Here is a 288,358-nt window from a genome sequence, read left to right on the forward strand (position 1 = left end):
ACCACCACAGAGGCAGTAATGCAGAAGATGGTGGGTCTACCGCCAATGGATCACCCTGATACACCTCTGGCCTAAGGAGGCGATATCCCACTACAGGATAAAAAGGACCTCCATCCTATGCCTAGTCACTCAGACAGCACTGAGGCTGCAGGCACCATCCCAGTGCTGCACGAACATTCCTCCACAGACAATGCTACTTGCAGTGCTGCACATGTTGGTCTCTGGTACCGTCCAACCAACCACTGCCAGAGTCTCACATGCATCCTTCTCCAGGTTCCTCCCAACTGTCTTGAATGCCATCATCAGCCTGACACCGCAGCACCTATGGTTCACCAACACTGCGCAAGAACAACTTGCCAACAAGCAAGGCTTCTATGCCATTGCTGGTTTCCTGCATGTGTTGGGGGCAATCGATTACACCCATGCGCGCCTGGTGCCTCCTGTGGACATGGCACATATATACAGGAACAGGAGGCACACACACTTAATGAACATGCAGTCAATTGTGGACCACCTAGGCCTGTTCATCAATGCTGAGAATTCTACTAAAAGCCTTTTTAAGATTGTGAAGGACTTTATTAACCCTCCCGCCATGACTTCTCAGAGCTCTCCTAGCCAGGCTCTTTGCTATGGGCTATCGGACTTTTTCCAGGATAAAATTATTAACTCAACCTCCTCATTTGAGCCAGTCCTTGCCCCCCTTTCGACCGAGGATACTGACTCTCAGAAAGGTTTGTTGAATTCTTTTAAAGAGCTTACTCCGGAGATTGCCACTAAGTTATTTATCCAAGGCAAATCTGGATCCCCACTTGATCCAGCTCCTGCCAAGGTGATGGTCAATCTAGCCCCGGTACTGCTCAGCCCTCTCCTTTCCATTTGGAATTCCTCGTTACGCTCGGGTCAATTTCCCATGGCATGGAAACAGGCAATGCTAGTCCCGATCCTAAAAAAAACTGATGCGGATCCCTCACAATTCTGTAACTACCGTCCGATCTCCCTTCTGCCAAAGCCAGCAACAATCCTGGAGAAGGCGGCTCAGAGGCAACTGGCAGACTATTTAGAAGCCAACCAGTTGCTACATGATTCGCAGTCGGGATTTAGAACCGGCTACAGCACCGAGACAGCGCTGTTAGAGGTATCGGAGACTATTCGTGAGTGTGTGGACAGGGGCGAGGAGTCCATGTTGGTCCTCCTCGACCTGTCCGCCGCTTTCGACACAGTGTCCCACGAAATACTACTGGACCGGTTAGGGCAGTTGGGAATCGGAGGTACTGTGCTGACCTGGATCAGATCGTTCCTCACAGGACGGACTCAGAAGGTATTTCTCCGGCCCTTCGAATCTGAGGGAAAACCTCTTTTTTGCGGAGTGCCTCAGGGATCTGCTCTCAGCCCTCTATTTTTTAATGTCTATCTAGGCCCGTTGGCTACAGTGGTTGAATCTTGGGCGGTCAGAGTGATGTCTTACGCTGATGATACTCAGCTTGTGTTCTCATTTAGAGATCACTCTGACTCCAACTTCACCAATTTTCGCCACTGCCTCAGTAATATCTGCTCCTGGATGGCTTCCAACCACCTAGTATTGAATACCGACAAAACTGAGGTTTTATTTTTAACCAAAAAACTGCACTGCCCGCTATTCAGTGGTGGCCAACGGTACTGAATCCCCCTCCGGTCCCAGTCCAAACAGCTCGTAACCTGGGCTTCCAATTTGACAATGCTCTGTCCTGTCAAGCTGAGATTAACAAGGTTACATCAGCCTGCTTCGGCAAATTACGCATGATCAGGAAGATCTTCCCCTATCTCCCTCTGGATTCCCGCACGACCATTGTTCATGCCCTGATCACATCGCATTTAGATTATGCCAACAGTCTTTATGCGGGCGCTCCCCTTTACCAAATTGAACGTTTACAAATTGTGCAAAATGCTGCTGCGAGGCTGATTGGCAATATTCCTTTCCGTCACTTGGTTGACTCGTACCGGAAAAAACTTCACTGTCTTCCCATTGCCCGCCGCATCCAGTTCAAAGCTCTGATCTTGGCCTTCCGTGCTCTCAATGGGTTAGGCCCGGGATATTTGAGAAAGAGACTTAAACTATCTCAGTCTGTTAGATCTTTGAGATCAAACAGCCTACGCCTCCTGGTGGTTCCCAGATTTCGTCCTGCCAGGAGCGGGGGCAGAGCGTTCGGAGTAGTCACAGCTAAACTTTGGAACAGCCTCCCACTGGATCTTAGGTTCATTGATTCGGAGTCTGTGTTCCGAAGCAAACTCAAAACTTGGTTGTTTACCATCTCATAGCAGTCCATCTCTTTCTAGCTCGCAATCTGCAGCGCCGGGACACCCCCGACGGGGGTAGCTGTGCGCTTTATAAGCTTCTTAAATAAAGAAATAAATAAAATAGGCCTGTTCATCAATCTCTTAGCCAAGTTTCCAGGGAGTGTGCATGACTCCTACATTTCGCCAATTGGTCATCAAATAGGGGTTCGAGAACAGCACCAATGGAAATGAATTGCATGTTGGAAAGTACAAACTGAACACACCACACACCTCAAGTCTCCATTCATGTAGCTCAACCATGTGAGAATTCACATGTAACAAATTCAATCCGACATACATTGTAAGCGGGCCAACTACTATACACGAACACCTAATGCCAAAGAACCACTCATATGTAAGTAGGCCCAACAAGGGAGTAGGCCAAATATAATCTGACAAACCACTAAGTCACTCTCGGAATATAAATCTTGCAGAACTCATCACACAAAAATTTAAAGGAATCAATGCAGCAAGATCCACAAGACATTTGCTTGTGCTGCATTAATTCTGAAACAAAGAAATGTGCCATATGTACAACAAGATGAAAGATCACCCTGCTATCTCCTGTGCTGGTGCACAATTAGCTGACATGCACAAACACAGGCACCCATGAACCATGCTGCAAGGGTGTCTGTGTCATGGGGAGGAAAGCATTTCTGTATGAAGGGACACCTAACTGCACACAAACAATCACAAAAGTTGATTTAGCATTAGTCTGGGTCGTATCAGACTGTAGCGTGCCCAGAAAGAGCATACAAATAAGAGAAATGTAAATGTCACTACATGTTGCACATCCCTATTCCTCCCTGTTGAGGTGTAGCAATCTGATGCATTCCCTGCTGAAAAATGTATCCTAGATGTGCAAATGTAGCCAAATAAATATGTATCGAGTCGGAACACACACAGCAATATCCATGGGCATGACCCCAACACACATGCAAGCAGATTCAAAGGTAACATATGTCCAAGGACATCAATAGACATGTCCATTGTCTTTACATCTCCCAGTAAGTCAAGTGCACCAGGTAGCAGTGCTACTGTGACTCAAACAGTGACCCACCTGGGGGCAAGAGGGATGTAAATAACCCACAATGAGTACAACATTTAGCATCCAAGTATTTCCGGTGCCAGATACCCTCAGTAAAATAACTCAAAATGATGTGCTGATGCACAAACATATTTACAACAAGGGGTGGTGAGGGACAGAGTCTCTGAATTAAGCAGAATACTCTCACCCAGTCAAAAGATCAGGGCTAGATCCAACACCGTTTTTTAGCTCATTGCACCATCCCAGTTTCAGAACCTGGCTGTATGCAAATTAGTCTGTTCCTGTCCCAGTGCATGATGGGAACAGGGCAAACCAAACTACAAAAGCCAATTCTTACACTGGGAAGGAATTTAAAGGAATCAATGCAGCAAGATCCACAAGACATTTGCTTGTGCTGCATTAATTCTGAAACAAAGAAATGTGCCATATGTACAACAAGATGAAAGATCACCCTGCTATCTCCTGTGCTGGTGCACAATTAGCTGACATGCACAAACACAGGCACCCATGCACCATGCTGCAAGGGTGTCTGTGTCATGGGGAGGAAAGCATTTCTGTATGAAGGGACACCTAACTGCACACAAACAATCACAAAAGTTGATTTAGCATTAGTCTGGGTCGTATCAGACTGTAGCGTGTCCAGAAAGAGCATACAAATAAGAGAAATGTAAATGTCACTACATGTTGCACATCCCTATTCCTCCCTGTTGAGGTGTAGCAATCTGATGCATTCCCTGCTGAAAAATGTATCCTAGATGTGCAAATGTAGCCAAATAAATATGTATCGAGTCGGAACACACACAGCAATATCCATGGGCATGACCCCAACACACATGCAAGCAGATTCAAAGGTAACATATGTCCAAGGACATCAATAGACATGTCCATTGTCTTTACATCTCCCAGTAAGTCAAGTGCACCAGGTAGCAGTGCTACTGTGACTCAAACAGTGACCCACCTGGGGGCAAGAGGGATGTAAATAACCCACAATGAGTACAACATTTAGCATCCAAGTATTTCCGGTGCCAGATACTCTCAGTAAAATAACTCAAAATGATGTGCTGATGCACAAACATAGTAATGTGCCAAATGTCAGGGTGTCGGCTTCACAAAGTCCATGCACCACTTGTGCCTCATTTACAGGCATAAGTGATGTACCAGTGGTGCAATGGGCCTTTAAATAATCCCAAAGGTGTTTTGAGGTACCCAGACATCCTGACAGTTACAACATGGAGGTAATACACAGCATCATGGTGATGTGTGGGCTGTAAAGTAAAGGCAATTCAATTTCAGTGATGCTGATCAATTGTATATACCACAACATGACGAAGAAGAAAGTACAAACCTGCACAATGAAAACAAATTAAAAAAAACACTCTGCAAACATAGCAGGCACAAATACTAATGGACACTTCTCTCCATTTACTGTTTCAGGTGATCAAAGATATGCACTGTCGCAATGGCTGATGACCCCCATCAAGGTGACCCACGAACAGGCACAGATAGACTATAATGTTGTACTTGGATGCACAAGGGCCATTGTGAAATGGACCTGTGGAACCCTTAAATCAAGGTTCTGGTGCATTGATATGTTGGGTGGGGGGACTCCTGTACAAGCCTGAAAAGGTCTGTAAAATCATACTGGCTTGTTGCATTTTGCACAACATCTGTGTACGAACAAACTTACCATTGCCAGAAGACCAGGAGGAGCAGGACAATTCATAGGACCAGAATGAAGAAGCTAATGTAAGACACACCACAGCTTCTGCTGCTGGAACAGCAAGGAGGGATGCCGTCATCTGCAATTTGTTGACTTAATCACCTTTAACAAATGTCCCGTCACAAGCATTTCTCAAAACCAAAGTCCACAGATTAATATTTTGAAAAATAAAAGATCACTACTACAATGTCTTTCATGCTTGGTTTGTGACTTCAGAAGGTGATCAGTCACGTAAAGTCACGTTAACAAAACAACAGTGTCACACAGATCTCTCACCTAGAAGGGGAATATGACACCAATTAAATAAAGAGTTGGAATGGGACAATGTATTGGGCATCTGAACTTATTTCTGTGTATGGTTTCTCAGTGAGAATCAACAACTGTGTGTTGTGTCTTCACAGGAGCACCATCAGGTCTGTTTTCACACACAAGCGTAGTACAACATACACTATGTGTATGATGCATTATTGTAGCTGGGGCCCACATAGCTCTAAACCATCATAAAAGTTGAAACACAGCATATCTGTGAATTCCGTGCTGCAGTAAAAAAGGTAACTGACAAAAGTTTAAAAAAAATATGACAAATGTGGACTGGATCCACTTGTGGGTGTTGAGGATGAAGATACAGAGGATAGTACAGCTAGAATAACAGATGTATCAATACAGTGCTGGGAATGTTTCTAATACCAAGCATACCCATTTATTCGTTATTAGCAAGTGACATTAACTCGATAGAGGACACATGTATCACTAGAATGACCAATAAGAACATTTGTTTTGCATCACTAACACTGCTCATGAATCATCCATCAATACTGCACTGATCTAACAATGTTATAGTTCCATAAACACACACAATGACACATATGTCAGCCATGGGACAACTGGCAAACCATCAGCAATAAACAATGTATATGTAGGACTATGGACCTAGCAATGCAATAGCAAGAAAGTGTTAATGTCACATGCACAACAACATGACTGTGGCATGGTAATGAAGGTGGAGAACGGGCTACATCCTCATTAAATAACTCTTACTCTGTGTTGACACCCCCAAGACATAGAACAAACATCCACATATTTGAAGTGCAACAGGGAAAACAATAAGTATAGCCAAACCATGCAAGCAAAATAGAACCTACTACATCAGGAATGGACATTGTATTGGGTCAGACATACACGAAGGAAAATTGGAGCACCATGAAGTTGCACCACCTATCTCTGGATGGTAACTACAAGTTTACTCATGTCAATTGCATGATTTGTGTAATTTTACGCTTTATCACGACTACACCAATTCAAATACCCACACATCTGCAGGCACAGTTGAAGGTTAGTAAGTGTATATTTTTGATAATAAATTCCTAGTGGTTAGTAGTTTGTGCTGTCACTGATTGTTGATGAGATTCTATGAACAGGTGATTTGGTAGTTGGTTACAACAGATTCATTACCCACACAATTCATTTGAATGTCTACAAATGGAATTACGACATCTTCAAGGGACAGGCTACTGTCATTCTGACGTTTGAATGTGAGTGACAAAAAATGCATGATATGTAGGCTACCAAAGTTCAGTTTTAAGATTGCATAGGAGCGGTCCGAAGAATAAGTTTACATATGATACCAAATTGCTTATTCAAAAATACACATGATGCACTGAAGGCATTGCGCTTGCACAGCATTGCCTACATGATGTGGGTATGTTGTTTGGGGTTTAGGGGCATCTTTGCTAGCCTCTGTCCCCACAACAGCTTCACTTTCCATGTGGAAATATAGAGGAGAGGTGCTTTGTCTTATTTACTAGGCAGCATAAAGCCACTGTATGTGTATCAACACAGCCTTGTACATTAGGGACAACACTACAATATACTTTGCCTACAAGTGTAGGGCAAGGGGTGTTATGATGGCCGTTACACCACAACAGCGCTAGGATTTGACAGAGAAACACACTTTGACATTATCTATCCTACACCATTCCTCTTCATAGAGCAAGATTGCTTTGTCATCTTATGACATATGATGAGGGGTCTGTCTTTACATGAGTCATGGCATGACCCCCATCACAACAACCATTGTCCGCCCCATTGACGATAAGTACATGTTCATAGTATGCATTGTTTTCAGGGCAAGGTTGACACTGATTTGAGTATTGTTCCAAGTCACTATCCCCATCCTGAACGTAGATTCAGTTTAATTTGCAGCAACAATGGTGTCTTAGATATCTGAGGCATTGGCAGATTCACACATGTCCTGTCTTATCACTGCCTGTTAGGGACACAGACTCAGGGGAATACCTTTCCAAAATGGCCCTCTATTTGTGGTTCTGTATAAACTGACCACGCATTGCTGACTTGTTGAAACTTGAATGGTGCACACCACAGGGTGCAAGCTTTTTGCCATCCATCCCTTTTTTTGATGGGAGACAGTGTTCGTGTGCAGTACCCAGTCTGCCATTGAAGTCAATGGGAATTTGAGCGAACCGAGTCAGTAAGCATATGAACACATCAAAATCGGTCACTAGGACGGCCTGAATATGAATTGCTAGGAAAGCATTCCTAACCCTATTCATTTGGGAAAGCTTTCCTAACAACATCGTACTCGGCCCCTAAATGTTGTTTCACCTACATCTTCCTCCTCTGATGTGTCATGTGTCTCCCGTGAGGGTGATGGTGGATTGGCGGAAGAAGTGGGAGGCGTTGACACATCAGGAGAGTAAGAGGTGGATGTTGAAGGTGCAGCAGCATTCATCTGTGCCAAATGATGAGACATCACTGCAGTGATGATGAGCTGCAGGGCTTGCAAGACTCCAGCAACATCTCTGTGGTAGGCAGCTATGTGGGAATCCTGTTTCTGCTCCATGTTCTTCATGATATTGGGCATTTCTAGCAACTCCTTGGTAACATCGCTGGTGCCACTTTGATTGGACAGTTGTTCTTGTCTCTAAGTAAGGACTCCAGCGATGTCACAAATGGAATGCTGGAAAGCACGGAGCGTACTGTGGGTGCCTCAAATGGACTCTAAGTGGTCCCTAATGGGACTGATCCCATCCACTTAGGCCACCAGGCTGTCCAACCCCACCTGTACCTGTCCAGCGATCACATGCTAGACTTCTACCGCCCTATGTTGGAATCTTAACAGTGGGTCCTCAAAGTCCTGAGAGACAGCTGTGGTGGTGGGCGGTGGCTGTTGTGTGTTTTGTACTGCTGGTGGACCAACCATGACACTACTGGATGTCCCCGGTTCCAGAGACGGGTTACCTATGGAGTGGAGCAGCTCTTGGATGGTGTCCTGGTCGATGGTTGAGATGTCTTCTTCCTCTCCCTCTTTGTAGAGTGGGACAGGCTGCTGAGCAGGAGGTGATGTTTCTTCCTCTGCAATGTAAAGGGCAGATACTGTTGAATGTGTTTGTCAACTTTGGTCAGGCGTTTAAGGAGTTGACAATCAGAGTGTATGACAATTTCCTTTATCTATTTTTACATGCTACACCTATTACACACAGCTTTGTAAATCATTGTACTGGAATGGACCACGTCCTTCCTCTCCGGCAGAACCCAGAGCGTCCGCCTCCCACCGTTCTGTTCAGAAGCCTCCAAGATCATCTGCGGCATACCCCAAGAATCCTGCCTCAGCCCGACACTGTTCAACATTTACATGGCCCCGCTCGCACACGTCACCTGACAGCACCACCTCAACATAATCTCCTACGCCGACGACACTCAACTGAACCTCTCCCTCACCAAGGATCCCTTCACCACCAAAGCCAACCTCCATGAAGGAATGAAGGCCGTCACAGACTGGATGAAGATCAGCCGTCTGAAGCTGAAGTCGGACAAGATGGAGGTCCTCATCCTTGGCTCCAACCCGTCAGCCTGGGACGACTCCTGGTGGCCAACGGCACTGGGGGCAGCCCCGACCCCCACCGACCACGCACACAACCTGGGAATCATCCTCGACTCAATGCTTTCAATGACCAAGCAAGTCAACGCCATCTCCTCCTCCTGCTTCAACACCCTCCGCATGCTCCGCAAGATCGACAGATGGATCCTGACAGATACAAGAAAGACAGTCACCCAGGCCCTCGTCAGCAGCAGTCTCAACTACGGAAATACCCTTTACGCGGGAGCCCCAACCAAGCTCATCAATCGACTACAATGCATCCAAAACGCCTCGACACAACTGATCCTCGATGTACCACGACACGGCCACATCACCCCCCACCTGAGAAACCTGCACTGGCTCCCTGTCAGCAAGAGGATATCCTTCAAGCTCCTCATCCACGCACACAAGGCACTCCACAAGACCAGCCCAGCCTACCTCAACAGACGTCTCTCCTTCTACACCCACAACCGCCAGATACGCTCCGCTGACCTCTCACTTGCCACCGTTCCGCGCATCCGGAAAACAACCTCCAGCGGGAGATCGTTCTCCCACCTCGCCGCCAAGACATGGAACACCCTCCCACTGAGCCTACGACAGACCCAAGACCTGCTGACCTTCAGGAGGATACTAAAGACCCGGCTGTTTGATGAGTACCGGCCCCCACCTCCTATGCCCAGCGCCTTGAGACCCTCGCAGGTATGTAGTGCGCTTAACAAATGACTGATTGATTGACTGATTGTACAACATCACTGATGTGAGATTTGGGTTGATCATGGTTTTGGACGGTTTCCCTATATGCCAACTGTGAGGGGCATGATTCTACCCTCATGCTGCTCCTGTTACATCCTCCGTTCAAAAGTGAAAGTGGTGCTGGTTGTTTCACAGTATTGACAATGCAGAATTAATCGGATTAACGTGTCTGTACACTGCATTGTGGATAAGTCACCCCTACTCAATCATGTTTACATATTGGTTTTAGTCACTAGTTTTTGAGGTGTAGATTAGACTGCACCCCACCATAATGTTGGCACTGCCACCTAATTGGTAGTGTGGCATGAGGAGGGCAAGCATCACCTGAGGTCAGGGATACAGTGATGTACATGATGATATGACAAGTAGATGGACTCGATTTGCCATACTCTGATCAAGTGTCTATTGGTATGAAGGTGGCCAAATCACATTGACACATGTCATTCCCATTGTTGTATGTTGATGCGCAGGGGTGGACACCTTCTTATTCATTACTAGTGATTCCCTCTATCCAGTCACCCTTGCACTTTGGTGCATTGGCAATGGTAATATGATGCAAGCCAGAGGACATATGACTCTGAGGCAGGCTGCTTAAATGTGTGCATTGTTGTACAGTAGACAGTTTTGGTGCCTCACAGGGATGGACCCACGGATGATACATGCTGTTCTGCTCAGGGTAATTGGATGCCTTTGTTAGAAGAAGGATGTTTACAGACATCACTAGCTATGCATTTGTTCACTGCCACTGTTAACATTACGTAAGAGCCGGTTTCCATGCATGTCAATGTGTCTTGGACATCCAAAACCAGGAACATGATGGCAATGGGATACTGCTTAGCTGTACAATACTTGTAGATACTTTGATGTGGATAACTGCATTTTGATGGATAGGGTCAAGGCGACGTGTAATAAAATAATATGCATTAGTGCCACTTTGGGGCCCATTGTCATAACACGTGAAAACGATTGTGTGGTTCCAGGAGCATGGCAAACAGAACAGACATGTTGTGATTTTAGGGAACACATTCTTGAAATGCACTGTACTCTTAAATGCATATCCCTTCTACTCATAGGTGAACAGCATCTTTGCCCTCCAGCATGTTCATTGTTGTCAATATGGAATGTGCACATAATTTACACAAGGGGGCATATTTACAATTAAGTGGCAATGTGTATCGTTAAGCCAAGAAGGCTAACGGCATGCTTTGTCACCTGTAGGAACGCAGGGCTGCACCATATTTACAATAATTACAACAGCCTAGTGCCAACACAGGCACCCTTGAACTATTGTGCAAGGGCCCCTGTGTTGTGCCGAATCTGTGGTGTTGATAATTATTTACGTGAAAAATGTGCTTACAAACCCATGCTTTTGAAGCTTCAGGGAGGAAATATACTTATTTCTCCTCGAAATGCCTGTCAGGATTTCTTTTGTGAAGGAAGGTGTCCCATCCAGCACAAAAATAATCTTGCTCACAATGCGGGCACCTTTAAAGCATGGTGTATGGTGCTTGCATTGGTGCTAGGCAGCCAAAAGTGCTCTAGTGGAAGGAAAGGACAGGAATGTGCAGTACGTTTCTCAAAGTATGATAAATATACCCCCTATAATCTAAAGACATTAACCTGCTTAAATAGGAATTATTATTCTGATTTCTGATTTTAAATAGTGCATCTGAGCCTTCATGGCATTACGTGCATTTTAGATCTAGAAGTTAGTTATTGATTGGTCCCTGTTATTAATTGATTCCTACTCTGCTAATTTGTTGGGTTTAATGTTATGGAGAGTGGTGCCTCTTGCTGATCAACAGGAACCCAGAACGAAATTTTCTGATGTAAGATTTGATGTCTCTGGATTATTGGGCTTCAGTAAATTATTGGGGTTCGGCTCCCATGAAATTTGGTAGCAGAGGATGGTTAGTGTTAAAGTACCTTCTCTTTAGAGGGGTCCCCAAAAGTTTCTATGATTTTGTTTTCAGTCGTTAATGCCCAGTGTGTGGGGCTAGCTTTCATGACTATGCGGTCCCAAATGATATTGGAGTTGAAGTATTAACCCCTTTGGTGCTGCGGATGGCCCCCGGTCGTCCCACGTGACGGTGGGGGTGTGTGGAGGACGGCTGTCTGAATCCCGCCCACTCGCTAATTCGCGCAGCGCGCAAGAGGTTAATAGGAAGAAACTGATTTTGTGAGTATGTTTTGAATTCTGAGATTGTGGTGATTGATTTCTGTTTCTGTATTGAGGTGTTTGGGTATGTGATGATGTATTATTCATATTTGTAATCAAATTTGGAGTTCTATTTGTCTATTGAATCTAATTGAGTTGGTTATCGGATTCATCATAAACCAAAGATCTTGAGATATAATGATTACTTATAGGTCACTGTAGAATTTATTTTCAAGGTAGTGTGTTTAATTTTAGTTAGTGTAACTTACTTTTGACTTCACAGGAGCAAGCAGACTGATAAAGTTAGATAACTGCTGGGCAGAAGTCTGCTTGGGGCAAATAGCTGTTTAACCCATTGACCGCGGCGCGAATTCCGCCGCGGCGCGGGCGATTTAATCAGTGGGCAGGGTCTGGGCGGCCCCCAGCCATCCTCCGCACATGCCCCCCATCAGTTGGGACGGTCGGTGGCCGTCCGCAGCACCGAAGGGGTTATATAAAATCATGGTTTCTCATTCTTAGTCTGATCATTAATTTGAAAAGTTCTATTTGATATACTTGACTTTTCTTTTCCTTGTAGTTTCAACAAACATGGGTTTATTTAGTTATTTGGTTTTGAGAAGTTTTTATATTTGTTCTTCTATTTCATGTAAAATTATGATATGATTGGTTGCACAGCCGTGAGCTGTGCTAGGATTGGTAAGATATCAGAGCAGTGCTCTAATTGTTTGGTTACTGACAAAGCCGCGCTATGATTGCTTGACTTTTGACAGAGCAGCGCTGCAATTGGTTGTTGTTTGATAAACTGTAAACTGTGATTTAGAAGTGGTTTTAGGTTATAGTGTGTTCATTTTGAGAACAAACAAAGGGAAGTTTATTGGTAAAACCTAAGGTTACTGAGATGACTTGTGAGAGCCAGAAAATGCCAGCCGAAGGAACAGTAGCCTCTGAAACAATGAAGGAGTTTGGCTACTATACGTGTACCTAGATTTCAGAGTGACATAAATATATTGCACATGTTAAAGCTTTACAGGTTCCTTTAGAGGGAACCTCTAATGTCATAAAGTTAGATTTTTATAGACAAACCATGTATGACATGAAACTGACTGCCAGACCCACACAGTTTGACGCGCTTAATAAATGGGATCACATGGCACCTGAAAGGGAGGGAAAGAATGCCTTTAAAGAGTGTAAGAGTTCATTTGGACATTGGCTTGAGAGCAAACTTGATCAACAAGAAAATAGTTGGAGGGAGGATATGATTGTATGTGTAAAACCATTCCATGTTATAGTTACTGATCAAGAAGAACAGGGTAAAGAGAAAATAAAAATTAAGAATTAGCAAGCTGAATAGCCAGATGATGATGATAAAATTATAAGTGAGCCTTTGAATTGTAGACCTCCTCCATTATACTCACAAACCACCAGACACAGCTATTACTATTGTAGAGGTTGACATAGATGCTGGGGGAGATAGTACCATAGTGCAGATTCCTAGCAGAGTTGTACCGAGTGCACCTGCAGAAGTTACAGTAACAGCTGTAGTGCCTAGTACAAGTGGAAATATGCCGCCAGAGATGCAGACACAGGTTTCACCTGTAAGAGAAGGCTAATTGAGCCACACCCTAATGAAATTAGTATTGGTATTCTGATGGGCCTGATTACTTTAAGGGCTCCTATTAATGGTTTTTTTTTTTTTTTTGGTGTAAGACATTTATTCTGCAATAAAGAGACAGAAAATTTACACTGCGTCACGCCAACAACCCGGAGGCAGGCCGCAATCAGGTATACAGGGCACAAGAGTCAGAAAAATAGGTCGGGGGCCAGGGCCCAGCCGGGTTTAGCACTCCCAGAGATATACACAATACAGTATAAAAATGAATGTGAGCAGTGCAACTTCAGCGCTTAAGTGGTCTTACTTTTCTCCCAGTGTTGTAGACACACAGATGAATTAGTAAGTAACTGAGCCGCCTCGTAACGAGCAGCGGTCAGCAACCTGCTGCAGCGGCAGGTGGAAAGGATACGTCAAACAGCACTGTTTTCACTCAACGTATCCCACTAACAAACAGAAAACGAAAACAGCAAACTACGGTGCTAGTACATAAAGACAACTACCCAACATATCATCCATCCATGGGGCTGCGCGGACCTATGCCGGATCACCATGAGCACAAGGGCTCCTATTAATGGTTTAATTAATTTAAAAACACTGTATTGTAGTGATTTGACGAAATATTTTGAAATATGGAGGAAAGGGACTGAAGATAAATGGAGAATGAAAGGGGTTGAGAGAAAGGCGAGAAATGCTACAAATGATTCTGAGTGGGGGCAGGTTTCGGAGTTTCCTCAAGGGAGGTTCAAAGTTGGAATTTTGTGCATGTCCTGTGGATGAGGGCTGATTTGTATGCATTTGTGCATAATTTTCCAAAGTTGCAAGAGGATAAGGCAAAGTGGTATTAGGAAATACAATATTTGATGCCCACTTTGCGGATAGTATGGACTGCTTTTACTTTGCTCTTTGAAATTGTGGTCCACGTAGATTTGTGGTTAGAATGTAAGGATGCTGTTGGATAGAGAATACAAGAACCAGCTAGACTTAGTCCCAATATTACCCCAACTGTAGAGGTAGCATACAAATTAAAAATGAAAAATCGAGTTCCTGAAAAAGATATGTCAAAAATTTAGATAAGCATGGAGTTTGTGGTTGCAATTCCGCTTTCGTGAGTGAATTTAGGCCAGAAATGAGTACTCATATTCAGGAGAGTGAATTGTGTTGGCTGACAAAGAGCATAGATGAGATTTTGATGTTGATGAAAAATAGTAGTGACTACTTGGAGGCAAAGCAGAAGAAAAATCTTAAGGAAAAGATGATGATTGTTCATAAAAGACAGTGTGATGAAGGGCTGTGGAACTAAATGGGTTCAAATATGAATTTTGTGCAAAATGGAGTGAATGGAATGAATTAGGTAATGCAAGGTGGTGAAGGTGATGGAATGAATGTTGAAATATTGAAAACAAATACAGGGTTTAATTTTTGTAGAAAGATCAGTCATTAAAAAAGTGAGTGTTGACAGAATCTGATTTGATGTCCACAAACATGACAGGGCTCACAGAGCCCCTGAACCCCCCACTCAAAGGGTAGTGTATCTCCCACGTGTCTGCTACTGCAAACTGGTAGAATGTATTTGACATTGAGTATAACCTCCTCTGAGGACACCAGGTGACACCTGGCAGTAGTCATCCTAGCTCCTGTGTCCCTCAGAACTCCTACCCACTTTCCATCTATGGTGCTGCGATGGCATGTGAGCTTTAGGTACCATCTCTGCATCACCCAGGGACACTCGGTTAGCCGGTTAAACTTAGCTGTCTCCCCAACAGTAACTGGGGCCATCTCTTCCCTAAGCATTACACTGGCTAACCCAGGGGTCTGCCCACCACTTGGGCACTATGCCCTCTTGGAACACTTGGCATCACACTTGGGGTTCAAAACTTGTAATACTCATGATAAATTGTCTGTGAAGTAATACCCCATTCATGTTCAGTGTTGATAACGAATGCGGACAGTTGAATAACAATGCACCTATCATATTTAGTTTTTCTCACCCAACATGACAAATTACTTTGATTAGTGCCGCCTGATCTTTGTTAACTAATAATACACATGCAGTGTGAGCCACCCCCTCGAGGTGCTCAACAAGTGAACAGAATTGCAAGCACACAGATGCAGGTTCCATCCTTTGTTGACTTCAGCCAGTGAGAGGAGACAAATTCTGTGGAAATAAATGTACACTAATGTGGAATAAAATATCTGCCTGGGAGAGTGGGCTATACACCTCTCAGAGGACCCCAGCACCAAATGTCTAAGAACAAGAGGTCCTTACTCTGCCTGGAGCAGGAGATTGGCCGATAGACTTACATTTAAAGCAAGCAAGGCATGTGCCTGACACACACCCTACCCGACTTTCAATTCACTTCTTCCCTATGGGAATTACAAAGATGAGACAATGTGCCAGGGATGAGGACATATTAATGGGATAATGGTGAAGACTTATTAGAAGAGGAGAGATACATAGTGGTAGAGGAATCTGTAAGGAGGAAAATAAAAGTGACCCGATTATATCGAAAACACTAGTTATCTGGTACTTTCAAAAAAATGCATCCTTATCATTACAGGAAGGGACACCTCTGATGTCAGGTAGAAGCAGGCTGGAGTATGGCCTGCGACTGCTCTATGACTGTACCTGAATGGATAACAGAAGGAGCTCAAACAGGGCAGGTGGGCAACATGCCAGTCATTATGCAGGGAATTCCAAACCTTTCAAATAGAATGAAAACAGGATGTGTAAGGCCCGATGTGCTGAAACTAGTGGTAGGTGGACGTCCATGGAATCACATGGAGTTTTTATACCACCCAGTGGATTTCTGTGGAGTAAAACTCCACTCATTCCACCCACACCTAATTGGGATAAGGACCCTTTCCCCTGAAAACTTTTATGCAGGCCTTGAGAGAACTCACTCCTGTTTTTTACCTTCCCCTTCCTTTTTCTGGTGTAAAACCTGACCTCCCCCTAGATACCTTCTTGAAGACCTTGGTGCTGATCCAGTGGTACACCTCCTTAGCAAGCTCTCTGGGCTCAGTCAGCCTACTATCCACAAGGCATTGACATATCTCTGTAAATCAAAGACTGGTTATGTGCTCTCAAACAATCAAGCTGTACAGCCCTTTGTAATCATTCACTTCACTGCACTTCATCCAGCCATCCAGTGGCTTGCAAACATGATCTGCACAATCCACCCCAGATTGCCGAGGAAGCTTCTGGCTGTCCCTAAACCTCTGCCAATATCTCTCTTGAAAGAGCCCATATTTCTTGTTCAGGGTCTCTTTTATGAGGGAATACCTCACACTGTCCCCTTTCCCTAGGGCTAGCAGGACATCCCACCCTTCATTGGGAATGTGCCTCCAGAAGATGTTCTCCCAATTTTCTTCTGGCTCCCTATGCATCTCAAGGGCAACCTCATATGCCTCAAACTAGTGATCTATATAATCTCCCACAACAAAGTTGCTCACCAAATCTTTTAGTATGTGTACTCTCTTTTCCCCAGTGGACACTAGGGTAATGCTGCCACCAATACTGCTGGACTCTTCCTGCTTGGCTCTGATGTCCAACTTCGTGGGTCATTTCCTCCATGACCATTCTCTCCCTTGCCAAGGCACTCTCAGCGTGAGCTTTTTCTCTTCAGCACTAGCTTTTTATCTGGCTCAGACTCATGAGCCTGAGCCTTACTCACCTCTGATTACAGCTTCATCTTGGCTAGCTGCAGCCTGAGTTCTATCTCTGCCTTTTTGTCCTCCAGCTCCTCTGAGGACAGGCCAGGGACAGGCACACTGCTCCTTGCTGCATCCTGGGCATCCCCTGGGGTAAGTTGTGCTCTCCTTGCAGCTCAGGGCTAAGGTTTGGATCTTCCACTTCCCCATCATCATCCATGTGTGCTCCCTCCTCCTCCAGGTCATTCTCCCTGGGGTGGCCTGCTACCTTTTGACTTCCTCATAGGCCGTGAGGGCTATCTGGGGGTCCAACTTTGTAACCTTCGTTCCTGCATCCTACACCCTTTCCTTGCAGAGCCTCTGCAGCTCAAGCCTGATGAGGTCACCAGTATTGAGCATCCTCATCCCTATTGTACAAAGAAAAGGGAGGTAGGGCACCTCAATTTACAAAAAAAGAGAAAACAGGCAATGTAAAACATAACAGAATTAAAATGAGGTCAACTCTGATGCAAAATTATTTACATTGGATTTTTGTCTTACACATATCACTGTATGGCACTGTTTAAATACAATTATGGATTCCACCACTGCCACCAATGCGGAAAAGTGTGTTGTTGGTCGAATGTGGGGGTGACCCCTATCCTAGTGACAATCACAATCACAGTCATGGTGTACCACAAAATCACTAAATTAACCTGTGCTTAACACTCCTTATAGCTTGACACAAAAGTAGTCAGGCTTGACTTAGAGGCAATGTGTAATATATTTATGGGGCACACAAACAGCAATAAAGTAAAAGCACAATACAGGAAAAATCACACACCAATTTAGAAACAAAGAACACATTTCGATAAATTATTTGACACTAAAATGAAAAAAATCCAATTAGCAGAACCAAAGTTATGATTTTTTAAAGTTAAGGGCAAAATCAGCGTCTAAACAATCAAAGCGCCAACCGCGGACATCCAGTTGCATGAGACCAGGTCAAAGTAAAAAAATATGGCTGAATGGGTATACACCCATTACAACGCAACTTTTACAACGCATGACTTTTACAACGAAACTTTTACAACGCATGATCCATTACAACGAATACCTTTACAACGCATTTTTTTACAACGCATATACATTTACAACGCATACCATTACAACGTAAGTATAGGTAAGTATGTTTTTGGGGTAAAGGGGGTTAGGTTTGGGTTTTTGGGTAAAGGGGTATTTTTAGGGTTCAGGGCTTGGTTTGGGTTTTTGGGTAAAAGGGTATTTTTAGGGTTCAGGGCTTGGTTTGGGTTTTTGGGTAAAGGGGTATTTTTAGGGTTCAGGGCTAGGTTTGGGTTTGTGGGTAAAGGGGTATTTTTAGGGTTCAGGGCTAGGTTTGGGTTTTTGGGTAAAGGGGTATTTTTAGGGTTCAGGGCTAGGTTTGGGTTTTTGGGTAAAGGGGTATTTTTAGGGTTCAGGGCTAGGTTTGGGTTTTTGGGTAAAGGGGTATTTTTAGGGTTCAGGGCTAGGTTTGGGTTTTTGGGTAAAGGGGTATTTGTAGGGTTCAGGGCTAGGTTTGGGTTTTTGGGTAAAGGGGTATTTTTAGGGTTCAGGGCTAGGTTTGGGTTTTTGGGTAAAGGGGTATTTTTAGGGTTCAGGGCTAGGTTTGGGTTTTTGGGTAAAGGGGTATTGTTAGGGTTCAGGGCTAGGTTTGGGTTTTTGGGTAAAGGGGTATTTTTAGGGTTCAGGGCTAGGTTTGGGTTTTTGAGTAAAGGGGTATTTTTAGGGTTCAGGGCTAGGTATGGGTTTTTGAGTAAAGGAGTATTTTTAGGGTTCAGGGCTAGGTTTGGGTTTAAAAAATAATTAAATTAAAAAGTAAATTAAATTAAAAAAATAAAGAAATTAAATTAAAATTAAATAACATTAAATTATATTAAATGTATTAACTTACATTTTTAAAAAAAATTATATACTTACCTATACTTACGTTGTAATGGTATGCGTTGTAAAGGTGTATGCGTTGTAAAAAAATGCGTTGTAATAGTTTTCGTTGTAATGGATCCTGCGTTGTAAAAATTGCGTTGTAAAAGCATGCGTTGTAATAGTATGCGTTATAACGTCATATATCCGGCTGAATGTTATGGAGCATGAGTTGGATACAAGAAGTTGTTTGGGCCCGGTTGGCTACCTTCGGTCTTTGAAGAATTTTGAAGAAAAATTTTCAGAGAAGGTAAAGTGAAGTAGGGCAAGGCTGCAGATAGTGTCAGAGGAGGGAGTTTCATCATCGGGGAGCATCTGGTTGAAGTCACGGTGAAGATGTCTTGGTTCATACTTAGTCAGAAATCTTCAGTTGGATGAGCCTGTAGACTGTAGCTGACAAGAGTTCCATCATGTATGATGCTCCTTTGGCAAAGGACCACTGAACAGGATTTGCTGCTGATGCAGAGTGATACTTCACAAACTCAAATTTACAGCCACTGAAGGGGTGTTGGTGGTTCCCAACTTTAAATAATATTATTTGGCTTCTCAGCAATGGGTAGCCAATTGGCATCTGTGAGCCAGACAACTGACACCATTTCTTGCACTGCTATGCATAGCACACTGTTGTTTTAAACATGGTCTCTTTATTACCAAGGCAATTGACCCATCTGCCCCTTCTACTCCTAGGCACAACTAGGGGAGAACAGACCACCTCTTCAAATGGACTTACAACCTGGCATGAAATTGGCTTACACACATTTTATCAAGACAGTTCCCTCATACCATTTAAAACTCTGATATCAGATGAGGGACTCCCACCCGGCTACTACCTCACCTACAACTATATAGTTGGAGAACTTGAAGAATGCTTAGGTGGCATGCAACAGAACACCCAATGCACCTCATTGTCCAATACCTCCATATAATGGGAGCAGGCAGACACCTGACACCTTGGCTTGCTGATTCCCTAAATACACATACTACCATCCCGCTAACCCTGCTGTGTAGCCATTGGGAAATTGACTTGCATTGCCCCTGCACAGACAAAGAGAGGAGAGCCATAGTAGAGTATACTGCACTTATTCCATGGAACTCACATTTCTGCCGTATTTAATACTACAAACTCTGTAGGGCCTTCCTCACTCCAGCAAAGATAAACCGCTATTATCACCGCACCAACACTGTCTGCCCCCGCTGTTCCCTTCTTGATGCTTGCCTGATAAACATGTGGTGGGACTGTCACTCCCTTCATCAGCATTGGCTGGGCATGATCCCTCGGTTGGCAGACTACACAGAAAGACCGGTGTCCAATATGTGGTTGGCCTGCTTTTTGAGCCTCACTCACAGTGACAAGAACTACAGGGCCATCACAAGCTTTATAGACCTGGGGTTGCACCTTGTTTAGCCCTTAATCACCCAGGGTTGGAGATCACCGCATGTAGTCTCTGTTTGGGAACTTTCCATGCAGGCCTGGGCCCGAGTGGAAGCTGTTGCCCTGTGCAGAGAGGACGGGCATGGCTTCAGAAAATACCCGCTAGCAACTAGCTGGGACGCTATCCAGTCAGACTTCCAAGCGGCCTTAGCACACATTGGCACACCTCCTGAGGTGCCCACATCTCCAGCGACTGCAGAGACCCCTCCAGTCTTAGGCCCATCACCTAGAATGCCTGACACCCCACTGACAGTTTCCCCCCACTGTGGTAACTGCTCCGACTATGTAATGTTGTATACCGGTCCTTCCCTCCTATCACATAAAGGCATAGACTCTCCTGTTGATGCCTCAGCATATGGGAAGAAATACCCTTTAGTTCTTATTTTGGTAATATTATATTTTTTCACTTGTAAATTGTTCATAAAATGTAATTGAATCTTCAATGTAAAGCACTTTTGTTAATTGTTGACACAACTATGTAGCACAAACATTACGCAACTGTTACATATGTCTGTACTGTGCATTATGTATTATGTATAAAACGTAATGCAATAAAAAGATTCAAACAAAAAAATAGGAATAACTACTTCAGAGAAGAACGTAGTGGGAGCTAGCACGAAGTCAGGATGACTGGTGATGCACCTTGGGCTGATAGACCTGGGCTGTTGGTCCTGGTCATATCTTGGTTCTTAGAGCAGTTTTTAGCCAAATGTTTTTTAAGTCTCAAGTTTTGGATTTGAGCTATCTGTGCACCCTGAAGCTCTGATCAGGAGGTCAGCCAACCAGTCCTTAGAGTCACTCTGGTAGTACTGGGTTCAAGCAGTGTAAAAGGTCTCAAGTAGTAGGCCTCTAAGTGCTTAAGGCTCTAGGTAGCAAAGTAGTTCTTTCAAGTGGAGGACAGCAGCCTTGTGGTGTACACAGCAGACACAAGAAGCAGGCAGTCCGCTGAGAGTCCTTCTACGGGGCCAGAATGTGAAATGAAGAAGTGGGTCTGAGGGTCCTATTTCTTTTATACCAGAATCCTTCTTTGAAGTAGACAAGGTTTCTGAGACTCTCTTTGATGTGCTTGAAGTTTCCTGCTTCCCCTGTCCTGGCTCCAAGCTGACTGAATGAACAATGTGGAGGTGATGAGTCCTTAGTGTGAAGGCAGAGCATACCCTATTTAGTTGCAAATGGGGCTGTGCCCAGTTCCGCCCCCCAACCTGCAAGTTACAAAGTTGTTTTCATTACAATTTCTCAGACACTAAACATGAAATGTTACCCGTTCCCAAGCAGAAGTTAGCACTTATTAAATGTTATAAGGCAACTCAATGTTATCTTATTAGAGAGGTAGGCGTCACAGTAGTGAAAAGAGAATTAAGAAATTGTTCACTACCAGCACGTGTATAACTTAAAAGTGCATTCCCATCCTTTTAATTACAGTGAACCTTGCCCTATGGACTAACTAGTGCATCTATTTGGGGATTTAATGTTATGTTATGTTATTTATATTTTTAAAGCGCACTGATACCCCAGCAAAGGGGCGTCCAGGCGCTCAGACAGGTACTGTAACATAACAGGCAAAATAAAAGAGGGCTATTCAGAAGTAGAGAACAAGAGCGTTTTAATAGTACGCCTAAAAATGAACAGATCATTCAGAGCACGGGTGTGTGCTGGAAGCGAGTTCCATAGTCCTGCAGCAAGCACCCGGAAAGAGCGTCCACCCATTCTGCTGAGTTTAAATCGAGGGCAGATCGCCAAATGCAAGGCCTCATATCTAAGAGATCTCCGAGGGATATAAGGGGTCAATAAATTGACCAGAGCTGGTGGGGAGGAAAGTTTCAGAATTTTGAACGCCAGGCAGAGTGCTTTAAACTTAATCCTCTGCCTGACTGGCAGCCAATGAAGAGAAGAAATAGTGCCGGAGACAGAGCAATGCCTGGGGAGACCAACAATGGCCCGTGCCGCAGCATTTTGCACCCTCTGAAGTCTGGCTACCTCAGCCTGGTTAGCCCCCAGCATCAGCGCACTTCCGTAGTCCAGCCGAGATAGTATAGAGGCTTGGACTACGAGCTGCCGGGTTGGAGGATCAAAGTATTTAAGGACCGGCCTTATGCCTCGCAATATGCCGTAACATGTACCTGCAACCCTCTTCGAATGCCCAATGAAGGTGAGCGCAGGATCCAACCAGATCCCTAGATTTTTCACCTCTGAGACCGGTATGGGAGTGACACCCAGTTCTGGAGGCCACCACTGATCACCCCAAAGCTCAACATGTTTTCCAAAGACCATCACTTCAGTCTTAGTGGCATTCAATTGTAGGCAGTTGGTACAAAGCCAATTGGCTACCGCTACAAGTCCAGCTCGGAATCTGGGAGCCTCTACCTCAGGGTCTCCACTCAGTGTCACCGCTAGCTGTGTGTCATCAGCATATGAGGCCAGTGTCAGACCCCAGTGTTTGACGACTCCCACTAGCGGTTTCACATACAAGTTGAACACTGTGGGACTCAACGAGGAGCCCTGTGGGACTCCCAGATCCAAGGGATGGATAATGGACTGGCCAGGTGGTATAGCCACTTTAAAGGTTCGATCAGATAGAAAAGATCGAAACCACTGAAGAGCGATTCCCGTGACTCCGGCTTCCTCTAGGCGTTGAATCAAAATGCTGTGGGACACAGTATCGAAGGCAGCGCTCAGATCTAGTAAAAGGAGCGCTGCCGTACGCCCGGAATCAAGCACCAGGCGTAGATGCTCGATAATGTGGAGTAGGGCGGTCTCTGTGCTGTGTCCAGAGCGAAAGCCATTTTGACTGGAGTCCAGAATCTGATGGCGGGCCAGATGGTCAGATAAAATGGAATTGACATGTGCCTCGGTCACTTTAGCGGTCCAGGGCAAGAGAGATATGGGGCGATAGTTCTCGGGCAAAAGTGGATCTAAGGTAGCCTTTTTCAGAACTGGGGTGACTACCGCCTGCTTCCAGAGGGAGGGAACTACTCCGGTTGTCAAAGACAAATTGATAAGGGTCAATATCGGACCACGGCACAGCGGAGAGAGCATACTAATGAGGGCTGGCTTCAGCGGATCCAGGGGGGAACCTGACTTGATCTTAAGGCTAAGTTTGTTAAAACCCTCCAGAGACAAGTCTGGTAGGGAAGCCAGAGTCTCGTGATCCACGAAAATAGGGTCAGCTAACACTGGGTCCGGCCGACCCACATCAAAACCCCTGTATATGTTCTGCACTTTCTCAAGAAAAAATACTGCCAGTTTCTCGCAGTGTGAGTCAGTGCAGATCTCTGCCGAAGTAGCTCTCTTGTTTGTGAGGTCTTTTAAGACTTTGAATATTAGCTTGGAGGGGTTGGTGCTGGCTTGAAATTCCCGAGCATAATAATCAGCCCGAGTTCTGCATATAGCTCTGTGATAAGCTCTAAGTTGGACAAAATATGCAGTTTTCAAGGCTGGATCATAAGCTCTCCTCCAGTTCCTCTCCGCCCTCCGGCAAGATTTTTTTTGCTCGGCAAGGGACTCGTTATACCATGGGCTAGGTGTTTTAACTATGCCTTTCGACCAACGCAAGGGTATGAGGAAGTCTAGAGCAGCAGTAATCCAAGAGGAAAACATCTGATAGCCCTGCTCCACACTCAGAAGAGGGCTCAAGGGGTTCTGCTCCAGTAGTCTATAAAAATCCTCCAACTGAAGCTTGTGCCAGTGCCTTTTAAGAACAAGCCTATCCACCGGTTTAAATGGCTTATCGTGGATAGGACAGGACACCTCCACAAGCAAATGGTCAGTCCATCCCACCGATATCGGGTCAGACACCTTCATCCTCTCAATCGTAGTAAAAAAAGGGTCTAGGATATGTCCTGCAATGTGAGTGGCAGATGAAACACGCTGAATCAATTGAAGAGCCTCCAAGTCCGCGAGTAAGGTGTTAATAGCTCCGGATGACCTATTATCAAAGTGAATATTTAAGTCACCTATGATGTTGAAATTGGCACATCCGGGCGCCAAGAGGCTGACAATATCAGCGAAAGCAGCTCTAAAAGCTGTGTCATTGCCAGGTGGGCGGTAAATGAGAATGCCACTAAAGGTAAAATGATGGCTAAAAGCTATTTTAAAAAGGGCTCTCTCACAGGCAGGTAATTTAAGTGCCTTCCACTCAGCCGGGAAGCAAGATTTTACCGCCATGGCGATACCGCCGCCTCTCGTTGTCCGATTCAGAGTAAAGATCGTATATTCTGAAGGAAAAGAGAGGTTCAAGATGGCAACATCAGAGTCCTGGAGCCACGTCTCAGTCAGGAAAATAAGATCGGGGTCTTCTTTTTCGATAAGGTCATATATATACTGGTGATGTTTAACCAGCGACCTGACGTTCAAACTCCAGATCCGGAGCCCACACTCTGGAATACGCTTGCGTATAACCGGAGTGATAGCTTCCAGAGATCGGATTGAAGTCGGTCTAGCTACTGACCAGCCCTTGCAAGCACAGGTGCAAGGACCACATAGAGGGTGCACCCGGTCGCTATGGCAGACCTTAGCTCTGTCCCTAATGGCGAACAACTCAGCCCGATTGTACTGGAACCTTAATGGAGTCTGCATGGTGGTATAGCAGCTAGTGCTCAGAGCCCTACCACGTCTCGCGCTTCCTCGTCGCTGACGGGCGCAGACGGGCAGGACTCTGGCACGACTCCGGCTAAGCGAGGGCGACCCACCTGCGCGTCCCGCTGCGCGGTAGAGGAGAGCATTAAAAAGGCACTCCAGGCCCAGCGCGAGCGCGATGACGCTCCAAAATGGCACCCGTCAAAGTTGAGAGGAGCCCAAAAAAGTCAAAAAATCAAAAGAGGATGTCAAAAAAATTTCTTCAGTGCAACGTGTCAAAAACCGAGGTCATGCTGTTTGGAGGGGCGACTCTTCTCTGGTCCCCGCAGTGGTGGCCTCTGGAGCTGGGCCCCGTCCCCAACCCCAAACAAACAGCAAAAAATCTCGGCGTCAAATTAGACCAGGCACTCCTGCTTAAGGAGCACACCACGCAAGTGGCGGGTGCCTGCCTCCATGTGGTGGGGCTTCTGAGACGCGCCTTTCCTTTCCTACCCGAAAGCCACAGGAAAACTCTTATTCAGACCCTCATTATAAGCAGAATGGATTACTGCAACGGCCTATATCTCTCAGCAAATGAAGAACAGCTAGACAAACTTCAGGTTGTACAGAATACGGCTGCTAGGCTGGCCCTCAATGCCCCCCCCAGAACGCCTTCCCGCCCTCTTCTTCGTCAACTTCACTGGTTACCTATAAAACAACGCATCAAATTTAAAGTCTGCAACATCATATATCGATGCCTGTTTGGTACCAGCCCCAGTTACCTGAAAGAAAAATTCTTGCCCTATATCCCTGGACGCACTCTCCGCTCCAGCAACCATCTGTTGCTTCAGGTCCCAAAGATAAGAAGAGCCAGACAGGGTGGTCGAGCACTGTCCTATAAAGGACCAATCCTGTCGAACTCCTTACCCACCGAGTTGAAACAGACCAGGACCCTGGAGTTATTCAGGAAAAAACTGAAGACATGCCTCTATACCTTGCCTTAAGTCTGCCCGACCCCCCATCCTCAGCTTTATTCTTACAGTAATCTGCCAAAAGCAAGTAACAGCGCAGAGATATCCCTTCGGGAATTGATTCATGCGCTTAACAAGCAAATAAATAAATAAATAAATAAATCCAAGATGGCACCTATGCAGGGCAACCCCCGGGACCCGGACTCGCCAAAACGGCGATGTAAATTCCGTTAAATGCGGTAAGAGGGAGGGAGGGGTGTGGATCCCAGCCTAATCCCGCTAAAAGCAAGGAAAAACGAACACAAAATAGGTGCAGCAAATGTCCAAACAGGACGAGTTAAAATATGAAAGCGCCAGCAGCAGCGCATGCGCAGTAGAGGCAGTACCTGTCAAGGCAGATATGGTGGTGAAACCGCCTTAAATAGGCACTCCAGGCCCAGCGCGAGCGCGATGACGCTCCAAAATGGCGCCCGTCAAAGTTGAGATGAGCCCAATCCAAGATGGCACCTATGCAGGGCAACCCCCGGGACCCGGACTCGCCAAAACGGCGATGTAAATTCCGTTAAATGCGGTAAGAGGGAGGGAGGGGTGTGGATCCCAGCCTAATCCCGCTAAAAGCAAGGAAAAACGAACACAAAATAGGTGCAGCAAATGTCCAAACAGGACGAGTTAAAATATGAAAGCGCCAGCAGCAGCGCATGCGCAGTAGAGGCAGTACCTGTCAAAGCTTGGCAAGGTGGTTCTACTGCCAACTCGATTGCATTCAGGCTGCAATGGCAGACCTCTGACATGTTTTAAGGGGCTACTTAAGTGTGTAGCTGCATGCCCACTTGTAGCATTTGATTTACAGGCCCTGGGCATATAGTAGCTGCATGCCCACTTGTAGCATTTGATTTACAGGCCCTGGGCATATAGTATAAAGTGTTCTAGAAGGGACGTATAAGTTAATTAACATTGTCTATCAGGTGTAAGCCAATTTTGCCATGTTTTAAAGGAGAGAGTACAAGCACTTCAGCACTGGTTAGCAGAGGTACAGTGCACAGAGTTCTAGAGCCAAGAAAAATTAATGTCAGCAAAAGGTGGAGGGTAAAGGCAAAATGTGTATTGAAGACCACCATAAGGCTGACAGGTCTAACACACATATTTATCTTTCTTGTTTAAAATTTGAGAGCGTTTTGGCTGTCTTTCTCTATAGAAACGAAACCATTTCATGCTGACATCCTCGTCAATATTTCTTGAGGCTTAAGTAGGCCATGATCACTGTCATTGTCAGTGTAAAGGTATGTTATCACTTTGTTCTACCACCTGTGGAGAGAAACACTCTTGTGGTGGGATCCACTATTACTTTGCCTATCTGCACTGCTTACAATAGATGTGAACAGGTTGGAAATGATGACATACTTTCAACTAACTGATGTTTCCTTATTTATGTGACCATTTTTCAGACATACTTTCATATTATTATGAGAATGAAGAGTCTTAGCTAACTCTTTGGAGGTTATCACCATACTCCTACTGCCAGCAAGATGGGTCTGCTGGGAAACAAAATCTGTCTGTGCAACAAGCTTACCAATGTAGTTTGTAACTATTTGTCATTTAAAGATATTGTTTTCTGGGCTGAAGAGACAAATGAATTAGCAATATATATAATTTTTAAATAATTCTCAATCTTGCTCCTTATTTGTATTAAATTAATATTATTTAAGATTTCAGCTTGATGGCTGCCGTGAGGAAGGCTGTGTAAACAGCCAGCTCCCTGGTTCCTGGCGTCCGGGAGGGAAGGAGAAGGAAAACTCCGCTTTTTTTCACATAATCTCCGTGAATTTTGGCCGTGCGAGTTTATCTCTGCTCAAATGGACGCTCCCGCCTTACCCGACCACGTTGGCTGATGCTGGTCGACTGCCTGCGGCTGTTTGTTTAAGTCTCTGCTCCACGCCTGTGTCTACCCTGTGCTGGACGGAGCTGTGCGGAGGCGTTGACCATTTCCGGATTGGGTGCCGAGGGGAGCGTTGTGCAGCCAGCCAGCGTTGTGAGCCAGCATTTGCGGAGCAGAGCAGAGCTAACGCGACGGTATTACACTGTGGCAACTATTGGATACAAATTATCTTCGTGACGGAGTTTACGAATGTTGCTGAACTTTCTTGAGTTTAATCGGCGGTCCCCGCTGTGGCGCGCTACACTCTGTTTGCTCTGGTCACAGAGTAGTGTTTTCCCCGGCAGAGGCGGCTCACGGAAGAAAAAGAGGTTACCGTTACCATCTTCTGTCAGCACTCGCAGCAACAAGAGAGACGGTGCTGGAAGTGATCTGAGAAGAGAGGAGCCGGGTAACGAGGAGATTGAGATGGCAGAAGCAGTACCGCCGACCCCTGGTAAAACTGCTACAAAACAGGGTAAGAACTTCAATAAGGGTGCTTTGAAATCTAATGAAGCCTCGAATATGAAGAGTACAGCACTACAAACATTGCCTGACCTGTTTGTGAAGCATGCTGCCAAGAAGAAAACAATTGATAGCAATAATCAAAACACCGATATGACTATTACTCAACCGCTTAATCAACCGTCTATGACCGTTGTTACCCAAAATAATCCTACAACTCTCATGCTGACTGATCCTTTGAGTAAGGGTATTATGGGAAGTGTAGTTTCTGGCGGGGCTATAATTAATCGATCATGCTCTCTTCCTTCGCTATCAGCACCATCAGCAACTGATCAACAGAATGAAAAAAAAACTATTGCACAGCAGAATAATCAGGAGCTTCCTGAAAACTTCTACTCCTTGTCAGAACTTTCATCTGATGAAGCAACTGGTTTAAATAAAGACTGGGCAGATCTTAGCTGCGAGAGTTTAGCTTCTGATGGTGAGGTTAGCATGAGCCCTGACAATATCAACACGGCTACTATTATTAAGAAGAAGTTGACGAAGAAGAGATCTGTACGTGTGACGAGCAAAGAGGCTGCTCCCAACTCACCTAGCGGAGTAAGCTCCCCATCTTCTAATTTAATACCTATTACTACTATTACCATTGATACTCCTGGGTCTAATCATAATCCTGTATCAGATCTGGCTCCGCCACAAGAAAATAATGAAGAGATTACTCTAAAAACAATTTTCGACACTATGATGAATCACAGGGCAGAAAGTAAAGCTGAAAACCAACGCACGCAGATGACTTGTGCTAAAGTCAAAAATGCAGTTCGACGTGCAATTAAGATATGCTCAGAGACCACTGACAGGGTCACTGAGGCAGAGGCTAGAATATCTGTCCTAGAAGAAGAAAGTATGGCTCAAAGACAGGAAGTGGGTGATTTCAAAGCCCTAAAAGAAGATTTATCTGATAAGATAGCTAACTTGGAGAACCAGGCCCGTAGAAGCAACTTGCGTTTTTTGGGGGTTCCTGAAAATAAAGAAGGGTCTGACCCGAGGAGGTTCATCATTAATTTACTAAATGACGCTTTTCCCGAGATGACTGAATGGGATTGGGCACGGGAAATACAGCGTGCACATAGATTTCCCTTCACTGTGAGGAAACCACGACAAGGCCAAGAAAACTATCCCAGGGCCATTCTGGTGTCATTTAATAACTTTCTCGCCCGTGAAGCCATTTACATAAACGCAAGACCGGATAAGAAAGCGGACGGACTGGGTTGTCAGTTTTTTGTGCGACCAGATTACTGCCAAGCTACTGTGGCTCAACGTTGGCAATTGAGGCAACTGATCCCTGATTTCCAAAAGAAAGAAGTAGCAGTGTTTCTCCAAGGCCCTGCAAAATTAAAGACTATATTCAAGGGCCAAGTAAAGTATTTTATTTCTACAATCAAAGCCAAGGAATATTTGGACTCTATTTGAATAATCAGGAGGAATAATTTTTTCTCTTTTTGAAAGAACTAATATGCGGCTTGCTAATTCAGACTGTAAGACTGTAAGACTGTAAGACTATAAGCTTAGAAATTTATATTATTTAATAACTACTCAATATGCAGGATCATTATGTTCTTTTCTATCTCATCTATTTCTTTTCTCTCTGTTCTCCTCTATTTCTCTATTCTTTCTTTTATTTTCTCTCCTTTCTCTTTTCTCTTCGTCAGGACGCTATGGGCCAGGGACGCGGCACCCATACGTTTCAGGAACTGTTAGTTCCTGTGCCTCCTATAGTGGGGAGGGTGGGGGGAGGGGCTCTGGGAAAAAGGGTGGGGGTGGGTAAGGGTAAGGGTTGGTGGTGGGGGTGTAAGGCAGAGGTGTTTAATGCAAGGATGTACACAAGGCATTCAAATGTTAATATTGAAGAGTATATACTGTTGATGATTGCTAACATTTCTTTTTCTTTATTATCATTCTCAATATGGATAAAAAGGTGAAAATATGTACAATTAATATTAATGGCCTTAATGACTTAAAAAAGATCGGGATGCTTCGATTAATGCTCCAGACTTTATACATTGATTTATTATGCATTCAGGAAACTCATATTGCATGGGACAAGCGTTCTCTTTTGGATAATTTGGGATTGCACGTCTTGCTTACATCTAAACAAATGGGTATAAAAAGAGGCGTCGCAATCTGTATGCGAAAGGGAGTTGGGAAGTGTCTGAAAACATCAGCTGATAAATGGGGCAGATGGGGGCTTGCTGAACTAATAATTGGAAGTTGTAAATTCACTATATGTTGTATGTATGGCCCCAATCTGGATGATGCTGAAGTTTTTAATACTATAAATGCAGAGCTAGCTACTTGGACACAACCAATAATATTATGTGGGGACTTAAATATTAATTTTTCAGCTGACTGGAACATCAAATCAGGAAGGAGCTATATGGGTCGTAAGATCAGAACTTATAGAGCACTTAGAGATTTGGTGTTAAATAATGGGCTAACCGATGTCTGGCACAAATTTTATCATAAAGACCCAGGATATACTTTTTTTTCTAATCCCCATCGGAAATTTGCCCGCCTAGATTATTTTTTTGTATCCTCTTTGTTTTTAGAGAAAATCCGTATCGAAATATTACCCCAAGTCATCTCAGATCACAATCCTATGATTGCTGAGATTCAGTTTCCTACTGATTGTCGAAACCCAACTAGATCCTGGTCATTCCAGAGAAATCTGTTATTAGATGAAGACTATCTTCAATTTATGGTTACAATTATTAAAGATTATTTTCTAATAAATAATGACACGGCCTCTCCACAAGTAGTGTGGGATTCTTTTAAATCAATCGTACGGGGAGAGACAATTAGCTTCGCAAATTACAAGAGGAAAAAAATCCAAACAGATTTTAAGGAGAGGTTAAATAAGATTAGGATAGCTGAGATGGACTTATCAACTGCATGTAAAAATAATTTAGGCATAGAGGACGCTCAACTACGTCTAGTTACTGAACGCTCTGGTTTGCATATTCATATTGCCGATGAAGTAGCAGCAAAATTTAAGCGATATAAAACTGAACGTTATGAATATAGTGAGCGCACCGGAAAATTTTTAGCACAACGCCTCCGACAAAAATCTTCCATTAACGAAATACAAGGTGTTAAAGATATGAATGGTGTTTTTCACGAACGTAGGGAAGAAATTTTAGAGTCATTTTATGATTTCTATAAGACACTGTATAATGACTTCAACAATGAAGTTGATAAGACTCTTAACCCCGCAAATTATCTTCAAAGTGCTAACCAACTCTCATTGTGTCCCGAAGAGACTGATTTATTCATAAGGCCAATAAGCTGGGATGAGATTGAAAATGCTATCTTGAGTCTTGCGGCAGGTAAAGCTATGGGGCCTGACCAGATACCCCTTGAATTTTACCGGACATTCAGATATACGCTGAAACCAGAGCTGCTAAAAATTTTCAACTTAGCATTTCAAGGTAAATCTCCTGATTCTTGGTCCACTGCTACTATAGTTGTTTTTATAAAAAAGAATAAGGATTCAAAAGAATTAGGTTCCTATCGCCCTATTTCTCTTATCACCGCAGACAGTAAGATCTATTCTAAAATCCTTGCAAATAGATTAAATAATGTAATGTCTGGTTTGGTTTCTCATATCCAACACGGTTTTATCAGACATAGGGATACTACAGATCATGTCAAACGCGTTATTACATTGCTGGATTGGGCTCAAGCAAAGGAATCCCCAGTTGGGGTGATTCTACTCGATGCTGAAAAAGCGTTTGACAGTGTAGACTGGGGATTCCTTTGGACTGTTTTAGAATGGAAGGGGTTCCCATCACAATTTATTCAAGCGGTACAGTCACTTTATTCTAATCCCAAGGGAGTAATAAGACTAGGCACTGATAATTCTAGACCTTTTTCAATCACCAGGGGGACTAGACAAGGTTGCCCTTGTTCCCCGCTCCTATTTGCTCTCTATTTAGAACCCTACTTGAATAGATTAATATTGGAACCTGGCATCCCATCAGTCCGACTTTATGAGGTTGACCACAAAGTTTTAGCGTACGCAGACGATGTGGCCATTGTAACTTCTGACGCTTCTTCTGCGCTACCTAAAATTATTGATGTAGCTAGAGAGTTTGGTAAACTCTCTGGATACAAGCTTAATATCTCAAAAACTCAGATTATACATTCTGAAACTGGTAAACCCACTGATATTCCATTAAATACTACTGGTACATACCTTGGTGTAATTTTATCTCCTAAGGTGGATGACATTGTTGGACTAAATATAGATCCTTTACTCATATCTACCAATAGAACTTTAGAAAGGTTAAATAATTTACATTTATCTTTATACGGACGAACCAATGTCATCAAGATGATGATTTTTCCAAAATTTCTTTACTTTTTTCGCACTATTCCTTTATTTTTTTCAATGTCTCTTTTTAATAAAATAGACAGGATGTTGTCCAGGTTTTTGTGGGGGTACCGTCGCTCAAGAAGACCTCTAAAATGGTGTACTCTTCCGCAAGAACGTGCTGGGTTGGGATTTCCGAATTTTAGAATGTACTATTGGGCCATTACTCTTAAAGCAATCAGGGTCCTACTATTCCATGATCATTTTACCGAATCCTCTATGGCACCCTCCATCTTTGAAATGCTTTTGGGCGCTCATGCGCGGCAATGTTTACTGAAATTTATGGAACCCAGCTACTACAAAAAAACAAAATTTAAGGTGTTTCTTTCTGCTTTTTTAGTTTGGAGGCAAATGAATAAGACTTTACGTTTAACTTCAAAACTCAATTTTTACACACCTATTTTTGGTAATATGTCATTATCTGAGATTTTTCAAGATATTGCTACATATCGATGGCATATGAGACAAATTCACTCAATTGGGCAACTGTATCAAAATGGGGTTTTTATGTCCTTTTTTGAACTTCAAGAGACATTCGGCCTTTCCAGGAATGAATTTTTTAAATATTTACAGATCCGTAGTTTTCTAGAAAAAAAACACTTGTTATATACTGATACTATGGAGACTATTGACATTCTAGAGAGTTGTAGGAAGAATAATCGTATTGGCACAATCTACCAATTAATGGTTAATAGGTTGCATGATGATCTTGATTATCAAGCCCAGAAATGGCAAAGAAAATTGTGTATAGAAGGGATCGACCTGGCAAGAACTTTTGAGATGAGTAATAAGATACTAATCAATAGCTCTCTTAAAAGCCAACACTACATGTCTACTCTAGATCTTTATTATACACCTGCTAAGTTGGCCAAATGGAAAGCTACAAGAGGTATTAATTGTAGTCGCTGTGGAACTCCAGCAGCAGACTCATGTCATATGTTCTACAGTTGTTCTAAATTGGTGGTATATATAGATAAGATTGAAAAGTTTCTGACTAATGTGCTACATGTCAACATCAAGCTCTGTCCTTCTGTGATTATTTTTGGTGTTTATTTTCCTTCTGAGAATCTATCTGCTGATCAAGAATACTTTTTGTTTATCGGAATGTCTGTATATCGTTTTTGTATCACCTCTAGATGGTTGGATATAGATCCACCAACATTTGAACAATGGTTGGGAAAGCTGTTAAATGTTTATAGAATGGATAAAGCAGTCTATAAACTGAAGGGACAGAAAAAGAAGATCTTTGCCCGGAAGCTATGGTCCCCTATTGACAATTGGATTTAAATTTAATAATGATTGTATTTGTAAAGACATATTTTATATTTTGTTTCGTCCTTGTATGTTTTATGCCTCTGCCAAATAAAAAAAAAAATAAAAAAAAAAAGATTTCAGCTTGATATACTGCCACCCAATGGAAACATTGAGAAGCTTTTTTTCTATTTTTAATGTTTTTGTTAGGTAAACCTAGCCTGCAGTGCTGCATATAAACTGAGAAGATGTCCAGAGTGTGAACCATTGTGATGGGCTTTTGAAGAAGCTGTTTCCTGTGCAAAGAAAACAGTGAGGGATCAAAGTAGAGAAACATATACACAGGATTCAAAAGGGCAGTATAGAGATGAGCGCTACTGCTCAAGCTTCACAAGGTCACTCGCAAGCATTCCGTGCTGGCATGCACTTTTCTTTTAAGGTTGACTACAAGTATTCCAGACTGACATTCCACATATGAGGTGCAAGCATCGTTTGAAATTAAAACCGTGATTTACTAAGCTTCCTTAGGGGCTGATTTAGATCTTGGCAGGACTACCACCATCCCGCCTTGATGGCAGTTTCAAGTACTCAATCATGCTGATGGCGGTCCGCCCGCCATCCTTAGATGTTCTGGCAATAGACAGTAGACTGCCACGGCGGCGGTCTTCTCTCCTGGCTAACATTACTCCATTGCTATCAGCTCACCTTAGATCTTGACAAAAACGGAGTTCCTTGGCGCTGTGGTGGAGTCAGAGCAGGATATGAGGGGCCTGGATGATAGGGCATAAGATGGAAATGGAAGCCCGAAGCAGGAAAAAGGGTGAGTGCTTGCCAGACTTCATTCGATCCCGCCATTTCAAATTAGGAGGGATTCCCACCACGGTTGCTTTGACAGAAAGGCACATTGTAATCAGCTCAGCTGGACTTTTGGCTGGACTCCCTGTGACAGCTGCTTCTGCCTTTGGCGTCATCGACGTGGGAGCAAGATTCTGACAGTGGCAGCGGGACTCGATGGTCTTCCCTCTATAGACCTGCTAACATCTAAATACAGCGGGCGGACTGAAAAAGCATCGGCGGGACCTGATTCACCAATACCTAAATCAGGCCCTTAGTAAGCTAATTTCCACAATCTTTCCGAGGTCCAGAATCATCTGTCTATGTGAAAGCAGCACACAAAAGTTGATATGCAAGAAATGTAAATCTTGTTGCATAATTGCAGAGATGTCATGGGAAAGGGCTCAAAGTAGACCACAACCTAGTACTGGAACACAGTGGGTCATGCATACCTGATCTCTGTCAGGTAGTCTGCTTCTTCCTGGACATATCAAAGCCACATAGGCTGTAATGGATCTTAATCTCTCCTGGGCAGTCTCCTTCTGCAGGGCAAGGCAGGTTATTTCGCTCTCTAAGCAGGTAGGCAGGCTTCTAGTATTCCATGGCACGCACATACCTCCTTCAGTAGGAATTCCAAATTTCAGGTGATTTCCCCTCACCTCTGGGAGACTGGTTGTAGAACAGACACCAGCGCTAGCTGCTTAGCAGTCCTATTAGTACATTGCAGAGTACTCCTTTCCCTGGTCACATAAAACATGGAACTTTCATATGGGGAATGGGGATCTACGGTCTCAAAGTGTACAACTCTTTTCAGGTGGTTATTTTTTAAAGTGACCTTTGCAGGCTGTTCTCGAGACATAGCCTTTTTTATAGAGAGTGCTGCCACAAAAAAGTAGCACGCTGGCTGTATTCATCCTAGAGCACCCTAAACAGAGGCACAAAGAGTCGTGAGCTTTCTGCACCTAGTTATAACATCCAAAACTGAAGGAGAAATCAGGGAAATACAGAAGGGCAAACCTCACTAGAGACCTCCTCATCTTTTACAATGGAGTCTACAGCCTCGCCACTTACCAACAACATGCAACTCATGGCAATGCTCAGAGAGACTAATCAGCAGCACATAGTTAACCAAAAGGCTTCATAAAACATTTAAAGAAGCCTTGTCTCACTAATCTCACTTCAGTGTGTAGGTTTCTTCCTACCAATTGCAGGAATGTAAGTGATACTTGTCCACTGTCTGCGAGTACAACTCTCACCCTTCATCTTGTGCAAGGTCAGGCCAGGGATATCCACAATATATGCCACTGGCCTCCATTGCTCTGGCTCACTCACACACCATGGAAGGGCTACACTCGACACACACACACACACACAACCATGCTGAACATGTACTCTGGGTGTCTGCATAAGGTTCTGGCAGGCTAATAGAGGTGGAACTGTATATTGGTAGGTGAGTAGGACACAACCTGAGTAACCAAGATAAAAGGCCTTGTCACACATTTGATTCTCTTAACCACAGTATATTCAGTATGCTGCCATCACCCCTCTATATGCTAAACTTCAACAAGGACAGCAGTCCACCGTGAACAACAAGGGCATGTACGGTTTTAGGACCTCTCATAGTCAAACACAGGCTTCTGCTCACACTTTTAAATTAGTGTGAGGCCAGTGACAAAATAAAAACTAGGATACCATATATACGCGTAGTGAAGCACTCGAGGCAGTGGAACATACCCATATATGACACAGGGGGCTTCCAGTCCAAACAGTACTTGACTTCTAAAATGAAACAATCTGCAGATTTTAATCTGTTACCCAGAGTGGAATCACTTCTCTTAAAAACTTCAGCTTTCAAAAATGAACGAAAGATTGCCCAACCCTTCTATAACAGTGTCATCAGAATATGGAACTCTGTAGCTTCTTGCACTACTCCCTATTTTACTAACTTCAAGAAAAACCTTACATTTCTTCTTTAGAAAAAGTACTTCCAATCCATTATCAGTTTAACTGCATTGCTTTCTGCTTCTGTTCTTCCCCTAATCTCTTGCTTCTGTCTTCAATATACTTACACTCTTTCACTACAATGAGTATTTTTCTTCCCTGTACCTACTCTACCCCATCTAAATTCTGACACCTCTTATTTTATTTTAATCTCCTTAAGGGTGAAAGGGGATAGGCTCTGTTGCTCCTTTGAACAGGAGTGCCTGAATTACCTGCTGAATTAACAGGCTGTCAGTTTAAGAAATATTAAATGAGTTTGAAAGTACAGTCTGCATTGGATCACTTACAAAATTCTATTTGGTAACAGCCTCTGTGGCGGAAACGTTTGCACCACTGAGGGATGACGGTAGTCCTAGAGTATTTGCCACATAACGGTGAAGATTATCGACACACGGAAGGACGGTATCTTAAAAGATCTCGGTGGTATCTGAAGAATACTTAATACTGGAACCACTCGTTGCACGGCGACTGTGTGTCTCTGCAATTTCCGACTGACGGAGTACATTGCCCTGTCTGTACCGTGTGTCCTCTGAATACCTCATGATTTTTAATAAATGGTTACTGTGAATATCTTGTTTTACATCGGCGGCTGATTTGTGCACAGCGGGAGATTGTCTTTGATCACCTTGTGTTTTAGCAGCCATAAAGATCACCTAGCCTGAGAGGTCCTTGAACCCATAGGGCGCGATAAGGTGTTCCACTAATGTAGAAACCTCTCATTAGAAGCCGTTGAAGTTTGAGAATTTAAAGAATATTTTGGGGAAGAAACTATGTACATACCTGATGAAGGTGGTCTAATCACTTGATCCACCGAAACGCGTCGCATGATAGAAGGAGGATTATGTATCACAATGCTTTGAAAATAATTCTGACGTTTTCGCTGAATTTAATTTTCTGTTCATACCTCCTTTTTTATGAAATAGGAATTGAATGTTTCCTTAATCTATGCTCTTCCCCGTTATTTTAATTGTTGTTATTTTAATTGGTGCTCAATGATGTTTTATTTTTGCATTGTATAAATAAATTGTTTAGGACTCTTCATAATTTCGTTTTTGTACTGCCTCATATGTTTATTTTTATGTCAATATTATTGGTTTTTATTATCTGTTAAACGTCGTGTCACTACTAAAGGTGTCCCAAAGGGATTTCTTGCTTGACTTAATAGTCCTAGAGTATTGACAATCTTCCTTTTTTTAAGGAAAACTTGAATTGACTTTCACTTTCTTTTTCCTCTCTTCTCCCGTTCCTAGTAAAAACAAATGTTATGAAGTCGTTGTGAAGGTACTACTGGGCTTCATCAACTGGGGTAAATAGCTCAAGCTATTTAAACACGTCTTTTTTCAGTGAATTGATTTTATTAGAGACTGTACTTTGTACATTATCAGTTTTAGAATATCCTGTCCACATTCCATTATCCATGCAAATTCCAATCTTCTTTAATTACTGCTGGTGTCTTTTCTGGCAGGTTCTAGTCTGCTGCTTCCGTTTAAGACTTAGGGGCCCATTATGATGTCGGGCGGATCGCCACCGCCAAGGTGGCGGTGGCGATCCGCCCGACATTTATGACTGCCCGCCACCCATTTCCTCCCCGCCATATTAGTATGGCGGGAGGAACCGTAGCGGACGGAAACGCCGTCCGCCGCTTTTCCGCCCCGGTCGCCATGCGGCCGGGGCGGAAAAGGTTTAATATGGTGGCGTGTCTATTAGACACCGCCAGCCATATTACAATGGGCTCAGTCAGATGCCTTTCTGTGGCGGCATTAGTCATGCGGTCTTCACTCTGGCGGCCCCCTGCGGGCCCCCAGAGTGAAGGAGAGGTGGGGGGTGCACATTGGGGGTACCTGTGGTACCCCCCCACCCCCAGCATTTGCATACACGAAGCGGCAGGCACTGCGCGGTGCCTGCCGCTTCGTGTATGCAAATTCATAGATGCATTTTTAGCATTGTGGCGGACGGTGCTGAGAGCACCGCCCACCACAATGCTAAAAATGAGGGATGCGGCGGGCGCATCCTAATCCCCACCACGGGACCCCCGTCCTTATGGCGGGCGGTCCCAATCCCCGTGAGGATGGCAGGCGGGCAAAGTCCGCCCGCCATCCTAATGACCCCCTTAGTTTTGCAATCCATTCTGAATAATTGTTTGCTGAATCTTCAGCTTGGCATAAGTGATGTTGCAATACATCCAGGCCCAGATTTACTAAGCCTTTACATCGACCTTGTATTGCACAAGGCAACGCAGGTAAAGGGAAGTCATATTACTATGCATTCCAGTGTGCCTTTTGTGTGATTTTTTTGGTGTGTTTCTTCTTGTCCCGCGTGGGGCAATTTTGTGATGCAGCAGCTTGGGTGTCGTAAATTTGAATAGATAAAAGGTGGATGTTCCTATGCATATGCTAATGCAAGCATAGCACATTGTTTTTTCCAAAGCACAGGCAGCATTACACAACCTCACCCAGTGTATCGCAATGCTGACATTGCACTAGAATGGTATGCATGGTTCTCGCAGGCATAGCTAATTATGCAGTGAGCTCAACATAAAAGAAAGAAAACCTTACCGAACTATTAGAAATGCTATGTAGCCATGGAGGTACTTTTGTTTGCAATTGAGTAATCTGCAACCAAGTAACATTCAGCAAAGAAGGATGGAGTGGATATGTTGCCAAAGAAATAACCTCATTGATTTGAGGGATAAGGAGGTTTTCTCGTTATATTGTTTGAACAAGCACAGCATCTTAAAAGTATTGGAGAAGATTTCCCCTGCAACATCTCATTCATACACCATTCCACTACATGTGAAATCATTGGTAGAATCACATATGTTGGCTTTGGGATCATTTCCGTAAACTCCTGCTCACTTAGCCGGCATTTCACAGTCTGCATCTTCATTTTTCTGCAAACTGCTCTGGATGGCACACTGAGTATCACACCACAGCATCCTCCCTTTCCAAATGAAAGGAAAGAACAAATGATCATAAAGCAAGGATTTTATGTAGGCGTTGGTGGCCCACAGTTTATTGGAGTCATAGCCTGCACACATTTGCCAACAGCAGGCCCAGTACAAATGAAGTGCAACAGAAAACAGAAAGCACATGCATTTCATTAATGTGCAAGCAAATGTGGAATGTAAGGGCCAATTTATAAATGTTGCCAAATTTCCTGGGAGTACGTATAGTTCCTATATCTTCAGGCGTTGCCTGCTTATTCAGCATTTTCGAGATAGCCTCGAAAGGAGATAGGAAAAAGGAGATCGGAAACTCCCTCCTGCTAGGTAAATACATTATTTTACAACTATTTTCAAAGAATATTAACATTTGTTTAAAAGTTTGACTTGTTTAATTTATTAACATCATCATATCATAATGTTAAATGCAATCTGAATGTAAACAATTTACAGTATAAATGTTAGTTGTAATGATAAATGGTACAATTAGTGGAGAATCAAAGAACATAAAATTCACTTAAATTCTGCATTTTTCAATTTTCTTATGCATTAAGTTCCAATCCTTCACTGACAATCATTATACTTTATTCAGTGTACTTTGTAGATCATAACTTTTTTTAATTCATTGATAACCTTCATCAGTCAATTATATATCAAAACACAATGAAATATCTCCTTTTTTTTTTAAACCTTTTTATTTGTGAGTATCACAGGCAGATTTAAACAAAGTAATCAGAATTTTGTTGTACATAACTACCAGTATTTACACAAATATTACAAAAAGTAGTTAATCAAAACTTGCAAATAATGAGCACTACTCCGACGGGCACTTAAATACAGTAATAAAAAAAAAAAAAAAAAAGCTAACACAAATAAATACAGTCTTATCTAAATTAGAGATAGACATAAATACAAATCAGGTTAGTTAATTTCGGATGTGTAAAACATGCCTCCCCAAATTCTCTTTACTTTAATCATTGCTTTCACTCCTCTTTTCCTGGCTAGAGATAATTCCATATGATGTATCTCTTTAACCAAGCACCACCATTCATTCGCAGTAGGTGCTTGATCAGCTATCCAGGCTCGAGCCAGTACTAGCCTTGCGCATGCCAACACAATAAAGATTAAATCTTGAAAAGGTGTAGGATTGGTCTGTATACCTATCAGAATCATTTTAGATGTTAAAGGTGCATCAATTAGCAATTTCAATCTCAGTATCTTTCCTATACCGTCCCAAAACGGAACTAGCGCAGAACAAAGAACCAACATGTGTTCTAAATCAGCGGCCTGTAGATGGCATTTTGGGCATTTAGTTCGATCATTAAAGGCGTTATTCGGGGACCATTTGCTTATTTGTAGAGGTGTATAATAAAGTTGGCATATTGTTTTATATGCTTGCAGTTTTAAGCATGAAGAATGGACTAGCGTGTCAATTTTCTTTAAAGAGTATGATATTTCATTTGAGGTAATACCTATGGGAAAGTGTAAGGCCCATTTCTCTGCTATTTTTGGACATTCATCTTGTGAAATATCTCCAAGCATATCAATTATGTGACGTTGATGTGATGGCCAGCAGTCTCTGTCCACTGCAATAATACTACAGTCCGGCCAACACTTGTTTTGTGTCTTAAATATTCACTGCTTCTTCAAGGCTGTTGAGAAAGCAATGTGAAAATACAAATTGAACACAAATTGAACACAAAGCAAACATGCCAGACTGGTCACAAAATATTCACTGTAAAAGTATAATATACAGAAGAAGGGTCTATACATTTCCTCTTATGACAAAGCGATATACACCAAGAAGGCATAATATCATTATTCAAATCTCACACTTGAAAAACTGATAACCCACATAGGAAACACAGATCGCTGGACCTTAATTTATTTTGGCCAGAAATATATACCACAATATATCACTTCATAAGCACATGCATATTCATCCGGATATGTACATTTCTCATTTCTTGAGGGTAATCTGAGTTTATTAATCAATTACATTTGCATTCACACTTATGATTCCAATATATATGTAGGGATCCCAATGAAGGAGACCCGTTTCTAATTAAATGTACACACTTTCTTATAATAAATAATGAAATAGTCTGTCATGTACTGGCTGAGAATCCTTTCCAAAAGGTTTCAGGAACCTAGGTCTCCTCTTATTATATGCTATAGATTCATCGCCATGCTACTCAGTAACTGTACAGAATACCAGAAGAAACAAGCAAGAAAAAAGAAGCAAAACGGCAAGGGGCATAACTCAAAATGTCCAAAATTAACATACTCAATCGTGTATTCATTAAAAGTGTTTATTAAAAAAACACTTGCCTACTCTTTTGTGAAAACATGATTCTGTAATATTTCTTTTCCAAATAGTTAAAGCCCATATGCTTCACACAGTTGTGTTTCCCCACAGAGTTGAAATCACCCACATCGTTCATCAAAGATTCATAATTCTGAAATCTCAAAAACATTACTGTGACACTCAAAATCCATATCACAAATAAATAATTTAATGTGAGACGCCTACTCTATTGACCTAAAACTATGACTTCCCCTCACTTCCTTTCAAACTGCCAAACAATTTATCCATTATCATGAGGATTTATTTACTCTCAATTTAGTCTGCAGCATCTCAATCAATTAGAATTCAATCCCACACTTAAAGATAAAAAATAATCAACCCCGTCTAAATTTGCCCTCACTTATATTTCAGATAATGCGTCTTAGGGGGATATTCTTAAGAATGTGTGATAATCATCGCAAAATTAGCTTAACGCAACTCTTCACATCGCAGTCTATCGCGGGAAAATTACACCGTGTTAGCGTTGTATTCTCAACACGGTGGTACCATGTGATAGTCTTACTATAACGCCTCAAATGACCACATAAAAATCAACGCTACACCGCAAAAATGCGAAACACGAAAGCGAAAAAAGCAGCGATGTCCCAAACCTCGATACAAAAATCAGCGATAACCAGTGACAGGCCTGCAATTCCCACGCGTCCTGCGGGAAATAGCACCATAGAAACGGAGAAAAAAAAAGGTGAGATGACAATGTACGAGTACAACCTCACATCCGTGATGTAGAACAAATGTCCATTGTCCCGCATCAAATAGACATCTTCTCACAAACAGTCACAATATACATTGACCTTCTGTCTGTATGTAAATTGCGCCGATGCGTAAACATACATGGAACACACTGTGAAACCGCATCTCCCGTTCACATTGCAGAGGGACAATCAACACCTCCTGCACACAGACATGACATGTCTATGTTCAATCAAGAATGAAAGCATGGACGAATGTAGGGGCATTGACTCCCCCTTACATACATGTTGCCCATGTTGTAGGACTTGAGTCACAGGGTGCATCCCTGCAGCATGGTAGCAAATTTGACCCCAAAAGAAGCCCTGTTGTCACTTGTAGGTCACAAATGACAGCCCATATGTAATAATGTGTGACACAAGTGAAATGCTGAAGAGTGGGATTTCGTACTATCTGTGACACACAGAACTGGCATTTCGATTACGTGACACCCTAAACAGCCTCTCTGTACAGAGGTGGCACACCCACCATCTATTTTCAAATCATGAAATTGCTAGCACTACATGTTGCACTTACACTCGTCTGAGTGATGTGTTTGTACAGATGAGTGACATGCACGCAGGGAATGTGTCTTGGAATGCATTTATTTGCACATGCTGTGCCTGTGATCATTTTTTACTGTCCCATGATTGCTAAGGACTGTCACAATGTGACGTGCTCATGTGAAGAAATTGTCAATGATGGTGTCCCTACAGGCTATTCCTGCTGCAGTGGGGTGTGGGCCACCTGCCTCATTGGCCTCACCATCGTCCGGTGCATCTGGCACTTGTGTCCATGGGGCATTGGTGCGTACACATATGTTGTGCAACACACAACATGCAACGATCATCTTGCACACAATGTATGGGCTGTACAGGAACCTTCCTCCAGTGATGTTCAGGCACCTGAAACGTGACTTCAGCACACCAAATGTGCGTTCCACGATGCCCATGATGTGTTTGTGGGCCACATTGTACTGCCTCTGGGCCTGTGTGTTCGGGGCTTGGAGAGGTGTCATCATCCAAGCGCAGAGTGCATGTCTGTGATCACCTGTGACAGTGCAGAGAGACATGAGTCAATAGTGGGTCATGCATGACGTGTTGGCAGGCTCACTGGTTCATTGGTGGGTGATATGCTTGACTTAGTAATTCATGTTTGACATGTACTGCTTGTAGCAAATGAGCGGCATCAATGTGCATTACATAGCCTCATTGCGGCTCCACCACCCCCCTGGGCCTATTCACTAGTGTGCATAGCGCGGATGCATCACTTCCACCCTTACGGCACACCATTGTCATGCCTACCTGCACATGTCCACAAGCCTGACAACAACACTGTGATATTGTGCGCCGAAGCTGGATGGCCATGTGTGTGTAGGCCTATGGTAAGGATAGTGCGGACACAGATGTGAAGTTAATGGCTGGCTGTACTTGCCATGCGGTTGAGGGTAGACCTTTGGCTTATGCTGCGGTAATAGCGACACACACACAAATTGGCATGTATCATCCTGGATCCCGAGCGGGCTTGAGCTCCCTCATTCACCCCTTCGGCCGAGCCCGCACTCCAGGGGCATGCTACATTGCAACATTGTCCATTGCGGGACGGGTGGTGCTGACACTACAACAGAGACACACGCATTGGTTGCTTCCTTGGCAAGGCCAACACTTAACCATGCCCAGAGCCCTGGGTTGATGAACCACACCCCAACGCTGGACTGTTGTACGCAAGTCCACTCCGCCTACACTCACAGGGGCGTACAACACAGCTACCTGGCCCAGGTCTACCTCACTGCCTGAGGTGACATGGTTGCGTCCGCTGTACACAGCACAATGTAATGTGGTATGGCCCGGGGTCCTAATGCATACATAAAGACCACATGGACACACTTAGATAGTTTGTGGGACTGCCTCCGGGCACGTGCGCCCGGCCCCTTCTATTGCAAGGGTCACATGTCTAGTGACGCCTGTGCTGGATGGGTGTGAGAAGAGTGTAAGACAGCCCTCAGGGAGTGGTTGGTGCTTGCAACAACTACAACAGTGATCAGACAATAAGAAATTCAAAGTTCAAACAGCAAGGGTCCATTACTTGAGCTGCACAGAGTTAGTGGCCCTGGATGCACTGCGGCCGGCACAGGCACAGGCACACCGCCATGGGACGGTGACTTGCGGTGCACTGAGGTATGGCCACGAGAGCTGAGCGGGTCCTCATCGATGTCCAAGCTGAATGTCGCGAAGGGTTGCGGGGGACAGTGGAAAGTGTTCTTCCAGGGCATGATGCAGAGGGCAGAACCAAGCAAAAAAAGGCAGTATGGAGGAGATGAATGCTACAGACTCATTTTTACCACAAAGTCAGGATCAGCTACATGATTATGAGGACAACCCCTAGGCCATGTACTCAGAAGCCACCAAAGTGCAACCAGTGAGTGTCCATGAATGTCGGGGAACAGACTTGGTGGCACCAGAGCTGAAAGGGTATGCAGTCTGCGATGAGGCAAGAATAATTATATAAACTCTGCCATGAATAAATCAAGGCTCAGTTCCAAATGTGTGACCTACTGGACCACAGTGTAGGCCATAGGCAGCAGACAGCAGGGGCCCCCAGCCACGTGTCGTTGGCTTGCGATGCACAGAGTTAGTGACACCAGAGCAGTTGTTGGTAGAGTTCGATCACCTCTATAATTATGATCCTTTTTTACTACGAACGAAAACGTGTCTTCCTCTTACACCTCTCCTTGCATGCAATATATGAATTCTGCCATTGATAAATCAAGACTCAGTTCCAAATGTGTGACCTACTTGACCGTAGTGTAGACCGGAGGCAGTAGTGGAGTACGTCAACGAGAAAGGAGTACTGCAAGCCTGTGTCGCGGAGGCAGTGATGGTCTGAGGAGGCTGCCAAGGTCGCGGGCCTCGGGCTTGGAGCTTGCGCCGTCACGTGGTGGGCCCTCTTTGATACATGCCATGTCGACAGGTGAGCAGTGAGGCCTGGGTGCGCAGAGGCGGGCAAGACGGGTTCGGAGGACCAGCGGCCCAGGGTATAGCAGGCACACAGGATTGCAGGCAACACCGCTCATGGTGACAGCGTTGGGCTCGTGGTGGTGTGAGAGGCCCCGCCCTGGCAGACAACTTGGGCATTCCAGGAGAGAACTACGTCCAGAGCTACTTGCTTTATATTCACACCCCTACGCTGGCCTGGCGTACTCCGGGCCAGCCCACTCCGCTCACTCTTACAGGAGGGACGTAACAAGCTACATTTCCGCGAACTTCCCCACTGGCTGGGGTGACATGGTTGTGTCCACTTTCCACTAAACTCCATACACCAGAGTGTATGTCATATGTCTGGATATGTCTGTGGTCTGCATATTGAGTCTGTCCAGCACATCCATGCCAAACTTGGCATTGTGTACATTCTCATTCATGGGTCACTTGCCTCCTTCGCACATGCCTGGTTCCCGCCTCTCCCCACATTGTGCTACTGTGTGGCTGAGATGCCATGCCATTGATGGCTCATGTACATGCCTAGCCCAGGTTATCACAGTAAGTAGTGCTGTCGTGTCTGGTGGGTGGGCATGTTGTTTGGCATGTTGTATGTGAGTTTTTAACATGTGAATCACCAGAGTTGTGAGTTGTATGGTTGTGGAGGTGGGGTGTGTGGTGTGTTCATTTTGTACTTACCAACTAGCAGAGCATTTCTATAGGTGCCATCCTGGAAGTGCTGGTTGATGATGGACTGTCGGAAGATGTGGGAATCATGCACACTGCCTGGGTAGTTGGCGACGACATTGGTGAAGAGTCTCCGGTGGTCCACTATTGCCTGCACACTGATGGAATGCGTGTGCTTTTTGTTGCTGTCTTTGTGTGCAGTGTCAGCAGGGGGCAGAAGTAGGAAATATGTGGAGTCAATTGCCCCCAACACATGCGGGGAGCCAGCTATGGCATAGAAGCCTTGCTTGATCTCCAGCTGTTCCTGCACAGTGTGGGGGAAGTGAAGGTACTGGGGCACCAAGCTGATGATGGCATCCAACACAGTTGTGAGGAAATTTGATCGGAAAGGCTATGAGACTCCTCTGACTGGCAGTTGTTAGTTGGAAGGTACCTGAGGCCAACAGATGCAGCACAGCCAGCAGCTTTGTCTGCAGAGGAATGTTGGTTGTCCGCGGTGTTGGTACCGTGAGCCTGTGGGCTACGATGTTCAGGATGTGGGGATGGTTGTCCTTTTGAGCCTGTAGTGGGCTATGACATCCTCTGGTGTTAGGTCTGTGAGGCTGGTGCATCTTCTGAATGTCCTCTGTCTTTGTCTGCGCTGCCTCTGTGGTAGCCGGGGGGGATGTGGGGGGAATGGGGGTAGTGGCAGTGGGTGTTGTGGCCCTCTTGGGGCTCTGAGCTGCTCTGAGCTGCATGATGGATAGCTCCATGGCATCTGTTGTTCTTCTGGTGTGGCTCTGGGCTGGGCTCCCTTTTATGGTGCACGTTGTCGTCTAACTATACACCAGGTGGTAAATCCCAGCTGCTAACACGCCTTATCACCTATTTTGGGATCTTATCGCCAATCTGGCTGGTCATTGAGAATGTTACGGAACGGTGTTTTCGCAGCTTTTTGCATTGTAACACCTACTCTGCATCTCGTTTTTTTTTAATGGAGTAGAGCTTTTAGAGAAAATATTACATATTGACATATTACAAAAATCACAATTGAAGTGTCCCTTTTCACAGCCAGTCATACAAAATAAAATTCAAAGAATTATCTACAACCTTAATACATAATCAAGAAAATGAACACCCTTATTTTCAAACTTCAGTTTATTATTATACAAGGAATTTCCAAATGCAAGCACCTATTCGCTTAGCATATGCTTCTTCCATTTTTTTTTGTACGATAATTTTATTGAACCATTTCTCAAACACCGGTACTTCCTGTGTTTTCCAGTTTTGTAAAATCATCGATTGGGCTACCAGCATTGAAGAAGCAAGAAAAAGCCCTTCAGCTTTCTACAATGAAATCTCCCTGCTATTTACACCAAACAGGGCTGCTTCTGCTATTGGATCAAGGTGCTTTTGAATTGCCTGACTGACATACCCAAATATTTTCTCCCAAAACCCTTCTAACTCAGGACATGAGAAGAATATATGCCTCTAACCCCCCTCCAATCCAGCACAACAACGAAAACACCTATTTTCGGTCATCTCTGGGTACATTTTGTTTAAAACCTTAGGAGTATAATACGCCATCTAATGTGCAAGGAAAGCCATTCTTTTATAATTGGCAGCTCTAGGAGCCTTATTTGCTATAGTTGATATTTTCTGCCATTCTTGTTGGGGAAAAGCAACACTGGGTTTCTGAAACGACTTTTTCCAAAAACTTACAAACCAGAGGAGATTCGTCTTGTGTCCAAATTAGACGATACCAATTACCTATCCCACTCATATTGGAAGTAAACAGAGAAATTGCTACCTTCGAGGGGGAGCTATTAGATAAAAAATTATAGTTCTTGAATACATAAACTATTTGAATATATTCAAAAAAAGCGGGTTTATTTGGACCATAACATCTGGCCTGAACTTCTTCCCAAGTAATCATTCTTCCCTGAATAATAAACTGATTAACTGCCCCAAGACCAGCATCGTACCAATTTTTAAACTGAGCTGAATGAAAATGGAGGCCCCGTTCTCTGCATTCACCTAGTTTTAAGGAGAAAAACCTAGAGAATGTAATCTGTTTAAAATCATTACGAAGTCTAATTAAAAATTCCAAAAGCGTTTTGTACCTTGCTTTTTTTAGAAGTTTAGCTGTTGTCAGAAATGTAGGGATTTGAGTTTCAGCTTCTTGATTCATTTTAGATATAAAAAAATTGTCAATCCTTTTAGATTCAGATATTAAACTGTCTGTAAAATCCCAAAATGCAGAATCATAATATAAATGAATATTCAGCAGTGCTAACCCACCCAATTGAGTATCTAACTGTAAAACTGGGAATTTTGCTCTAGCTGTCTTTTTATTCCAAATGAAGGATCTAAACATAGAATCAATTCCTTTTAAATAACTGAGATTCATCTTGATAGGCATATTAGAAAAAATAACTAAAAATAGAGGTAATATAAGCGCAACTCGGCCTATAGGGGTTAACAGGAGGCAAGTCCATTTTTCGAATAGTTTCTGGATTTAAAAACTAGTAGCCTCATAATTAAATGTTGCCATCTGGTCATTATGTGCTGTCGCGAAAATCCCCAAATAGCGTATGGGGTCAGTTTTTAAAGCCTGCAGTTTCAAATTCTCCGGCAAAAACTCAGCCTCCGTATTTAAAATTAAAAGTTCAGTTTTGGTGGGATTAATTTTATATCCCCCTATTGATTCGTATTTATAAAATTCCTTCAAAATCATTTCTATATTGGATTTTTCAGGAGATAAATAGAAGATGGCATTGTCAGACTAAAAGTTTTAATTTTGCCATGCCGACGATTGGAGGTTTAATATCGTAATTTGCACGTATGTTGGTTCTATAAAAAAGTGAATAAAAGGGGTGAAAGGGTGCAGCCTTGCCTGTTCCCTCAATTAATATCAACAGACCCTATTTGATTACCATTAACTACTAACTGCGCCTGAGCCCCCTGATAGATATTTTGAAGCACTGAAATTACTGGAGCTGGGATCCCAAACCTTAAAAGCCCCAAAAATATAGCATCCCAATTAACTAAATCAAAAGTTTTTCCGGCATCGACCATCATAATGCAGGCTGGTGTCTTATTTACGTTAAAGTAATCTAAAGCCTGTGTCAAATAACCTGTATTGGCGGACATAGTACGCCCGGCTAGGAACCCTGTTTGATCAGTATGAATTACCTCATTTGACAAAGGAGTACAACGCTGTGCCCAGATCTTCATCAAGATTTTATAATCAGCATTCAAGAGGCTACTTGATTTGTAGGAATTCACATTACTTGGTGGTTTCCCCTTTTTTATAAAACTGACTACAATCGCTGTCCTAAACTCCGAAGGCACAACCTCACCGGCTTTAATATAATTAAAAAGTTTTAGAAAAAAGGGGTCAACTCTTTTAGAAATATTTTATAGAATTCGATAGGAATACCATCTTCCCCACAGGCTTTAGCCCCTGCCATTGATTCTACTACAGCCATAATCTCTGTTCCAGTAATTTCATTTTGTAACAGAGTAGCTGTATTCTGCAAAATTTTGGGTAATTGGACTTCAGTAAAGTATTCGTGGATCTCATCTATGGAGGTTGAATATTTTGTAGTGTATAATTGAAAATAATGCTCAACAAAGACCCGGGCATTGTCATCCCTTTCAGTTACCATAAGATTAGTTTTTGGATCAATTATTTCGGGAATGCACGCTGATTCCTGTCGAGCCTTGATAGACCAGGCCAGCATTTTCCCCACCATTTGGCTTTCTTCGTAGACCTTTTGTAAATATGTCTGGGAGCTATTCATTTCTTCTAAAATGAAGAAGTCTCTCAAAGCCTTTTTGGCCTCTTCCCACTGACCCCGTGATGAGGAGGATGACAATCTGGAAGCACTTTCAAGAGAGAGCTGGAGCTGTACAATTTTTTTAAATCGTTCCCTAGCTTTACCCGCCTTATACAGCTATCATCTGACCTGGGGCCGCTGCCTTGAAAGCAACCCAAACGGAGAAAATATCTGCGGTTCCTTCATTTACGTTGAAATATTCTAATATCCATTCCCTAAACTGTTCAAGCCACAGGGGATCCTGAAGAAGAAGACGGTCCATCTGCCACCTAGGCCGACTCCTCTTCAGGGCCCCTATTTCTACATCGACCTGAACATAAGAGTGATCAGAAACAGTGTTAGCACCTATTGCAGCAGTTCTAAGGACCAAGGAGCGTGGAACCAAAAAGAAATCTATTTGTGAGGCTGTCTGGTATTGGTGAGAGAGGCAAGTGTATTCCTGACCGTTCATATTTAACACTCACCATGGATCAACAACCTGAAGATCCTCTATCACAGCATTTAAAAATTTTTTTGTCTTAGGCTTCAATTGTTTCTTGTTCCTATTTGATGTATCAATTTTTAAATCTTGTATAAAATTAAAATCGCTCCCAATCACGATTTGACCAGGGGCTCCTATCAGAAGCTTACTGTAGTGTCATCTGTTATAGGCCCATAGTAATTGATTAAATTGAATACCCGCTTATTAATATTAGCCTGGACCCAAATCCACCTCCCTTGAGGGTCCTGTTGTACTTGTAAGTATTCCCAGTGTAGTTCACGTGAAAAATGCAACCCCTTTTACTGCAGACCCCGCCGAGGCGAAGAAAGTTTTGGAAAACATGCCTGGTATAAATAATTTTGATAAATTCGTTTTTAAATGGGTTTCTTGGATGAAAAGAATCTGCAGTTTTAACATGACGAGCCATCACCATATTTCTGTCTATTCAATATCCCATTAACATTTAAAAAGACTATCCATCATGTACTCTTTACACTCATTATGCCGATATAAAAACATAATTTTAATCTCAAAATTTCTACTCAAGGCTTGATTCCTCTGTTCACTACTACTCATTTTTATTTACACCTTACCCCAACTTCCCCCCTTCCCTGAAATACCCGCCCAAATGCCATGCCCACCCCCCAAAAATGTGGCCTTCCCAGCTATCCCCATTTTACCCCCCTTCTGAACTACTGATGCCCTTGTATAGCACCATAGGTGACCTACCTCTCTCCCCCTTTTGGATCTAACAAAACCATATAGATGATTAAACATAAGAGGCACACTATTCCTATAAATACAGAAAAAAACACATTTTGATCGAATTATTTCGCTGCTGAAATTACCGTAAGTAACTCCTGGGCCTCTCTAATTCTCGTAAACAAATGAAACTTTCCCTGCACAAGAACTTTAAGTTTCGACTGTTGCACAATGAAGGCTTGCACCCCTTGGGCTTCAAAAAGGTGCAGGAGTTTTACGAACTCCTTTCGCCTTCTTGCAGCCGCTAAGGACATATCAGAAAAAATGCGACATTTACCGCCATAAATAATGTCGAATTGCCTCAACTGAATTGCCTTATGACAAAATGTTTTCCTTTATGCGATAGTCTGCAAAGTTGACTAGAATAGTGCGGGGGAACTTAGTAGTAGGTGGAAGATGAGCTGGACCCGATGAGCCCTAGTCAATGTTAAGTCCAGAGAAAATTCAGGAATCACCAATTTTTTAAGTAAAGACTCCACCCATTGCAGTCTGTTTGTCCCTTCGGACCTCTCCCATTATCTGCAAATTTGTACGTCGTGAGAAATGTTCGATTTCTTCAATTTTGTTTTCCATAGTTGTTTTATCCCGAAACATTGTATTTACTTGTTGGAGAATATCATTCATTTGATTCTACACTTGAGAGATCCTTGATTCGGCCTCTTGAATACGAATAGGAAAACTTTCAACTGCCTCTTCTATTTTTCCCAATTGAAGATGTAGCGACGCTGTTTCAGTTTGTTGTAATTTCTTCGTATCCTGAATTTCTTTGAGTATTAAATATAGCATTGTTTTGATATCAACCTGATGCGTGGTGGCCGTCTCATTTTGAATTGCGTGATCAACTTCAGCAGCGCTTGACAAGGACTCAAAGTTATCTTAGTGCAAGCCTGTTCTTTGGATTGAGCCCTTGACAGTGCTGATGATATTTGCTGCACTTGCTCGATAGTGTCAGGCTGATGTGGTAATTCCTTCTCGCAGGTAGGAGAATGAGGAAGCAGGATTGCCACTGCCTTGGCCATAGCATCTGTTTGAAGATGAACAGGAGAAGTTTGTTCTGACAGCGGCTCTTCTGTTTGTACCGCCGGAGCTGGCATCAACTCTTCTACCAGGGCCGCCGGAGTAGAAATTTCCATGAGGAGAGGAAGTGCTGACACAGGAGGTAGTGTCATTACAGAGGATAAACATTGCGTGGTAGAAGGCTTTCTTTTTCCGAGCAGCCAAAGTCCCTGGTGATGTAGCCATGATTTTGTCCTACCCAATGAGTTCCACGGCCTCTACGGCCTCACTTAGGTTGATCTCATCCAATATGAAGTCATCAATCTCCGAACTAGGGGGCCGATTAGGATGGCAGACGGACCTGCGTCCGTCCACCACCTCAGAGTAGGAGGGACCGTCCGCAGGGGGAGCGGCGGTCCCTCCGTGCAAATTAGGATGTGACCGCCACCCTGGCGGTCACATCCTGTATTTTTAACATTGCGGCGGGTGCTGCTTGAAGCATCACCCGCCGCAATGTTAAAAATGAAAGCAGTGCATTTGCATGCACAAAGCGGCAGGCACCGGACGGTGCCTGCTGCTTCGTGCACGCAAAGGCAGGGGGGTACCATAGGTACCCCCCATGCAGTGCTTAATTTGAGCAGGTGCTTTCAGGTGCTCAGCACCTGCACTTCTTTCACAGGGCCTGGGCTACAATTTCTGAACCTGCAGGTGGTGGTCTCAATATTAATTGTTCAAATTCAAAATAAAAAGAATAACATACATTGCATAGTGACTGGCTGGTAAATGTTCATAGGCAGGCCGGCATACGTCTGTCCAGGCAGGCATGATTGTTGATCACCACATTAGTGATGATGTCATCACGCTGATCACAAATCCAAGAAGTCATCGACAAACTATGGCTTGCATTCTATTCCCCTAGTCTGCTGCACCCTGCCTCTGCCTAAGCCTAAACCTCCCATTGGATAATTGTAGCTGGGGGCTGGCTCATGACGGAGTTGAAGCAAGGAAGCTGCAAGAGCGCATTTGGAACTTGGGAGTGAGGGCTTTTGAGGAAGAATAAAAGAAAGTAGGTGTGGACTTTCCACTTGTTGCGTAGCCAGAGTAGAATATCCGGCAGCCCTGCATTGCTGCTATCCTCAATGTGCTCGATGCGGTTGTGGCCCAACACAACTTTTGTGCGCCATGGTGTCACCTGTAGAATCTGTGCCCTGCACCCCAGCATGGTAATTGCTGAGCGTGAGTGAGTCCAGTAGCACCACAGCCAAACTTACCAGTATTGGCAGCATTACTGCTGAGGACAATGCCTGAGCTGTAGCAGGCAGGGTCACAGCAAGCTAAGCAGTGGATGCTGATGCCGTCGCCATCCCTGGACCTACTAATTACAGGCAGCACTAGTGGTGACATGACCTGCTGTGCTCAAGCAGCCGCCTGTTCAGCAATGAACCCAGTCATACCACACTGATTAATATATGCAAAAAAGCATTTTCATTTGGTGTACATTTTGTTTTTGCACTTGGTGTAGGTAAGAAAGTAAAAAACGTCATCTTCCGCTTCTTTAGGAATGACAAACAGGAAAACACAGAGTTCAAAATAGCAGGGACATGTACATGCTGACGACAGGGGTCACAGGCAGCAGCAATGTTAGAGATGAGAGAAAGCAAGAGTAAAGAGGAAAAGAAACAAGAGAGAAATAAAACGGAGCGAAGTAGAAGAAAAAGAGGAGAGCAAATCAGATGCAAAGAGAAAGCAGCCATGAGGTGACGAAGAGAGCATTAAGAAGAGAGAAGATAGAATGAAATGATGTGGAGGACAGGACAGAGGAAAAAAAGCAGACAAACGATAAAATGGAGACACAGATAATCACTGCTAGAGAGTGATAGTAAAGAGCCAAGATCGAGGGGAGGGAGAGCATAGCATGGATACAAGTGAAGAGAAAAAAGGGCAGGGCTAAAATGAATAGAGGACAAATCAGAAACACAGGGTGTGACAAATATGATAGAAAAAAATTAGAGAGGTGAGAGGATAGACTCTTAGAGCAAAGACTTAGGGGACAGACAACAGATTAAGGTTAGAAGATAGAGACTGACGCAGTGAGAGTTTTGAAAGTGGGGTTCACCGGAGGAAGGCGTGAGCGTGTGCCTCCTTGGCAAAATTTTCAGCACCTGAACTTCTTTTTTTACAAATTAAGCACTGCCCCCATGTGCAACCCCCAGCCCCCCCTTCGCCCCTGGGGGCCCGCAACAGGCCCCCAAAGAAAAGACTGTATGCCTTCCCATGGCGGAAATGCCGCAGTGGAAAGGCATAGGACCGCCAACATCCTAATGTGCCTGGCGGTGTCTGATAGACACCGCCAGCCATGTTAGAGCTTTTCCGCCGCGGTCGGAAGGCGGGGGGTCTTTGAAGGCTCCGCAGCATTTTTTCCGCATCCTGCGGGCCGGCGGAGGATGCGGAAAAACCGCAATCCTAATCGGCCCCTTAGAGTACTAGAGGACTCGTCATGGTTCAATTTACTAGCAGCTCTTGCTGAGGCCTGATTCAATTTAGCTTTGGCGGCGCGTTTTTTAGCTTTTACTGTACTTGCGGCCTCCAGTTTCCCAGCAGCAGCAGATGCTGTAAGCTTTTACTGTCTCCTCATTTTTATGGATTTCCCTCTCTTTTTACAGAGCTGAGGCTGAGATTTAGCCAGGACCGATATTGACAAGCCCAGCTTGCCTCAATATTTCCCTCTGTTTTTCAGAGTTAAAGGGCAAGAAAAAAAACGGACTCTCCACCAGCCCAAATCTCAATAAAGTGAAAAAACCTTGTAATGTTTGCGACTAGTCCTTTTCCTTTTCAGCCGCTCATTGTAATAACATAGCCGCTGCCCCCATGTAGCTCTCACTTCCTTAGCACTACTTCCTCTCCTCTCACCTCATTTCCAGAAGAGAGAAAGCGGTCCCACCTCTTTTGATTCAGTTTTGGAAGCTGCTGCTGTCTCAATCAGCTTGGCCCGGCTCGAGTCTGCTCTGTAAAAGGACCGGCAATGGCAGCTGAGCGAGGTCCAACCAGCAGATAAAAATAGGTTTGTCCTCAATCACGTAATTCAGCTACCAGCCGGCCTGCATTCCCCCGGTCGCCATCCCTTCAAATGTCTCGGTGACTGAGGCCAGGACAGGACTCTGCCTTGCGAGAAAATTAGCAAAGAAGCTCATAGAATTCAATTGCGGTTCTCCTCCGATCAGCTACGCTCTCGGCGTTCACCACGCCAACTGCGACTCCATCTCAGGGGGAGGGGCAGGGGCAGCACCTGTGGCTATGCCTCAGCAGGACTCTTCATAGCCCCAGCCTCTGCATCTTATTAGCGTTAGCTGCCGGGCTCATCTGTGGTGATGTTTTTTGCGGCTGCTATCGCAGGTAAACTGGTGATATCGGCTGTTAGCACTAGCTTGTGAATGGAGTGATAGATTTATCGCCATTTTGGCTATGATAAAGTGCTGATTACTCGGCGATAAGTCCTTGAGAATATGCCCCTTAGTTGGTTTACAGAATCTCAAAGTTAGTTGTGATTCACAGTCTTGTGCAAACCGCAACCCTCATACTTCCCACTAAACAGAAAAAACTTATATAAGTAGCATTCTGCTATGTTCTAAACAATACATCAGTATAAATGGCTATCTTCAAAGCACATGGCATAAAATACATTCCAACTGAAACTTTACAGCATTACAACGGGAGCACCCTCGCTTCCAAATGACAAAAAACCCAACTCTGGTAAGTGGTAATCAGAGACATCTTAAACAATATATATCTGTGTGAAATGGCTGTCTCCAAAACATATAAAACAAAATCTCTTACTATCGTGGTAAATTGGCCTTCAGAGAACAACCAAAATGCAATGTTCAACTTATCTACAATATAACCCTCTAACAGTCAAAGTCTTCTGCGCACAAATACATCCTCCCATTTACCGACAAGCACGTATCAAGCACGTGTGCGTTGCCTACACTATCTATATTAGCCACCTGTCTCTAAAAGCATCAATAACCACATTACAGCCTAAATGGTTGTGATTTTGAATTTCTTTTTTTTAAATCTCTTCCAATCAAAATACTGCCACTATTCCAAACAACAATTCTCACTGAATATTTCAAAATCCACCATAAAAAACATAAACTTAAACAAATAATCGTGTTCTTTTCTTTTCTAAGCGAACATAATAAAACAAATTTACGAAACAGATGAAAAAAGGAATCACCACCGAAATGTTATATGGAGAGTCGAACAAAGCAATGGGGGACCGAACTCCCTACTCTTAGTAAATCTTCCTAGCAGTGGTGGCGCTGTGGTGCAGAGCAGTCGAGCAGAGTCGAGTTGCAGAGTCGAGCTGCAGTTGACGGCTGAAGCGGCGGAAAAAAGCGGCTGCTGGAAACGGGCGCCGGACATCGCAAGCCGCGAGTCAGGAATCGGGAAGCGGAGCAAGTGGAAGAAGCGGCTAGTAAGCTGGCGGCCGGCGGCTGTGTGAGCTGGTAGGATTCCAACCATCCAAACCAGCAAAAAAATTACCTGGCATCTTGAGTCTCTCAGCAACCTGAAGCTCCCCGCAGCACACCGGGCCAGACTGCGAGGAGAAAAATGGTGAGCCGGGTGCCGAGCGCGGGCCATGGTGGGGTGGGGACAGGGACAGGCCGGGAGCATTGAAGCCCTAAAACCCCAGAGGCGCCCTTGAAGCTCTCCCAAAAGTCCCACGAGCCTAAAAGCCCCCCGAAGCACCACAAAGCGCCGAGGTAGCGCACTACACCTGGTAAAAAAACCCAAAAAAAACGCAGAAGCGAGTCAGGTGCGGCCAGGTGCGAGGTGCGTGAGTGCGTAGTGGGCAGGCAGAATCAGAATAATCAAAGCGCCAGAAGCACACCGGAGGGCATAGGAAGGTCCCCCAAAAGCCCCAAAAGCCTGAGGCACTAGTTCCACACTCTTCTGGCCGTAAAAAAGGCAAGAGGCAATATCAGCAGTTTAAAGTACCTGGAAGTAGCATACGAATCAGAGCCAGGAGCTAAGAGCAGAGCAGAGGAGAGGCCACGGCGACCAGCAAAGGAGCATCAAAGGAGCTGTGCCATCCTGCAAGTGAGCAGTAGATCACGGTGAGGAGAGTTTGAGCGGCTGTGGCGTAAAAGGTGGTGAGCATTTTACTCCACCATACGCTGACTACACCAACACACAACAAACTACCACCCGAACTCCCAGCACATAGGTTCCAAGGGGAATCAGTAAGTTTTGCTTCAGCGTGGGAACCAATATTGTTGGTATAATGAGGTCGGGGAGGACACAGAAGAACCCCCCGCAGACTATAAAACGGAAATCTAAAACGAAAGGACTCCCCACTCCCACTGCGGACACTGTAGTCAACATCCCCACCGCCCCACTAATACCTCCAATTTACTCAATCTTTGGCTCAATAAAGCCCAATGGAAAACTCACATTTTTGAAAGATCCTGTAGCAGCAATCTACGCTATGCCAGCAACCCCAAACGGATTACAAAAACCAATGACCCCAAGCAAGGGGATTACGCAGCCAATCGACCAACAACTACCATCGCCAAGCGTAAACAGCACCCTAACAAGGGGCTTTGGAATAGAGGATCAAAGTGGGCACATACAAACAATTCAGGAAAACAACAAGCAAAAGTTCCAAATACAAGCTCAAGTACACACAGGGCACATTGAAAATAGAAACCATTGTTCGGTCCAAGACTCGGCGCAAGAGCAAATAAATATCCAAATTTCGTCAAGTGTCACAGAGTGGTTTATGGATAGTCCCAGTGAAAAACCTCTGGAAGCGAGCTTACTAAATACACGACACCAAGGGACCACAGTGATACCAAAAATGTCAGCCCAAATAGAAAATGGAATAAATAAACTCCAACCAAGGGCTAGCAGTTCACTGGTCATTGGAGATGACGAAAGTAGCCATAATGCTAGCACCACAGAGGGTGCGTATAAGGCACAACCAAACAATCACTCAACCCCAAGATGGGACTCCCGTTTAAATCAATCAAACCGAAAACTCAGAAAAGAGAGTGAGAGGTGTGATTACTGGCCGGACAAGAATCAAAGCATAACATCTCGTAATGTAAAGCAAGACAAGCAAACAGGTGAAACTAGTTCAAAGCAAACTAAATCACACAAAAAGCCAGTAGCTGTATTAATGGAGGTCCAAGGAAAAGCGTCTAGTAAATTGCACCAAGGCGACCCATCAACCGAGGTGTTAGATAAAAATAACATAATTGAGATTTCCAGTAGGTCAACTCAGGATGTAGAAAATAAAGGACGTCCAGCCTCGTCCAATGGCCCGACACTTAGCATCGTCAGGAACAAACAATAATAGAAATCTCGAGTCTGTCAGTCCCAAGCCCCCTACCACCTGCAAAAAGGTCAACACACAAAGGTCCCCCATACATACAACATGAGGAACATCACAAGCCAGCGACTCATGATGAATATACACACAGTAGACCTACGATGAATATCGATGAACCAAATGCATCTAAGCAAGCAGGAATGGGTGGTTTAAACCAAAAACTAGAATCCATAATTGCATTACACAATGCACTGGGTAATATCTTGGAGACCACAATCAAAACATTGAATATCCAGTCAGATAAACTTGACATACAAATCCACTTAATGAGTACAATTGCGGAACACATATTCAGTATAAACAAGAAAATGGATACTTTGGGAAATCTGTTTGACGTTTTTCGGGAGCAGTCTCGCCCCCGGATCCAGGTCCCAAACTGCACTTGTAGCCCAATACTGGAAAAGTTAAAAGAGTTGCCGTCAATACTCAGAGACATTCTATACGAATGCAAGTATGCAAATCTAGGACCACACAGTATATTAAATGAAAGAGAACTTATCGCTCGGCACAAAGAAGCACGCAAAGAACAAACATTGAACGGCGAAAAGAGAACAGTAGACCTGACAACATTAGCAACGCAACAGATAATAGATAAAGAACTGAAGCACAATCTGCTACCCAACAACAAACTTGATGATAAACAGAAAGAACAAAATATCTTGGGAAACAATTCAGGAGCCCAGATTAGCGCAAACCATGAAACGGCAGAAAAAGATCACCACGAACATGGCAATGAAAAAAAATCGCACATTAAACAACCCCTAACCAAAAGGCAGAAAAAACGTGCAAGGAAAAATAGAAATCAACCATCAAACCGCATGCCCGCAACCAATCAGGCTTTGACTAATTTTCCGATCTTTGACTGTCGGAAGACAACAGCTAAAGCCATAGAGGAAAATGAGGAAGGACTATGTCAGTTGTCAATAACACCAAAACAAAAACCCCAATGCAGCCTGTGGAAAAACAATGCTATAGGGCAGCAACTAACTGCCAAAGATGAATGTTGCAACATCGTAGCACAAGTAAAAAGAACAAGAGTATGAGGAAATCGTGTATGCAACAAACACAGACACGGACGACTCAAATATTGATGAACAGGAGGACCTAGCTACACCTTTAAGTGGGGAGGACTGTAGTCTGGGAAGTACCAATTATGATCAGTCTCAATTGAATAAAATACTAGGAAGTCCTAAGGATGAATCAAACAAGAATGGGAATAATCAACGACAAAAAACTTGGGCTAAGCAACAATGTACCAACAGTTGTATAAGGAAAAATGAATGCCGTAGACATGAAACTATTAAGCAGAGGGGTCAAAGGGTAGCGATTAAAGGTCCAGACATCATGCATAAAGGTGCAGACAATATACACAAAGTCACTCAAAAACCAGAAACTGTCATGAGTATTAACGTTACCTCGAGCAGGCATAGAATCAAAGCAATGCAACTTACACCAATAGCTGTCCAGATTAAGCCAGATCAACCACAAGCAAAGATTATCACAGAGCAATATGACGCATGCCAGAACATTGGGCCGGAAAGACCTACAAGGCGAGGTCCTAACTCTGCGAACACAGTTAACGACTGCACCCCTAATATAGATCTAGGCGGACACATAAGAACAATCATGAGAGTAGAAACTAAGGACAGCATACAATCAGAACCACCAGGGAATGATGATCATACTCAACATGTCAATAACACAAGGGATGATGCAAGATACAATGGAAGTAAAAAAATAAGGAGAGCAAGGCCGCATGACATAATCCATGGTACAAAACCAACAAATAAATGGAAAGTTACTTTTTATACCTAATTAGAAAATGCAAGGTATACAAGATTATCTTAACCGAGGAAATATCCTACATCTAACATCGGCCATCTCGAGCCTCAACCATATAACGTCTGCTGACCTCTTGGAAATTCAATTCATCACCCTTGGAAACAACATAGTCAACGAAGGCACCCTTACAACCTGGAGGAGCATGGAAACTGTCAAGCAGTTACTTAATGAAACTAAGAAATTTGAGGAGTGGGGTATCTCGCTCAAGGAAGAGGTGACTACAGGCTATCCCTCGCCCCTATTAAGGAAGCGCGCTAAATTAGGAGATTACGCTGGGGCTAGCCGAGATACATATTCAGTACTGCAAATTCAACCAACTGAGCAGACCAAGGCAAGATCATCCAACTGAAGACTGAATCCAAAGCAGGGACCGTAACACCCGATATCGCACAGTAAAAGTCCTTTCCTGGAACATCGCCGGTGCAAAAGACATCCTAAATAACAATAGGAAAATGGACACATGGAATAGCTATGATATTATCGCCCTGCCGGAAACATGGCTAATAGAGCCAATTGATGTTCCGGGAAGAATCAGTTTTCACGTCAGTGCAATTCGCACTCAGCGCCATGGTCGAGCAAAGGGGGGCCTGTCGGTGTATATAAGCACTGCATTAAACGTCAAGGCCTCCCAACTGGCAGCCTCCAAGGCAGATATGCAAATAATTAAATTTGAGAGGGTGTCCCAGGCTGGTACTGGCACCATTATATTAATCAACATATACGCCCATCCAAAAAAGAATGTAAAAAAAGAATTATTTCACGCCATTAACAAAGTAATATCAGGTTTCCGCCTCGAACATCCAGAATGGGAGATAATTCTGACGGGCGATTTCAACTCCAACCTTATACAGCCCCCAGAAGACGAAGACAATATAATGGCTGCCAATGAATTCTGGGCAGTGGAAACACAGGAGATTCCCCCAGCCAAAAAATCTGACCTAGTGGGAAAACAGTTGATGTGGGCCCTGGAAAATCAGGGGCTGCGCGTATTAAATGGAAGAATTAAACAGGATAAACCCCCCTTAACCACCTACATAGGCCCGAGTGCAAACACAATTCTGGACTATACCATCGTCTCGCTCCCTCTGCTGTGTTTAGTCAAAAGCTTCCAAATCCAATGTACAGTGGATAGTGACCATTCAATGCAACACATTGAGATTAATTTGGCACCTTTTAAACATCTAAAAGCACAATCGACAGCTGGGGAAATAACAACGATCAACCTGAAGCGTATAAGGTGGACGACTAATTCACTACCACAAGTAGCCAAAGATGCCAAACACCTACTTCAAACCACAACCAAGGGAAGTGAACTGTGTGCAGAAGCATGGACCTCTTTTTTGAATAAGCTACCAAAAACTAGAGTCAATTTGAGCAATAAATCCAACCTAAAGAAAGGGGGTCAGTTTAGCAAGACCATACTATCCTTAAGAAGGCGCCTGCGGAAGTGTATGAGGCAAACAAAGGGCCACAGTTCAAACTCTCACGTCTGGCAAACAGTTTGATCAATCAGGAAACAATATAAAAAACTACTTTGGATTGAAAAAAGAACTCACTACACAGAATTCTGGACTAAGTTATTATACAACGCAAAAAAATCCGACTTAAGAGCATTTTGGGCACAGTTTAATTCATTAAATAGATCTGGACAAACAATAAGCATGACCTGTGTCACGGGAAAAGCATGGATTCAACATTTACTGTACATCTTCTCAGTAAACCCATCGGTGTCACCCACAACAATATCCAATAACACACTAAAAACACTGGAACCGAGGACTCCAGCAGCGACAAAATTTAAGAACCTGAATGTTAATCAACCGTGTGGAAATCAGACATCCAGTACAGATGCGGAATTTGAAACATTGAAAATAATTAAGAGAAGCAGGAAAGACTGTGCTCCAGGACCAAATGGTGTCCCCCAGGCAATCTACAAGGAGGACCCTGAATTTTGGGCAGGCAAGTTAAATACCTTATTTAGATCAATAAATAACACGAGTCGTCTCCCAGAAAGCTGGAGAGAGGCGATCATAAATCTGATCTATAAAGGAGGAGACCGTAAAAATCCATCCAATTATCGTCTTATAGCACTTATCGATGCCGAAGCTAAATACTATGCATCTTTGGTGCTAATTGACCTTCTAAAATGGTCTGAGGATAACAAGAAGATTCCGGTAAACCAGACTGGGTTTCGTAGGGGTATAGGCACTATGGCTAATGCCATGGCATTGAGTTTAATTGCTGAAAATAGTATACAAAACCACCAAGCATTGTACTCCTGTTTTGTTGATTTCAAGGCGGCGTTTGACCGTGTCTGCCATCAACTATTATGGTGCAAACTAAAGCAGCAGGGCCTGCCGGATGCAATTCTGAATCCCATAATGGACTTATATACTGATACCTGGATGCAGGTAAAGATAGCTAATGGGCACTGTCTAACACGGAAGATCAACACATTTGACGGACTAAAACAGGGTTGCGTCTTGGCCCCCCACATTTTTAATCTGTTCATGGCAGACTTAACTACAAGGTTGGACGGGATTAACGCCCATCCGCCGAGGCTAGGAGCATTACTCCTGACACATCTCTCCTATGCCGATGACGTGGTGCTTCTAAGTCAGACAAAAATAGGTCTGCAACGCCTCCTGCATGGTCTGGCAGAATAAACAAAACGCAATCGTCTCGAAATAAATAGTCAAAAAACAAAGATTATGATACTGACACGTCGGCGTAACACATTCCCAGTTTTTATCATAGATGACAAGAAGCTAGAAATAGTGGACAATTATAAGTACTTGGTAATACAGCTGGACAGACGCCTTAACTTTTCTTTGCACTTTGATGTCATTGAAAAAAGGGAACAGCCCTGTTATATGCGTTAAACAACATCTCGAAGCAGCTAAAAGGTCCCCATTTTAATCCACTTTTGACAGTCATCAAGGCCAAGCTTCTCCCTACAATAGGCTATGGCAGTGTGTTACATCATGGCAGAAGTGCACAGCTTCTTGACAAAATTCAAATTAGGGTCTATAAGCGGGTTTTCACATTACCGCCCAATGCCTCACCTGCGCAGGTCCGACTGGAGTTTGGCCTACAATCTCAAGAACTCCAAAAAAAGTATGAGACCATTATATTCTGGTATAATATATGGATGAACAGGGAAACAGAAATCAACCTTGCCACGTGGGAAGCAATGCAAAACAACCCGAATTCCCAGTATGCCAAGTATTTAAAACAGTCCCTTGACATTACTGAACTTGCATCGCTGTGGCAAATTAAGCTACCGGTACCATCATTTAAACTAGCTGTTAAAAAGGTTGCAAACAGGCATTCGCTGATCAATGACAAATCGATCTTCAGTCACCGAGCTCACGCATGGATGACAATTCAATCATACAAGGTCCTCAAACCTGCAGCCTATTTCAGGTTTTCTTTCTCTCCATATATCAAATCAAAATACCTCCGCTTAAGGATGGGAAATCTGCCGACAAACGCTGATATACCAGACTGGAGGAAACCTGACACTAAGGAGTGTGACCTATGTGGCAACTCAAAACAAGACTTCATCCACCTACTTTGCATCTGCCCCGCACTGGCTCAGGAACGACGGTACTGGTTAAAGGCAAAGTTCATTGAGTATGGAATACGTACCTGTCGCTCCGCCACTATGCAAATCCTGAGTGCAGCGGATCCGCAATTCATCTGCAGATTCATTAAATTTGTCATGAAGTCGGAATGCAAAAGGGGTGTCACTGCACAAAATTGAAAACTAAGAATAGATCTTACTCCGTGTAGCCATGCAAGAAGTTGCATCTACCATTCTCCCCAGCCAGTCAATGGATACTGTGGATGAATTCGATTTCAACTCACCACCCCACAACTAGTTAACGGATAATGTATAAATAAATTGACTTGGCACTGGACACTTTTTGACTTAATTTTGCTCTTTAATGTTGCTAAGTTCAATCAGGAATGTATACTGATCAGTTTTTAACCGATGTTTTTATTCTTTTGTAATGGTTTTTATTAACTATACAATAAAATCTCTATCTATGGTAAAAAAAAAAAAATAGTAAATGTGCCGCCCCTTAATTGTGTAGAGTTCAATACACTTATTGACAAATTGCACAAATTAGTGCGTTCAGAAAACAGGGAAACAAAGAACAGATTAATGACATATTATATGCTAACGTTATCAATATAATAATATTAAAATTCTTCTCAAAGAAAAAAAAATCAGCATTGTATGGTCAACTGGAGGAAATGGAGATTGAACTCCTTACCCACTAGTCAATAAGGTTGCAAGATTCTTCTTTAAACCCCTAATCCAGTTTCCAGACAACTGAAGGATGTTAGGATTTATAAGGCGGTTGCAAACATAAAAATCACCCTTATTATTATTATCACCAGCAATTGTAACATTTATTGTTACAGTGGGTAATTGATTTTTGGCAATCGGGTTGTTTTTAAGGGAACTGTCAAGCATGGTGTGTGGAGTCAAGCAGGGCAAAAGGTATTCGTTATGATTGCCTTTTAGCTTCTCCACAATTCGCTGTATTTGACGGTAAGAATTTTGTTACACAAACTCACTTAAAAATGTCCTTATAAAATGTATAAGTTGTTTATCTGTAAACTGATATTGGTTGTTAACTGTGTGTTGTGTATTTGCAACTCATACATCCTTGTGCAATGCTGCAAGTATATCTATGTTGCAAGCATTATTGTATTATTAGATGATTTTCATCGTTCTGTACAAAAATGATTCTAAGAGGTAATTTTCTCTTTCTATGTATCATGCACAATGCATCATACATAGTAAGATGAAATATTATTGGGGGGAAATGCAGTTTGCCCCACATGATCGTGTGGCAGTGACGTTGTCCTGTATTGGGTCCAGCTGCCTTTAAATTGTGAATCTCCACTAAAACCCAGATAAGATGCACGTGAATCCACACTGTACGCCCATGGAATGTCTTCACAGATGCAATCAAACAGAACGCAGAAGAAGTCGCTGCAAAGCAATGCAAGGCCACACAAGGCCCATCTTAGAAAAGTTTATTACATGTGTTGTGTGTTGTCTATTTTGTTGCACATAGTTTAGGCATACCTATTTTGTATCGAATCTTTCTGCCCGTCAGAGTTATTCTAAGATTTGTCATAATATCACAGGTAATAACCGTTTCATCAAATTGTAATGCTTTTCCATGGCTGAATGTACAAAAGTAATAACTGTCATACAATACTGTTTCTTGTGTTGTCTTCAATTTAATTTAGAGAATAAGTCAGGCTCTCTTTTATAATGATTAACTTCAGTCACTTCATAATAAATATTAGATCTTAATTTGCAAATCATAATGCAAGGGAAACATAAAGTCATTATAAGCATGGGTCAAGATTTCAAAAATATGAGTCTGAGCTTTTGTTTAGTAAAATTGCACGTTCCTTCAAAATATGTATGTGATAACAACTCAATAATGTTTTGTTTTGTTTGGTGATCAAGGGTGGACTAATGCCCTGGCTGAAGAATCCATTTTCTCAGCCATACAATGATGCTCAAAAGCACCGCAACACTTCCCTCAACACGATTTTCAATATTGTAGAGACCTCTAGAGTTTTAAATTCCCGATTCCATTGTTTGGACCAGTCAGGAGGAAGACGGTTTCATAGTCTGCAAATTATCTGTGAAATGATTGCAGTCTATGCAGTGCTTCGCAGTATATGTATGCAGAGTAATTTGGTATGGGAATGTTGAACACAACAATAGCCTACTGAAGAAATGGATATGTCCGACCTTGTTCATGATTAAACTGAAAGCCGTAGGAGGATAAAATAAATTGTTGCTATTATTTTTATTTGACAAATGAGTGTTTATATTAGGACAATTTATATCATATAAACAATGACCAAGCTAGTGTGATGTAAACACATTTATAATTTTGTGTAGCCATGGTGATGAAAAATAAATACGTCAATTAAAAGGATGTCTAAATATTTACATTATTTTTTCTCTTTATTAATAGTCAAAAAAATGGTACAGAATTTTAAATATTCATACATATTTTAATGGTGCATTAAACTATTTTTGTTGTTACATACCCATGTTTTATGTTAGATTATATATGAACATGTTAGTATTATTGAAATATTATTATATAATATTTCATAATAAATATGATATTATATATTATATTATAATTATATATATTTAAAACTAAATATTATTAAATGTATTATTAAAATATTGTTGTCACGTGGTGACTGGCATGTAAGGAGAGTGATGGGGTGTGGGAGGGGAGACAAAAAACAGGATAAATCAATCCACTTACCTTCTTGCTGGTGCAACGTCCTCCTCCTCGCTCAGATCTTCTCTCTGGGAAGGTAGACAGGCTCCAGGAAACTGCAGTAACCAATCCTGGTGCTGCTCTCATGCTGAACGAGAGTAACACCAGGGTTGGATGGAGCAGCCTCTCTCACTGCTTTCGAGGGCACTGGATCCCCATACTGTCTCTAACTCAGCTGTCTTGAGACAGCTGGATCAGAGAGGCTTAAACTGTGCCTGTCTGGCTGGCCGTCACAAGACGCTGGCTAAAAAGACATGCACACTTATATACCTAAGTGCCCTACCTACCACTACTTTCTGCTACTTCCTGCCTGGCAACAGCAGAAATCAGAAAGCCCTGCTCCCGTCTTGACATCCAGCTATGGATGGGGTTTTCACAAATAAAATGGTAATATATGGACTTTATTACCATTTTATTTTTCTATCTTTGGAGGCATTTTTTTGTGGGGTGATGCCCCTCCGCCTTTTATGAAGCTTGGAAAATCACCTGTAAGGATCTCGAGGTGCTAGAGCTGCTACCTGCTTCGCGGGGACCTTGTTCTGTCAAACAGGCAGGTCTTGAGTCCTTTCTTGACTTGTTGGAGTGATAAGGCAGCCCTGGGTTGCAGAGGAAGGTCAGTCCAGAATTTGGCTGCTTTGTTGTAAATTGGCAGCTATTGGGTTAGCATTTGCTGAAGCTACGCGAGTTTTCAATGTTATGTTGACCGGTTTTCAGAGGCCATTTCAGATTCACGGCCTCCATTTTGAGTATCTACACTACCTCGTGGTCACCATGCTCTTTGTCCTACCTCCTCGCTAGTCGACTGCATGATCTGCCCAGCAACAGGCTATATTCAGCTTATGGTCAAGTCTCGCGCATGTGCAATCAACCCACATCTGTTACTAATCGGTCACTGTTTCCCAACTGGTCAAGTTGTTGAACTCCTCCCACATGTTGGATGTGTTCCAAAAATGCCCTTATATGTACACAAAATCATCTTATGTATGTGCCGCCCACCTTTCAAACCCTTGTATGGGTATAAAAGGACCATGTGCCTTCCGTTCGGTGTGATACTTCTTGCATTACCGAAGGGTGCTGTTTGAATGTACCACCACCCCATGGGGTCCTAATAAACTTATCTTTTGTATGACAGTTTCCGTGCCAACTTCTATTCTAAGGTATCATGAGTTATTTGCAGTGTATGTAGGTTCGTTAAAACTCGATACGGCAAATTGGTGCCCGAATAGGGACTCATCGGCAACTCGGATGCCCAAAGGACTGGGCGAGACGAAGGATTGGAAACTCGCCCTGGACGTGATCGCTGCCAGAAGAGACCCGAGTCTTGGCATCTACGGCGTTTTCCCTTTCTTTCCGATCTAGCCTTCCAGGCGGCGCCGGTCCTCGACTGAGATCTTGATTATTGGGTTGCCGTGCAGTGAACCTTTGGTCAATTTGGGAACTTGGCAGTTGGAATCTGGACGGTTGGGATGATCGGTAAGCTTTTGATTGGTAAGGTAGTCTACTGACACTTACTGTGGCTTTTTAAATTTGTATGCGTTAGCTAACATTTGGATCTATGCTTTGTATCATATGTGGGGTAGTGTGGCTCACTGGTTAGAGGCGGCAGGCCTGAGAGCAGAAGTCAGCCCGGGACCAGGGTTCAATTCCCGACGCGGCAGGGTTGTGGACCTTGGTCAGCGGACTCGATAATTCTCGCTTCGGTGCTTACTCTAATCAGGGGTTCCACTCGCCAACTCTGGGCATTAGCTTGCCTAATCTCCACAATGGCCCCACCAATTCCGGGGATGCCTGGCTCCACCTTGGGGACTCCCAGCAAGGGACCATCCCACAGGGAAAGCCAGGACGGGTTCCCCAGAGTTATACAGCGCCGGGACGCCCCGTTGCTGGGGCAGCTGTGCGCTTTACAAGTATACTACATTTACATTTACCTCACATAGGCAGGTAATGTGGAGATATTTCTATGATGTTATATTTGTTTGAACGGCACAACGTATGTGAAATACTTTAAGTGCTACTTTACGTATATTATTGCATATTTTGCAATAGTTTTTTCGACATGCCTGTTCTCAGCACATTTCGAAAGATGTGTTGTTTTTGTAGTGGTACCAGTTTACGATTAAATTAATCACAGCCGGTTCCTCAGGAGGGGACACCTAATAGGGAAATGTATGTCAAATTTGGACTTCCTCCTGATGAAGCAAAGCTTCGCATATTTTGCGACCTTGCCGAAGTCATGAACCTCGTCTATGTGTAACAAGGTAATAAGTGTACGTCTTACTAACGTTTATATTTAGTTTGAATAAGGATTAAGAAGCTTGCCTATGTGTATTCCTAATGATTTTAATCCGTGTCCGTAAAATATGGCCGCCGCTTGTATTTAGTTACTGCGCATGCGTCAGCCACACTCACGTGTCCTGACGGGTCTGCAGAAGTGGAGGGAAATTTATGCGCATGCGTAATTCATAGCTTTGCCTACAACGTGGTACTGCTCGTGCCACTGCTCTTGTGTATGTATATATGTAGCTAACATTTAGACTGCATAAGTATATTTCTTAGTGATAAGTTGAAAGTACAAACCCTGTGATGTGTTTTCATAACGTTATTTCTATGTATTAATTTGTTCTCGCTTACTTTTCATGTACCGCGGGGAATGGGGGTCTGTCTGTACCGAGAGCCATCTTGGAGGTCCCTTCTGCGCATGATCGCCTTTCCAGGGACCTGACAACTTTGGCTGATGGAACTTAGCCAGCTGGCAGTGATGGGCAAGATGCTCCTGAGAACTGACCTGAAAAACCCAGGAAAACGGAGCCAATTGTCCTAGCTCGGCAACAATGTTAATTGTCACTCGTATTTCTGCACAGTTTCTCATGGGAACCCCAATCTCGCTAGGCGGTACCCAAATATGTAAATGTAGCATCCAGATAGACTGTTATGATTGGTGTGTTACCCAAATCCTACCTTAGGACCAATCGAAATTGGGGATTCTGACACTTTGCAACATTTGGGGGGTGGTACACTGACCCAAAAGAGTATATCTACCCTGGGTTCACCTAGGGAATTTGTCCGACTTGTCTGGTTTAGCTGACCTGTCACTGACCCATCGTACTCAATAGGTGACTGAAGATACAGAGCGCTGCGGAGCACTCTGTCCGAAATTGACCATAGACTAAGGTTCTACTGAACCTTAAAGTGCTGGCGAAGCACTTTGCTGGGAGTTCGCTGACCCAATCGGGGTCTTGATCGATAGCTGCAGAGAGGGTGGAGCGCAGGCGTTGCTTCCAAACTGCGGGTGCGGTCCTGTCCTGAGCGGTCCTGTCCTGAGGGTTTGCTGTCCTGTCCTGAGGTCCTGTCCTGATTCCTAATCTGAGGGTATCCTGTCCTGTCCGGGGTGTCCATTCTGCACCTGCTGTCCTTTGAGGGGTATCCTTCCTTGAGGGTTTCCTGTCCTTAACTGACCCGTGGCCAGGGTTTGGTTTCCACACCAGTCTAGGTAAATACTGCTCTAAGTTCTTTAAACTTGCACCTTTCTATATTTCTGTCTTTTGCTTAAATAAAGAGACATCTTGCATACGTTGATTTTTCCATGTTTTTGCCGCAAACTATTTGAAACGTAAAGTCATTTGCATAATTTTTCTTGATATGTTCCCATGTTACCCTACCTTTTAGAAATCATATTTTGCATTGCAGTTTGTCATTTTCTGATATGGTCTAGAACGGCCTTACTTAGATTTTCTAAAGAATTCTTGCCTTGAATGCATAGCATATTTCCTTTGCATCTCATTATTGCATTTAAATGATTACCCTGACTTTATTTCTCTATAGTTATATACTTTTCATTATCTTGGTCATTGATTGCCTTATTCTTGTAAGTCTAATGGTTGATGATAACGAACTTTAGATAAACATTTTAAAACTTCCAGTTGTCCGTGGTCATTTACAACAGTATTGAATGTCATTTTGAAATTGCATTTGCTGCCTTTCCTTTTACAGCTAGGCCCCTGATCCATTGAAGTCATAGGTACCCGTGTCGGTGGATGGTAAGTCGGGTACACTAAGTAATAACAGTAGGGAACACACACAATTGGTAGCAGCCCGTGAAGTCGCCTGGTCAATGAATAGTGTGAATTGAAAGTATATGGGCCCTGAAGCCGGAAACGGCGAAATCATTGACTGGGTGACCTCGCGCGCTCTATCAGTTTTCTGGTAGATCAGAGGATGGTTAGGGACTAGCTAAAGGTTAGGCAAGATTAGTTAGACTAGTTAAGTCGGTAGCTGCTAGTACATTAATGCTGCTATAAGAGCGGCTGTTGCGAGGGAACCGATCACTCTCTTGTGAATACGCTGCTGAAATTCATGAATTGTTGTATTGTTATTATTCTTGTTCTTATATTGTTATATGTATTAATCCATGCGTTTGTAAACCGTATTGTTTCTTGTTGTCCGAACTCCCCGGGGAATTGAAAGGGCAAGTGGTGAATAGAATCCATTGTCCTGAGGTCACAGGCTTAAGGAAAGTTAGGTGCAGGTTAGGATAACCGGGAAGCACTAACTAGGGTTTTTCTGAATATATGTGTGAATAAATGTCAGTAACGAGGTTCATTGGCAAAATTCCCATAGTGGCGTAACCTAGTAAGGGTCACATCGGAAGAGTAGCAGGTTCATCGGAGCTTGGGTGAAAGCAAAGGGGTCCGCTGGGAAACCTTAGACTCGGATATATCCCGGAAAGAAGTGGATGAGTTTAGGGGAATAACAGGTTCACCGATGCTAGAGTGAAGGGTAGGCGGAAGAGATCTGCCCGCAGCGCGTGAAAAGTAAATGGAAGTAGTTTACTTGCAGTAAAAGAAATCTTTTCTGTCTAGACACTTGAGCACTGTGGCGAATGTGTATTTGTTGTAAAATAACCGAGCACTGAGCACTTTAGAAAGAAAGAAAGTTTCCGTTACCTTGTGAAGGGAGGGAGTCAGCCGCGAAGCGTCTCTGACGTCACTCCGTGCCGCGCTGGGATTGGTAGAAGCAGCGGGCGGGTAGCGGGGCTGGAATTGTAAAGGAGGGGTGAAGCGCCGAGGAGTGAGGACAGTCTCACGAAGGGGCCGCGCACCCATTGGCCAAAATTATTTGAACGCGCGCACCTCATTGGTTGCACGGAATTGCAAGACGCGTTCTGATTGGAGGTGATTTTGTAAACAGAGTTAAGCGTAGAAAACGTATGTGGCACTCTTATAGTCCAGAGACTAGACCCGATCCAAGAAACCAAGGGTTCGAGAGGGATCAGTGGAAAGCTAATAGATACAATATCATGTACGGAGCTAAGAGAAAGATGTCCCTTGTAAGTAGGGTAAAGAAACCGATTAAGTCTAGAGAGGGCGTTACTATCCCGCCACCGAATACTCCTGCCTCATTCATGATGTTTGACCGGGGGAACAACACCTGTGTGTGGTTGGAGAATTGGGTAAAGTACACAAAAGATGACGAAGTATTGGCTTTTCCGTTAGACGGTACTTTTAATGGCAGAATTTTATTTAATTTGAGAACCCGAATGAATGAATTGCATCCCAGACCGAGACTAACGCAGTATGAGGCATTAGAGGAATGGGAGATTGAGGCTTTTGAAAGAGAGAAACCCCGAATGGACAAAGGTCTGACTAAGTGGTACCCCAGGCTGAAACAAGAGACCAGGGATAAGAGGATGAAACAGTGGAGGCAGAGCATGATTGTTGAGGGTCTGTTTCCCATGATGTCAGCAGGAAACCCTTCTGGGGGAGAGAAAAGGACAGCCCAGTATGCCCGTGAACCCGGAGGAAAAATATTCCCGTGAAAAGCTCTTTTACCCCAGACCTCTTTATGAGAACGAAGAAAAGCCAGTAGGTTCAGGAGTACCCTTTTTGCAGCCTCCATTTGGGGAAGAGCGCAGGTCATTTGGGACAGGAACTTTGTTCCCGCAACCAAATTATGGTGGGGGTCCAAGTGAAACGCATCCTACTGCCCCGAGTTTTACGCCTCACCTGACCCCACAGATGATACCTGACCGAACCTTAGGAAGAGTATTAGATGAAAGGGAGCAAGAGGCCATAGCTAGACAAAGGTTAGAAATAGTTCAGAAAATCTCCCAGTTAAATACCAGTCCGGAAGCTTTGACTATCCCGGTAACAATCGGACCAGTAGTTCCATTGTACGGGAATAGTCAAGGAGGTCCGAACCCTCCAGTTATGAACCCGATAATGGCCCCACCGAGGCAAGAGCCCCTACTGATAGACGACCAGTCCAGTGAGTGCGAGTCCGAAGTTGTGTTCTTGGATCTGCCAAACAAACAAACAGGGAAGGGAGTGCAGAAGAGGCATAATCCTTTTGATATGAAAGAAATTAAATTAGAATCAGCAACGGGTACCAGGAGTGTCTCTTTGGTAACGCCGGAAGAAATTGAAAATTGGAGTCGTGAGTTAGAAAAACAGGCTCCGCAAACGAAACCTTTAGACCTCTACAAACTGAGAGTAGAAATAGAAGAATTAATGGCAGGAAATGTGGGATTAGACAGATTGAATACTTATTCCGAGGAAGAGTTGCTGTTTATGTGTAAAAGCCTTACCCGGAGTACTAGGGTGCTCCACGAAAAACTGACCGACACCGCAGCTAGTATGGGGATAGATATATCCAGATCGAAGCCCTTGCAGAAACCATACCGAGCTGAGTTCTCAGACAAGGATTTGGAGAACTTGAATGTGTCAGGGAGGAAGTTGCAGATTAAAGAGTTGCTTGCAGTTTTGCAAAAATGGGGAGAGGTGGAAAGGTGGAAAACGAGGTGGGCACGTAAGAAAGATGAGGCCCGATCGAGACAAGCTACCCCTAAGTTCCCTCTGAGAGAAGTAGACAAGCCCGAAACGTTATGCCCCATGCGGGAAGTACCAGGTGGGAGGTATGTGCACGTTCCATGGTCCAGACAGGATATTGTGTCCTTTACTAACAATTTCCCGAAACTGCGCGAGAAGCCGGTTGAATGGTACCGGCAAGTGGAAAGGTTCGTAAAGGTGCAGAAATGCCTGTGGAAAGACCTGGATGGGTTTTTCGACATTGTGGTCCCGGTCGATCTATGGACCGAGTGTAAAATAGCCATAGCCTGGCCCAGTGAGGAGTATACCAGAGATAAAGAAACAGGGGAACCTTCTAAGGAAGTCATGAGAAAGTATGAATAAGTAATTCAGCACTTGAAACTAAAGGTGCCAGCTAAGGAAACTGATTGGACCAGGATAGATAGAACAACGCAGGAAAGAGAGGAGACAGTGCACTCCTATTATGAAAGGCTGTTGCAGGTGTTTAAAACATACAGTGGTATAGATAACATCGAGATGAAGGATATGACGCACTTCATTTACAGGTTTGTAAACGGTTTAAGACCTGAAATTTGTCAGTGGATAAAAGATAACAAAATCTGTTGGCACTCCAAAAAGGTGGATGAGGTCCTGCGGTACGCAAAGTACTGCGAGGACGAGATGGCAGAAAAGAAAAAGGCTCTCAAGGAAAAAGTGATGTGGGCTCAGGTGAAGCTCGCAGAACAGCAGGAAAAGCAGTTGAGTAACATGGTCAAAAATGCAAAGAACGAAGGCCCTGGGGGAGGGGGAGGAGGAAAGCCCCGGCCCAAAATGAGCAGGGAAGAGGCTATGAAGAAATTTCCCTGCCATCAGTGCGGCGAAATTGGACACTGGCGTAACGAGTGTCCATATTTGCCCGAAGATAACCCCAAAACTCCTGATTTAATTCCACAGACGCAGAAAGAGAGACCAAGAAAGACTCAACCACAGGTAAAAACAGTTCAGGTGCCCCGAGCACCAAAGCAAGTATACAGGGGAAAACAGGCAGAGGGAGATGAGATAGAAGTCTGGGAAAGCAATGAGAACAGAAATGCAGCAACTTCGCAGTATCTTTTAAATGATACCTTCCTTTGTGATGACCAGTACTGACGGGGCCTGAGAGGGGAGGACGAGGAGTGCGTACTTGGCGCCTCCTTGCCGGTAGACCAGTCCGGACCATACATTGAAGGAAAGGTTGACGGGAATGATGTCACCTTTCTGTTGGACACTGGCGCTACCCGTTCTACTGTGAGAACAGTGGACGTTCCAAACCTACCCCTCTCGGGAGAAGCCATCCAAGTAGTGGGTGTATCTAATCAATTGATTAGTACTCCTGTTACCAAGCCCATGGAAATAGCAATTGGAAACTTTAAGGAAATGCATAGATTTGTCGTTTGCGACACCAGTCCAGTGAACTTACTGGGACGTGATTTGCTGTGCAAAATGAACTGTACCATCTTTTGCACACCAAAGGGTGTTGAAATTCAGACCCCAGATGAAGACGGCATTTATAAATTATTGTTAGTCCGCCCTGACTCGGAAATTAAACGAATGACCATGGAGGATTTATCCAAAGAACTCCAAGAAGCAGTGAAGCCAGAGGTGTGGGACTTTACTGGGAAAGATGTAGGGTTAATGAAAAATGTGGACCCCATACAGATAGCCATTAAGGACAATGCAGTATACCCCAATGCTAAACCCTACAGAATGAATGCAGAAGTGAAAGCTGGTGTTACTGTGGAAATACAGAAATTGCTAGAAGGAAACATCATACAGGAGGTGATGAGTAGCCCATGTAACTCTCCGATTATGGGCATCAAGAAGCCTAGTGGCAAGTACAGAGTAGTACAGGATCTACGAAAAGTCAACAAAATAGTAGTTCCCTGTTGCCCTATTGTCCCGAACCCAGCAGTAATTCTGTATCAGATTCCCTGGAATGCTGAGTGGTTCACCGTGATAGACTTGTGTCATGCATTCTTTTCCATTCCCTTGCATCCAGATAGCAAATTTCTTTTCTCATTTGCCTTCGAAGGTCACGTGTATTGCTGGAACCGGGTCCCTCAAGGGTATACAGAGAGCCCCTCTATCTTTAATCAGATCTTGAAAAAATGTTTGGAAACTTTAGTCCTACCTGGGAACTCTGTCTTAGTGCAATATATAGACGACCTCTTGGTGGCGTCTAAAAGTCATAAGGATTGTGTGATTGACACCATTGCCCTACTGAATCACCTGTGTGAAAAGGGACATAAAGTGTCCCCTGACAAGTTACAGTTTTGTGCAAAATCGGTGAAATATCTGGGGCACCAGATAGAAAAAGGTGTCAGAAAAGTGACATCGGAGAGAGTGAGGATAATTCAAAAGATGCAGTTACCCCGTACTCAGAAAGAGATCAGAATGTTCCTGGGCATGATAGGATACTGCAGGCAGTGGATTCTGGGATTTGCAGTCCTAGCCAGGCCCTTGATAAATATGACTAAGAGAGGAACACCCGAGATTGTAGAATGGGATGATGAAAGCTTAACAGCCTTCACCAAACTACGAGATTGTCTGTGTACTGCTCCTGCATTGGGGATGCCAGACTATTCCAAAGAGTTTGCCCTATTCTGTGACACTCGCGATAATTGCGCATTGTCAGTCCTAACTCAAGAACATGGCACAACGAGAAGGCCTGTGGCATATTTCTCTGCCACCTTAGATCCAGTGGCTGCTGGATTACCAGGTTGTCTGAAAGCAGTAGCTGCTACCTGTGCCAGTTTAGAACAGAGTGAGTCAATTGTCATGGGACATCCGGTAACTGTGTATGTTCCGCATGGAGTGGTAATTTTGTTGACCAGAACAAAAACTCAGTATCTCACCCCTAGTCGGCTGACTAAATATGAGAGGATTCTTGTGGGTGCTGCAAATGTAAACATTGTTAGGTGCAGTATTCTGAACCCAGCCACCTTACTCCCCGACCCAAAGGATATGGAAGGGGGAGTGGATGATGAACATGATTGTATTGATCTAACAGAATTCAATACCAAGCCACGCCCAGACATAAAAGAAACGCCATTGCCTGTGCATGATAAAGAACTATTTGTAGATGGTTCATGTCTAAGGCATGAACAAGGAGGCCTGAGTGCTGCCTATGCAGTAGTGTCCCTAGAGAAAATTGAGGAAGCAGGTTATCTATATCACATCAAGTCTGCACAAGTAGCCGAATTGATTGCTATGATAAAAGCTTGCCAAATTGGGAAGAACCTACGCATAACAGTGTATACTGACAGTCAGTACTGTTATGGGGTTGTGCATGACTTTGGCCAGTTGTGGCTACAGAGGGAGTTCCTGACTTCATCAGGTACCCCTATTCGAAATGGAAAGGTTGTTCAGGACCTTTTAGAAGCAATCCAGTTACCAAAGGAACTGGCAGTGGTAAAATGTGCTGCTCATAAGAAGAGCATGGACAAGGTATCACTAGGAAACGATTATGCTGATCGAGTGGCCCAATGGTGCGCAAGAGATCGGTATATCGTAAATCCAAAACGAGGGGGGCCAGGAACCAGCTGCCAACTTCAGGTGTTTGAAGAAGTGCCTACATGGGATGAAGTGAAAGAGTGGCAGCAGGCGGCACCTTGGCAAGAAAGAGAGAAGTGGAAGGAAGATGGGTGTCGACCAAGACGTGTGGATGGTGTCATTATAGGTCCAACTGGTATGCCTGTGTTACCTAGACACCTACTTAGCACAATGGCGAGGTTGATACATGAAGGATCACACATTGGTAGGGACGCCATGATTCTAGTGTTCCAACAGACTTGGTACAGTAAAAAGTTCAGGAAAGTAGAAGAGTCCCTCTGCCAGCGGTGCCTGACATGTCAAAAGATGAACCCAGGGAAGAAGACTGTAGTGGAACTGGGAAAAATTGGGAGGTCCGGGGGTCCCTTTGTAAGGATACAGGTTGATTTCATCACCATGCCCCGTTGTGAAGGGAAACGATATGTCCTTGTCATGGTCTGTTTATTTTCAAAGTGGGTGGAAGCTTTCCCTACTCCCCAAAATGACGCCAAAACAGTAGCTAAGTGTTTATTAAAAGAACTGATACCTAGGTTCGGGGTTCCAGTCACCATTGATTCAGATCAAGGCTCACATTTTCATAATGAAGTGATCGACGAACTCTGTAAGGCCTTTGGAATTTCACAAAAGCTTCACTGTGCCTACCGTCCAGAAGCTTCTGGAGTAGTGGAACAAATAAATGGAACTATCAAGAACAGACTAGCAAAACTGGGTGATGCAACTAAATTGACTTGGGTGAAGGCCCTGCCCTTGGTCCTGATGGGACTCAGAAGTATTCCTGATCGCAAGACAGGCCTAAGTCCCCATGAAATCATTATGGGAAGAGTGATGAGACAAGCATGGGTACCAGGAAGCAAACTGTTGAGTATTACTGATGATTTGGTGCTTGAATACTGCAAGAGATTGGGTGACCAAGTGCGTTCTATCTCTTGCCAGATCGGAGAAGACGCCATCCTCAATCCAACGACTCCTCTCCACAAACTGGTCCCAGGGGACTGGGTGAAGATAAAGAAGCATACTCGGAAGAGCTGCCTGGAGCCAAGGTGGGGAGAAAAACGTCAGGTGATCTTGGTAACTACCACAGCAGTAAAGTGTGCTGGAGTTCCACGCTGGGTACACGCCAGCCACACCCAGAAGGTACCACCAGACGAGGTGCCTGAAGCAGAAGGACGTCCAGAAAAGGACTCTGCAGGAGCCAGACCGGAAGTAGCTGATGACGTACAGCCCAGTACCAGTCGAGCTGCAGAATCAGCAGACGTTGGCCCAAGGATAGTTGATGACGAACTACCAAGAGTCCAGCCTGCTGAAGGGGTCCAAGAAGCTGAGCCAGAAGTAGCTGAAGACGAGCTGCCAAGTATATGGCCAGAGGAGTGGATTCCCTTGATTGATCTCACCGAAGACCCCATTCGAACAAGTGAACGACTTTGGGAAGGTAGAGAGTGGACTAGAGAGGAAAAGCAAGGCACAGGCGAAGAACCTCAGAATCTTGAGATTCACATCAAAACTGAGGAAGGAGAAGGTCAGACAGGGACAGAGCACGTGATTGATACAGAACAAGTGAATAAGACTGAACAAGTGCCCGATACTGAACAAGTGCAGGATACAGAACAAGTGTTTGATACTCCTCCACTGACTCCTGATATCGGGAAGGGACAGACTAGACATAGTGTAATAGTTCGAGCAGAAGAAAGTCCAGAGATCGAAGTGCTTGAACAGGATCAGATAGAATTAGAAGAACGTGTTCAGGAAACAGAATCAGAGACACTTGAAGAGCAAACACATAATTTACCTGAACAAGGCCAGATTAGTAACCAGGCAGAAGAAATCGATGCGAGCCCTGGTATTAGTCAGATAGAAGAAGAAGAAACTGAAACAGAATTACCAACAGTAATTGAGAACAAAAGGGCCAGAGAAGGAAACGAAGTCCAAGTACCAACTAAAAGACTTAAGAAAAGAAAGCATCTTGAGCCCAGATTCGTAAAGAAATTAAGACTAAGGATAAAGACAGTAGAAGAAAAACGTGCAGAAGAAAGGAGAAGTGCACGCATAGCCAAACAACAAGAGGATACTTCCAACAGAAGGAGTGATCGAATAAAAAGGCAAAACAAAAAGTACAAGTCACCTGAATGGACACTTGTGTTAGAAGAGCTTGAAGATCTCGATATTACTGACGTAAGCGACGGAGAGCCCGTCCCTGAGTACTCTGACGAAGAAGAAGAAGAGCCACCGTGAATTTGCACAAAGTAAGCTACTCGTGTAAAGTCACAAAGAGGGGTCGAGAAACTTCTGCTGAGCTAAAATGGCTGATTCAAACGTGAATGGTAGACCTAGTCGCAGCTGTTGCAAGACATGCTGTAAGGTATGTGTTTGTAGTGTAGTTGTCCTGATATTAGTTTGGATAGGGCTAACAATCTTTATACCCTTTGCTGTAAGTAAAGATACTAATATTGTCCCTACTGAAATTGTAAATACTGACAGTGAGGAGCTGACAACACAGAGTGTAGCAAGACATGAGAGAGCACTGAGACAAACAAAACAAGACTTAGAAGCATCAGATGAGGGAGGACTACATTATCACGGAATTAAGAATAGGACACACTTAAATGTTTTCGCAAACTTGTTAATACACTATGTAGAGACTATGGAAATTGAAGATTGCTATGTCTGCATGAAGCTACCTACCTCTGTGGCTGAAGGCGTGACATACCATCACTTGCCGTTGACATATGGAATCTCCTGTAGTATTTTAGCTAGTTTATTCTACAAAAGAGGACCGTTACAGTACTATTACTCTAACAATGACGTGATCTTTTCTGAGCTTCCTATACGTGGGAACTTGAATCCTGTACATACCAAAAGTGACGTGATACGATACATGGGAGACTACTTTCTGACTATAGGTAACATTGACATAGCGGACGCACACAGAGATAACTTGACTTGTTCTTTGCGTGAGCAGGAAAAGATGTTCCTGAACATGGCAGAGAAAAGGAGAATTAAAATACAAAAGAAGGCTAATGATGAAAGTCAGAAAAAGCCAAGATGGGCAGAGAACATGGAAGGCACCTCAACTGGTGGGGCGGGTCCTGCTCTGTTGCTGGATTTTGAAAAGAAAGGCAAGCTATGTCTTCACCGCGAGAAGACTAGCTATTATAATAACATTTTCATTGGTTCCAGTGAATGCGAACATAATTACAAGGTAATTGGAGGTTGGGGTTTCAAAAATGGGTCAGAGCCTGTGTTTCCTGGAATTTATTATATTTGTGGGGACAAGGCTTATTTCAAATTGCCGGATCACTGGTATGGAAGTTGCTATTTTGGCATTGTCTTCCCGAAAATATACCATGTGAATGGAGTTGCTGGAAGCAGTGAAAATACTAATGGCTTAGTGCGTAGTAAAAGAGAAAGTATAGGTGAAATTATGGGTAGTATTTTCAGTGCACTGATACCTGGAGTGGGAGTGGTTCTGAACACCCACAGAATTTGTAAATTGTCCACTATAGTGGATGTATTGTCTACTGAGACAGCTCATGGATTTCTGCTGGTCAACACCGAAATGGTTGCGATCAGATCAATGGTTTTGCAGAATCGACTTGCTCTTGATACCTTATTAGCGAAAGAGGGCGGAGTCTGCCGGATGTTGAAGGCGCAACATTGTTGCACTTATATTCCGGATAAAAGTGTACAGCTCAAAAGATATGTGAAAAACATTACTAATTTGGCAAAGGAACTCAGACCACTCGAGGTTGATAGTGCCTGGAAGAGACTGGTAGATGGTCTCTCAAATGTAGGTCATTGGTTCGCTAGTATAGGTAAAGGCTTATTGCTCAAAGTACTGATGCCAATTGGAATTATAGGTCTCATCCTATTTTTCATATTTGTCTGTTGCAAATGCCGCAAGCGCACCAGAAAGCATGAAGTGAATGCAAGAGGGGTGAAACGAAGTGTGGATGAGCTCGAATTAGAAGAAGTGAATAATCAGATCTATAAAAAGGTGAAGAATTCTCACCCTACCAAAACTGAACGAGAAAAGCTGGAGCGATTGCTAGAAGAGATAGAACTGTATAAAGTGTGAAAGAGAAGTTGGCATCTGGTTCCATTTATTTTGTGATGATAGTAAATATCATCAAAGAGGGGATTGATGAAGCAAAGCTTCACATATTTTGCGACCTTGCCGAAGTCATGAACCTCGTCTATGTGTAACAAGGTAATAAGTGTACGTCTTACTAACGTTTATATTTAGTTTGAATAAGGATTAAGAAGCTTGCCTATGTGTATTCCTAATGATTTTAATCCGTGTCCGTAAAATATGGCCGCCGCTTGTATTTAGTTACTGCGCATGCGTCAGCCACACTCACGTGTCCTGACGGGTCTGCAGAAGTGGAGGGAAATTTATGCTCATGCGTAATTCATAGCTTTGCCTACAACGTGGTACTGCTCGTGCCACTGCTCTTGTGTATGTATATATGTAGCTAACATTTAGACTGCATAAGTATATTTCTTAGTGATAAGTTGAAAGTACAAACCCTGTGATGTGTTTTCATAACGTTATTTCTATGTATTAATTTGTTCTCGCTTACTTTTCATGTACCGCGGGGAATGGGGGTCTGTCTGTACCGAGAGCCATCTTGGAGGTCCCTTCTGCGCATGATCGCCTTTCCAGGGACCTGACAACTTTGGCTGATGGAAATTAGCCAGCTGGCAGTGATGGGCAAGATGCTCCTGAGAACTGACCTGAAAAACCCAGGAAAACGGAGCCAATTGTCCTAGCTCAGCAACAATGTTAATTGTCACTCGTATTTCTGCACAGTTTCTCATGGGAACCCCAATCTCGCTAGGCGGTACCCAAATATGTAAATGTAGCATCCAGATAGACTGTTATGATTGGTGTGTTACCCAAATCCTACCTTAGGACCAATCGAAATTGGGGATTCTGACACTTTGCAACATTTGGGGGGTGGTACACTGACTCAAAAGAGTATATCTACCCTGGGTTCACCTAGGGAATTTGTCCGACTTGTCTGGTTTAGCTGACCTGTCACTGACCCATCGTACTCAATAGGTGACTGAAGATACAGAGCGCTGCGGAGCACTCTGTCCGAAATTGACCATAGACTAAGGTTCTACTGAACCTTAAAGTGCTGGCAAAGCACTTTGCTGGGAGTTCGCTGACCCAATCGGGGTCTTGATCGATAGCTGCAGAGAGGGTGGAGCGCAGGCGTTGCTTCCAAACTGCGGGTGCGGTCCTGTCCTGAGCGGTCCTGTCCTGAGGGTTTGCTGTCCTGTCCTGAGGTCCTGTCCTGATTCCTAATCTGAGGGTATCCTGTCCTGTCCGGGGTGTCCATTCTGCACCTGCTGTCCTTTGAGGGGTATCCTTCCTTGAGGGTTTCCTGTCCTTAACTGACCCGTGGCCAGGGTTTGGTTTCCACACCAGTCTAGGTAAATACTGCTCTAAGTTCTTTAAACTTGCACCTTTCTATATTTCTGTCTTTTGCTTAAATAAAGAGACATCTTGCATACGTTGATTTTTCCATGTTTTTGCCGCAAACTATTTGAAACGTAAAGTCATTTGCATAATTTTTCTTGATATGTTCCCATGTTACCCTACCTTTTAGAAATCATATTTTGCATTGCAGTTTGTCATTTTCTGATATGGTCTAGAACGGCCTTACTTAGATTTTCTAAAGAATTCTTGCCTTGAATGCATAGCATATTTCCTTTGCATCTCATTATTGCATTTAAATGATTACCCTGACTTTATTTCTCTATAGTTATATACTTTTCATTATCTTGGTCATTGATTGCCTTATTCTTGTAAGTCTAATGGTTGATGATAACGAACTTTAGATAAACATTTTAAAACTTCCAGTTGTCCGTGGTCATTTACAACAGTATTGAATGTCATTTTGAAATTGCATTTGCTGCCTTTCCTTTTACAGCTAGGCCCCTGATCCATTGAAGTCATAGGTACCCGTGTCGGTGGATGGTAAGTCGGGTACACTAAGTAATAACAGTAGGGAACACACACAATTGGTAGCAGCCCGTGAAGTCGCCTGGTCAATGAATAGTGTGAACTGAAAGTATATGGGCCCTGAAGCCGGAAACGGCGAAATCATTGACTGGGTGACCTCGCGCGCTCTATCACTCCCATAATGTATAGTACATTATGGCATTGTTACACCAGAAAGGATCCTGAGTTACGCTGGCCAATGCATGGGTCATTTGATTTACGAAAGGTTCAGTATGTGCAGCAGTGTTTGTTTCAGTGCAGGTCTAGACAGGATATGTTTGATTGTGTGCGTATGTGGGAGAAAGCGGTGCATGAGCGACTGAAGCGTGAGCAGGCCTTGGCTGACAAAGAGCAATGGAAGGCTGCCCATGTCAAAGCTTTACAGCTACAGGATAAGGAAATCTAGGTGCAAAAAGAGAGGGAGGAAAGGGAACGTAATTTACAGATCAATGGTCAATTCCCTGTTCGGCGTCCTCTTTATCCTGTCCTTAATGATCTACCCGATGATTTTTCATTATTAGATTGTTCTCCACCACTTATATGCAATGCCTACGGCCCCGGACACGGACGACGACGAATCCTATGACGATCTGGACAAAGGGCGGGGTACTCGTTCCATGCTCCCTGCCCCTCGTGCTTCCAATTTACGATCTCTCGCTCGTAAAATTAGTCTTAATACTGCTTCTACTGTTGATGTTTTAGCGGGTATGAAGGGGTGGTCAAACAAGGAGCAGTTATATTTTTTGGAACATTTGGCTGCAGAAATTATCAAGCGATTTAGAAAATATTCGCCTGAGTTAGAACCTAAAGATGTAGCAGATGATTATCAGAGATTGCGTAATGCTGTTTTTCTTCTCACAGAGACAGATGATTTTCTTCGCCGTCTGATCAAAGTACGAGACTCCGCAACACGACTGCGGGAGGAGAAAAGGGCATCGGATACAACTGCGCTTCAGTCGTCAATCGTAGAAAAGGAAGCCGCTATCTTGGGATCACATAAGGGTCACTTAATTAATGCAAAACCTATGCGGGAAGCCGCTCCTTTGTATGTCCCTCCTAAAGGTCAAGGTACAGATGATGATAAACTGTCTGTTGATGCAAAGGGTTATTTTATTTATAATTGGGTCTATACCCCTTGGAATAGAGCGGATGTTATGGCCCTTAAAAATGCATTGCCTGATCCGCAGAAAAACCCAGCGGCTTTCTATGAAGAGGTAGAGGGGGCTATTAGTTCCTGTGTTATGACGCTAGCTGATATCGATCTATTTTTTGGATTGATATTACCCCCTGATATGTGGAGGACAATTCGTAAAACTAATGATCGGCCAAATTTGGGGGCAGAATGGAATGATTTGGAATGAGCAGATAGAGAAAGGGAGCCCGCATGTAAACCGTGCACATTAATTTTAGATCTTCCAATAGCTATTTTGAATAAATTAAAATTACTCATCCCGCCTAAAAAGATTGATTGGACTATGTTAGCCTCGTGTAAACAAAAGGCAGACAAGTCAGTGTCGGATTTCTTTACGGGCTTCGAGGAAGCTATTCATGACTTTAGTGGCCAATCGTTAACGGATGATACGGGTAGGTATCTGTTTGTCGACAAATATGTTGCAAACCTCTTACCAGAAATTGCTAAACGGTTGAAAGCTAGTGAAAGTTCGTGGACCACTTCAACTCCCGCTTCTCTTTTGACTATGGCTCAATATTATGAGAGACAGGAGTTGGAGGCTAAAGAAAGTGACGAGAAAAAGACAAAAGATTTGAAAACAAAAGTTATGTTGGCTCAGGTTTATCCCCCGTCTGTTAGAGGAAATTATAGAGGTAGGCGTGGGTCTTATGGCCCGCCTTCTTCTCGTCCTGGTTTAGCTGCAGATCAGTGTGCGTACTGCGAACAGTTGGGGCATTGGATTTCAGATTGTCCAGTGTTGCGTGCCCAGCAAAATCAACGTGGCCGAGGCCATGCTAGACCCAGAAACGGATATTCAGGCCCTAGAGGGGGTACAAATGATTGTGCTAGGTTTGAATCCAGTGGGCGTAGACAGAATGGGTACAATACTTTTGATAGACGAAATCAGTACCAAATATCTGATTGTGGGTCTCCTGAATTTCAAGATGCTGCTTACGCATAGGATTGCCTAGGATGGGGTATGGAATCGGTTGAAGTTCTAGTAGATCAGAGGGGTCCATATATTACAGCACATGTTTTGGGTTCTACTGATCAGTTTCTGTACGATACAGGAGCTACTCGTTGCGCCCTGTCTAAACAATTGGTTCCGAGGGCTCCCCTGTCTGGCACAACGATTACATCGATAGGGTTCGATGGAACACCTTCCCTTAGCCCATTGTCACAACCACTTCCATTCCACATTGATAAGTTCACTGCTCCCTGTCCATTTTTGTTGTCCCCGAATACACCAGATAATATTGTGGGCCTTGATATGTTAAAACACTTCAGAGCTACGATACGCTGCTCTCCTGAAGGGGTGCGCGTTATTTTGAATGAGAATTATCCTGTGGTTGAGAGATCGTGTCTTGTTAAGGAAGATGCTGCATTAGCTTCCCTCCCAAGTGTTTTGTGGGCCACTTCTGATACTGTTGTAGGGCAGATGGTTATTCCTCCCGTCCATATTAGCGTCAAGGAGGGTGCTTTGTTGCCCCAGGTGCCGCAATATAAGATTCACGAGAAGGAGAAGAAGCACTGACGCACAATATTATGGATTTGATTGAGGTTGGTGTTGTGGAAGAAGCCCCCTATAATGTCTGCAATAGCCCTATTCTTCCTATTTTGAAAAAAGACACTGATGCTAGGATTTATCGGTTCATCGTTGATCTGAGGGAGGTGAATACAATTGTGGTGCCCCAATATCCAGTGGTTTCTGATATAACTACCTTGCTTACTTTGATCCCTCCCAAAGCTACTACGTTTTCCGTTATTGACTTTAAGAACGATTTCTTTTCGATCCCTAGTCAGCCTGATAGCCTATATTTATTCGGTTTCACCTTGAATAATAGATCTTACAGATTTTGTAGAGTTCCTCATGGTTATACGGAAAGCCCAAGTATTTATAGCCAGGCATTGAAGAGGCAGCTTGATTCTTTCGAGTTACCGCCAGGAGTGGCTGTCATTCAAAATGTCGATGGCATATTGTTGGCAGCCGATACCCCTGAACAATGTGAGAAGGGTACTTTTTCTTTGCTCTCTTTTCTTGCCATACATCACCATAAAGTGTCACGAAAGAAATTACAATATTGTAGACTGAAGGTGACCTATTTAGGTCATCTTCTGTCTAAGGAGGGGCGTGCACTAACACCAAATCGTATTCAAGCAATCTTACACGGGAAACATCCTTTACGACACAACTTTTACCACGCAGTGCCTTTACAACGCAGGTTTTTCAACGCAAGTCATTACAACGAATTGGCTGGGGGGCGCTCTAGGCTAGGTAATAGTTTAATTATTATCCAACACCTTCCCTACTATCCACGGGGACTGGAGTTGGAATAGTAAATTAAACTATTCACTACCCAGCACCCCCCAACGCAAGTCGTTGTAACGACTTGCGTTGAAAAACCTGCATTGTAAAAGCATGCGTGGTAAAAGCATGCGTTGTAACAACGTACATCCATCTTAGACGCACCAGTGCCTTCCACTCAGAAAGATGTTCATGCCTTCATTGGGTTGACTTCATTTTGTAGACAATGGGTATTAGGATTTTCACATATTGTAAAACCCTTGCTAGCACTGTTGTCAAAAGACACTCCAATTCCCCTTTCATGGACAGATAAATATCAGAATGCTTTTCATCAGTTAAGACAAGCTCCTTGTTCCGCACCAGTGTTAGGTACACCAGATTATACGAAGACCTTTACACTTTATGTACATGAGAAAGATGGGTGCGCATTGTCTGTTTTAGTGCAGACACACGGAGATAAACAGCGTCTCTGTGCATACTTTTCAGCAGTACTTGATCCTGTAGCACGAGGGTTACCTGGGTGTTTTCGATCAGTCGCAGCAACAGCTGTATCTATACGGCAAATCAAAGGAATAGTTTTGACACATAAATTGTTGGTACTAGTGCTTCATGCGGAAGATGCTTTGTTGAGTCAAACGAAAACACAGCATTTAACTAGTGCGCGTCTGACAGGATATGAATTAACGTTGCTGGTGCCTCATATTACTTTGAATAGGTGCGCGACCTTAAATCCAGCTGCTTTACTGCCATATCCTGCATCTGAGTCTCAGTCAAAAGAATCACACAATTGTATTTTTCTTACTGAGGAACAAACAAAGGGTCACATTGATTTGCAAGATATGCCCCTTCCAGATGTTGAGGAAGAACTGTGGGTTGATGGATCATGTTTGAAACTGCCAGATGGTACGACTTCTGCAGCTTATGCGATCACGACACTTAAGACAGTGGTAGACACAGCTCGCATACCACAAAGGTCAGCTCAGGCAGCTGAACTAATAGCGCTGACAAGAGCATGCGAGCTTAGCGCTGGTTTGTGTGTAAATATTTATACAGATAGTTGCTATGCCTTCGGAGTGGTGCACGATTTCGGTTTGCTCTGGAAGGAGAGAGGGTTTTTAACATCACATGGGATACGAATAATGCACGGGGAATTGGTGCACAACCTTTTAACTGCATTGACGTATCCAAAGAAGATAGCGTTTGTGAAATGCAGTGCACATAAAAAGGTGACTGATAAAATAGGGCAAGGTAATGCTTTTGCTGACCAAACAGCTTGTGAGACTGCGAGGCGACAAAATGTTGCCCCCATGCACGTAGTAAAATCTCAAGCTCAGCAATGGCATGATGCTAGAGAGGAAGTGTTAGACATACAGAAATCTGCTTCTGAAGTAGAACTCGAGCAGTGGTCTAAAGAAGGAGTACTGGATGATGAAGGTTGTTGGCGCAGCAAGGATATGGAGAGATCGAAATTGCCTGCGGCCTATTTACAACCAATGGTTGGAATGGCACAAGGACTGGCACATGTTGGAGCTCTCGCAATTACTAAATTGCTTGCACGAGTTTGGGAGCATCCTGATATTGCCAGTACAGCTAAGAGAATAGTACAGTCCTGCTTGATATGCTTGCAGCATAATCCTGGAAAAGGGACACCCACCCCTGCAGGAGGGTTCGCTCTACCGATCGCACCATTTGAAGTATCGCAAATGGATTACATCCAACTTGAGCGCTGTAACAATTTGAAGTACGTCCTAGTAGTGGTATGTGCTTTCAGTAAATGGATAGAAGCCTACCCTATGAAAGATAATACAGCATTGACTACAGCTAAGGTGTTACTGAAGGAGTACTTCCAGAGGTATGGTGTTTGTAAATTTTTGTGGAGCGATAATGGACCTCATTTTGTTGGGAAAATTGTGGAGTATGTCCTGAAGGGATTAGGAATAAAACAAAAGTTTCATGCTGTGTTTCATCCGCAGTCAGCAGGATTGGTGGAACGATACAATGCTACTCTGAAGCTTAAGCTAGCGAAGATTGTGGCCTCCACGTCCTTGAAATGGCCGGATGCTCTGCCTCTGGCGTTATTGTCTATAAGATCGATACCTCATTCACGATCTGGTCTTACACTTTATGAGGTGGAGTTTGGGAGGCCAATGAATATTTGGGGAGTTCCTAAACCACGCTCCATATACGATGTAACTTGTATATTGATGAATGACTATCTGGCACGTTTAACAGAAAATTTGCATTGTATTCATCAGCAGGTTCGAGAAGCCCTTCCAGACAGATCTGCGGGTGAGGCTCATGATCTTCGACCTGGCGACCACGTGATGATCCGGTCATTTGAAAGGTTGAGCAGTCTAGAACCGAGGTGGCGTGGACCGGAACAGGTCCTCCTGGCAACAAGAACAGGTGGATACATACCACCCACTGCCGCCGTGTTTCCCCCGACTTGGTAAAACCTGCTGTGTTGACCGACTACCGAGACATCTTGGACATGGAGAGGAGTCCAGCCATCACGCCCAATGAATCTGAGGAAGCCTTCGCAGACCACACTACTCCTGGAGCATCGAGATACCATCAGAGACCAAGAAAGGAATCTGCTGCAAAGAAGACTGGTTGAGCTACCGCCCGGGGTTAGTGAAACGGAATGCCGAAATGGCAAGGGGGGGGAATCAGCCTTGCTTAGTGTAGTGACACCCGTCTTGACCTTCGGTGAAGAAATCAATGGCTGCCCCTTGGGCTCAGCGCTCGTTTGCTAAGTTCTTGCAGGAAAAAGTTTGTTCATGCTGCTATCAAAAGGAGAAACAAGAAGATAATTTGTGTTTTAGGGTTTGCTGTTACTATGATGGTTATAGCTACAACAGCTTGGTTTGCAGAAAGAGTGGCCCCAGCACGAGAATATTTGTTTGCCACTACTCCTGTTCCATTTGAGCATTTTCATCTTACTCTTCCATACCATGAGCAAAAGCATAGACAGACTTATTTAAATAACACTTTCATTCAGATGCTACATTATACGCACAATACCACGAACACTACAAACTGTTGGGTATGCGGAATGTTACCAGGTCATCAAAAGAAAGGAGGAACGCCTCTTATTCCTCTCCCTTTTTCTCATAATTGTTCTTGCTATGCTTGGTATGCACTTTTGTTCACTTTAAGATGGCCCTCAAAAGGTGGGCTTCTCTTTCGCCTCAACAAAGTTTGTCATCAGGATGAAGATGGATACCCACAAGCGGAAGGGACTAAATTGGAGTGGGAAGAATATCGACCGGACAATGTATCCTCACCGCACATCTTTACTAATACAAGAACAACAAATATGTCTGATTTATTTGTGATTTCTGTTATTAAAGCTAAAGCAGACTTATGTATTAAAAATGAAGGAACAATTCCAGTTGGGGAAAGTGAATGCACTACTGTTCTAGCATTTGACGGAAAGAACAATATTACATTTGTGACGTCGCATAATACATTCTTTATTTGTGGGAATAGAGGCTATCACCGACTTCCAATGGGATGGTCAGGGATATGTTATGTATCGTTTATACTGCCCCCTGTGTTTATAGCACCCGAAATGTATCTTAAGAACTTTGTATTATTCCATGAATTAGTTGTAAATAGAGTTAAGAGAACTATAAGCGTAGATAATGTAGACCAGACAGACACATCACTACAACAATATGTTGATATTAATTTAGGCATTTTTCCCTTTGCAGGTGCTGCTCTGAATAGTAGGAAGGTGAGACGATTAACACGTATTGTAGAAGCTGTTGCTAATCAAACCGCTATGGCATTATGAAATATTACAGAAGAGCTTCAAATTACTAGAATTGTAGCGCTCCAGAATCGGATGGTTCTAGATGTTATATTAGCTGATCGAGGAGGTGCATGTCGCATTATCGGAAGTAGTTGTTGCGTATTTGTACCCGATAATTCACCTTCAGTATATGGTGCAATCTCTAAATTACATAAGATCGCTGCTGAAATCCATCCTGGGAATGGTACATGGACATTTTCGGGTTGGATCTGGACACTACTCACCGCGTGGGGTTAGAAACTATTGACAATCCTATGTACAATAATTGCTATATTCTTTACTCTTTGTTTATGCTTACAATTTGGTCCCACACTATGTTCCGTTTGTATCACTGCCTGTATTCCGTCCAAGAGAACTACTACTGAGATAAAAGCCCAACAAATGATGAACCAAGAAATAGCTAAAATAATATTCATAGATATTAATGATGTATATCAGGACTATTCGAGGTACGGAGGTAGCTTCCGCTAAATGCTAAAAGGATTGTCTGTTGTAAATTGGCAGCTAATGGGTTAGCATTCGCTGAAGCTACGCGAGTTTTCAATGTTATGTTGACTGGTTTTCAGAGGCCATTTCAGATTCACGGCCTCCATTTTGAGTATCTACACTTCCTCGTGGTCACCATGCTCTTTGTCCTACCTCCTCGCTAGTTGACCGCATGATCTGCCCAGCAACATGCTATATTCAGCTTATGGTCAAGTCTCGCGCATGTGCAATCAACCCATATCTGTTACTAATCGATCACTGTTGAAAGATGTTTTCCCAACTGGTCAAGTTGTTGAACTCCTCCCACATGTTGGATGTGTTCTAAAAATGCCCTTATATGTACACAAAATCGTCTTATGTATGTGCTGCCCACCTTTCAAACCCTTATATGGGCATAAAAGGACCATATGCCTTCTGTTCGGTGTGATACTTCATGCATTACCGAAGGGTACTGTTTGAATGTACCACCACCCCATGGGGTCCTAATAAACTTATATTTTGTATTCCAGTTTCCGTGCCAACTTCTATTCTAGGGTATCATGAGTTATTTGCAGTATATGTAGGTTTGTTAAAACTCGATATGACAGCTTGGTGTGAGAAGTCTCGTCCTCCACTCTTGCTTCAGTGGATCTGGGGAAGAGGGAGGCGGATTGTAGGCATCTGGTCGGGTGGTGGAAGATCATACATTCATTGATGTATGCTGGTCCTTTGTTGTGCGGGCTTTTCATACATGGGTCAACATCTTGAACTGGCATCCCTTTTGGATCGGGAGCCACTGTGGCTTCTTGAGGTGGGGGGAATTTGGGTCCGTCTGGGGAGGTCGAGGATGGATCTTGCTGTTGATTTTCGTATTCCCTGTAATCACTTCAGGAGTCATACAGTGATTCCTATGTAGAGTGTGTTTCTGTAGTCCAACCTGTTGGAGATGAGGGTCTGTGTGACGGTCCTTTTGATGTTGAATGAGAGCTACCTGAAGATCTTGATACTAATATCTAGACCTTCTCTATTCTAAAATAACATTTCCTTAAACATACATCTTATGACATATACTACAACATTTCTCCCTCTATTGTTTTATCCTAAATCAATTATATCTATTAATATCTAATCTGTAAATTTGCTCTTCCTATTTCATCTAGTAAACATATTCTAAAATACTTTTATTCACTTAGAATTATACCTATGAAAAATATTAAATACAGATTATTCAAATACAAATTGAAGCAAGTGATGAACATATTATTCTAATACATTTGTTATTGGATTGCATCCAGGGCCTCATGGCATCCTTTCACATTTTTTGGGAATGTCCATTAAAATAACATTGGTCATTTGTTTGAGTTTGATACATTCTTTTTAAAATACCATTATTTTGTCTTATTAAAACATGTATTTTTGGGAAGTCCAATGTATTTTTTTAGCCTTTAATGCCTTGTTTTGGTGAGACACTTGATTTTGTCTTTTTAGTCTGGCAGCAGGTATCTTGGCCTTGGTCTTTACATAATACTTTCACATTACGCGGAATACAATATGTCAATATTTTCCAAACATTGGTATCTTGACTTGCTTATTGCAAACATCTTCCTCTCTTTATCATTCATGTTTCCTAGGAATCAAATTGTAACATGTAGTTAATATTTAATATATGGGATAAGAATGTTCTTTGATTGGACACATATATCATTGGATATTACATATTGAAATCAATCTCAGTAATGTGACAAACACAGCATAAGGAGTTAATTTTCGAATTTTACTTCAGTGAAAAACCTGCATTAGTTAGCATTTCATACATATGATGGCATTTATCAAAGTCTTTTGAAAACTGTCAGACTGTCATGTTGTTGCACTAGCATTTCCCGTGAATAAGCTTTCTCCTGTCATTTACTTGTATTAGCAAATTGTGATGATTTACAATATAATGCATATTCAAACGTATCGTTTTCACCAACAGAGCTCCCTGAGAAAGGGCAATGCCCGAAATGCATTGGAGCATTGGCATTTTTTGTTTGAAGAACTATGTGATATAAAACATGCAATGAACTTTGATTTATTGAATTGAGACAAAATGAGAAAATAAAAAAACACATCCAGAAAAATTGGAGAAATTTGAACTACATCTTTATTTTGGAGTCAGTCTATACAGACGAACCATTAAGGTGTGCTTACAATTACAGGGACGTACTTACGCTCGTTTGTGCGCTATTTCATTTATCAAAGTCTCCCATTTTAACACTCTCTGCAGCCTAGTCGCAGCGCATGCCTCCTTGCATGATGATCGATGCGTTCCTGCCTAATATTGATGTTAAAAAAATGGACTAAATAAATTCCTGCAACAACAAAGTCGAGAAAGGGATATATGTCTTTGTATGTGTGCAGCAAACAATCTACACATTATTTAAGATTTTTTCATAGATAGATCAAAATGTGTGCCTTCGTAATTGACGGCTATTTGTGGAGAACAAAGGTTCTAGAAAGGCATGCTGAATTGTGCAATTAATGTAGGTCTTCTTTGGAATGTCTGCGTTGACTAGATTTATAACAGAACACAGTAATGCACTCAGTTGTGGAATATATGCTATATGAAAGCATACAAGGGAACATACAATCTTACCATGGATGGTTGAACATTTACAAAATAATGCTTTGTCTAGGTTTGTTTTCCTGTGTACCACACATGGTCAACGTAAAGGGTAATTCAAACCATAGCATATAATGTTAAAAATAATAATGCATTACTAGTGGCACATAGGAAAAGAGAACACATTTACCTACCCTTATCTAACCCCTCATACCAACCCCCAAAACCACAGCAAACACCAAACTACATTAAGGAAAAAACAACACACTGTCAGATCAAAACCCTAACAATAATGACATTTTACAAAACAAAACAGTAACTACACAGTCAAACACCATAGCAAGACAATACATAACAATATGAGCTACAAAGTCATAAGTCAAGTCATAAAAATTTGTATAGCGCACTACATACCCAGAGGGTTTCAAGGCGCTTAGGAAGGGGAGGAGGATTATTTGTCAAAAATCCACGTTTTAAGCTGCTTTCTGAACGCTAGGTGGTTCTGGGTGAGGCGAAGGTAAGCGGGGAGTGAGTTCCATGTTTTAGCAGCCAGATATGAAAAGGATCTGCCTCCCATGGTGGTCTTGTTGATGCGAGGTACAGTGGCGAAGGCTTGGCTGGAAGAACGTAGTTGGCGGGAGGGGATGTAGAAGGACAGTCGAGAGTTGAGGCAATCTGGTCCGATGTCGTAGAGTGATTTGTGTGCGTGGGTAAGCAGTCGGAAAGTGATCCTCTTATTGACGGGTAGCCAGTGGAGGTCTTTCAGGTGACCAGAGATGTGTTCGTTGCGTGGGATGTCTAATATGAGCCTGGCTGAGGCGTTTTGGATTCGTTGGAGTTTCTTCTGGAGTTTAGTGGTGGTACCTGCGTAGAGGGTGTTTCCGTAGTCCAGTCGGCTCGTGACCAGAGCGTGGGTGACTGTTTTCCTTGTTTCGGAGGGGATCCAGCGAAATTTTTTTCTGAGCATGCGAAGAATGTTGAAGCAGGAAGAGGATACGGCGCTGACTTGTCTGTTCATTGAGAGTGAAGAATCCAGGATGACGCCAAGGTTCCGTGCGTGGTCTGTCGGGATGGGTGCTTTTCCGAGGGCTTCCGGCCACCAGGAGTCGTCCCAAGCAGAGGGGGATGTACCTAAGATGAGGACTTCTGTTTTGTCTGAGTTCAGTTTCAGACGGCTTTGTTTCATCCATTCTGCGACTTCTTTCATTCCTTCGTGTAGGTTGGTTTTGGCGGTGCTGGGGTCATTGGTGAGAGAAAGGATCAGTTGAGTGTCATCCGCGTAAGAGATGATGTTGAGGTTGTGTTGGCGGGCGATGGCCGCGAGGGGGCTCATGTATACGTTGAAGAGGGTGGGACTGAGTGAGGATCCTTGAGGTACGCCGCAGATGACTTCAGAGGCCTCGGACTTGAATGGAGGAAGGCGGACTCTCTGGGTTCTTCCGGTGAGGAACGAGGTGATCCATTCAAGTGCTTTTCCTTGGATTCCGATGTTATTGAGGCGTTGTAGAAGGGTGCTGTGGCAGACCGTGTCGAATGCTGCAGAGAGGTCGAGGAGGATGAGGGCGACTGTGTCTCCATTGTCCAGTAGAGTTCGAATGTCATCTGTTGCTGCGATGAGGGCGGTCTCAGTGCTGTGTTTTGCTCGGAAGCCAGATTGTGAGGGGTCGAGGGATTTGTTGGCTTCGAGGAAGGCGGCGAGCTGGTTGTTGACGGCTTTCTCGATGACTTTGGCCGGGAATGGAAGAAGCGAGATGGGGCGGTAATTTTTGAGTTCGGTGGGGTCCGCTGTTGGTTTTTTCAGAAGGGCGGTGAGTTCAGCGTGTTTCCAGTCTTCTGGGAAGGTAGCGGAGTTGAAGGAGCAGTTCATGACATCTCGGAGGTGCGGTGCTATGACGGAGTCTGCTTTGTTGAAGATGTGGTGAGGGCATGGGTCTGTGGGGGATCCAGAGTGGATGGAATTCATCAGGCGGATGGTTTCCTCAGTGGAGATTGGGTTCCAGGCGTTAAGGGTGTTTACGGGGGGAAGATGGTCAGCAGATGGTGGGGTGGGTTGGTTTCCGGGTTGGTTGTCAAAGCTGTTGTGGATGTTTGCAATCTTGTTGTGGAAGAAAGAGGCTAGGGAGTCGCAGAGGGTTTGAGAGGGGGTGATGTCGTTGGAGTTGGCCGAGGGGTTGGAAAATTCCTTGACGATGTTGAAAAGTTCCTTGCTGTTGTGGGCGTTGTTGTCAAGTCGATCCTTGAATGCTGTTTTCTTGGCTTTTCGGATCAGTTGGTGGTGAGTGCGGGTGGTGCTTTTGAAGGCGTCCTTGGTGCTGGTGGTTGGGTCTTTTTTCCAGGCCTTTTCAAGGGAGCGGCAGAGTTTCTTGGATTTCTTAAGATCATCGTTGAACCATGAGGCCTTCTTGCTGCCAGGTTTGTTTTGACGTTTTTTCAGTGGTGCTAAGGTGTCGGCGGTGTTGGATAACCATAGGGTGAGGTTGGCGGCGGCTTCATTGGCGTTAGAAGAGAGGGCTGGGGAGTTTCGAAGGAGCGATGCGGAGATTTGGTCCGTGGTGATTTTGTTCCAGTTTCTTTGCAGGGTAGGTTGGGAGTGGTTGATGGGTTTCGGCTTGTTGTAGGTGAAGTGAACGCAGCTGTGGTCGGTCCATAGGAGATCCGTAGTGTGGCTGAAGGAGACATGATTGCTGGAAGTGAAGATGGGGTCGAGTGTGTGACCTGCGATGTGGGTGGGGGAAGTGACTAGTTGTTTAAGTCCGAGGTTGGCGAGGTTGTCCACGAGGGTGGCGGTGTTGCGGTCGTTGATATTTTCAAGGTGAAAGTTGAGGTCTCCCAGAAGAATATAGTCTTTGGAGGGGAGCGCGTGTGGAGAGATGAAGTCTGTGATGTCTTCACTGAATTTTGCGCGGGGTCCTGGTGGTCTGTAGAGGAGAGTGCCTCTGAGTGTGGTTTTGGTGTCAATGTGGATCTGGAAGTGAAGGTGTTCGGAGTTGGCGAGGTTGGTGTCAGAGCTGGTTGAGATGCGGATAGATTTCTTATGGACGATAGCGATTCCTCCTCCTGTGTGGCTGGTACGGTCTTTGCGAGTGATCTTATAGTCTTCAGGGATGGCAATGGTGATGTCTGGTGCGGAGGAAGCATTCATCCATGTTTCCGTAAGGAAGGCGACGTCTGGAGAGAAGGTGTCTAGTAGGTTCCATAGGTCAATGGCGTGCCTGTGCACCGATCGGGTGTTGAGAAGGATGCATTGTAGGTGGTTGGGGTCGGGAATCTGTGGTGTAGTCGTAGCGGAGATGTTGTCGGTGCCGTAGAATTTGCAGGAGTAGCAGGAGAAAGGTCCATGGGTGTGTCCAGGAGCGGCTTGGACGCAGTTGGGATCGCGACCGGGGTTAAGGGCTAGGAGGGTGGCGGCATCGTAGGTAATGCGGGGGGGCTGGGCAGCGCGAGGGGCAGGGGGTCTGGCGCTGGGCGCGGTCCAGGCGCGGACGGGCGTAGACGGGCTTACCTTTGGCGCACCTTCGGCGCGATTGGGGCGCGGTCGCTGCGCGTGGACGCTGCGCGCGGGAACTACTGTCATATATGGATAGTGGAGGGGGAGGGGCGAGGGCGGCTCAGCTGGGAGGCGGGGCGGGCTCCAGGGATCACAACAACAACAAAATGGAGGCGGAGGGGGGAGCACAGCGTCGCGCTAGTCAGAACGCGCAAATATAGTGAAAGCGGCACTTATAATTAATTAAATAACAGAAAGAACAACTCGGCAGGCAGGCACACAGCAGGCAAATGCAATTAGGCAGAAATCAGGGCAAAAGCGGTACAACGATACCGAGTACAGTGAAAGCGGCACGTATAACTAATTAAATAACCAAATGAACAACTCGGCAGGCAGGCACACAGCAGGCAAATGCAATTGAGCAGAAATCAGGGCTAAAGCAGCACAACGATACCGAGTGTCACGAGGGGACACTGGGGAGCGACCACTCAGCCTGAGGGACAGGAGCGAGTCACGGCGCTCTAAGGTTCTGCAGCGCTGATCAGGTCAGTGGGAGGGCGGCTCAGCTGGGAGGCGGGGCGGGCTCCAGGGATCACAACAACAACAAAATGGAGGCGGAGGGGGGAGCACAGCGTCGCGCTAGTCAGAACGCGCAAATATAGTGAAAGCGGCACTTATAATTAATTAAATAACAGAAAGAACAACTCGGCAGGCAGGCACACAGCAGGCAAATGCAATTAGGCAGAAATCAGGGCAAAAGCGGTACAACGATACCGAGTACAGTGAAAGCGGCACGTATAACTAATTAAATAACCAAATGAACAACTCGGCAGGCAGGCACACAGCAGGCAAATGCAATTGAGCAGAAATCAGGGCTAAAGCAGCACAACGATACCGAGTGTCACGAGGGGACACTGGGGAGCGACCACTCAGCCTGAGGGACAGGAGCGAGTCACGGCGCTCTAAGGTTCTGCAGCGCTGATCAGGTCAGTGGGAGGGCGGCTCAGCTGGGAGGCGGGGCGGGCTCCAGGGATCACAACAACAACAAAATGGAGGCGGAGGGGGGAGCACAGCGTCGCGCTAGTCAGAACGCGCAAATATAGTGAAAGCGGCACTTATAATTAATTAAATAACAGAAAGAACAACTCGGCAGGCAGGCACACAGCAGGCAAATGCAATTAGGCAGAAATCAGGGCAAAAGCGGTACAACGATACCGAGTACAGTGAAAGCGGCACGTATAACTAATTAAATAACCAAATGAACAGCTCGGCAGGCAGGCACACAGCAGGCAAATGCAATTGAGCAGAAATCAGGGCTAAAGCAGCACAACGATACCGAGTGTCACGAGGGGACACTGGGGAGCGACCACTCAGCCTGAGGGACAGGAGCGAGTCACAAAGACTACTGATAAAACCAAAATGTGTCACAAAAGATCTTCAAAACATGCTTTCCACAACCAATGCAGCCAACTCCCTAGTACATAAAAGTAAACGTGAAAGGGACATATGAGCACATGCTCTCGAAGATCCCTACTGTTGGACCTGGCCCTCTCTGCAGGGTCACCACCAAAATTTTGCTTTCACCCTCCTGTTTTACTGCATTTGTTTTTGCTGGCCTTGGGACTCTGTGGGCTTTACCACTACTAACCAGTACCAAAGTGCTTGTGATCAATTCATAAAACCTGGGAAAACTGGCTTACACCTGAGTGGTATATTTAATTTGCTCATACATTCCTAGTAAAGTAGTATACCATATATTCAGTTGCAATAAATTAAATGGTACTGGTGGGCCTGCACCACTTATGGTGTTACCCGGGGGGGCGGAGCTTGCCTGACATCAAGATGGCCACCATCTGAGCGAGCTCCGATGACCGTCTAAAAATATCCTTACGGCATCCATCATATCCGAAGGTTTTGCTGTCGCAAAATCAGAGCATATTGTCACCAGACGATGAGCTTTGCAGCAAGGTTCTTTTGAGTGGAAAAATAGGATCCTGCGAGTGGTGCGGCCCAGCGCGATGCAACAAGGAAAAGTATACGGCATAGGCGCCGAGCGGGTCCGTCATCCGAGGTACACCCTGGGGCCGAAGAGCAAATCTCCCCTGAAAACGGGCAATGTAAGGGCTGAATTGGCGTGCCGCAGACCTGGCACATAAGGCGGAGGAAGTGGACAAGCAGTACGCACCTATATTAGGTATTCTCTGGCGGATAGTGTGTTTGGCGGCGACACCATACCGGCATTGCAAGCCGGAATGCTGCAGAGATGGAGGCCTGCATTGAAACCAAGTGACGCTGCGGTGAGAGCAGGAAGGAGAGACGAAGTATTGGGCCACCTTGGAGAAGACAGTAGCACATCAGCCCCAATTAAAAATAACCTGGGGGGACGGTAGAACAAAGACCGGTCAGTGCAGGCCAGCTTCGTAGGGGCATATGAGAGTACATGCTACTAGCAGATTAAGGTATTAACAGGGTGACCTTGCAAACAATCATGCAGGTACCTCATTTGTGGCACAAACAGACTTCCTGGTTAATAAGAGCATGAGGGCACACTTAAGGAGCATATTGGGAAACTACTTAAGCTAAAAAGATAAAGTGCTGGAAAGATACAGCTTGGCCAACTGTGGACAGGCAGACAGAATCACACTTTCTTAAAGGTCTGTGCAGCCAGCAGTTATCTGCAACGTAATACATTGCAGCTAATGTCACCCAATTGAATTATTTACCTGAATAAACAGCAAAGCACACTGAACTGACAAAATAAACTTGGCGTTCAGACTCAGGCAGACATACGCTAACAGAGACAGTAATAACAATATTTAACATGGGGAAAGCTGATGAGCTGCAATCCAGTCTGCAGTTTGAGCAGCGTAAAGCCACAAGAAGTAGGAAGGAAGAAACGGAGAATGCCCTATCACCGCATGACGCTGTACTAGATGGCTTAGAGGGTGACCTGCGCCAAATTCTTACTGGAATGCAAAAGAGCCTGACCACGATAGATGGTAAAATAGACTCTCTGTCCTATCGAATGGACCGAATGATGGAGTGCATAGGAAAACTCGCAGAATAGTTAGACATGGCAAAGCGTAGAATATCCGAAGCTGAAGGCGCTCAGACTGAAACCAACAAAGCTCAGAATCAAATGGAAAAACTCCTAATGTCTATCCAAGATAAATCTGAAGATTTAGAAGCCGTTCAAAGCGCAACAACCTACGTATCACAGACCTTCCAGAAACTACGACAACAGGCAACACGGAAAAATTCACTGAACAATTGCTGGTGACATTACTTGAATGCAACATGTTCTCCACAGTCTTCATAGTGGGAAGGGCCCAGCACTCTTTGGCCTCTAGACCTTCACCGGGAGCAGCTCCACGCCCTGTGATAGCGAGGTTACTTAATTACAAGGGACAGAAATGCGTCACTATGCCGAGCGAGGGAACTGCGTGAACTTCAATATGAGAGATAAATGCTATAAGTATTCCCTAACTTTACCCCCATGGTACAGGAGGCGAGGAGACAATTTGCCCTGGTAAAACTCAAACTGTGAGAGCTCAACATGGACTATGCAATGTTATACCCAGCTAGGTTCAAAGTTACAATGGATGGCAACCCCAAAACCTACACGGGCCCCAAGGCCTTGCAGAGAGCCCTTCATGAACATACTAGGAAAGCAGCGAGAAAGATCCCCACGGAACTGATCTTAAAGGAAGGTGTGGCTGGCAGTGATCTGGACAAGCAGGATTACTTTCAAAAGGAGTATTTATTTGGGCTGTGTGATAGCATCACACTGGCCGTATCATGCAAATTGATACGATTACTCTACTAATATGACTGAACTAATATATTAAGCAGGCAATCTGTATGTTAAGAATTGTTAAAAGTGTAACCTTCAGAAGTAATGTCTTAAATGGACAATAAGATGTAAGACAACAGAGGGATACATAAGGAGGCCTACTCCACCTCAAAGTGTATACCACACCTAAGGGGTGTTTAAACAGGGGAAAAAGGGAGGTGGTGGACATCACGAGACGGTTGTAGTTAGCCATGTCATCCGTTGAGGGAAGTGGTGGGAGTGGGGGGTGGGGAATGTTCTTCAGTTTTTGCCGAAGGATAATGAGTTGAATATGATGTGCAGATTAGGCTATGACTATACACTACTAAAAAGCGATGGAAAGTAGACACTACACTCCGGCATACAGGGCAAAGGTGATAGGCAATTTATGTACAACATTTTTAACCTGGTGATGTGGAATGTGAAAGGGCTGAACGATAGGCATAAGATTCAGAAGGTGGTCACCGATTTGAATAGGCATCATGTCGATGTGGCCATCTTGTAGGAAACCCACCTGGTCCCATGTAGTGGGGTACTGACACAGCGGAATATATTGGGCATTTCCATCGAATAATGTTTTACCACTCACTCTAGAGGGGTCCTGATATTGGTAAGAAAGGATATGGGCCTTCAAGTACAGGTAATAAGATGTAACCCTGGTGGGAGGTATGTGGTAGCCAGATGCTACAAAGGTGCTTTCAAAATACTCCAGGTAGGCATTTACGGCCCTACTAATGAAGACCCATACTTTTACAATACGCTATGTGCTAACACTATGCAATTCTCTCATATACCCTAACTTTGGGGTGGTGACCTAAACTGTATCTAAAGCCCTGAATTGGACAAATCTAAATGCCCCCCCCTATCGGGCCATCAGCAACGGCAAGGGCCATAGCAGAAATTGCCAAAATAGGGTCCTAGTGGATGTGTGGCGGCATTGCTCCCCGATGGGTAGGGAATATACGCACTATTCGACAGTACACAATACACATATGAGAATCGACTATTGGTTCGCTTCACGCGAGTTGCTACCTTACATCATTGAACTTGAGTATATGCCACGCACATATTCGGACCACTCTCCAGTACGCATGCGCCAGAGAATACCTAATATGAAACCCAGAGTCAGGGAATCCCCTGTACTCGCTACTGGATGCACTATTTCATGCCAAGCTTGAGAAAGCTATAGAAGAGTTCTTTGGTGCTAACTTGGGCAGTGTCTCCAATATGTGCCCCATTTTGGAGACCTTTAAGGTGTATATTAAAGGGATAATGATTGCTAAACATGTTGGCGTGCTACGTTCGGTCAGAACAGAGTTGCAGAAGGTGGAAATTGAGCTAAAAGAATTAGAGAAGCAAATGCAAGTAAAACCTGAGCCCACAACACTATCACAAATAAGGGCTAAGATAGAGGAGTTCCATAAGCTAGCTGACACAGAGGTCAAACATCTAGGGAAGTATGCCACGGCAAGAGTTTATGCAGAAGGGGAACGACCCAGCGCCACCCTGGCAATACTCACTAGACCTAACAGAAGTAATGCTGATATTGAGCAAATTTATAACGACAAAGATGAATCAGTTAGTAATGCGTCTGAGATTCTTGATGTATTCTCCAACTACTATTCTGAGTTGTATACCTTGCGCAATACCAGCCCAGATGAGCCTGATGAAAATACTTGGCCCACATAACAATGAAATGGCTCACTAACTCGGATAGGAAAATACTTTATGGCCCCACTCCGCCCAACTGAACTAACAGCAGCTCTAAAAAGCATGGCTAACGACAAAGTGCCCAGCTCTGATGGACTCACTGTAGCCTTTTATAAAGCTTATCAGAAACATTTGATACCACACCTGATGAATCTTTTTACTGAAATGTCTGGGGACAGCATAATGCCACCATCTATACGGGACGCTTCCTTAATTGCCTTCTTGCAGCCGGGTAAAAATTCATTTCAATGTGCTTCTTATAGGCTCCTGTCTCTACTCAACACAGACATCAAACTATTCGCAAAAGTCCTTGACTAGCCCTGATGCTTCCAGCTATTATTGGTCAGGAGCAGACAGGCTTTCACCTGGGCGCTCCCTCATAAGTAATGCCCGCACCATTTTCAGTGCCATAACACACACTGGCCCGGAGGTTCAAGCTGCAGTGCTTTTTTTGGATGCCAAAAAGGCATTTGACTCTGTTGAGTGGAAATTTCTAGATGCAGTCCTAAAAAGAGAGGGGGTGGGAAATGTGTTCCTGCAGCTAGTGGAGATCTTACATGCAAAACCCACCGCTATGGTGAAGGTTAATGGCCACATTTCTGAACCAATCAATATTATCAGAGGCACAAGATAGGGCTGTCCGCTCTCGCCCTTACTGTATGCACTGGTGGCTGAACCTCTGCTATGTGTAATACGAGAATATCACTTTCACCAGGGTATCAGATTTCCACATTATAATTTGATTATATCAGCATATGCTGATGACATGTTGTTATACATACGCAACCCTGAGCATAACATTAGTCCGTTGCTGCAAGAGGTTGAGAGATTTGGGCAACATTCCGGTCTGCGTTTAAATTGGCATAAATCAATGATCACTCCACTCACCCTTAGCACAATCACCACTGGCACAGAATACCCCTTAGAATGGACCACCAAACCAGTTAGATACTTGTGTATTAAAATACATTCTGATCCAGAGGAGGTGATGAGAAAAAACTATGGACAAGCGGTACAACGACTCACTGGGACAACAGATAAATGGATCAAACTCCCCCTATTCCTGCTCTGCCGTATTGCAATCATGAAAATGATAGTTATGTTATGTTAATTTCGATTTATATAGCGCCAAATCACCAACAGGTCTCTTAGCGCTTGCTTTGGGAACCCGTCCTGGCTTTCCCTGCGAGATAACCCCTACTGGGCATCCCCAAGGTGAAGACCAGGCATCCCATCGCGGTGAGGCCGTAGTGGAGATTAAGCAAGCTATTGCCCAGAGTTGCAGAGTGTGAACCCATGATTCGAGTAGGCACCGAGGCGAGAATTATCGAGTCCGTGGACATTTTGAGCTCAAGACCCTGCCGCGTCAGGAATTGAACCCTGGTCCCGGGTCTGACCTCTGCATCAGGGTCTGCCTCCTCTAACCAGTGAGCCACACTGGTTTGCTTGCAAATATCCCAATAGAGCTTACTCTGTCCTTTTTCCGCACACTGAGTACTCAATTGACACGCCTGGCCTGGGCGAGAAAGTAACCTCTAATAAAATGGGAAACAATGACTAAACCTTATGCAGAGACAGAGCTCAATGCACCTGATCTAGAGACATACTAAAGAGCAGTGCAGCTACTGCACACACATTACTGGATACATGGCCCTGTCACTCTCCCCCAATTGTATATTGAAAAAGTTGAGGCAGTCCCCTTTCCAATACCTGTCTACTTGATGCACAAAATACAACACAGATTCCATAAAATAGATGCCATTGGTTTTGCGAAGTCACAATTGAGGCGGACAGCAGACACACAATCCATATCTTTACTGTACTCCCCTAACCTGCCCTTTGAGTGGTGTGCATGGCTCACATTAAGTAAGGATACTAGGACACTTAACATCCTACATATTGAATGCACGGCAGACCTCTTTCAGGGCGGGGTATTGAAGATGTGGGAACAAGCGCAAGCGCAAATACCACACTTAACAATACTGATACATACCAATATCACAGGCTACGACAGGAAATGCACACCTTAATAGGGGAGGTTATGGAGAAGCCACAAGTACTATCCTCACTGACACATTTGATCCATGCTGGATCTCCCCAGTGAGGGATAACTATCTTATACGCACTCTCCGACCATGCTCCATTCTAGCATTAAGCAAAGTACAACATTAATTGGACCAAGTCGATCTTCTATGCCCTTCATCGCCCCTCATCGCAACTCCTAAAGGGGTGTAATTCCCAACTAGTGAAGAGATGTTTTAAGTACTTGGGAATCCATATCACACCACTCCCTTTAGAATTTATGGAAAAAACCTCATGCCACGTCTGAAAAGACTTCAACGAGATGCGAAGCATTGGCGGTCCTTACCATTAACACTGCTTGGGAAAGCTGTAATTTTCAAGATAATGGCACTTCCCAGGTTTCTCTATGCTCTGCACAACACCCCGTTCCTGTTTCCCCATAGCTACTTCAAAGCAATTATGGCTGAAGTGTACAATTTACTTTGGGGAAAGGAAACCGGCCCGAATCGCCATGAATAAATTGGTAAAGAGCTGGTATGATGGTGGATTAGCACTTCCAAACATACAAATATATTATTGGGCTTCCCAATTGATAGTAATTCATCAGTGGCATCACGTTCCACAAACAGACCCAACGTTTAGCTCAGATAGACATGGGTTGGGGGAAGGGGGAGTAATGAGGGCACTATACACAAAAAAGCGTACTACACCATTGATCGGACCCACAGCGCAGACAGTCCAAATTTGGCAAATAGTACTCCAAAAACTAGGATGAGATGGTGTCATGACCCAAGTCACCCCACTCTGGGAAACACAATGATTAGGCAGGCTCAGTACTAGTAAAGGGTTTAAATGATGGGACTCCATCGTAATATCAACAGTGGGTGATTTATGGATCAAGGGAAAAGTGGTTACCTTTGGCCACCTCCAGGATCAGTACGATATGGCACCCTACGAAATATTCAGATACACACAGATCAGGCATGCACGCATGGCAACTATACTTGCTGGCACTACACTTCCTGAGGCCTACCCGTTAGAAGACAGGCTGCTGACAGAGTACATGAACAAAAAGGCCATCTCCCTCACTTACCGCAAAATTATTATTAATCAACCAGATCCCACGAAACGACTTAGTGAAAAATGGTCAAGTGAAATCAGAGAATTAGATGACATAGACTGGCAGGAAGCACCCCCATCTCCACGTGAAGTGGCGATCTCCTCAAAATTAAGATTAGTCCAATTGAAAATAATTCATCGTAGTTACTACACCAGAGTGATCTTACAAAGAATAGGAGGGGCTGAAAATGCGCTGTGTTTAAGGCAGTGCGGAGCAGTGGGTACGTTTTATCACACACTGTGGGAGTTCCCACAGATAGCTTCCTACTGGGCAACAGTTATGCAAACCATTACACAGGTTATTGGAGTGACTGTCCTGCCAGAACCTAGAAGATGTCTCTTGAATATCTGGGAGCCAACTGACCATAACCATGCAACACAAGAATGGACGACGCTAGGAATGATGTTTGCTAAGCGAAATATAGCTCAATACTGGGGTTCACCATCTTTCCCGATGCACCATAACTGGTGCAGTGATGTGGATGGTGCTATGGGGCGGAAAAGGCGACGTACATACATCGAGGGTGTCCTAAAAAGTGGGAACAAGTGTGGGGAGCCTGGAACACGTATAGAAGGAGCATTTGTAATCCGCCTCTGACTGAGTCAGACACAAACTCTGACTGATCTAGATGAGTAAGGAATGATGATTATCGATCTTTGCCAAAATCACTGTATTAACTGCAATGCTGCCATGACTATATCAATGTGCTGTGACCTGTGAAATGTACATTAAGATTTACTTTATAACCATACTTTCTCAACATTTTTAAGTAATCAATAAACAGAAGTTTAAAAAACAAACAATGAAATGTCCAAGGTTGACTTTAACTGGTGTAGGTAGAGGACTCCCATACACTAGCAATGTTGTCATGTTGACATTTATGTTTGATTAGAAACATTCTGTGTTGTGCAAGAAGCATGCTCTTGAAATACCTTAAAACAAGATTTTCTTTTTTAAATTATAAACAGTAATTCTCCCCTCACCATGGGTGTCCTCTCCCATCGTGAGAGAGCATTATTTAAATGTTACTGTCCTATACCACCATGGTTTGCCTGGTGATGATGGACAGTGAAAAAATGGCTACATGTCTGGCCATCCTGATTGGTTGGGCAGACATGTAGCTATTTCTCTGAAGAAAAAAACACAAAAAAACCTATGTAAGCTATTTCTCTGATGGTCCATTGAAGAAGTTTAGCTATAGCGATAACAGAGTAGTTAAAGCCAAAGCCGAAACAAAGATCCGCCGGCATTTGAATTGGATGGGCAGACCTTCATGCTGGCTGTATGTAAACTACTTTGTATACATACTGCCAACCATAACAATGAGGCCCAATGTGTTTTTCAACCACACACAGACTGACAATTATCAGTAAAGTGCCAATCTCAGGCACATAATTGAGAACACTGCTGGACCTGTGAAGAGCAGATAAAGGATTCACCAGCTGTCAGTAACTATTTTGAAAACACTAAAATGCATGTCTTTTGTCAGGGGCCCCAGAAGTTAAGTTAAGCCTCAGTTGGGGTGTCTGACATACAGGATGAAGTACAAGCTACCAACAGGTTACAGAACCCTTAGCTTCTTTACAGCTGACAAAACGTTACTGGGCCAGACCAGAACCTATCTTCTGGGCTCTTTGGAAGTGATTCATGACACCTCAGTATTGTCTCCAAGGTCATGAACTATTGGTGAATGTCAAAGTGTACTCCTCCCTGCATTTTCAACAAACTGCAGTAACTCACATACAGCACAATATAGGGTACGCAAAGGTCTCACATAGCAGGACCTTGCGGCTCCTGATCAGTAGATCCTGTGATGCAACACAGAGCAACACTGAACCACCCATCGCTGCATCACACTGTATCACTCAGTCCACGCAACTAAGTCTTGAAGGCAATTCATTAAGCAGGACAGCCGTAGTGCATGTATATAGTACACACTCCTTTTTTCTTTTCAAGAACTGCTGGCATTAACTTTGTGTTTCATAACCAATGCTTTGGGCATTTTGGCACTATTTTATAATAACACATTCAGTGATGATGATTCTAATTTAAAGTGGATGTTTTGGGTGTGGTTATTTAAATTATAAAATAAATATTGGAAAATGGTTGGTTTAATATACTTGTGTTGTTTTTAGACTGTATAATGTTATTACAAAATATTTGCACATGTTGGTTGTGCATTTAGGCAAGCTGCATATATCTGTGCGGACAGGGATAATCCTAGGTTCCTTTCTCTGAATTTGTACGTAACCCAGGAAAGGAATGTGGTGATTATTTTAGGTGTGTACCCAAGCATTTCTAATATGTTATGAAATTTCATTACACTCTAATAAAAAACGTAATTAAACCCGTTGCTATAAGGCCTCCCCACCCCGTGCCACCCTTTTTTTTGGCTATATGGGGTAGTTCACACTTGGGCCCCCCAGAACTTTTTGTCCACATATGGCATTCATGCAAAATGTACCTCCTTTTCTTCCAACATCCTGAGGATTCTAAAGGTATCCAGGGTTTGTGGATTCCTCTGGAGGAGATCGAGAAATTAGGCAAAATACAGCAACATTCTGAGTTTTTCAGGGAAAATGTGAAAAAAGTGCTGCAGAAGAAGTGGCTGTTTTTTTCCCTACAAATGGTATCAGCAAAGAATTTGTAGTGCTAATATCACCATCTTCTCAGCTTTCAGAAACAGGCAGACCTTCATCAGAAAACCAACATTTTCTACACAGTTTTGGCATTTTACTGGGACATAGCCTATTTTTCCTATTTTTGGTGGTTTCAACTGCCTTCCAGTAAGTGGTAGGAATGGGTGTAAAACCAATAATAAAACCCGGAAAGCTATAGATTTCCGAATAGAAGACACAATTCTGAATCCAGAAAGGGGGTCATTTGTGGAAAGGCTTTTTATAGAAAGTAACAATTGAAATATTAGAGAGGATATTGAGTTTTTTTAAGTCAGCCATTTTTGCTTACATTTTAACTTGTAACTTTTTCTAATTATGCTAGATTTTTTAAAGCAATATACTATTACATCTGCGGTACCTTTCTGAATTCAGGGATATATTGGGCTTGTGGGTTCACACAGAACTTGAGGTACCCAGAGCTAATAACTGAGTTGCACCTTACAATGGTTTTTCATTGTGTACTGGACATACAGCAATTAATTTGGTAAAATATAAAGAGTGAAAAATAGGGAAATATGTATTTCTGAAATAAGAACAATATATAGAGTTTAGAAGCAGTGGTTATATGCACATGTCGGCTTATGGGTAGCTATACTAGCAGGTAAATTCGAGGGCATTTTTCAAAAAGTCTTCTTTTTACACACTGTCTTACGTTTGAATGGCAGAAATGCATAGAAAGACAACTAATACTAAGAGGTTGTCTACTATGCTGTGTTCCCCTAAATCTCCCTATAAAAAACGCACCTCACTTGTGTAAGTAGGCATAGTGCCCGCAACTGGAAATGGGTCAAAACATAACATGGACACCACATTTTTCCCCAGAAAACTGACCCTTTTTTACAATGTGTCTAGCTATGGATTTTGAGCTCCTCGCTTAGCCGGCACCTAGATAAACATAGCAAGCCTGTACATTTTTAAAATTAGACACCCAGGGGAATCCAGGATGGGGGTGACCTTTATGGCTCTCACCAGGTTCCGTTACCTAGAATCCCTTTCAAACCTCAAACTTTATAAAAAAATAAAACAATTCTTTACATTTCTGTGATGGAAAGTTTTGGAATCTGCGGGGAGCCTCAATCTCATACCCACATACCATTTTCCCAAGTCTCCCAATAAAAATGGTACTTCATTTGAGTGGGTAGGCCTAGTGCCCACGACAGAAAATGGCCCAACACTTACCGTAGAAACTTGAGAATAATCGATCACAAAAAGAACTGGTCTTGTGAGGGCGTCACCGGCATTTTTGGTCCTGGGCTTGGAGGTTGTTAGACCTGGCACCATTGGCGTGGATCTCCCTTTTATCTTTTGCCTTTGCCGCCTGTGTTTTTGCTGTGTGTCGGACTCCACTTTGCTGGTCTAGATACTTTGGTCACTTTGCCACTGCTGTTCAGTGCCAAAGTGCAAGGGCTCCCTTTGTAGATTGTTGTTATGAATTTCTTGTTTCCATGATTGGCTGATTTAATTTACTAGTCAGTCCCTAGTACAGTGCACTGTGTGTACCCTGGGCCTGTAAATCAAATACTGCTAGTGGGCTGCAGCACCGATTGTGCCACCCACAGAAGCAGCCTGTAAATGTAATTGTGGCCTGCTTGTGTGCAGTCTAGTACTGCCATGTTGACTTGGGATGCCCTAACCTTCCCTTTTCTTACATGTTGGTCACCCCTAAGGTAGGCCCAAGGTATCCATGTGGGCAGGGTACAGTGTATTGTAAAGGGAGGACATGCCTTGGTGTATGTGGCATATCCTGATAGTTAATTACGGCCAATTTTGTTTTTCACTATTGCAAGGCTACCTGTTCCCATAGGATAGAATGCAGAGTTTGTTTATAACATCTTTTAAACATAACTATGTCTGGGAACAAGGTAGGAAAATAACGTTTGATATACCTGAACTCAGAATGTTAAAATGCATCTTTTAGTGAGAGTGATTTTTACATTCTGTGTTTGAAAATACCACTTATATAGAGTAGATATTTTCTTGCTTAGCCATCCAGTGAACCTCTGCTAGGTTTGTGTTTTGCATGTCTGGCTTTGGATGACAGGGGCTGGGGAGGAGCAGTGGCTCCAGAGAGTCTGATAAGTCAGGGCTGGGCTGAATAGACCTGGGTGGATGTATGACATTACAACGCATGCTTTTACCACGCATGCCTTTACATCGCAGTTTTTACAACGCATGCTGTTACAACGCATAGCACTTAGGGGTGATGGATAGTGAATAGTTTAATTTACTATTCCAACTCCAGTCCCCGTGGATAGTAGGGAAGGTGTTGGATAGTAAATTAAATCCATTCCCTATCCTAGAGCGCCCCCCAGCGCAATGCGTTGTAATGACATGCGTTGTAATAGTTGCGTCATAAAGGCACTGCGTGGTAAAAGTTGCGTTGTAAAGGATGTTTCCCATCTGGGCTACGTTTAGAGTAGGGGAGGAGATTTCCTTTCACCTGATTGGGCCTGGTCTGCCTTCCATTATGCAGTCTCCAACTCCTGCCATAAAGCTGCACCAGAGAGGAGAGGACCGGTTGTGACCAAGCACCAGAGAACAAAGGATTTTGTAGTATAAATATTGGGGCCCAGATCCCAAAACTTTAGATCACTTTTGGGAATCAAGAGGAACTTTTGCCAAGGAGCAGAGCAGGAGAAGCTAAGGAGGGATTCTGCCCCTGTGCTGTTTGCTGTCTGGGGTTGGCCTGTAGTGGCTACTTGCTGCCAAGGAAAGGAGAAACTGACTGTTGGAACTGGCCCTTCTTGCAGGGTCATCCTCAAACTTTTTGCTTCTTCCTCCCTTATTTTTCCTGACCCGTGGCTGTTGGCAATAGGACTCTGCGCACTTTACCACTGCTGATCAGTGCTAAAGTGCATATGCTCTCTGGGTAAATTGTTATTGTGATTGGATATACATGATTGGCATATTTGTATCACCATGAAGTCCCTAGTAAAGTGCACTGGGTGTGCCAGGGCTGGTGATGACAAATGCTACTAGTGGGCCTGCAGCACTGATTGTGCCACCCACATGAGTAGCCCTAAAATGTTGTCTCGGCCTGCCACTGCAGTGCCTGTGTGCAGTTTAGAAACTGCCATGTCCTCCTGGTCAGTGTCCCCACTTACCAGGCCTAACTCTTCCCTTTTTGTGCACATCAGTCACCCCTATGGAAGGTCCAAGGTACCCCCCTGGGCAGGGTGCATTGTATGTGAAAGGTAGAGCATGTACTGGTGCAGGTAACATGTTCTGGTAGAGAATTACAGCCATTTTCCTTTTTCACTACTGTAAGGCTATCTTGCTCCATAGATTAACATGGGGGATGCTGGCTACAGTGGCTTCCTGCATTTATTCTCATAGGAACAAGATAGGACATAAGTATATAGTATCCCTGAACTCAAAATTTAATAACACATCTTTTAGGAAAGGTTGTTTTTAAATCCTGTGTTTGAGAACAGCACTTTTAGAAAGTTGCTGTTCTCTTGTCTGACCCTTCTGTGTGCCTTGGCCTGTTTGTGTATTGACTGTCTGGTTTGAGAGTGACAGGGGCTGTGGATTCCCCAGGAGGCTGGCTGAGTCAGCCCTAGGCTGAATGACTGCATTTGCAACTGGAGTGGTGGGAGGAGTTAGCACCTGGGCCTGAATAGGGCTGTGCCTGCCTTCCACAATGCTGGCTCCACCTCCTGCTGGGCGGCTGACGACCCTGCCCCTCACTCTGAAAGGAAAGGAGCAGCCAGCACAACAAAGTACTCATGAAACACCCAGAACTGGTTCAGACTGGGCTCAGGGCCCACATGCACAAGAAGAACAAAGATTTTAGGGGTATAAGTACAGGACCCCTGACAACAGAAAATTAGATCATCCTGGAATCAAGAAGGAACCTCTGCCAAAGAGAAAGCTGACTCTGAAGAAGGAAGACTGTCCTGCTGTTGCTCTGCTGGACTGACCTGCTGTTGCTTTGCTGCCAAGGAGAGGGGAAGGACTTTGCTGTTGAGCTGTGTCCCCTGTCTTGAAGGAATCTCCAAGGGCCTGAGTAGAGCTGGCTCCCTGTTCTGAAGTCCCAGGAACAAAAGGACTTCACCCCCAGCTTCCCTGAACTCTGCTGAGAGAGTTCTGTCCTTCCTAGAGTGCTTGATCCAGTTGTGGGGCCTCTGGAAGTTGTACCTGTGCTGGGAAGCTTGAAACTAAGCTTGAGAGACTTTTGCAATTGAAAAGTGTCGCATCGCTCACTTGCGGAGCGCATCCCCGACAGTGCGAGAATTTTCCCGCCGCTACGAAGGTCGAGATTGTCGCAGCGCCTGACGCCGCTGCCAGAGCTGTCGCATCCTTCGTTTGCGGGACGCACCAGACCGGTGCGGGAAAGTCGAACATCGCTGCGAGTGTCGTCGCAGAGCCTGTTGTCGCTGGGTGAGATCGCCGCACCGCTTGCTTGCGGACCGCATCACGTCGCTGCGAGAATCATCGCAGAATCATCGCATCAAGGAGCTGCGAGAGAGAGGATCACCGCTGGACTGCGCATAGTCGCCCCGGAGATCGTCGCAGCCCCTACGAGATCGTCGCATCGTGCCTTTGCGAGAACAAACTTCCTACAGAACCTACGCACCAGAATCCATACAAGTGGCCTTCCTTCCCATACAGACCGGATTCGTCGCAACACACCCGCTGCTGCAGCGGGGCTGTCGTAAACGCCTCCCCAGGGTCTCAGGAGCAACGCATCGCTTGTTTTCCACCGCACCAGCTTCTGCTTTTGGAACTTTATTGCAACAAAAAGGTACTGTGAGTAAACGTGACGCAACTGTGAACTTTTCGCGCATCTGTAGAGAATTCTATCGCAACGTAGAGAATTATGTCGCAACCTAAAGAATTTTAACGCAACCTTAAGAACTCTTTTGAAACCGAATTCTTGAACTGTGTATGTTGGATTTTTGTCGTTTTGGTCTTGTGTAGTTTAGATTAAATACCTTTATTTTTCTAAACTGTTGTGGAGTCAGCTTGTGGTGTTTTCACTGTGTTACTGTGAGTGTTGGTACAAATACTTTACGCATTGCCTCTGGTTAGCCTAGACTGCTCGTGCCAAGCTACCTAGAGTGTGAGCAGGGGTTATATCAGAGGGTTATCTCCTTGCCCTGACTAGAAGCAAGGGTCCCTATTTGGACAGTGGTACCTACCTCAGCCAACTAGAGACCCCCAGTTGTAACATTGGTGGTCAGGCGGTGGGATTTGAACTTGTATTTGTACTAGACCCACAGTGATTGGTGTACATCACTAGTGAGTGCAGACCACTACGCCACCGCATACTACATTTTTTATTTTTGGTTCTATTTTTGATCATAACCCTGAAAGAATCCAAGCATAATGTCTCAGAATGGTAAACCAGCAAGTGATGTTGCAGAACTGGAGTTTTATATTGAAATGTTAAGTGATTACAAAGTAGGTCAACTCAGGCAGTTCTGCAGGAACTTTGGATGCCCCATGAAGCACTGCTCCAAGAAGGAGGAGCTACAGGAGGCCTTAAGGGCCTGGTGGGAGACCAAAGAGGCTGGGGAGACAGAGGATGTAGAAGTGGATGTCAAACCAATCCACGTCGTCCCTTACCTTGTCCTTGCTTGAGGCCCTCTTGGATGACGTATATGATTTCGCAGAGACGCAAGGGACCAACTTCCCAAATCACTAACTAAAACTTACTGATTCAGATTTTTAACAGCAAGATTTAAACTAGGAATTAGGGAGGAGGGCCGGTACTGGACGTTGTAGTGTAGAATTTTGTTCTTGCTGTCGACCTGCGAAGCAACAAGCACAAAAGACTTTAGAAATCTAAATGAAGAAGAATTCTCCTATCTAACCTGTGACCTTTAAAACTATTCTTACTAATTTAGTCAAAAGCCTAAGTCAATCTGGGAGTTCAGATATTCCCCTACCTGCGATCAGAAAGGTGTTGGCGTTCGTCCAGTATTTCTTTCGGGGATAGAGATGTTGAAGTAGTCAGACGTCCTCTAGGATTGATGGTCAGCCTGTGTAGTCAGGAGGTGTAATCAGGAAGTAGTTGCTCTCTAAAAATAAAAGGAAGTATTACTTTAAATTCTTTAAATGACTCTTCGCAAAACCACCTAACTATTCCTGTCACTTACTTGACATAAACTTCTTGCTTCTTGGTCTTGGGGTTCTTGTAATCTCTTCAGTTCAAAAGAAAATAAGCACTAACCAAAAAATACACTATATCCTAAAAGTCTTCCTTCAATAACTATCCTTTGGGCTCAAAAACTAAAATTCACATTCTAAAATATTTCACAGCATTGTACATACATGTATTCAGCAAACAAATGTTCTCTCACATTTAGAAATGCAATAACCAATATAAATCAGAAATGTCCAAAGTCTCTTCTTTGCATATGCTTCTGCAAGTTTAGAGTTCCAAAAATTATGTTGACCTTTCTTGCGAAGGGCGCCTTTAAATATTTAAAGTACTTAGCTTCCTAAAACTTGTCTTTCAGAATCCTTGCTCCGATGAGAAGGAGGAACCGCCGTGAAGAGAAGCAGCTTGGAAGTCCTGCCGGAACCGAAATGCCATCAGGTAAGTTCCCTCAGCAGAGCTGCCTCCAGACGCGACCTTCGCTGGAGGAATTCTGTAGGCAAAGCGTCTTCTAGAAGGCTGGGTGTGGTTTAAATACTAGACCGCACCCAGCCGCTCCCAGTTACGCACGAGAACGTGCGTGAAGACGAAGTCTTCAATCAGACTTGGATGCGCACCAAAAGGGTGCGTGCGAGGGATGCAGGGAGAGATTGACGAGACCTTCAAAGTGCACGGTCTCGGTTTCTCTCCGCGCAACGTTCTAAACTCTGAAATTAAACCTCTGAAACTGAAATAAGAAACATCGCATGGCACAGCAAAGGCATTGTTAACATGATATACACTGCCAAGAGGTACAAAGTGCAAAAGTATATGATACACACAATCACACTGACAATGAGCGTGCGGGGCGCACGGGACAGGGGCGGGTTTCAATGGGGACAATACAGCATGTGTCTAGAGGGCATGTGTAGCGGTAGGCGAATCATGACAGTACTCCCTCCTCAAGATCCCCCCAAGGACAGTGGCAACGGGTTTGGGTTTATCAGGATGTCTTAAATGAAAGAGTCGGACCACTCTGGGAGCATTTTTAAGATGTTCTAAAGGTTCCCATGATCTTTCCTCTGGGCCATAACCTTTCCAATCTACGAGGTAAAAAAGTCTTCCCCTCACTCTTTTTGAATCAAGGATTGATTTGACTTCAAACTCGGGGTGATTTTCCACCATGATGGAAGGCGGAGATCTTGGAATACGAGTTTGGGGATGAAAAGGTTTAATCAGAGAGACATGGAAAACAGGGTGCATCAAATACTTGTGAGGAAGAATCAATCTCACACAGACTGGGTTAATTACTTTGTCGATAGGAAAAGGACCAATACATTTTGGATTAAATTTCCTGTTTCCTTTTAACTTCAAGTTTTTTGTACTCAACCATACTTTCTCCCCAGCCTCATACCGAGGTTGCTCAGTTCGATGTTTATCCTTGGCTTCTTTTTGAGATTCTTTTGCTTTGGCCAGGTTGAATTTAGCTTCTTCCTTAATAGAGAATACCTTGGATACATAATCGGAAACTGCGGGCACAGACTCATCGCAGTTGGAACCTTCGGGAATACTTTTAGGATGGAATCCGAAATTACAAAAGAATGGGTACATTTTAATGGAGAAATGTTCAGAGTTATTATAGGCGAATTCCAAAGGACTTAAAAGATCGGACCATTCCTCGGATACATTAGGCAACATACAACGAAGATATTGTTCAATAGTCTGATTAGTTCGTTCCGTTAAACCAACTGTTTGGGGATGATAGCTAGAAGATAAACGAACTTCCATATGTAACAAAGAACTCAGTTTTTGCCAAACCTTAGAAATAAATTGGGAACCCCTATCAGAAATCACAACCGAAGGAATTCCATGTAGCCTTATACATGAATCATGATTAATTGAGCAAGTTCTAATGCAGTAGGGAGCTTTTTTAAAGGAATAAAATGGGCCATTCGGGTGAACTGATCTACAACTGTCAAAATTGTATTAAATCCCTTCTTGGTTTCAGGTAGTTCGACAATAAAATCCAACGATATAGTATGCCAGGGTTGAGGTGGAATAGGTAGGGGCATTAACAAACCACTAGGAGCCTGATGAGAAGTTTTGTGTTGAACACAAATACTACAAGTTTCCACAAAACGTTGGATGTCTTTGAACATGGAAGGCCACCAAAAGTTCCTCTTAATAAGTTCCATAGTTTTCAAAATGCTTGGGTGAGCAGACAACATAGTATCGTGGTGAAGATGGATAATGGATTTTCGAATCTTTTCATTAGGAACAAAAATTAAATCATGAACCATCATTAAACTGTCTTTCTCAAGTAGAAAAGGATGATCTTTTTTCCAGAACTCTGAATCCTTTTCACTCAAGGCTTTCTTGATGTCATCGATTATGTCACAAACAGATATACTACCCTGAAAACAAGAAGTTGGGATTACAGGATAAACGATTTCAGGTTGATCGGGGCCCTTATCTCCTATTCTAGATAAAGCATCCGCCTTTAGGTTCTCCTTTCCAGGACGATATGTAATCACAAAATTGTAATCATTGAAGAACATAGACCAACGTAATTGTCTAGCAGATAGAGCTTTTACTGATCTTAAAGCTTGAAGATTTCGGTGGTCAGTATAAATGGTTACCGGATGACGAGCCCCTAACAAGTAGTGACGCCACTCTTCAAAAACTGCCTTGATTGCTAATAATTCTTTATCAGCAATAGCATAATTCTGTTCAGCTTCCGACAACTTTCTTGAATAGTAGGCTACAGGATGCATTTGGCCGGTATCAGAATTTCGTTGTGAAAGAATTCCGCCCAAGGCGAGTTGGGATGCATCAGCTTCTACTATAAAGGGTTGACTGGGGTCTGGATGACATAGAATTGGAGCCATAGTAAACCTTTTCTTTAATTTCTGAAAGGCTTCATCAGCAGCTGGAGACCATGAAAACTTTACTCCTTTCCTCAACAACTTGGTAATGGGTGTTATAATTTGAGAAAAGTCCTGAATAAATCTGCGGTAGAAATTTGCAAATCCTAGGAAACTTTGAATTTGTTTCACAGACGTGGGGCTCGGCCAACTTGTTACAGCTTCTACCTTTTTGGGGTCCATTTCTATTCCATCTGGACTGATAATATAGCCCAGAAAGTCTACCTTAGAGACGTGAAACAGACTTTTTTCCAATTTCACAAAGAGTGAATTTGAAAGTAGTTTTTGAAGAATGGCGCGAACTTGTTGTACATGTTCTTCCTCAGAGTTTGAATAGATGAGAATATCATCTATGTAGACCACACAACAGATGTCTAAGAATTCATGTAACACCTCATTTATAAAAAACTGGAAGGCAGCAGGAGCGTTACAAAGACCAAATGGCATTACTTGGTATTCGAGGAGACCAAATTTAGTGCGGAATGCTGTCTTCCATTCGTCTCCCTTTCTTACTCTAACTAAATGGTAAGCTCCTCGCAAGTCCAGTTTTGTATAAATCTTAGCCTTTTTAATTTGGTCCAAAAGTGTAGGAATCAGAGGTAGGGGGTACCTATTCTTAATGGTGACATTGTTTAAGGCTCTATAATCTATGCACGTGCGCAATTCCCCTCCCTTCTTTGGAATAAAAAAAAGAGCTGATGACACAGGAGATTTTGAGTGTCTAATGAATCCGTTAGCTAGGTACTCATCTAAGTATTCTCTCAGATGGACATTTTCATCCTCAGTAAGAGCATATATCCGACTGCAGGGTAAGGTTGCTCCAGGCATTAAATCAATCCTACAGTCAAAATCCCTATGTGGTGGCAGGGTGTTGGCTTTCTTTTTGTCAAATACATCAGTCAGATCATTATATTCCGAAGGAACCCCATCCAAAATCAGAATATTAGGCGATTCTAATCCAAAGTCAAAACCTTGAATCACGTCCTTAGATCTTTGAATAAGGAAGCAATGATCTGTACAAGTAGAAGATTTAAAGGTTATTGACTTGGTTACCCAATCTATAAGCGGGTTATGTTTTACCAACCAAGGGATTCCTAGTATCATTTTAAATTGAGGAGCATCAATGATGTCAAACTGTATCCTTTCTCTATGTATAGGAGAGCAATCCATTTCCAATAATTCAGTCTGTCTATTTACAGGACCTGAAGTCAATTCCTTGCCATCCACAGCTCTAACAGTTTCAGGATGATCCTTAAACAGAGACTTGAAACCTAACTGGAGGAAGAAATGAGAGTCAATAAAATTTCCTGTAGCTCCAGAATCTATAATGGCTTCTACCTTTCTAGTGTGAGAATCAGGAAGCAGACCTCGAAGTTCTACTAGTATAGAAAAGTGTCTACAACCGATGGGAGGAAGAGTTGAGGCCAAACTAGAGAATAAACCCGATAAACTGACCTCTCCTTTTACCGAGTTTTCTAGTTTTCCGTCTTTTCTTGTGAGATGGCTAAGTTAGATGATTTAGTCTTAAACTTATTCGGTCTTGTAGGGCATTCCTTTACAAAGTGTCCTGTCTTTCCACAATAAAGGCACTGGTTTAACCGTCGCCTCTTTTCTTTTTCCTCCTTTGTTAAAGGACCACGGATAGAACCTATTTGCATAGGTTCTACAGTATCTGATTTAGAGCTCGTTTCTCGATTAGGTACTGATTTTTCTTTGAAGAAAGCTAACTTATGCTCAAACTTCCCTTTTTCTCCCTTTCTCTCAGAAATACGATAATCCAACTTAACCACTAAGTCAATGAAAGCACTAATGTCTTCAGGAGGTTCTAAAATTTGAGTTATCATATCCTTTAGTTCGTCTCTTAAACCTCTGTAGAAGATTGAGACTCTTTTATCGTAAGGCCAATCTGCTTCTAAAACCAAACGGTTAAAGTTAGAAATATAATGTAATAAATCCGATGAACCTTGCTTTAATCCTAAAAGCTCATTGTCTGCTGACTGAACAAAAAGATGTTTTGCAAACATTTTCTTTAAAGCCCTCTCAAAGTCTTGGAAGTTGTACAAAATCTGATCATTATTTTCCACTAAGGGGACTGACCAAAGAGCTGCGTCTCCACCCATGTAGGATAACATAAACGCTACTCTGGAGGAATCATCAGGAAAGGCTGAAGTCTTTGCTATAAAGTGCAAATGACATTGTTGAAGAAATACCGAGAATTTGTTACAGTCCCCATAAAATCTCTCAGGTGGGGCTAAAGGGGTTGGAACCGGGGTTACAACTTGGATTTGCGTTGGAGAACCAGAGCTAGAGGATGAAACCTGGAAAGTAGCTGGTTTCAAAACAGACTTCTGATGAACTGAGTCTTGAAGAGATGACAGGTCTCTGCGTAAAGCAGCATTATCCTGTCTAATAGCATCTAAAACTGTGGCCAAATCCTGCAGGGTAATTTGATCCATTGCGTCTGGGCGAAATTATCAACGTGGGCTTTGCCTTCTGTCAAACCAATCCACGTCGTCCCTTACCTTGTCCTTGCTTGAGGCCCTCTTGGATGACGTAGATGATTTCGCAGAGACGCAAGGGACCAACTTCCCAAATCACTAACTAAAACTTACTGATTCAGATTTTTAACAGCAAGATTTAAACTAGGAATTAGGGAGGAGGGCCGGTACTGGACGTTGTAGTGTAGAATTTTGTTCTTGCTGTCGACCTGCGAAGCAACAAGCACAAAAGACTTTAGAAATCTAAATGAAGAAGAATTCTCCTATCTAACCTGTGACCTTTAAAACTATTCTTACTAATTTAGTCAAAAGCCTAAGTCAATCTGGGAGTTCAGATATTCCCCTACCTGCGATCAGAAAGGTGTTGGCGTTCGTCCAGTATTTCTTTCGGGGATAGAGATGTTGAAGTAGTCAGACGTCCTCTAGGATTGATGGTCAGCCTGTGTAGTCAGGAGGTGTAATCAGGAAGTAGTTGCTCTCTAAAAATAAAAGGAAGTATTACTTTAAATTCTTTAAATGACTCTTCGCAAAACCACCTAACTATTCCTGTCACTTACTTGACATAAACTTCTTGCTTCTTGGTCTTGGGGTTCTTGTAATCTCTTCAGTTCAAAAGAAAATAAGCACTAACCAAAAAATACACTATATCCTAAAAGTCTTCCTTCAATAACTATCCTTTGGGCTCAAAAACTAAAATTCACATTCTAAAATATTTCACAGCATTGTACATACATGTATTCAGCAAACAAATGTTCTCTCACATTTAGAAATGCAATAACCAATATAAATCAGAAATGTCCAAAGTCTCTTCTTTGCATATGCTTCTGCAAGTTTAGAGTTCCAAAAATTATGTTGACCTTTCTTGCGAAGGGCGCCTTTAAATATTTAAAGTACTTAGCTTCCTAAAACTTGTCTTTCAGAATCCTTGCTCCGATGAGAAGGAGGAACCGCCGTGAAGAGAAGCAGCTTGGAAGTCCTGCCGGAACCGAAATGCCATCAGGTAAGTTCCCTCAGCAGAGCTGCCTCCAGACGCGACCTTCGCTGGAGGAATTCTGTAGGCAAAGCGTCTTCTAGAAGGCTGGGTGTGGTTTAAATACTAGACCGCACCCAGCCGCTCCCAGTTACGCACGAGAACGTGCGTGAAGACAAAGTCTTCAATCAGACTTGGATGCGCACCAAAAGGGTGCGTGCGAGGGATGCAGGGAGAGATTGACGAGACCTTCAAAGTGCACGGTCTCGGTTTCTCTCCGCGCAACGTTCTAAACTCTGAAATTAAACCTCTGAAACTGAAATAAGAAACATCGCATGGCACAGCAAAGGCATTGTTAACATGATATACACTGCCAAGAGGTACAAAGTGCAAAAGTATATGATACACACAATCACACTGACAATGAGCGTGCGGGGCGCACGGGACAGGGGCGGGTTTCAATGGGGACAATACAGCATGTGTCTAGAGGGCATGTGTAGCGGTAGGCGAATCATGACAGCGGATGAGGATGCACAGAGGGATGGTTTCAGGCCACAGGATCTGCCTGTGTCCAGAGCAGCCTCAAGGGCTGGCAGCAACCATTCAGCTGAAAGTTTTTCCCCCAGAGGAGTTGGAGGAAAACCAAAGGGCTAGAGATCATAAGTTAGAAATGTTGAGGCTTGAGATGGAGCTGAAGCAAATGGAAAGGGCGGCGGAGGAGAGCAAAAATGCCCGTGTCCAGGAGGAATTGAAATTGACCTTGGCCCATGAAGTAAGAATGAGGAAGCTTGAGTTGGAGCTCAGGAGGCGTGAGGCCATGAGGGTCTCAGCTGAAGAAGAAACATGGGTAGCTCAAGAGGTGAGCTTTGCTGAGTTGGAGGTGGAGTCCAGCTCAGATGGTGGCAGCATGATTATGATATCTAGTGCGGAGAGAGAGGTACAAACACCCAGAGATGTGGCTCCTGACTTGAGCGAGGGAGTCGACATACACCAGGGGGTTCAGGTTTATGATGTAGTTCCAGTGGAGTGCTGTGTCCCTGAAGTAGATTGGGGGACTGGCACAGGGGACCATATTCCTAGTGGTGGGAGGGACACTCTACTGACTCTAGAAGAGAGGTACAGGGAGAGGGGTTCCCCCGTAGGTAGAAACCTTGGTGTGTGTGTGTGAAGACCAGCCAGAAGAGTGTGGGTTGTGTGACAGAGACAGTCAGATACTGTCTTGCCAGTCTCAGGAGAATGGTGTGGGGTACTTGTGTGAGGAACGGGAGGATGAGGCAAAGGGTAGCTTGGTTAACAACTGTGGGGTGCTGTGTGATTCATTTGTTGGAGAGCATATTTCAAGTCCCTGTTTTCCAGAGCTATGCCAACACCCGGTGGAGTGTGAGTTCTCTGACCCCCAGAGAGCTTGCGTTGGAGGCAGACCTCTTGGTGGATTCCAGAGAGTCTGAGGAGGCATTGGGGAGTGATCCCAAAAGGAGTGGCTTAGATATCTTCCAGAGCTGTGAGGTAGAAGAAGTTCAGTGTAGCCGAGTTAGGTCCCAGTGTAGTGGGAGGGGTGTAGGGGCTCATGTCCGGTCTCAGTGGAGAAGGAATGAGTGTGGGATGGTGTGTCTCACGATGCCCGAAACACTGTCTCAGGGCCTGGAGGGTTCCTTAAGGGCACACCAGGTTGGGGACCTAGACTGTACTAGTAGGCCATTTGAGGAGGATCTCTTAGTGTCTGTTGAACGGGGAGTGCCTGTAACCATGCCTCCATCAGTTCTGGTGTCTGGCAGTGCCACTCCAGTGGGGAGGGGGCAGAAGTCCAGACTGAGGGGTGAGAGAGGGAAGGAGTCCCTAGAAGTCCTGGCGTGTCAGGCAAGTGCACAACCGCAGGTTTTGGTCCCTGGGTTGGGAGACAAGGTTCAGGATCTGCCTGACCTGGAAGGAAGGGCATCTGTAACCAGTGCCCTGACCAATATGGTTCCCAGGGGTACCCCTCCAGTAGGGAGGGTGCAGCGCTTTGGAAGGGGGTGCAGAGGGAGAGAGTCCTCGCCTCTGACCCCGGTACAACCTGAGGGGTTAAACCCTAGGTTGGGAGACCAGTTGCTGGAGGGAGGTCCTGAACTGGTAGGAAAGTTCTGTTCTTGGTTGTCTTGGTGGACAGGGTTACCCCTGGAAGGAGGGCAGGAGTCTCACCCTGGGGGTGGACTAGGCCACACCCTTGTGTTGGCCAGGTGGGTACTGTCTACTAGTGTGGGCACATCCGTGAGTGAAGTCCTGGTGCGCCAGGCGAGTGTTCCACTGCAAGGGTTGGTCTCTGGGTGGGGATGCCAGGTTCAGGTGTTGTCTGACCTGGAGGCTTTGGAGCCTAGGTTTGATGGCCACGCCCGGGGTGTCCCCCCTGACCTGGAATACCAGTTGCTGGATAGAACCCCTGAACTGGTGGGTGAATGGTGCAGGACTCCTACCACAGGTGCCCTGACTATTCTAGAAGGGTGTACCGCTCCAGGTTGGAGGGTACAGAGCCCCAAGGAAAAGGAGGACCAGGTGTGGAGAAGCCCACCTCAGCCTCCTGTCCAGCCGCCGGATACAGGTGCGGGACTGGTGGGTCAGTGCCAGGATGTTAGACCTGACATGACAAGAGAGGGAGTGGACAAAGGGTGCCAAGCACATGGGGCTACTGCCCCCCACCCTCTGACGCCAGAGGGGTTTGAGAGCCCTGAAAGGCATAAGGCCTGGGTCTCATCCCTGATCACTGGCGGTGGTCACTGTGTCTTGCTGTCTGTCTGTTGGCACACACCGGTGAGCAAGTTAAGTTTAAGTGCTGCACAGGTGGTGTCCACAGGTGAGGAGAAGGGTTCCACATGGATTGGCATGGTGGACCCTGAGAGTATGGATAGAGTGATTAAACTGGGTTTAGGACGGCGAAGAACAGGACTGCCCTGCTGTGTGGGCCAGTTTCCGTGTTCTATCGCCTTAAGCAGGGAATACCATTGAGGTATTGTTTGGTCTACCCTGGCTTTAGGCTGGAAGGGGGTTGTGTTGGAACTGGCCCTTCTTGCAGGGTCATCCTCAAACTTTTTGCTTCTTCCTCCCTTATTTTTCCTGACCCGTGGCTGTTGGCAATAGGACTCTGCACACTTTACCACTGCTGATCAGTGCTAAAGTGCATATGCTCTCTGGGTAAATTGTTATTGTGATTTGATATACATAATTGGCATATTTCTATCACCATGAAGTCCCTAGTAAAGTGCACTGGGTGTGCCAGGGCTGGTGATGACAAATGCTACAAGTGGGCCTGCAGCACTGATTGTTCACCCACATGAGTGGCCCAAAAATGTTGTCTCGGCCTGCCACTGCAGTGCCTGTGTGCAGTTTAGAAACTGCCATGTCCTCCTGGTCAGTGTCCCCACTGACCAGGCCTAACCCTTCCCTTTTTGTGCACATCAGTCACCCCTATGGAAGGTCCAAGGTACCCCCCTGGGCAAGGTGCAGTGTGTGTGAAAGGTACAGCATGTACTGGTGCAGGTAACATATTCTGGTAAAGAATTACAGCCATTTTCCTTTTTCACTACTGTAAGGCTATCTTGCTCCATAGATTAACATGGGGGATGCTGGCTACAGTGGCTTCCAGCATTTCTTCTCATAGGAACAAGGTAGGACATAAGTATCTAGTATCCCTGAACTCAGAATTTAATAACACATCTTTTAGGAAAGGTTGTTTTTAAATACTGTGTTCGAGAACAGCACTTTTAGAAAGTTGCTGTTCTCTTGTCTGACCCTTCTGTGTGCCTTGGCCTGTTTGTGTATTGACTGTCTGGTTTGAGAGTGACAGGGGCTGGGGATTCCCCAGGTGGCTGGCTGAGTCAGCCCTAGGCTGAATGACTGCATTTGCAACTGGAGTGGTGGGAGGAGTTAGCACCTGGGCCTGAATAGGGCTGTGCCTGCCTTCCACAATGCTGGCTCCACCTCCTGCTGGGCGGCTGACGACCCTGCCCCTCACTCTGAAAGGAAATGAGCAGCCAGCACAACAAAGTACTCATGAAACACCCAGAACTGGTTCAGACCGGGCTCAGGGCCCACATGCACAAGAAGAACAAAGATTTTAGGGGTATAAGTACAGGACCCCTGACAACAGAAAATTAGATCATCCTGGAATCAAGAAGGAACCTCTGCCAAGGAGAAAGCTGACTCTGAAGAAGGAAGACTGTCCTGCTGTTGCTCTGCTGGACTGACCTGCTGTTGCTTTGCTGTCAAGGAGAGGGGAAGGACTTTGCTGTTGAGCTGTGTCCCCTGTCTTGAAGGAATCTCCAAGGGCCTGAGTAGAGCTGGCTCCCTGTTCTGAAGTCCCAGGAACAAAAGGACTTCACCCCCAGCTTCCCTGAACTCTGCTGAGAGAGTTCTGTCCTTCCTAGAGTGTTTGATCCAGTTGTGGGGCCTCTGGAAGTTGTACCTGTGCTGGGAAGCTTGAAACTAAGCTTGAGAGACTTTTGCAATTGAAAAATGTCGCATCGCTCACTTGCGGAGCACATCCCCCACAGTGCGAGAAGTTTCCCGCCGCTACGAAGGTCGAGATCGTCGCAGCGCCTGACGCCGCTGCCAGAGCTGTCGCATCCTTCGTTTGCGGGACGCACCAGACTGGTGCGGGAAAGTCGAACATCGCTGCGAGTGGCGTCGCAGAGCCTGTAGTCGCTGGGTGAGATCGTCGCACCCCTTGCTTGCGGACCGCATCACATCGCTGCGAGCATCGTCGCAGAATCATCGCATCGAGGAGCTGCGAGAGAGAGGATCACCGCTGGACCGCGCATAGTCGCCCCGGAGATCGTCGCAGCCCCTACGAGATCGTCACATTGTGCCTTTGCTAGTATAAACTTCCTACAGAACCTACGCACCGGAATCCATACAAGTGGCCTTCTTCCCCATACAGACCGGATTCGTCGCAACACACCCGCTGCTGCAGCGGGGCTGTTGCAAACGCCTCCCCAGGGTCTCAGGAGCTACGCATCGCTTGTTTTCCACCGCACCAGCTTCTGCTTTTGGAACTTTGTTGCAACAAAAAGGTACTGTGAGTAAACGTGACGCAACTGTGAACTTTTCACGCATCTGTCTAGAATTCTATCGCAATGTAGAGAATTATGTCGCAACCTAAAGAATTTTAACGCAACCTTAAAAACTCTTTTGAAACCATATTCTTGAACTGTGTATGTTGGTTTTTTGTCGTTTTGGTCTTGTGTAGGTTAGATTAAATACCTTTATTTTTCTAAACTGCTGTGGAGTCAGTTTGTGGTGTTTTCACTGTGTTACTGTGAGTGTTGGTACAAATACTTTACGCATTGCCTCTGGTTAGCCTAGAATGCTCGTGCCAAGCTACCTAGAGGGTGAGCAGGGGTTATCTCAGAGGGTTATCTCCTTGCCCTGACTAGACTAGAAGCAAGGGTCCCTATTTGGACAGTGGTACCTACCTCAGCCAACTAGAGACCCCCAGTTCTAACACTGACTTTGCTGTTTGCTGTGTCCCCTGCTTGAAGAAGATCTCCAAGGGTTTCAAACTGAGCTTGCCTCCTGTTATGAAGTCTCAGAGACACAAAGACTTCACCACCAGCTCCCCTGAACTGCCTTGCTGGGAGTTCCATGTTACTAAGAAGAGCCTGCTGTTGTTTTGAACCTCTATAGACTGTTTTCCGCTGAGAGGTGGAAAAATCAATGGAACACCAAGAAGTGTGATGCATCCATACCTGTTTCCGATGCATCACCGAAGAAATCATTGCAGCGCCTGCCGCGGCTCAAGAAATCACTGCACGCCTCATTGAGTGCAACGATTTCTGAAGTCCGAGATCACTGCACCGATTCCGACGTAAACCCTGCTGTGCGGCTGCGGGAATCCACGCATCATCCCGGATCATCGCATCGCATTGAGGCGCAAAGTCTTTTGCATCATTGGGGGACGCATTAAGAAACTGACGCATCCCCTCCAGACTTAGTAAGAATAAACAATGTATCCCCTCTTCTCCGGTAAGGAACCGAGGCATCACCTACCATGTGCAGAATTAAGCAACCAACGCATCACCTCACCCAGAACAAGGAAACGACGCATCACATTCCCTGAGTGTAAGAAACCGACACATCACCTTCCCTGCGGCCCATTTTGTTTGTTTCCGTGACGCATCCAAGATACATTGTGTGAAAAGTGACGCATCTGCAATTTGCTTTGAACTGAACTATTTCTACCATCTGAAAGTCATATTTTTATTACTGTATTGAGGATTTTTGTTGTTTCGGGTCTTGATTTGGGTTAGATAAAAATTACTTACTTTTCTAAACTGGTGCGGTGTCCATTTGTTGTGTTTTCACTGTATTACTGTATGTGTTCACAAATGCTTTACACACTGCCTCCGAGATAAGCCTGTCTGCTCATGCCAAGCTACCAAGGGGCTGAGCAGGAGTTATTTTAGAAGTGTATCCCCCTTATCTAGAAGCAAGGGTCCCTATTTGGACAAAGATACCTACCTGTGCCAACTAGAGACCCCCATTTCTAACGGTGACCATGCAGGGAAGCCTACCAAACATAGACATTTCTGAAAACTAGACACCTGGGAGAGTCAAAGGATGTGTGGCTTGCATGGATCCTCCAATGTTTTCATACACAGAATCCCCTGCAAGCCTCAAATTTGACTAAATAAATCACTTTATCCTCACATTTGTGTGTGTGAAAGATGTAAAATCACGAGGCATGCACAAATTTCCTACCACCCAGTGTTCCCCCAAGTCTCCCAATAAAATGGTACCGCACTTGTGTGGGTAGGCCTAGTACCAACAACAAGATATGGCCCAAAACCTGCTGTCGAAACTTGAAAATGATCAGTCACAAAAAGGTCTTGCAAGGGAATAACCTGCGTTTTTGGCCCTGGGCTTGGCGTCCATGGTGAGAAATCTACCAAACCCAGACATTTCTGACAACTAGACACAAAAGGGAGTCCAAGAATGTGTGGCTGAGTTGATCTCCAAACCTTTTCCTACCCAGAATCCCGTGCAAACCTTAAATTTAGCTTAAAAAATCATATTTTCCTTACATTTCTGTCTGGTATCACTGAGCCGGCACAAATTTCATACCACCCAGCATTTCCTTTGGTCTCTTGATAGAAATGAAATTTCACTTGTGTAGGTTTCCAATGTAAAGTCAACCTAATAACATATATAAACAAAAACATAGAGCTTAGAACTCGCTGTGCTTTCCCTCAATCTCTAAATTATTTTCCTTTCCCAGTCGCAGGGCCTTGGCCCACCCACACAATTGAGGTATCATTTTACTCGGAATACAAAGTGGAATGCTAGGTGGTAGAACATTTGTGCCGGCACAGATATTCCCCCACAGAAATGTGAGAAATATTTGCTTTTTTTGCAAAATTTGAGGTTTACAGGGGATTCTGGGTAAGAAAACGTTGGGGTATCCACGCAAGCCACACATCCTTTGACTCCCCCAGGTGCCTAGTTTTCAGAAATGTCTGGGTTTGGTAAATTTCCCTGCCAAGCGCCAGCCCACGCACACCTCAATCACATTTTTGTATGCAAAAAAGAAAACACAAACCAATTGGCAACAGATACAAAACTATAAGTACAAGCACAACTGCTCTAGCTAAATACATTACACTAACGACAACCATGAACCAAAATTGCAAAACAATACCAACCAGTCAGTTTACTTTTATGCTCACGGTTGCAACCAAAAACGTTGTTGCATGTGGTACAATTTAAAACATGTGGGCACATACAGCCCAGGATTAGAAGGACAATAGGAGAAGTAGATATGACTCTACTTCTGCACACCTCTTTGGGCACAGGCTCTACATTCTTAGTGGGAAAGTATTTTTTTACGGTGGAAGGAAGGTGATCAGGAAAGTGGCGATCTTTCAATCTAGCCACATCCTCCACCACTGCTTCTCTAGGAACTCCTGTCTATTCCACTAAAACAAGGCTGCCTATCTGAGACTGCTAAACCTGAACAAATGTCATATTTGACTCTGGAGCTAACTTAAACTAAACTTACACCTTACGAAGAGCAGTGTACGGTTTCAAACTCTGATCTACTCTGATATACACGACCCATTTGCTTATTGTAGTCTAAAATGCGCACAGGTTTGCACACTTCAACAACCTGATCCCCAATTGCCACTGGTGAAAGTACTTTCATCATTGATGGTAGTCAACATATAGACATCTCTCCTGTCAGAAAATGTCAGAGCTAGAAGCTCATTACTACGCAAGGCTCTGCACTGTCCCTTCAAAAGTTTTTTTACAAACCAGCTCGTTTCGGTAACCTTTACGGTTAGCCGAGGATTGTGCCACAGCAACACTGTCTACTTTGAACAATTCCTTTGACAATGGCACACCGGTGTAAAAGTTATCTACATATAAATGGTGACCTTTGTTATAAAGTCCTCTACCCAGTTCCCACACAATTTTCTTTGTAACTCTGAAAGTGGACGGAAAACCGTGGGGGGCTAATACTGGAGTCCCTACCAGTGTAGACCCTGAAATTATAGACATATCCAGTATTACTCTCAGACAGCATATAGATCTTAATTCCATACCATCCCCTCTTGCTAGGAATGCACAGCCTAAAAACCAATCAGCCCTATAACAGGACCAAAGACTCATCCACAGCTATTTTATTCCCTGGCACATAGATATCTGAAAACTGGTCTACAACGTGAACAAGGACAGGCTAAACCTAAAAAAGACGTCACAATCATGGTGATCTCGGGACCATGCAAAAGCATCATCAACAAAATGCAACATCCGAAGAAGAAGCAAATACCGTTTACAAATCAAGGCTGCAGGAAATATAGCTGTTGCCATCAAGGGATTAGTAGACCGATATGAAGACAGTGATGCCTGCCTTATCAGGCCCATTAAAAAAGTTAAACCCAAGAACTTCTTCAGCTCATCTAGATTTGTGGAAGTCCACCGGGTAGCACTACAGTGGGGCTTAAATCTTGCACTGTTTCCCTCAAATATTGTTCAGCATACAAATTAGTCTGCTCAACAATCTCAGCCAAAATTACATCATCCGTAAACAAGTGAAAGAAATTTGTAGGCAAAAATGTTTTACAATTCATTCTACACCCTGCAACACCACTAAAGGCAGGCAACACCGGCTGCACCATGTTTGGGTAAACGCAGAGTTAAGCCCTTCCAATGGGAAGCCTTGCAGCCCCTGGCTGCACTATCAGCACATTATATTCCTCCTATAGAAGAGGCACTTCAACCGCACTGAGAGTAGCTTCATTAGCACTGACAGTAGCTTTTTCATTAGAAGGTTCCTAACGGAGAGACAATTCACAATCAGAATCCTGCCCTTCCTCCTCTGCCTCACATGCAAAGTCAGTCTTATAAGCATGGTCAGAGAGAAGACGCGAAAAGCATCCCAACTACCTGCTGAGCGGTCATCCTGTAGCTAGCTATAATCCTTAATTATACAAGTAACTTGGCAAATAAGTCAACAGTACTCAACACTGTGTAAAAAAAGTAATAAACAAAGTGTGGATTTATAAAACAAAAAGATGAACTACAGGCATATAGCAGTTGCAAGGTAAAGTCAATCATTACAAAGCACACAAAGACCTACATACTATAAAACATAACCACTCACATGCCATAGGCCACTTTACTCACCAGTCATTTCATTTCATTTCATAATCTTTATTTCGATACAACAGTATCATAAAAGGTGCATTAAAAAAACAATACAAGGACATACAAAAGGAGAGATCTCAATATTACAGCTACCAGATAGAATACAATTCAATAGTTAATGAATATGATGGATGGGCAGAACAATCATTAAATTAAGAACCGTACATAAATAATTTAAAAAGGCATATATATATAAGATAAGAACATCCACATTTTAAGGACATAGTTATCTATAAAACTAAAGTGCAAGAAATTTAAGGACAAGCATTTGAATACAATATGTAACATTCGAGTTCAGATTTGGGCCAAAGTATTCGAAATTTACCAAATATATATCCATAAGAGTGCAACTTATTATATTGTTTCTTAGACAACACATACATCTCAATAGCAGTTCACTAAAATGTCTCCCCAGCCTTTGTTCTTTGAAAGTTTACAGCCAACAAAAACCTGCTAATACCAAAGACAGTGACCTGGCAAGTATCAGTTTTTAAAATCCGTTCTGCTTCTCTAAACGATCTCACACCTATATTTATACAAAGTTGTTTAATCCATCTTTTTCTCGGAACCGTATAGGCCGGACAAAAAATAAAACATGTGGAATATCTTCTTTGACTTTTCTTAAGCACAGAGTGCACATTTCATTGGTATCGTTTGACCACCTTGCTACACTTGATTTTATCATTAGTACATCGTATCTGTACTTCAAGTATAGGGTTTTAGCGAGTGGTGGATTAACTTCATCTAGGAATAGTTCGAAGCAAGCTGTATCTTTAAACGCAAGAAACTTGCTAGTCAATGATCCATTCACTCTATCACTTAGTCTGTTATGGACCATAAAAGCCCAAAAGGATGTTTTTTAAAAATCTTTTTCGAGCTTGGGGTGAGTATAGATGGATTATTCCAAAAATGTGCTAGACCGATCTTCTTTAACCAAGTACTGACATGTTTAAACCATACAATGCTGTTGTTAGTATCTAGATCCTTTATTTCTATTAGGGCCACCTTATAATCCAGCAACTCAGGTGTTGACCAAAGTCTGACCCAAAACATCAGGGGTCTCCATATTGCGTAATGGTCAGTGCGTTTCATGTTAAGATCTAGCATGGTTGGTGTTAGCGAAGTACATACTGGAATCTTTAACAATGCTCTATGAAATGTATTCTCGCTAACTTCAAAAGCCTTTTTGCACGAGGATCCCCATAGTTCAGCACCATATAGTGCTGCTGATTGGGCTTTAAATCGGAATACCTCAAGTGCTGGCGATACCGCCTTACTAAGGCTATTTCCATGCCTTTTTAAGATCGGTAAAGTGTTTTGCGTTAATAACAGCTTGCTCTTTTCTATTTAGGTATTCCTTGACAATTTCGAGTCCAAAGACACCCCCAAATAATTAAAATTTTGAACGTATTCCAATTTCTGTCCGTTTAAAAACACATTTTCTCTAAAAGACTCATGAGGATTTAATGCCATGTACTTTATCTTATTGGTATTAATCTCAAGACCCTTTTCACTACAGTAGGTTCGGAAAGTGCTAAGTAAACATTGAAGGCCCTTCGGTGTTTGAGATATAAGAATAGTATCGTCAGCAAATAATAGGGCTGGTATTTCCTCTCCCCCCAGTTTCGGTGCATCATTGCTACAACCCTTTAGATAACATGGAATGTCATTAACAAATAATAAAAACAAGTTTGGTGCTAGCACGCAGCCTTGGCGAACCCCCCTTTTTATGGGGATAGAGTTAGTTAGTTCGTCACCGGGGCCCCACCTCACCTTTGCATAGTTGTTTTCATGCAATCTTACGATCTGCTCCAAAAGATTGGCTGGTAACCCCTGGCTGTTCAGTGTGTTCCATAGCAAGTGTCTTGGGATGAGATCAAACGCAGCCCTTAAATCAACAAAGCCACGTATAAGTGGCCCTTCCTTATGTTTACATACTTCCAGCACAGGCAACAAAACCTAAAAACTTGGCCTATAGTGCTTATCTTGGCTCTGAAACCTGCCTGGAACTTTGAGAGGACTACTTTCTCCTCCGCCCAAAAATTGATATGATTTAAAATATGCCTTGAATACATTTTCTGTAAAATGTCAAATAAACTAATTGGGCGATAGTTCGCAGGATCACTCCTATCGTCCTTTTTAAAAATACAAATGATTTCCGCCCCCCTCCGCGTCTCTGGTAAATCAGCTCCTGCAGCTACAGAATTACACAAGTGATTAATATAGGGGCCCCATACGCGGGTATCATGTTTGAATAAATCTCCCGGAATCTTGTCTAGTCCTGGGGCTTTACTATTTTTCACTAAATCAATAGCCAAGATCGTTTCTTGTAAATTAAAAACTAGGATTTCTTCACTCGGACGTAGTAATAAATCTACATTGGTTGGACTTTCAGTCTCAGGGGCTCTATTCAACTTGGTAAAATGATTTACCCAAGTTGTCTCATCGAGATAAACATCTCTAGAGCCCTTTTCATTTTTATTTCCTTTGGCCACGAGTTTCCAAAATGCCATTTGTTCCTTGCTTTTTGCCGCTATCAACAGTTCAGCCCAATTTTCATCATCCCAGAGTACCTTAGCATTCGCTAAGACTTTCTTATATTTCAATCTTGTTTCTTTGACTGTCTGAGAACTATTATTTTTGACAGCTAGTACTAACTCAGTTTTAGCAGCACGGCAGTCCTTATTATACCAAGGTTTCCCCATCGGCCTAGAATATCAATTTTTCCCATTTGATTTAACGTTTTTGTTAGAAATTGAACTAGTGCCTTGAAGAAACCCTTGTGTAGTTCTAAGAATGTATTTTTTTCCATTTCCATGGTATCACAGGTACAAAAAGTGTTTGCAAAAGTGCTGTAAATACTTGCCAACTTCTCGCCATGCTCCAACATGTGAGCCCATTTGACACAGTGGCGATTATTACTAACTATGATGTTGTCCATGCTACTACAACAAGGAATACTGCTGCCCTCCACTAAATTTGACAGAAGTCTATTTTTCAAGACAAGTTCAAGCGGACGGTGATCACTCTCTACCCTTTGTATAATTTTTAAATCTGCAGCATAAGGCCAAATATCAAGGGAAAGAATTACATAATCTATATTGCTTTGAGTAGTATTTCTACAAAAGGCTGGAACCTTCGATACGGCTGATGGAAGGCGACCATTGCATGCCCTTAGGCCGTGACCCACCATTAGTCTCATGATTTGTAATGCTAAGGTAGTACACGGGACAGTTTTACAGTTAAGTATTGTAGGGATCTTATTGGCCAAATCTTCATCTTCTAGAATCATTCCGAGCCCTACAATAGGTTCATAATTGCAATTGCAATTGAAGTCTCCACCTGTCACTATGCTTGTGCTTGGATCCACTAAATTTAGAATAGAGTCCATTTGCTCAATTATCGTGGACTCCTTCGATGCCAAGCCAGGTCGGTTATAAACATTATATATATGGAGCACCCTTTTATCCTCGGTCGTTATTTTGATCCCAAGTATATCTAGGGACTCCGTGTCTAATTGAGTTATACTAATATCGAGGGTTATTTTGACCCAGATAACCAAACCACCTGAAGATCCTCCTCTTACTGACGGAGCTGCTGCCAAGAAAAAGGTTTTATATTCTACCCTGTGTATAATCATAGTTGCCCAGGTCTCCTGTATTAAGCAAATATCGCTTGTTTCGATAAATTCGTTCCATTCAGGGTCCCAAGCATTCTTTTTAAGGCCCACTATATTCCATGAAATAACTTTTAGATCAACGAGGGCCCCGTCACTAGCTTTTCTCAGTGGACTTTCATTAGGTAATGTATCAGGGCATCTCAGAATTGGTAGCACGTCCTCATTCTTGATTGGTACCATATTTATTACCCCTACTATCCTCCTTACAAGCTTCAGTACATTTTTACTAACATCTGGCTGGTGCAGTCAATCTACCGCTTCCAGAGAGGACAGTTCTTGGAAACTGTTAAAGGTTTCTGGGAATAGCAAGTTACGTTGCTTGTTCTCAGGTCCAATTATGACCGTTTATAAAAAATATCCCAAGGGTAGAGCGTGTATATTAGTTTTGCAAGTTGGAGTTTCCTCATGTGCCTTCAATAGGGTACCGACTACGTGGGGATGCCTAAAATTAACAATAATACAGTCTCCCTGTATATCCTTTAGAGAATCTCCCACCCACCCTACCCTGCGAACCATCAGGATCTCGCTTATTTTATTGAAGTTGAACTTTTTGTATTTGGATAACCAATCAGCAACTTTATTCCTGAGATTGAGCCAAGATTCTTTTTGATCTCTTTTCAATGCTGGGACACCGGCTAAGACTAAAACATATGGACATGTCGCAGGAGGTAAGTTCAAAGTATTCGAATTGGGAGTTAAATCTGTCCCCTTTGGGCTATACACCAATGTCCCGCAACCAGCACGCTCTGGATTAATTGTGCTGTTGTTGGGACGGATAGGAGTCTTCTTCTTTACTCACCAGTCCCTACTCTGCACAAACACAGCAAGCACTGATATCCCACTAAAAAACAAAAAAAAAAAATTACACACAAAACAACACAATACACAATTACACCACAGTAACACAAAAGCTTTGCATTCAAATGAAAAGGAGAAAAAAAACATTGCAATCACAAATAATGGCAAAACACGCAGATCATCAGCTGAACTACATTTAACACACACACTTTCCCTGGTAGTCTAGTGGCTTCTGCTCCCCATGGGGGCACATGGGCTCAAAAAATTCAAGGCCTATCTGCCCCCAATGGGGGCAGAAATAGCCAGAATATTCACCTCCCAAAAGGGGAGCAACCCTTGCCTAAGGGACCACTCTCTAAAACATTTTTGACCATAAATAATAAACTTCCTGGTGGTCTAGCAGCTTCTGACACCCTTGGGGCAGATGGGCCATAACATATATGGCCCATTTGCCTCTAAAAGGGGAGTGACCCTTGCCAAGGGGGCCACTCCACAAAACATTTTTATATACCAAAAAATCACTGGTGGTCTAGTGGATTCCGCCCCCCTTGGGGGCAGATGGGCCTACAAATATAAGGCTAATCTATCTCACATGGGGGCAGAAATGGTCAAAATATTCCTCCCCAAAGGGGAGTGACCCTTGCCCAAGGGGCCACTCCCAAAAGCATTTTGAAACATTTTAAAAAATCCCTGGTGGTCTAGTGGCTTTAAGCCCGATCTGCTCCAAAGGGGGATAGAAATGGCCAAAACATTCATCCCCAAAAGGGGGTGACCCTTACCCAAGGGGCCACTCTCCAAAACATTTCCGTAATTGTTATAAAATAAATCCCTGACTGCTAGTGGGTTTCAACTCCCCCGGGGCCTGGATCGGCAGGAAAAATGCTTGATCTAGCCCTGGGAGGGAGGGGGTAAAACATGGATGCACATGCCCCCCAGAGAGTGACCCTTGTGTAAGGGGTTGCTTACCCATTTACACAAAAAAACATCCCTAGTGTCCAGTGGATGGATTCCTGCTCTACGATCGTGGGCCTCTCCCGCGATCGTGGAGCAGGAATCCATTTAAAACAGGCACAGGGGGATAGAAAAATCTCTTTCCTTTCGCCCTGTGTCTGTTTACTCGAACCGCCCCCAAGAGAAGGACTTACCCGAAACATGTCCTCTCTCTAGCCGTGCTGAAAGCAAATGACTTCCAGCATGTCCCTGGCAGCCTATGATGATGTTCGCACGCCGTGAGCACGTCAATGTCATCCGATTGCTGAGGGAGCGGTTGGGGGCAGCGGCCATTCCGAGTCTGTGCATGTAGTTGGTCGGCCCACGGGGGTCAGTGCCAGGACGTAATGGTAACGTCTTCGGCACAGCAGTGCCATTGCAGAGGATGGAACCATAACGTCCTTGGCACAAAAGGGATTAAGACAATATTATCAATGTTGGAAAAAAAAGAATATTTTATTCCCCCAACTTGCTACCAGCATTTAGAGCTATTTTCTTAGCGCAAAGTGCACCTTCGCATAAAATGGGACACAAGGATGCATTTTTGACTAAGAAACTGCAATAAATGAAGCAGAACATGAACAAAGGGGACAAGCGGCAACCCCAAATTAATCTTATTTACATGAGCAGGAGTATGAGCAGGAGTAATCACGTAATTATCAGTAATTCTGTGTCAAAGACTAACTCCGAATTGCTCTGATCACTATGATGTAATCAAAATTCTGCTCAGGCCTAATGCAGGTATCAATGTAAGCAAAGTATAACAAGATTCCATTTTTATATATCAGTAACGCAAACATTTTCTTCAAAAGATGTGCACATTAAACATTGAACAATGTCAACATCACTGGGTTTTTTCACACAAAAGCAATTGGATTAAAGAAATACATTTTGTGAGATTCATTTTATTTAGTACAAGAAATGTCAATAATTCCAGTGTCAAGGTTGGGACAAAAATAGAATTAAACTTTACTGAAAAGGAAAAGCAATCAAATATATTCCCACACTAAGACATATTGTACATTTTTAAATATTTAGATCAATAAAAAATACACAGATTGTCACTATTCAAATAAAGAAGCTTTGAGCCAAAATTGAAGTGCAAATTATTACACTATTGCCCAAACAATGGACTATAGTTGAAGTGGATATCGATGGGATGATAACAAGCACCAGACAAAAGACATAACCTGTAAGTGATGTTGACTAATGATCGCCTCCAATACATACGCCACCAAGTTGAGAATTCAGCATCCTCAGCCTGTGCAGATTCAGCATACTACTCATCATGTGGAAGAGTTGAACTCTAATGAGAAGGCAAAGGAGGAAAATTTGACAATACCAAATCAGTAGAGGGAGAAACTGGAGCACACAAGCAAGAGAGAAAATTAGTCAGGGAAAAGAAGGCTCCGTGGATATCTCTTGAAAGGGACTGCTGACTCACTAAAACAGTGTTATTCAAGAAGTCAATTTTCGACTTTATTACATGATGGTATGCCTACAATGTGGAACTGACATCCCGTATCTGATTGATGATTTATTTTTGGAAGGATAGTTGAGCATGATCTTCCTTACTCTTTCCCTTCATCACTTCCACTATATTAGCTAGTGTCTCATCTATTCCATAGATCCAAGAATGGGTGTCTTAGTAGCAGCAGTCAGGCCCTGATAAGGGCTAAGAGACTTCTGGGCCCCTTGAAGAGTGCTTGCTAATGTCTTCATCCTCGATCTGACTATCCCTAACATCCTCTTCTGAAAACACACTTTTCTTAGAAAGCCAATTTGAGGGTCAGAAGATAATTGTTCTCCACATTTTATCCATGCAAGATGTGAAGGAGTCTTTGTTGGTTCATATGGAGACAATGCAATTTCTTGGTGCTTTTCTAAATCTGGAGAAGAATCACTGATTGTGACCAGGATTGCATGATAGGTGTCATCATTCTAGAAGGGCGGGTAGGAGTCAAGGGAAGGAGACACATCATTGGCAGGTCACAACTCAGTAAACCATTGCACAACCTATGAAACATACATTTAATGATATATTATAATAATATACTATTAGATTTGTGATTTCGCACACAAAATATATACATTTTTAATATATTAGCATTTAAATACATTTATCTAATCTATACTAACAACAATCCTTTAACAGAATACAGATATTGAATACATCATATCAATATACATTCTGTTAGAATATTCATTCAAAGATGGTGCAATAACTTTTGATTCAAAATACAAATCCATATTACATTTTGTATTGTATCCACATTGTAACATAGAAAATTGTGGTAATAAAAAATACAAGAATTATATATTTGTGAAACATATGCAGTAGGTACATAGACATGCAAACATTAATAAGTAGAACAAGATCATAACTGTATACAATCATAAGTATAAATATAATTATGAAGGGAAACATAACAATGTTAACATGTATTTGATATTGAAGTTCAAATATAACACATTTTCACATCATTCTCAAGTAACAACATTACTATATACAATATATATTTGTATTTCAACATAATTAACAGCCATCATATAAGGAAATGGCAATGTCGTTTAATAGATAAATCATAATGCACTTTTGTATGCATTGGCATCTGCAAGAAAGGAATACAACTACCAAACAATACAAGCACACACCATGATGTATAATTGTAGTAATGACTAATTATTTATTTAGATTCAAAAAAGTGATGCATGTATAAGAAAAGATGAAGATAGCAATACATATCATGATGAATAAGACTTCAGCCTTTTAAAGACAAAAACTGTATCAGACTGCAAAATTATGTTGTGTCAAACAATTCAAAATACAATAAATAAACAGCATCAAAACATAAATATACTACACGCAATAGATAGAAATTACAGGTATAGCATGTACTGCATTGTAGTAAGCCTCTTAAAAAGCTAAGCATAGATAGAGAAAAGAACATCAATGTTAGCAAACATATTACAACTGAAACAACTAGGATAGCTTTGGAATGCAAGAGAAGCCCATTAGAAATATACACAATGCAGCAGTAATTAAATATAAATGAATAATATTATATAGTATGTCTCACATTGTAACACTTAATAAGCAGATGGTAAAGTTCAAGCACATGTGTGTCTACAACCTCGACTCCAGCAACCATCTTTGTGGTAAGAAGTGATGTGAAGTGCTCCTTCATGGGATTCATTTCCTCCTAGACTTCAGGTCCTCCTCCAGTGCCCATTGCAGCCTTTAGGTTCCTGTACAGTTTTTCTATTGTCGTGTACTTGTAATAAGGCCACCTTTTCTTTATTTCAACTGCAGTCTTTGTAGGGGATACAGCATTCCCTTAAACTGAAATTATTTGATATAAAGCTTCTATTAGACCTGAATATTCCCAAACCTTTTTCTTTCTCCTCCAGGGTTTTGCTGAACCTCTTGTTAGGATAATTACAGACACAGTGGATTCTGTATTAAGTGACTTGTCCAGCCGGACAGAGGTCTAAATATTTTTACTTTAAACAGGAATACAAAGAGAATTTCCTTCAACAGTTTCACGTTGTGGGGCACAAGCCTGTACCCCAATTAAGCACAAACACTTTATAACACTCAAAGTGAACAGGAAAGGGCTTTTAGGCAAAAAGCTTAAGTGTTCTCAAAATCTTAGTTAGAACAAGAATTACAAGATGCACCTTTACATCAACAAAGTACATGATATAAACAATGTATAAGGCACATAAACTGGTCGACGGCGTTTCGATCCCACTTTTAAATCAAAGGGATCATCATCAGGACATTTGGTAAGTGCCTAATTAATTTCAAGCCTCTAAAACCTAAAAGAAAATGTGGGGAGGAAAGAAATATAGGGAGATTTATAAAATCGACATTTATAGATATTGACTCACAACGTGGTGATGGGTGGAGAAGTGGTGTTGATTAAAAACAAACCAAACAAGTCAATCCTTAACGGTTGGGCTAAAAACAGAAGTGAGATTGACTGAAGTAGGACTTCAGACAGTTAATAGGTCGGGCAGAATATATCAAAGTAACTTATGGTTACTAAAGGTTGTAGCGACAGGGTGCGAGTAGGGCAACGGATGGAACGACATTTACCCAAGGGGTAGATACATAGATGTGCCCGTAGACTTAGTGACTATTAGTAGTTCCCGTGGGTGGGAATCTGCCAGAGTGTAGAATTTAAGGTTTGTATGGGATCCAGTGAATAATTGCAGTACCACATGGGCGAGGAGCTGCAGTGAACGTAACCATAACAGTGTAGAAAGGCTCCCGCAGTAGTGTAATTTACAGGAGTAATGGCACGGAAGGGCCGTGATAAACATGCCGAGTGTGGCCAAGGAAGACGAAAACAACTTCATGAGCGCCAAGTAAGGGGGGAAGGTAACGTGAAACAATAAATACCGGCGCAGTGAGGAAGCGGGCTTACCATTTTAAAGTAAAGTAAAAATAGTAAAAATATTTAGACCTCTGTCCGGCTGGACAAGTCACTTAATACAGAATCCACTGTGTCAGTATTTCTCCTTATGCTTGATTCCTTGATGCATGGGACCGTTGTTGTTTCTTAAAAGTTGCCCCCTGAGGTCCTGTAATGACTCGCTTGGGCTTCCCTTGTTGTTCGAAACACACAACAAACCTCTTGTTAGGGTCAAAAGACCTGCAGCACTTTCACACTGTAAATGCAGTGCAAAAGTGCGCACATCCTTCCAACACATGTTGGTGGAAGGGGTGCTAAACATGGGTCCAGACTGCCATTGAAGGCTGGAATGCGCACTGGCACCAATGGTGCTCCTAAATACACGTCCAGCCTGCCATTGAAGGCTGGTGTGTGTTTTGCACTGATGGTGCTCTTAAAGACATGTACAGCCTGCCACTGCAGGCTGATGCCACAATTGCACGTTTACTCAGATTGGCCTGTTTGAGTCACTAGCCATACTGAGAGGACCTTTCACTTTCACTCTAGTACCCAGAGAGTAAATCTTAAGGGGTGAAATGAGAGGTAGGTTAAAGTCAGGGCAGGAACACATGTGTGTCCCCTGACCAGGTCGTGAAGAGTACTATTGTGTGTTTTCAGTACCATGAGGTTTGCTCTTCCCATAGGCTAACATGGGGAAATATTTAAAATCACATCAGCCTGCAATAGGGGATTACAGTGGAGCAGCCTTGTGATTGTTCCTTTAATTGGATTCAGGGTGACAACCCCTTACCCGTGGTAAAGGATGGCAATGTGGGCTAAACCACGTGTGCCTTTATAACGCAAGTGGACCACCGCTTTCCTTTACTAAACATATGCCTTAACCAGGCATATATGCGGTAAAGGCAGTTGGCAGTCTAGCATTGCAGTGAGTTGGTGGGGTGTCGAAGACTTCCTGCATATGAAATTTCAAGGAACGATGACTTGGTGAGTAGTTTATTTACTTTTATTTATATTTCAGGGTAAGGTAAAGGGCAGTTTTTAGGGCTGGGGCAGTTTTAGGGCTTAGGGCGGGGGATGTTGGGGTAGTTATTAGGGCTGGTGCCGGGGTTTAAGGCTCAGGGTAGGGAAAAGACCTAGTTTTTAGAGATGGGGTTCGGTTTTAGGGCTCAGGTTGAGGGTGCGGGGCTTGGGGTACTTATTAGGGCTGTGTGGCGGGTTTCAGGGCTCAGAGTGGGGGGTTAGGGTTATTTTTAGGGCAGGGGGCAAGGAGGTGTGCAGGATTGGGGGCTGTGGTTTAGGGCTCAGAGTGAGGGGTCTGGGGTCTGATCTTTCCCACACATATGCCTTTAGCAATCATCCCTTTACAATGATATTCATTTCAAAGGCTTGTGTGGGTGTTTAGGCATGCGTTGTTGAGGCATACATTCTCCTGACATACAACCTTTTGTCATAATTCAGGAAGAAATTTAGATACTAGAAAGTGGCCATTTTTGTGCTCCAAAGCTCTTTGTGTGCCTTGGTGCTTGGCTGCAGTCCACATTAAAGGTAGAAGGAGCACATCTAGACATTCCCCAGCGACAGCTATAAAACATTGGGCATGCAACTGGAAAAATAGGCTTCTGCCATTTCCAGGCCGGTTGGAGGGATTGGAGGTAGAGGTTTTGACACTTGGGGCAGATTTACAAGGGCATTGTGCCACCGGAGCGTTACTTTTAACGATGCACCAGTGGTGCAATGCCTTGATCCATATTTACAGAGCAGCGTTAAGCGTGGCTTAATGCCACTTTATAAAAATCATACCCTTTCACATAGGTATCTGCATGAAAGGGATGTTCAATGGGTATTGCTGTGGGCGTTCTACCACAACACCCATTGCTTTTTGATGCTGTCCCAGATTTACAAGGACATTTAAATCTGAGGCAGCCCCAAACACTAATGCCACTGAAAGTAGGCATTACAGTGGTGCAATGAGGAGAAATACTTTTATTTCTCTTCGTTTTTTCTCTTTTATGTGTGCTGCATTCTGTAGCCCACATTGAAGGAGCAAGTTGCCTTTAATGATTGTTTATGTTTTTTTTTGTTTTTTTCTTAAATTGCGGTACCTATTTCAAACCAAATCAAGAGTCAGCTTTATTTGGTGCAAGTAAAACCACCATAAAAGCATTATTCAAGCAAGAACATTCCTATATTACATCATAATTAAAAATAAATTGAATAGCAGTTTATATTTATGCAGGCTTAGAGTTAACAAAACTTAATACTAATACATATACAATATATAAAACACATAATACTAACAGTTATACAAAATAATTAATTCTGATTAAAAGTGCTAGTGTTATTTAGTGCATACGGGTACATAAAGTGCACAATGCCGTATCTTATCTTAATGCATAGTCTTGTCAGTATAGTTTATGTCAGGAAGGTGTCCCTTACTGCACAGAAACAATCCTCCTTGCAGCACAGCCACCCTTGCGCCATGGTGCAAGGGTTGCTGTGTTGCAAGGATGAATCCCTGGAATACAGACATCCTTTCACCATGGTGCATGGGTGCCTGAATTGCAGACACCCTTGCACCATGTGTGTTGGTGCTAGGCAGCTTTTATTAGCACTGGTGCCAGGGTAAACACAGGGTTGTGCTGTATTCTTGTGCATATGATACATCCCTGCATTTTGTAAATGATGCAGCTCAGTGCTGCTAAATTGCTTACAGCGCTGCGCCATTTGTTTTGTAAATATACCCCATGGCCCCTGGAGCCAGATCATGGCCCTGCTAAAGATAAAGATCTGCATTCCACACACCCATGTCAGACAGGACTGAAATGCAGGGGAGACATCTGTGGTTCAAAGGGAGCCCCATTGAACCGCCCCCAACTTTAAAGGCACACTCCAGTATAACTGCTTCATACTTCAGCATGGTGTGAGATACGCTTGTGGTGACGTGGGAACAGAGAACCTGGAACTACATAGTGCACATTGCCAGAGTACTCGGTTGTGCACAAGGAGGATTACTGCAATTAAAAGGAACCCTGTGACCTTCCTGAATAGTGGTTGGCCTGGGCCAAATACCTGCTGCTGTGAGGCACCCTGACATGTGCTCTCCAAGGGATTGTTAAGCTTGCATCTGTTCTTTCTGAAGTCTCGGGGCCATCCAAGCTCTCCTATCTTCACCAGGCAGGCCATTAAGTGCAGATCAGGATTCCAGCAGGACAGTCCTCCTTCTTCTTGGAGCTTCAGGCAGCAGAACTGAGATGCTATGCACCTCTCACATATGTATTCTCAGCTTCTGGGCATCAAAAGGGGGACATCCCTGACCAGTGAGATGCAGGGTTGCACCCAGGCACATGACCACTTCCTCAAAAGTGTGGCATCTTCTTGTTCCAGAAAGCACTATTCTACCAAAATCCATGATGGGTGAAGTTTAAGCAGAGTAGTAAGATCTAACTAAACCAACTCTCAGTGTGGCTCATTTCCATAGCTCTCCACCCCCTAACATTTGTAAATTCCTCGCTTAAGCTTGCTATCTGACTTGGGCACAGAGGACTGAGGGAAGGTGGGCCTGGCACTCCCTGCCTGTCCTGTCCTCCTTTGAAGTCTCATGCTTTACGGCCCCTTGCCCTGGCATTCCTGTGTAGCTGCAGGGCTCTCTCCAGGAGATAGCCTCTCCCCTGGATAGCCACTTATCATATAATCAAGGCAGCCTTGCTAAGCCTGTTAGCACTGACCAATCAGGGGAGACTGCAGGACAGCTGGAGTTTGGCTTACAGACAAGAAAGTGTTCTAACCTCTTGTCTGTACAAGTTATCATACATTCAACAAGAACAATCTGTTAGATTTATCAATACCATTCTGTTAAGTCTTTGAATTATATTTTGGATACTTTCCTAGCAATAGTTATACATCCATAACATATTGCCATGTTAGCCTATGAGGGCACATATCTACAATGGAGAAATTGAAATGTGCAATTCCTCCCTCGCCAGGGTTTATACAACATCTTTTATAGGGACCTGCTCATAATTACCGGTCCCCCACCCTTGGGATGCCTATGAGAGAACTGGAGGTTGCAGAATATCTAAAAAGCCCACAGCACCAAAGTCGTCTTTGCAGGGGATGCTCTACACTGGGTAAACATAAAATGGGTAGTTTCCTCTCACCAGGGTTTATAAAAAATCTTTAATGGGGACCCTGCTTGTGGTTACTTGACCCCCCACACCTGGAAAATCTTGGGGGACCTTGGGGGTACCTGATATGTAACAATAATCTAGATTAACACTTTTATAGTGCCCCTGTCACCAAATTAGAGTTTGCAGGGAATTTACTTTTTAAAAGTAGTGCTGCAACTTAGGGCTGCTTTTAAAATGACCTCAGGCTTTCAGCAGTGCACGCATGCATTTGTAAAAAAGGCTGCTGGCTTCTAAACTGCCAGGCCCTACTATATACTAAGAACTTATAGGTAGTTTTCATCCCCTTGCCCTACTATCTACTAGGGACTCATAGAGTAGGTCAGGCCAATTACAATTGTACCTTAATGCATGTGTGTGTTTAACATAGCACTGGACCCCAGCGTGACAAGCAGGGCTCACAGCATAGTCAGAGTCAGCCACCATTAGGACAACTCCTGGTGGCCCCCAGCCCTGGGCAGTGCCCCCAAGCCAACGGACCACGCACGCAACCTGGGCTTCATCCTGGACTCCTCCCTCGTGATGACCAAGCAAGTCAACGCCGTCTCGTCATCCTGCTTCAACACCCTGCGCATGCTCCGAAAGATCTTCCGGTGGATCCCCACCGAAACCAGGAAGACGGTCACCCAGGCCCTCGTCACCAGTCGTCTGGACTACGGGAACACCCTCTACGCTGGAACCACAGCCAAACTCCAGAAGAGACTCCAGCGCATACAAAACGCCTTGGCACGACTCATCCTGGACATCCCCCGTCACAGCCACATCTCTGCCCTTCTGAGAGACCTGCACTGGCTCCCCGTCAGCAAGAGGATCACGTTCAGACTCCTCACCCATGCACACAAGGCTCTCCACGACATGGGCCCCAAATACCTCAACAACCGCCTCACATTCTACACACCCACCCGCCAGCTCCGATCGGCCAGCCTCGGCCGCGCCTCCGCCCCACGAATTCACAAAATCACCGCCGGAAGAAGATCCTTCTCCTACCTGGCGGCCAAGACATGGAACTCCCTCCCCACCCACCTATGGCTGACCCAGGACCACCTCTCCTTCAGGAAACAACTCAAGACCTGGCTGTTCGAGCAGTAGAGACTACCCCCTCCCTCAGCGCCTTGAGAACCTAGCGGGTGAGTAGCGCGCTCTACAAATTCTATGATTGATTGATTGATTGATTGATTAGTACTGGTCAAAACACAGAAATTGGGTGTGAATAGGCCAAAAATTTGACTTTCCAACAGTGTGAAACTAAGATTTGTGCACGGAGACTGGATTGCAATGTGAGGAGCCCCGAATTCCGTCCTCATCTAAGGCATATTTCCCCCTGCATCCTGGGGAACTTGGCATGGATAAGCATCTCATTGATAGTGAGCAGATTTACTTGGCCCTTAGCATTGTGGATCATAAGGCTCTCTCCTCACCTGACCTCCCCTGCTAACACCATGTTGCCAAGTAGTATTGCCTGGCTCAGGCCTGGGTGGTGAGAGTGGTTGATAGGGCTGGGGTAACGCTTCTGAGAATGTTCAGAAGTGGGCCAAGTGTCTACGTGACCACCCTGTGCTTCGCAGAACAGGGCTTGTGCTACAAGGCCCTTGAGAACACCCTTGGTGTGACTGTTTATTGCCCTTGGTCTGTGTCTGCTCCACATTCTGTGGGCGTGCTTCTGGAGTGGCCGCCAAACCCCTTTTGTCGACTGCCTCCTAATTGACCTTGCGGCCTACCCCTACATGCTTCCCTTGGACCTTGACAGAGAGTGACTTGAGCCGCGTGCGGCCTAGTGACCAGGAGGAGGGTGGGCATCTCTGATCCATGGGTGTAGGATAGTCGAGGTGAGTTGGAGAGCAAATTGAGGCTTTGGGCCACTGGGTCTGCTGTGTGTAATCAATTGACCTGCTTGGTATCAGTTGTGGTGTGCTGAGTGTACATGTGTACGAGCGCTTCCATATGGACTAGCATAATATCTGTTGTACAGCGTATCAGTGTACAGTGTGTTTGTGGGAGTGACAGAGGGGGACTGCCTGTGCTTCACGACACTGGACGGCGGTTTGCCTGAAACATTGATTTCTTGCTAAAAGAGCAATGCATTTCACATTGGTTTTTCCTTGCACAGCCTCAAGTCATAGTGCTGCTAAAAACTGATATCAGTCTGTGTATGCACCGATTCCTGATATCGTTGTGATCCATGGTGCACTCTCAAACTGTGTGGGGTTGAATGATAAGAACTTCTAGGTTGGGCCCAGGGTGGATAACGTGTAGCACCACATAAGGGTGCTGGGGAGGGGTAGAATAGGATCTTTCTTAAGTGTGCATATTGCTGATATCATTCAAACATGGTTTGGTCTAGTAATAATTCCAAGTGTGATCTATGCCCAGAGATACACGATTTTCATGTTGTGTTGATTATTATGCGTGCTGAATACAAACAGTATTTACATACACCACGTGTGAAGTCTCTTTTGTGACACTCGCAGTATTTATTGTGAGTGAGTTCTGTGCAAACTCTTTGCACATTGCCTCTGCGTAAGCATGACTGCTCAGTGCCAAGCTACCCAAGGGTGAGCGCAGGTTATACAGTATGTGTAATCACCCGCCCCTGCTGGCAGTTGGTTCCCGGATTCATCCTGCATGGAAATATTTCCCATTTTTGCTAGTTTTTGAGTGAAGGTAAATTATGAACGTCAATGATTCATTTTAAAAAGAGCAGACCGACACATTTGGGTCTTGCATGATGCAAAGCAGATTTGCGTTGTGCACTTCCATTTATGTGACACAACTGTGCTTTATGACATGAAAGAGAGTACTGCGTGACATTGCTGTGTGCCACAACCCAGACATTTTACATTTCACTGCCTCATCGCCGCATTGTCCTTGTGTCATGATGCATTGTACAGTAAATGTGGTGCAAACGTGAGGCTGAAATGCAATGCCAAGCAGCGCAACTATATCGCACTTAACACGTTCGTGGGTGACGCTTAGTAAATATGCCCCCTAATCTCTGATGGTGGTGCGTTCTATGGAAGGGACCTTTCAGTGGCAGCTGGAGCTGAGCGCTCCAACTGGCCCTCAAGGCCCAAGTGCTCTGACTGGTAGTGGCTAGTTACCATTGTGAAAAGAAATTATGGACATGTTAAATATCTCTTTTATGAAAGAAGAAGCCCCAGGCCTCCAAACGCAACTCAGAGGACATGCAGTCTGTCACTGTGGAATGCATTTTTATTATTAAGCTCTTTCACAGGTTGAGGGACATGGCAAAACTTGCGTTGCTTGTAAGCAAATGACCCAAGTATTGATCCAATTAGTCAAAGTGTCCTGTTCTTATTCGGCCTTTTCAAATATTTCTGTCACTGGAGCCATGGCATCGATAGTTAGGGATCACTAGATGGCTCAAGATTCTTGAGTTGCAGTTTTAGTCCACACATATGCCATTTTAACGAATATATTACTAGAATAAAATGTGTGTTAGAAACCTTTAGTAAGAAGATTGACTTTGCCAAACTGTATATGAAAAGGGTACAGCAGCTTGTGGCAACCAAAAGCATTTGCGCTATCTGGGCCTACTCTTGATTTGTGGGCAGTGCTGTGTTCTTACTGCTGTGTCACTACAGCAGATATTATTATAGTCACACATATTGTTTTCATCGTGCTGCACAGTACAGTGTTTCTATATTACAGAGTTCCTATGTGTGCACAGTGAATGCTGTAGCCCTATGCACGGCTCGAATGGCCACATATGGCCATGTGTCATGGCGACATCAGCTTGTTGATATCTTTCGGGGTGAGCATTTGCAGGCTGTCCCAACTTCCAGAATCACAGTTCATCTACTGTACTTTTTTCATGTAATATTGGTGTACAGAATACCAACCCTCCATTTACTCATTTGCTGTGGCCACATTCTTTTGACTTTTCATGTTTTGGCACTTTTGGCTTTCGCATTGTGTTCATGAATTCCCAGATGACTACCTAGTGTTGTATAACCAACTTAATTCCTCAGTAAATGAAGGTCAGCTACCAAGCCTATTGTCACTGTGAAACCTTCTGCTGGGTCAATTGGCTACATTGTAGCCATCCAACCCAATTTTTTATTCTACTCCTTATATGACCCATGTTCCTTATAGCCATCATTTTCTTACTCTACTGTGCTCCTTGTGTAGTCTGCAGAGGGTATAGTGATATTTGTTTTGATGTAGTGATGTAAATTTCGCCCACCTCAAATGCTCACACTGCTTATGCACACAATCTAAACATATGTTACCCTCTTTGTTCTTTGCCCACTTCTTACTTATTGTGCGACGTATCATCAAACTTGTTTATGAACATGAGGAACACACTGTTCTTCGAGAACGTGACCAGAGTTTGTTGTCTAGCTGAAACAGCGTTCAATCAAAATAAAGCAATGCTGGAAAGGAAAGTCTAGAATACAATCCTTTTCATTATATGCACACACACACACACACACACACAGAGTCCTGCCGACAAGGGAAGTCAAAGTCTAGTATACAGGGGGGCCCTGTTATGATAAAATATTCAATCTCCGTTTATGTCTGGTCTGCAACACAAACATACTCTTTTAAGCTTTGCAGAAGCGCAGGCTTACCCGGTGCCTGTTTCCAAACAATGCTGCTTGTCTTAGCCCTGAGTATGCCACATTCTTCTGGGCCTGACCTATTGGTGTGGTCCTGGTGAGACCTGGCTTTAAACGATGTCCAAGCCTTGCACACTGTGGCACTCTTTCTCTGCCAAAAGTGACACCACAGCCTTGCACACCTTACATTGATCTGAGGTCATTTGCCCTGCAATGGGTACAAACAAGTCCCTTTGTTGCTAATGGGTTTCCTGCAATGCCACTGGGGCCTACTTGGCCTCAATTCGCCTGTTTTACAGACTATCCCAGGGCTTATGTTGTCTGCATCGCTGGGTTACTTTTCTTGGTTTTGGGGTGGGTGGTCTAGCTGGACCTGAACTGGTGCAGCTCACCCTGTGGTCTGCTAATGCAATCTCATGGTTGATCATCCAAAGCACAATTTCACACTAAAACATGCATTTGAATTACCAGCCATACTTCTGTGAAGTGTACCTTTGGTAGCAGCCATTGATGTAGATAAGAGATCAACTTGTGATGCTTAGAAAATATCTTTTATGCCTCAGCCCCCATTTGCATAGACATCTTTCTCTATGTCACATGTGTTTCCGGATGCTGTTCCGTCCTTTCTCATAAAAAATGTAGTTAATAATTTATGCTCAGTTTTTGAACGTCTATAGTTTTCTTTGTATAGCATGTTCATCTAGCCCAGAAGGGGCTGGTAGGGAAGAAGGGTGGTGGGGTGGGGCTGCAGAGGAGGGGGCAACAAAATATAAAAAATACAATAAAAACACTAGCCTCACAGCCACCGCCTGCCGTTGCTTCCAGGCCCGGAATAGAAATGCAAACCGGCGCTGGCAAATCAGTCAGAAAAGCAGGGGGTTGGGGTGGGGGGTTATTTGGAAAAACTCTGCACTCCTGTTATTACAGAGGAAGGAACCGGCCCCAGTAACAAAAGCGGCTCCCAAGGGGATCAAAACCGACCTGCCTTCCCCCCCACCCCCCATGCGCCCCCCCTGGTTGCTTTGACCCAGAAGGAGGACGCACCCAGGCTCCCCATAGCCAATCACAAAACTGCAATGCAGCGCTGTGATTGGTCTGGGTGCTGTGGTTAAGTGCTCAGAAAAGGACAGGGAGCCTGGACATGTGCATTACAGCCTGGCCAGGTACGTGCTAAGTGCACATGTCTGTTTGGAGGTGTACCAGACGCCGGCCAAGCAGTCATGTGCACATAGTATGCACAAACCGCTCCTCCACCTGTGCCACCAGCCCCACCCAACATCAACCAGCCCTTAACCTGCAAAAAATAAAATTATAATAACGATGATATTATCATTTTATTTTTCCCTTTTCCTGCTCTGAGAGCAGTGGGGCAACGCTGCCCCTGAATTCTGTTCTGGGCAGTTTTCTTCACAGTCATGTAAACATCCTGCTGTCATCGTGTACAGCCTTTCAGCCACTCTTCTTTCTGTGGATGAGACAGTAGAACATCTATGTATTCTCGATTTCATCATACAAGTAAGAGAAGAGTATCTCTTAATTTCTTTGTCTATTTGTAACTTGCCTGCTATGGCTCAAGTTGACTTGAATTTCTTGGAAACCATCACAAAACGATTTTCTTTGAAATAATTTTGACATTTGTAACTCTTGGCTGGACAATTCCCACTGTGAGGGAAAGCAAATTAACAATGTCAATATGTTTTTATGATAATGCTCTCATCTAAGCTTTTCCTTTTCTAAACCCTGTTTCCAGGCTGTCATCTTCATAACTTGCCTGTATTTCTTATCTTTACCAGCTTCTAGTTTTCTTGCACGCTCGTCAGAATTTCAATCTATCTGTTCGCCATATGAGCAAGATTTGCAGCCGCATTTATGATTCCTTCAGGTGTCTGTTTCTGTAAGATGGAAAATAAAAACCCTCAATTATTCTTAGAAAGATTCCCTATACATTTTGGATTAGTAGAAGTTAAAGCATGTATTCAATTTCCATATTTACCCCAATTAGACATCAAAGGATTCAATCAGACCTTGGCGTACAGTATTACATTTTTACTGCTCTTAGAGGATGTTGTTGTAGTAATCCACTCCAGGATAGTTGATAAAAGAAGATTTATTGCAGCAGAGAAACACAGTACAGCATCTGCTCAGCAGGACAGGTCCAGTAGTTATACAGTTTGGAATCTAGAACCTTTGACCCTTAGTAACAGATTGTAGTACAAGATTTGTAAGGTAACAATAGGCAGAACTTACTTAAAGAGATACATACATAATTGCATGTGGAATATAACACATCTTACCCCTAAAAAGAAAAGAAAATTAGAAAAGAAGAAAATTAGCTCAAAGAAAAGGAAGCGGAAGGAAAAAGATAAAAGAGAAGGAAGAGAACAGAAGAAACATGAGGAAATTAGGTGTATGATGGAAAAGGTTAACAATTTTATAAATGGAAAAGGCAAACATTTTATAAAACTATTATAATGTGAAAAACATAGAGAACTAAATCAATTTCTAAATCTAAGTGGTACATTGACTTTTCTCTTGTTAATTTTGACCCTAGAAGAAACAGAATCAATTTTTACAGGTGGCTTAACATTTTCAAAATTAGGATTGTGAAGATTAGAACATTTAACCACTCGTCTGACATTCCAGACTTTGCCATCATTAGTTATAATGCTGTGGGTGTTAACTTTTACAACTTTTCGAATAGGCCCAAACTTGGAAACTCCTTTAATCAAAAACCCAGGTTTGCGTATCCTGACAAGATCTCCCACTATAAATTCAGGAACTCTCACATTGTACTTAGAATCATGATATTCCTTCATTTTCTCCTGATGATGTTTGACTTTCAAAGAAGTGCTTCGCATGTCAACAGGAGAAGAAATAGCAGAAGAGTTAAACTTCTCTTTCATCCACCATGGACACAACTTTGACACGGGTTCCCTTCCCCTCAATAAACGGAAAGGACTAAGCTCAGTAACTGAGTGAGGAGTTATTCTATACAACCATAATCTTTCTCTGATAACTTTTTTCCACACATTGGGAGTCTTTCTTGCCCATTCAACAGCATCTTTTAAGACGCGATTAAACTTTTCTACCTGTCCATTTCCTTGTGGTTCGTAGAGAGGTGTAGTGATATGTTTAATTCCACAAGATTTGAGATAATCCTCTACTTCAGTAGAAATCAATTGTACCCCATTATCGGTAATCAAAACTTCAGGGCTACCTTCTCTTGCAAAAACTTCTCTGAGGAATTCAACAATGACTTGTGAAGAGGCAGAAGACACAAACCTAACTTCAGGCCATTTAGAATGGTAGTCTATTAATACTAATGCAAAACGGGCATCTTGAGGTAGACAATTGAAGGGACCGGAAATATCAAGTGCTAGCTTCCTCCAAGGATTCTCTGGCCAGGAAATAGGTATGAGTGGGGCAGGGTAGGTTTTCAACATTTTATCACTGCTTACACATATGGGGCATTCACGAACCACTCTGTCAATCATTTTATCCATTCCTGGCCACCAAAAACTAGTTCTCACTAATCTCTTCATGGAAGACATACCTAAATGGCACTCATGAGCAAGTCTAATAATTTCTTCTTGCATATCTTCAGGAGGTACACATTTTCCGCTTTTAAAAACCAAATCATTGTCAACTTCTAATTCACTAAGAACTTGATGAAAAGACTTCAATTCTGGAGGTACCATGTTGCCATTAGGCCAACCCTTCAAGATATACTCTTTAAGAGTACTCCAATTCTTGTCACGTGTGACAGCATTATCCCAAACAGATTCTGAAATGGAAGAGAATTCATCTCCTAAAAAATCCCTTAAAGAGGCAACAAACTCAACATCCTCTTGTCCTTTGTCATCTGTAATAGAATTAGAGTCACAAGGAAGCCTAGAAAGACAGTCGGCTGTAACATTGCTTCTTCCAGGAAAATACTCTACCTCAAAATTGTACTCTTGTAAGCGAGACATTAGTCTAGCAATCCGTGCTGTGGCGTTCCGACCACCACCAGGGGAAAGTATGGAAACTAGTGGTTTATGGTCCGTTTTCAATAGAAAACGACTACCCCATAGAAAATTCCGAAAATGTTCTACTCCCCAGACACATCCTAAAAGTTCTTTCTCAATGACAGAATACTTCCTTTCTGTTTCACTCAAAGTCCGGGAAGCGAACGCCACACACCACTCATCATTTCCACACTTTTGTGATAGAACCCCTCCTAACCCATACTCACTAGCATCAACTGTAACCACACACTGTTTATTGACACAGAACGGTTTCAATGTAGGAGCATTGGCAATATCATGCTTAATGATTTGAAAAGCAGACTCTTGTTTCTCACCCCAGTAAAACTCTACTTTCTGTCTTGTCAACTCTCTCAAAGGTTCCATTTTAGTTGCAAACCCTTTAATGAACTTGCTATAGTATTCACACAAGCCATTGAAAGAGAGTAACTTTTCTTTGTTGTCAGGACATGGTGCTTTAATTATAGCTTCAACTAAACATTTCTTGGGAATAACACCATTGCCCGTAAGGGTGTGTCCAAGATATTCTACAGACTCACAAAACATTTTGCATTTGTTGTCTTTTAGTGTGAGACCATGCTTTCCCAACCTCTTACAGACCTCCATGACATGATCTTTGTGAGATACATTATCAGGAGAGAGCACAAGAATGTCGTCTTGAAAGCACCTCACAAACTTGTAGAGATCTTTAAAAATATGATGCATAGTACGTTGGAAAACTGATGCCGCAGAGGCTAAACCAAAGGGCATTCTCTTATACTGAAATAAACCCTCAGGAGTGAGAAAAGCTGTCATCTGCTTGGATTCATCTGCTAATACAATTTGGTGATATGCTGATCGCAAATCAAATGTGGAAAAAACCTTCGCTCCCTCTAACATACATATAACCTCGTTTATATTAGGAAGGGGATGACAGTCCACTATGATGTTTGAGTTGAGGGCTCTTAAATCTACACATAGCCTGAGATTTTGATCAGATTTTCGGGCTAAAACGATGGGCGAAACCCATTCGGAAGACTCAACTTCTTCAATAATGTCATCATCAATTAAATTTTTCAAAAGTATTTTAAGATCATCTCTGACATTTATGGGAACATTTCTTAATTTTTGTGTAACAGGAATGGTTCCTTTTTTGAGTCTGATCAAGTGTTGAAAATTATGTAACTTTCCTAGTTTCTTTGAAAAAACTTTGGGAAACAACTTAATGATCTCATTTATCCATGTCTCAGTACCAGTTATAGCTTTAACAGAATGAGTTTCTTTTACACAATCATCAATCATGACAATGGGATCTAATTTCCTGGGATTGAGAGTAATACCAAAACTCCATTGGTCTCTCCATCCAAGCACATTTACTCCTTTTGTAGCAACATATATCTTAACAAACCTCATTCGACCTCTAAAAAGCATGTCTGCTCCCAAATATCCTTCCATAGGGATAACAGATTTAAGGAAAGTTTTGGCAATTATGTCAGGAACTTTAAGATCTTCAAGATTGACAATGCCCTCAAACACTTCAGTGAAATACTGCTTGGTGATGATTGTCCAAGGTGATCCTGAGTCGGCCATTAATTTAAGATCTACACCTAAAACATGTACTATACATTCAGGTTGTTTAAGGTGAATCAAATCTTGTTCATTAGCATCGACAATTGAAACAACTATTCCTCTTTCACAATCATTCTCATTATCTTCCCCAGGAACATCAACTTCTTGTAAAGAATCAGTAACAAAAGAAACTCTATTCTTATTAATATTTCCCGAAGTGGTTCCTGTAGTGGTCTTGCATAAATTACTAAAATGTCCTTGTTTACCACATCTGTTACATTCCTTTCCAATAGCAGGACATTTAGGAAAAGATGCACTATGACTAGGACTACCACATCTGAAACAATGAAAAGATTTGTCATTCTTTTTGTAAGGACGTTGAGAAGAATAACTGGCACGTTGAGTTTTGTTAGAAGATGACGCAGAAGAGGTGGATAACGTAGAAGAGGTGTCAGGTTTGACAGCACATACTTCGGAGGAACTGTCTTTGTCCTTTTTTATCTAAGCATTTTATCCATTTGTCTGATTGTTCAATAGCTTTAGCTGTAACAATAACATCTTTTAAATCTGGATCTCCCATAATCCATAACTTTTCTTGGATTTTCTTGCTTTTGGTATGGACTATGATTTGATCTCTGATCATCTCATCAGAGATAGGACCAAAATTACAGTTAGTGGATAAATAACGTAAAGCTGTTAAAAAATCATCAAAAGTTTCAGACTCTTCTTGAGCTCTAGTATAAAACTTATATCGATTCAAAACCACACTAAAAGTAGGTTTAAATCTAGCTTCAAGACGAGTCATAGCATCATCAAACACATTTCTGTCTCCTCCCCCATCATGTAAAGGAAGTGTTCTGAATACTACTTGACCTTCAGAACCCAAAGAATGTAATAAGATGTTCTTTTTTCTTTCTTGTGAAAATCTCTCCCCATCTATGGCTTTTAAAAATGTCAAAAATTCCTCTTTCCAACGAATCCAAGGAATGGGAGGTTCTCCTTTGTTTTGTAGAAACTTAGGGGGGGGGGGTCAAACTGCATGTTTGATAATATGTTTAGGTTAATGAGTATTTGTAAATTCAATTAGTTTTATATGTGCTATGTAAAATAATATTTATTAAAATCACGAATAAATAACAGTTATAAAAGTCAAACCTGTAGAAACTGACTTTCCTTGGAAAAGAAACGATCTTTTTGTGTAACACTCGAAGAGTTTTATTCCTTGCGCAAAGGAAACGCGCTTAACGCGATGCAGAGCTTCGTTGCCAAGCAACTGTTAATTTAAAATGGCGTCGGCGTGTGCGTGATGATGTTGAGCGCACGCGTAATACCAGTGAGTTGAGCTTGGTAGACTGTCGCGCGTGAAGACAACAATGGCGTGCAGGCGCGAGGCGAGGAGAAGCCGTTGTGGAAGCAGAGTAACAATTCAAAAGTAAGCGCTCTCAAACTTGTATGGAAAACAATGTCAAAGTTGTTAAAAAGATCGGAAAGTCGATCGAAAAGTAGAGATTGTTTCTGAGAGATAGAAATTTGCGAGGCACTCGTGTAGAGTTTAAGTGGTGCACGGAAAATTTCTAAAGATTTCTCTCAGCCAGGAAACGAATAAAATCAATGAAATTGTTGAAAATAGTTCGTAAATGTCAATAATTTTGCGTAGTAAGTAGGAAAATAAGTATACTTAATATGAAAGTCGTTTTGTAGGAAAATAAAGTATACTTAACAGGTAAGTCCAAAAACGATGAATATAATGCAGCGTAGGTAAAATCCTTTGGTTGCTCCTGTGTTTCCAAATGTAGCAAACCAATGAAATCGTCGCCAATTTTGTAGTAATCCACTCCAGGATAGTTGATAAAAGAAGATTTATTGCAGCAGAGAAACACAGTACAGCATCTGCTCAGCAGGACAGGTCCAGTAGTTATACAGTTTGGAATCTAGAACCTTTGACCCTTAGTAACAGATTGTAGTACAAGATTTGTAAGGTAACAATAGGCAGAACTTACTTAAAGAGATACATACATAATTGCATGTGGAATATAACAGTTGTACTGCGGAGTGAATCTTTCATTAAGGCAACATCAAACGCTCTTGTACCATTTTTCACATGACTGAGGATCATGACAAGTAAATCCTCAACATCAGCACCAGCGAGCTTTATATACAAGTCCTTTGCTCCTTCGTGATTGTGGATAGTTTTGAAACTTGAGCAGCTACTTCTCTCCAGGCCTCGTTTCAGGAGTTTTCATCTGGATGGGGCAAGGCTACGTGTGGGTGGGCCAATGTGAGGCCAATTTCTGTCAATTTTGGAGGTAGCCGACAAGCCCTAGATTTACATCATATATTCTTCCAAACACGCATACAGTGTATGTAGGGAGTTGAAAGTAAGGGCTGATGTCTATACTCAACAGCCACAACCCTCATAGTTTCCAGCAGGCTAGGCTTCAACGGTAGCGCCTAGATTCTAAGCAGATACTAATAGTAGTTCAAGAGTAAGGAGGTCCTGTTACCACACCTAATGCTTGACATTTCACACTAGGAAGACTGGCTACTTACTAAGGAATTTGCCCAGCACTTATTTCTTTGCACACGGTGACCTTGGTAGCGGTTTATTTTCATGCCATTCTTTTGTGGTGTACTTTCATTGATAAAAATGTTTAAGAAACAGCAACACATTTAGAAAAAAGAAAGCAGTATTGGTGACAGCTAAGAGCAGTTTTCAAGACTGAGAAGTGTAATACCCGAATTCAAGTCAAACAGGTAAACTTCTAGGGCCGTATTACACTGAGTGCCCCTTTTACTGAAAGAACCGCAGATGCCAGTTCCGCCCCTCCTGTAATACTGATAGTGCTGGCGCACATGGAGCACCAGCGCTATATTTATAGGGCATTCCCTCATTAGAATGGGGGCTAACTACACACAAATGAGGGAACCACTATGCCTCTGAGCCTGCCCCATAGTAGGTTGGTTTGCGGGCGCAGAGGTAAAAAAGCATACAAGATGGGAAACAAAAGCAATCATCCAGACTGACAGAATATGTCAGCCTTGACTCAGTTTTGCACCAGTCTGAAAAGAATGCTACATGAAGTGCACTTGCTTCTATCAGGTCAGGTCATGTCATGTTAGATTGATTTGTAAAGTACACTCTCACCCAGGAGGGTATCCTGGTGCTGAGCAGGTGTGAAATTAACCAAGCCTAGTGCCTAATGTGACTACTTGCAAATGCAGGTCTTCAGCTTCTTGTGGAATTCAAGAAGTGAAGAGGGCTCAGCTGTGTAACAGTCTAAGAGCAAAGCCAAACAGTAAGATTGGCTCTCCCTATTAATTTGTTGGCTCGCCCAACTCTAGTCCCAGGACACACCGCCAAATTTCACTTTATTGAGAGGACCAGCTTGGGTTCCCACCTGGACTTTTTTCTACCACTGTGATGAGTATTTTAATGTCTCAGCCAGTATAAAAAAAAGAAAAATTAACTAAAGTGGGTATGTTCTCCCTTTATTGGCACAAACATAAAAATACTAATCTTACAAACTTATCAACATATACCTAAAATACTAATTTTACAAACAGTGTGCTTTAAAATATGCTTTAGAGGTTCCTTAATGACCCCTGACTGATAAATAAAGTAAACACAGTGAAAAAACATCACAGTGTTGACATGAAGGAAGCACTTAACAGGTGCCTTCTCCATAGCCTCTTATGCCGTGATAGTTCACTGAAAAAATATCGATGTTAAAAATATCAAAGTAAAAAATATTGATGCAAAAATATGGAATTCAAAAATATCAACTCCCCAATCTTAAACAGGTAAGTACAAAAATATCGAGAACAAAAATATTGATGTAAAAAATATAGATATACATTAAAAAATATATATATATTAAATATGTTAAATAATAAAGTTAATATAAAAAAACTTAAGTAGATGTATTATACATTTCAAAACATATAATAAATGCACTTAATTAAAAAAGTTAAACACACATACATAATAAATCAGATGTAGTTACTTTAAAACAATTAATAAACTATTAATTTTATTTTATTTATTTATTGTAAAATTATATAAAAAGTTACAGATATATATAAATATATATATGTGTGTGTGTGTGTGTACCAATAACTTAAAATCTAATTAAAAAACATTCTCTTATAAATGAAAACATTCAACTATTTAAAAATCTTCAAACTTACATTTCCCACTCCAGTGAGTGCAACAGTAGGGAAAGGTTTGCATAGCAGATTGGTTGAAATTACTAATTGCATTCCAGTAAGTGCACCAGTAGGGAAATAGTTGGATAGTGGAGGGGGAAAAATTACATTTCCCACTCCAGTGAGTGCAACAGTAGGGAAAGTGTTGGATAGAGGAGGGTTAAACATTACTATTCCAACTACAGTGAGTGCAACAGTAGGGAAAGTGTTGGATAGCGGAGGGGTAAAAAGTAATATTTCCCCTCCAGTAAGTGCAACAGTAGGGAAAGTGTTGGATAGCGGAGAGGTAGAAATTACTATTCCCACTGAAGTGAGTGCAACAGTAGGGAAAGTTTTGGAAAGAGGAGGGGTAAACATTACTATTCCAACTCCAGTGAGTGCAACAGTAGGGAAAGTGTTGGATAGCAGAGGGGTAAAAATTTCTATTTCCCCTCCAGAGAGTGGAACCAGTAGGGAAAGTGTTGGAATGCGGAGAGGTAGAAATTACTATTCCCACTCCAGTGAGTGCAACAGTAGGGAAAGTGTTGGATAGCGGAGGGGTACAAATGACTATTCCCACTCCAGTGAGTGCAACAGTAGGGAAAGTGACAAAACATAGAAATAAGTACCCTAATTAAATATAAATTAATTCATTAATACTAATGATCAACTAATGTGATATTAATTAAACAAAAATGACTTCCCACCCTTCACCCCTAAAAACCCCACAACCCACACCTACAATTATTTACACGAATTCCATATTTAATTTTCAATTATTTAACTATTAATTAACAACTAATTATAAATGAAACATAAATTACCATCATGAATTATCAATTAATTAGTTAATATAAATTAACAACTAAATATTAATTAAGTAAACATACATTATTTCCCACTCTTTACCCCTATAAACCCCATATCCCGCACCTAAAATTAATAACATAATTTCCATAATTAATTTTCTATCAATTACATAATATTATTTAAGAACTAATTAATAATTAATAAATAGTCTTAAATGTTGACTATAAAATCTTTACTACAGTTCTTGCAAAGCGGCTGGCCTCGGTGGCTCCTGACATCCTACATCACGACCAGAAGGATTCGCGAAGGGGCGTCAATTATGTGAGCTGACTTACGACCTGATAGGGGCCATTGATATGGCATCGGTTGAGGCTCTCCCTTTTGCCGCTCTGACGTTGGATGCAACCAAGGCCTTCGACAGTGTAAATTGGTTGTACCTGTCGGGGGCCTTGACTAGGTTCAACGTTGGTGAGGGATTCCGTCGGGCTGTTAGTCTTTTATATCAGAATCCCACTGCCCGTGTTTTGGTAAATGGGGAATTATCAGGTCCCTTCAACATTTCAAGGGGGACGCGGCAGGGCTGCCCACTCTCCCCTCTCCTATTCGATTTATACATCGAACCTTCTGCCCAACGGTTGAGAGAGGATACCAACATCAAATCCTTTATTTATAGGGGATGGGAGCGGAAAGTGGCCCTGTACACGAACAACGTCCTCATTTTCACATCTGAGGTTCAAACTGCATTTCCTGCAGTATTAAAAGCGGATTTGGAATTTGGGGGAGTCTCTGGGTACGAAATCAATGCCACAAAAACCGAGATGATTGTCTGGAACGATGATGTGAGAAACACCAATATACAGCCTGGATCTAGCATGCGTTATCTGGGCTTTGCTTAAAGGGGAAGGAATCAGTCAATCAGGTTTCTTGTTTAAGTTTGGAAATCCCAAGTTTTTTAAAAAGATTAAATTGAAGACATTGCAGGGGATGGCCAAAATTTGGTCGGAACTGACAAAAGCTATAAAGTTGGGGTACTTTGGCAGTAGGACACCTCCTAGGGGCCTCCCTGACAGCCCCGAGTGGTTGGGTGACTGTTTGGCTATTCCGTTAAAAAAAGCAGGGCTAGAAGTTTGGGGTGATCTTTTCTTGGAAGGTGATTTGCTTCCTTGGGACTATCTTAAAAATAAAATTGGCCCGAATTTTGCCAGATTTAAATATATCCAAATTGCAAGTTGGTCCCATTCATATATTTTGTCATCTTCTCGAGTAAACAAGTATCCCCTTGGTGGCCACAGTCAACTAATATCCCGCCTAGTAGATAACCCGCCTGCCAGGAAGGAGATCTCTTTATGGTGTAATCTCATCCTGGAAGAGGTGGATGGCGAGTTTCTGTTACCAGACCTACTATGGGGTTCTCTATTTGTCAGTCACAACGTACAAGAACTTTGGACTTCCTCGTGCAAGCTCTTATGGGAGATCGTTAAGCCTGCATGGCTGCGTAGGAACCACCTTTATACCCTGCATAGAGCGTACTATTCCCCTCTCAAACTTTCAAAATTCTCTGAGGGGAATTCTGTAGCTTGTCCTAAGTGTGGTCTGGTAGCTGCCTCAGATGCCCATATGTTCTTTGAATGTCCCTGTCTTACTCCATTTGGGAAGCAATAAGCAACACCCTTTCTGCATCATTGGGCTTTCAGCTGGTTCTGGAGCTCCCTCTAGTGATCTTTGGGATCCTGGATGGGGTCCAGAGCCTAGCAAAAAGTCTGTTTTTTTATTCCATCTTGCTGGCCAGAAGGGAGATCTGTAAAAAATGGAAAGATCCTTTACCTCCTTCGGTCAATGAATGGTATGCTTCAGTCTTGCAGGTCTCTAAACTAGATCTGGCTAGGTCCGGCAGTCAAAGTAGAAGGGCATTCTTGCATTTGCTGATCTGGGAGCATTGAGATATCCGTTTTTTTTGGGGGGGGGGGGGTTTCCCGGGTCCGATGATTACGCTACGGAGGCTTTTGCCACTTGTAGAGCCTTTCTCCGGCTGTAAACTCGGTTCCATCTGGCTGTAATTTCCACCTGATGTCTTTCTTTCATTGGTTTCTTGGTGTTTGTCTAGGGAGGAAGTGCTTTTGCTGAGGGATCTGCTTGACTATCCTATCCAATCCCTGCCAGTTTTACAAAACTGTGACAGCATGTTGCAACTCCACCTGCGGCCTTACCTGAAACTACGGTGGTAAATGAGGACAAAAAATAAATAATAAATAAGAACTAATTAATAATTAATTAAAAGTAAATTACTTCCAACCCTTCACCCCATAAACCACCCAACCCACACCTAAAAATAATCACACAATTACTATAATTATTCATCAAATAATTAGTTAATATAAATTAACAACTAATTATTAATTAATTAACCATAAATGACTTCCCACCCTTTACCCCTATAAACTGCACAACCAGCACCTAAAATTAATTTACACAAATTCCATGTTTAATTTTTAAATAATTAATTAATTTTAATTAAGAACAATTTAATAATTAATTAAACATACATTACCTCCAACCCTTAACCCCATAAACCACACAACTCACACCTAAAAATGATCACACAATTACTATAAATAATTATCAATTAATTAGTTAATATAAATTAACAACTAATTATTAATTAATTAAACATAAATTACTTCTCACCCTTTACCCCTATAAACCCCACAATCCGCACCTAAAATTAATTACACAATTTATGGAATTGATTTTTTATCAATTAACTAATATTAATTAAGACATAATTATTAATTAATTAAAAGTAAATTACTTCCCACCCATTACCCAATAAACCCCACAACCCACACGTAAACAAAATCACACAATTACCATAATTAATGATCAATTAATTAGTTAGTTAATAGAAATTAACAACTAATTAATAATTAATTACACATAAATTACCTCCCACCCTTTACCCCTATAAACCCCACAGCCTGCACCTAAAACTAAAAAAATATTTCTAAAATTAAATTTCAATCAATAATTATTATAAATTAACCACTAATTATTAATTAAATGACTTCCCACCCTTTTCATCTATAAACCCCAGAAACCACACCTAAACATAGTACAAAATGACCATAATTAATTATCAATTAATTCGTTATTATATAAATTAACAACTAGTTATTAATTAATTAAACATAAACTACATCCCACCCTTTACCCCTATATACCCGACAACCCACACCTAAAATTATTAAAACAATTTCCATAATTAATTTTTAATCAAATAATTAATATAAATTAACCATTAATTAATAATTAATCAAAAATAAATTACTTCCCACCCTTTACCCCTATAAAAACCACAAACTGCACGTAAACCAAATTACACAATTACCATAATGAATTATCGATTAATTAATTAATATTAATTTACAACCAATAATAATTAATTACAAATAAATTACTTCCCACAATTAACGCTTTAAAATCAAAATTAAATAAATAGAAAATAAACATTAATTTATTATAATTAAATTACTTCCCACCCTATTCCCCTATAACTCCACAACCCACTACAGAACTAAAAAATGCAAAATGTAATGAAGATAAAATTCATAACTACTAAAAATGTAACACATATATTAAATTTAAAAAAACAATACTTATACGAAAAAACAGACATCATATACATTTAAAATATAAACTAAAAAGCATAACACTAATAAAAAAAATCTATACTTTTGCAAACAATATTAATGACTTCTATATTTTTAAAAACAAAATTTCTTACCTTAAATTCGTTATTCTTGAATATGATGTTCTTGCAGTTCATATTTCTGAATCACGATCACGATATTTCCAACCCGATTTTTGTGTAAATCGACATTTCCAACTCGATATTCTGTCCGCCACATTACTCAACGTCATTTGCCATTTCATTTGCTATTGCTTGCTAGGATAATTTAGTCAACTCTGCTGCATAATCTGGCCCTCACCCTCACCCTCACCTTTCAAATACTGAAGATGCTGTGTAAAATTTTCAAATGGCTCGCAGTCAAAACCCGGAAAATCATCACCCACACTCTTACCACCATTAAACTAGACTACAAGAACACCCTCTACACCAGGATAGAACAAGCATCTCATCAGGAGGCTGCAGAAAATTCCGAACTCTGTAGTCAGAACCACTCTCAACCTTCTACGACACTCACACATCTCACCTCACCTCAAGGAGCTACACTGGCTACCCATACATAAATGAGCACATTTCAAACTCCTCACCCAAATTTTCAAGGCACTAAGGCCCAGCATACCTTGACCCAATCATCTGCTTTCACAAACCTTCCAGACACCTCAGCACGGCAGGACTCCTATTTGAGGGCATCCCATGCATACGGAAAACAAGATCTGGTGGGGAGCCTTCTCCTAAAGTGTGGAATGACGTGCAATTACACAACTGAGCCCTCCTCACTTCTTGAATTCCACAAGAAGTTGGAGACCTGCCTTTTCAAGTAGTCACATTAGGCACTAGGCTTGGCTAATTTTACACCTGCTCAGCACCAGGATACACTCCAGGTTGAGAGTGTGCTTTATAAATCAACCCAACATGACATGACCTGAGAGAAGCAAGTGCACTTCATGTAGTATTCTATTCAGACAGGTACAAAACCCAATCATGGCTGAAACATTCTGTCAGTCTGGATTATTGCTTTTGTTTCCTATGTTATGTGTCATTTTGCCTCTGCGCCCGCAAACCTAATATGGGGCAGGCACAGAAGCATAGTCGTTCCCTCATTTGTGTGAGGTTACAACCGATTCTAATGAGGGAATGCCCTATGAATATAGCGCTGGTGCTCCATGTGCGCCAGCGCTATCAGTATTACAGGAGGGGCGGAACAGGCATCTGCGGTCCCTTCTGTAACCAGGGCACTCTGTGTAATATGGCCCTAGAAGTTTACCTGTTTGGCTTGAATTCTGGTATTACACTTCTCAGGCTTGAAAACTGTTTTTAGTTATCACCAATACTGTTTTCTTTTTTCCAAATGTGTTGCTGTTTATTAAACATTTTTATCAATGAATGTACACCACAAAAGAATGGCATGAAAATAAACAGCTACAAAGGTCACAGCGTGCAAAGAAATAGGTGCTGGGCAAATACTGAGCAAGTAGCCAGTCTTCCTAGTGTGAAATGTCAAGGCGTACGTGTGGTAACAGGACCTCCTTAGTCTTGAACTACTATTAGTATCTGCTTGGAATCCAGGTGCTACCGCCAAAGCCTAGCCTGCTGTAATTTATAAGGGTTGTGGCTGTTGAGTATAGACTTCAGCTCTTACTCTCAGATCACTCTCTACCTGCACTGTATGCTTGTTTGGAAGAAGATATGATTTGAATCTAGGGCTGGTATGCTACCTCCAAAATTGAAAACAATTAGGCTCACATTGTCCCACCCAAACGTAGCCTTGGCCCATCCAGATGAAAATTCTGGAAACCAGGCCTGGACAGTAGGGTTTGGGCACTGCTCAATGTTCACTGAAGCTGACAGAAGAGCGTCCGTAAAGCAAGTATGGAACTGAGGGCAATAGCAGGCGGGAAGGTGAGATGTTAGCTGCCAGCAATGAAGCATGTCTGCAAGCCTCAGCATGTGTGTCCTCCTAGCACAGAGGAAGACAATCTTTAAGACCACAGAAGTACCCGATAACAGCAACAGGACAAGAAAAGGTATGTATGCAGTGCCACTGTTAACAATGGGTAACACTCAAAAGCCTCAGTAAGTTACTTCTATGTCAAGAGGACAACAATAAGTGTGGCCGCAGATGGAAGAACAGCCTCCATTGAAAACAGAAAAGTCTCATTGAGTTTAATACAAGCAAAGTATAAAGGGGCATAATTGTGCCTTACCACTTGATGGTGCCGGGGGACAGACGAGGTGAGGGATAGTGTGTAGAACCTGGATAACACTGTTCACAGATTGCAATCACTTTCAAAACCAATCAGTAGTCATTGTTCCTGCACCCAGAGTGGAATGGCTGCAGCTGAACAGCGGTAAGCATCCATCTCTGGACAGTGTCCCATTGAGATTCAGCCAGAAGCGAACTGACGGTAGAGTGCACCCACCAGAACGTGCACAGGACAGCATACGAAATAAACCAATGCATGAGAGGGGAATCTGTGAGGCGAGAGCAGCAGTCAGGCCTGACAGGTAAACAGCAGCCCTGCTCTGCCTTATTGCAAGTTGTCCTTTTCTCTGCGGTGTCTGCATGGTAAGAAGACACAAGGCAGTCAAGTGTAAATCACTCTTCTTTATTCCCCTGATGCTGTATTTGAGATATGCTTCCCCTCTCTGTTGTTGCTCAAATTGTCCACTTACTCCCTCTTGGCTCCTTTTTGCATCCCTGTAGCAGTCCCTGCTTCAGCACAGCAATCAGCAAAACACAACAACAAAGCAGTTAGCAGAGTGCCAGTCCCTCCTACAGAACTACAGCTCTTCTCTATGGCAGAATGTCCTTAATCCCAGCAGTAATCTGAATTCAAGGTGTCATGGGCCCAGTATGTATACCTAATTTGGCCTTTGAAGTAGTCAGACTTTAAAGAGATGCTTTTCCTGCCCTGGGCCCTGACGCACTACAGGCCTACAAGTGCCAGCTCCCCCCTCTCATCCAGCCTTTGAATAAACCATCAACATGCAGATGGTTTCTCAGTCACACTTACTCTGCCTTTGTGTGTGAGTGTGTGTAGAGGGAATACAGGAACCCAGCTGTCACCCACCCCACACATGTAGTCCAAGGACAGGCAGGAGACACCAAATGGTTTAAGTAAGAAAATGCCAACTTTCTCAAAGTTATGCAATGGCATGGTCTTGGTCTACATTTTCTTTAACTTATCTCTTTGATTTATTCTTCTCCCCAATTCTCAGCTGTAGCAAACGTTATATGATCTTTTTATTTCCCTCTGAGTAGCCTACCATCATCACCTGCACCTCCGTCCACAGAAGACACCGCCAAGACCATGAGAAGTATGCACTCTAGTGCACCCACCGACTCCTGCCCGCCCCACATCTTCCACAGAGCCACCTCTACCATTGCACCCGAACTACGACGTACCATCAATTGCTCCCTCGAAACAGGCACTTTATTAATACTAACATTAATATCCAGTACCTGGGGTTGAAATCGATAGCTGCAAGCTGGAGCCTCGCTACCATCAATAACGGCACTACAGCATGATGACATGAATGGTGAACACACTGCTCTGGGATTTCCTCAAGCTTACAAAAGTACTGACTGCAGAGGCACAGATGGTAGGTGAGCCAGAGACATTATAAGGCATCAGTAAAATGGGCCTTGCCCAAAGTCCACACCTTCACAGGGCACCATAGTCCCACAGCACCAGTTTTTTATTTACCAGCTGTATTTAAAAAAAAGCAAAACTATTGCTTTTTAAAACTAAATAAATTAAACAAAATACTGTCACTGATAGTCACAGCCTGAGCCTTGCTTTGTTGAAACAGTGTTGTAAGGGTTAACAGGTTGGGCTGGGCATGTGCACCATGCTTCTATTAGTATAGTTTTGACTGCCCTACCATAACATAGTGAGGCAGGGCATCATGGGGGCAGCAGTAGGGTCCCAGTCAGGCTGGTGGGTAGGGGCCCAGGCCTCAGCTCATTATGCTATGCCAGTTTGACAATGAGCTGTTATTGACATCTCTAAATTCTACTGCTTTATCTCGCATGGACCCTCCGTAAACATTTGACGCAGAGTCTGCCTGTAGGTGATCATTTAAAGAATGATGTGCAGGAAGAAGATATCACTCTGTGAGTCTGCCTTCTTTCTTAATCTCTCTGCGTTCCCATCATATCCTGACTGACTTTCCATATTGCCTTTTCTAAAACTTCCTCTACCCCATTTTTTCAGTATGCGTCCCCCCATGCCTGGATGAATTCAGGTCTTGTTGAAATCATGAGAAGTGAGTGTACCATGAACAAACATTTTGTAGTAATGTTATTTAAATGTGAAAGAAAGGAGAGCCAAGAAGAATACACCAGTTGCACCTGTTGTCTCCCCATAACGAAAATAGCGTGAAACAGTCACGAGGCCCAGCTTGTACAACATAGTTACATAGTAAAACACAGCATATGGGAACCCATAGACATATAGAGCCCACAAAACTGCATACAGACAATTACATCCCTAGAGAAACTAGTTAATACAGCTCTCACACACACAGAAAAACAGACATTTGGGCAACCATGCACACAGGCATACAGACACCCATGCAGACAGAACAGTAAACATAACGGCATCCATGCACTTAGCTTGACATGCAGTATACATAGTTACCATTACCAGCCATGCAGACAGACTAACATATACAGGCCCCAGTGTACATCTGCTTACATGTTATCATTGTGTGCCTGTTTGGCTCCATGGGTGTGCCTCTGTTAGTAATCCCTATACAAAGTCAATTGTTTCTGGAGCTGGAAGAGGCATTTTCAAACCTTTACTAGTTGTAGTTTTTAAAGAATTACCTACTGGTATAGGGAAGTGTAAGTTTCCAGTTAGAGGTCCCTCTGCCCATCTAAGAATTTTGATCTCACAAACACCTAGAGCTAAATTAGCTTCTTTGTTAAAATCTAACAAATGCTATGGATAGGAGGTGCAGTCTTTGCTGTCAATGTGTGGAAACTAGCAGAGATCGCTGTTAGCATGAGCTAAGCCATTTTGTTTGTGGCATCCATTTTAGTTAGCCATGTGTTTTCCGTGTTTTTCCCCATCTTTGCTGTTGCCTGCTTCTCTATTAAGCCTAAGTCATCATCTATAGTTAACTCCTTTAGCACTGAGCCTGAGCACTGCGCATGCTCAGAAAGGCCTGTAGCTGCTAGAATGCACCTGTTACAGACTTAACTGTCAGGCTATTTTAACTGATGTCAGCAATTATGTAGTTCTTCCCACTCTGTTGACTAAGTGATTCTCATGTATCCTTACATGTGAATAGCTATTTGTGTGTACACTTGTACTGCCTCTGTTTGAACCTCCATGCTTACACTGCAACTTTCACAGTGTATAAGCACCATGGTTTCAGTACTCCATTAGCTGCCTCATACATTGCCTGAGGGTTACGTATCAATGTAGTTCCACTAATGAGGTTTAATAAACTATTGCTTTAATATTACAGCTGCCGTGCCAATCTCTATTTTGTCAGTCTAAAGGACTAGGGCGTAAAAAGGGCGAACCCCTGCACCAGTGACCCTCTGAAAGGTTCACCCCACAAATGGGAGGGGTTTATTATGCTTGATGTTGTTCAACAAACATACAAACACTCCTACACACAGCCAAACAGACAAACATTCCAGCCCAACCTTAGCCCTCATGTTTTGAGGCATTTCATAGCAATTAAATCAAAAGAATGAACTTTCAATCATCACCTCACCTCTTCTGCCTCATCACTCTCTCTTTACCTATCTACTAAACTCTACAAATGTATGTATTTGTCACAGTTCTCACTCTATTTGAACTCTCTCCATCACCTATATTTACCCAAACTCACTATCAATACACCTGTCTGCCCCCACATCTACCTCTCTCTCATGACCTCACCTCTATCTCTCTACCAATCGCTATACCTACCTCTACATCTCTAACTCCTTACTTCTCTGTCTTACTCAACTGTCTATCTCAACTAGCTCTCTGCACATACTGAACTGTTTCCGTCTCACATCCTGTGTCTCTCCTCCATTTACTTGTAGTCTCTCTCAACCGTCTCATTCTCTTTACCTCTCCTTGGTCGATCTCTTAGTCTCTATATATGAAACCTCTTTTGACCTCACTCTCAACCCTCTAACTTTCCCAGCCCTTTGACTCTACCTTATTTTCTCTGTCCCAGATCCCTCTCATCATATCTATATAAGTGTCCACTGTCTTTCACTAACAAACGTCTCACCAGTTGTTTGATATCCAACTTTTCCCTCTCTTCTCTTTCTCTCTCCCTCTCTCTCTCTCTCTATTCCTAGTCCTGTTCATTCAATACTTTACTCTTTCTTTCCTTTTCTATTTTCTCTATCAGTACCTTCTCCCTGCTTCATCTGTCTCTACACCTCTTCTCTATTTCAGTTTACCCTCTCCACCTCATCTCACTCTCTCTACCATCTTCTTTGTACATTGCTATTCTCCATCATCGCACCCCAACTCCGGAACATCATCAACAACTCCTTCACATCGGCCACTTTCCCGGAGACCTGGAAACATGCGGAGAGCAGCGCCCTCCTGAAGAAACCAACCGCGGACCCCACAGACCTCAAGAACTTCCGCCCCATCTCGCTCCTCCCCTCGCTCCTCCCCTTCCCCGCTAAAGTCATCAAGAAAAACATCAACAAGCAACTGACCGCCTTCCTCAAGAAAAACGGCTCCCTTGACCCATCGCAGTCCGGCTTTCAAGCAAACCACAGCACGGAAACTGCCCTCATCGCAGCCACCAACGACATCAGGTCCCTGCTCGACAACGGGGAAACAGCCGCCCTCATCCTCCTCAAACTATCAGCAGCATTCGACACAGGCTGCCACCGCACCCTAACATCCCGCCTCCACCACGCCGGGATCCAAGGAGAAGCTCTGAAATAGATCACCTCCTTCCTCTCAGACAGAACTCAGAGAGTCCGCCTCCCTCCCTTCCGCTCTGCAGCCATGGAGATCATCTGCGGCGTCCCCCAAGGCTCCTCGCTCAGTCCCACCCTCTTCAACGTCTACATGAGCCCCCTTGCAGCCAACACAACCTCAACATCATCTTCTACGCTGATGACACCCAGCTGATCCTCTCCCTCACCAACGACCCCGCCACCGCCAGAGCCAGCCTCCAGGAAGGAATGAAAGACGTCGCGGAATGGATGACGCTCAGCCGTCTGAAGCTGAACTCGGACAAGACGGAAGTCCTCATCCTCGGACCATCCCCCTCCACCTGGGACGACTCCTGGTGGCCCCCGGCTCTGGGCACCGCCCCCATCCCCACAGACCACGCTCGCAACCTGGGCTTCATCCTGGACTCCTCCCTCACGATGACCAAGCAAGTCAACGTCGTCGCGTCTTCATGCTTCAACACCCTACGCATGCTCCGTAAGATCTTCCGGTGGATCCCCATGGAAACCAGAAGGACGGTCACCCAGGCCCTCGTCACCAGCCGTCTGTACTACGGGAACGCTCTCTACGTGGGTACCACAGCCAAACTACAGAAAAGACTCCAAAGCATAGAAAACGCCTCCGCACGACTCATCCTGGACATCCCCCGTCACAGCCACATCTCTGCCCACCTGGGAGACCTGCACTGGCTCTCCATCAGCAAGAGAATCACATTCAGGCTGCTCACCCACGCACACAAGGCTGTTCACGACATGGGCCCCAAATACCTCAACAACCGCCTCACGTTCTACACACCCACCCGCCAACCAAGCAAGTCAACGCTGTCGCATCTTCATGCTTCAACACCCTACGCATGCTCCGTAAGATCTTCTGGTGGATCCCCACGGAAACCAGAAGGACGGTCACCCAGGCCCTCGTCACCAGCTGCCTGGACTACGGGAACGCTCTCTACGCGGGTACCACAGCCAAACTACAGAAAAGACTCCAAAGCATACAAAACGCCTCCGCACGACTCATCCTGGACATCCCCCGTCACAGCCACATCTCTGCCCACCTGAGAGACCTGCACTGGCTCCCCGTCAGCAAGAGAATCACATTCAGGCTGCTCACCCACGCACACAAGGCTGTTCACGACATGGGCCCCAAATACCTCAACAACCGCCTCACGTTCTACACACCCACCCGCCAACTCCGATCCACCAGCTTCGCCTTAGCCACCGTCCCACGGATTCGCAGAACCACCATCGGGGGAAGATCTTTCTCCTACCTGGCGGCCAAGACGTGGAACTCCCTCCCCACCCACCTACGGCTGACCCAGGACCATCTCACCTTCAGGAAGTAGCTCAAGACGTGGCTGTTCGAGCAGTAGCATCACCCCCCCCCACCCCCCAGCGCCTTGAGACCCTCACGGGTGAGTAGCGCGCTTTACAAGTACGATTGATTGATTGATCTGTCTCTACTTCTTTCTTTATCACACAACATACTCTATTTCTCACCCACTTATTCTCTCCCTTCGTCTTCTTATCACAGTATCAACCTCCCCACTCTTTCTGTGCCTCACCTGTCTCTCTACTATAACTCTTATCTCAACAGCTCATCTCCATTTCTACCCTTCACACTTTTCCTTTCTTCTGTTCTCTCTCTCACTGCTCTCTTTACCTGACCTGTCTTTCCTTTTGCCTATTCTCATTTGCACCTTTCTTTTTCTCACAGCTCTCTCTACCTTGCATCTCTTTATACATCTCTCACTACCACATCTATTTCTACCGTTATCTCTCTCTCTGCCTTTAAGTATAATTCACTTTTCTTTCTTCCTTCAGTCACTGCATTTTCCTACAGTGAAAAGCATGTATTTAATAGTATAAGTGTGCATATTTTTTATAAACTGTACAATTGAGGTTTGGTGACAAAATGCTCTCATTGTTAATGATATATATAAAGCTAATGTTTAAATGACAATCGCTGCTGCAGTCTGAGAACATAGACTGAATGACTGATGTAACCTTTATGAATGTATGTGTGTGATATTTCTGTAGCCTGAACCTGGCAAATAGCAGTAAATGCTGCCAGAGAGCAAAGTAAATCATAAAGTCAAAGAGTGATAGGAGTTGTAGGTGGGTTGTGGATTTTTTATGTATTGTGATATAATGTTCTTTTACGAGGGAGTCTTTAACTCCTTCCTAAATTGAAGCAGCATTGCAGTGGTTTGGGAAGGTAAGACAAACTGTTTCCAGATCCTGGGTGCCTAGATGGAAAAGCCCTGCTGCTTTTCTTTTTTATACATCTTATTCTGCTGCCTGGTCATGTGTAGGCTGCCAGTGGGTGAGAACCACCGGAGATTGTGAGCTGATCTGCAAAATTAGTGGGGGTGTTGGTTGTGATAACTTTGTAAATGATGCAGCTAGTTATAAAGATGATGCAGGTCCGCAAATGGAGCCATTGCAGTTTCATCATGGTGTAGGTGATATGATCCTATTTCTGCAGGCTGTGGATGAGATGTGCTGTAGAATGCAGGATGCATGTAATGAGTGCCAGTGTGGAATCTTGGAGGCAATGGAAGAGGAGATTACCACTGTCCAGATGAGGTTTCTTTCTGGAAGAAGCACTTACCCTTCTTCAGAAGGAGGAGCTGGCACCAGCTTGTCTTGATTTTTTTACAATATGCTCTCCAAAACTGTAAGAGCTTTGTAAATTAGTAGCACTGTGTATGAGCATGTAAAACATGTGGCACTGTTGCGTATGCATGAAATTGTGAAATGCCTGACATTTGTATTTTCCTACTCTTGAGACACATTATCTGGCATAATCCCTCAACTCTCCAAATACTATAGGGAGAGTGAGGTTCGCAAACTTTGTTTGGTTGCCAAAACATTTGCTATTTTTACTGCTCTCATAAACACTGCCTCTCTCTGTTCTATCTCATGCCATTCTGCATTGGTGTCTATATTAGTCCACAATGTGTGCCCACTTCAGTACATTGTGTCAGTACAGTGTGTGTTGTAAACTTAGGGTTCTTATATATTGATAAGGTACAAACATGTTTTCAGGCTTATACATTTGGCAATTGGAACATACTGGCAATGATTTGTGGAGCTGATTGAGGTCTGAAATAATTGGTAATGGTCAGATTTTCGGAGGATTATTGGTCGACACCTATTGAGTATAAGCATATCGACTAGGCCCCACAGTGATGACACCAATATGCATCAGTTGCTACCATTTAGGTTTATTATGTTCAATTGTTTTCTTGTGTTAACATTAAAATCCCATCATAGTACACTGATGCTTTTGGTCAGAAAAGCTTTAAAATATACTACTTCCACTCGTTGGAGAGATTATCTGGCAGAGGCCCTACCATGGCTTAGTAGACCAACAGCAACTGTACCTACAAAGTTATCTTTAATAAAATCCTTAAATCATATATAATTGAACCACGTGCCTTTTTCCATTATTTCGCTCAAAAATGAATGGAAAAGTCCCCAAATCTACAGTAAGGCCATATTTAAATGAGATCCTCTTTTGATTATTGTGATCACTCTAATATGTTTTATGAAACTTGTGAGGGACCCTCATTTCTCTATTAAACTGGCTTTAAATCATATTCTGTTTTATGTAAGGTTGTAAGATAATGTGCTTAAGTTGTAAGACTTGGCGCAAATCTTTTCAGTAATCTTTTGGAATTTGTCACACACATACTCCAAATGACCTCGGAATCATACGGTAGTGAAATATACAGAATGAAAATAAACAATCCGTTTTCAAATAACATCAAAATTAAAGATTTCTTTTTTAAACAGATTCTACAGATAGAACACATTACTCCCGCCAAAACCACGGCTTGTTATTATGTGAGGCCATGCCCCACCAAACTTATACTTCTGGCTATTGGCATGCTAATACTTATACCCCATTCTGTGATTATACTCTAGTCCTGGTGCAGCATGATCACAGGGGGCGGAGACAGCACTGTGAAAAGGTTACACAGACTATTCAGGTGCAAGTGAAACACCTCACACCACTCTAAATGTAGACCAGGTCTATTCTGCCCAGCAATGAGTCGCCCAGGCAAGACAGAGCACACCTCAACCCCACTTGTGACTGTCTAAAGTGAATGCACATCCCCAGCTCCCGTCACTCCAAAACCAGACGCTGAATACACAAACAGTGGAAGGCACACTGAATGGTAAATTAAGAAAATGACCACTTTCTAAATGATTTTGGGGTAACCCAAGAAGGCCAGGACATGGGTATCATATGGTACATAAAACAATGTAGTCCTATTGGCAAGTAACCCAAGAGAAATGCAATATTCAATTTCTAATGTAGGCGAGTGAAAAACAAGATTATAAATAAATCACACTTAATGCTGTTTCGAATAATCAAACCGAATTTTATATTTCAAAATCATTTATATTACGTACAATACTCCATGAGTTTATTCCATAGTGGTTGCTCCAAAATAGAAGTGTTAATAGAAGAGTTCATGAGAGCAGTGAGCAGAAAGGAAAGGAAAAATAATTGATAACTTTCCACACAGTAATCACAATTTGGGCTCATGGTTTTACGTTATTTTCTTTTTTACTTTTCCGTCTGTATTTATCCATATTTTTTTTGTGCTAATTTTATCTACATTCATCCAAATTTATTTAGGGTTTTGTGAAAAAATTTAGCTAAAACTAGTATATTACCACATGTATTTAACCAATAAATGGTCACTCTTGCTTCAATACCTGAGAGATTTCAATGATAGGAAATCCCTGAGACAATAAATCAATGCACTTAAAGGAAAACATATGCATATCAGTGCATATCTACTGCTGTTAAAGCAACTTTACTAAAATTCTTTTATTTTTTAACACCCTTGCCTGTCAATCCACACATCTATACGCTTGTCAGCCATGACCGGCAGCATTTAGAATCACCCAATTCTGCAATTTCCGTTTTTATCCACATTTAAAAACAAATACAAACAGGAAAATAAATGGGTTTCTGACTGTATTTATTTGTAAAAACCAATAAAAATGGGAAAAAGGGAGCCTTAATCATAATTCAACAACCATGGCTATAAGAAACTAAAGTTAGTCAAGGCTGAGAGAGATTTATAAACTGATTTTTTTCTCCTTGCTCAAAAGCGGCTGGTGACTCAATCAAAACAACACCCAGCAAAGGTCTATACATAGTCAATCCTGGCTTGGAGGGTAAAGTTGTCAACGTTTCTACCCAACTGTTGCATGAGGTAAATTAAGCCCTTGCATGTTGGTTTTCATCAGGACAGTAAAGAGTGGGGTGGTTTAAATCGAGCAACCTAAAAAAGACACACTTAATTAGTTCAAAGGTAGGTCTTAATAAAAACATTTGCATTGCTCTTAGTGCAGAGCAGCACTGACCTCAAAGCGGTGCAGCCGCACTGTGTATTGGGGAAGGTGTTCCTTCATGATACACCCATCCCACTTGATCAAAACTATGAATAATAAAGCCTTCCACATCTCAATCCATGATTTAAAGAGGAGTTTAAGTGGCTCAAGATAGCCATCAAAAATCAAACTTCAAACCCATGTGGATAGCAACCAAACATGCGAATTACTTCCAAACATGTGAGGAAACCTAACTCATCATGTGGGCGACCCCATGTGGATTCAGCTAGATAACTAGCATATGTCCATTAATGACAGCTGTAAAATAGAAGAGCAATTGAAGGTCTAAATGGGCTGATAAATGGAGCAACACCAGTTTTGAACACTGGAGAGCAATGGCACTCACCCAGTGGCTCAGTAGACCTTAGGGATTAGACTTAAGAGGATGCCGCAAAGGGGGCAGGAAATAAATTCCAAAGTGTCCGCGTGCAGATGAATGAATTGTTACAGGAACTGAAAGTTCAAACAAGGAAATTTGTCAAGAAGCAGTTGTATAAACTCAGAGATTAGTCAGTACATTCGGAACCGTGTGCTCACTTGAGCGCTTACCTCTCCTGTGGTTCCAGGTAGAGTGTCTGTGCAGGCAGGGCCGGACTGGCTACCGGGCATTTTGGAATGCTGCAGAGCTGGGGTTGATTTCACTGTGGTAAGGGCTGAATTCGTTGATGGAGACCTGCGTGTGCTTTGAAATAAACAATGCAATAGAAATTTCGTTCAGTACATGCAGGGCCCATCAGCAAAATCAGCCCCCAGCTCAGCAGCATTCCAAAATGCCTGGTAGTCAGTCCGGCCCTGCGTGCAGGCACTGAGCGCGCGGTAAGCAGGGGGAATTAAACGCTCTCACGTATACGTTAAACATGCACATTGGCTCCGGTATGAAACCAGAGAGCTGAGTATTTCTTCTTCACAGTCCCAAATCTAAGCTGGAAAAATACACGTGCAGGAGTCCCGGAAAAAGTGGAAAACTGGGTAGAGATAAACAAAAACATTATGATCCAAGTACCTATATCTATACCAAATCTGACAACTCATAAAATACTATGTTTATGGATAAGCCGGGTAATTGAGTCCCATAGGAAGAAGAGGACAGTGGAAAAGGAAAACAATATGTGTTGAATATTTAAAAAAAGACAATGGCTTCCATGTGTTATTTGATATATGACAGTTACACGCGGGTAATATTATGCAATATACACAATGAGCATCATTAACATGTGCTGGATATTTACAAGCACAATTACATACTGGTAATGTTGCACAATATAACCAATCAATGTCCTCAAAGGGAAAGGAATTAATCATAATCACACATTTAAATATCAGGTTACAAAAGTAAAATATCATGCATTGTTCAAACTATCTATTTGCTGTCAAGATAACATGGCCTAACGGTCGAATTGGTAATTGGGCAGTACAGTATAGGTATACCTTGTCCCAGCAAGCATCCTATAGTACAAGGAACAGAGATAAATCAAGACTATTACATTGTAACAATATAGGGGCCTGTCTTGAAACCTCCTCATATTCATTGAGACCCCTGGCTATTGTGTCCAAATTATGCATCCACTCTCTCAGATATAAGATGTTGTGGAAATTGCCTCCTCTTGGACAGGTGCTGACCTTTTTTATCACCATCCATTTAAAACTTTCCGCGGTATGTCCAAATGTACTGAATTGTTCAACAAGAGGGGCCCCCTGAATCTTGCACCTTATCCTAATGAAGTGTTGAAGTATGCGAGCTTCAACCTTCTGTCTCGTCTGGCATACGCACAATCAATTGTTAGGGCACCTGATAATATACATTACATCTGTGCTGTTACAGTTGGAGTGGTCCTTAAGTTGGTGTGTGCAATTGTTGTGTGTGACTGATTTGGCCTCTATGGTTAAGTTACATGCTTTGCAGTGTCCTAAAATTTGAGGAAAATTCCACTGGGACAAGAGGGACGTCTTAGCGCATCCCCCAACAGGGACCTCACAACTTAATCTTTCATACTTTTTTCTTTCTTAAAAGCATGCATAGGTGCCTCATGTTTTGCAACCTCATCTGCAGCAAATGAAAAATGCCTGTTAAGGATTATCTTGATTTCATTACTGCACATACAAAATCTTGTAACGCATATCATCCTGTCAAGTGGTATCATTGTATGTTGCTCAGTTTCCAAAAGTGTTACTCTGGGACAGTACCTGGCCCTCTTACGAGACCTCTTGAGTACATTTTTTGGGTCACCTCTGTCGTTAAATCGGTTGATCAGCTCTTCTGATTACTTGAAGAAGTCCGATATTTCCAAGCAGTTCCTTCTGAGTCTTAGGAATCGCCCATAAGGCAAATTGTCCCTCAAACTCGAGGAATGGAGGAGAGCAGCAGCGATGAGGGGTCTGTAGCCAGCATGGCGGCCCCTCAAGAATCACACAGGGGGCAGAGCATCGCGACGGACATGGACAATGGTAAGCACCATGCAGAAAAGGCACAGGGAATGCGCAAGGGGAATCAGCGCGCTGGTCCAGCAAAAGGGGGAGAGGGCAAATTGTGAACCTAGGTACACAACTAGGGATTAACAATCTGGCAATGCGGGGGACCTGGCCTCTCCAACCCCCCTGGGTAACAGGCCTGGGAGGGGACCAACAGGGATTCCAGGGCGAGGCATGGGATCAGGGACTCCCTCACCCAGCAGCATGGGTGCCCTGTCGGCTGGATCCCCATTTGGGGAGTTCCACTCAATGGAATACAGTGAGAAGTAGGGGGAGCAAGGGGCCAGACTAGAGGTCAAAGAAAAAAGGGGACCCAAGGGGGCAACAGGCGGGGGGCAGGAGAACCCCCAGCAGGAGACATGGAATGGAGAGGTGAGGGATGAGGAGACCATCCAGGGCGGACAGCCCTCGAGGCCAACAACACGGGGAAAAGTGGAGCCGGGGAGGGCCCAGACCCAAGGGGGAAACCGGTCAGTGAATACCTACATCCCTCTCTGGGAAACCACCCACCACCAGAAAGCTACTGGGCCTAGCCAGCCTCACCCCACTGACAGTAAAGGAAAGAATTTGGAGGAAAGAGTTTATAGATATTTTCTCATTGCTAGAAGTGTGCCATGCAGTCTTAGACCTAACAACGCAAGACAAAAAATACGAGGACAGGAGGGGTCAGATGTAAGCCCAGGGTGGACAGGTCTTTTGAGAATTGGCTAAGGGCATTCAGGACACCGTGTTCATTGGGAAGTACCCCTAGAGTGCAGACGCACTGATTTTATATGAACAGAAGGTACACGATGCACAACAGAAATACCAGGGGGACGCCTGGTTAAAGTCTGACAAGGATTTCAGAGGAAAAGATGTAAACATGGCCAGTGATCGAGTGGTAAAGACAATGAATGGAGGGGTTCACAACGCACATGGTAGCAGCCAGAGAAGGAATAACCTCAAAGGAGACCAATTTTCACCCCCAAGGAGCAAAAGTACGAAGGTCCAGGGCAATCAGTAAAGGGTAAGAACGAATATGGTAGCAAGTCAGCAAAGTCATGTTGGAAATACGACATGGGTGAACGTAAGTGGGGGACCGCCTGAAGTTTCAAGCACACATGCGAGACCTGCGGGGTAAGCCATCCAGCTATACACTTCAGACAGGCCCAAGGGGCAGGGAGCAACAAAGAAAAGGGAGGCACAAAAAAGTAATGGACACATCACACAGGGGGCAGAGCATCGAGACGGACACAGACAGCAGAAAGGGGTGAGGGGGTGTGGGAGGGGGACAGCCCCTACCCACCCCCGTAAAAACAAGCAGTATAATATATTTATTTGGACGTTGTCCCATAACATCGGACAGACAAACACTAGCGGAAAGTTTCGCGACAGGCTTCCCCATCTGATACAAAGGACATGTGGGTGCACGGGAAAGCCGGAACCTGAAGTCAATACGAGACAACCAGTGGGTGGCAAAGCAGAAGGTAGAAAAAGAAGTGCAGCTAGGAAGGGTAGCTGGCCCATTCACATCCCCCTGCTAGAAGATCTGGTGGTATCTCCACTGGGCATGGTGCCCAAGAAGGAGGCAAGCAAGTTTAGGTTGATACACCATCTGTCACACCCCCATGGGGATTCCATCAACGACTGGCTGGAGCAGGGGAGTTGCTCAGTAGCATATGCATCAGTGAATGGTGCAGTAGACCTAATAAGACAAACAGGAAGGTGGGTCCTTTTGGCTAAGACAGACATAGAATAGGCCTTCTGACTCCTGTCAGTACACCCCGATAGCTTCCATTTGGTAGGTTTCCAACTAGATGGTCAATACTACTACAACAAATGCCTGCCTACGGGCTGCACCATCTCTTGTGCATACTTTGAGGCTTTCAGTGGGTTCTTGGAATGGGAACACAGGGGCCGATTCACAGAACTAACTTACGACAAAATCCTAAACGTACTACTTTTGGTATTCACAGAAGGCATTTAGTAGTCTTAAGTTAGGATTTTGTCTTCAGTTAGGATTTTGTCTTCACTTAGGATTTTGTCTTAAATTAGGATTTTGTCTTAAATTAGGATTCTGTCCTAAATTAGGATTTTGTCTTAAGTTAGGATTTTGTCTTAAATTAGGATTCTGTCCTAAATTAGGATTTTGTCCTAAGTTAGGATTTTGTCTTAAGTTAGTATTTTGTCTTAAATTAGGATTTTGTCCTAAATTAGGATTTTATCTTAAATTAGGATTTTGTTTAAATTAAAATTAAGCGATACAAAATGGGATGATGGACGGAGCGCTTGAGCAAATTAAACACTCACCCCCAGTCATCTGATCTGGGTTTAATCCATCACCATTCTTTAGTTCACTCAGCCACCCCAGTTCGTACATGGCCATATGCAAATCAGTCTGACCCTGAGCCTCGTGGGAACAGTCCAGCCCGAACTGCCAAGCCATGTCTTCCCTGGACCGGAAACAAGCATCCTGGGACCAGATCTCTGTACTGGGGTGAATGTATGACATTGTTCTGCATCCAGGCTGATGAGGGCTGAAAGCCTGAAACCGGTCCTTGGATGCTTGTTTCCAGTCCAGGGAGGACCTGGCTTGGCAGTTCGGGCTAGACTGTTCCCATGGGGCACAGGGTCAAGACTGATTTGCATATGGCTGGGTTCAAACTGGAAAGGCATGGTGAGCAAAAAAACGATGGCTTTAGGCCCAGATCTCTGTACTGGGGTGAATGTATGACATTGTTCTGCATTCTGTCCATCACCTGTTGTTTTTAAATTAAAATTAAGACAAACTTAAGTTAACTTTAGTTTAACTTAAGACGAAATCCTAATTTAAGACAAAATTCTAACTTAAGACAAAATCTTATTTCAGGACAAAATCCTAATTTAGGACAAAATCCTAATTTAAGACAATATCCTAATTTAGGACAAAATCCTAATTTAGGACAAAATCCTAATTTAAGACAAAATCCTAATTTAGGACAAAATCCTAACTTAAGACAAAAACCTAATTTAAGACTACTAAATGCCTTCTGTGAATACCAAAGATAGTAAGTTTAGGAGTTTGTCTTAAGTTAGTTCTGTCAATCGGGCCCTAGGTGCGCTCGCCTTGGTCGGAAGGCCCACTACTTGGACGATTTCCTCTTCATCGGAAGGGCTGGTACAGAGGAATGTGCAAACCTCCTCCGCCTTCTTATGGACTTGGCGCAGGAATTGGTGGTCCCCCTAGCTCAGGACAAGATGGAGGGCTCAACCACAAAACTGTCCTTCCTCAGAATAGAGCTGGACTCCGTGCCCGGGACATGCAGACTGCCACCCGAAAAAGTAGCAGAGCTACGGAAAATTATTGGCAGGCTAAGGCAACAAAAGAATGCAACACTAGGTGAGGTGCAGCAGCTGCTAGGAAAATTGAATTTTGTCACTAGAGTAGTTCCTGCAGGGCGCCCCAGTCTGGCTAACTAGGGGAATGACACAGAAACACCCCAGGGTTTGCCTGACGCAAGGAGTGAAGGAGGACTTGGGGCAATGGGAGGCTTTCCTGACCAATTTCAATGGCCCCCTCATGTGGCGAGAGCCCTGGGTACACTGTAACCAGCTCGAGCTGTTCATGGACTCTGCAGGAGGCTACGGCTTCGGGGCCATCCAATGGACAGAATGGATGGCAGGGGCATGGCCGGTGAGCTGGCAAAAGACAGGAGTCACAGTCAACATCTCCCTACTAGAGTTATTCCCAATTGTGGTGGCATTCCATATATGGGCCCAACGGCTGGCCAACAAACAGATAATTCTCTGGTCAGACAACCATGCAGTAGTGCAGACAATCAACGCAGGAACAGCAAAATGTCCAGCAGTGCTCAAACTGTGGTAGAAACTAGTCAACTGCCAGATAAAAGCAAACATCGCGCTTAGGGCACAGCACATCCAGCGGTAGACAACTCAATTGCGGATGCCATTTCTCGTTTTCAGTGGGTAAGATTCAGAGGGCTCGCCCCGGACTGGACCAAGTGATGACCGTGGTGCCGGAGGAAGCATGGGCATGGATGGTCCAGGGTTAAAGATGATGCTGGATAATGCACTGGCCACTAAGACAGAGAGCCGATACCGGAAGTGCTGGGTGACATTTGCCGGCATAACGGGGGCCAGAGGGGGCCGGCTGGCAGGGCAGGACGAGGTCTTAGGTTGTCTAGAATGGACATTTATGATGGGAAAAACAAAATCCTGGGCCTTAACGCTGCAGTATACTACACAAGGATGGCAGCAGGGGAGGAACCAACAAGGTCTTTGAGGTATAGAATTGCGTTAAAACATCTGGGGCTGATTGCTGCAAACAAAGAGGGATAGTAGGCGGCCCATCGACTTTGCAGTACTACAGCGGATAATAGGGGCCTTGGGTGAGATATGCACCAAGGAGCTCGAGGCCACACTCTTTAGGTCAGCTAATTAGTGGCCCCCGTAATAGACAACCCAGGAGTGGCCTGCATACGCCGGGCCGACGTAGAACTGGGGGCTGGATACAAGAACAGCCTTTTGCGTCAGTCGAAAACAGACCAGACAGGCAGAAAAAAGTGGATCAGGATCTACTGCATCAGGGACAAGTCATACTGTCCAGTGTGCTTAGTTCAGAAGTACATGCGAAACAGGGGGACACAAGCGAGGGTTGCTGCTAACGCATGGGGACCGGTCTTACTTGAGCCAGTTCCAATTCATAATAGTAATGAGAAAGGCACTGGGAGACGTTGGGTCTCCCAGCAAAGGTGTTCGGGTCCCACTCTTTCCGAATTGGGGCAGCCACCACTGCAACAGAGCTAGGTTTGGGAGCCGACCAAATCAAGGTCATAGGGCGCTGGGCGTCCAGTGCGTTTAAACGATACATTAGCCCCACGATGTACTGAGTCTAGTTTCCCCCCCACTGTTTAGGTCCAGCTGAGCGGCGCAAGAAGGTCTGGATTGTGGGTCACTCATACATAATACAGTTGCAATGGTGGGCGGCGGCCAGACGCAAATTCGGCAGAATCTGGCTTCAGGACAAGAAAGTAATCAGGCTGGGGCGATCAGGGTTGAAATGGGACCAATTGCTTCCTGCAGTGCTGGAAGCACCGGGGCAAGGTGGCTGACCGGATGCGGTGGTGGTCCACCTGGGAGGGAACGACCTTGCAACAATAGGAAGGAGGGGTCTCTTGGAGAAAATGCAGGCAGGCCTCAAAGCAATAGCAATACTAATTCGCCCAGCCTAGGTGATCTTTTCAGACGATAATAGTGCGCAAAACATGGAGAGTGGCCGTGTATCTGGGGATGGTGGAGAAATCCAGGCGTAAGCTGAATATCACCATGTTAAAAATATGTAGGGCCAATGGGTGGGGGTTTGTGAGACACAGTTTCACCAACTTGAGATCCCCTGGTTATCATTTGGATGACGGTGCACACCTGACGCGGGTGGGGATGGACATGTTCCTGCTAAACATCGTAGGGGTACTAGAGCAAATGGATTTCTCATGAGTAAGGAAGGGATGGTAGAGCAGGGGGAGCTCCCTACGATTGTAAAACTGAAGGTAGCGTGGCAGCAGAAACCCAGGAAAGACATACAAAAGAGGGAAACTTACTAGATGTAGATGGAAGGCTCACACAGTTTTGGGATGCCTCACGGCAGGGGCACTGAGGGAGCGAAGGACGGCACACAGCCTCAGACAGAGTAGATGTGATGCTGCCACAGGGCCCTTGGGATGCCTCAAGGCAGGTGTACAGAGGGAGCTGAATGACAGGAAACACCACAGACAGAGTAGATACAATGCTCATACAGGGCCCTTGAGATGCCACATGGCAGGGGCGCTGAGGAGCAGGCGAGGGGCCAACAAAGGATCCAGGGAAGCGGAACTGCACTTGCAGCCCCGGGCACGTCCTGACGGACACCCACCAAATTCGGTAGCACGATTGAAGCCTGGAACCGCAGACACAGAAGCCTGGCCAAAGGGGCCCCCCGCAAAATATACTCTTTGGAAAGCACATAATGACAAGGAATGTAAAAAGACAATGAATGTATACAATAACATGGATCTTTATGAATGACCAATGAAGTTGCGAAATGTACAACCATGTTATGTTTGAATAAACTGCGATCTTTTAAGGCACCAACAGCCTGATTCATGTACGGGCCGTTTTGCGTGTCCCTAATAGCGATCAATAGTGACTCGCTATTGAGGAAACGCAAAACGGCATTCATGTACTTTTCAGGGAAAAAATAGCGACTCGCACGCGGGCGCTAAAGCCGTTAGCGACCAACAAAAAACGCAGAAAAATCGCTATTTCCGGCTACCTGCGATCGGGATAGCGACTCGCAATCCTGATCGCACGGGATAGCGACTCGCAATCCCGTGCGATTGGGAATGCGAGTCGCAATCTCGCGGGATCTGGAAAACGGGAAGACGCATTTCGAGCACCGTGATGACATCACAACCAGGAAGCAGCCAAATCCCACCCCCAAACAACACAGTGACGCTATCAGTCGAGTGTTCACGACCGAAAGCTGCCGCTAAACCGCCGTTAGCGACTCCCAACCCCGCCGAAATAGCGACCGCCATGTCCGACGAACCCCAGCCAGGCCCCAGCAACAGCGCTGGCCGCAAGCGCAAACTGAAATTCTCCGAGCAGGAGCTGGAGAACCTTATAGAAGGGGTGGTGGCCAACCACGACCAGCTGTTTGGTGCCAACTCACGGAGGGTCCCAGAGCAGGAGAAGAGGAGGATCTGGGTGGGGATTGCCTCCAGCGTCAACTCTGTGGGCGTTGCGGACAGGTCTCTGGAGGAGCTCAAAAAGCGGTGGTACGACCTCCGAGGGCGTGCCAAGGAGAGGGTGGCGGAGCGCCTTGGTGAGGCATCAGGCACCGGAGGTGGTGGACCGACTGTCCCACCCAACACCCCCCTGGAGGACCAGGTAGAGGACACCTTGGAGAGGGAGGCATGTGTTGGCGTGACCCCTCTGGACTCCTCCCGCCCCACCCAAGACACCCAAGGTAAGTGGCATGCGACTGCGACCCTGTCCCCTATGACCGCCCCTGACCAAATAGGCTCACTCATTGGCCCTTAGTCATGCCTATGTTGTGCATCAGGAAATGCCCTGAAGCATTGTGGGAGACGTAGTATGTCCACAATGTAGTAGTACCACAATGCGGCCAGAAAGGTTCCAAAGTGCACAAATACACAGCCACCCAGGGAATGACACCCAGCATGCATGTAACATCTGCACGTCTGACAGTCACATGCACCTAATGAGTATCCACTTACCCTCACAGGTGCGGGTGACAGCAGTGACAGCGAGAGGCTGCTGATCGATGAGGAGGCCCAGGAGGAGGAATCCCTACCTGATACCCAGCCACCAGCCCCTGCGGCATCGCCAACACCAGCAGCCAGGCCCCCCACCTTACCTGCTGCAACATCTGCAGGCCCACCGGCTGCCAAGGCCAGGCCCGCCGCCTCTGCTGCTGCAACATCTGCAGGCCCACCGGCTGCCAAGGCCAGGCCCCCCGCCTCTGCTGCTGCAACATCTGAAGGCCCACCGGCTGCCAGTGCCAGGCACCCCACCAATGTGCCTCCAGTGCCTGCCGCACCTGCAACACCAGCTGCTACAACACCTGCAGCACGTCCAACAAGATCTGGGCCAGCCACATCCGCTACACAGCGGCCCAACAGCAGGCGGGGCAATGGGCATCTCCATGCCTGCATGAGCGTGGAGCGGCGCATGCTCCGCATACACCAGCGCCAGTCGCAGCAGCAAGGAGCCATCCAGCTCCAGCTGCATAAGATAGGCCGCAATGTGGCAGGAGTCGGGGAGCGGATGGACCGCATGACGGCGGCCATGGACCGCATGACGGCGGCTATGGAGGACAACACTGCAGCGCTGGTGAAGCACCGCAGTGTTGCAAGCAGGCGCCACCACCAGCTGCTGAGCCGGCTGTCCACCTATAGTCGCTCCAATTATGTCTCGGCAAATGCCACCACCCAGCTTGCGCGGGGCTCGTTGACCCAGCAGCACCAACTGGTCCAGTGCTGCGAGGACATTACCCGGGTGCTGGAGCACTTGACCACCGCCGTCACCGCACCGCATGCACCTGTGCTACCGGCCATTGTGGGGGGAGATGATGCGAGTGAGGGTGCCTCCAGTGTCAGCAGCCACTCTGCCACGCAGGCCCCCCCACCTAGGCGCAGCACCAGGGCTACGCCTGGTACAGCTGCCCAGGATGAGGAAGAGCCTCACAGGCGCCTGGGAATTGTGCGCCGGAGGCGCCAATGACATTGTGTCAGGGACACAGGCGCAGGCTGAAGCTAAGCCTGCCATGAACCGTCTCATGCAGTATGCATGAATACTGCATTTTGTAAATAGTTGTTACCATGACCCTTTTTTTTTGTGATTCAAACAAATACATTTATTTTGCTGCACACATACGCCTTGTGTAATCATTACAGTTTGCATGCAATTGTGATATGTGGGGTGGGGGAAGGGGGTGGGCTAGAAATTGTTAGCTGTGATGTGGTTGCGACGTCTGTGGCCTTCAGCTGGGTTCTCCCCGCGTGCATGGTGCGCATGTGCTGGTGGCCGGTCGTGCCCCTCAGATTCACTGCCTGAGATGTCAACTGGTATCCGGCGCTTGGTTGCAATGTTATGAAGCATTGCACAGACAGCCACAATGCGGCAGCACGCTGCAGGACTGTAATACATGGCCCCACCTGTCTTGTGCAGTATACGGAACCTGCTCTTGAGCAGGCCAAATGTCCTTTCAATACAGTTCCTTGTCCGGATGTGCGCAACATTGTAGCGGCGTTGCTGAGGTGTGGCAGGGTTGAGGTAAGGGGTCAGGAGGTATTCCCGTAGGGCGTAGCCACTGTCACCTGAATGAGAGGAGCAGATGTTGATTGCCTGTGCAGCGCAGTTACTTCATAGCAATGTGACATTGTCGACAAAGTGTACTTACCAAGTAGGTGTCCTTCCCCAAACTCTCCCCTGATCAGTCGTGTGTGGAGTCCGCTGTGCCTGAAGATGAAGGAGTCATGGGTACTCCCTGGGTACTGGGCCACAATGTCAGTGATGATGGTCTTGGCATTGCAGACCATCTGTATGTTGAGGGAGTGGTACGACTTCCTGTTGCGGTACATATACTCCGTGCCAGCTGGTGGGCAGATGGCGACGTGGGTACAGTCTATGCAGCCAAGGACATGGGGAAAATGGGCAACATTATAAAATTGTAGTTTTGTGAGGTCCAAATCCTGTTGGCTCGTGGGAAATGTGATGTGCCGGTGGAGCTGGCTGAGCATGGCGTCAACAAAAGTGTGGAGGCAGCGTGACATGGTGGGCTGGGATATCCCCCCAGCAGCGGCTACTATGCCCTGGAAACTGCCGGATGCCAGGAGGTGCAGGCTGCACAATACCTGCACATGTGTGGGCACAGAATTGTTTCGCCTTGTTGGGTGCTGCATGATGGGGTCGAGTTCTTGTATCAGCCAGGTGATCATTTCCCCATTCAGCCTGTATTTAGCATAAATCTGTTCTCTGGTTTGCCCCAGCAAGGTGACCCGCTGCCGGTAAATCCTTGCCTGCCTCATGCGTCTCCTCCGTGCTGCTCGCTGTAGCCTTCGCCGCCTCACCACCATGTACATCCCAGGCATTGTGGAACGCCTATTGCTGCTGCTGAATGTCCTTATGTGTGATTGGTCAGGCCTGGACCTGTTGGTGATTGGCTAACAGTTTTTCAAATTTTGGTTAATCATGGCTTTTATGGTTACCACCTGCTTTGAGTTGTCCTTAAATAGCGCCGCGCAAATGTGCGATTTAGCGCTTTTTCGCTAATTTATTTCTTTCATGAATGCCGATTGAGACAATATTGCGTTTCGCTATTCAATTCGCAGATTCCGTGGTTGGTCGCTATTTCAGTATCGCTAATGCTCGACTTCCCGGAGTCTGCGACTATTACAGCGTAATCGCTATTCCGGTCGCTATTATTTTTTAGCGATTTCGCTATTTCGTACTTGAATGCCGATTCCGTGTTTTGCACCCGCAATTGCGTTTTCGCAGCCATTGCGGGCGCTATTTCGCTTCATGAATCAGGCTGCAAATCAATTTGTCAGTGGTGTAATTTAGAAGGGAAAGGGACACAGTTAAGTGGGCAGGGGGGGAGGACTCGCCCCTGGGAGGGGTTTAGGCAAACCCTTGAATGTACTAAAACATAAACATGACACAGTAAACCAACAGTAGGAATGTAAAGACACCCACCCAGTTATATGTGTGCTTCCATTTTGTGATTGGGTAGTATGTGACATTTCTACCTATAGCCAAAAAGGTTACACCACTACATCAAGGACTGAAATATCATCAGCTGTAACTGCAACTCTAGAAAGATGTTGATGGCTCAAATATCTCTTTCTGTAGAATGGTTGCAACCAAAAAGGTGAATTTCTGAAGGGATATACATTTGAACAACCCAAACCGAAATTAAATCTCAATTGTTTCTGTGTAATGGGGCTTAACGGCCAGAGCTGACGTCTTTGGAACTGGCAAACCAGATTCGAGCCTAGGCGTCGTCTCAGCATCCTGTGATTCAGGGCAGATCACTTAATCTCCCAGTGCCTACCAAAAATGAATGTGTCTTTGTGTAACGTAACCGGTGCTCTGATACCTTCAGGGTCGAGCTTGCGCTATATAAAATCAGCAACAAAAATAAAAATAAATCATAAAAAGAAAGAACGGACATGTGTAATAGTATCTTTTCAGCAAGACTAGGAGTATAATTGCATACCTACTTTGGGAAGAGGAAGGTATTCTGGAATGGCGCTTTCTGAGACTCGTATGCCTTCCTGGCTTCAGAGCACTTTCTACGCAACAGAATAATTAGTGGGGGAGACGTCTGAACCCTGCTTAGAACTTGTGCAGTAACTGTGAAATGAAAATCGCACTCTCTCTCTGTCCAGATATGAGCTTCATTTGTCACTGAGGGAATGCTGGCAGTGTTTTGCATAGAAGAGCAGACGTGGTATGGGGGATGGCCTTCTGTGTAGCATGTCTTTGATGTTCATATGGTGTAACTAAGGGTCAGAGGGAGATTTTGATCAGCCAGAGGACAGGATGCGTCCCGTGAGAAATCCTCGATGAAATGTCAAGTCACAATTTTGGTCGCAAATGTGGAGTGGGTTAAAGTGTACGTTAAGGGTTGTCTTAAGTGTGCCTATTAGTGGCAAACTTGCCGGTACTCTTTAAATATCCATGCTTGCCCCACTGACCCTCAGTTCAAGACTGAAGACGAGAAGAAATAAGAAGTGATTAGAAGTGAATGCACTGATAGTTGAGCTTATCTTTATATGTGTCTCTGCCTAGAAGGGCTGGGGCAAAGGCTCTTCTGAAGCTAACATTGTGCTATACCTAGGGGTGGGCATAACTGGCATAATCCTCTCAAGTGTAATTACTCAAACCTACTGCAAATATACTCGTAATAATGCACAATTACGTGAAAAGCGTAATCCAGTATTTAACTATATTTTGTTAATGCAAAATGCACCCTTGCACCCAAAATGGGCACGAGGATGCATTTTGCGCTAAGAAATTAATAACACGGGGGGCAGATTTACAAACCTTTTGCACCACTTTTGCATAATTTTTCCAATGTTAGGAATGACGCAAAAGTGGTGCAAGGGGCTTGTAAATGTGCCCCTACATTTTACATGACACAACAGCAGAAGCCAGCAGCCAGTTGCTCTCTCTAAGGAGCTTATTTACAAGCCTCGTGTGTCACTTTTGCGTTATTTTTTACATGGGAAAAGTGACATACGGATTGCGCAAGGGGCTTGTTAATCTGCCTCTTAGTTTATTGTTCCTGAGATCCTGCGGTAGAATATTTGCCCCAAATTATTACTCATAATTACTCAAGCTGGATTAATTGTGTAATTTAGAAAAAATGTAATCACGAGAGTAATACGTAATTACTGCAATTACTCCAATTACTCCGGCATAATACAAATTTTGCTCAGACCTAGTTATAACCCAAGTCCCTGATCGGCTTTAGCATTGAGACTGCTTCATGAGCCTGGATGCTGAGTGTTTCCTGTATATCTAAGATGTTCTGCTTTCCTGCAGAAGATCTAGAGGAAATAAGGGACCAGTGCTGGTTCTTATGGTGACCCCACTTAGACTGTATGTAAGTGACCTGGGTATGTTTGAACAAGTTTAGGTGAAGTGTAATAGAACAGCAGGATTGTCCCACTACTATTCCTTTATGACTGGAGCTGAACACTTAATTGTATCAGACTTCCACCAGAGGACCAAAGTGGGCAGGCGGCACCTATCTGAAACAGTTAAAGTGGCTTGTACCACTCCACTGCCCAATCTCCGCGAAGCCTAATCATAATGAGAACTGCAGGCTGATCATCGCAATCTCTAAATAAAAATGTGTTAAAGAGGAAGCAACAGAGGAAAGGCTCAATTCATGAACTGATTTTGAGCCTCAGACCTCACTTTCTGATTTAACCCACTAGACACAGTTTTACTCCAGAAGGCAACCCAAAACAAAAGATTACGGGGCATATTATCACGGACCGGTGTTAAAATTACCGCCGTTTTATCAGCAGGAAACTGCCAATAAAACAGCGATAATAGGCTTGATAATACGCCCTTGTTAATTCCCATAGAAGCCCATGTTAACACAAGAACATGGGCTTCTATGGGAATTAACAAGGGCGTATTATCAAGCTCATTATCGCCGTTTGATCGGCAGTTTGCTGCCGATAAAATGGCGATAATTTTAACACCGGTCCTTGATATTATACCCCTACACTCTTAACTGAAGCAACTAGTACTTAATTCGTGAACAATTAAGTGCTCAAAATGTTTCTTACGAGGCGGACACCCACCTTCCCTTGGACACCTCCCACCTCCTCTTGCACCGTCTACTCCCTGCATGGATTAAGCCCTAAGCTGATTGTAGCGAGCAAACAAAGTAAGAAACTCAGGGGCATATTATCAAGGGGGCAATAGGCAATTATTGCCAATTTAGGAGCCGTTTTCGGCCGCTAAACGGCGATAATTCTATCGCCCTATTAGCAAGCTGTCGCTAACTGATGTTAGCGACAGTTTTTAGGCGATAGCAAGCGGTTTGGGGCCCGCTTTGCATGTCAGCGATGTTTATTGATAATGACATGCAAAGCGGGCGTACCCAACCAGTTAGCGACTGAAAGTAGTCGCTAACGTCGCTATTGCCTATTAGCAAGGCAGGCAAATTATTGGAAATATTCGCGCTAAGCGCGAATATCTCCAAATACTAACACCTGCCCAGACCAGTTCTTAGCCATGTGATCCAATGGGAGGTGGATAACATGGCTAAGAGCATTTTGTCGCTAATGCGTGAATATCGCTGTATTCTCAGCGATATTCACGCATTTCGCCGCTATCGCTGGATATTTTAGCACAATGGAGAAAAACGTTGCTAATAGCATGTTTTCTCCGCTAACATATCCAGCGATAGGCAGCGATAACAAAATCGTCGCTAAGCCTATTTAGCGATAAATATCGCTACTTGTTGGTAATATGCCCCTCCATCTTATCAAAGAAGGGTCTTCACATTAATTTGCTCAAAGCCATTCATTTAAATAGGACCCGTCCTTCTTGCTGCACAGATCACACCTGACTGTAAATACAGAGATTTAAGGTCACAGGCCATGCTTCACGAAACACATTACTGGCTGTCAGGACAGGGCTTTAAAGCCACAGACCTAAGATCCACTTCTCACACAAATTCACCAGACTTACTAGCCCTTACTGACCCGTAGGATGCATTTCACAGACAACATCGAACAGACTTCAAACAAAGCTCCGCACAGGAACAACACATGGCCCATACCTCGACTATTGCAAAGCACTGTGCCTCTCCAGTGAAAGCTACTGGTTCGGCCTTCTGTTCTGGACCAGAATGAACGAGGAGGGAAAACGGTGTGGGGGGTGAAATGGAACATGAGAGGCATGGGCTGGCTAGCAACAGGGTCTGGGCTTGCAAACAAAGAGGAGGGATCAGGCTGTGCATTTAACCCCATAATTCCCGCAGCCTCTATAGTTCCTGCGTCTCCCTAGGCGTGAGACGATGGCTTTTGGAATTTCACGTGTGGGAAAACAACTACAGGGTGCCTGTCAGTGGCAGGGAGATTTGATGTGCAGCAAAAGCCGAAGACTCTAGTGGATGTTGTTATTACTGTCACGGCAGTGAGCTTAAACGCAAACAATTCTGTACAAATTTGCTTTAAGATTATAATATTAAAATGAGGGTATTCTTGTTACATTTGTTTCCTGTTGCTGGGATTGCGAAAATCTTTAACAATAAAGCGAGTGCTTGCTTCGTAAAGAGAACCAAGAAATAAATGTTAAATGACAGGAGACAGTAATATTCCTTTTTGACAGATGGGTGCATGGCAGTGTGGGTTGCGTCAGCAGTGTTTTCCAAGTATTTTTAATGCCAAGGAGAATCTGATTCGGTCATTCTTTGACTGGACAGTTATTTATGTTGGTGGTGTATGACTGTTGAACCAGTGCTTTAAGTGGGTTGATTAAGGGGTTGGGCAGTCCATACGAGGGGCACGGCCTATGTAATTAAGGGTGTGACTTAAACATTTAAACTAAAATCCCCATAGAGAGCCATCCTATTGTTAGACCTAACAGTTTTTGGGTGGTCTTTCCCCCAACTTTTTGCCATCCTCCTTCACTTTTTCTGACCTCGATTTTCCTAGTATTAGGACTTTGTGCACTTTACCACTGCTAACCAGTGCTAAAGTGCTTGTGCTCTCTCCTCTAAACATGGTAATATTGGTTTGCCCAAAAATTGCCATATTTAATTTCCTTATAAGTCTTTAATAAAGTGGTACTACATGTACCCAGGGCCTGTAAATTAAATGCTACCAGCACTGATTGTGCCACTCACTTACGTAGCCCTTTAACCATGTATCAAGCCAGTTATTGCACAGCCTGTGTATGTAGTTTACACTGCCATGTCAACCTTCAAGCAGAAGTGACGCATTGCCACTGTTGCTTCGATTAGACCCATCCCAAAAGGCTTGCATCGCCCGTGCCTCAAGCATCTTGGGACCAACGCATTGGGCTTGGAACAAGCTCTCACATCCCTCATCGACAGAACGCTAGACAATCACGCTGAACCTCCGCATCTATTGCAGCTTCCCTGCCAATCGGAACAGTCTCATTGTCTCAGCTGTGCATAGCATCTTTCAGACCAGCCGTCCGATCGCAAGCCCCATCAACAAGATCCTCGATGATGAGGCATCAAGACTTCGAACCACAGCTTGTTGCATCTCGGAATTGACGCACTGGCTCTGCTGCACGGTGCATCTTATACGCAGCTCCTTGCAAACACATCGCAACCAGGATTTAAGACACTGTGGTTCAGGAAGCCTAATCGGGTCCCTGTAGCTGACCCACGCTACATTGCGGTCAACCTGAACTTCTGACTTTGCCCCATCTGGCGTGACCAGATAATCCCGGTTGTCACTTCCTGTTTCTAAGCGCTACTTTACCACTTATTCTTTAAAAATCCATAACTCATTCATAAGCATCATTCAGGAATTCACCAAACCCCCCAGCAAAGCCTCAGACATCACACCTTCCCAGGACCTCTGCAAAAAACTCTGCTCATTCATCCATCTCAAGATCAAGTCCCTCTACGACAACTTCAACAAACAGACACAAAACCACACCTATCTCCAGCAATGGCAGCCAGCCTATCATCTCCGTCTGGATCCCTTTCACCACCAAAGACAACCATGAAAAACATTCACTTAGAAGCCCCCATGGGCCCCTGCCCGCCGCACATTTTCCACAGAGCCGCTGCCGCCATAGCACCCAATCCACGATGCACCATAAACGCCACCTTCAAATCCGGCTCATTCCCTGATGACTGGAAATGCGTAGAAGTCAAGCCCCTCCTCAAGAAGCCCTCAGCAGACCTGACGGACCTAAACAATTACAGACCCATCTCTCCCCTCCCTTTCACAGCGAAAGTCACCAAGAAGATCGTCAACATCCAGCTTACGAACTTCATTGAAGCCAATTCCATCCTCGACACGCCACTATCCAGATTCCGCAGCAACCACAGAACTGAGACTGCACTCCTCGCCACCACAGATGACATCCACACTCTCCTCGACCAGGGCCGCACAGTGCCCCTCATCTTACTAGACCTCTCTGCAGACTTCAACAACATCTCCCACTACACTCTCACCACCAGACTCCACAACGCCGGCATACAGGGAACCCCCCATCCACTGGATCTGCTCTTTCCTCACCAGCCGAACCCAAAGAATCAGACTCCCGCCTTTCCTCTCCGAACTCACAGAGATCAACTGTGGAGTACCCCAAGGATCATCGCTCAGCCCCACGCTCTTCTACATCTACATGGTCCCCCTCACTGCCATTGTCAGACAGTATGGTCTCAGCATAGTATCCTATGCCGACTACACCCAGCTCATTCTCTCCCTCACGAAGGAACCTAACACTACCATACTCAGCTTCCAGGAAGTAATGAAATACATTGCGTCCTGGATGAGCAGCAGCTGTCTGAAGCTCAACTCGGAAAAGACAGAAGTCCTCGTCCTCGGACCCACCCCCACAGCAAGGGACAACACCTGGTGGCGCACCACCCTCAGCAACCACCCACGGACCACGCCCAGAACATCCGCATCACACTCAACTCCTCCCTCACCATGACCCAACAGATCAATGCCATTGTCTACATGTGCTTCAACAACCTCAGCATCCTTTGCAAGACCTTTGTAGATCCCCCCGAATCAAGAAAGACTGTCACACACACACACTCATAACCAGCAGACTGGACTACGGAAACTTCCTCTTTGTCGGAATAAACAAATTCCTGCTCTGAAAACTCCAGACCATCCAGAACACCACTGCCAGACTCGTCCTCGGCACCCCACGACATGAACACATCACCCAGCACCTACGAGAATTCCATTGGATCTCTGTCGAGAAGAGAGTAATGTTCAAGCTACTCACTCATGCCTACAAATCCCTCCACAACACCGGTCCCCAATACCTCAACAAAAGAGTCTCTTTCCATGTACCCAAGAGGAACCTCCGCTCTGCTGACCTCGCCCTTACCAAAACCTCATGCATCTGCAGAGCCAGAGCGGGTGGAAGAGACTACTCCTACATCAGGGCAAAGACCGGGAACGGGCTCCTGCTCAACATCAGACATTCCTCTACTGTGTGCAACTTCAGGAAGATCCTCAAGACCTGGCTCTTTGAATCAGAGCTGCACGCCTTGCACCCCCGAGCCTTGAAACCCTCACAGGTGAGTAGCACACTTCACAAATCCCTGATTGATTGATTGAAGATCTACTTATTGAATATTTGTCATTTTGATCTTCTTTTATTTATTAAATTACGCTCTATTCATCTAACCTGGTCTGGAATCATTTTGTGTGGTGTTTTCACTGATTTACTCTTTGCCTCTAAGTTAAGCCTGCCTGTTCTGTGCTAAACTCCCAGAGGGTGAGTACAGGATAATTTAAGGTTTGCTTGCGCCTTACCCTAACTATGATTTTGGTTATTGCTTGACCAGAGCTCACACCCCAGTCAACCAGTAACCCAATTTCTAACACCTACCTACACATCTGCATAGAATCACACTGCCTTTACCCACAACCCAATCGTGGCCCATTATAAAGACTGGGATGCAACTTCCTTCTAAGTATACACTCATTAACAGCAATACTCTCCACAAAACAAATACAGACCCAAAACATTCTGGAAAAAGCAAGCACTATTAGGGGAAGCAAACTTAAATAAAACATGTGAAATAAAGACAGGAATGCCATGGATTACCCTAACATTTTTTACACTCACTGTTAAATCGATTAGTGTATTTGCCACTAAAGTTAAGGACATGAATATAAGGGACATGTTTCAGTGTCTGTTTTTAATTACTACAGAGGCTAAGACCCAGAGGCTCACAGCCGACGTAAAGCCCTGTGCTTGTCCCCTTCACTCTTCTTCCTCTCAGGCCTGGCCTCCATTGCTGCTTTCAAAAGAGTATGATCTTCAAGAAGTTGTTTAATGCTTGCCAGTTAACACTGCTCAGATATGCTCGCAGTGCCCTGCAGAATAGCCCCATCACTGGCAAATCAACAGTGCCATAGGTCCCAATAAAAAAAAGAAGATATATATATATATATATATATATATATATGACGCTCAAAACTCTTCTCATATGGTTATATGTATATATATTCCAAGGATAATCCAGCAACAAAGCAGACTTCACTTGTCTGGAATACACGGACACGGACCCAAATTCAGTGCAAGGTGATTTATTCAGAGTTGGTGCTCCCAGCCATCATGACGCGTTTCGCGCTACACAGAGCGCTTGATCACATGACACAGATAAGATTACGGCATTGGTTTATATATACTGACGACATTACGAGATTTGGCCTACACAATGCATAGACATAGAAGAACTCTTCATGTGCAAACTACAATACAGTATATTTTTTTCTTTTCAATTCATTGTACTTATAGCATGATTTGTACAATGAATAAAATGTCGGCCAATAAATAAATACATTCCTGTACATCAGTAAAATAAGTTATATACATTGCCTAAATCTTCTGAAGGTGAGGAATAACATTAAACGTGTAATTAAAATTCTGAGTTCATTATTATTGAATATGTGTGCAACATAGATCCTGATGTTTGTATTGGGTAATTTGTAACCAATAATAATAATAGCAGCATCGTATTTACATCCCTGGGTATATTTCTGGGGGGAACGGTATGAAGCCCCATACGTTTGTGATGCCCCCTGAGTGTTAGAGACCCCAAGGAGCGGAGATAAAGTGCAAAAAAGGCAAGGACAACAGTCTTAGTTAGAGGCTACTAGGATTGGGGGTCAGGATGATACCAGTAAGATGTCTCACTCTGATGATCAGGTCACTGTTAAATGTGCAAAACAACGCATGTCACTAAAATAGATTTCAGATTATTTGAATAGAGTTAAATCTCTGACTATTGCTTGCCAACCATCGTCAGCAATAGATAGGTGAATAAATATACAAGCATACATTTGACAAATCAATTAATCATTACGCCATTAATTAAAACCTTAAAATGGTATATAAAGGCTAAAATTGATTTATGCGTTTAGTATATCAAAAAACCATGGCAATAAATATCACTAAAAGATGGTAAGACAAGTCATAATAAAAGAACCAATACAAATAATGTAAATCTAAAATCCATAAATTTCATTTATCTTGCACATAAAATAGATCATATGTTAAATGACATTATATGCCTCAAGTGGACGCATTACAAGCATGTATAGAGATCTTCTGTAATGTTGAGACCTGACGGGGACTTCGTGTTCAGCGCAATTATGTAATGAGTTTCAAGGCGGCGTAGTTTGTCCTCTCTATTGCCGCCTCGTCTGCTCGCTGGTACGCAGTCTATTACATAGTACCTGAGTTTACTTCTCTAGGAGTCGTGCTTTGCTTTAAAATGTCTCGCGACAGCTAGGTATTGTCCTGATTGCCGATAGCTCTTAAGTGCTGGAGAATTCTCTTATGTACGGGATGTTTAGTAATTCCAACATAGAGCAGATCATATGGACAGATCAGAACATATACGGCAAATTCAGTTTTGCACGTTAACACCTTATCTATTTTGTGTTCCCTACTGTCAAATGGAGAGCGGTAGCATGATTTATTAACTGCTTGCTGGCAAGCCCTGCATACCTTGCAATTAAAAAAGCCTGTGTGTGTTTGATACCAGGCTGTCGACTCCAATACCTCAGGGCTGGTTTTCACCAACTCATCCCTCATAGACTGCCCTCTGCTGTATGTGAAAGAAGGTCTCTTGGGAAGATCATTCCCTATCACTGGGTCACTGAGGACTAATGGCCAATTCTTACTAATGATGGATTGTATTTGCTTGTATTGTGCGCTGTATTGCAAAATTATTCTGAATTCAAGTGGCCTAGTGACTGCATCCTCCCCATCTAGTGGTCACTTAGAGTCCCTTGACAGTAGTTCGGATCTGTCTATTTGTTCAGTGTTTTGGATAGCTACATCTATGATTTTGCTAGAGTAGCCCCTTTGAAGAAATCTATTCTTGCTATCCCTTTGGGCGTCTCTCAGGTCACTCTCCCTGCTGTGAATCCTTTTAAGCCTTAGCATCTCCCCATATGGGATGCTATTCACTAGATGTTGAGTGGGATGCTTCCTATGGCATGGAAGCATGCAATGGTACGGGCCTTACTAAAAAAACCTGCCCTTGACCCAGCTAACCCTAGTAATTACCGCCCAATTTCTCTGCTCCCATGGGCATCTAAGATCCTGGAGAAGCACATTAATACCATCCTGACGAAGTTTCTCGAGGGAAATCATCTCCTCGATGCTTCCCAGACGGGTTTTCGCCCAAAACATGGGACAGAGACTGCTCTATTGGCTGTGACTGAGGAGGCGAGACGGATCTTGGATCGGGGGGGGGGGGCAGTGGCAGTGATCCTCCTCAATCTGAGTGCCGCTTTTGATACGGTCCATCATAAGATTCTGTTGAACCGTCTCGCTGACCTAGGAGTGTCTGGAGAAGCCCTGGTCTGGTTCAAGTCTTTTTTATCTGACAGAACCTTCCAGGTCTTTGACGGTACATCCGTTTCAGCGAGCAGACCTCTGGGGTGTGGAGTTCCTCAGGGCTCATCATTGAGCCCTACGCTCTTCAATGCATATATGAGGCCGCTGGCTGGGATTGTTCGTCCGCATGGTATTAACATCATTACCTATGCGGACGACACCCAGCTGATGGTTTCCCTTGTGCAGAAGAGTGGCCTCCAATCACCGCCCAACTTAGCAGTGTGTTTGGAGGAGGTGAGGAGCTGGATGATGAGCTCATGTCTGAAGCTCAACGACGATAAGACCGAGCTCATGCTTTTGGACCCGGCGGCCCCCTCCACCTTGGAGCTGCTATGGCCCGCGAGCATGGGGACGGCCCCTGCCCCGAGAGATAACATCAAAAGTCTGGGGGTATGGCTAGATAAGTCGCTGAGCTTCAATATACAGGCCACCAAGGTGGCGGCCACCTGCTTTGGCCTCCTTAGGGTGATCAAAAAAATCCTTCCCCTTCTTCCATTTGAGGCCAAGCAGATAATCATACAGGGCCTCGTTCAATCCCGCCTGGATTTTAACAACGCCCTTTATCTTGGAGCACCGGACTACACCCTAAAAAAACTTCAGCGCGCCCAAAATTGTGCTGCTCGTGCGCTACTTGGAGTCCCACGAAGAACTTCAATAAAAGCTGGGTTAAGAACGTTGCATTGGCTGCCTGTCAAGGACAGAGTAAAGTTTAAATCTTTGTGCATCACCCATCAGACTTTCTGGAAAATGGGCCCAGAAATCAACTGTTCTTTGATTTCCCCTTATCTGCCCAACAAGGCGCTTCGTTCCTCGTCTGCATCTCTGGCCAAGACTCCCAGAATCTTTAAAGCCAGAGCAGGAGGACGTTCCTTCTCTTATAATGTATCAAGACTATGGAACACCCTTCCTCTGCACATGAGAAGCAATTCCAACCTAACCAGTTTTCGGAAGCAACTTAAAACTTTTTTGTTTCAGTAACCAGAATCTCTGTTTGTTCGCCTGAGGGCAATCTTGTTTAGTCACAGCGCCTGGACGCCTGAGGGCAACTGTAGCGCTTTATAAATTCTATTTTCATTTCATTTCATGTTTGATGTGTGAACTTCTGGCGTGCAGGGTGGAGTTCCCAGCAGTGGGTTTACGGTGTAGTCTTGTCTCTAATTTGCCTTGTTTTACAAAGACTTCTGTGTCTAAGAATGTACCAGATGTGTGACTTATTGTGGCAGTAATTTGGAGGTTCAAATTGTTTCTGTTGTTGTCTGTTATAAACAATTCCGCTGATGTCACATCACCCCTCCAAATGACAAACAGGTCATCAATAAAGCGTAACCACGTTACTACCCTGTTTTGCATTGTCTCTGAGTGTTCCACCCTGAGGACCAGCTCCTCACAATAGACCACGTGCAAGCACGCGTAACTAGGGGAGAAGCTGGCCCCCATGGCAACACCCTGTAACTGCCTATACATCATGTTATGAAACATAAAGACATTGCTGTTTAGACAAAACTTCACCATGTCCACCAGCATTTTGTTGTGCTCAGTCATGTTAGGTTGTGCTCTCTGCAGGTAGATGTCCATGGCATTTAGGCCGTCTGCGTGTATGATACTCGTGTATAACGAACACACGTCCAGTGCAATTAATAGGTAATCCTGCTTCCATTCAATGTTTTTAATTTTATTTAGAAAGTCACTGGTATCACTTATGTAAGACGGCAGCCTCTTCACTTCCTCCTGCAGAAAGAAATCCACATATTGTGACATGTTTTCAAAGCAGCTGTTCCTGGCTGAAATTATTGGACGCCCTGGGGGGTTCAAAGGGTCCTTGTGCAGCTTGGGCAAAAAGTACATTGTGGGCACAATTGGATGGTCATTTTTCAAGAACTTGTATTCAGATTTGGTAATCAGGCCCTTGGTTTTCCATTTAGACAGTTTTTTTGTAACAGTCCATGTATACTGTCTTTAGTTCTGCACCTGTAAATCTGGTGTAGCAGTTCCTGTCATTAAGTTGCAAAAAGGCTTCTTTCAAGTACATCTCTCTGTGCATCAGCACGATGTTTCCTCCTTTGTCAGAGGCACTGTTGGACCTGCGATAGGCAAACCCAGCACAAAGGGGGGTAGCTTGGCTTGAGTGACAAGGCGGTAGAAGGCTGTTGTGTTAAGCCGGCTATGACCAAATAATAACTCCCTGCACACCACACAAAAAGAAGGACACCACACCACTGTTATAGAAAAATACGTTTCGTTTATGTAAAAGTTCTCTGGGTTTGAAGGAAGTTCACTTAGGTAATCACATTCACATTTCTTACATGGGTTTGATTAGCTGTGTACTGGTTTCTCAGGAATAAATAGTTGGACTCTAATAAATAAATATACTGGATAAATATCAGGATTCAATACATTAGAATAAATATCAGCAATGACTGGAATAAATATCAGCAGTGACTGGAATAAATATCAGCAATGACTGGAATAAATATCAGCAATGACTGGAATAAATATCAGCAATGACTGGAATAAATATCAGAAATTACTGGACAGTTTCCTAGCAGGTTAGATACTGATCGTTTCACATAAATATCACAGGGTCATTCTGGTATCGCTGCCACCAATTAATCACTTTCAGGGTAAACACATTACATTTGTCATTCAATGCGGAATGCGTGCTCTTACAGTTTTTGAAGTGTTCACGGGTTCGGGCTCTCTGGGCACAAGATACGCGTGATAATCCCTTAGTTGCACTCACAACTCATTGCGCGTATATCTGGAAGATAAAGGCATAAAATGACTACGGCAATTACACTCCGCGGCCAGCCGGTTCAATGCTACTGCTGCCGGAGGAGTCTGTGCGCTTCTGTCAGCGCAGGCGGGGTTTCCGAAGGCGGCTCCAGTTCACGAGTCTTGGGACCGTCGAACGGGCTGCCGGAGGGGTCAAAACACCTGCGCGCACAGTTCAAAATGAGACCGCATCACAGTTCCACAACAACGCGGCAACTTCAGGGGTAGAGACGGCCCACCTCACTTCGGCGGCGCCGGTAAGCGCTCCAGTCAGTATGGCACTTCTCCCAAGGGCGAAGGGGGGTTCCAGGGGCTCCGCGATCCTCCCTCCGAGCTCACTCACGGGGGGGTTTCCGCCCACACACCAGCTCCCAAGTCACTCGGGCAGGGCAGAGACAGTAATCTCGCCCAAATGAAGGCCAGCCTTTCCCCGCCCCAGCGCAGCACCTCACCTTCTATCCACAAACAGCGCGTCGACGGCGGTGGGTTCGGAGACGTCCAAACGCCCGCCAGGAGGCACTTAAGTTGAAGGTGGCACTTTTAAGAGTTGCAGTTGCGATCTCACCACTGGGGGGCGGGGAGGCTCTAACTATGGCCAAAGTCTCTGAGGGGCAATTGGGCACTCGCTGACCAGGCGCTGAAGGCTAGAGGTCACTGCTCACGCTTCTGACTGGAACGCCAGTCAGGGTCCACGCCAGCAACCTCTGCTGCTCTTCTGCCTGCGCTATCAGCTGCCTCAGGGGGTTAACAGGGCAGGTGTCAATCTGGGGTCAAGTCCTCTTCTTCTGGTGTTCTTTGATCATTCTTTCCTATGGCCGCCAGGGACTGGGCCTTTTATAGCCCGTGCCCTAGGATGCCAGCACGAGCCAGAAGGTTCTAGAACCTTCCCTGGCTATGTCAATGACATGGCCCTTTCAAAGTATCTTTTTGGTCATTAGGAGCCACCGTACTGGGCTTCCTAAGGCAGCCATTTTGTGTACTTGTAACTCCTGAGGGGATTCCTGTCAGGTTTGCAGGTTACACAAAGTGCGCCAAAACCTTCAAAGGGTCAGAGGTCAGAGGGGCTCCAATGGGAGTCACTCTCATAGGGGACAATGGTGTCCACCATTTTAGGGTTGACAACCCCAGTTGGTTATGCCACTGGTTCCGTCAGGCGCCTTGTACATAGGTGCCAGGAACTTGGTGAGCAACTGGGCATCAAAGAGCATCTAGCCCCATGGGACAACACACAAAAAGGTCCTGGTAGACAAAGAAAAAGCGACAAATTTTAGGAGGCACGGGGGAACAAAATAAATCATAGTGTGAGGGGACTCTCAGAAGCAGACAGGTCTAACACGCGTCCCCCCCAGCTGAAAGTGGGGAGAGCTACCCAACCCCTTGGGAGTTCTCAACACTAAGGCGGAAATACCTGGAGAGACTGTCTGCATTGGCGTGGTCAGCTCCGGGCCGATGTTCCACCCGAAAGTCCATTCCCTGTAGGGAGATAGACCACCTCAACAGTTTTGGGTTTTCCCCCCTCATCTGCATGAGCCAACGAAGGGGTCGGTGGTCTGTCTGAACCAGGAAGTGCGAACCACACAGGTATGGTCGCAGCTTCTTCAGTGCCCAGACCACCGCAAAGGCTTCCCGCTCAATGGTACTCCATCTCTGTTCCCGGGGAAGTAGTCTCCGTGACAGGAAGACCACAGGTTGATCCAGACCCTCTTCATTGAGTTGCGATAGCACCGCCCCAATGCCAATGTCGGATGCGTCTGTCTGGACAATGAATTCCTTTGAGAAATCTGGAGCCTTCAAAATTGGAGCGTTGCACAATGCTTGTTTCAGGGTGTCGAAGGCTCGTTGGCAAGCCTCGGTCCAGATGACTCTCCTGGGTTGCTTCTTGGCCGTGAGTTCAGTAAGGGGAGCCACGATAGTGCCATACCCCTTCACGAACCGTCTGTAGTAACCTGTGAGGCCCAGGAAGGCTCGGACCTCAGTCTGGGTCTTGGGGGGTTCCCAGGCCACGATTGCCTCAATCTTTGCCTGAAGGGGTTGCACCGTTCCCCGGCCCACCAAGTGACCTAAGTACACCACCGACCCCTGCCCAATCTGACACTTGCTGGCCTTGATCGTCAGACCAGCTTGTTCCAGGACCTGGAGAACGTCTTGCAGGTGCTGCAAATGATCCTCCCACCTGCTACTGAAGACGGCAATGTCGTCCAGGTAAGCAGCAGAGAAGGATTCCTTCCCAGTGAGGATCGTGTTCACCAGTCGCTGGAATGTTGCAGGAGCGTTCTTGAGCCCAAAGGGCATCACACAGAACTGGTAGTGTCCATCAGGTGTGGAGAAGGCTGACCTTTCCTTTGCTCCATCAGTCATGGGAATCTGCCAGTACCCTGCTGTGAGGTCAATGGTACTCAGATATTGGGCAGCTCCCAACCGGTCAATTAGTTCATCCGCCCGAGGGATCGGATGAGCATCGGTCTTCGTGACCGAATTGAGTCCTCGATAGTCCACGCAGAATCGCAATTCTGGCGTGGTGCCAGGTGGTGCAGCTTTAGGAACTAAAACCACCGGGCTAGACCAAGGGCTATTCGAAGGTTCAATGACTCCGAGCTCCAGCATCTTAGCTACTTCGCTTCGGATGCTGGCCTTCACCTTGTCCGACAGCCGGTAAGACTTAGACTTCACAGGTGGGCTCTCACCGGTGTCCATGTCATGAACACACAGATGGGTCTTACCTGGGACAAGGGAGAACAGAGGAGAGAATGACCCCAAGACCTGGCGACATTCCTCCTGCTGCTCCAGAGTTAGGGATGGTGAGAGTTTCACTCCCCCCACTGACCCATCCTTCTCTTGAGACGCAAACAGGTCGGGGAGAGGCTCAGTGTCCTCTTCCTCCGATCCATCAGTCACCATGATTAACATGACTTCGGGCCTCTCATAGTGGGGCTTGAGGCGATTGGCATGCAGCACCCTATGGGGATGCCGTGGGGTCTTGACGTCCACCAGGTAGGTAGACTTGCCCATCTTTTCCAATACCTCATAGGGGCCTGTCCAACGGTCCTGAAGAGCGCTCAGCTCTCCCGGCTCCATCACCCACACCTTCTGTCCAGGCTCCAGCTCCACTGGGTGAGCGTTGTGGTCGTACCACGCTTTCATCACTGCCTGGCTGGCTTCCAAGTTGTCAGAAGCTTGCTTCCACAACTTAGCCATTTGGCTCCGGAAGGCCAGCATGTAGCTCACCACATCCTGGGGAACTTTCCGGGGAGACTTTTCCCAGGAGTCCCTCACCAGGCTGAGAGGTCCACGTACAGGGTGCCCGTACAAAAGCTCGAAGGGGCTGAAGCCCACTCCCTTCTGCGGCACTTCCCTGTAAGAAAAAAGTAAACAGGGTAGGAGGACGTCCCATTTCCTCCGCAGGCTTTCGGGTAGACTTCTGATCATACCCTTCAACGTCTTGTTGAATCTTTCCACAAGGCCATTGGCCTGTGGGTGATAAGGAGTGGTGAACCGGTAGGTCACTCCACACTCCTTCCACATTGCCCGTATGTATGCTGACATGAAGTTGGTCCCCCTATCAGACACAACTTCCTTGGGGAAACCCACTCGGGTAAAGATCCCCATCAGGGCCTTTGCCACCACCGGTGCAGTGATGGTTCTCAGAGGAATTGCCTCTGGATATCTTGTGGCATGATCCACCAGTACCAGGATAAACCTGTGACCGGAGGTTGTCGGTGGATCTAGGGGCCCAGCAATGTCGATGCCCACCCTTTCAAAGGGGGTGCCAACGACGGGAAGTGGTTCCAGGGGAGCTTTCAGCTTCATCCCTGTTTTCCCACTGGCTTGGCATGACACACACGACCGACAGTATGCGTTGGACGCCACCCTCATTCGAGGCCAATAAAAGTGGGGGACAAGCCTGGCAAAGGTCTTGTCCTGATCCAAGTGTCCTGCCAAGGGAATCTCATGAGCCAACTCTAACAGGAAGGCTCGGTAACACTGTGGGACTACCAGGGCCCGTGACAATCCGTGCACTGGCGCCCTGGGTTCACTGTAGAGAAGGCCATCCTCCCAGTAAACATGATAGTTCCCAGACTCGTTACCCGCTGCTTGGGCTTCAGCCTGTTGCCTCAGACCCTCGAGGGAGGGACATTCCCTTTGTCCCTTGCTCAGTTCCTCCCTGGACGGACCTCCCTCCACTCGCCAATCAGCGGGGATAGGTAAGTTCTCCAACGGAACCATGTCCTCCTCCGTGGACTCCGGGTTCACCTCCGCAGGTGGCCTATCCGCCTCACGGGGCACGGACGTCGAGGCAGGCTCCTCCTGTCCTCGACATGCTCCCTCATTAGCAGCTACGGGGCGGGCCATTGTTCCAGACTCCGACCCCTGCGACTTCTCCTCTCGAGCAGTCGCCGACCTGGTACTCACACAGGCCCAATCAGGTGTACCCAGCATCTCAGAATGAGTCCGGGATTCCACCTCCTTCCAAGCATTGTGCTCCATATCATTGCCCAGCAAACAATCGACTGGCACGGTGGGGCTTACGGCGACTCGAAGTGGACCTGCAACCCCTCCCCACTCAAAGGGAACCTCGGCCACAGGATAGTGACCCATTCTGCCGTCAGCCATTGCGGCTGGATGAAGTACGCCTGGCATCACCTGCTCCGAGGACACCAGATGACTCCTTACCATAGTCATGCTGGCTCCTGTATCTCTCAGAGCTTCCCCTCTATGGCCATTGATGGTGATCCACTGCCCATACTTGGTAGTATTCGCGGGCACCTGGATCTTTGGAACCATCTCCCGATCACCCAGGGACACTAAGGTGACTCCCGCCCACTCCCTTCCCTTACTTAAGGACATCTCCTCCCCGAGCGCTACACTAGCGACTCCCGGGGCCTTTCCTCCAGTGGGAGGGGGTGGTCTCTTTGGGCATTTCGGGTCTCCTTTGTAATGTCCAATACCACCGCACTCAAAGCAATGGACAACCCTTGGCTGCTGACTCTGGCCAGGGTTAGGGTTCTTCTGCGGGTTAGCCTTAGAGTTGGAAAAGGTGTTTTTCCCCTTAAAGTTATTTTGGGGACCTTTGGAGAACTCTTTCTTATTATCTCCCCCCTCTTTCCTCTGGGGAGCGCCCTGTCCGGACTTCTGAGAATCTCCGCCAGTCCCCTTCGTGGACACTCGGGTACTCGCCCAAATGTCCGCCTCCTCAGCAAGCTTACGGGGGCAAGTAAGTTTGCTGTCTACCAGGTGTTGCCTCAGCTCGGGAAGACATTTCTCGAGTAGATGCTCCTTGAGGATTAAGTCATACAACCCTTGATAGTCCTCCACCTCACTACCTTGGACCCACCCTTCCAGGGCTTTCTTGGCAAAATCCAGGAAGTCAACCCAATTTTGTGAGCTCAGCTTGTGGCTGCCCCTAAACCTTTGCCGGTATTTCTCGGGGGTCAACCCAAACTTCCTGATGAGCGCCACCTTCATGGCGGGGTAATTAACCTGTTCCTCCCGGTCTAGGGCCAATAGGGCATCCCTACCTGTCGGAGGCATGTACCGGTATAATCCACCACCCCAATGCTTCTCATGGATCCCATGGGCTCTTAAGGAGACCTCATAGGCTGCCAGCCACTTGGCTATGTCGTCTCCAGCGGTATAACTGGCGACTACGTCCTTGGGTAAATGGGGCCTGGGCTCCCTGGCAAATTCCTTTGACTCAACACCCTTCGGAGTGATGTTAGAGGCCTGGAACTCGAGTTCTCGTAGCTTGAACTCGTGTTCCATCCTTTTCCTTTCCATCTCCAGCTTGGACTCATGTTCCAACCTCCTCCCCTCCCTCCGTTCTTCCAACTCCATTTTTGCTATTTCCCACCTTAACAGTCTTTCCTCTCTCCTGTCAGCTAACTCGGTTTCTGACAACCCTCTCGATGACACACTGCTGCCCTCCCGCGAGGTTGCCTTGGGGCTGATTGACATCTCACCCACCCCTGGGGGACATTCCGCAGTCCTATCAATGACAGTACCTCTGTCCGATTCCTCCTCTTCCACCGTTCCCTCCGTGTGTGCTTCCACCCATGCTCGCAGACTAGTACGGAGCTCCTCTCTTTTGGCCCCTCGCCTGACAAACACTCCCCTCTCCTGACAGAAATCCTTGAGCTGGGCCACAGTATAGGTCTCCAGCTCTGACATTTCGAATTCCATCTTGTCAGTGAAAAGTGTGGACCACCACCCCGAAGTAGGTGACCAGGATAAGAACTTTGAGGGTCACTTCCACCCACCTCCAGGAAAGAATTTGGAAAAAGCAAAACGTTGAATTTGAGGGCCGCTAGGAGAAAACTCCGGGTGTGTACCTGTGGTGCACACTGAATTATTATGTGGTTCAAAACAAGCACGGCTCGCAATCCCACCCGCTGAGCACCAATTTTATGTTGGACCTGCGATAGGCAAGCCCAGCACAAAGGGGGGTAGCTTGGCTTGAGTGACAAGGCGGTAGAAGGCTGTTGTGTTAAGCCGGCTATGACCAAATAATAACTCCCTGCACACCACACAAAAAGAAGGACACCACACCACTGTTATAGAAAAATACGTTTCGTTTATGTAAAAGTTCTCTGGGTTTGAAGGAAGTTCACTTAGGTAATCACATTCACATTTCTTACATGGGTTTGATTAGCTGTGTACTGGTTTCTCAGGAATAAATAGTTGGACTCTAATAAATAAATATACTGGATAAATATCAGGATTCAATACATTAGAATAAATATCAGCAATGACTGGAATAAATATCAGCAATGACTGGAATAAATATCAGCAATGACTGGAATAAATATCAGAAATGACTGGACAGTTTCCTAGCAGGTTAGATACTGATCGTTTCACATAAATATCACAGGGTCATTCTGGTATCGCTGCCACCAATTAATCACTTTCAGGGTAAACACATTACGTTTGTCATTCAATGCGGAATGCGTGCTCTTACAGTTTTTGAAGTGTTCACGGGTTCGGGCTCTCTGGGCACAAGATACGCGTGATAATCCCTTAGTTGCACTCACAACTCATTGCGCGTATATCTGGAAGATAAAGGCATAAAATGACTACGGCAATTACACTCCGCGGCCAGCCGGTTCAATGCTACTGCTGCCGGAGGAGTCTGTGCGCTTCTGTCAGCGCAGGCGGGGTTTCCGAAGGCGGCTCCAGTTCACGAGTCTTGGGACCGTCAAACGGGCTGCCGGAGGGGCCAAAACACCTGCGTGCACAGTTCAAAATGAGACCGCATCACAGTTCCACAACAACGCGGCAACTTCAGGGGTAGAGACGGCCCACCTCACTTCGGCGGCGCCGGTAAGCGCTCCAGTCAGTATGGCACTTCTCCCAAGGGCGAAGGGGGGTTCCAGGGGCTCCGCGATCCTCCCTCCGAGCTCACTCACGGGGGGTTTCCGCCCACACACCAGCTCCCAAGTCACTCAGGCAGGGCAGAGACAGTAATCTCGCCCAAATGAAGGCCAGCCTTTCCCCGCCCCAGCGCAGCACCTCACCTTCTATCCACAAACAGCGCATCGACGGCGGTGGGTTCGGAGACGTCCGAACGCCCGCCAGGAGGCACTTAAGTTGAAGGTGGCACTTTTAAGAGTTGCAGTTGTGATCTCACCACTGGGGGGCGGGGAGGCTCTAACTATGGCCAAAGTCTCTGAGGGGCAATTGGGCACTCGCTGACCAGGCGCTGAAGGCTAGAGGTCACTGCTCACGCTTCTGACTGGAACGCCAGTCAGGGTCCACGCCAGCAACCTCTGCTGCTCTTCTGCCTGCGCTATCAGCTGCCTCAGGGGGTTAACAGGGCAGGTGTCAATCTGGGGTCAAGTCCTCTTCTTCTGGTGTTCTTTGATCATTCTTTCCTATGGCCGCCAGGGACTGGGCCTTTTATAGCCCGTGCCCTAGGATGCCAGCACGAGCCAGAAGGTTCTAGAACCTTCCCTGGCTATGTCAATGACATGGCCCTTTCAAGGTATCTTTTTGGTCATTAGGAGCCACCGTACTGGGCTTCCTAAGGCAGCCATTTTGTGTACTTGTAACTCCTGAGGGGATTCCTGTCAGGTTTGCAGGTTACACAAAGTGCGCCAAAACCTTCAAAGGGTCAGAGGGGCTCCAATGGGAGTCACTCTCATAGGGGACAATGGTGTCCACCATTTTAGGGTTGACAACCCCAGTTGGTTATGCCACTGGTTCCGTCAGGCGCCTTGTACATAGGTGCCAGGAACTTGGTGAGCAACTGGGCATCAAAGAGCATCTAGCCCCATGGGACAACACACAAAAAGGTCCTGGTAGACAAAGAAAAAGCGACACATTTTAGGAGGCACGGGGGAACAAAATAAATCATAGTGTGAGGGGACTCTCAGAAGCAGACAGGTCTAACACGCACGAATTACTAAATTGCGGTCCTTTTGCAACTTGACCATTAGGGCTCTGTATTCTGCCATCTGTTTGTCGTACTTGTGTTTACTTCTGTGGATTTTGATATTGAGATCCTTCAGCTGTTTAGTTGTTTGATCATGGAAAAGATCTATAGAGTCTTTGAGCATGACTGGGTTGAAAGTTGACTTGGCTTTGATATATATATTACCTACTGGCGGTCGCCAGTAGGTAGTTATAGTTAGGACCTAGTTACCATAGGAAATTCCGAACCTTCTATTGGGAATAACATTGGCGCCGATTGAGGGATCTGCCTGTAATTTTCCCTAAATTTGCCTCGCTGCGCTCCGCTGAGAAAAAAGGCGGGTCCCAAAACATGTTTTCCCCATGTTAATTTCCATAGGACGGTCTGACAAGTCTACAGCCCGAACCGCTGAACGGAATTACGCCAAACTTGGCAAAATTGTAGGGACTGGTACGCAGATGTGCCTTTGCTATATTTGGTGAAAATTGCTGCAGTGTTTTTTTTGAAAATTAACTTCAAAAACACATATATATCTATAGGCGCTCTCCGAGCGCTCACAGGTGCGCGTAAAGGGGAGCGCACCCGGCGCGCTACGGGAGTGCGCAAGCGGAAAGCTGATTGGCTGTCGGGTGTCTGTCAACATTCTAAACAGTCCGGAGCGTCCGCCATCTTGTGTCTCGGTAGAATCGAGACACAAGAGGTGAAAAAGAAAGGGGGATATAATTAAAAGGGGGCAGAGTAGACACCTCCTGACCCCCTAGGTTTTCTGAGGGGGGCCTAGAAGGACCCTGAAGGGCAAAAAAACTTTTTTTTTTGTTGAAATTTTCAAGGGGTAAGCGCTGGGTGCGTTTTCATGTACGCTCTCCGGTACGCGCACCCAGAGCGTACCACAGGGAAAAACAGTGAAAGAAAATACTTTAAAAAAAGAATTGGGGTGAGGGGCACTCTACCCTGCTCTCTTTTCTAGTTTTGAAGTATTACATTTCACTCTTTTCTGAAACTACACAAAATGGCGGCGATAGGGTGTATCAGAGACAGATAGTGAGAGAAGGCAGGAGATGAAAAAGAGATGTCAAATATACATTGGTAAAAATACAGTGGGAGAAGGGCAGTAAATATGAGTAAACTTACTATGTAACATAAAAAGTTTGCACTCTATACTATAAGTATTTCATTATACTACAATCACTTCGCTTTTACCTCATAAATTAGAAATAAAAATGAATAATATATCAACTAATTTTTAATTTGTAATTAATAATTTATTGTTCAGATTTCTCATAATTTAATAAAACTTGTAACATGTCCTCATCTGGTATTTCATCTTCATTCATACATTTAATCTCCTCATGAAAATTGTTCATTGATGTTTGTTGGCATTCTATTTCATCCAAACATTGAATTAATTCTTCATCTAGGGATTGATTCAAAAAATCTTTTAAGTCATCTTCTCTTTGTGATGAAATGGTGCTTTCAATATCCATGACATTTTCATTTTCAAGATATGTTGTTGTAATCTCAAAAGAAATTTCCTTGCTGTCCTCCATTTTAATTTCAAATGTCTTGCTGTAAATTGCAGAAGAAAGTAATCACTTTCAATTATCGTTTTTAGTAATACATAACATAAAAGTAGCGTAATCAAGTATTTAGTTCTTTAAAATTAATTGGGCAGTGTATAGTATCAGAGAGGAACTAGAAATATAAAGCACTGCATGTGATGAAGCCAATCTTAAACAATAATTATAACAGAAGGACTGTAAATAACTAATGGAAAACATTTTCCAAATTATCTTAAAGTGTACAACATAGTTCCTCTTACAAATTAACCACTCACCTTTTTGATAGTAGAAGAGTTAGTACTGTGTTATTCTAAGTCCAGCAATTGAGCACTCAAATTTTCTCACAAAAGTACCTCAGACTGGGGTATCACAAAATGGCCCTGTTTTCCTCTCAGTATAAGATATATACATAACCAATCAAACTTCATCACACACAAATTCCAAACTAAAGTAATATTTTGATTGGTTCTAAATTTCAATACTTTCAAATGTGTTTTCCCCATGCAATTTTTCATAGGACATTTAGACACGGCTACAGCCTGAACGGATGAATGGATTTACACCGAAGTTGACAAAATGATAGGTACTGGTATGTAGTAGGGCCTTTTCTATATTTCTTTGAAATTGCTCCTGTAGTTTTTATGAAAGGCAACTTAAAAAAATATATATATCAATAGGCGCGCTCCGAGCGCTCACCGGTACGCGTACCGGGGAGCGTACCGGGGAGCGCACCTGGCGCGCTACGGAGTGCGCGAGCGGAAAGCTGATTGGCTGTATGCTGTCTGTCAACATTCTTAACAGTCCGGACAGTCCGCCATCTTGTGTCTCGGGAAAATCGAGACACCTGAGGTAAAAAAAAAAAGGGGGAACTGATTAAAAAGGGGGCAGGGTAGACACCCCCTGACCCCCTAGGTTTTTTGAGGGAGGTTTAGAAGGACCCTGAAGGGCCCAAAAACTATTTTTTAAAACAAATTCGCGGGGTAAGCGCTGGGTGCATTCCCGGGTACGCTCTCCGGTACGCGCACCCTGAGCGCACCACGGGGAAAAATAGCGCAAGAAAATAGAGTAACAAAATAATTTAGAGTGCTTAGCGGTAGGGTAGCTCTGAAAAGAGCTGTTGTGTTATGTGGGTGTTTTTTGTACCTACAAGTAGGTACCAATGCAGAGTCTTATATTCAAGAGGAAAACTCTATTCCCCTCAATCTGTAAAATGCACACCATCTCTCCTATACATGCCTTGCATGTTGTAACGCAAGTTGTTGTGGTAAATGGAACCCATACCATAGTCTCTGAGGAAAGCAGAAACAGATGTATTCACATGTTTCCTTGCTTTCTCAATCTGTGAACAAAATTGGTTGGACCAGTTCCATTTTTGCCTTTGACATATATTAGAAAATACCAAGGCAGTTTTTGGAAAAAGTGACATCAATTGCCAAAAGATGTCCTTTAAAAGCATTTCCAGACCTACCCCAGTCAAAGTGCCCAAGTCATTGCCACCACAGTACACAATTATAAGGTCAGGGTGTGGTAAATGCATAAAGGATTTTACCAATGGTATCAATTGGTGACTTCTCAATCCTCTTTGTCCAATCCATACAATGTCCACATTTGGTAAATCAAGGTTGTAAATACCTCTGTTAGCTGCGTATTTTTGACTCCAGTGGACATAGCTATGACCCACAAACCAGATTTTTGGCATCTTAAAGGTAGATGTGCTTCTAGTCAGATGAGTTGTGGAAATGAAATGGTAGTTTGATTATGAAAAAAAGTGGTTGAGAATCAGTGCACTTGAAAAACCAGAAATGATTGGTGCTTTCTTAAAAATCTCCACTGAAAATTAGGGTGCATGCTTTTTTTTGTAAAAAGTCATTTCAATGGTTGAGAAAAAGTCATTTAAAGAAACATTGCATTTGATTAGCTAGTACATTGAGAGGTCAAACACCCTTGATGAATACTTTTGCAACATAGTATGATGAACTTGTGAACTGTTTGCTGGGTTAGGGGGGAGTTACCATGGTTACAGGGTGAATGAGCACTGGGGGGGATGGGTGAATGTTATGTGAGTTTCAAAGTCTTGAAATGTACAACCAATTAAAATATGCAGTTTGGTTTTGAATTTGTGTGGGAACATTTTTGATTGGTTAGGTACAAGAATATGGGTCTGAAATGAGAAAGAATCTGTGCCATTATTCTGAGGCTCAAGTGAAGGAAGCATTATTCAGAGATTCTGCTTAAGAAAATCTGTTGTGTGTGACTGACACTGTTTTACATCTTCCAAAGCATTTTTAAAGGTGAGTAATGATTTTTTTTAAAAAAGATAGAGAGCTTAAAGATTTTTGACAAGTATCACAGTGAGTGTCGTGTGAATTAAGGAATTATATTTTTACCTTTTTCCATAATGTTAGCTGTGTGTGCTTACAGTTTGTATTTTTTAGTTTATAAGGTAGACTTCTTTTTAAATTGTTTTTCATGCTTGGATTCAATGCTGGTATAGAGATAGTGTAATGGTTTCATTGGCATATTTACAAGCCCCTTTGCGCAATGTTTGACATTAATGCTGGTATAGAGATAGTGTAATGGTTTCATTGGCATATTTACAAGCCCCTTTGCGCAATGTTTGATATTAATGCTGGTATAGAGATGGTGTAATGGTTTCATTGGCACATTTACAAGCCCCTTTGCGCAATGTTTGACATTAATGCTGGTATAGAGATGGTGTAATGGTTTCATTGGCACATTTACAAGCCCCTTTGCGCAATGTTTGACATTAATGCTGGTATAGAGATAGTGTAATGGTTTCATTGGCATATTTACAAGCCCTTTTGCGCAAAGTTTGACATTAATGCTGGTATAGAGATAGTGTAATGGTTTCATTGGCACATTTACAAGCCCCTTTGCGCAATGTTTGACATTAATGCTGGGATAGAGATGGTGTAATGGTTTCATTGGCATATTTACAAGCCCCTTTGTGCAATGTTTGACATTAATGCTGGTATAGAGATAGTGTAATGGTTTCATTGGCATATTAACAAGCCCTTTTGCGCAAAGTTTGACATTAATGCTGGTAAAGAGATAGTGTAATGGTTTCATAGGCATATTTACAAGCCCCTTGCGCAATGTTTGTAATGGTTTCATTGGCATATTTACAAGCCCCTTGTGCAATTTTTTACGTTAAAGCTGGTATAGAGATAGTGAAATGGTTTCATAGGCATATTTACAAGCCCCTTGCGCAATGTTTGTAATGGTTTTATTGGCACATTTACAAGCCCCTTTGCGGAATGTTTGACATTAATGCTGGTATAGAGATAGTGTAATGGTTTCATTGGCATATATACAAGCCCTTTTGCGCAAAGTTTGACATTAATGCTGGTATAGAGATAGTGTAATGGTTTCATTGGCACATTTACAAGCCCCTTTGCGCAATGTTTGACATTAATGCTGGGATAGAGATGGTGTAATGGTTTCATTGGCACATTTACAAGCCCCTTTGTGCAATGTTTGACATTAATGCTGGTATAGAGATAGTGTAATGGTTTAATTGGCATATTTACAAGCCCTTTTGCGCAAAGTTTGACATTAATGCTGGTAAAGAGATAGTGTAATGGTTTCATAGGCATATTTACAAGCCCCTTGCGCAATGTTTGTAATGGTTTCATTGGCATATTTACAAGCCCCTTGTGCAATTTTTGACATTAAAGCTGGTATAGAGATAGTGTAATGGTTTCATTGGCATATTTACAAGCCCCTTTGTGCAATGTTTGACATTAATGCTGGTATAGAGATAGTGTAATGGTTTCATTGGCATATTTACAAGCCCTTTGCGCAATGTTTGACATTAATGCTGGTATAGAGATAGTGTAATGGTTTCATTGGCACATTTACAAGCCCCTTTGTGCAATGTTTGACATTAATGCTGGTATAGAGATAGTGTAATGGTTTCATTGGCATATTTACAAGCCCCTTTGCGCAATGTTTGACATTAATGCTGGTATAGAGATAGTGTAATGGTTTCATTGGCATATTTACAAGCCCTTTTGCGCAAAGTTTTACAATATTGCTGGTATAGAGATAGTGTAATGGTTTCATAGGCATATTTATAAGCCCCTTGCGCAATGTTTGTAATGGTTTCATTGGCATATTTACAAGCCCCTTGTGCAATGTTTGACATTAAAGCTGGTATAGAGATGGTGTAATGGTTTCATTGGCAAATTTACAAGCCCCTTTGCGCAATGTTTGACATTAATGCTGGTATAGAGTTAGTGTAAGGGTTTCATTGGCATATTTACAAGCCCCTTGTGCAATGTTTGACATTAATGCTGGTATAGAGATAGTGTAATGAGCCACTTTGCGCAATGTTTGACATTAATCCTGGTATAGAGATAGTGTAATGGTTTCATTGGCATATTTACAAGCCCCTTTGCGCAATGTTTGATATTAATGCTGGTATAGAGATGGTGTAATGGTTTCATTGGCACATTTACAAGCCCCTTTGCGCAATGTTTGACATTAATGCTGGTATAGAGATGGTGTAATGGTTTCATTGGCACATTTACAAGTCCCTTTGCGCAATGTTTGACATTAATGCTGGTATAGAGATAGTGTAATGGTTTCATTGGCACATTTACAAGCCCTTTTGCGCAAAGTTTGATATTAATGCTGGTATAGAGATAGTTTAATGGTTTCATTGGCATATTTACAAGCCCCTTGCGCAATGTTTGTAATGGTTTCATTGGCATATTTACAAGCCCCTTGTGCAATGTTTGACATTAAAGCTGGTATAGAGATAGTGTAATTGTTTCATCGGCATATTTACAAGCCCCTTTATTGCAATGTTTGACATTAATGCTGGTATAGAGATAGTGTAATGGTTTCATTGGCATATTTACAAGCCCTTTGCGCAATGTTTGACATTAATGCTGGTATAGAGATAGTGTAATGGTTTCATTGGCATATTTACAAGCCCCTTTGCGCAATGTTTGATATTAATGCTGGTATAGATATAGTGTAATGGTTTCATTGGCACATTTACAATGGCATATTTACAAGCCCCTTTGTGCAATGTTTGATAATAATGCTGGTATAGAGATAGTGTAATGGTTTCATTGGCACATTTACAAGCCCCTTTGTGCAATGTTTGACATTAATGCTGGTATAGAGATAGTGTAATGGTTTCATTGGCATATTTACAAGCCCCTTTGCGCAATGTTTGACATTAATGCTGGTATAGAGATAGTGTAATGGTTTCATTGGCATATTTACAAGCCCTTTTGCACAAAGTTTGAAAATAATGCTGGTATAGAGATAGTGTAATGGTTTCATTGGCATATTTACAAGCCCCTTGCGCAATGTTTGTAATGGTTTCATTGGCATATTTACAAGCCCCTTGTGCAATGTTTGACATTAAAGCTGGTATAGAGATAGTGTAATGGTTTCATTGGCATATTTACAAGCCCCTTTGCGCAATGTTTGACATTAATGCTGGTATAGAGATAGTGTAATGGTTTCATTGGCATATTTACAAGCCCCTTTGCGCAATGTTTGACATTAATGCTGGTATAGAGATAGTGTAATGGTTGTATTGGCATATTTACAAGCCCCTTGCACAATGTTTGACATTAATGCTGGTATAGAGATAGTGTAATGGTTTCATTGGCATATTTACAAGCCCCTTGTGCAATGTTTGACATTAGTGCTGGTATAGAGATAGTGTAATGGTTTCATTGGCATATTTACAAGACCCTTGTGCAATGTTCAACAGTATGTGTGACTCTGCCTAAGATCACAGTGATGGGTGAATCAAGCTTCAGTCACAGTGTGATCTTAGGCACATGATCAGAATGTTAGATATAATGTACCATGTCTGTCTCTGCCAACAGTATTTGTGACTCTGCCTAAGATCACACTGATGGGTGATTCAAGCTTCAGTCACAGTGTGATCTTAGGCACTTGATCAGAATGTTAGATATAATGTACCATGTCTGTCTCTGCCAACAGTATGGGTGACTCTGCCTAAGATCACAGTGATGGGTGAGTCAAGCTTCAGTCATAGTGTGATCTTAGGCACATGATGAGAATGTTAGATATAATGTACCGTGTCTGTCTCTGCCAACAGTATGTGTGACTCAGTCTAAGATCACACTGATGGGTGAATCAAGCTTCAGTCACAGTGTGATCTTAGGCACATGATCAGAATGTTAGATATAATGTACCATGTCTGTCTCTGCCAACAGTATGTGTGACTCTGCCTAAGATCACACTGATGGGTGAATCAAGCTTCAGTCACAGTGTGATTTTAGGCACATGATCTGAATGTTAGATATAATGTACAATGTCTGTCTCTGCCAACAGTATGTGTGACTCTGCCTAAGATCACACTGTGACTGAAGCTTGATTCACCCATCACTCTGATCTTAGACTGAGTCACACATACTGTTGGCAAAGACAGACATGGTACATTATATCTAACATTCTGATCATGTGCCTAAGATCACACTGTGACTGAAGCTTGATTCAAACGTCACTGTGATCTTAGGCTGAGTCACACATACTGTTGGCAGAGACAGACATGGTACATTATATCTAACATTCTGATCATGTGCCTAAGATCACACTGTGACTGAAGCTTGATTCACCCATCACTGTGATCTTAGGCAGAGTCACACATACTGTTGGCAGAGACAGACATGGTACATTATATCTAACATTCTGATCATGTGCCTAAGATCACACTGTGACTGAAGCTTGATTCACCCATCACTGTGATCTTAAGCAGAGTCACACATACTGTTGGCAGAGACAGACATGGTACATTATATGTAACATTCTGATCATGTGCCTAAGATCACACTGTGACTGAAGCTTGATTCACCCATCACTCTGATCTTAGGCAGAGTCACATATACTGTTGGCAGAGACAGACATGGTACATTATATCTAACATTCTGATCATGTGCCTAAGATCACACTCTGACTGAAGCTTGATTCACCCATCAGTGTGATCTTAGGCAGAGTCACACATACTGTTGGCAGAGACAGACATGGTACATTATATCTAACATTCTGATCAAGTGCCTAAGATCACAGTGATGGGTGAATCAAGCTTCAGTCACAGTGTGATCTTAGGCACATGATCAGAATGTTACATATAATGTACCATGTCTGTCTCTGCCAACAGTATGTGTGACTCTGCCTAAGATCACAGTGATGGGTGAATCAAGCTTCAGTCACAGTGTGATCTTAGGCACATGATCAGAATGTTACATATAATGTACCATGTCTGTCTCTGCCAACAGTATGTGTGACTCTGCCTAAGATCAGAGTGATGGGTGAATCAAGCTTCAGTCACAGTGTGATCTTAGGCACATGATCAGAATGTTAGATATAATGTACCATGTCTGTCTCTGCCAACAGTATGTGTGACTCTGCCTAGGATCACAGTGATGGGTAAATCAAGCTTCAGTCACAGTGTGATCTTAGGCACATGATCAGAATGTTAGATATAATGTACCATGTCTGTCTCTGCCAACAGTATGTGTGACTCTGCCTAGGATCAGAGTGATGGGTGAATCAAGCTTCAGTCACAGTGTGATCTTCGGCACATGATCAGAATGTTACATATAATGTACCATGTCTGTCTCTGCAATAAGTATGTGTGTCTCTGCTCATATTATTTGACTGTATCTACAGGCCAAAAACAGGCCACCTATATATAAGCAAGATATAACATTAATTACTAAATCGTTTTTGACACAAAGCAAAGCACATGTAATGTAAATCAGCCTTTTGTTGTATACTAGCGTTTATATTGTTTACATATTGTAATTGCTATGTAATATGTTTCTAGTGGTCTATAATATGTTATTTTTTGTTTACCATGGATTATAATCATCTATACAAAGAAAGAAAAAAATGCCTTCGAACGCAAGACGTGAAAAAGTTTATAAAAGAAAATTAAGGTCTAAGGAGAAAGAAAATCAAGAACCAACCAAAATAAAATCTTCAGAGAAAAGAAAAAATGCTCCTGGTAAGCAAACCAAGGATTTTTTAAGGAAATTGTTAAAATGCAGAAAAAGTCAAAAAGTGTTTCTATGAAAAAGAAACAAAGTGTTACTAGAAAGAAAAAGCAGAGCTCACCAAAAAATGGTATAATGCTACGAGGAGATCATAGTGTGTCTGGTAATCGTAGGACAAATCAGTTTATTGACATTCGTAGACTAATGTTTCACAACAGAGTAGTTTTGAATTTATTAAAAAATCTTAAGAAAAATATTAGGAAAACGGCTTTTTACAAGAAAAAGAAAAGAATAGAAAAGTTTGTTGATCAGGCTTTTGAAGTGAAGACAAAGCTGTATATTTTAGTAATCAATAGAGTTCGTAGACTAGATAAGGTAATCAATGTTTTGAAATCAAAATGTAAGTGGAAAAGAGTAATTAATCGGACTAATTTTTGTGATATTTTTTCTGGAGAATGGAAGCATAGTTCAAGTTGTGAGCCATTTTTTAATGAAGAAAGTTACTTTCAGGATAATGATTTGGTGCATGCAGTTGACACCAGTGGTCGAGCATATGAGGTGAAGGACGGATGTCTGGTTGAAAAAGAAGAGATTGTGCCTAGAAATACAGAAGAGGTGTTAGCTGATGAAGTTTTAGGGAGATGTCCTAAGGCTCTAGTGTATACATGGAATTGTAGTAGTATTTGTAGTATGCGACAGGATTCAATTGATTTGTTTTGCACTTTCTTACGGACATATACTAAGAAAAGTGTGGAACAAAAAATGAAAATTTTACAAGAGTTAGATCCTTGTAGAGTGAGAGAAAAAACAGGTTTGCAAGGGCATTCACTGGCTTGTCTTTCAAGAAAAGTATGTCAGAGTGTTTTTCACCATTTCAGGATGTTAGCAGTGCATCATAATAAAGTGAGGAAATTATTGAGAAGGTTGTATTATGCAAAAAGTCCAGCACTTAAACTAAAACAGTTAAACAGTGCTCTTTTGCATGGAACTGAATTAGATGTGAAAAACATTTGTGATGAAATTGAGTTTTGTTACTTTGGTGAAAAAGAGGTCAGTGCAGAAATTGATACAGTAATAGAAGGTAATGTAGAAGAGAATGTAGAGATTTTAAGTATAGAAAAATTTGAATATGAAATTACAAAGTTTAAGGTCAATTCAAGTGAAAGGCCTAATTTTTCTTGTGTGTGTTGTCGACAAACTCATTATAAGCATCAAACTAGATTAGTTGATTTATATGTAAAAAGCGAAAAGATAAATAATAATGAGTGGAAGGATTTTGCAACTTATTTGTTGGTTGATAATTGTTTTGATTTGGGCTCTGATCAACGTATTTGTAAATATTGCTATAATAAATTAAATGAAAACAGAATGCCTGCTAGAGCTGTTAATAATAATATGGAGTTGGTAGACATTCCTTCTGAATTGATGTATTTTAATACCTATGAGTCTATTCTGATTCAATGTGTGCATCCTTTTCAGGCTATTGTTCGCATGGAGCCTAAGAGAGGGAAATTGCCTCCTTCAGATTTACAGAGAGGATTAAAGAGAAGAGTTGTTTATTTGCCTTTAGATTTTAAGAAAAATATTGATACAATTGGTGTCGAAAAAGTAGAAGAGGAACCTCTGGTTATTCTAGTTAATGGTGTTCGACAAAAAGTAAGAAAATCTGGCAAGAATTAGTGGATGTTAGGAAAGTCAAAAAGGCAACGTTGTATTTGATAAAAAACTAATCAGTACTATAAAAATGTGTATGTGGGAGAAGAGGAAATAACTGTACAAGACGACACTGATGTCTCTGCTGGGCAAATAGAAAAAGTTGATGTCTCTAGAAGTGAAGACATTTATGAACCTTATAGTGTTCATCCATTGCATTCCAAAGAAGTAATGGGGAATGCTATTGACTTGTTTCAGATGAAAAAAGCCGAAGGAAGTCCCATTAGTGTATGGGAAGAAAGTTTGGAAGCTTGTTGTTTTCCACAGTTATTTCCAACAGGTGAAGGTGGAAGATATGACGACCGACCTGTTCAAATTCCTGCATCTGAATACCGGACTTCAAGATTATATGCAGAAGATCCAAGGTTTCGTCAATGCATTCCATATTTGTTCCATCTACTGTTTGAGAGTGACTTGTCTGGACTTTCCTATACAGTAAACCATATACTGAAAAGTGGAGCACATCTACAAAATGTTTCGGCAAGGGATTTTATGGATAAAGTGAAACTGCAAGACAGTGTTTTGGAATCCCAGCTAATTAATCTCATGACATGTCAGCGTGGTACTAACGAGTATTGGTACCGTCGTCATGGGGAATTGAAATGTATGCTAAGAAACTTAGGAACTCCTACATGGTTCCTCACTCTTAGCTGTGCTGAGTATGCTTGGGAAGATTTACTTGAATTTCTACAAGAAGCAAATAAAAACATTGAAAATATTGAATACAAGACACCTGGAGAACTGTGCTCTTTGGATCCAGTTAATGTATGCAGGTATTTCAATCATAGGTTTGAAGCTATGATGTCTTTTATTACAAACAAAAAAAATTCTCCGCTTGGAGAGGTGTTGGATTTCTTTTGGAGAAAGGAGTATCAAGCAAGAGGTGCTCCTCATATACATATGCTGCTATGGATTAAAGATGCACCTAAATTTGGAACAGATTCAGATGAGAAAGTGATGAGTTTCATTGAGCAGTATTCTACATGTGCTGTTCCGAAAAGTACAGAAGAAAACAATTTAAGACACCAAGTTTTACGCTTTCAAAGCCATCGTTGTGGGAAATACTGTCGTCGAAAATACAAATCCAAGGACAAGTTCTACACGAAATGTCGTTTTGCGTTTCCACGACCAGTAACATCGAAAGGAAGAGTCAACAATTTTATGTCTTCTCTGCGACATACTGTGACAAGAAAATTAACCAAAAATACATACAACCTAGGAAGAAATGAGGAATCCAAATTCATAAATGACTACAACCCAGTCATTTTGTCCATGTGGAATGCTAACATGGATATTCAATATGTGGCTGACAAATCTATTGCTGTGGCTCAATATGTGACGTCTTACATCACAAAATCAGAAAAGACGGAACTGAAGGGAATGTGGGAGGAAATTTCACATGAAAAGAGTCTAAGCAAGAAATTATACAGTTACAGTCTGAAGATGTTGTCGCATCGAGAAATTGGAGTATATGAATGTTGTGATCGGTTGTCATCAGCAAGTCTATATGCCAAATCTAGAACCATCATTTGGGTGAGTCTAGGTCTAGCTGCAACACGAAACCGAGTTTTGAAATCTGTACAAGAAATAGAGTATTTGGCGGAGAAAGAACCGGACAGTACAGATATTTTGAAGACAAACATGTTGGATACATACTATCCAAATAGAAGTACTCACCTTGAGAACGTTTGTCTCTATGAAGTTCTGCAAGCCTATATTTTTAAAAGGAACGTCACAGAAGACATCAATAAAGGTGTATATGTTGTAATTGGTTGTGAAGGCTGTCTAGTGAAACAAAGAAAAGGCCATTTGATTAATCATCGAAATTTGAGTTGTGATTCTCCACACAAAAGGGAATTTTATTACTTAGCTCTTTTGCAACTCTTTAAGCCTTGGCGTAGAGAAGAGGAACTACTTGGAGACTTTCTTACTTATGAAGATTTGTTCAATACAACCAAGGATACGATAGAATGTCCTGTTTTTTCAAATTATCTGCAAATGTTGAACGAGGAAATACAGCAAGAAGCTACAATTGCAGCAGAGATTGCTAGAGACAGTTCTCAAGATAGTCAGAGTTCTGCTTCATTGAGTCAGGATCCACTAGGAGGACCAATTATACAAAATGAAGCTGCTACTGCCATGGATGAAGTTGAAAGAGCCATTGAACAAGCTCAGGAGGATGGAGTTGACTTAGAAGATTTGGAAAAAGAACTAAACGTTGAGCAGAGACAAATATATGACAAAGTCACAGAACACATTGAGCATGGTTTATCTCATGAGAAAAAAGAGTGCTCATGTACATCATTTGTACCTGTCCGACTATATGTGAGTGGCGAAGCAGGAACTGGGAAAAGTTTCCTGATTAAAGCGATTGCAACATATTTGCAGAAAACAACGGAGTCATCGCTCTCTTGTGTTGTTACTGCTCCAACTGGGTTGGCAGCACACAACATTAAAGGGATTACTTTACATCGCTTATTGATGCTGCCAGTGGAGCATGACAACAAATTACAATACCACAAGCTATCTGGAGAAGCTTGTTATGAAGTTTCAAGAGTCCTAAAGAAAATGAAACTTCTTATCATTGATGAAGTAAGCATGGTATCAAATGTAATGCTTGCTTTTGTGCATTTAAGAATGCAAGAAATTCTTAAAACAGACTATGATGTGTTATTTGGAGGCAAACACATCATTGTTTTTGGAGATCTACTGCAACTAACTCCAGTGAAAGGACAGCCAGTGTTTAAAATGCTTACGCATGAAGATACCAGGAAGTGCTTAGGAAGCATTGGAAATGTTAACATATGGTTAAATTTCAAATATGCAGAACTGCTTCAAAATATGCGACAGGCAAAGGATGAAGATTATAAAAATATTCTACAAGATGTAAGAATTGGAAAACTAACTGAGCATGGCAAAGAAGGTTTACACGGACGATTAATTTCAAATTTGTTTCCAAATGAAAATATTCTCCCAGAGAATTTTTTAAGAAAATTCCTGAAAACAAATCTGTCATATGCTTGATGCCAATTCTGCAAGAATGTTCAATCTTCAACAACAAAATGTTAAAGTTGGAAAATCAAGAGATTGTGAAACTGGAAGCTATTGATAAAATAGAACATGAAGGAGAAACTATTATTTTGTCGGAAAAGTTGAAATCAAAATTAGATTCTTTAGAGAAGACAATATCTAAAACTGCTGGTATGGAAAAGACTCTGTATGCATCTTTAAATTGTCGTATAATTTTACGACGTAATTTACATGTGGAAAGAGGTTTAGTAAATGGAGCAATGGGTCATGTTGTGGATTTTGTGAATTACCGAAATAGAGATGGAATTGAAATTATAAAAATTAAATTTGATGGTATTGAATAAGTACAACAAATCAGTTGTTATTCTGCCCGCATATGCAGTAACTATTCATAAATCTCAAGGTTTAAGTGTTGATAGTGCTTTGGTGAATATTGGAAATTCATATGTTGCTTTATCTCGAGTCAGAACTTTATCAGGATTGTACTTGATTGATTTTGATGAGACAAAGAATAATGCAGATCTAAATTGTGTAAAAGAATATAATAGGTTAAGAAGAGAGTATGCTCCAAATTTACCTCAATATCCTCTGTTTGAAGAGCGTGTGGTAGGCCGAAAAAGAAGAAATGAGAAAAATTGTAGTGAAGTTGTAGCAAAAAGAAAAAAGGTAGATGAACCAGTAATTGTAAGCATAAACTAAATGGATTCAGTTAAAGATGTTGTTGGATTTCAGTTTGAAAATAGTTCTGGTGTCAATTGCTATGCTAATGTAGTGGTTAATGTTGTTTTCTTTCTCCAAACTGTACAGATTGCTGAAAATCGTGATCAAACACTTTGTTGTTTATTAAATTCTGTATTAGAGAAATGTAGCAGTGATAGAACAAAAATACAAAGTGTTTCTGAAATTCGAAAGGTTTTAGACATATGTTCTGGGCTAAATCAATTTACACAGAATATTCAGCTAGATTGTCAGAAATTTCGAATGTATATGCTTGTTGTTTTGCAAGATGAAGGTGTAGATGTAGAAAATCTTTTTGGCCTTTCTTATGAATGGCAACTTGACTGCGACAATTGCTCCTTTTCAAGTAGTACTACAGTAGACACTGAAAGATTTATATATTTGACTTTACCAGACTGCAAATCGGTGTCTTTTAATAATCTAGTTAGAGAAGCAAATCAAAACATGGTCTGTACTCAATGTAAATCTGCAATGCTATCAACTTTATTTTTACGAAGATATGGACAGTATGTTATTTTAATGTTCCAACGATGTAGACCTGATGGAATTAAATTGACAACATTATTAAAAAAATGTGTGGCTTCTCAATTATCAATTTCAGGAAGAACCTTTACAACTGCAGCAATTATTTACCATGATGGTCCTTCAACAACATCAGGACATTACACATGTTATTTAAAATGTCAAAAAGGCCGGAAGCACTGTAATGATACTCAATTGACTTTCAAATAACGTTTGCCTTCTTACTTACTAAATTCTCACCTAGTGTTCTTACAACCGAAATTTTAGGGAAGGTAATTGGCCTATGAAGATTGCAGCAGTTAATATAACTTAGTTTGCTCTTCAAAATTACTTTCTGAATAAGAGTGATGAAGATAATAAAAAACATGTAGTTCTCATAGAGATAGTATATGTATATCATATAGTGTGTACTGTGAGTATTATACAAAATATTTATAAAAAGTAAGCTAGAGGTGGAAATAAAACTTGTTCATAATGTAAAAGATGTTGGAGCTTTTCTTTCAGAAAGTCGGGTAAATGAGAAATTAAGAATACTCTGGACTAATTTCCAAAGAAAAGGACTTTCCATATACTATTTGGCCTCGTGGAAAAGTGGATGGATCAAAAGTGAGTTTAGATATTTTTTTCAAAATTTTACATTATTTAAGAAATGATTTTATGGGTTTTTTAAACACAATCATTTTGATTGTGTTTTTTTTGCCCGCTGTTATATGATGAGTACTATTGAAGTCACTGTTTTAAGTGAAATTCAATATATTCTGAGAACAGCAAAAATAAACCATATAACATGTTGATGAAATTATTTTGTTTTTTCTATTATTAAATATATATTATTTTCCCATTCTCTTATGCTCACTTACCTATTTCCACCCTCTATCACTCCTTTTAACTCACCCTCACTGGCCTTTTTTCACTCTCCCTCACCTCCCTTCCCTTATTCCACTTTCCTCACTTATTCTCATTAACCACTCCTTCACTGCCCTTTCCCTCTCTCCCATTCAATACTTTCCAGCTGTCAGTCACTCTACTTCACTCCCCTTCCCCTTGTTTTCTTTCATTGTTTCCTCAATAATTCCCCTTCTCTCACTCACCTTATTACACTTCACTCACCCCTTCTCTCACTTCCTCTGTCCTCTCACATCCTCACTCCCTTTCCCTCACTCCCTGTCTCTTAGCTTCAGTCTCTCGATCCTCTTACTCTCTCACTCCTCTTCCGTCATCCTTACTCCCTAAAACTCACCCACACTCCCTTACTTATCTTTCTTTGCTCTCTTACTCAGTTTCTTTCTGCCAGTGTTTCCTTCACTACCTCTATGTTCTCACTCTTTCACTTCCTTTGTCTCAAGCTCATTTGCTTTTATCCTCTTTTTATTTTCCTTTTTATCAACCTCACTCTTCTGCACTCACCCTCCCTCACCCTTGTTCCCTTACTTCAGTTCCTTCAGTTATCCTCAATCATCATCTTTAACTACCCTTCTTCTTTCTTTCGTCATGTACTCACCTTTTCCCAGTCCCTTTGCTTCACTTTTCTTCCCTTTCTTCCCTTCCTTTGCTCTCTCAGTCATTCTCCTTCCCTTACTCACCTTACTGCCCTTTACTCACTGTTTGCCTTACTCCCTCTATTCTCTCATATTCTTACTTGCCTTCCCTCACTCCCTCTCTGTTACCTTCACTCCCATTGTGTCCTCACTGTCTTACAAGCCTACATTCAACCTCACTGAAATTCCATGCCTCATTGTCATTAATCCACTGTTATTCACTCCTGCTTCTCTGTCACTCACTCCCCTTTCTTTTCTCCCCTTTCTGCCTTTAGTTTTCGTAATGCATATTTCTTTAGGATCTTTCTCACCTTCAGTTTATTTCTCTCTCCTGCTCTTGTTCACTGTCACTGAATGTATCTATGTCATTATCCTTTTAGTAATTTGCTCTCTCTCTATTTCTTTTTATCTCTCTCACCATTCCTTTGTTTTTCGTTCTGACTACTTCACTTCTACTTTATCTCATACTAACCTTTTATGACTTTTAATGTCGTACTTTGTGTCTTGTATTGTAAAATATATATTATAAATATTCTAACTTTTTTTGTCTTTCACAGATATAAATGTTAATGGAAATATGAAATTAAGTTTACATTACTTATAAGGTAAGTTTTATGTACAAAATGTATTTTCTCTATACTCTTTTCCTTAATCTCACTACTCTTCTTTGATGCTCCCACACCTCTGTTCCCTTATAGCGCTTGCCTCACTTATTCTGAATCCCCACGTTTACTCCCCTTTTTCAAACTCTTCTCTTACACTCACCTTCTTTCAGACCTTCTCCTTTACTTTCTTTCCTCTCTCTTCTCTTACTTCATTGTTTTACTCTTTTCCCTTCCTTTACTCTCCTTACTCCACTTCACTTACTCCTTCTCTTTCTTCCTCTGTCCTCTTACTTCTACACTCCCCTCAATCTCTTTCTGTTAGCCTCATTCTCTCCATCCGCTGAGTCTCTCACTCCTCTTCTGTCACGCTCACTGCCTATAACTCAGCCATACTCCCACACTCACCTTCTTTCAGATCTTCTCCTTTACTTTCCTTCCTCTCTCTTTCCTTCCTTTGCTCCTTCACTCTTTTCTATTCCCTTACTTTCGTATTCCATTTTACTAACTCCTTCTCTTACTCCCTCTGTCCTCTTAGTTCTACACTCCCCTCCCTTCATTCTCTCTCTGTTAGCCTCATTTTCTCCGTCCCCTTAGTCTCTCACTCCTTTTCTATCACGCACACTCCCTATAACTGAGCCATACTCCCACACTCACCTTCTTTGAAACCTTCTCCTTTACTTCCCTTCCTCTCTCTTCCCATCCTTCGCTCCTTCACTCTTTTCCCTTCCCTTACTCCCCTTACTCCACTTCAGTAACTCCTTCTGTCAATCCCTCTGTCCTCTAACTTACTCACTCCCCTTCTCTCACTCTCTCTCTGTTACCCACATTCTCTCTGTCCTCTTAGTCTCTCACTCCTTTTCTATCACGCTCACTCCCTATAACTGAGCCATACTCCCACACTCACCTTCTTTCAGACTTTCTCCTTTACTTTCCTTCCTCTCACTTCCCTTCTTTTACTCCTTCACTGTTTTCCCTTCCCTTACTCTCTGTACTCTACTTCACTAATTCCTTCTCTTACTCCCTCTGTCCTCTTACTTCTACACTCCCCTTCCCTCATTCTCTCTCTGTTAGCCTCATTCTCTCCGTCCCTTTAGTCTCTCACTCCTCTTCTGTCACACTCACTCCCTATAACTCAGCCATACTCCCACACTCACCTTCTTTGAAACCTTCTCCTTTACTTCCCTTCCTCTCTCTTCCCATCCTTCGCTCCTTCACTCTTTTCCCTTCCCTTACTCCCCTTACTCCACTTCAGTAACTCCTTCTCTCAATCCCTCTGTCCTCTAACGTACTAACTCTCCTTCTCTCACTCTCTATCTATTACCCCCATTCTCTCTTTCCTCTTAGTCTCTCACTCCTCTTCTATCACGCTCACTCCCTATAACTGAGCCACACTCCCACACTCACCTTCTTTCAGACCTTCTCCTTTACTTTCCTTCCTCTCTCTTCCCATCCTTCACTCCTTCACACTTTTCCCTTCCCTTACTCTCCTTACTCCACTTCACTAATTCCTTCTCTTACTCCCTCTGTCCTCTTACTTCTACACTCCCCTTCCCTCATTCTCTCTCTGTTAGCCTCATTCTCTCCGTCCCTTTAGTCTCTCACTCCTCTTCTGTCACGTTCACTCCCTATAACTCAGCCATACTCCCACAGTTACCTTCTTCGAAACCTTCTCCTTTACTTCCCTTCCTCTCTCTTCCCATCCTTCACTCCTTCACTCTTTTCCCTTCCCTTACTCCACTTCAGTAACTCCTTCTCTCAATCCCTCTGTCCTCTAACTTACTCACTCCCCTTCTCTCACTTTCTCTCTGTTACCCTCATTCTCTCCGTCCTCTTAGTCTCTCACTCCTCTTCTATCACGCTCACTCCCGATAACTGAGCCATACTCCCACACTCACCTTCTTTCAGACCTTCTCCTTTACTTTCTTTTCTCTCTCTTCCCTTCCTTCACTCCTTCACTGTTTTCCCTTCCCTTACTCTCCTTACTCCACTTCACTAATTCCTTCTCTTACTCCCTCTGTCCTCTTACTTCTACACTCCCCTTCCCTTATTCTCTCTCTGTTAGCCTCATTCTCTCCGTCCCTTTAGTCTCTCACTCCTCTTCTGTCACGCTCACTCCCTATAACTCAGCCATACTCCCACACTCACCTTTTTTTAAACCTTCTCCTTTACTTCCCTTCCACTCTCTTCCCATCCTTTGCTCCTTTACTCTTTTCCCTTCCCTTACTCTTCTTACTCCACTTCAGTAACTCCGTCTCTCATACCCTCTGTCCTCTAACTTACTCACTCCCCTTCTCTCACTCTCTCTCTGTTACCCTCATTGTCTCCGTCCTCTTAGTCTCTCACTCCTCTTCTATCACGCTCACTCCCTATAACTGAGCCATACTCCCAGGCTCACCTTGTTGCAGACCTTCTCCTTTACTTTCCTTCCTCTGACTTCCCTTCCTTTATTCCTTCACTCTTTTTCCTTCCCTTACTCTCCTTACTCCACTTCACTAATTCCTTCTCTTACTCCCTCTGTCCTCTTACTTCTACACTCCTCTTCCCTCATTCTCTCTCTGTTAGCCTCTTTCTCTCCGTCCCTTTAGTCTCTCACTCCTCTTCTGTCACGTTCACTCCCTATAAATCAGCCATAATCCCACACTCACCTTCTTTCAGACCTTAACCTTTACTTTCCTTCCTGTCTCTTTCCTTCTTTTGCTCCTTCACTCTTTTCTCTTCCCTTACTCTCCTAACTCCACTTCACTAACTCCTTCTGTTTCTCCCTCTGTCCTCTAACTTACTCACTCCCCTTCTCTCACTCTCTCTCTGTTACCCTCATTCTTTTCGTCCTCTTAGTCTCTCACTCCTCTTCTATCACGCTCACTCCCTATAACTGAGCCATACTCCCACACTCACCTTCTTTCAGACCTTCTCCTTTACTTTCCTGCCTCTCACTTCCCTTTCTTTACTCCTTCACTGTTTTCCCTTCCCTTACTCTCCTTACTCCACTTCACTAATTCCTTCTCTTACTCCCTCTGACCTCTTACTTCTACACTCCCCTTCCCTCATTCTCTCTCTGTTAGCCTCAATCTCTCCGTCCCTTTAGTCTCTCACTCCTCTTCTGTCACGCTCACTCCCTATAACTCAGCCATACTCTCACACTCACCTTCTTTCAGACCTTAACTTTTACTTTCCTTCCTGTCTCTTTCCTTCTTTTGCTCCTTCACTCTTTTCTCTTCCCTTACTCTCCTTACTCCACTTCACTAACTCCTTCTCTTACTCTCTCTGTCCTCTTAGTTCTACACTCCCCTTTTTCTCTCTCTGTTAGCCTCATTCTCTCTGACCCCTTAGTCTGTCACTCCTCTTCTATCACGCTCACTCCCTATAACACAGCCACACTCCCTCACTTATGTTTCTTTCCTCCCTCACTCAGTCTTCTACTCTCACTTTTTCTTTCACTTTCTCTGTCTCTTCACACCCTTACTCACCTTGTCTCACACTTACTTGCCTTTATCCAGTCTGTATCTCCACTCTTTCCTAAACATCACTGCTCTTTTCTTACCCTTCCACACTTCCACACCCCGTTCCTTTACTACATTTTCTTCACTTATCCTCATTCTACATGTTCACTCTCCTTCTCCTCACTCACCTCCCACACTCACCTTCTTTCAGTCCCCCTACTTCACTTCCCTTCCCCTCTCGTCCCTTTCTTTACTTTCTCACTCATTTTCCTCTCCTCTCTCACTGCACTCCACTTCAGTTACTCTTTTTGATTTTTTTAGGAATACAGCTCTTTTTTGAGAATTGGAGGGTTTTTTTCTCAACAAAAACAAAAACAGGGAATGGCAAACTGCTCAACAGGAGAAAAAAAAAAGAACCAAAATTAGGGTTGGGGACGGCAGCGGTGATTTTCTCTGGTTCGGACAATGTTCATAATACTTTGTTCACCATAACAAAGTAATTCATCACAATCTTTGCATTTGATTGTGATTCCGTCGAAAACAGGCTGAATATTTGGAAACAGCTGTTCTGGTCGCCCCCTCACCGATACAGTTGCTCCTCCAGTTGAAGTAGAAGCACCATCCCTTGGAGCCTCTCGTGCCAGAGCGCTGACACTCTCCCGGGCATAGTTCTGGGGGTGCCTCCTCTGAACGTGCCGAATCATGGTCGAATTTTCAAATGAATATTTCCTGGTAGGGTCACCCCGTGACAGGACAGTATAACAAATTCGGCACTCCACCTTTGGAGCATTTACTTTTTTTTGGTCTGCAGGTATTGAGAAAAATTTCCATATGAAATGCCTCTTTACTCTAGGCTGAGGAGCCTCTTCCTCTATGAACCCATCTGAGTCCTCACTGCTACTGGTGGGTCTAGCAGCCATTATAATTCCAAAAAGGATGAGCAGCAAAAAGCAGGTCTTTCAGTCACAAAAGTGAAAGAAGAAGTGAAGGAAATGGGTGGGGTTTTCATTCTTTGTAAAAAAAAACTGTTAGCAACCAATGAAAATTGTTATTTTAAGGTCACATGACTTGACGCGCTTACGCTGCGCGCACCGGAGCGCTTCCGGGGGCGCTTACGCAGCACGAACGGGGTGCTTCCGTGGGCGCTTACGCAGCGCGCCTAAATGACATTTTGCTAGCTTTACGGAAATGCAAAATCATTTCCATTCTGAAAATCAAAAATACTACTTTTATAAGTATGGTACTGAATGTCTTGCATTATTATTTAGTTTTCATACATATTTTTTTTTACGAACGCAGAAATAGCGCTCTCGCTGCGCTCTCGGGAGAGCTTACCGGTGCACGCACCATGAGCACTCCAAGACAAAATGATACGGGTAAGCTTACCGGTGCGCGCACCCTGAGCGCACCAGGGAAAAATGATTAAAAAAAAAGAAAAATACATTGAACAAATAATTTTTTTTTTTAAATTCATAATAATTAATAGTTAGAAAAAACAGCTAATAAAAAAAACCACAAAAAATTGTAGGTTACAAAGTCGATATACAAAGGAATTAGCTTTTAAAAAACTATGAAATTCACTGAAAAAACCATAGGTTTCACAAACTTTATAGTTAGCAATTAGCATTTAAAAAACCTTTGAAATTCACTAAAAAAACCATAGGTTTCACAATCGTTATAGTTAGGAATTAGCATTTAAAAAACCTTTGAAATTCACTGAAAAAAACATAGGTTTCACACTCGTTATAGTTAGGAATTAGCATTTAAAAAACCTTTGAAATTCACTGAAAAAAACATAGGTTTCACACCAGTTATAGTTAGCTGAACATTTTACTCATACAAAACCATTGAAATTCCCACGTTATAGTTAGTTGGACTCATTATAACTCGCGCGCCCGCAATCCACTGCTGATGATGTCACATATTACATCATTCATGACATGGTCAGTGACATCACTGATGACATCTCAAATGACATCACTGATGACATCATCCAGTGTCTGTGTGTTCCTGTAAAGTTAAAATATGTTTAACATGTTGAAGAATGAGTGTATGTATGAGTATAATGGATTTAGTAGGTGCGTGACTGACTGTATGAGTGGGCGATTAAATGTGTCCTACTGAATGCATGGGTTAGTGACTAAACTGTCTGAATGTGTGCATTATTATGTCTGTTGTTGTGTAAGCTGCTGCATGTGTTGATCAGTAGCTATATGAGTGGCTATATGGGTTATTGATTGGTTGCCCAAGTATTTGTATGTGAGGCTGAGTGTGTGTGTGGGTGCCTGGGAGGTGTGTGATTCTGTGCATATATGTGTGAGCAGTTCATTCACTTGGTATATGGGTTCAAGAGTGCATGTGGAAAGAACTGTATGGGCGGTTGACTGTGTGCATGGGTGTGTTGGTGAGTGAATGGATTTCTCAGTGCTACATGTCCAAGTAAGTGCATATATAAAAAACTGTGCATGTGAGAGTTGGCATATATAAATGACTATACAAGAAAGCCTGTGATTGCGTAAGTGACTGTATAGATTAATGTGTAGTTCTATCAGTGATTGTAAAAGAGAGTAAGTATGTGTAAATCTATGTTTGAATAAGTAAGGTTTTGTGTGTATAACTGTATAGATGAGGAAATGGGAGTGTTATTGATTCTTTGCATGACTGACTAGGTGTGTGAGTAACTCTATGAATGAGTGACAGTGTATGAGTGTCTGTATAGGTGTATGAGTCCATATAATAGTGTTGTATTGATGACTGACTGTATGTATGAGTGATTGTATGTGTGAATGAGTGGATATGTGTGTAGACTTAGGAATCAGTGAGTGAGTATGTAGTAACTGGTATTGGTGTGTCAATGGTTTCTGGAATGGTAGTCTGTATTTAACACTGGATGTATCAAAGGTTAGATTAGAGTGTGAGGAGGTGCATCGTATTGTCACATGAATGATGCCATCAGTGATGTCATCAGTGATGTCATTTGAGATGTCATCAGTGATGTCATCAGTGATGTCATTTGAGATGTCATTAGTGATGTCATCCGTGATGTCACTGACCATGTCATGAATGATGTAATTTGTGACATCATCAGCAGTGGATTGCGGGCGCACGAGTTATAGTGAGTCAATGGTTTTGTATGAGTAAAATGTTCAGCTAACTATAACTAGTGTGAAACCTATGGTTTTTTCAGTGAATTTCAAAGGTTTTTTAAATGCTAATTCCTATCTATAACGAGTGTGAAACCTATGGTTTTTTCAGTGAATATATATATATATATATATATATATTACCTACTGGCGGTCGCCAGTAGGTAGTTATAGTTAGGACCTAGTTTCCTTAGGAAATCCGCAACATTCTATTGGGAATAACTTTGTCGCCGGTGGACGAATTTTCACGAATTTCTCAAATTAGGTGGCCAGCTCCGCTCCGCTCCTTCCCTGAAAATTTGGGGGGATTCGTGAAGCATGGGCCGAGATTAAAGGGGGGTCCCAAAACGTGTTTTCCCCATGTTCATTTCCATAGGACGGTTGGACTCACTTTTAGCCCGAACGGCTGAATGGATTCCCACGAAACTTGGCAAAATTGTAGGGACTGGTAGCCCGATGTGCCTTTGCTATGTCTCAAGATATGTGCTCCAGAGGATTTTGAGTAATTTAGGTTAAAAGAAATATATATATCTATAAGCGCGCCCCGGTACGCGCACCAGGGAGCGCACCCGGCGCGAAACGCGAGTTCGCGCGCGGAAAGCTAATTGGCTCTCGGGTGTCTGCCAACATTCCAAACAGTCCGCAGCGGCCGCCATATTGTGTCTCGGTAGGATCGAGACACAAGAGGTGGCAAAAACAAAGGGGTAAATGACCATAAGTGGGCAGGGTAGACCCCTCCTGATCCCCTAGGTTTGATGTGGGGGCCATAAAAGGGCCCCGCGGGGGAAAAAAAATAAAAAATCGATTTTCGCGGGGGGAGCGCCCGGTACGCGCACCGAGAGCGTACCGGGGAGCGTACCATGGAGAAAAAAGAATGACAGAGTTTCCAAAAAATGTAGCATTTTTTTATAAATTAGAGGTAGTTCTAAAAAGAACTGTTATTTTATTGTTTTTGTTGTTTTATATTTCTTTTATTGTTTTTTTGAACATTTTTTACTTTTTTTGGCTTTTCTGAACAGTTTTATATTTTTTTTGTATTTTTTATGGGGAGAAACAAAAAACAGGGAATTGAAAATGGCTCAACTGGAGCACAAAAAAAATCAGAAAAAATTATGGTTTCCTCGGGCATTTGTGGTTATCCATAGCAACATTGATTAGTGTAATGCTTTGCTGACCATAACTAATTGTTTTGTTACAATATATACAAACAATTTTGTATCCCCCAAACTTTGTTTGTATATTTGGAATCACCTCACTTGCCTCTGGACCCGATGGAGTGGGTTCTTTGGTTGAGGTTCTGGATGATGATTGGGGTAGGTTTCTGCAGAGTTTCCTCACCTCTGCTGCAGAATAGTTATTAGGGTGTAAACGCTGCATGTGCCGAATCATAGTATGATTCCCAAAGGAATATTTTTTTGCAGGGTTCCCGCTGGATAGCACAGCACCACAGATGAGACAAGTCACCTTTTGAGCGTTTACTTTTTTGAAACCCCTTGGGATTTTGTAAAACTCCCATATGAAGTGCTCTCTTGGTTTGTATGGGGGATTGTCTTCAGGCAGGAACTGCCATGTCTGTTCCTCCTCTTCCTCCTACTCCTCCTCTTCTTCTTGACCACCAATGTAATCTTCTGGTGGTCCTTGTGGTGGTGGTGGTGGTTTGGTGGGGCAGATGCTCCAGCTGCTGATAGTGCTGTAGCCATATCTGTAAGAAAAAAGCAGGTCTTCCTCACTCAAACAACAAAGTGAGAATGAGGAAAAAAGGTGGGGGCTTTCATCATTTAGAAAACAAAACTGTTCTGAACCAATGAAAAGTGTTATTTTCAAGTCACATGATTCGGGCTTTCATCATTTGGAAACCAAAACTGATCTGAACCAATGAAAAGTGTTATTTTCAGATCACATGACCCGACGCGCTTACGCTACGCGCCCCGGTGCACGGCCGTGGGCGCGCCCCGGGGCCTGGCGGCGCTACGTTGCGCGATCGTATGCGCTCGGGTGCTTCCGGGTGCGCTTACGCCGTGCGTCATATGACGCATCACGCGGCTATGCGATACGTCACGATGTTGTTTTTGTTCGCGGCAATAGCGCTAACGGGACGCTCCCCGGTACGCACCCCGGGGCGCGCCGTAACAATGCGCTCACCCGTGAGCGCATCGGTACGCGCCCCGGAAGCGCTCCGGGCAAAAAAAAAAAAAAAAACATAAAAAAGTAGTATTACATAATTATAAAATATAAAATTCATTATAAAAAATATTACATTTCATACCTATAGAGATTTGCTATTAAAAAACCTATGAAATTCACTGAAAAAACCATAGGTTTCACATCAGTTATAGTTAGGAATTAGCATTTTAAAAACCTATAAAATTCACTGAAAAAACCATAGGTTTGACACCAGTTATAGTTAGCTGGAAATTTTACTCGCATAAAACCAATGAAATTCCCACGTTATAGTTAGTTGGACTCACTATAACTTGCGCGTGCAATGCACTGCTGATGACGTCACATATTACATCACTCATGACATGGTCAGTGACATCACTCATGACATCACTGATGACACCATCCTTGTGACAGAGTGACAGACCTCTTTTCACTGTAATGTAACCCTTGAAACACATATTCAAAAATAGAAACTTAAATTTTCAAAAAAATGGAGATACCCATACCAGTTACAACAACCAATTCAATAATTCCACCATCTATATACACATCCACTCATTGACCAACAGTTCTATATAGTCACTCATACATACACTCACTCATCATATGTAGTGATACACCTATACATCCTGTTACACACCGACAGTCATCCAAAAGATACTCTCACACATACTCACACATGCAAATAAAGTATTGAACATCCATTTATTTGCATATACAGCTATACAAACACAACCACCTTACTTCTAAGGAAACTTACACATACTTACTCTCTTAAACAATCACTTATAGAAACACATACTTATTTAAACAGGAACTCTTACAATTTCTTACTCTCACATATATTCACTTATATACATCAATATTCACATATATTAGATTAAAACATATGTAGTTACTGATAAAGACACTAGTGAGACAGTCATTCAGTCACTAACACACACATATATACACTCATCCACCCATACAGTCCTGCACATATGCTGTGTTCAAAACACATACAAACAGAGAGTCAGTCACTCATGCATCTATGTGCTAAGTAATACCCCCACCAAACCCTACAAACACTCATACTGATACTAAGAAAAACATCTAATAACCCATATACCTACACATGTAGCTACTCACCAACCCATGCAGCCACTTATACACAAAGTGAAACACTAATCCATATATTTAAATATTTAAACATTACTCACTAATATATGTATTCACTAAGATACACTTAATAAGCGAGTTAACCAATCCATGTAAACACTTATTTAAACATTTATTCTTCCATCAACTTTTACATATACATATATAACACATAATTATTTTTTTTAAATACACACATTCACTGGATGGTGTCATCAGTGATGTCATGAGTGATGTCACTGACCATGTCATGAGTGATGTAATATGTGACGTCATCAGCAGTGCATTGCACGCGCAAGTTATAGTGAGTCCAACTAACTATAACGTGGGAATTTCATTGGTTTTATGCGAGTAAAATTTCCAGCTAACTACAACTGGTGTCAAACCTATGGTTTTTTCAGTGAATATATATATATAGGACACTGATGAAAGCGTCCGTTGTTTGTATTGTTTTGCGTGAATAAATCTCAAGTGGGATTTACTTGACACGAGTGCTGGTACTTCTGTCCTTTGGCAGCGGAGCTTAATATATATATATGTATGTATATATATATATATATATATATATATATATATATATATATATATATGCAAAAAAGAAGGAGAGAACTCTGGGTAGGTCTCAGTTTAGGTGGAAAGCAGCTCCTGTTGGAGCACTCTCAACACCAGCGACACTCTAGATCTGCTCACCTCAAATGTCTGTTTTTCTATCAAAGTTTTTAAGCATAGGATTAGACAGTGCTATCCATGCCGAGATAGAAAATGACAAAGTCTTTCGCCATTTAAACAGCAAAGTCTTTAAGCATAGGACTAGTACAGTGCAGTCCTTGCCGAGCTGTCAAATAACAAAAGCCATTTATCACTCCAGGCACAATATTACAGCTTTGAATTGGTAAAATACCAACTCAAGCCAACCTGAAATGAATAAAGCAACCCCTGACACAGTGTTTCGCTCTAATTAGAGCTCTTCAGAGAGGTATAGCTTTGTCCAGACACAAGGGAGCACCCAGTATTAAGTCAAAACAAAACCCTTTCAGGCATAGAGTGACGCATAAATTATGCAAAAAAGAAGGAGAGAACTCTGGGTAGGTCTCAGTTTAGGTGGAAAGCAGCTCCTGTTGGAGCACTCTCAACACCAGCGACACTCTAGATCTGCTCACCTCAAATGTCTGTTTTTCTATCAAAGTTTTTAAGCATAGGATTAGACAGTGCTATCCATGCCGAGATAGAAAATGACAAAGTCTTTCGCCATTTAAACAGCAAAGTCTTTAAGCATAGGACTAGTACAGTGCAGTCCTTGCCGAGCTGTCAAATAACAAAAGCCATTTATCACTCCAGGCACAATATTACAGCTTTGAATTGGTAAAATACCAACTCAAGCCAACCTGAAATGAATAAAGCAACCCCTGACACAGTGTTTCGCTCTAATTAGAGCTCTTCAGAGAGGTATAGCTTTGTCCAGACACAAGGGAGCACCCAGTATTAAGTCAAAACAAAACCCTTTCAGGCATAGAGTGACGCATAAATTATGCAAAAAAGAAGGAGAGAACTCTGGGTAGGTCTCAGTTTAGGTGGAAAGCAGCTCCTGTTGGAGCACTCTCAACACCAGCGACACTCTAGATCTGCTCACCTCAAATGTCTGTTTTTCTATCAAAGTTTTTAAGCATAGGATTAGACAGTGCTATCCATGCCGAGATAGAAAATGACAAAGTCTTTCGCCATTTAAACAGCAAAGTCTTTAAGCATAGGACTAGTACAGTGCAGTCCTTGCCGAGCTGTCAAATAACAAAAGCCATTTATCACTCCAGGCACAATATTACAGCTTTGAATTGGTAAAATACCAACTCAAGCCAACCTGAAATGAATAAAGCAACCCCTGACACAGTGTTTCGCTCTAATTAGAGCTCTTCAGAGAGGTATAGCTTTGTCCAGACACAAGGGAGCACCCAGTATTAAGTCAAAACAAAACCCTTTCAGGCATAGAGTGACGCATAAATTATGCAAAAAAGAAGGAGAGAACTCTGGGTAGGTCTCAGTTTAGGTGGAAAGCAGCTCCTGTTGGAGCACTCTCAACACCAGCGACACTCTAGATCTGCTCACCTCAAATGGCGAAAGACTTTGTCATTTTCTATCTCGGCATGGATAGCACTGTCTAATCCTATGCTTAAAAACTTTGATAGAAAAACAGACATTTGAGGTGAGCAGATCTAGAGTGTCGCTGGTGTTGAGAGTGCTCCAACAGGAGCTGCTTTCCACCTAAACTGAGACCTACCCAGAGTTCTCTCCTTCTTTTTTGCATAATTTATGCGTCACTCTATGCCTGAAAGGGTTTTGTTTTGACTTAATACTGGGTGCTCCCTTGTGTCTGGACAAAGCTATACCTCTCTGAAGAGCTCTAATTAGAGCGAAACACTGTGTCAGGGGTTGCTTTATTCATTTCAGGTTGGCTTGAGTTGGTATTTTACCAATTCAAAGCTGTAATATTGTGCCTGGAGTGATAAATGGCTTTTGTTATTTGACAGCTCGGCAAGGACTGCACTGTACTAGTCCTATGCTTAAAGACTTTGCTGTTTAAATGGCGAAAGACTTTGTCATTTTCTATCTCGGCATGGATAGCACTGTCTAATCCTATGCTTAAAAACTTTGATAGAAAAACAAACATTTGAGGTGAGCAGATCTAGAGTGTTGCTGGTGTTGAGAGTGCTCCAACAGGAGCTGCTTTCCACCTAAACTGAGACCTACCCAGAGTTCTCTCCTTCTTTTTTGCATAATTTATGCGTCACTCTATGCCTGAAAGGGTTTTGTTTTGATATATATATATATATATATATATATATATATATATATATATATATATATATATATATATATATATATATATTGTCATCCTAATGCCCGAAAGCTTTTCAGAGGGCACACGGCAAGGCTTCAGCCATTCGGCATTAATTTGACAGCTTGCAGTGAAAGTTCCGATGATTCATTCTTTGAAAGCCGACGCGTTTCAAGGCTGAGTTGCCTTTTCTTCTGGGCTGTGGGTTAGAACGTGCATCAAGGGCTCACATGACTCTGTTTCCAATTATTTAAGGAGTGTCCCGGCCCAAGTGGGCGTTGTTATTTGCCTAGGAGCATCACAGCTCCCAGTGGGCGTTGTTTATTACCAGTCTCTTATTTGGTGCCTTATGGGAACAGTAGTCCGTCATGAGAGTAACATTAAATTCCATTAGTGGGATTGATGCGCATTCCTCATTTAAACCATTTGAGGACCTTTAGTAGGGTTCAGAACTGACTGCTCGCCAAGTTTACAGGAAGCGTTGCGCTGAATTGGCGTAGGTTCGTGCTACTCCACAGCCTCGCTACAGTCTTGCGATGGTGCTCATCTGCACGGCAGGGCAGCCGTGAATGTATTATTGTCATCCTAATGCCCGAAAGCTTTTCAGAGGGCACACGGCAATGCTTCAGCCATTCGGCATTAATTTGACAGCTTGCAGTGAAAGTTCCGATGATTCATTCTTTGAAAGCCAACGCGTTTCAAGGCTGAGTTGCCTTTTCTTCTAGGCTGTTGGTTAGAACGTGCATCAAGGGCTCACATGACTCTGTTTCCAATTATTTAAGGAGTGTCCCGGCCCCAGTGGGCGTTGTTATTTGCCTAGGAGCATCACAGCTCCCAGTGGGCATTGTTTATTACCAGTCTCTTATTTGGTGCCTTATGGGAACAGTAGTCCGTCATGAGAGTAACATTAAATTCCATTAGTGGGATTGATGCGCATTCCTCATTTAAACCATTTTAGGACCTTTAGTAGGGTTCAGAACTGACTGCTCGCCAAGTTTACAGGAAGCGTTGCGCTGAATTGGCGTAGGTTCGTGCTACTCCACAGCCTCGCTACAGTCTTGCGATGGTGCTCATCTGCACGGCAGGGCAGCCGTGAATGTATTATTGTCATCCTAATGCCCGAAAGCTTTTCAGAGGGCACACGGCAATGCTTCAGCCATTCGGCATTAATTTGACAGCTTGCAGTGAAAGTTCCGATGATTCATTCTTTGAAAGCCGACGCGTTTCAAGGCTGAGTTGCCTTTTCTTCTGGGCTGTTGGTTAGAACGTGCATCAAGGGCTCACATGACTCTGTTTCCAATTATTGAAGGAGTGTCCCGGCCCCAGTGGGCGTTGTTATTTGCCTAGGAGCATCACAGCTCCCAATGGGCGTTGTTTATTACCAGTCTCTTATTTGGTGCCTTATGGGAACAGTAGTCCGTCATGGCAAATAACAACGCCCACTGGGGCCGGGACACTCCTTAAATAATTGGAAACAGAGTCATGTGAGCCCTTGATGCACGTTCTAACCAACAGCCCAGAAGAAAAGGCAACTCAGCCTTGAAACGCGTCGGCTTTCAAAGAATGAATCATCGGAACTTTCATGCAAGCTGTCAAATTAATGCCGAATGGCTGAAGCATTGCCGTGTGCCCTCTGAAAAGCTTTCGGGCATTAGGATGACAATATTACCTACTGGCGGTCGCCAGTAGGTATATATAGTTAGGATTTTTTCTCTATGGGTTTTTTGAAAATTCTATGTCTAATAACTTTGGCGTTTGTGGACGGAATTGGCTGAAATGTTCAGGAAAATGGCACATTTTGTTTCTGAGCAGCCCCTGAAAATTTTGGGGGGGTTCGTCAAGGGGGGGCCGAGAAAAAAGGGGGTCCCAAAACACGTTTTTCCCATGTTAATTTCCATAGGGCGGTTGGCCTCACTTTTAGCCCGAACGGCTGAATGGATTTGCACGAAACTTGGCAAAATTGTAGGGACTGGTAGCCCGATGTGCCTTTTGTAGGTCTCAATATATGTGCTTCAGTGGATTTTGAGAAATTAATGTTCAAAAAAAGATATATATCTGTAACAGCGGACTGGGCAGCGCTCCGCTACGCGTACTTTTCGCGCAACGGAGCTTTGTGAAGCGAAGCTGATTGGTTCTCCAGCGTCTGTCAACATTCCAAACAGTCCGTAGCGGCCGCCATCTTGTCTCTCGGTAGGATCGAGAGACAAGAGGAGGCCAAACCGAAGGGGCAAATGACCATAAGGGGGCATAGTACATTGTCGCTCACCCCCTAGGTTTGATGTGGAGGTTTTAAAAGGGCCCCGCGGGGCAAAAAAAAATAAAAATAATAATAATCGAACAGCTGAATGGATTTGCACGAAACTTGGCAAAATTGTAGGGACTGGTAGCCCGATGTGCCTTTGCTAGATCTCAATATATGTGCTCCAGTGGATTTTGAGAAATTAACGTTCAAAAAAAGGTATATATCTGTAACAGCGCACCGCTTCGCGTACTTTTCGCGTTACGGAGCTTTGCGAAGCGAAGCTGATTGGCTCTCCGGTGTCTGTAAACATTCCAAACAGTCCGTAGCGGCCGCCATCTTGTCTCTCGGTAGGATCGAACAGCTGAATGGATTTGCACGAAACTTGGCAAAATTGTAGGGACTGGTAGCCCGATGTGCCTTTGCTAGGTCTCAATATATGTGCTTCAGTGCATTTTGAGAAATTAACGTTCAGAAACAAGATATATATCTGTAACAGCGCTCCGCTTCGCGGAGATAAAATTATATGTGTATTACCTAGCTGTTGCTAACACCAGTTAGCGACGGCTAGTAGAAGATAGCGACCATCTTGGGCCCCACTTTGCATGTGAGTGATATTTATCACTAATGACATGCAAAGTGGGCATGCCAAGATGTTAGCGACTGGAAACAGTCGCTAACATCGCTATCTCCTATTATCAACTTTTGGAAATATTCGAGATAAGGGCGAATATCTCCAAAAGCTACCACCTGCCCTGAGCAGTTCTTAGCCATGTTATCCAATGGGAGGTGGATAACATGGCTAAGAGCATTAGCTCGGTAATGCATGAATATCGCTGAGTTTTCAGCGATATTAATGCATTGCGGTCGTTTTTTATCGTATTTCCGATAAACCTTGATAATAGCAAGGTTTATCTGCGATAATTTCTGACGGTAAAAAAATCGTTGCTAAGCATCGTTAGGGATAAATATCGCTTAACTTTGGTAATATGCCCCAACGTCTGTTAACGTTCGATTCGAAGGAAATCAGGAAGTGTTGAAAAACATTGTCTGCGCCATCTTGTCTTTTTTCAAATGCCACACTTTTGTCGTGCACGGCAGCCATTTTAGATGCCTTGACCAGACCCACTCTGTGCACGCTGTCGATCCTTAGCATGGCTCCCCACCCTCGCAAGCATCTCCCCCAGGCAGTGGTCACCCCCGCTCTCTGTCTTATGCATGGGTAATAAACCTCCCCCATCTGCGCTGCTGTTCCCTGAGAATCACACCCTGTGCCCGCCCGACACCTCCCTTTCGCCCTATTCACTACCGCACCCTCTGACACTCCTTTTCCTCTGTGTCCGATTGTCCAGGCTGGTCCTAGGGTATCAGCTAGCCCTGCAGATGTAGTTTATGGCCACAGCTGTAAAGAATCACCCCTCTTCAAAGGAGTTATAGTAGATCAAGGCCCACACTCGATGAGATCCGTCACAGCAGAAGCGTTGCTATTATCTGAAAACCATCCTGTATTGTGATTGGGGAGGGGACCGAGCCTGAAGCGGAAGATTCCAGGGATGACTGTTTGTACATCAAAGTTTTTACAATTATGTGTCACATTAAAAATATATAGCACTCCGACAAAGTAGTAAGATTATAAAACTTTAATAATTTATAAATATATACAAGAAAACAAAAATAGTAATAACATATAAACATTTTTAGGGAAAAACAACGAAGTAGCGGTCGGCTGTGCGAATAGTCCCAACGCAGCACAACGTCCAGATTTCCGGCGTGGGGCGTCGCGGGGGGTGGGTCATCAGTAGCAAACTGTTGTGCGAATAGTTCCAAGGCAGCAGAACGCGCCGAAATCTAGATGACACGAAAGTGATGTCTAGTAAGTTGCCACCCAGCAAATAACGGCATGGGGCGTCGCGGGGGGTGGGTCATCAGTAGCAAACTGTTGCGCGAATAGTTCCAAGGCAGCAGAACGATGGCACCAAGGTGATGTCCAGTAAGTTGCCGCACTGGTTTTGGTATCCTACAATGCTGCTCCGAATAACGGCGTGGAGCGCCCCGGGGGAGGCGGCGTGAACGGGCCTCTCCAGGTGGAGTGTCATCTGTTGTAGTGGGGCGCCCCTTTACCGTTTCAGTTGCCATTCCGTCCGTTTTTGGTCCACTGTGTCAAAAGCCGCAATTCAGCTGAGTTGCGCCCACTCTTGCGGTGCAGCGATAGGCGGCTGTCACAGGACTCTCAAAATGGCGGCAGGCTGTTTCCTTTTTGGGCCTGGTCCACTGAAATGGCCCTGGGACACCTTGGAAATCGGACGCTTGTCTGCTAGGTCTTGGACCCCATTCTCGAAAGCGTCCCCTCCGCCTTGAGAATTCATCAAAAGTTTTGGGGGCTCCGACTCCTGCAGGCTTCTGGTGGGGAGCGGCTGCCATGATTGCTCGCGGAATGACCACGACTGAGCTACGAGATGGTGGTGCTTTCATGCTGACGCCAGCTTCAGTCTGAAACATCCAGAAACAAGATGGGGCTTTCATCGTTTGGGAAAAAAAAAAGTTTTCATCCTATGAAAAGTGTTGTTTTTAGGTCACATGATCATGCCTTCCATCATTAGGAAACCAAAAGTAAAATGAACCAATGAAAAGTTTTATAAACAAGTCACATGACCTGTTATGCGGCATAGGGTGTAAAATGCGGAGAAAATACGTTGGCACGTGAGGCGGCGTCAGTAGCGGACCGATGTGCGAATAGGCCGAAGGCAACACAACGCGCCAAGATCCGGATGGCACCGAGGTGGTGTCCAGCAAGTTGCAGCACTGGTGTGGCCATCCTACAATGCTGAAAGTCGGCGTGGGGCGCCCCGTTGGCCTGTGAGTTTGCGTCAGTAGCGGACCGATGTGCGAATAGGCCGAAGGCAGCACAACGCGCCAAGATCCGGATGGCACCGAGGTGGTGTCTAGTAAGTTGCCGCACTGGTGTGGCTATCCAACAATGCTGAAAGTCGGCGTGGGGCGCCCCCTTGGCCTGTGAGTTTGCGTCAGTAGCGGACCGATGTGCGAATAGGCCGAAGGCAGCACAACGCGCCAAGATCCGGATGGCACCGAGGTGGTGTCTAGTAAGTTGCCGCACTGGTGTGGCCATCCAACAATGCTGAAAGTCGGCGTGGGGTGCCCCGTTGGCCTGTGAGTTTGCGTCAGTAGCGGACCGATGTGCGAATAGGCCGAAGGCAGCACAACGCGCCAAGATCCGGATGGCACCGAGGTGGTGTCTAGTAAGTTGCCGCACTGGTGTGGCCATCCTACAATGCTGAAAGTCGGCGTGGGGCGCCCCGTTGGCCTGTGAGTTTGCGTCAGTAGCGGACCGATGTGCGAATAGGCCGAAGGCAGCACAACGCGCCAAGATCCGGATGGCACCGAGGTGGTGTCTAGTAAGTTGCCGCACTGGTGTGGCCATCCTACAATGCTGAAAGTCGGCGTGGGGCGCCCCGTTGGCCTGTGAGTTTGCGTCAGTAGCGGACCGATGTGCGAATAGGCCGAAGGCAGCACAACGCGCCAAGATCCGGATGGCACCGAGGTGGTGTCTAGTAAGTTGCCGCACTGGTGTGGCCATCCTACAATGCTGAAAGTCGGCGTGGGGCGCCCCGTTGGCCTGTGAGATGGCGTCAGTAGCGGACCGATGTGCGAATGGGGCCAAAGGCAGCGCAACAATATTTTCTGATTTGAAGACACCACAAGGCGCTGAGATGCCAAGATCCGGATGGCACCGAGGTGGTGTCTAGCAAGTTGTGGCACTGGTGTGGCCATCGTACAATGGTAAAAGTCGGCGTGGGGCGCCCTGTTGGCCTGTGAGATGGTGTCAGTAGCGGACTGATGTGTGAATGGGGCCAAAGGCAGCGCAACAATATTTTCTACTATATTTTCGGAGTAGAAGACACCACAAGGCGCTGAGATGCCAAGATCCGGATGGCACCGAGGTGATGTGTAAGTTGCGGACCGATGTGCGAATGGGGCCAAAGGCAGCTCAACAATATTTTCTGAAGAGAATACACCACAAGGCGCTGAGATGCCAAGATCCGGATGGCACCGAGGTGATGTCTAAGTTGCGGACCGATGTGCGAATGGGGCCAAAGGTAGCGTAACAAGATTTTCTGTATGGAAGATACCACTAGGCGTTGAGATGCCAAGATTCGGATGGCACCGAGGTGATGTCTAGCAAGTTGTGCCACTGGTGTGGCCATCGTACAATGGTAAAAGTCGGCGTGGGGCGCCCTATTGGCCTGTGAGATGGTGTCAGTAGCGGACTGATGTGCGAATGGGGCCAAAGGCAGCGCAACAATATTTTCTGACTGACACCACAAGGCGCTGAGATGCCAAGATCCGGATGGCATCGAGGTGATGTCTAAGTTGCGGACTGATGTGCGAATGGGGCCAAAGGCAGCGTAACAATATTTTCTGTATGGAAGATACCACTAGGCGTTGAGATGCCAAGATTCGGATGGCACCGAGGTGATGTCTAGCAAGTTGGTGTGGTCATCCTACAATGCTGAAACTCGGCGTGGGTCACCCCATTAGCCTGTGAGATGGCGTCAGTAGCGGACCGATGTGCGAATAGGCCGAAGGCAGCACAACGCGCCAAGATCCGGATGTCACCGTGGTGGTTTCATAGTTGAGAGGCACTTCATCTGCAGTGGGGCGCCGAGATCCGGATGGCACCGAGGTGATGTCTAGCAAGTTGCTGTACTTGTGTGGTCATCCTACAATGCTGAAACTCGGCGTGGGTCGCCCCATTAGCCTGTGAGATGGCTGTTCTTTGGATTTGGGCCTGGTCCACTAAAATGGCCCTGGGACACCTTAGAACTCGGACGCTCGATTTTTTTTTCCTTTCCTGTACATGCAAAAAAAGGTAAATGCCCGGTATGTTACACGCTTCATCTGCCACGATGAACTCTCCAGAGGAACCGAAAAAAAATATAGTTGTGGTAACTATACCATGCATCGTCATATGGAGAGGTGGCACCAATTAATTATAGTGCTGCATAAAAGAGAGATTTGGAGGAGAACCCCTGACCTGCTAGTACATTCATCAAAGAAGTGGCACTGAGAGCTTCAGAGGCAAGGGAAACGGTCCCAAATATTTAGAAGAACTTTGGAAAGATTAAAATGACATGTTTAGATTGTGGTAAATTAATTTCATGTGGGCAGATGAGTGTTACTCTAATAAATACAGCATATGAACATCATCATAGTCGATGGTTGGTAGAGACATTTTGACTATATCCTGGACCTGCCCGTCCTCGCCTAAAATGGCGCCGGAATAAATGGGACTCGTAACTCCTTGTTGTGTACTGGTTGCAGAACCTTGAAATCACGAGATACGTATGCAGTTTTGAAGCACATGGCGGGCGGGGACGAGAATTGATTGAATATTTCGACATCCCTATTGATATTAAGTTCTGATGTGTTATTGATTACTGTACTGTTGAAAATTCGAATTAACGTCACCCATGGTACTTGCCCGCAAATGTATATCTAGATAATTTTATTGTAACTGGCCCTGTCGTATTTTAATTATAAAATGTACGTCCACCGATTCCGTAACTGTTAGACACCTTAGTTTTTGCAACCTAATGGCCCGCCCGTTACGTTCCTCTACAGTGTAAATGTCTATTCATCATATACGATTACAGTTTGCTCCGTGGCAGGCCCACGTGGTTATAGGCTTGTATTTGTATAATGAAATTTTCACAATAAAGGTTTTTAAAAGAAAACATGGTAGTAGTGTATACATTGGTAAAGTTTTTAATAATAGTCACTGTTTTAGAATCATTAAAAGGCAAGTGAAATAAAGCAGACCAATTACATGAAGGGTAAAAGGTATAATACGAAGGAACGCAGTAAAGATAAATGGTCAAGGGCTGTTGTGTTTTCTATTCCTGCAACATAAAGTGATCGATAAGAATCTCATATTCAGGCGTATCGGCGACTAAGACAGCAGGTCGACCCTCTTTTGCTCAACGGCTCCGTCATGGGACGAAGAAACGCTCTTTTTCTCGAAAAAAGAATATATTTTACTTGCAGGACAGTTGTAAAATTTCCGGGAAAGTACATTAGCCTGGAACATTATAACATATATTTAAGAGAAAATAATGTTCGGAAGTAATTAAAAGCGTAATTTTTAGGTGATATGACCAAGGCTTTCATCATTAGAATAAGAAAAGTAAAATGAACCAATGAAAAGTTTTATTAACAAGTCACATGACTTGTTATGCTTACGTTACGCGCTGCGCGCCCCGGATGACTTCCGGATGCGCTAACGCGGCGCGTCATATGACGCATTACGCGACAACGCAGGTCCAGAATATAGTCAAAATGTCTCCACCAACCAGCGGTCGAAACACAACCCCTTTCAGCAGGCTAAATAGTTCTGTTAAATGACAACAGAAGGGACAGGCAACAAGAACCATCAGTCAAAGAGGGGAGGGCTAGTTCTTCTCTACCGGGTTACATTGGGGCGCTACCGGAACTGATCGAATTGGTAGTCTACAGTGTTTCTGGATGTTTCAGACCGAAGCTGGGGTTAGCATGAGAGCAGCACCATTTCGTAGCTCCGTTGTGGCCATTCCGCAACCAATCATGGCAGCCGCTCTTTATCGTTATTTTGGGCGGGGTGGGTGGCGGAGCCGAGCTGTTTTGCAGCCATCATTGTGTGGAGTTCAGTTCATCTCACTAGTTTTGTATTTGTCATGAGGGGTTGTTCCTAATGTTTCTATTTTAGCGAGGTCAAAAAGAGATCCCATTAGTGGCCTACTGATTTTGCTCGATTCCTTTTCTTTTTTTTTACACGATTTTTCGTTATCTGCAAAGACTAAACAGAGTATTGCGACTCTGTGTTTGTTTGTAAATAGAGAATGAACCAAAGAGAACTAATTCTAAAACAGTAAATACTTGGATAACAATCAATCAAATGGAGAGAGAAGCAGGCACGATGGATTACAACGGGGGCAAAGGCCTGCGTTAACTACCTTTCACTATCTGCAAAGAGAGAGTACTCCTAATAGAAATGAGGGGGCACCATTCAAAGCAGATCAGTGTGCATAAACACGAAAATGTTTTCACTTACCACGTACTTGACATTCGACAGCTTATGATATTTGCTATTAAAAAACCATTGAAATTCACTGAAAAAACCATAGGTTATAGACCATATATAGTTAGGAATTAGCATTTACAAAACCTTGAAAATTCACTGAAAAAACCATAGGTTATAGACCATATATAGTTAGGAATTAGCATTTAAAAAACCTTATTTTACTCACACAAAACCATTGAAATTCCATATATAGTTAGTTGCACTAACTATATATCGCGCACCCGCAATCCACTGCTGATCATGTCACATATTACATCATTCATGACATGGTCAGTGACATCACTGATGACATCACTGATGACATCTCAAATGACATCACTGATGACATCACTGATGACATCTCATTTGACATCAATGACCACATCACTGATGATATCATTCATGTGACAATACAATGCATCTCCTCACATTTTAATATAACCTCTGTTTCACCCAGTGTTAAATACAGAGTATAATTTTTGAAACCATTGACACACCAATACTAGTTACTACATACGTACTCACTGATTCCTACGTCTACACACACATTCACTCATTCACCCATACAATCATTCATACATACAATCACTCATCTTTACAACACTATCATATGCACTCATACACCTATACAGACACTCACACTCTGCCACTCATCCATGGAGTTACTCACACACCTAGTCAGTCCTGTAAAGAATCAATCACACTTCCATTTTCTTGTCTATACAGTTAAACATAGAGCACCTTACATTTTCAAACATATAGTAACACATACTTACTTTCTTATACAATCATTGATACAAGTACACATTGATCTGCACAGAGTCACACACCTCCCAGCCAGCCACACACACACTCAGTCTCCCATACAAATACTTGGACAATCAATCAATAACCCATATAGTTAATCATATAGCTACTGATCAACACATGCAGTAGTTTACAGAACAACAGACATAATGATGCACAAATTAAGACAGTTTAGTCACTAACCCATGCACTCAGTGAGACACATTTAATCACTCACTCATACATTCAGTCATGCACCTACTAAATCCTTCGTCCAGACAGTTATACATCTACTCATTCTTCAATATCTAAAACATATTTAAACTTTACAGAAACACACAGTCACTGGATGATGTCATCAGTGATGTCATCAGTGATGTCACTGACCATGTCATGAATGATGTAATATGTGACATGATCAGCAGTGGATTGCGGGTGCGCGATATATAGTTAGTGCAACTAACTATATATGGAATTTCAATGGTTTTTTGTGAGTAAAATAAGGTTTTTTAAATGCTAATTCCTAACTATATATGGTCTATAACCTATGGTTTTTTCAGTGAATTTTCAAGGTTTTGTAAATGCTAATTCCTAACTATATATGGTCTATAACCTATGGTTTTTTCAGTGAATATATATATATATATATATATATATTAATTACCTACTGTAGGAAGTTATAGTTAGGACCTATTTTCCAAAGGAAATCCGCGACATTCTATTTGGAATAACTTTGGCGCCGGTTGACGAATCTTACCGTCAGCTCCGTTCTGCTCCTATCCTGAAAGTTTCACGGTGATTCGTCAAGCGGGGGCCGAGAAAAAAGGGGGGTCCCAAAACATGTATTCCCCATGCAATTTCCCATAGGACCTTTAGCCACAGCTACAGCCCGAACTGCTGAACGGAATTACACCAAATTTGGCAAAGAGGTAGTCCTTAGTTCAGACTCGTGCCTTTTGCTTAAATGGTGTAAATCCGTTCAGTAGTTCCTGAGAAAATGACATTTAAATGTACATATATATCTATGGCCTCGGAGGGTCCGCGTACCCAATGCGCAGCCTAAGCGCAGTCTGCCGTGCACGAGCTGTATTCTAATTGGCTTTCAACACTCCAAATCAGGAAGTGTTGGCAGCCATCATGTGCCTCAGTAGAACCGAGGCACAAGAAACCCCCCAAAAAACCTTGCAAAACGCGAAAAGGGGGCAGGGTAGAAACACCCTGACCTCCTAGGTCTGCTCAGGGGGTCCCACAAGGACCCCCAAAGCCCAAAACATTATTATTTTTTTTTAAATGGGAGGATGCGCACAGGATGCGTGATGTCACGGACTGACTGATGTCACTGACCATGTCATGAATGATGTAATATGTGACATCATCAGCAGTGCATTGCGGTCGCGTGAGTTATACTTAGTACAACTAACTATAACAGAGGAATTTCAATGGTTTTGTACCAGTGAAATGTCCAGCTAACTATAACACCCCTAAAACCTATGGTTTTTTCAGTGAATTTCCAAGGTTTTTTAAATGCTAATTCCTAACTATAACTTGTCTGAAACCTATGGTTTTTTCAGTGAATAAATATATATATATATATATATATATATTACCTACTGGCGGTCGCCAGTAGGTATATATAGTTAGGATTTTTTCTCTATGGGATTTTTGAAAATTCTATGTCTAATAACTTTGGCGTTTGTGGACGGAATTGGCTGAAATTTTCAGGAAAATGGAACATTTTGTTTCTGAGCAGCCCCTGAAAATTTGGGGGGGTTCGTCAAGGGGGGGCCGAGAAAAAAGGGGGGTCCCAAAACGCGTTTTTACCATATTAATTTCCATAGGGCGGTTGGCCTCACTTTTAGCCCGAACGGCTGAATGGATTTGCACGAAACTTGGCAAAATTGTAGGGACTGTTAGCCCGATGTGCCTTTGCTAGGTCTCAAGATATGTGCTCCAGTGGATTTTGAGAAATTAACGTTCAAAAAAATATATATCCGTAAGCGCGCTCCGGGCAGCGCCCCGGTTCGCTTACTTGACGCGTAACGGAACTTCGCGAAGCGAAGCTGATTGGCTCTCCGGTGTCTGTCAACATTCTAAACAGTCCGGAGCGGCCGCCATCTTGTCTCTCGGTAGGATCGAGAGACAAGAGGAGGCCAAAACAAAGGGGGAAATGACCATAAGGGGGCATAGTAGATCCTCCCTGCCCCCCTAAGTTTGATGTGGAGGCTTTAAAAGGGCCCCGCGGGGCCAAAAATAAATTAAAACATTTTTTTTTTTTTTGCGTGGGGAGCGCCTGTACGCGCACCGGGAAGCAGTCCGAGGAGCGTACTATAAGGAAAAAAGAATGATAGACTATGATATTTTGAAATATTGTATGTTTATTGATTGTTCTTTTTGTTGTTTTTTTTATTTAAGTAGCAGTATTAATGATTATTAAATATAAATGTATTTTTGGAATTGTGCACAGTATACTATAAGTCTGACTTTACATTATAATCAATTTGGTACTAGTTTATGAATTACATATAAAAATGATTAAAGACTCAAACAATTTTTTAATATTAAATATCATTTTATTTTTCTGATTCTTTTTCAAAATTTAATAGAACGTCTAACATTTGACTGTCCGATATGTCCTCTTGTTGAGTGAACATAACTTCCCACATTTGACCGTCATCATAATGAAGTAAATAATCCACAGATTCTACACATTGTAGAAGTTCATGGTCTCGTGATTTATCCATGAATTCCAAGTCAATCGGTTCAATTATTTCCTCATTATTCATGTCTAGGACAATTTCAAAGGAAACGTTCTGTTCTCCTTGCATTTTTGTGCTGAAATTTGAATAAAAAATAAATATATCAGTAGAGATAGGGCACTGTTGGGTTTAAGTTCAGACAGGTACTTTTGAGGCATGAAGTAGTACTATTAAAAAGTGCCTGTGGAAAAGCCTATGTAAATTCATAATTATACCACAGAAACCTAAATCAATCCATAATTATAATAAACAAGCCTTTCTCAATGTCTAACTCTTACAGAGGGATAGTATATAACTATCTGAAAATGTTTTCAAATGTATAAAATAATATCTTACCTTTTAAAAACAAGTTTAAGTTGTGAGTGAAAATGATCTTGCAATGTAGTTCAGGAAGTAGTAGTCAAAATGGCTGTGTTTCTCTCTCTTTTTTTATATATATTCAGGTACATAATCAATCAAATGTCAGGTAAAAAAAAGTAGAAAATGAAAGTAACATTTTAATTGGTTGTCAATTCCAACACTTCAGATGTGTTTTGTGAAGTAATTTACCTCAGGGTATTTAGAGAGGTCTACAGGCTAAATGGCTAAATGGAATTCCAACCAAATTTGTGAAAATGGTAGGCATTGGTATGTAGTATGAGTTAATCTATATTTGGTGACATTGTCTCCAGGGTTTCTTCTGTAAATTACTTTCCCACCTTTTTTAATGGAGCGCTTCCCGGTGAGCGCCCCGGTACGCGAACCGGCAGCGTTACGGGAGTCCACCATTTTGTGTTTCGGTCGAATTAAAATACAAGATGGAGGGCAAATAATGTTCAGAATGGGTAGAAGGGGGCACGGTAGACGTATCTTGACCCCCTAGGTTTTCTGAGGGTGGCTGAGGAGGCCCATATGTGCGGAAAAAAAAAAATTAAAAAATTTTGCGCGGTTAGCTTCCGGTGCGCGTACCGGGTAGCGCTCCGGGGAGCGTACTTTGTTGAAAATTAGTGAAAAAAGTTAGAGTAAAATAATAATTGTGAGTGATCAGATGTAGGGTAGCTCTGAGAAGAGCTTTTGGGTTTATGGTACATTTAGGTACTTATAAGTAGGTACCAATGCACAGTCTTAAATTCAAAATGAAAATTCTGTTCCCTTCATCTGAGAAGTGAACTCCATCTCCTCTGTAGATATCTTGCATGTAGTAACGCAAGTTATTGTTGTACATGGAGCCCATTCCATGGTCTCTCATGTAAGCTGAAACAGATTTGTTTACATGCTTCCTCGACTTCTCAATTTGTGGACAAAATTGGTTCGACCACCTCCATTTCTGTCTTTGGCATATATTTGAATATACCAAGGCAGTTTGAGGAAAAAGTACCATCAATTGCTCAAAGGTGTCCTTTAAAAGCATTTCCAGACCTACCCCAGTCAAAGTGCCCAAGTCATTACCTCCACAGTGCAAAATTAACAGGTCAGGTTTAGGCAAATGCATAAAGGTTTTCACCAATGGTATCAATTGGTGACATTTTAATCCTCTGTTGCCAATCCACTTAATTTCCACATTTTGTAAATTGAGGTTAGGTAAATTTCTGTTATCAGCATACCTCTGAGCCCAGTAGATGTAACTATGTCCAACAATCCAGACAGAAAACATGGTGAGAGAAGGTTCTGCTGCAGTCAGATGAAGTGTGGCAATGAAATGGCAGTTGAAAAAATAAGAGTTTAAAATGAAAAAAACTGTGGAGTTTCTGTGTTAAGGAAGCAGTAGCAGTGATTGGTGGATTTTGATTGCTGAAAACAGAAAGTTAGGGTGCATGGATGAGTTCTTTGAAAGATGTAATTTGAATGGTCAAGAAAAAATCATTTTATGAAAGATTGCACTGGATATGCAGGTGCACTGAGAGTTCAGAGTTCAATTGAAACATTGTTGTGTGAACTTGCAAACATCAGAGGTCTTTCAGGAGGTGGTTGCTATGCAAAAAAGGCAGAAAGGGCAGAGGGGGGAAGGGTGTTGATTTGAAAAAAGTGAGGGAAGAGTTTTGATTGGGTGACATGAGAGATATGTGTGATGAATTACAGCTTTTCTGTGCTTTTTATGGCTGCAGACTCTGGAGTGCATACCTTTTGCTCTGCTAAAGACAAATTGGTGTGTTTCTGAGACTGTTTTGAAACTCATAAAGTATTTGCTAAGGTGAGAAAAGATTCATTTAATTTAGACAGAGAATAGTATGGTTTAGGGAGAAAATTATGAAGAAAGTTGTGTATTTAAAATGTTGCTTTGTGTCAAGTGTTTTACAAATAGATTTTGTTTCTTTGTGTTACATAGCCATGTTAAAAGTGAAGCAAAAATAGTGCAAGGGTCTTACACAAATGCTTTCATGTGTCTTAGGGTATTTTAACTCACTTCCCCATGAATGTATAATTATAATTTGTTTACAAGATGTGTTTAAAAACGTTTTTTGAAATCAATTAGGTTTCTTGATATGTACTGCTAGAGTTTCATAGGTTGCTTGGGGCATATTTTCAAGGCTTTTGAGTTCCTTTGATGTAATTTTTCCCATTTTAATTTAAGACCTTTCCCCGTGGTGCAAGCTCCTTGTAAATATGCCCCCATTTGTGCTTGGCAAATTTAGATTTTAATTAGTTGACTAACATAGCCATGTTAAAAGTGACCCAAAAATGTTGCAAGGGCCTTAAAAAACGCTTTCATGTGTCTTAGGCCATTTTAAGTCATTTCCCCTTGAATGTAGGTATATAATTGATTTAGATGATGTGTTTAAAAACGATTTATGAAAACAATTAGGTTTCTTGATATGTACTGCTAGAGCTTCATAGGTTGCTTGGGGCATATTTATAAGGCCTTTGAGTCTCTCTGATGTTATTTTTCAAATTTTAATTTAAGACCTTTCCCTGTGGTGCAAGGTCCTTGTAAATACGCCCACATCTGTGCTTGGCAAATTTAGATCTTGATTATTTGACTTACATAGCCATGTTAAAAGTGATCTAAAAATGGAGCAAGGGTTTAAAAAAAACGCTTTCATGTGTCTTAGGGCATTTTAAGTCACTTCCCGATGAATGTAGGTATATAATTGATTTAGATGATGTGTTTTAAAACGTTTTTTGACATCAATTAGGTTTCTGGATATGTAGTGCTAGAGTTTCATAGGTTGCTTGGGGCATATTTATAAGGCATTTGAGTCTCTCTGATGTTATTTTTCCCATTTTAATTTAAGACCTTTCCCCGTGGTGCAAGGTCCTTGTAAATATGCCCCCATCTGTGCTTGGCAAATTTAGATTTTAATTCTTTGACTAACATAGCCATGTTAAAAGCGACCCAAAAATGGTGCAAGGGCCTTAAAAAAACGCTTTCATGTGTCTTAGGCCATTTTAAGTCATTTCCCCTTGAATGTAGGTATATAATTGATTTAGATGATGTATTTAAAAACGATTTTTGAAATCAATTAGGTTTCTTGATATGTAGTGCTACAGTTTCATAGGTTGCTTGGGGTATATTTAAAAGGCATTTGAGTCCCTTTGATGTTATTTTTCCCATTTTAATTAAAGACATTTCCTCGTGGTGGAAGGTCCTTGTAAATACACCCCCATGTGTGCTTGGCAAATTTAGATTTTGATTATTTGACTTACATAGCCATGTTCCATACAGTTCTCACCTTCTGCGTAGTCTTTGATATGCTAGACTCCATCTGCACTATGAGATACCTAAGCAAAGGAAACACAGGTGATGTGATTGTGAAATGAGGAAAAGAAACTCCACATTTTTCAATTACATCACCTGTGTTTCCTAAGTTTACGAATGACATTGTGCAGATGAGGTTTAGGTCTGTCCACGGACACAGAAGAGGTCTGGCCTTTGTTCAAGAGTGAAGTGGATATGACTTACTTCATTGGTAGGCCTTCACATATATTATCTCCTCTGTACTCTTCAACAAGCGTAAATTTCATCTGCAACCCTGAGTAGGCCTCACCTTAAACAAACCTCTGGATAGGCCACACCTTATTGTCATCCTGAATCAATCATTTAAAATGTTAGGGACAGATTTATGATAGGTGTATGCCTCTTTTGCGTCTCTGTGCGTCATTTTTGTGACGCAGCGGCGGTGCAAAAGATTTGCTTTGTGGCGACATATTTACAACTTGATGCATCTAGGCAGATGTGTCATGCTGTAAAGTCCTGTGCCACATGAAACCGATGCAGCAGTGATGGAAAAGATGCACCATGTTGCAAGACAGGCCTCACTTCATCTCCAACAAGATAAGAAGCTGAATCTTCTGTAAATGTCAAAATTGTTGTATACACTGCTGAACTTCTGTGTACTCTTTGATATGCTAGACTCCATCTGCACTATGAGATACTTAAGCAAAGGAAACACAGGTGATGTGATTGTGAAATGAGGAAAAGAAACTCCACATTTTTCAATTACATCACCTGTGTTTTCTAAGTTTACGAATGACATTGTGCAGATGAGGTTTAGGCCTGTCCACGGACACAGAAGAGGTCTGGCCTTTGTTCAAGAGTGAAGTGGACATGACTTACTTCATTGGTAGGCCTTCACATGTATTATCTCCTCTGTACTCTTCAACAAGCATAAATTTCATCTGCAACCCTGAGTAGGCCTCACCTCAAACAAACCTCTGGATAGGCGACACCTTATCGTCATCCTGAATCAATCATTTAAAATGTTAGGGACAGATTTATGATAGGTGTGTGCCTCTTTTGCGCCGCTGTGCGTCACTTTTGTGACGCAGCGGCGGTGCAAAAGATTTGCTATGTTGTGACATATTTACAACTTGATGCATCTAGGCAGATGTGTCATGCTGTAAAGTCCCGTGCCACATGAAACCGATGCAGCAGTGATGCAAAAGATGCACCATGTTGCAAGACAGGCCTCACTTCATCTCCAACAAGATAAGAAGCTGAATTTTCTGTAAATGTCAAAATTGTTGTATACACTGCTGAACTTCTGTGTACTCTTTGATATGCTAGACTCCATCTGCACTATGAGATACCTAAGCAAAGGAAACACAGGTGATGTGATTGTGAAATGAGGAAAAGAAACTCCACATTTTTCAATTACATCACCTGTGTTTCCTAAGTTTACGAATGACATTGTGCAGATGAGGTTTAGGTCTGTCCACGGACACAGAAGAGGTCTGGCATTTGTTCAAGAGTGAAGTGGATATGACTCACTTCATTGGTAGGCCCGCACATGTATTATCTCCTCTGTATTCTTCAACAACCCTAAATTTCATCTGCAACCCTGAGTAGGCCTCACCTCAAACAAACCTCTGGATAGGCTACACCTTATCGTCATCCTGAATCAATCATTTAAAATGTTAGGGACAGATTTATGATAGGTGTGTGCCTCTTTTGTGCCGCTGTGCGTCACTTTTGTGACGCAGCGGCGGTGCAAAAGATTTGCTATGTTGTGACATATTTACAACTTGATGCATCTAGGCAGATGTGTCATGCTGTAAAGTCCCGTGCCACATGAAACCGATGCAGCAGTGATGCAAAAGATGCACCATGTTGCAAGACAGGCCTCACTTCATCTCCAACAAGATAAGAAGCTGAATTTTCTGTAAATGTCAAAATTGTTGTATACACTGCTGAACTTCTGTGTACTCTTTGATATGCTAGACTCCATCTGCACTATGAGATACCTAAGCAAAGGAAACACAGGTGATGTGATTGTGAAATGAGGAAAAGAAACTCCACATTTTTCAATTACATCACCTGTGTTTCCTAAGTTTACGAATGACATTGTGCAGATGAGGTTTAGGTCTGTCCACGGACACAGAAGAGGTCTGGCCTTTGTTCAAGAGTGAAGTGGATATGACTTACTTCATTGGTAAGCCTTCACATATATTATCTCCTCTGTACTCTTCAACAAGCGTAAATTTCATCTGCAACCCTGAGTAGGCCTCACCTTAAACAAACCTCTGGATAGGCCACACCTTATTGTCATCCTGAATCAATCATTTAAAATGTTAGGGACAGATTTATGATAGGTGTATGCCTCTTTTGCGTCTCTGTGCGTCATTTTTGTGACGCAGCGGCGGTGCAAAAGATTTGCTATGTGGCGACATATTTACAACTTGATGCATCTAGGCAGATGTGTCATGCTGTAAAGTCCCGTGCCACATGAAACCGATGCAGCAGTGATGGAAAAGATGCACCATGTTGCAAGACAGGCCTCACTTCATCTCCAACAAGATAAGAAGCTGAATCTTCTGTAAATGTCAAAATTGTTGTATACAATGCTGAACTTCTGTGTACTCTTTGATATGCTAGACTCCATCTGCACTATGAGATACCTAAGCAAAGGAAACACAGGTGATGTGATTGTGAAATGAGGAAAAGAAACTCCACATTTTTCAATTACATCACCTGTGTTTTCTAAGTTTACGAATGACATTGTGCAGATGAGGTTTAGGCCTGTCCACGGACACAGAAGAGGTCTGGCCTTTGTTCAAGAGTGAAGTGGACATGACTTACTTCATTGGTAGGCCTTCACATGTATTATCTCCTCTGTACTCTTCAACAAGCATAAATTTCATCTGCAACCCTGAGTAGGCCTCACCTCAAACAAACCTCTGGATAGGCGACACCTTATCGTCATCCTGAATCAATCATTTAAAATGTTAGGGACAGATTTATGATAGGTGTGTGCCTCTTTTGCGCCGCTGTGCGTCACTTTTGTGACACAGCGGCGGTGTAAAAGATTTGCTATGTTGTGACATATTTACAACTTGATGGATCTAGGCAGATGTGTCATGCTGTAAAGTCCCGTGCCACATGAAACCGATGCAGCAGTGATGCAAAGGATGCACCATGTTGCAAGACAGGCCTCACTTCATCTCCAACAAGATAAGAAGCTGAATTTTCTGTAAATGTCAAAATTGTTGTATACACTGCTGAACTTCTGTGTACTCTTTGATATGCTAGACTCCATCTGCACTATGAGATACCTAAGCAAAGGAAACACAGGTGATGTGATTGTGAAATGAGGAAAAGAAACTCCACATTTTTCAATTACATCACCTGTGTTTCCTAAGTTTACGAATGACATTGTGCAGATGAGGTTTAGGTCTGTCCACGGACACAGAAGAGGTCTGGCCTTTGTTCAAGAGTGAAGTGGACATGACTCACTTCATTGGTAGGCCTGCACATGTATTATCTCCTCTGTATTCTTCAACAACCCTAAATTTCATCTGCAACCCTGAGTAGGCCTCACCTCAAACAAACCTCTGGATAGGCTACACCTTATCGTCATCCTGAATCAATCATTTAAAATGTTAGGGACAGATTTATGATAGGTGTGTGCCTCTTTTGTGCCGCTGTGCGTCACTTTTGTGATGCAGCGGCGGTGCAAAACATTTGCTATGTTGTGACATATTTACAACTTGATGCATCTAGGCAGATGTGTTATGCTGTAAAGTCCTGTGCCACATGAAACCTGCGTCAGGTTTCATATAGGTGTTTTGTTGCAGGGTGGGCATTCATTTGCATGAAAGCCCTGTAAAACTAACACAGTGAAACTTAGAAGATTTCACTGAGTCAGCTTTAAAGCATTGCTGAATCAAATCCTTATGCCTGTTTGAAATAGCCTAAGGAGTGATGCACCATGCAATGTGTGGCTTCCTCCTCTGCATTGCAGTAGACATGTCGTGCTTATGACGTGATTCCTGCAATGTGCTGCTTTTGCGGCACAGATGCGTGACGCATCTGTGCTGTTTTTACTCAATGGTGCTCCACATTGTAAATGCGGCACACCATGGGTGGCAGAGCAGCGGTGCACGTTAACTGGTGCATCCCTGGGGATGTGCCAGTTAACATAAATCTGCCCCTTTACATTTAAGTATGTGCAGGGGACACAGAGTCGGTGAGGCTTATCCAAGGTTAAGAAGAGATGAGTCCTGTTCACTGAAAACTTGGACATAGGCCTCACCTCCTCAGCATCGCTGGACATGGCTAAATAATAGCTGCAAAATGTTACTCTTGTTAAACAATTTTACTATTATAGTCTCTGAGATTTGTGTCTTACTCTGCAACATCTCATTGTTGTTCTCTTTTTTTAAAGATAACGACAACATCAAGCATGAGTGATAATAAACAATCAGTTGATCTCGATCTTATCGTTGAACTTGTCATTGAAACGTCAGTGGAAGTAGATCCCTTAGATGATTTAAATCCTGAGGATGATGAAGAACATGATGAGGATGCCGATTTGTCAGAATTGTATGACATAGGGTGGGAAGCTGACCTGCTTGAGCCTATGGAACTATAAACATTTATTTTTAAAATTTAACGGAAATAAAAAGTAAAAATGTAAACCGTTTCATTTAAAATTAAACACAACTTCAAAAACAGGTTATGTGTAGTGTCTTTAATAAAATAGTATAATATGCTCATAAAATTAGAACAGCACAGGTAAAATGTAGAAGCATTCCATTTCTTTGCTACTATTTGTGAATACTAAATTTGCCTATGCACTAAAAATTATTCTAAGTGAAAATGACAAGTAGTGTGTTAAGTTTTTGACGACTGTTATTGATTTACTGTTTGGTAATAGTGGTTAATAACATTTTTTATTATATTTTACCACAGATTCAACTGCAGATCATTTCAAAAGTAGAGAATGCCGTCTAAGGATAGAATCAGAAAGCCTACAAAACGTCAAAGACAGCAGGTTCATCAATTATTGCAGCAGTCTTCTACAATAAAAAATCGTCAAGTCACCAAGAAAGCACCGGGTAAGACAACGAAATCATTCATAAGAAACATTTGTAGAAAAAAAAGTATTACTACAGAAAATGTTTCAGTCCAGAAAAAGAGAAGCAATTTAAACGGAAAGGAAAGGCCAATCAAAAATGTTACTGCTAGAGCAAGAGATAACTCTGTTCATGATAGTAGAAGGAAACAACAGTTTAGGGACATTCGTAAACGAATGTTCCGCAACAGGATAATTGGCAATTTGTTAAAAAATATTAAGAAAGGTCAACAGAAAGTGGTTTTTTATAAGAGAAAAAAAAAGTTGAGAAAGTTATTGATCAGGCATTTGAAATTAAACGAAAGTTATTTATTTTGATAATCAATAGAATTAGGAAGCTAAACAAGGCAATTTATGATTTCAAAAGAAATAGTAGATGGAAGAGAATAGTTAATCGTAGTAATTTTTGTGAAGTTTTTTCCGGAGAATGGATGCATAGTTCAAGTTGTGAGGCATTTTTTAATGAGGAGAGTTATTTCCAGGATAATGATTTGGTGCATGCAGTTGACACCAGTGGTCGAGCTTATGAGGTGAAAGATGGTTGTCCAGTTGAAAAAGAAAAACTTGTGACAACAGAGACAGAAGAGGTGTTAGGTAATGAGGTTTTAGGAAGACGTCCTAAGGGTCCTGTGTACACCTGGAAGTGTAGTAGTATTTGCAGTGTACGACAGGATTCCATCAATTTGCTTTGTGATTTTGTACGGACATTTAATAAGAAAAGTTTGAAGCAGAAAATGATGTTGTTGCAAGAATTAGATCCTTGCAAAGTGAGAGAAGTGACAGGTTTGCATGGTCATTCACTGGCTTGTCTTTCCAGGAGAGTATGCCAGAGTGTTTTTCATCATTTCAGGATGCTAGCAGTGCATCATAATAAAGTGAGGAAATTAGTTAGAATGTTGTATTATGCTAAGAGTCCAGCAATTATGCTTAAACAATTATGCGCTGTTCTTTTGCATGGTTCTGAAATAGATGTGAAGAATATTTGTGAAGAAATTGAGTTTTGTTACTTTGGAAGTAAAGAGGAGAATGTTGAAATTGACCCAGAAGAAGAGGGTAATGTGGAAGATAGTGTACAGGTTTCCAGTACAGATAATTTTCAGAAGGAAATTGCCACGTTTCAGGTGAAATCAAGTGAGAGGCCTAATTTCACTTGTGTGTGTTGTCGACGCACTTATTATAAGAATCAGACTAAGTTAGTGGATTTATATGCAAAAAGTGAAAGGGAAAATAATAGTGAATGGAAGGATTTTGCAACATACTTGATGGTAGAAAATTGTTTTGATTTGGGATCAGATCAACGTGTGTGTACTTATTGTTGTAACAAATTAAATCAAAACCAGATGCCTGCTAGAGCGGTTCATAATAATCTGGAATTGGTTGAGATTCCTTCTGAATTGAAGGATTTAAATACTTATGAATCTATTTTGATTCAAAGTATCCATCCCTTTCAGGCTATTGTAAGAATGGAGCCAAAGACAGGGAAATTGCCTCCATCAGATTTACAGAGAGGATTAAAGGGAAGAGTTGTTTATTTGCCTCTAGATTTGAAGAAACACATTAATACAATTGGAGTAGAAAAAGTGGAAGAGGAACCTCTGGTTATCTTAGTTAATGGGGTTCCGACAAAGAGTAAGAAAATATGGCAAGATTTAGTGGATGTTAGGAAAGTCAAAAAGGCAACATTGTATTTGAAAAAAAATAATAAGTACTATAAGAATGTATATGTTGCAGAAGAGGAAGTAAGTGAAGAAGAGGATAGCAATTTGTGTGCTGGTCAAATTGAGAAAGTAGAACCCTCTAAAAGTGAAGAAATATATGAACATTATAGTGTTCATCCTTTGCATTCCAAGGAAGTCATGGGGAATGCTATTGAGTTGTTTCAAATGAAACAAGCCAAAGGGAGTCCCATTAGTGTTTGGGAGGAAAGTTTGGAAGCTCGGTGTTTCCCACAGCTATTTCCAACAGTTCAAGGAGGAAGATATGATGAGCCACCTCATCAAATTCCTGCTTCTGAATACCGGACTTTACGATTGTATGCAGAAGATGCTAGGTTTCGACAATGCATTCCCTATTTGTTTCATCTCCTGTTTGAAAGCGATCTGTCTGGACTGTCATATGCAGTGAGCCACATCTTGAAAAGTGGTATACAGATGCAAAACATCTCTGCAAGTGACTTTATGGATAAAGTCAATGTGCAAGACAGTATTTTGGATTGTCACCTGATTAATCTCATGGCGTGTCAGCGTGGTACTAATGAGTACTGGTACCGCCGTCATGGTGATTTAAAATGTATGCTGAGGAACTTAGGAACTCCCACATGGTTCCTCACTCTGAGCTGTGCCGAGTATGGCTGGGAAGACTTACTTGAATTTCTACGAGAGGCAAATGGAAACATTGAAAATATTGAATTCAAGACACCCAGAGAACTGTGCTCTTTGGATCCAGTGAATGTATGCAGGTACTTCAATCATAGATTTGAAGCTATGATGTCTTTCATCATGAATAAGAAGAATCCACCTCTTGGAGAGGTGTTGGATTTCTTCTGGAGAAAGGAGTACCAAGCAAGAGGTGCTCCTCATATACATATGCTGCTGTGGATCAAGGATGCACCTAAATTTGGAACAGATCCAGAAGACTTAGTGATGAGTTTCATACAACAGTATTCTACGTGTGCTGTTCCAAACGCAAAGGAGAAGAAAAGCCTAAGAGAACAAGTTCTACGTTTCCAAAGCCATCGTTGTGGAAAGTACTGTCGTCGTAAATTCAGAAACAAGGACAAGTTCTACACCAAATGTCGTTTCGGCTTTCCACGACCGGTGATTTCTAAAGGAAGAGTAAACAGTTTGATGTCTTCGCTGCGACATAATGTGATGAAGAAATCACCTAAAAACACATACAATTTGAAAAGGAATGAAGAGTCCAAGTACATCAACTACTACAACCCAGTGATTTTGTCCATGTGGAATGCTAACATGGATATACAGTTTGTGGCTGATAACTGTATGGCTGTGGCTCGGTATGTGACATCTTACATCACCAAAAAAGAAAAGACAGAATTGAAGGATATGTGGGAGGACATTTCCCATGAAAAGAGCCTCAGCAAGAAGTTGTACAGTTTCAGTCTGAAGATGTTGTCACATCGAGAAATCGGAGCTTACGAATGTTCTGACCGGTTGTCTTCAGCAAGTCTCTATGCCAAATCCAGGAGTATCGTTTGGGCGAGTCTTGGTCTTGCTGCAACGCGTGATCGAGTTCTGAAACCTGTGCGGGAAATTGAGTATTTGGCGGAAAAGGAGCCGAACAGTACCGATATTTTGAAGACCAACATGTTGGATACATATTATCCAAATCGAAGCAGTCACCTCGAGAATGTTTGTCTGTATGAGGTTCTACAAAATTACATATTCAAGAGGAACATCAAAGAAGATATTGATAAAGGAGTGTATGCTGTAATTGGAAGTGAGGGATGTTTGGTCAAGCAAAGAAAATGCCACTTGGTAAACCATCGAAAATTGAGTGGCGAATCTCCTGGAAAAAAAGGAGTTTTTCTATTTAGCACTTTTGCAACTTTTTAAGCCTTGGCGTGCAGAAGAGGAACTGCTTGGAGATTTCCTCTGTTACGAAGACTCTTTCACTGCCGCCAACGAGACCATAGAATGTCTTGTTTTTTCCAAGGAAGCAACGATTGCAGCCGAGATTGCCAGAGACAGTTCTCAGGACAGTCAGAGTTCTGTTTCATTGAGTCAGGATCCACTAGGAGGACCTGTTATCGAAAATGAAGCTGCCACTGCCATGAATGAAGTGGAAAGAGCCATGGCACATGCTCAGGAGGATGCGGTTAACTTAGAAGACTTGGAAAGACAACTCAACGTTGAGCAGAGGAAAATATATGACGAGGTTACCAAGCAAATTGATCATGGATTAAGTCATGAGAAGAAAGAGTGCTCATGTACGTCGTTGAAGCCTGTCCGACTGTACGTGAGTGGAGAAGCGGGAACTGGAAAAAGTTTCCTCATTAAAGCAATTTCATGTTATTTGCAGAAAAGGACTGAGTCATCGCTGTCTTGTGTTGTCACCGCTCCACCTGGACTGGCAGCACATAACATTAAAGGTATTACTTTGCATCGTCTACTGATGCTGCCAGTGGAGCATGATAACAAATTACAATACCACAAGTTATCTGGAGATGCTTGTTGTGAAATTTCAAGAGTCTTGAGGAAAATGAAACTTCTTATCATTGACGAAGTAAGCATGGTTTCCAATGTCATGCTTGCCTTTGTGCATTTGAGAATGCAAGAAGTTCTTAAAACAGAGTATGATGTGTTATTTGGTGGCAAACACATCATTGTTTTCGGAGATCTTCTGCAGCTGACACCAGTGAAAGGACAACCTGTGTTCAAAATGCTCACGCATGAAGATACCAGGAAGTGCCTAGGGAGCATTGGCAACGTCAATATATGGTTAAACTTCAATTATGCTGAACTGCATGAAAATATGCGTCAGGCGAAGGATGAAGATTACAAGAATATTCTACAAGATGTTAGAATTGGAAAAGTGACCGAGCATGGGAAAGAAGCTTTACATGCACGATTAATGTCAAATTTATATCCAGAACAAGACGTCGTGCCTGAGAATATTTTTCAGAAAATTACTGAGAAGAAATCTGGAATATGTTTGATGCCAACTCTTGCAGAATGTGCCATCTTCAACAACAAAATGTTGCATTTAGAAAACCAAGAGATTGTGAAACTGGAAGCTATTGACAGAGTAGAGCATATGGGATCAACAATTATTTTGTCTGAGAATTTGAAAACAAAATTGGATTCATTAGAGAAGACTATATCTAAAACTGCAGGTTTTGAAAAGACTCTGAATGTGTGCTTAAATTGCCGTATAATTTTAAGAAGGAATTTACATGTTGAAAGAGGTCTGGTAAATGGATCAATGGGTAATGTTGTTGATTTTGTGAAATACAGAAATAGAGATGGAATTGAATTTTTAAAAATTAAATTTGATGGCATTGAGGAAGTACAGCTAATTGGTCGTTGTTCTGCTAGATTTTTGCTTGTAAAAGACTTATATGTTCGCCGTAAGCAGTTTCCTGTTTGCTTGGCATATGCGGTGACAATCCATAAATCGCAAGGTTTAAGTGTAGACAGTGCATTGGTGAATATTGGCAGTTCTGTGTTCAAGGAGGGTATGGCATATGTGGCATTGTCACGAGTTAGAACTTTATCGGGATTGTACTTGATTGAGTGTGATGTCACAAACATTTGTGCGGATCTAGATTGTGTTAAGGAATACAATAGGTTAAGAAGAGAGTATGCGCCACATTTGCCTCAATATCCTTTGTTTGAGAAACGTGTGGTAGGCCGGAAATGAAGAAATGTGACCAATACTAGGGAGGTTGTAGCAAAAAGACGAAAAGTCGATGAACCTGAAATTATAAGCAGAAAGAAAAAGGATTCTGTTGAAGATGTTGTTGGTTTTCAATTTGAAAACAGTTCTGGTGTCAACTGCTATGCTAATGTAGTGGTTAATGTTTTGTTTTCTCTAGAAAATGTAAAAGAAGAGATTGTGGTCAATTCGGATCAAAGATTTTGCAGTTTGTTAAATTCTGTGTTAGAGAAATGTAGCACTGATAGAACAAAAATAGAAAGTGTGTCTGAAATTCGAAATCTGTTAGACAGATGTTCAGGTCAAACACAATTCTCTCAAAATATTCAGCAAGATTGTCAGGAGTTTTTAATGTATATGCTTGATGTATTGCATGCTGAAGGTGTAGATGTAGATCACCTGTTTGGGCTTTCTTATCAATGGCAGCATGACTGCGAGAACTGTAGGGTATCAAGTACTACTAGTGTAGACTCAGAAAGATTTATATATTTAACTTTGCCAGACAGTAAATCAGTGTCCTTTAATAAGCTAGTGAAAGCAGCTGATCACAACATGGAGTGTATCCAATGTAAATCTGAAATGATGTCAACATTATTTATACGAACATATGGCCAGTATGTCATTTTAATGTTCCAACGATGTAGGCCTGATGGAACAAAATTGACAACTTTAATTAAAATTTTGTGGCTTCGCAGTTGTCAATATCAGGAAGGACTTTTGTAACTGCAGCAATTATATATCATGACGGTCCTTCAATAACATCAGGACATTACACAGCTTATTTAAAGTCTAGAAATGGCTGGTCATTCTGCAACGATTCTGTTTTAACTTTAAAAAAAAAATTGCCTTTTGACCTTAAAATTTCTTACCTGGTGTTTTTAAAACCAAAATTTTAGAGAAGGAATCTCGGGATTTGCTCTGAGGAATTTCAAGAGGTTCTAATGGCTCCTACACGATTTGGCCTTGAGGATAAGTGTAGTACAGAGTCAAAAGTTATTTTTGAGTTTTAAATAGTTCCTGGAAAAAAAGAAGATTTTCTTACAGAAAGTGGTGGGCACAGATTAGTTGAAGGACAACAGAGTATTTCCCAAAGCAAACGGTGTTCTTACCATAACACTTGACGTCATGAAAAAATAACTGCACTTTGAATGAGTTCAGAAAAACTGTTTCTTTTTATAAGCTAATTCAAGCAGCCAATCAAAACATGGAGTAGAGGTAATGTAAGTCTGCAATGCTGTCTAGATTATTTGTCCAAACTTTTGATTATAATGTCATTTTAAAAATCCAACTATATAAACCTGATGAAAGTAAGTCTTCAACTTTAATTACAAATGTTGTGGCTACACAGTCGTTGATTTTAGGAAGAACATTTGTAACTGCAGCTATTATATGGCATGATGGTCATTTGACAAGATCCGCTTATTACACAGCTTATTGAAAATGTAAAAAAATTTGCTGTTTCGGAAATTATTCCCATTTGACTACGATACAATGTTCCCTTTTTACTTAAAAATATTCTTACTTTCTGTTTTCAGAAAAGAGAATTTAGGGTAGGTAACTGGCGTATAATGATTCTAGGGGTTGATATAATTTTATCTACTGTTTTATATTGCTTTGTGATTAAAAGTGATGTAGAGAATTAAATAATTGTAGTAGTCATGGAGGTAGTGTAAGTCTGCTTCATAGTAAGCAGTATCAGTGTCATAGGAAATGTAGAACATGAGTGAGCAAGAAGGGTAAGATATTACTAGTCCAGGATTGTGAAAGTGATCTTGAACGTTTTCTTTCTGAAAGTTGCGGAAATACAAAATGACGGGAATTGCTTACAAGAATTCCAAGAGTTATAAATGGCTCTTACATGATTTGGCCTTGTGGAAACGTGTGGTAGAGAGCGAGAAGTCATTTATTGTATGTAACATATTTTTCAAAACGATGGAGGTTTTCTTTCAGAAAGTGGCGGGCTGAAAATAAAAACAGCACAACAGAGTGTAAGCTGTTCATAGGACATCCTTCGACGTCATGGAAAGTAAGTTACTTTTGAGGAGTTCTGATTTCTGATTGGTTATGTTATATGGGTTTTTTAAACACAATCATTTTGATTGTGTTTTTTTTCCTCGCTGTTATATGAGGAATACCTTCAAGTCACTGTTTTTAGTGAAATTTGATACATTCTGAGAACAGCAAAAATAAACCATTTAACATGTATAATTAATTCTGTACTTTTTGTATTTATGATGTACATTTAGAACTGTGTAGGAGGTATGGAGAAGCTGAGGCTTCTGTAAGTGTCAAAGTTGTTGCATAGAGTGCTCACATTCTACGTAGTCTTTCATATGATAGACTACATTTCCACAATGAGATACCTAAGCAAAGGAAACACAGGTGATGTGATTGTGAAATGAGCAAAAAAAATTGCACGTTTTTCAATTACATTACCTGTGTTTCCTAACATTACACATCACATTGTGTAGATGAGGTTTAGGCCTGTTCCAGGAGACAGAGGAGGTCTGACATTTGTTCAAGAGTGCAGTGGACATGACTCACTTCGTTGGTAGGCCTGCACATGTATTATCTCCTCTGTATTTTTCAACAACCCTAAATTTCATCTGCAACCCTGAGTAGGACTTACCTGAAACAAATCTGTGGATAGGTTACACCTTATCAGCATCTAGAAACAATCATTTAAAATGTTAAGGGCAGTTTTATGAAGGCTGTGTGCCTCTTTTGCGCCGCTGTTCCGTCACTTTTGTGTAAAAGATGCACCATGTTGCAAGATAGGCCTCAGTTCATTTCCAGCAAGATACCGTCAGTTTAAAATGTAGATAATTAGGACTGTGTAGGGGGCATGGCGAAGCTGAGGCTTCAGTAAGTGTCAAAGTTGTTGCATGCAGTGCGTACTCTTTCATATGCTGGACTACATCTGCACAATGAGATACCTAACCAAAGGAAACACAAGTGATGTGATTGTGAAATGAGCAAAAGAAATTGCACGTTTTTCAAATACATTACCTGTGTTTCCTAACATTACGAATCACATTGTGCAGATGAAGTTTAGGCCTGTCCAGGGAAACAGAGGAGGTCTGAACTTTATTGGTAGGCCTGCACATGTATTATCTCCTCTGTACTCTTCAACAAGCCTAAATTTCATCTGCAACCCTGAGTAGGCCTCACCTGAAACCAACATCTGGATAGGACACACCTTATTGCCATCCTGAAACAATCATTTAAAATGTTAGGAACAGTTTTATGATGATTGTGCACCTCTTTTGCGCTGCCATTGCGTCACTTTTGTGAGACAACAGCAGTGCAAAAGATGCACCATGTTCCAAGATAGGCCTCACTTCATCTGCATCAAGATACTGTTAGTTTAAAATGTATATCTTTAGGACTGTGTAGGGGGCCTGGAGAAGCAGAGGCTTCTGTAAGTGTCAAAGTTGTTGAAAAACTGTTTGTCCTTCAATCTTTTCCCTTGTCTTTTCTAATTTTTAAATACATGTTTTAATATTTTTCAAATGTTTGTTCTCTCTTTCACAGATTGAAAGTATAAAAATAACAAGTGACTAAGTTAACGACAATTATAAGGTAAATGTTTTGTACTCTTTTCATTACATTTCTATCACATTTAACCACTATTAGTTCCACTGCTTCATTTCTTTAACCCTCACTTTCCTGCCTTTGCTACTTCCCTCATTCCTTTCTTTATTACTTACTTACTCTACTCCTTCCACTCCTTTTCTCAGTCCCTCTCTTCTCATAGTTCCTCACTCTTGTTCACTCACTCCGTCTCTATTACTCTCACTTTCTCTGACTGATCACTCTTTCACTACTTGTTCATTATGCTTTCTCTATGTAGTTGAAGCACACTAAGGGGCATATTATGAACACAGCCAATAAAATTATTGCTGTTTTTATCGGCAGAAAACTGCTGCAAAAGCGGTTTTAGCGGCAGTTTTCTGCCGCAAAAGCGGCTTTAGCGACACATTTCTGCCGATAAAAGCTGCAAAACTTTTATTGCCTATGTTGATAATATGCCCCTATGTTATTTACATTTCTTTGCTGTTTCAATTATTCCTTTTCTGTTACTTCTTCTTTTCTGCTTTCTGTTTTTTCTCTCTGTTATTCCACATGTTTTAATCTTATTTTGAACATTCACTCATATTCTCTAAGAAACTCTTCTTTGTTATTCTTCTACTCTCCTTTTTTTCTTTCACTTCCTTATCTATTTTGTTTTTCACAATTATACCCTCTTCCATCTTTTCTTCGGTAAATAGATCTATTAAACAGTATCTCTGGTTTAGTCCCTATAGCTGTCTTTCTTTTAACATTACTCTCTGTTTACTTCCCTTATACTTACTCTTCTTTTTTTTTTTTGGTTCGCTCCCGGTTCGCGTACCGGGGAGCGAACCGGGAAGCGAACCAAAAGAAATAGAGGTTGCCAGAGTGCTAAACATTCTAGCAATTTTTTTTATAAAGGGGAGGTAGCTCTGAAAAGAACTAAAAGAACTTTTTTTTAATGTTTTTGTTGTTTTATATATATATATTTTTTCTGAACATTTTTTGTTTTTTTGTGTTTTTTGAACAATTTTATGTTTTTTTTGGTTTTTTTGGGGGGAAACAATGAAAAACAGGCATCAGAAAGGGCTCAACAGGAGCAAAATGTTTTTTTATTTTTTGGGGTGTTTTGAGCACTTGTGGTTTTCATATGCTCTGTTTATCAAATTAATACTCATATTGGAACATGAGAGTAGGTTACCACAATAAATACACACTATCTTCATGTGCACAAAATTTTCTTGAATGTTTGGCACTGTTTCCCGTGCCTCTGGCCCCGACAGAGTTACCTGTGCCGATGTCCTGGCCACAGGAGTTGGTGGGTTGTCTTGGAGGTCACGCATCTCTGCCCTGCTGTAATTTAGTGGATGCCACCTCTGCATATGACGATGCATAGTATAGTTGCCATAACTATACTTCTTATCTGTGCCTCTAGATAAATCTTCTTTGCATATGAGGCATGTCACATAGCGAGCATTCACTTTTTTTTGTCCTTGAGGAAAAGAAAAAAACTGCCAAATAAAACTATTTTTGCGGTGAGATATCCGGGGCTCCTCACGTAAAAACTGTCTTGGCTGTACTTCCTCTTCCTCTTCTTGGTCCTCTTCCTCCTCTGTGTTGGGAAGGAACTGTGGAGGTGGTCCTCTCTTACTTGGTGGTGGTGGGGGTGCACCAGCTGCAGCTACTACTGAAGCCATTTTCTACTCAGCAAAATAGATCTTCTTTTCACAAAGTTGAAAGTCAGAGTGAGAAAAAAGGTGGGGGCTTTCATCATTTTGGAAAAAAAAAATAGTTCTAAACCAATGAAAAGTGTTATTTTTAGGTCACATGACCTAGCCTTACATCATTAGGAAACCAAAAGTGAAATGAACCAATGAAAAGTTTTATTAACAAGTCACATGACCTGTTACGCTTATGTTACGCGCTGCGGGCCGCGCCCCGGATCGCTTCCGGGGAGCTGCGCTTCGCGCCTCGGTTCGCGCTCCGGAGCACTTCCGGGTGCGCTAACGCGGCGCGTCATAAGACGCATTACGCGCCAACGCGATATGTCGCGCTTACGCGACGCGCCCCGGATCGCTTCCGGGGAGCTGCGATTCGCGCCTCGGTTCGCGTACCGGAGCACTTCCGGGTGCACTAACGCGGCGCATCATAAGACGCATTACGCGACAACGCGATACGTCGCGCTTCCGCGACGCGTCACGATGTTGATTTCTAACGCGGCAGTTGCGCAAACGGAACGTTTAGCGGTTCGCGTACCGAGTCGCGGCACCAAATTGAGCTAACGGGAAGCTACCCTGTTCGCGAACCGGGAGCGAACCAAAACATAATAATAATAAAAAAAATTATTAATAAACATATAAAATATCTTTTTTGATTTAAAGAAGAATACATTTTACAGCTATAGATATTAGCTTTTAAAAAAACAATTAAATTCACTGAAAAAACCATAGGTTATAGACCATATATAGTTAGGAATTAGCATTTACAAAACCTTGAAAATTCACTGAAAAAAACATGGGTTATAGACCATATATAGTTAGGAATTAGCATTTACAAAACCTTATTTTACTCACACAAAACCATTGAAATTCCATATATAGTTAGTTGTACTAACTATATATCGCGCACCCGCAATCCACTGCTGATCATGTCACATATTACATCATTCATGACATGGTCAGTGACATCACTGATGACATCACTGATGACATCTCAAATGACATCACTGATGACATCACTGATGACATCTCAAATGATGACATCTCAAATGACATCACTGATGACATCACTGATGACATCTCATTTGACATTACTGATCACATCACTGATGACATCATTCATGTGATAATACGATGAACCTCTTCAGACTCTAATATAACCTTAGATACACTCAGTGTAAACAGACACTCACAGACTGTCACTCATCCATGGAGTTACTCACACACCTAGTCAGTCATGCAAAGAATCAATCACACCTCCATTTCCTCAACTATACAGTTATACACAATACACAATATGTATATAGGCAGTCTCTGTATTTTGAATTCCACCCACGTGGTCTGCTTTTAAACAGGGTGGGCCGTATTCTCTTTCAGAGTGCGCAAAGGAAAACTTGAAGGCTTTGAATGAAAAAGAGCATTCTGTGCTCCAGCTTCCTTGTTTTAATGCCCTTTCCAATGCGCAAAAATAATGTCAGCTTCATTGCCTCCCGTGACCAAGGCTTTCACAAGCAGAAACGTTGGGATAAGGAAGCCTCTTGCCTTCGTGTTGTTTCACTAAATAAATGAATAATTGCAACCCAGCCAGAGCCGGTGTGCCTCTTTGAAAGGAGAAAGGGGGATTGGACTTTATGTTTTCCTGGAAGCCTCGCACCAGTATCACTGGCCGCCCTGCAAAGGTACAGGTCTATTTGCGTGGCAAATGTGGATTGACACATATATATATATATATATTCACTGAAAAACCATAGGTTATAGACCATATATAGTTAGGAATTAGCATTTACAAAACCTTGAAAATTCACTGAAAAAACCATAGGTTATAGACCATATATAGTTAGGAATTAGCATTTACAAAACCTTCACTAGATGTATGGGTTCAAAAGTGGGTTAGCATTTAAAAAACCTTATTTAACTCACACAAAACCATTGAAATTCCATATATAGTTAGTTGCACTAACTATATATCGCGCACCCGCAATCCACTGCTGATGATGTCACATATTACATCATTCATGACATGGTCAGTGACATCACTGATGACATCACTGATGACATCTCAAATGACATCACTGATGACATCATCCAGTGACTGTGTGTTTCTGTAAAGTTTAAATATGTTTTACATATTGAAGAATGAGTAGATGTAGAAGTGTCTGGATGAAGGATTTAGTAGCTGCGTGACTGACTGTATGAGTGAGTGATTAAATGTGTCTCACTGAGTGCACGGGTTAGTGACTAAACTGTCTTAATTTGTGCATCATTATGTCTGTTGTTCTGTAAACTGCTGCATGTGTTGATCAGTAGCTATATGAGTAACTATATGGGTTATTGATTGATTGCCCAAGTATTTGTATGGGAGACTGAGTGTGTGTGTGGCTGGCTGGGAGGTGTGTGACTCTGTGCAGATCAATGTGTACTTGTATCAATGATTGTATAAGAGAGTAAGTATGTGTTAGTATATGTTTCAAAATGTAAGGTGCTCTATGTTTAACTGTATAGATTAGAAAATGGAAGTGTGATTGATTCTTTACAGGACTGACTAGGTGTGTGAGTAACTCCATGGATGAGTGACAGAGTGTGAGAGTCCGTATAGGTGTATGAGTGCATATGATAGTGTTGTAAAGATGAGTGATTGTATGTATGAATGATTGTATGGGTAAATGAGTGAATGTGTGTGTAAACATAGGAATCACTGAGTGCGTATGTAGTAACTAGTATTGGTGTGTCAATGGTTTCAAAAATTATACTCTGTATTTAACACTGGGTGTAACAGAGGTTATATTAAAGTGTGAGGAGATGCATTGTATTGTCACATGAATAATATCATCAGTGATGTGGTCATTGATGTCAAATGAGATGTCATCAGTGATGTCATCAGTGATGTCATTAGAGATGTCATCAGTGATGTCATTTGAGATGTTATCAGTGATGTCATTTGAGATGTCATCAGTGATGTCATCAGTGATGTCATTTGAGGTGTCATCAGTGATGTCATCAGTGATGTCACTGACCATGTCATGAATGATGTAATATGTGACATCATCAGCAGTGGATTGCGGGTGCGCGATATAGAGTTAGTGCAACTAACTATATATGGAATTTCAATGGTTTTGTGTGAGTAAAATAAGGTTTTTTAAATGCTAATTCCTAACTATATATGGTCTATAACCTATGGTTTTTTCAGTGAATTTTCAAGGTTTTGTAAATGCTAATTCCTAACTATATATGGTCTATAACCTATGGTTTTTTCAGTGAATATATATATATATATATATATATATATATATCCAACCATAGCAGAACCCCAATAGGAACAGGAGCCTCACGAAGGTAAAGATGCTTGCGCTCTTTATTAAATGCAACAGCCTGCCAGCAGGCTCAGTCAGAGAAACTTCGTTAAAAAGTAGAACGCCAGACGCGTTTCAGGGATAACCTCCCTTCCTCAGTGGCGTGGTGGCAAGTGTAAGCTGCAGGCGCTTGGTAGAAGAGCACTCGGTTTGCACAACCCCGCTGTGGTAGGCGTGGCTAAAAGCCTTATGGGTGATGTAGTCCTCTTCAAATTAAAACCACTGTGGGCGCGCCCGCACGCCAAAACAAAGTAACTGCCAGTCAATTGAAGAGACCTGAGGATACCTGCCCCGCTTTGTGTGCTGTGGCATAGGGCTTGGAGTTGGAGTCCTCTGCACGACTCCTCGTACCGCCTTCGCTCCAAAGTGGAAACACCAGTTGATGTTTCCCTGGATCCGCCGGGGCGACAGGCTCCCTTCTGCGACCGGGACGGCCGGTACACATCCAACCATAGCAGAACCCCAATAGGAACAGGAGCCTCACGAAGGTAAAGATGCTTGCCCTCTTTATTAAATGCAACAGCCTGCCAGCAGGTTCAGTCAGAGAAACTTCGTTAAAAAGTAGAACGCCAGACGCGTTTCAGGGATAACCTCCCTTCCTCAGTGGCGTGGTGGCAAGTGTAAGCTGCAGGCGCTTGGTAGAAGAGCACTCGGTTTGCACAACCCCGCTGTGGTAGGCGTGGCTAAAAGCCTTATGGGTGATGTAGTCCTCTTCAAATTAAAACCACTGTGGGCGCGCCCGCACGCCAAAACAAAGTAACTGCCAGTCAATTGAAGAGACCTGAGGATACCTGCCCCGCTTTGTGTGCTGTGGCATAGGGCTTGGAGTTGGAGTCCTCTGCACGACTCCTCGTACCGCCTTCGCTCCAAAGTGGAAACACCAATTGATGTTTCCCTGGATCCGCCGGGGCGACAGGCTCCCTTCCGCGACCGGGACGGCCGCTACACATCCAACCATAGCAGAACCCCAATAGGAACAGGAGCCTCACGAAGGTAAAGATGCTTGCCCTCTTTATTAAATGCAACAGCCTGCCAGCAGGTTCAGTCAGAGAAACTTCGTTAAAAAGTAGAACGCCAGACGCGTTACAGGGATAACCTCCCTTCCTCAGTGGCGTGGTGGCAAGTGTAAGCTGCAGGCGCTTGGATTGGGCAGTTGCGCTGTGGCATGCACAGACAAAGGCACCACTCTTCTGAGCATGGCACAAGCCAGCACCCAAAGGTAGTTGCCAATTGATTTGCCAACATTTCACAGTGGTACAAACACTAACATACTTTGGAAACTGGTATTTTTCCTGTGGTGCATTTTTTTTATTTTCACTGTGGGTACTCCTACTGACCTACAAAAACAACCGTTTGAAAGAGGGTCTCAGGGCATATTTATAGACCACAACATAGACACAACCCCCAAAGAAATACTTATAACAACAACAAATGTCTATGGGTCTACAGGGCCAGCTTAACAATCCTGATAGAGATACAAACAAATGGTTTGAAAACAGTATATACCCGTATGTATCAGAGGTACAACATGATATCACCAGGGTATAAAAAGTACCCATGAGTTCCCAAGCGGTACCGCCCTTTTCATCATATGGGTTCTCCCTCCACCAAGGAGAGCATGCTTGTAACCACTAAATGTTGCTAGTGGTTGCGGCCAAACCATTGAGAGTGGTAATTAAGGAATGGGACGTATCACGACAAAAGGTGTATTAAGGTAACTGATATGCAGTGTGTGGATAAGTGAGAGTACAAAAAAAGTGAGTATATAAAATTGGAGAGCAGAGAGCGAAGAATTTTTATTTTGTCTCTCAGAACTTCCAAATTTTAAAAACAGTGCAAAACTTAAGCAGATTTACCAAATAACTGCTTATTTTTTTATCAAAGGTCAACATGTTTCAGCATGCGTGGATATTCGTTGTCCACTGCTTTCATAAGGACCATGGATTCGCTACTGCAAAAGTGAAGAAAAAATAATACAAACAGACCAATAACCATGTCACCTGATGATCTAGGTCATGGAAAATCCTCCTCCAAGAAACTGATTGTTCAGGCCAGAAAAGTAGTCATACCCAGATCAGGATATAAGGAAAAACGAAACGATGTCAACAACAATGAGTGCATCAAGAAGTAGCTAGACATACTATTTTCTGCTTACTTATTTATCATAACGGGATATTACCATTATCCCCGTGTTTTCATACTCCTGCTGACCTCCCTACTGTGCCCAAAGGCATTTCACCACCTACAACTGCAGGGCTATTATATTAAGAGCTGCAGTGCAGATGTCAAAATGTCCATCAGCATAATTAAAGCTGACTAAAGTCTGCATATTATGCCAATCATAAATTGCATTGCAGAGCCCACACTGGGTTTTTCTTGGATACAGATCAAGGACAACACATGCATATGCCATTGGTTCGCTGAGCCTGACATGGTCAGCTGAAGGTTTATTTCCGGTGCATTAGTATCACAGGGGGACCGCAGTGGAGACAGCCGCTGAAGATATTTCTTTAAATTATAGTATGGATGTCTGAAGTGGTGACGTCACTTGCACAAAGGGCATGGGCATGCCACTCAATCTCAGGATCCAAACTTCATTACTACTGCCTGCAGGATATTGTTATGGGTCAAGTCCCCAGAAATAAATGCTGAAGGTGCCCACCAGCAACCAACAGCATAAATTAACTTATTGATCCAACTCCCAACTACAATCAAACCACATACAATTGCAAGTTGGTCTCACGTGGTCCCTATGTCCCATTGCAGTTTGACACAGAACCAATCACATTGTTTATAGAATTTTTACTTTTTCAATTTACTTTCTTTGAAGATAATCCTATCTTTAATCTATATGGATCTGTTATTTGTTTTTGAATACCTTTTACTTTTTTCTTTTTAATACAACTTGTACCTATTAATAACATTAAGCGTGTCATGTTCATAAACCCAAACTCTACTCACTGCCCAGATGTATCAGCGAAGCCAGATACCTTATGTTAGAAAGTAATCCTTTTGAGAGCAGATCAATAAGGAATTTAATGTGCACCTACCCGCACATTCTGTGCCCCAGGTAGATGCCAGGCTTAGGATAGGAATTTGCAGAAGTCAGGGGGAGGAAATCTAATAAAAATGAGCAACACTGTGGGTTGGTTTAGCCAGCTCTTACTCCTCTGGAGAAAAATAATCCATGTTGGATTTTGGAAGTGCAGTGCTTTGTGGGACAAGAAGATGCAACACTTTGGAGGATGTTGCATTTTTTTGGGAGACACCCAGGATATCATTGGACATAGGTGCCCCCGCCTAAATATGAGAGAGCTGCACAGTCTCTCAGATCATCTGCCTGAAACTACAAGGAAAAGGGGGACTGCCCTGCTGGAATCTGGATCTGCACCCAACGGCCTGCACTCTGAATGACTGGGCCTGCGGCACAATCTGTTAGTACCGCCCTGGGGTCTGTGCTTTGCTGCAAAAAGGATCAAGGAGTGGGCTCTGTGCAAGCTACAGGTTAACGTAGTCAACCTGCATCATCTCCACCAAGAGTCCTCATCCTGGAGTGCGTCCAGTGGACTTTTAAAGATTTGGCCAGGTGCATTGAGGGAATTTTGGTCCAGACATTCCAGAGATCATCTAGGAGATTCTAGACCTCCTAAATTTGGAGAACTTTGAAGAACTTTTGGGAAAAAGCTCCATAAGGGGACCAACCCAACCATGAAATTTAGGCAGACTACTTTCAACTGCGACCCGCCCAGGATTTCAGATCTGTCCCTTTCAAAGCTCTGTTGTTCCAGGATGTGACCAGGGTCTCATGGAAAGCCAAGCCGACGAACCCTCTCTGAGAGTGGCCTATTGTCGAGCGACTTCGGAAGAAAAAGCATCAGAAAAGTTTCTAAGAGTGAAGGTAACATTTTGACCGGAGCCTCTTGCTTAGTGTTTCTGACCAGGGCTGCATTGGGGTAAGCCTGAGACTTTGACTTGGTCCCAGTCAAGCGTGACCAGATGTTCCAGAGTTGAGCTATATTTTTTTAAGCCCTATAAGGTGGTTAATATTTAAAAATTAATATCTCCGGATTCCTACATTGGATTTTTGTCATTTTGGTGTCTTTTTATTCATAAAAATATTTACTATTTTTATAAATTGGCGTACCGTTTTTATTATGTGTTGTGTCTTACTTATTCGATGTATTGATGTTTTGAAATGCTTTACACTCCTGTCTCATAAGTTAGTCCTGACTGCTTGTTTTCAGCTACCAAGGGTTGAGCACGGAGCTAATTTACTGAGACCTTTACTGGACCCTATACCATGTTGGAGGCCTTATTACTAGCGGTATGTGCATTCTTACCCCTACAAATAACCCACTTTCCAACACCTTAGAAAAACCTTCTAGTTGATGTAAAGTGAGAGTTGCCCTGGCCTTTATTCGAATCACTGCCTAGAATGTCAGGGGCTATGCTGGGGTCAGAAGCCTTCTGTGGAGCCTGCCTTCTCTTTTTTCATAAGTGAGAAACATTCAACTACTGCATACTTTATTCAGAGGCCCAAGGCAATTTTGTGATGCCTACCTGAAACAGGTGCAGTACATTGCTTCATTAAGTGCATACCAATCTCCGAGAAACCTGCTCAGTGCAAGCTGACTGAAACCAGACAAAACCCATTGACAGTCTCCTCTTGTTCAGCAAAGGTTATATGAAACATACAAAAAAATAACCAGCAATGAGAAAACATGACTCACATCTGTTGACCTTACTCTGAGACTCAGGAGCCTTTTCCCTGCGCAAACACTTGTCAGTGTGTCTAAAAACAAAGTTTCATGTTTGTGCATGACAGTGGGAGAGTGATGATACTACAAGCTTGTTGGAACCTAAATATGTCAGGTCACCTAGGGTAGCCTGGCCTAGAGTAAGGCAATATCAACAGAGGCACATGTGTAAAGGTTGCAAACCACCCAGCAGTAATCTAATGCAATATCACTAAAAAATGACACTACACCAATGTTTGTGTAAAAATACGAGCTTGTTTTATAAAAATATTTTATCTACTCTTCAGTCATTTTACATCTCAATATACTGTACAAATTGGTCAGAAGATTCCAGTTGACATATAACCTCAGAAGAATTCAGTTCAAAAGAAGTTGGTCTTCTACACTGTTAGGTTTCTCACCCCAGTGGAGGCTCTCTAATTATATCACCAGAACGTCCACAACGTTGACACTTCCTCCACTTCAGTTTAACACATTAGAAATGTCCAGGTCTTAGAACCCTGGAAGATTACCTCCCCTTGACAGAGCAACACCCTCCTCGCAAGAGATCAGTAACCCCAAGATGACAGTTTCAAGTTTCAAATGGAATGTTTCTATAGCTCAATTATCACTTGCACATAGGTAAATAAAATGAGGTCACCGTTTCTTCTTCCCCTCCCCCTCTGTAAAAGAATCTCACACTTCAGCATTCAAGTTTATAACTTTCCGCAATTGCAGGACACTCCCCCAGTACTGTGGAGATTTTTCATAAATGCCTCCCTCTGAGCTTGTTAAACGTCTCCGGCTCTCCCGGGCCCTTCCTGACTCAACACGGAGATCCCCAGGAAATAGCGGGTAATGAGGGAGGGTTCTGTCAGGTGATTCCAATAAAGGGCTCAAGAGAACTCCTCCTCCGCTTCTCGTGTGATCCCCTCAGTCAAGCTGTTCTCCTCCCTTAAACCTCCACCTTACTTGATAATGGAGCGGAGGGTGGCGCTGACTCGGTTCCTCTCCCGCCTCCGCTGCTACTCCGCTCACGAAGCACGCCCTAGACGTCTGGGCTCGAAGGGGGCGGCGTCTGGGCTGAGGCAATCGGGGTTTCCGGCTCCCGGGCAAGACGCACTACTCACTGTCAGGATGCAAGGCAGCGCAGGCGCGGGTGATTAGTGTTCCCGCTTGGCGCCGCCTCACTTGCTTGCTCGCCTGCCCTGACACCGCTTCTGGGCCTGCGCTCTCTCTCTTCACCCTGCCGCACTATTGGAACTGCACAGAGTCGAACGCTCACTTCCTCCTGTGCTCAATGCCGCACAAGCTCCGCTGTCACTCGCCTCTCTACTGCAGCTTCCTGGAGGCGCAGGGCGCCACACCTCGCTCCAATCCGCTTCCTCCAAAACGCTGGTAGGTGAAGTTTACCAGGGGGATGTAGGGAGAAGGTCCCTAGCAGGAGCTAGGACAACGGGGGAAAGAGGGGCCAAGGGCTCAAGGGGGGGTCTTCCGCCACAGCCGGGCCAATTTCACAGAAGAAGAAGGCGGTTGGGAGGGTTTGGTCAGGGGCCAGAGGGGGAACGTCTCCCTGAAGTGGTTGTCTATCACACGGACAAACTAACTGCTTCCAGTGCGTCCTCCTCCTCACACCACTGCCTCTCTCCTCCAACTCCCTGTACTACACAAAATGGCTCCCTGACCCTTGCCCTTTTATAGCCAAACCACACAGGGTCCAGTAGTGTCCAGAAAGTTCTGGAAGGCCTAATGTTAACCTATGGGGCAGTCTAGGATGTGGCAGTTGGGGACAGTTGGTGGCCACCATTTTGTGAAACTCAGTAAATCCCTGACAGGAAAGGCACCTAAACTGAGGTGACTGTTTATGAGGGAAAAAGAGCACCTATCCCCCCAGGCTAACACCATAAAAATCTAGTGGACACAAAAATAAATAAAGGCATGAGGGGCAAAAAGGGGACAAAATAAATAATAAATTGGAGGGACTACGCAAAAAGTCAGACAGGTCTAACACGCGTCCCCCCCAGCTGAAAGTGGGGAGAGCTACCCAACCCCTTGGGAGTCCTCATCACTAAGGCGGAAATACCTAGAGAGACCGTCTGCATTGGCGTGGTCCACCCCAGGCCGATGTTCCACCCGGAAGTCCATTCCCTGTAGGGAGATGGACCACCTCAACAGCTTGGGATTCTCCCCCTTCATCTGCATTAGCCAACAAAGGGGTCGGTGGTCAGTCTGAACCAGGAAGTGCGAGCCAAACAGGTATGGCCGCAGCTTCTTCAGAGCCCACACCACCGCGAAAGCTTCCCCCTCAATTGCACTCCACTTCTGTTCCCGGGGAAGCAGTCTCCTGGATAAGAAGACTACAGGCTGATCCAGGCCCTCTTCATTCAGTTGCGATAACACTGCCCCAATGCCATGTTCTGATGCATCTGTTTGGACAATGAACTCCTTGGAGAAGTCTGGGGCCCTCAGGACCGGTGCTGCACACATTGCCTGCTTCAGTTTTTCAAAAGCTTGCTGACAAGCTTTCGTCTAAACTACCCGTCGAGGTTGTCTCTTGGAGGTGAGCTCTGTGAGGGGCACTACAATAGTGCCATACCCCTTCACAAAGCGACGGTAGTATCCTGTGAGGCCCAGGAAAGCTCGGACCTCAGTCTGTGTCTTGGGGGGTTCCCAGGCCATGATTGCCTCAATCTTTGCCTGCAGGGGCTGCACTGTTCCCCTACCCACCAAGTGTCCAAGGTACACAACCGACCCCTGCCCAATCTGGCATTTGCTGGCCTTGATTGTCAATCCAGCTTGTTTCAGGGCCTGGAGAACTGCTTGCAAATGTTGCAAATGGTCCTCCCAACTGCTACTGAAGACAGCAATGTCATCCAGGTAAGCAGCGGAGAAACCCTCCATTCCAGAGAGGACCTGATTCACCAGCCGCTGAAATGTGGCAGGGGCATTTTTGAGCCCAAAGGGCATCACGCAAAATTGGAAGTGTCCCTCAGGCGTGGAGAAGGCTGACCTTTCCTTCGCTCCATCTGTCAAGGAGATCTGCCAGTACCCTGAAGTGAGGTCAAAGGTACTTAGGTATTGGGCAGCTCCTAGCCGGTCAATTAATTCATCCGCCCTAGGGATCGGATGAGCATCAGTCTTTGTAACTGAGTTCAGTCCCCGGTAATCCACACAGAACCTCAGTTGTGGCGTGGTGCCCGGTGGAGCGGCTTTTGGCACTAGCACCACCGGACTGGACCAAGGGCTGTTGGAAGGTTCTATAACTCCTAGCTCTAGCATCTTGGCAACCTCTCCATGGATGTTAGCCTTCACCTTGTCGGACAGCCGGTAGGTCTTCGACTTCACTGGTGGGCTGTCCCCTGTGTCCACATCATGGGTACACAGGTGAGTCCTTCCCGGGACAAGGGAGAACAACGTAGAGTACTGCTCCAGTATCTGGCGGCAGTCCTCGCGCTGTTCAGGAGTTAGAGCGGGAGAGAGAATCACTCCCTCCACTGACCCATCCTTCTCTTGAGACGAGAACAAGTCTGGGAGAGGTTCGCTTTCCGCTTCCTCTCCCCCATCAATCACCATCATTAAGATGACCTCGGGCCTCTCATGGTGGGGTTTGAGTCGGTTGGCATGCAGCACCCGTAGGGGCTGTCGAGGGGTCTTAAGGTCCACCAGGTATGTGGCCTTACCCTTCTTTTCCAACACTTCAAATGGGCCTGTCCAGCGATCCTGAAGGGCACTAAGCTCTCCAGGCTCCATCACCCACACTTTCTGGCCAGGCTCCAATTCCACCTGGTGAGCATTGTGGTCATACCACTCTTTCATGACTGCCTGGCTGGCCTCCAAGTTGTCAGAAGCTTGCTTCCACAACTTCGCCATTTGGCTCCTGAAGGCCAGCATGTAGCTCACCACATCCTGGGGGGGTTTCCTGGGAGACTTTTCCCAACCATCCTTCACCAGGCTGAGAGGACCGCGTACAGGGTGCCCATACAGAAGTTCAAAGGGGCTAAAGCCCACTCCCTTCTGTGGCACTTCCCTGTAGGAGAATAGCAAACAGGGTAGGAGGACGTCCCATTTCCTCCGCAGGCTTTCGGGCAGACTTCTGATCATGCCCTTCAAGGTTTTGTTGAACCTCTCAACCAGTCCATTCGACTGGGGGTGATAAGGAGTGGTGAACCGGTAGGTCACTCCACACTCCTTCCACATTGCCCGCATGTAAGCTGACATAAAGTTGGTCCCCCTGTCAGACACAACTTCTTTGGGGAAACCCACTCGGGTAAAGATCCCCATTAGGGCCCTAGCCACCACAGGTGCAGTGACTGTCCTCAGAGGAATTGCCTCTGGGTACCGTGTGGCATGATCCACCAGAACCAGGATAAACCTGTGACCAGCTGTTTTTGGTGGATCTAAAGGCCCTACAATGTCGATGCCCACCCTTTCAAAGGGGGTGCTAACGACTGGAAGTGGTTCCAGGGGAGCTTTCAGCTTCACCCCTGTTTTCCCACTGGCCTGGCAGGATACACATGTCCGACAGTAGGTGTTGGACGCCACTTTCATCTGAGGCCAGTAAAAGTGGAGGACAAGCCGAGCAAAGGTCTTGTCCTGACCTAAGTGTCCTGCCAAGGGTATGGCATGAGCCAATTCCAGCAGAAAGGCTCGGTATTGTTGTGGGACTACCAAGGCCCTTGATGAACCAGGTAAGGGTACCTTGGGTTCACTGTAGAGGAGTCCATCCTCCCAGTAAATGTGGTAGTGTCCCGTAACATCACCTGCTGCCTGGGCTTCAGCCTGTCGCCTCAGTCCCTCAAGGGTAGGGCACTCCTTTTGCCCCTTACAGAATTCCTCTCTGGTAGGCCCTCCCTCCACATGCCACTCAGCAGGGATGGGTAGGTCCTCCAGCGAGACTACTTCCCCCTCCACGGACTCCTGGTCCACCACCGCAGGTGGCCGATCTGTCACATGGGGTGTGGAAGCCGAAGCAGGCTCTTCCTGTCTTCGGGTCTGTCCCTTTTTGGCAGCGGGTTGGGCCATTGTTCCAGGCTCCAACCCAGGCGAACTCCCTCTCCGGGTAGTCGCAGACCTTGTGCTCACACAGGCCCAGTCAGGTGTACCCAGCATCGCAGAATGCGTCCGGTATTCCACCTCTCTCCAAGCGTTGTGCTCCATATCATTCCCCAGCAGACAATCAACTGGCACGGCAGGGCTTACAGCAACTCGAAGTGAACCTGCAACCCCTTCCCACTCAAAGGGAACCTCAGCCACGGGATAGTGGCCCATTCTGCCGTCAGCCATCGCGGCGGGGTGGAGTACATTGGGAACCACCTGCTCTGGAGACACCAGTTGACTTCTCACCATAGTCATACTGGCTCCTGTATCTCTCAGAGCCTCCCCTCTCTGGCCATTGATGGTGATCCATTGCCTATACTTAACAGTATTTGGGGGCACCTGGATCTTAGGAACCATCTCCCGTTCTCCCAGGGACACTAAGGTGACACCCGCTCACTCACCCCCCTTATCTAAGGGCAACTCCTCCCCGAGCGCTACACTAGCTACTCCCGGTGGTTTTCCTCCGGTGGGAGGGGGTGGTCTCTTTGGGCATCTGACATCTCCCTTATAATGTCCAATACCACCACACTCAAAGCAGTGGAGAACCCTTGGCTGCTGGCTTTGGCCAGGATTAGGGTTTCTGGGCGGGTTTGCCTTAGGGGTGAAACCTGTTCCCTTTCCCTGGAAATTGTTTTGGGGACCTTTAGAGAACTCTCGCTTTTTATCTCCACCCTCCTTCTTCTGGGGGGCGCCCTGTCCGGCTTTTTGGGAATCCCCTCCAGTCCCCTTTGAGGACACCCGGGTACTTGCCCAGATGTCCGCCTCCTCTGCAAGCTTCCGGGGATTGGTCAGCTTGCTGTCCACCAGGTGTTGGCGCAGCTCGGGAAAGCATTTCTCGAGGAGGTGCTCTTTCAAAAATAGATCATACAACCCCTCATAATCCTTCACCTCACTGCCCTTTACCCAGCCCTCTAATGCCTTTCTTGCATAATCAAGGAAGTCCACCCAGTTCTGGGTGCTTAACTTGTGGCTCCCCCTGAACTTCTGGCGATACCTTTCTGGGGTAAGCCCAAACTTTCTTACCAAGGCTAACTTCATGGTGGGGTAGTTGGTTTGCTCCTCTGATTCCAAGGCCAGCAAGTTGTCCCGACCAGTAGGAGGCATGTACTTATACAACCCACCCCCCCAGTGCTTCTCCTGGATCCCATGGGCTCTTAAGGAGACCTCATAGGCTGCCAGCCACTTGGCTATGTCATCCCCCTGACTATAGCTGGCAATTATATCCTTAGGCAGGTAGGGTCTGGACTCCCTGGTTGGTTCTCTGGTTTCGCTGCCACCATTTGGAGTTGGAAAGGGTCCCCGTTGCAGGGCCTGGAGTTCTAACTCTTTTAGTTTGAATTCATGAGCCATTCTCCGCTCTTCCTTCTCCTGTTCTAACCTCCTCCCCTCCCTCTTTTCTTCCAACTCCATTTTTGCTATTTCCCACCTTAACAGTCGATCCTCTCTCCTGTCAGCTAACTCGGTTTCTGACAACCCTCTCTATGACACACTGCTGCCCTCCCGTGAGGTTGCCTTGGGGCTGATTGACATCTCACCCACCCCTGGGGAACATTCCGCAGTCCTATCAATGACAGTACCTCTGTCCGATTCCTCCTCTTCCACCGTTCCCTCCTCATTGCGCGCTTCCACCCAAGCCCTCAAACTGGTCTGGAGTTCCCCCTTCTTGGCACCACGCTTAAAGAACACTCCCAATTGTTGACAGAAATCTTTTAGCTGGGCCAATGAATAAGTGTCCAGTTTTTCCAGTGCAAATTCCATTTTGCAAAAGGGCAACACAAGGTTAAGCACACTGTCACGGGGTCCAGTCCTGCCCCGTAACGGACTCTGC

The sequence above is a fragment of the Lissotriton helveticus genome, chromosome 4_1 (genome assembly GCF_964261635.1).
Source record: "Lissotriton helveticus chromosome 4_1, aLisHel1.1, whole genome shotgun sequence".
Taxonomy (NCBI): domain Eukaryota; kingdom Metazoa; phylum Chordata; class Amphibia; order Caudata; family Salamandridae; genus Lissotriton; species Lissotriton helveticus.